At 47.0% G+C, this 288,358-nt stretch overlaps 4 protein-coding genes across 4 annotated transcripts in view; 2 read left to right on the top strand and 2 right to left on the bottom strand.

The window, feature by feature from the left end:
• Positions 1-6,331: 6,331 nt before the first annotated feature.
• On the top strand, positions 6,332-226,953 carry LOC142765532 (uncharacterized). Its single transcript, XM_075866658.1, has 21 exons — positions 6,332-6,487; positions 10,035-10,360; positions 12,589-12,740; positions 15,459-15,629; positions 22,307-22,514; positions 36,109-36,236; positions 174,644-174,907; positions 178,229-178,938; positions 180,456-180,774; positions 181,579-181,778; positions 183,155-183,413; positions 184,447-184,557; positions 186,780-186,965; positions 191,269-191,439; positions 191,906-191,999; positions 209,543-209,751; positions 210,787-210,932; positions 218,634-218,709; positions 220,979-221,034; positions 222,713-222,961; positions 223,360-226,953. The coding sequence occupies exons 3-21, from the start codon at positions 12,612-12,614 to the stop codon at positions 223,385-223,387; spliced, it is 3,714 nt and encodes a 1,237-aa protein (XP_075722773.1). The 5' UTR covers positions 6,332-6,487; positions 10,035-10,360; positions 12,589-12,611; the 3' UTR covers positions 223,388-226,953.
• Positions 226,954-247,913: 20,960 nt separating this feature from the next.
• On the top strand, positions 247,914-262,061 carry LOC142765533 (uncharacterized). The gene is made up of 4 exons (XM_075866659.1): positions 247,914-248,157; positions 253,729-255,930; positions 256,727-257,310; positions 261,572-262,061. The coding sequence occupies exons 1-4, from the start codon at positions 247,999-248,001 to the stop codon at positions 262,032-262,034; spliced, it is 3,408 nt and encodes a 1,135-aa protein (XP_075722774.1). The 5' UTR covers positions 247,914-247,998; the 3' UTR covers positions 262,035-262,061.
• Positions 262,062-266,112: 4,051 nt separating this feature from the next.
• On the bottom strand, positions 266,113-276,867 carry LOC119166922 (DREAM core complex component lin-52). Its single transcript, XM_037418315.2, has 7 exons — positions 276,742-276,867; positions 276,433-276,507; positions 276,311-276,345; positions 274,719-274,785; positions 269,889-269,972; positions 266,721-266,771; positions 266,113-266,639 (listed from the first exon to the last, which is right to left on the bottom strand). Exons 1-7 carry the CDS (start codon positions 276,761-276,763, stop codon positions 266,569-266,571), a joined length of 405 nt encoding a protein of 134 aa, XP_037274212.1. The 5' UTR covers positions 276,764-276,867; the 3' UTR covers positions 266,113-266,568.
• Positions 276,868-285,237: 8,370 nt separating this feature from the next.
• The window catches only part of LOC119166924 (calcineurin like EF-hand protein 1 elm), a 9,370-nt gene continuing 6,249 nt past the window's right edge, over positions 285,238-288,358 (bottom strand). Inside the window, exon 5 of the mRNA XM_037418316.2 lies at positions 285,238-286,056. Within this exon, the coding sequence (XP_037274213.1) occupies positions 285,922-286,056 (135 nt within the window). The 3' untranslated portion in view covers positions 285,238-285,921. The remainder of the gene's footprint in view (positions 286,057-288,358) is intronic.

Genomic DNA, 288,358 nt, shown 5'->3' on the forward strand with positions numbered 1-288,358 from the left:
TCTTTTTCCTGGTACTCTTGGTTGCCGACCTAGCCACACTTGTGTCGTCTCTCTGAAGAAGCTTGTCCTAGGGTGCGCACAGAACTTCTTGCATTTTCAGGACCCTTGAATAGCCGAGACTTCCTTTCCTTGCTTCAAAACACTTGAATTTCTCGACAAATGCGGCTTTAATGGGAATCGATGTACTATTCACAGCAACGTTAGGCGACGTTATTTCCAGTAATGGAGATATAAGACGTGAAGAAATTAATGCCGGAAGGGACTCGAACCTGAGACCTTCGAGTATTGTGTCCGATGCTCTTGTTCGAAGGTTGTATACGTGCCGTCCCTGCCGGTGACAAACTGCCTTTTCGTTTGCTTTGATTTCTTCACATCTTATACCTCAGTTACTGCAAACAACTTCTCCGACACTTTCTTTGGCATGGTTGTCTGTTGGTTGTCATTAAGGTTGTAACCAGCAAACAAAAAACGAGCCCTTAAATTCCACTCATAATTTTCGTTGACATATACGGTGTAATATTGACTATGCGAATGTTCGGCACATAATGGGTTAGAGAATGGAGATTTTTTGTTGTTGTCTATTATTTTTCTTCAATTTTTGATAAAATGAAACTATCTAATGTGCATTGGGACATTTTTATAGCAAAAGAAAACCTTACTTGGTTCGCAGCTCTGCCATTTTTTGACCTTCGATAAACACTGAAAACCCTTAAATCGGTGCTTTCTAAATCCTTCGCGAACTCTGCCCATTTATGTACCGCTCTCGTCCTAGAAATATTTTGAACACGATGTCACCCTTTCACCGACATGACCAGTACCGTTTACTGCGCGTTTGTTAATTGAGGTACCTACAACCAGTTTTAATGTTATCCGTTTTCTTCAGTCCAGCAGAAAGCTTACCAGTGTCCCTAATAATGGAGTGACAACGTGGAAAATGTCAAGCATTTTTTATCAAGATTTTATAATATCTGAGTCGCCTACGATGTACACACGCTGTAGGTATAAGCGCGAAGGTGGTTCGTGTTTCTACGCTGCTTTTCGCTGCACTGTGTGCGCGCCGTGGCTCGACTAGGGTCAGCTTGTTGTCCACGCGAACGCAGCACCGCTACTGAAAGTCAACGCCTTTTACTTTTTTTAATCAGCATAGAATAAAACGGGTATGTTTAAAAATGATACAACAGATCCGAACGACTCTTCACGCAGTGCCGATGCTTATCGCCAGGTGACGTGATGTGCCAGTTATTGATATAGTAACTGTTTCTTTAGGAAACTCAGGTTTTGTTTAAGTCTTTACTCGATAGAAGAAGGACTCACTTAGTGAATACCTTTAGCGCTTTAAACTCCTCGAACTCAGACTCACTTGGACTGAGTCTTGCGAAAAATTTTCTTGACCGGACTCGCTCGAACTCACCCTAGTTACGCCATATCCTTAACACTTAGAAGCTCAAAATTGACAAGGACGGCGCCCTGTGCTCCTTCCTGTCCTCGACGATTTTGCGCGCTTCCAAGCTTTAAGGCCAAACCTCATAAGCGCGAAAATGCACGCGACAGCGACGAGCGACGCAGATCGTCTTCGCGCGATCAGTCGCTAGCGCAGGCAAACCTCATTCACGCGACGGCTTCGGCGAGCGAATTCCACTGTTGCTGGCATGAGGCCGTCTACTCGCACCAAGAAAACCGCGTAGCGAGCGGTATGCAATTAAAAAATAAGATATATTGTTGTGTAATGAAACGGAAAGTGTTTATTATTGCCTTGCAGCACTTTTTTATATGCACATGCGTAATAAACAATGTGTTATTTTTTGTTGCGCATACGTGACTCGGACAGGGTCACGTGCACCTACGTAGTCTTCGTCTTTTCCGGTATTTCGCTATTGGCTGCTTGAGCCCAGCACTTCCGGGCGATGAGCGACGGTTTCCAAATCTGGAGAACCGAGCGATCGCGCGAAAACGAGCACGCGACACGTCGCGCGAACGCCCTGTTTCGTCGCTGTCGCGTGCATTTTCGCGCTTATGAGGTTTGGCCCTTAAGATTCACACAATTCGCGACTTTCAGCTGCGGTGACGCCGCCATACGGCAACCGGCGAAAGCCGTGCTTCGTCGTCGTTCTGCCGCACAACTTCTTGCGAGTGCGGGAACTGAAGTACGGTAGGTTTTGTTGGTGCAAGTTTGTGGAACCTTTCAGCTTCAGTAATGGGCAAGTAGTACAAGAGCAGTCGCGTGTGTAGCGGGCTCAAACCGCACCGTCAAAGGCGTCACAAGCGTGCTTGGTTTTCTTTTCGGCTGGCGACGGAAAAAAGCCATGGGCTATCGAACTGCACATCTTGAAACTTGTCACGACAACAATGTGTTTACCAGCGTGCACTTGAAGTCGGTTGACTTCTGGGTCGCAACGTAATTGCTTATACTTTATTTACAAAAACCACGACATGATGAGTAATCACTCATGAGACGCTGTTGTATTAGTACTTCGGGAATAATTTTGACGACTTGGGGTTCGTCAAAGTGCTCTTAAATTTTAGCACGTGGCTGTTCATGTGCATTTACCCCTGTCGAAATTCCACCGCCGTGGCCGGCAATCGAGCCCGTGCCACCGAACTCGGCAGCACTCCGCTTAGCGTGCTGTGCTAGCACCATTGTGGGTAATCCTGAGACACAACAGACGAGTGCCTTTTTTTATTTTTTGTTGTGGTGGTGGTGGGGTAAAATAACATGCTAAACACAATTGTTCTTTCGCGAGTGAATAACACTTAACAGCTCGCCGCAGTTAGGCAAACGCCGCCGCCGTCCGAGCGTAATCCTGTCTATATCACAACTCAAATGAACATGAAAGAGCGCTGCGGAGTTGCAATGGCGGATTCACGGAGGTCACCGCTTCCGCTAAGACAAATATTGAGCTTTCTGCAGTGTGATTGCAGTTCGCGCTGCTTTGTAGAAGGGGAGTGGCTTGTTGACATGGAGCATCTCATTTTAGTCGGCACCAGTGGTCCCGCAAGCGCGAGCGGCGTTCTTGCAGTGGTCGCGCTGTGTGTGTAATGCACATGGCACACCACATCTTTGCGGAAGTTGTTTTCATACTTCGCGCGCCGCAGCGACATGTAGTCACTAGATACAGTGGCCATTTAATAGGTTCGAGTTGATTGATTTGCGGGGTTTAACGTCCCAAAACCACCATATGATAATGAGAGACGCCGTAGTGGAGGGCTCCGGAAATTTTGACCACCTGGGGTTCTTTAACGTGCACCCAAATCTGAGCACACGGGCCTACGACATTTCCGCCTCCATCGGAAATGCAGCCGCCGCAGCCGGGATTAATAGGTTCGAGTTAACAAGTTAACACTGGTGCTTCACCTGGAAAGAAGAAATCTGATTGGCCGTTCGTTCTTGCTTCACGAGCGGCACCATCCTGCTCCTACCGCATACTACTGGCGCTTGGACTGTTTGGACTTCAGTACGCAGCTTCCCTATATTGCCGCTAGGTGCCGCATGAATTGCTGGAGTCGCGATACTGACGTCACTGCGGCCGCCATTTTGTAGTACGGAATGCACAGCGAAAGGCGCACTTATCTTAATCTGCTTATCTTCAGAACAGCCAGAAGCTGCGAATCGTACATCAAAATGGCCCGTGATGACGTCACATGCGCTCATATTTTAGCAACATAATTGATATTTTTTCCCAGTCTTATGCTTGCGTCGAGATGCGCAAGCAGCTTTCTCGACAACATCGATGTGAAGATCGAAGCAAAGTAAGCCGGTTGGGCGAGATAACCTGCAGTGTCGCATGTTTACCTGCGAGGTGGCACACTGGAGCACCAGTTTACTGGATCAAGCATTATTTTGCGCAATGAAACAATTGTAGCTCATAATTGCTGCCATGAAAGCAGTAAATGAAACGGCATCCTCGGTCAAAATGATCGGAGTGGTAAAGAAACGACCAATAGCACAAGCGGGCCTACGTGGCCTGTCTCCCGTATTGTTTTCGTTGTCGATATACGGCCGCGCGATCGTCGGACCGAGTGTATGACAAAATCTGCCGAGTTTGACGCACGCTGGATGCCCGATCCGGGAACACAGTGCGATGGAACGTCACCGAACCGGCTGCCGCACGAGCGCGTCGGATACGGTGAGATCTCACCATGTGCCCCACACTTTATGCACTCTAACATCAGCCTCCATTTCAACGCCATGGAAAATTATCCTAGCCGAAAGCGGCGGCAGCTATGCAGGGGATCACCGCATCGACAGCCATTTTGGTTTTCTTGTGGTGCCCCCTATAGTCACTGAAAGTTGCGACAAGAGCGGGAATGATAGGCCGTCCCATAGGGTAACCTCAAAGTCGCAGGCGTGCCCCACTGACGGCCGTGAGTCTCTTCGCGCCAACCTCTTCCCTTGCAACCTGGATGTGCTGAAAACACGACGCTGCTACGGGACGAGGTGGTTTCCCCCGTCGCACGATGGCGGGGAAACTCGCTCGGCGCTGTTGCGTCATCGTTTGCGCAACGCCGTCAGCGACGACGCGCAGCGCCTTTGCCATGAGCAGCACGACGTCCCCAAACACGAGCGGGTAATCGAAGCGAGGTTTTGCCGCTTTTTTTTTTTCCATTTAACCGGCGCTCGTTTTCGAGTGTGTCTAATTGTCCAGCGACAGTGCGCCTTTGCGGGATAACTGTGTATATATCGCGGGAAGCCTTTCATAACACAAGATTAGTTCGAACTTGTGCTGTGCATCGGTGTTGTTTATCCACCCTGTGTTGAATTTGCATTGTCTAATATTTAATATCATGAACTTAGTAGCACAAATCATTGCATTAACATTGAGACAACATTACCTTTTGAGGTTTCCTCAGTGTGGCTAGAATCCTTTTTTTTAATGTTTCCTCAACATACATAACTTTAACATTACTGCACCGTTTCTCAAATATTACTTTAACTTTTAACCTATATGAAAGTGACATGTACCGCATATTCTATTATCTTGGGTTATTTACCACGTAAAAATTATTTTGCATGATTTGTCACATTTGTTTTTTACAAGTACCACTTCAGTAGTTTTTACAATGGTACGTAGCAGTCTACTGTGGTACCGAGCTAAATACGTTTTCATAGATGGCTGCCTGATAGCCACCATAAACCTCTCTTAGCTGCGCTAAGCAGGCATGACATCCCAAGGATGCATTGCCGAGGCTTTGACGTCATCTTCTAGACGGGTAGCCCAGCATTGTGGCGCTTTTTAACTCCTGTCAGAATGTTTATATTTAGAGAAATATATAGCCATACATAACCAGCGCTCTTCTGTATAGTCATATAGAACAGCGCTTCGAGATAGGTTATAGTGCACATCGAGTTGTAAAAGATTATGCCCACTTAGGACAGGTAGTGACCGCGGAGCCGAACCATGAGATTGAACTAGCTAGCAGAATAAGAATGGGGTGGAGCACATTTGGCAAGCACTCTCAGATCATGACAGATAGATTGACACTATCCCTCAAGAGCAAGATATATAACAGCTGCACCTTGCCTGTACTTAGCAACGGAGCAGAAGGGTTCAGCTTAAATTGAAGACAACGCAGCGAGCAATGGAAAGGAAAATGGTAGGTGTAACCTTAAGAGACAAGAAGAGAGCAGAGTGGATTATGGAAGAAACGAGGGTTAAGGATACCATAGTTAAAATCAAGAAGAGGAAATGGACATGGGCCGGGCATGTAGCACGTAGACAGGATAAACGCTGGTCATTAAGGGTAAGTAACTGGATTCCCAGAGAAAGCAAGTGGGTTAGGGGGAGACAGAAGGTCAGGTGGGCATATGAGATTAAGAAGTTTGCGGGTATAAATTGGCAGCAGCAAGCGCAGGACCAATTTGACTGGCGGAACATGGGAGAGGCCTTTGTCCTGCAGTGGACGTAGTCAGGCTGATGATGATGATGTTAGCCATACATTAAATAAGAAAAATCTTGCTTTTTAAGAAAGTGTGTTTCTCTAATCACTTCTGGGAACACCACTGCCTACGATGCCTATACCTCTTTGTTTTCATATAAATGATTTCTTTTGATGCATCCTTTGTATTAATCTGTATGGTGATGCAACTGTGTGCATGCACGACTTCAGCTTGGCTTGCCTCCTGTTTACCTGCTGTTGTATTCATAGTGCTCGAAAGCTAACGAGAGGGACAGTGGTGCCACTTGTCATACCGAAATGTGTTAAAATCGTGGAAGTTCTCTGATGTCGATTGTGCTGTTACGGTTGCTGCTTCTCTCTACAATGCTTATACCTTGCTAGTATGTTTCTGGCCTAGGAAAATGACACCAACTATGCTTTGTGTCATTCTGCAGGCACCCCGCGAGCATGGCAGCGTGCCCAGTGTCGGTGTGTGCCGACCAGACTGGAGGGTGCGATGCTTGCGGCCGAATGCTTCCCGCGTTGCACTGACCCGTCCATATGGCCAGCGACTGCTCAGGCTGAACAGAACTGTGTACCTGACCTCATCAGGGTGAGCTTCTCCACAATGTCTTCTATCCAGCCACAACCGGGGCAATCAACAGAAGAACTACTCAAGAATTGATTGATTTATCAGTTGGTTTAAGTACGTGAGTTAAACTAAAATAAAACAGGTTATGTAACTTCACTGTCAATTATAGAAAAGTAACAGGGGGGGTAAACAAACAGTTGCCCTTAATGCACGAATGACACTGCCCTTGTGTGCACACATATCAAGCATACTGAGCTCTGTGTGCTCCATATGCCACTTTTTTGTTATAAACCTATTATTCATAAAATTGAATACTTTGCTAGGGTGTCTATTTGACAGCACTCAGTGACAGTACACAATGGCGACAGTCTGAGCAACCAGCATTCTTTCAGGAAACAGCCAAAGAGAAGAACTCTCTAGAAGGCGCTCGAAACCACAAGCCACTACCCAGTTTCAAGGCTTCGCTACAACTTAAATAAGTCGCAAGACCAAGAGTGAAGGCAGAGAAGTTTGTATCATCCAGCTGCAACCCCATAATGGGATACAAAAGTTCTAAAACATTGCTCGCATATCACTTTATCCCTATAAGATAGCACATTCTGTCAAGGTTGTAGTATATTTGTGCTGACTTGAAGTGCCTAACAAATACGAAGACTCCAATATAATGTGTTTTGTCCTATGATGTCAGTATAATTCCTGTTAAATTACAAAAAAATTATTTTACAAGACACATATTGAGAAGTGATTTCGGTTCTTTTTATCAGGTGCTTCTTACAAACTGGGTACAATTTTCTCATCAAGGCTTACTTCATTGTATGCACACTATGCTGAAAATGAGCATAAAAAAAAAAACATGACCTGGTTTAACAAATTTATTAAGCATGCGTTTTATTTTAATGTTTTATGTTTTCCTTGGCAGATTGTTCTATGAAGAACACAATCCATGTTTTATCCAGCACAACTTTCTCTCATTATTTCGCTGCTCCCTCGCTTTCTTGAACAGTGCCTTGTTTACACCTGCAAGTTCAATCAGAGTCGCTAAAGAAATACATTTTGCACTTGGGACTTGCTCGAACTCAAACTCGCCTGAACTTTTTTCAATCAGACTCACTTGAACTCAGACTCACTGGAAATTTTCTTAACCGGACCCACTCGAATTCACAGAAATATTACTCACCCAAATGAACTCACTCAGATTTCCCATCATGAACAGACTCTCCCCAACCTACAAATTATTGTAAACATCAGAGTCAAACTTGCGGCCGCTCAATCTGAGACCAAATGAGTCGACTCATTTGCTAGTTTGACAACCTATGGCCCCATGCACTCTAACTATACACTTAAGTCTCGATATAACAAACCTCCATATAACAAAATATCACTTATAACAAAGTAAATGAAGAATTCTCTTGCAATAGTTGTAGTGTTAAAGATATACCTTTATAACGAATTTTTGGATATAATGAAGTTATTTTCTTGTAAAATGCAACTTTCTTATAATGCGATTTGAGTGTTGTTCCGGGCTCGCAGACATGACACCAGCAGTGCTTAATTGAGAATTATGTGAGGAGGTGTGGCCACTGCATGTTATCAATATTCTTGGTTCCAAGATGCAAGCACGTGCAGTTTCACTCGTACCTTTGGTGTGCTTAAACTTCTTTTTGGCATTGTATTCATACTGCAGCAGATTCTTGTCATTTTATATCTTACTGACCTACCCTGTTTGCAACTTAGCTCAATGCTTTTAGCACTTTTCCTGAAGTTACTGCAAACAGCTGGCTTATGCATCCGTTGCTTCCTTTTGTTTTTGGATGCATCTGCGGCTAACACTGAGAGGCTCTGCATTTCAAGTTAAAAAGATCTGAAAAAGACAGGCAGATTGGGCGAGTTGGCAGGTTTTCATAATAAATATAAAATAGTGCTTTAGACTCTGTACAAGGCGGGAAGCAGTTATACATTAGCGGCATTTATGTCACTGGTTTTGGGTGACCAACAGACTTGCACGCCAGTCAGCTTCTCTGGTTCTCTTTCTTGCCCCGCCACGGTAGTCTAGTGGCTAAAGTACTCGGCTGCTGATCCGCAGGTCGCAGGATGAAATCCCGGCTGTGGCGGCTGCATTTCCGATTGAGGCGGAAATGTTGTAGGCCCGTGTACTCAGATTTGGGTGCACGTTAAGAACCCCAGGTTGTCGAAATTTCCGGAGCCCTCCACTACGGCGTCTCTCATAATCATATGGTGGTTTTGGGACGTTAAACCCCACAAATCAATCAATCTGGTTCTTCATCTTTCTTCACTTAATCTCTCCATAACAACATTTATCATTAGAATATCTATTAGAAAATATTAATGATTAGAATTTAAGAATAACTTGTCTTTTATTACTGGATGTCTTCTACATCTGGCTTATGTTACACAGCAGCTCCTACTTTTAACAGAGAGGCTGGCAACAATGCCTGAAATGAAACTGAAGTTCCACTGTAACACATCATTACAAATCATTTTTATTATGTGAAGCAAGGGCTTCCTCATCATAGAAACTTTTTAGAGTATTAGTGTGAGAACGAAGTGATCTAATGTTTGAGGCATGATATGCTCTAGTTGATGTAGGGGAAACAGGTATTAAAACAGAGCGATCAGTGATGTAACAAAGGAAGTTTTTATTTGAGTACCAAAGGCTCTGAGATTTTATGTGCATTGTCTTGAAAGAAGCTGCAGGTTCAATACCAAAAGAGCAGCTGTCAGTGATAGGTTTCGGTCAAAGTGACCTACAATGAAACGAATAGCTTTGTGCTAGACTGAGTCAGTATGATTAGTGTTGCACTGCCTATATGGTTAACGAGATAATATTCCGTAAGCGCTTGGCACTAGGACATTCTGAGTGGGATGCAATGCTGCTGCATGGTCCGCAGTGCCCACTTAATGAATTTGAAGGTTAAGATAACTGGTAGTCATTATGTTGTTTGGCAAACAATCTTAAAAAAATGCAATTATGTTTTCTTCTAGTCATGCTAATACAACACAATAATTATTGAGGTTGCACTGCCGAAGCCCTATACGTACTCGTACCGCTCAAATGACTACCCTCGAAGACAACCTCAGAGAAAGTTGTTCTCATGACCAACGCTTCAATGTTGATAATGTTGAAAAGACTTCAATGTTGATATTGTGCTTTGAAAAAAAAAAAACAATAACCCCCACTGCTGTTGGACAATTTTACGATAACATTTGAATGAGCGTGACATTGCTGCCGCCTTTACCATATGCAATTGTATGTCCCGAGAATAATACCTATGTGCCAGTCATATGAGAACAATACATGTTCCTACGCTCAGTGCTTACTGAATACTTCAGGTGTGCAGGCAGTCGAGACAAAGGCCTCCGTGGCTGCTATTTGTCGCAACCTTAAACTGTCATCACTGGTCAGTGCAGAACGTTGCAGCTGTCGCATTCATTCAACAAAGAACATTTAGTACTCGTTTGGTTAAGGTCGAAGTACCGTCACGTGCTTTGCTTTAGTAACATCCGTGCGAGCAACTTTGGTGTCATTGTCTTGGCTTGTCACTTGCAGGCATCGTCCCTTGCAGTCCTCGACACGTTCGAGGAGACACGCTTGCAACGGGAACAGCCACAGCACCGTCTCCTGCAGTTGGCCTTGTCACTGCAGCAGCTTTGACAAGCAGCCAGCATCGCCCTTGGGAAGTACAAGTCTGCAAGGAAGTCATAGCCAAAGCCAATATGGTAGCCATAATAAGGGTCGAAAGAGCCAAGACGGGACTCTTTTGCGTGCTAGTGCCAAAGAACTCTACAAGAAACACCGGGGCATCAAGCTAAAAACAAGACGGAAGGACAGGACAAGGACAGCGCTTACTCAAGACAAGGTTTTGAAATTACATGGTAATTAGACTTTTATTCATCCCAGTTGCATTGTGTGACTATGCTGTAATGTCACTTTAACTCAATTTATGTGGAAAATCAGTGTGATAATTTGTTTTCACTGATTTAAGCAACCACTGTAAGGGGTATTAAAAGAGCGAAATACATTCAGATAGTTTTGTGCGGTGCTTTCATGTAGTTGCTTTTTATAATGTATATCATAAAGAGGTGCTGATACCATTTTTTGGAGGTATTTTTAGACTGCTATACAAATCTCCTGTACACAGAGACTGCTCTGAGCAAGTATAAAGCTCAGCAAATGCTGGTAAGATATTTTAATTTCATTGTAAATTCAGTTTTCCCCTGGCACACCTACTCGCATCCAAACTAGCTTGATGTCAGGCTACAGTATGAATTGTGGTGACGTCAAGCAGCTGTCTGGTCTGTTGAGATGACGTCAGTTACCGAAACTTTCAAAATGGCCACTTGTGCGTCACGATCAGAACCATGGTGTGTAGCGGTCATGGTAACGTCGTGAAACACTGCACGAGCATGTGACAAGAAGCCCACGCTCTGTTGAGACGTCGGGGTTTATTCGGAACACGAGCTATATTTCAAAAACAAACTGTAATCACTTTACTCGGAGTGCACTCTCACTTTAGCCGCACATTTTCTAGGCTCTTGAGTGCTTGGCCGTTCATTTGACCGAAAAAAAAAAATTACTGAAAGTTTTCGTGTGGGTACCTTTTAAAGGGACACTAGAGGCAACTACATATCAAGTCGACGTTAATTGTTCAAAGAACGGTCCAGAAACCTCGTAGTGTTACTTTTGTGCCAAAGAATGGCTTATTTCGAAATAAAATCTTGTTTTAGTGGTCCTCGTTGGGTTAGCTCACTTCAAATTACCTGCTTCTAGAAGTGGACCATCTCATGTCATGGTTGCCATGCACAACGCTTCCCGGCTTTACTGCGTAGCTGCCAATACTAGTAGCAGCAGAACGAAAGTAGCGGGAACCACAGCAGCAACAACGGCCATTGATCAATTTCCTGTCGTTGGCTCCTAGATGGCAGACGTGTTTTGGTTCAACTGGGCCTTGCTAGATGGCACGACCTGTGCAGTTTAACCACGCGAAAGTTGAATTTTCTTGAAGCACTCGTGCGATTCGCCATAGTAACATCCAGCAGTCCTTTTTTCCATGAATCAAACAGAAACTAATAAGCAGCATTTTCTTGATGCATGAAAGGTTCTAGCTAGATTGATTACTAGTGATTAATTGTAGGCAGTTCGTATGACATCATTTGGATTATTTTGAGAAGGTCCTACTGCGGGGCATGTATTTTTGTGCATTTACCTACATTTCTTGGTAAATAGGGCACTGCTGTTGGTAATATTATGGTTTTAGATGTTCTCATACATTGAGCTTTCTCTTTGATGTCAATTGTTTTTTATATCTTTAGTGTCCCTTTAAGGCTTCTTAAGACTTTCTGGCGGGTAGTGTTTGACGGTGTATGCGACGGGATTGTGACATTGTTCATGTCCTGAACAGCGCGTCATATTCGTCAAACCATCTTACCCTCCCATGCTAATTTTGGTTCACGCCAAGGTAAGTAAGTGACCACGAAAGCACCCAAACGTAAGCGGCTAGATAGATAAATATGCTCAATGTCGCCAAGGATCGCCAAGAAATGCTTCGCATTTAAAATATTCTTCAGAGGTACCTCGCGTTCTCGACAAGCTTTGTTCCCAGTTTCCTTTATCTTAGTTGCTTTCTCAAGGATGATTCACTTTTTGCTATTGATTGTATTGCTGGACCATTTTTCTTGCGATTACAGCTTTAAAATGCCACTGTGGAGTTGCATTAACTTTATTACAGCGGCCATTTTCAAAAGTCAGCTGGCACTTGCTCACATTGTGGTGGCCGTGGTTGAGCAGTCTCCCTGTGCTATATGAATCTTGGTGTAGTTTCAGCAAATACCAACGACTTTTCACCTTTTGCAGTGTGCTTGTTTAGAACCTTATCTCTATTCATCATTTCTACTAGACATTCATTTTAGCACAATATATGTGCTTGTCTAGAAACTTTTGGGTGCTAGATAGTATCGTTTTTCATGAAGTAATAAAAAATTTCAAAAGTAGGTACATAATTTAATTGATATATGTAGCAAGGCATGATCATTTTGTACAATCATAGCACGTGGGATAGATTTTTTGTAATTGTGACACGTGTGTCTTTGCTTTTGCAATGCAGTGCAGCCACTGCTGAGTAAAAGAATGGAGAACATTTCACCAAGCAGCTTGTCACAGCGAAATGGACTGGAGTTCCGGAAAGACGATTTCTGGGAGGCCCTCAGCTCCAACTACAACTACCTCATGAATGATGAGCTCATTGCCACATGCAGGGTGAGATACCTTCGTCAGTCACCAAGAAGAGCTTTGGGATTACATAGGGTCTGAGCTGGCTTACACCATAATCCTTAACATCATCCTTATATTATAGGGGTACTGACACAAAATTTCGGGGCTGAGATGGCCTGTGAAATCGATTCTCCTGAATGTGCGCGTATCGTTTGCAAAATATCAACAGTGAATGTAGCTTGAAAATACTATCAATAAAATTTGAAGCTTGTGTGCGGGGTCAAGCATCGATCCCTCAAATGGGACCCATGGGACCCCCCCACCCCCCCTCACTTCACCACTCTGCAGTCAATACAAGTTATGATGACGTCATAGCCGCCATTTTCTTTTTTTGCTGTTTTTACTTCAGCAGACTAGTATTACGCGACTGCCCGCTAGTCCATGGCCGTGGGGCACATGTTTAAAGTTTCGTGCTTGGTGAGGCTGGTGTGTTTTTTTCTATTCAAACGGACTTCTTGATGTGAACTTTACGAGTTATTTTTATGTATGCGCTACAAAAAGTTTGTGTATAACTGCGAGGATGCATTTCTTAGCATATCATCGCTGACAAAGAATATCTCTTTATGTGCACTTCGCACAAAGTAGTACTGGTTCGTTTCATTTTGTCATACTAAGTATGGACAGCAAATGTTACATCATGCATTTGTAGTTATGCTGAACAAACTGATTCTCCAAAACATTCATGTGGAACAGTGCAGCATGAACAATATATAAGAGTGTTTCATCCTATGATGTGAGTGCTTTGTTATTCAAGTGGTGTTAGTGCTTCCATGTATTTTTAAGAAGTCGTTTCCATGAACATGGGCACAGGTATAACGAAATGGTTGACTTAAAATGTAGTGCACAGCCACATCACTATGGGGACGCAGGCTTCCATCCTTGAGCTCTTGGACTGCATTGTAAGCCAAGAGTTGCTATGTGGGCTTGTTGATTCATTTCAAATCCTTTCATGCAGTGCAAAATGAAACACTGACACAAGAAGACATATGGACACCACACAGTGTACATAGGGATGCTGCACAGCACATTGTTAGGTTGGCACTTTCTATTGTATTATAGCGTGCTGTCAACATGGTAGAAAGCGCACGCCATGAACACAAGAGGTCTCCTTGATTCTCCACTAATTTTACTAGAATTGTTCGACAGATGGATTTAAATTTTTGTCCAATAAGAACCCTGGATGCAGAATTATTCACCTCCAAGGTGAGAAGTGCTACACAAACGGTGCGCCGCATCTACAAAATTTAATGGTTAATTGAGTACACTAGACACCTCTAACGACTACGATGCAGGGATGGATGAATTGTAGACCCTAAACTTGTGTGAATAGAGAACTTTAGGTTTGAAGTGAATTTGAAGCCAATAGTGATTTCGGTCAAATAAATTCATATGAAATTCAAATGGTATCTATTGCATAATATACAGAAAAATAGGCATATTTGCATGACCCAACTAACCTGTACAATATTGTGTAAGAATTGAAACAAGGCGTATGCGAATGCCATTCTCTTTTGTTTAAAGGAATTGGGAAGAACCTGGGTAGTAAGGGGATCTGACTTCTTGTATAAATGGTAACCTGTTAAATATGTTACGTTTTGAAATTTACTTCACTTGGAGCATATAAGCCGGTTTAACAAGCTTTAAACTTAAAATAGTGAATCGATGTGAGGGCAATATCTTTTTGTTTAATCATTAAGCGAATTTAGATGTGTGGCTAGTCGGTATGACGTGACGATAGTTATAGCGCGAGGGCAGAACCACATGTCTCTTTGTCATCGTTCTCTTCTCACGCTAAAACTATCGTAACTTTATAACTATCACGCCAATGCATATTTTTTTAATGGGTGTTTTTGCAGTTTAGCACTTCTTTAGTGCAGCTAAACCACCTTTGCAGGGGGACATGCAGGCTAATATGCATTCTATAAATTATTTCACAGCTTAGCACTCCTCCACTGCACTAAAACCACCATTACAGGAAGTTACATGCGGACTATAATACAAACATTTATTTGCTCATTTCAAATACTTCGACATTTTCAGTAATTTAAATTTGAATCGAAGCAAATTCAAATACAGTAATATTCTTAAATATTTGAAGCATTCGAATATTCATACCAGCTTAATCGACGCACAGATAACACTAAACAGCAGAAAGAAGTAGCATCGCGGAGCACAAGCTTTCTAAAAAATTTTACACAAAAGGGAAACTGCTTCTCAATTGGTCTGATTAGCATGATAGGGTCATTGGCAACTAAAATTTTTTCTTGGCCTAGCGGAATGGTCATATAGGCCGGAACAAACATTACGGTACCGCCATTTTGGGAAATATTCAGTTAACTCATTCTCACAAGGAAGGCTGTCACCTGACACACCAACACCTCGTCTGATGAAGTCCATAATGATGTGATCACTCGACTAAAACGAATGTACATCTCAGCTTTGGTAAAAGTAGCTATCGCACTTGTGTGCACCTGAGGAGGGAAACGTGAGGGCGCATCTTCTTTGTATTATCCTGTGCTTTCCTCCGGTTGATTGTTTTTTAGTTCTCATTAACGTTTTATCGCACTTGCGTGTGATTTCCTTTCGTCCTTAGTCCCTTCTATTCCACTGCGTTGGTGCATTTTATTTGATTATAATTTCTCACGCATCATCATCACTTTAACGATTGAGCCGATGACGAGAACCTTTCTGTATTTTTGTCAGGAGGCAAGCGGAGAATTGGACCTGGACGAAGAGGCACGAGTGTCTCCGCCACGTGAGACACTTTCGTTTGCTGAGTTTGTCCGGCAGTTCAACTTGCTGCATGACTGGCTGCACCAGCTGCAGTCTTCATTGCTTGACTCGACCTCTGACCACAGAGCAGAGGTGGCTGAGGTGAGTAGTAGTAGGACTGCTCTACATGCAATCACGCATTGTTAGCAAGCACTAAGATCAGGCTAACTGGAATTTTTTGAAAGTGCAAGTTAAACCACTTCCACGTAAGAAGAACACAGGGCAGGCACCAATTCTCATTTCTTACCTTACCCCATCTAACCCGATGTAATTTTGTGAAACTTGGTTAGTTCGGATGCCCTGCTAGTTCTGCGAAACATGCGCAGAAGCCTGTCACCCAAAACGCTCGTCAATTTGGAAATAACTGGTTGTTTTTTATTAAATTTGGACAGTCCGTAGAGCTCAGATGCATGCGAGTCATAAGATTGACTGGCACTCGAGGTTGTCTGAATCGCAGGGTCACTGACAATGTCTTTCAGTAACAAGTCCAGAGATATCGAATTTCAAGGGGATCATGACAGTGATATCAGTGATAAAAAGAGAAATAAAGTGAGAAAAAAGAAAAGTGATATAAAGAGAAATTTTATATGATGAAAATACAGTGGACTCCCAATAAACAAAACTCGCTTAAGGAAAAATGCCTCATTAATGGAACTAAACGGGCCCATATGGCTGTATTTCTATGTGTTGCACAGTAAAATTCATCGGTTAATCAAAACAGTGCCTATTGGTCGCCTACGGTTCAATGGCACAAACTCTAAACAAAGCATAGACTCGCTCATGCCAAAGGTAGGCTGACAATTATGGCAACATTTTAAGATCGAGACAAGCCAATCCAGTAGCAATTCTCGTTTGTGGCTGTGGAAGCCGAGTCAGCGAGTCAATTGTGCGTTAGGCCTGTTTGTGCGACTAAGTGCGGTGGATCACGGTGTTATTTCTGCCTGATGGAAAGGAAGCGACTGCATCATGGATTCTTGCTTTAAAAAAAAGCTTTGAATTCTTCAGGAGCTCGATCGAAGTGGCCTGCCCAAGACTGAGGTGGTGAAAAAATACATCCCGAAATCGACGTTGTCGCCGATCTGGAAAGACAGAGAAAAGATTGAAGGCACTGTTAAGAATGGGGCCTTTACATCTAAACGAATGCGGATGCGGACGACGCCTTATGGCTCAGCCACTTCAAAAGATGCCTAGTCTTCAAAGCAATCTCAAGTGATTGGTGCAGTCAACAGGGACATTTGCACCAACTGGCAACAGGGGCGGCTTAAGGAAATTTTGATGAGCTTTGAGCCACGAGACATCTTAACCGTCGGCAAGATGGGTCTTTTTCATAAAGCGCTTCCACCCAAGAAAGACTCTCGCCTTCAAAGGCGAAATCTGTAGTAGAGGAAAACGCAGTAAAGATTGCATCACTGTGCTGGTGGGTGCAAACATGGCAAGAGAGGAGAAATTGAAGCTGTAGGTGATAGGACAGTCAAGGCACCCACGTTGCTTGAAAAGTGTTCGAAGTCTTCTTGTTGCGTACCATGCGAATGGAAAAGCGTGGATGACCATGGTCATTTTCGAAAAAAGGCTTCGGGAAGAAGACGCAAGATTTTCGAGGCAAGGCAGGAAGGTTGTCTTCATCGTGGATAATTGCCCAGCCCACGGTCAGGTTCAAGGACTCTAAGCCATCACTCTGAAGTTCTTGCCAACCAATGCAACGGCAGTGATCCAGCCGATAGATCAAGGGGTTATTCAGAACATTAAAGTTCATTCCCACAGGCAATTGCTCCATCAAATGCTGCTTAGAGCAGGCAGCGGGAAATGCCACAGCATAGATTTATTGGCAGCCATCCACATTTGGCTTGTGCCTGGAAGCAAGTGAAGGCTGCAACAATACACTGATTCTTTCACCATGCTGGCTTTCAAGCGCAAGAAAGCAGTACCTGATGAAGAAGGAAGCCGTGCTGATGCTGACATTGAGAGAGTATTCAGTCAGGTCGTGCCCTCTGCCCCATTCACGTTGCAGGACTACGAATCAATTGATGAAAATGTTCACACTTGTCGTGAAGAGACTGCCGAGGAAATGATTGCCGAAGTGCAAGATGAGGATCAACCTTCCAGCGATGATTGTGAAGGCAATACTGTCAGTGCAGTGATGCCACCAGACCGATCAGCTAAAGAGGCTGTTGAACTTTTACAGTGCTATTGTGGGCATGAGGCTTGTCCAGAATTTCTAGCTAGTTTGTTAGGCATGGGTGTGTACCTTGTGAGAAAAGTCAAGCTTGCCAAACAAACCACTTTTCACTACTTTTTTTTCTCCTACTCATCGTCATGAGTAAAGTGAAGTTTGTGCAATTTGAATAAAGGTCTTGGTTCGCTAAATAAGTGTACGTTGCTTAAATGAAACCTCTGATAAATGGAACAGTTTTATGGATCCCCTTTGAGTTTCGTTTAAAGTCGACTGTACAGTTAGCTGCAAGCTGAAAGGACAGGAACACACCAAGGCCGCCATGTTTATTTGGTACTCGCTACACTGACTATGATGATTGGCAACAGGGATTGCGCTTTCTAATTTCGGGATGTTCGCAAACACACATTTTCAGTACTTTGGTTTCAGCCCACTCCAAAAATTGTCCCAGTTAATTGGCTCAATACAAGATATAAATAAACACGAATTTCATTTGATGCCCTAATCTGTGTTATAAGGTTTAATTGGACTGTGTTCACAAGCAAGCTGGCAAAATTTTAGAGCATTTGGTCAAGCGCTTAATTTATAATTGACAATATGTGAGCAGCCGGAAGGTTGGGCAACACCGACAATCTTGCGAGCCGTGATGTAACAAGCTACTGTCTGTGTCAGCGTCTGCATTAAGGCGAACGATTATGTCCGGTGATGAGCTGTACTACCAATCGAGCTGTTGCAGCCTTGTTCAGTTTGGCATTGAAATTGAATAATCTATAGTGGCTGGAACCTTGGTACAAGGTGACAGCTCTCCTCCATGCAGTAGATGACATCACACGCGCCATTGCAATATGGTGGTCACCCAAGTCACCAGGTCTGTAGCTTGTGATTTCTAGGGCTTATTTAAAGTCCATTTTTTCATATACTATGTGCATGCACTATCTACCCTCACCTTATATTTTTCACTGAAAACTGCAAATTGTTAGGGGACCATGCCTTGGCTCTTTTAAACAATTCATGTGCTTTTCGGTACCAGACAACAAGCCCAGACTAACGATAGGAAAGCCCGAATGCCTCGTTCGTGTACCATATATGTGTTACATCACATTGATCGCAGGCCTTAAAGGGTGATGAAATGATCGCCCAACAATTTGTGGTGTTCAGTGAAAAATTGAAGTTGGGGCTCTATTATGTCTTTAGAGATGTGAAAAATGAGATATAAAAGACTGTTTCGGTGCAAAACAAGCCCCAGAATTCACCAGCAACAAACCTCGCCAACCGCCAGCATCAGCCAATTCGCCGTCGCGTGTGTGATGTCGTGTCTTGCATGGAGTGGAGCCAGCATGTTCTGCTAAAGTTTCAGCTGCTTCAAATCATTCCATTTCAGCATCAAGCTGAAGAAAGCTAAAATGTCTTGATTTCAGGTGCAGCTCAACATAGAACAAGATTGTTTGTCCCAATGCAGGCACTCTCACAGCAAATGCTTGTTACATCACAGCTCGCGAGCGTGCCAGTGTTGGCTGATGCTCAGGCCACTCGCGAATAAATAAAATTATTAAACTATAAATCAATAGGCTTGTGCAAAATCAGAACAAATAATGCAGTATTTGAATCAGCTCCGAGTCAAATTAAAGTTAATGAAAATTTTGAATTCGGCACGAACGAATAGATGCATGTCAGTCTGCATATAACATTTTGTAAAGGGGGTTTCACCGCAGTGAAGTGGCACTAAGCCATGAAAACACATATTCAGGGGAAATCACGCTGCCACAAAGCCTTACTTCAAGGTTAAAGGAAGATATTACATGCATACCAATTCATTTTTTCAGTTTACAAGGTCATTATACTGACTTACATGCTCCAAGTATAGCAAGTTTTAAAATGTAAAATATTATAAAATATCTACTGAAAGTGAAATCCTGTTACCATTTAAAGTTGTTTCCACTTCCTTTGAACCAAAAAGAATGGCATTTTCATAGGTCTCTTAAAACGAATCTGCACAACTTTAAAAAAAATGTGCAGATTTGTAAGGTCATGACAGATATGCCTATTTTTCTTTATAATAAGCAATATACTAGTATATACTATTTGAATTCAATTAGAAATCATTTGACCCAAATCATTATTCTCTCCGAATTCACTTCGAGCGTCAAATGAACTATTTGCACAAGTCTATAAGTTAAGTCTTCGACCAAATGTGCTGAAATCTGCCAGCTTATTTGTGTTTGCAGAATAATTAACCTTTATAACATGGATTATAATTGAAAATGGGTGTCGCGGCCTCTTTCAGGAAAGCATGACCACCATCCACTACTGCACCGTTGGCTACCAAGGCTTCAGTGGTTGAGGCAATCTTGTTTTTGTTTTTACTCGGCATACGTAAGCTGTGTGGGAGCTGGTCATGATCGATGTCAGCAGTGACTGCAGTTTCGTCTGCAGCGGTTGTCTTTTCGTCGCATACCTTCAGAAGTGCGACGTCGGTCACCATGCACGAATGTGCGTTGAGAGTGACTCGACAAACTGCAGTTTCTTCTTGACGTGGTGTGTGCAGGCTGTGCACACCTTGAAAACTGTGTGGGCGTTATGATCACGCTTCGATTTCCAGCCGGTGAGGCACTCAATTTCATATTAACCTCGTTTGGCCAGAGAACATTTGGGCTGCGCGAGTGCCTTCAGAACTGCATGGACGCTGCAAAATATCGCAAGAGCAATGGCTGCTGTTTCTTCTAGAACAGGTGCAGCTCGCATTGGCTAAGCTTTGACTTGGTGCAATGTGCATGTAAAAATTTATAAAGCTCGAACATGGTGAAATCTGTTGATAATGACGAGAATTTTAGCCATGGTTCACTTTCTGGCATAAAGCTTGCCTGCCCTGTCATGGTGGATGAATGAGCTGCTGCTGGCCATATTGCTGATGAAAAAATTATCATCTTGCGCACGTAGTGGTAGTGGTACTATAAAATCCCGAGCAAGTGCCCCTGCTCAAACAACTGCCCTCCTTCCTTCTTTTCAATGAAGTATTTCATTAGAAGCATGGTTGTGCATTCTTATTGTTAGCAGCTCTTCAGCCACCACTTTGAATTGTGATTTGTGACTGAGCGAAGGCCCCCCTCCCTTACATATCTTGTCAAATTACTCTTCACCATAGGGTTCTTGCTTGGGATTTTACAGTAGTGCTGACCACAAAGTACTGGGAGGGAGGAGGCTTGCAGAGAACTTTCGGATCAGATGACACACAAGGGTCTCTCACTGCAGTCGAATTGGGAAAGACGTGATGGGATAATGAAAGTTGTGGCTTTACACTGCTCCTATGTAAAATGAGAACAGGATTTTAGCATTTTTGCAGCAAATAAATTTGCATTCATGAAATATACAGTTGTTCATTGTTTTCCTTGTACTCATGATAATTCAGCGCTTGGTTAATTCAAACATTTTTGTCTGGATTCATGAACTCCAAAATAAGGAGGTTGTAATGTAGCTGATACTTGTCCCTGATACACATTCAGACTATTCGACATTTCCTTGGCAACAGTATGCATTCCTCCTTTTCTCATTTTTTATTCTTTATCTCTTCCATCTGTTCCTTTCTTTCAGAGGGCCACGGACATATATTCACTGTTGCCGTGCCTTAAAAGCTTACTTGAAAGTAGCGCTTGCCCTGTGTTCTTTCATAGGGTTGTTCAGCTTGTGCTTTCAGATGCTACGCTCTGTTATATGTTTAATGTCATATATGCGTTCTGCCCACATCCCGTTGAGTGATTACAGCAAGCTTTAGATGGAAGAAAAAAAAAAAAGCCTTAAGAAACGTGGCTCTTTGTGTATCTTTCTTTCATTTGTCCGTCTAAAATTCGCTTTAACGATTCAACATGCAAGTTTACTAAGTCCTGATGCAGTTTGTTTTATATTGTATATATGTCCGTGCTTTTAAAGTGAATGTTCAGGCAATAGAATGGAACTTTTTTGTGTGTGTTTCTCCTTTTCCTAATAGCACAGGAATGGAAATGTAAGTTCGAAGTTTCTCTATTGACCATATAATTCGACATCAATTAATTTTTTTTATAGTAGGTGTTAAAAAATAGTGCAGCAATCACCTGTTGGATGCACCTGGCCTTTAGTGGCTATGCGTATTACATTGTCATAGTGCACTGGTAATCAACCATGCCATGTTGGTCCTACATGCTGCTTTCCACATAACAGCAGAGACTAATTTGAACTTTTTTCACACTCGATAAACGGTTTAGCATGCCAAACTGAACAACTGTGTGGTTCGCCATACTTACAAGTAACTTTTTTTTCACACGCTAGCCAATTCTTTTGTTGTTGCAATTTCAAAGTGACCTCCTTTACGGTGTTAAAAACAGCTTGGAATTCAAGATATTTTGCTCCAGAATAGATATTTTTTTATCATTGAATTCTTTGAAAGGGTTAGTGGAAAATTCATTCTTTGAACATGCTCCAGCATTTCCAAGTTGGCTTGAAGTAAGGGAACAGTAAGTCTTCATCAGAGTAGAATGTTCCTGTCAGTCGAGTGCAATTTATTTAGTTAGTATTGAGTCTTGTTTTTGTAGGAAACTGTTGGGACGTGTAACAGTTGAAGGTGTGCATGTACATGCAGTTTGTTGGTGGTGAGCTGCGTCGTCGGCAGCCGTCGCTGTCGCTCTTCTTGGAGGAAGCCGAGGGTCTGGCGGTGTTGCACCCGACACTCAAAGAGGAAGTGAACCGGCGAGTGAACCTGCTGAGCAACAAGCGTGAGGCAGTCCAGCGAGCCCTGGATCCCGATCGGGCTGCTGCGTTGGCTCCCGCTGTAGGGGAGGCCTTCCAAGGCAAGTGATACTGACAGTGTAGAACGCACACACACACACACTTAGAATAAAAAGCTGAGCACCACTGTTATGGATCGTTATGGATTCGTACAGAGAACTGTGCTTTTTTGTTTGCATTTAGAAATCTGTCTTAGAGTAATTTTTGATGACCAAGTGCTGGAATGCCAAATGTTCTTCATCGAAGTTGGCAGTAGTTTCTAGCAATTAGAAGTCTGTGTCTCAAGTCTGAAACTGCTACATTTTATGAAACACAATGCGCACCCCTACTGCTTTTGAAATTTGTTTATGCACAGCTCCTTTCTTTTGCTATGTCCCTTTCCCTTTGTCTGTGGCAAAGCATCGTGGCAGGCATTCCCGTTTCTCTATGTGCTCAAACAAACTTTGCCACATCTTTTTTAACTTCCTGTTTTTTGACCTGTCTGTGTTCAGATGAAATCTATGCAGGTTGTTGCACATTTGAAAAGTGCGTTCGATTGTTTCTTTCTCTGTTACACTTTCTTTTCACCTATATCACACTCATGCTGGGCTTGGAGAATGGTCATGTCCTCCACCTGTAAAATGACGTTTCACAAAGTGGCCCTGCAATACTTTTCAAACAAGGTCAGTAAATGGGGTCGTTCGGTATTGAAGGCTCCTGTAAACATGTTAGCCAAACATTGTAGTAAAAATAAACAGACTCCCTAGTCTTTGGTGCCTAATTTTAAAAACTAGTTTAATGTTTCAAGACCAGTTCAATCTCTTCTTCAGTGAGTGACTGTAGGGCTGGCTTCAAATTAGCACTTTCTTTAGTGGATGTCTCCCTCGCCACCACCACTTTCACCTTCGTTCTTTTTGATGCATTGTCTTCTCTGTTAGTTCCGGAAACCGTGTACAGTCGATCCCAGATATTTAAAACTCGGATATATCGAATTATTGGCTATATCAAACAGTTGAGAAATCCCCTTGAATTTTTCGTGCAAAAGTATAGGACCGGTGTACTAGTATATCCAGCTCTCATACAGTGAGATATCCACTATATCGAGTGCTGCGCAGGACCGAAGCCCACGAAGTACATTTTTCCTAGCAAATATCGATCGATTTTCAACTGCATTCTGTCAAGTTTCAATCCCTTTTCGCACACAGGTGACGAGAAGGCAGTGTTATTTCATCGCACTGATCTGATTCGTTGTGCAGGGCTTGCAAGTGCACCAGTATATTTGATGCGCGATCTACATGTCTTAAAGGGGCCCTCCAACACTACTGAAGCACCTAACTTTTATTTGTGGTTTGCTTAGATGGATAACCAGAGATAATTTTAGCATAGGTCTAAGTGCCAATATCGAATCATTCAGTATTTTAATCACGCAGTACATTCACTACATCGCTGCTGACCACATTACTACGTAGTGGCGCTCGCTAGAACATAGCGGCGAAAAATGACGACGTAAGGTTGCCTTCATATGATTGGATAAATGTAACGTTAGAAGCGATCGTGGTGTAGGATCAAAACTGAGGTTACTAATTTGTTTTATTTTTATTATCTGTGCTTTTTCATCGAACTTTGAACAAACGCAGCCACAACAAAAAAATATTACTGCGATTACAAAGCACAACAGAGACTCTGGCTGCCATTTCGCCACTGTAGTTTTTGGCTTGCCTGCGGGTCGGATGTCCATGTGAAAGACCGTTCCCTCTTTATTCGCTTTTCTTTCTTTTGGGAGTTTGTGAGCTGCCTCTTTCTGCACGTGCGCTGTTGAAGAGGTGCAGTGCACCATTGTTGTTCATCGGGCGGCTCACAGAACAACGCGCGAAGCGTCAACAATACGTCAGTGTCCTGGTTATTCCACATGTTCCTTTCTCAGAATAAGAGGAGGAACTTACTTCAAATGTTGTAAGAAACAGCAGAAAATACCTCGCTTCGACACAGTAGCTCCCGCTCACGTTCTGGCAAGCCAGTCGTCAGGCATCACATTTGGTACTGTGGCAACAAGGCCTACATTACATTGAAAGAAAAAAGAAAGTAAGCAACAATAAGGTGCGAGCTTCCCCTACATAGGCACTTCCAGCTTATTTTTCAGGGCAGTCCTCCGACGTTAACGGTGAGTAAATTGTGGTCAAGTGGCGCCGCGAAAATCGAGTTGAGGGTCGGCATTTTTTTTTCTTGTATTTTGAATTTTTTAAGTCAAGTATCACTTAAGGCTGCATGCCATTATCACTGCCGCTTTTGCTGATTGGAATGATGGTTAGCTGATCCAAAGTTACATTGTTTAGGGGTTTTTCTGCTGATTACCGTATAGTGCGGAATATAGGTCGAGATTTTTTCCAAAAAATTTCGCTAAAAAGTCACCCCTCGACCTATATACCGGCCCTTGGCATAAACAAAGTGATCGTCTGGCAACAGGGAGTGTCGCATGTTTTTTGGGCATCAGCATCGACATCGCCTCCATGGGCCGACGCCTCTGCCGACGCCATTTTTCTTTTCTTGTTCATTTCGTGTTCGTAGAGAGTGGCGACTTTTACTCTGCGACCAGCTATGAATACCGGGACGCGGCGCCAGTTCACCGCCGCGTTTAAAAGAAAAGTTATAGAATTCGCGGAAGTGAATGGCAACATGGCGGCACAGCGGCAGTTTGGAGTGTCCGAGAAAAGCGTCAGATACTGGCGCAACCAAAAATCCAAACTGTCAGTGTGTAACGCGAGGAAGACGTCGTTTCGCGGTCGCCGAGCTGTGCACCCGGAACTCGAGGACAAAGTGGCGGATTTCGTCCGCGAGTACCGTGCCAAATCCCTTCCCGTGAATGCGGAGCTCATTCGCTCAAAAGCCGTCGAGCTCGCCCGTGAAGCCGGCCTGTCAAAGAAAGACTTCAAGGGATCCATTTATTGGGTCCGTCGCTTTATGCGACGCAAAGGATTTGCGCTTCGACGGCGCACGTCGATATGCCAGAAGCTGCCGGAGATGTACGAGGACAAATTGATAGAGTTTCAACTCTATGTGAACAACCTCCGGCGGCAGCATGGCTACATGCTAGGCCAGATCGGCAACGCCGACGAAACGCCGGTGTGGTTTGACATGCCGTCGTCCACGACTGTTTGTGAACGCGGGGCAAAAGAGGTGAGGCTTTTGTCGACCGGTAGCGAGCATTCGCGCTTCACCGTTATGCTTTGCTGCACGGCCGACGGCAGAAAGTTGCCCCCCTTCATAATCTTCAAGCGGAAGACGATGCCGAAGGAGGCCTTCCCGCGGGATGTCGTCGTCCGCGTCAACGAGAAGGGGTATATGGACGAGGCCCTAATGCGCGAATGGATCCGCACAGTGTGGAACCGGCGGCCCGGAGCCCTCCTGCAGCGCCGGAACATGCTCGTGTTGGATGCATTTCGCGGGCATTTGACAGCATCGGTGAAGGAGAGCCTTCGCGACGGAAGGACGGATCTTGTCGTCATTCCGGGAGGAATGACATCAACACTTCAACCGTTGGACGTCGTCCTCAATAAACCTTTTAAAGACCGTGTGCGTGCGCTGTACACCGAATGGATGGCTGGCGACAACCCGCGGACCCCGACAGGCCGGCTGCGCAGGCCACCTCTCGCGACAGTTTGTGGTTGGGTCTCCGAGGCATGGAGGTCTCTGCCTGAAGAGATGGTGGTGCGCGCATTCAAGAAGTGCTGCATCAGCAACGCTCTCGACGGCACCGAGGACGACATGCTGTGGGAGGCGGCTAGTGACAAGCAGTCGTCGTCGTCGGAGAGCTCCGACAGCTCGGAGGACTGTGAGGACTGACTAAAGTGAAGCAGTGAACGATTCCGCGTTTTTCTTTTTTTTTTTTGCTGGTCAAGGTAAGGGGGTCGACCTATATTCCGCCTCGACCTATATTCCGCATTATACGGTATTCTAAAACTATTCGGTATTTTGAATATTTTTGAATGTCTACTATTTGATTCTGGTACCTAGTTGAATACAATGCCATTTCATTCGTTATTCAAGGTTTACAGATATATACACATTCTTATTGTACAGGTTATCACTTGCATTCTTTTTTTCTTGCTCTTCTCAAAGTTGCTTTCTTTTTAACCACAATAATTTGCTATTCGCACATGACTTGTTTCAATTAAAAAAATATTGTGCAGGTTAGTTGAGTCATGACAAATATCGAAACTTTTTTTTCATAGTATGTGACATATACTAGAGCTTAATCCTTTTATAATGGACACTGATGTAAGAGACAAATGGGTATAAAAAAACCAGTGTGCCTACAAAAGAAGATGTATACGTGGGACCTTGTTTATGAGAGACACCTCATGTAAGGAGAAAGAATTTCTCCTTGGTCAGGGGTGGCAGTGCTGCGCCATTCTGCACCAATCTGACCTGTTGCGCCAGGCTGCGCATAAATGGCAATGTCTGTGATAATTGTCGATTGGAAGTTTAAACCATGAAATCTACTCGAGTATTATCATCGACCGAGCAACACTGAGCATTGGTAACACCAAGGACGTGACGGCATCCATATCAAGTGGGTTTCGATCACATTCTAATTAATTTCATTCGTGGGGCTCTCTTTGCTGTTATTGCCGTAGTTTCCCCACAAAAGTGGTGAAACCAACCTGAGTAGCTGTTAATTATCTAGCAATGCAGTGACACCTTGATGATTTGTACTAGCCAGGAATGTGGCACGATCATGCACGAAATGGCAGTCTGACTTTACAAGTGCAATAGTGCACCTACTGACATGCCCCATCACCACCAATAAACGAATACAGCATCGCAGCAGATGTCACTCGAAGTATCTACCAGAAAGTCTTCTCTTCCTTTATGCCACAGTGCGGAAAAGATCATACGGGGCTGGCACGCTTGCACGATTATTTTATCGTGCGCAGCGGTGATGCCAATTAAAGAGCATTTCAAAGCTATTGCAGTGTCTGGGATACGCAGCGACTGAAATAGTGACAGAACGAACACTATCGATTTTATGCGATATTCATGTGCACTTTTCTACCGCGATATGATACTGAGTGACAACTGAGAGTTTCATTGAAACACGGAGGTTTGCGTGCACTCTGGTCATCTCCTGGTTACTTGCGTGCAGCACGGTGCCTATACACTGCCTATACACCGTCGCTGCCGGGCGGCTCATTGTACTGTGCGCACTGATTCGCTCTGTGAATTGCTGGTCCCCACTTCACTTCAAACTGAGCACAGATCAGCTGAGTAGAGTGTTTAATCAGTGTAGGGATTACAAACTTCTGCCAAGTGTACTGCGATTATTTATACTTGGTTTCACACATCAGGTACAACGCTGCGGAGGCTGTAGCGAGACTCCCTGTCGTAGATACGTTTGTATAAACAACTTAGTTTTGATCACCCAGAATAAATTTCTCTTTTCATTTCAGGCCAAGTATGAAATGAGCATGTTTTGTATCTCTCTTTCTCACGCACACGCACGCACGTGCATGCACAGGTGGCAAGTTGGGTAAGCTTATTAGTACTGAATGTTTAGTGAAAACCATTAGAATTTTTCTTTACTAGTAATAACTTTGATTTACGGTGATGTTTGACCTTAAAAAACTGCTTCAAAACTAACTCGCGTTGCTCCAAAACACACCTTTTAGTGCTCCGAGCCTGCTCCAAAACTCTCTTTTTACTGCGCCAAAGCTTCTCGAAAACAGCATTATTCCTGCTCCCTGAGCTGCTCCAAAACACTGAAGTCCACTTCCACCTCTGCCTGGTGCATGTCTCTTGTGAAGGAATTCAGCTGTATTCGAATTCGATTAGAAGTTAGTCGACCAAATAACTATTTTCTGCGCGCCTAGAATTTGCTAATCCCACAAGCCTGCAATCTTGCGTGTCTTTTGTGCCTGGCTTGTTAAGGTTTCTTTGTGTTTTTAAATAATGGCACAATTTGTGTACATTGTGTTATAAAGTTCACTGTCATTGTCTTTGAATAGGCATCCTCGGCAGTGTTTTGCCACGTGGCCAGAAGTGGCCACACATGTGATATTAATAAATAAAATCCTCTATTTTTGGTTCAAACAGCAGCCAGTCTGTTCATACTTCTTGCCACACAAAATAAGCAGAGAATAAGTCACGACTTCATAATATCTCATAATGGAAGTTAAAAACCAGCTTGCCCAACATATCGAGTCGGGAAACGTAAGAATGGTATTACTATTTAATTTCCCCTTTCCACATTCACCAGAATGCATGCATTATATGCTACATCAACGCTTTTATCACAACACAATAGGCCAAACTCGCTTCAGGGGTGAAGCCAATCAGCAGGGGCAGTTTGGAGCTGTTGTTTATTCTGAACAAGTTAAACCAGGGCACAAAGGTACTCATTCCTTGGTACAACTCTTAAGTTTTCCACAGATTTGCTATTGATATGGGTAACGTGCTGTTCTTTACTCGTTATTGTAACACCAAAGAGGTTCCCTGTAGATCGCAACTTTTTTATAGCTACCTTACAAATTGTTACATTCTACTAGTGATTTACAGTAGCTTTTTTGTTGGTTGTGTGCAACGAAAGAAAATACCGTATAAACCGGACTATAGGTCGTGTGAGAATATAGGTCGACCCCCCAAGTTCAGGTTACCAAAAAAGAAAAAAAAAAAGGAAAACAACCCAAAACTGCTGAACCACATTTATTTGCGAATTGGGCGCACCGCACCCCGATCGTCGGAGCTCCCCTCAACCACCATCGCAACTGCTCCTATTCGTCCAACGAAGCACCACTGTCTTCTGAAAACGAGAGTTTGTCGCTGGCCGCCTCCCACAGTGCGTCGTCTTCAGTGCCATCCAGCGAGTTGCTGATGCAACATTTCTTGAAAGCATTTTCCACCATGAAATCCGGCAAGGAGCGCCAGGCGGAAAGCACCCAGCCACAAACATTCGCAAGCGGAGGCCTCTGTAGGCGGCCCGTCGGTGTCTTGGGGTTGTCGCCGGACATCCACCCTTGGTATTCCAGCCGCACTCGCTCCTGAACGGCTTGTTTAGCACAACGTCGAGCGGCTGGAGGGTGGACGTCATACCACCTGGTATCACGGCGAGGTCCGTTTTCCCGTCGCCGAGTGCGCGTTTCACTGCGTCAATTAAGTGGCCACGAAACGCATCCAACACCAGCATGCTGCGAAGACGCAGCAGTGCACCTGGCCGACGGTTCCACACCACTCGTATCCAATCGAGCATCATGACCTCGTCCATGTATCCCTTTTTGTTGACGCGAACGACAACACCGGGCGGGAACACTTTACTTCCTTCGGCGTTGTCTTGCGGTTGAAAATGACGAAGGGCGGAAGCTTTCTACCATCTGCCGTGCATGCCAGCATGACGGTGAAGCACGAGTGCTCGTTGCCAGTGGACAACAGCTTCACATTCTTCGCGCCGCGCTGCGTGATCATGGTCGACGAAGGCATGTCAAACCACACGGGGGTCCCATCGGCGTTGCCAATCTGCCCCATCATGTAGTCGTTCTGCTCCCGAAGCCGGTTCACGAAGTGCTGAATGTTTATGAGCTTGTCCTCGAACTCCTCCGGCAACTTTTGACAGATGGCTGTGCGCCGCAGGAGAGGAAACTCTTCTCTCGTGAGCCCAGCTTCTCTAGCGAGTTCCACGGCTTTCTTGCGAATGGTATCTACGGTCACTGGCAGCGAGCGCGCACGAACTTCCCGCACAAAGTCCGCTAGCTTATCCTCCAGCTGCCGATGAACGGCAGTTCGTCCATGAAACGACGTTTTTCGAGGATTGCACATCTGCAGCTTCCCTTTCTGTGCCCTCCAATAGCGCACGCTTTTTTCCGATACACCAAAGCGGCGCTGAGCAGCCATATTCCCGGTCGCTTCTGCGAACTTAACAACATCTAGTTTAAACGCAGCTGAGCACTGCCTCGTCGCCCTGCTAGACATATTCAGTGAACGAAAAAAAAAAGGCCACTAAAAATGCAGCGCAATGTCAAGCGGTGCGAAAACTCGGAACAGATCGGACGCAAATCACGAACACAAAGAAAATAGACGGAAAAAAAAAACAGACTGCGATTAGATTTGGATGCGGATATAACCGCGTTCGGGCCTCACAAGTACATGCAAGTCACATGTTGCGAGACAGCGTCGCACTTCCGGCTAGACACCGCTATATAAGACGAGGGGCGACTTTAGCTTATTATTTCATTGAAAATATCTCGACTTATATTCCGGTTTTTACGGTAACCTAAAATAAACTTTTCTGTAGAGGGTGCTTGAATGCTTATTGCCTTAAAGCTTTTGTCATTGACTCCTGGTTACTTGCGTGCAGCACGGTGCCTATACACTGCCTATACACCGTCGCTGCCGGGCAGCTCATTGTACTGTGTGCACTGATTCAACGCCAGTGGCTGCAACGCCAGGGACAACCACAAAATATACCCGTGTATTTTCTAAAAAGAGAAGTTGTAGCTGAATTTCGGCAGTGAAAGCTCATGCACTTACAGCAAAACTGAATATAGTACTAAGGTGAAGGGGATGTCTATACTCAGAAAACCGCCAGCGCAGGTACGTACCACAGAAATCGCACTATCCCCACTATTGATCAATGTTCTACTAAAGCTTAATAAGTTTCTTGGGAGCTAAAACGTACAGTCAAACCTCATAAACTTGAAGGCCTTGAGGCCTAGACACACATATAAATTAAGCAGGATTCCGAGTTTTCAGAAACAACGTGATAGCTAAGAAGTTCGTCAGAAATTGTGATGCAGTGGTAGCACACTTTTATTCATACAGTAAACTCTCACTTGTACGAATGTCAATTTAACAAATATTTCAGAATAACAAACTTTTAGAATATCCCCGGTCATTTTCTTAAGCATTCTATACAAAAATCTTTTAGTTAAATGAATTTCAGTATAGTGAATTTTTCAGTTGAACAAAGATGATCCGCGGACCCAGGCTCATTTTAAAATCAATTCAACGAATTTCTGTGTACTTCAGCACTGGCATAGCCGATGCGAGCCGCCACTGAATCGGCCATCCATCGACGGCGGCGTGACATCACTTGTGCATGCAGCGCCGCCGAGGCGAACCGGCCGTGCAGGTGACGACAATGAGTCACGTGCGCATCAGATTGCCGGTGCCGCCGGCGCCCCTTCTTTTTTTGTCTGTCTCATCGGCATTCGTCGGCACCATCTTCATTTTGGGAAACAACAGCTCGTTTCACGCGTCGTGTGCCCACTTTCGTAATGAGTTTGACAAAACGCAAGCGGTTGACTCTGTCAAGCAAGCTCAAAATTCTTCAGTGTCATGCAAGCGAGCAAAGGCAAGTTGACGTTGCGAAGGAATACGGAATTGCACTGTCGACATCGTCAACAATAGTCCAGCAAAAATCGAAGCTCGGAGGAGAAACTACATTCAATCCTACCAGAAAACTACTCTGCACGGGACATTTCAAGGCAGTGGATGATGCCGTTGGGGTATGGCTCCGCGACCTGCGATCCCAAAACATACCCATGTGCGGCCCGATGATACAGTGCAAATCGAAGGAATTTGCTCTGCTTCTAGACGTTCGTGGCTTCGAAGCGAGCACAGGATGGCTTACCTGATTTCGGGATAGGCATGAGATCGCATGAAAAACGATTTTTGGCAAAAACAAGGATTCCGACCATGAAGCGGCGAGAACCTGGAGGGATGAAAAACTACGGGATATCATTAGTGGATATTCACCCGGTGACATTTACAACGCCAACGAAACTGGTATGTTTTTTGAGGTTTTTCCAAACAAGACAATGGCATTCAAAAATGACAGTTGCAAAGGCGGGAAGCAGCCGAAAGCAAGGATCACAGTGCTGTTGTGCTGCAACGCCAGTGGCAGCCACAAGCTGAAGCCCCTGTGGTAGAAAAATACATGAAACCGTGATGTTCTAAAGGTTTTACTTCACTTTCATGCACGTATAAAAGCAAGCAAAAAGCATGGATGACCAGGAATATCTTCAGTGTGTGGCTGCTGAGCGTCAATGAAGAAATGGGAAAGGCAAAAAGAAAGATTCTTTTGATTGTAGACAATTTCTCCACAGATCTTGTCTATCTCCATTTGAGCAATGTGCGTGTCGAATACCTCCCGCCAAATTGTACTGCCATGCTTCAACCGCTCGACTTGGGCATCATACAGAACTTGAAGGTTGAGTGCCGACGGCGGCTCATGCAGCGGATTTCAGTTAATATGAGAATTGAGAACAATGAGCCTATCAATGTGAGGCAGGAGGCCGAGATGGTGACAGGCCACAGGCTACGATTAGTGTCACAGTGTCGCAGGCTACAATTAGAAACTGCTGGCACAAATCCGGCCTTTCTCCCATGCAGGATGCAAATGAGCAAGAAGAGCACTACGAGGTCAGTGAGCAGGAGGAAGAGAACGGCACAGTCATTGACTCTGGAATGTGGACAGAGGTCTGTCAACAGCTGGGCGTTTACAGTGGTGCTTCATTTGAGGACTATGTGCAGTGTGACAAGGATCTTGTTACTTATGCAGAAGTATCTGATTTGTTTCGAGTGTTTGTGTGGAACCAGAAGAAGAGCGCCACGAGGAAGTCATGACGGCTGAGGTTGGTTCAAATCCTGCAACTTTAGCCGAGGCTGTGGAGTATGTTAATGTTGCAAGACCTCGGGTCTTGGCAACAAGCTGTGCCAGAGGCACGGCACAGAAACCTAGACTCTCTGAAAAGCTTCGTCTATTCTTGTGCTTTAAGAGCCCTAGTGCAAATGAAAACCACAGATTTCAAAATAAATTGCATTTCACACTTCTGACTCTAATGTCTGCTGTGCCGAATGCTGTTCCATATTCTAGTGAGTATTCAGTTTAGCGAACTTTAAGTTAAGTGAACTATTTCCTTGGGTCCCTTGAAGTTCACTTAGTTGAGAGTTTTCTGTATATGTCCACCTACTTGGAAAATAATTTTTCTAAGACGGTGGTTTCAGTACTCTGCTGCACTAAAAGGCACGTATTGAAGCCGATCAACAAGCTTCAGTATCTCAGCCTTGCGCTCATTGTATTTAGCGAAACTGGGCACAACACCAACTACATCAATCACGGCTTGTGATAGCTGTCTTTGATGTTGGGGGCTGAGTCGGTCGTTCTTGCCTTGGTTCTTGCAGTAATCTTGTTATGGAGGTTAATGTAGCTTATTGGAACTGTGCTGTCAATATCCGAGTGATCGGAAAATTCAATTAGATTGCACTCTGAATTCTGCCACTCGGTATATGCAAGTCAAAGGTTATAGCACAGCATGCGGCCCGGAATTTACAATAAGTCCTATGAGTGCATACGTAAATATGCGGAAACCTGCAGCAGCGGCAGGGAGTGGCGAGTGCGGAGCGTGTCGTCTACTAGAAAACCGTTTGCTCGGCTGCCTCAGGATGACAACCAAACGAAACGTATATATGCATACTCATAATGAAATACGAAATAAAAACATTGTACCGCTTCTTTAACACATATGCGAAACACTGTTACTGATCTTTAGACAAAGCAGATGAAAAATTCTTCTGAAAAAGAACGGCAGAGCAGACGTACACTTGTTTTCCCACACCTGGACGTGTTGGCGGCAGTGTTGGCCGGACATTTTCGTTTAAAATGTCTTGAATGTGCTTATGCATGCTCGAAGAGACAAGATGTCTTCGTATTTATGTGTGAAGACTCTGGGTAACCGGACAGAGCGCAATGAAGTGTTTTGTTCCCAGCTGCAAGTCTGGTTATGGCCAAGAGTGGAAGAAGATTCCGCTCTTCGCGGCCCCATGTGATTCGTTGGTAATGCATCAGTGGCATTAAAAAGTACCCGTGAGTATGCGACTCCTGAAATCGAAGGACGAAATATGTGCTCAACACTTTGAGAAGCACCTCATGTTTGATAGGTACTTCAGCGAACACAAAGGAAACATTCTATTAGACGTAGAGAAAGCGTCTCGACTTTGAAAAGAAGCAATTCGTTCCATCTTTGAAGCAAGCGTGGCTAAACTCAATCAAGCTGAATATCGGGAGGAACTAACAGACACCGGGGCTGAAAAGCGAGAGGACATCAATTTGTCTACAACCGCTTGCAGAGTAGGCGCCTTTCTTTGCCCAGGTAATGAAAAATCTCAGCCTTGCCTACGAGAGGACTCCTTTGTTGGCTGCCTGGCAAGGATCTAAGACAACAGCTTGAGTGCGCCTTCCAACGAACAACGTGTCGCAGAAAGTGGTGCAAGCAGCTCTACTACTATAAGCGACAACAGAGACTCTGTGCACAGATCGAAGCTCACTTTTGACAATGTTGCCTCATGTATCAAGTTTATATATATATATATATATATGTTTATGTACGTTGTAGTGGCATTGTATAATTCTGTGCGGTCCACGTTAAAATTCAGGCATTTGGCCTGTTTCGAATAAAAGAAATAAAGCAATACATTTGGGTTATTTCTTCTCATAACATCGATCCGCTAACTACAATGGTCACGCTCGTTACAGGAAAGAATTGGTAGCAGAGGTAATGCATGCGCGGAGCAGACGACAAATTGGATAGGCGAGCAGACCCATGAACCCGGCCAAGCGCGCGTCCGTGCAGTTGGAAACGATGGACAGAGCCCCCGCCCGCGGCTCTGCTCGAGGCATGCTCTCCTCCGCCGCTTTTCTCCATTCGTAGCCCCACCTGGCAGACCAACCTCGAAGCATGAAGCGGCATTGCAAGATGTGTCCCTTCCAGACGAGCGGAGTCGGCGCTCCTCTCTTATCTTACTCCGTGCTACAGACCCAAAAATCACTGTATCGAACGCCTAGCATGAGCAATTCACTGATTTCAGCATGGCTTGCACCATCGTTACTGGAGCCACGGCGTTGAGGCTGTGACTTGTCCACAGGTATTCATGTGATCGCACGAAAATGTTGCGTACTCAAAGAAAAAAAAAAGAAAAGTCTCAAGATCGCAAGGTGCTTGACATATTTCCTTTTTGCATGCCATCCTTCCCTGCTTAGGTTCCAGTGGTTGCGTCGAGACAAGAGAAGAAAAATTGCTTTTGCAGTGTGGTGTGACCAATCTTTGAAACATCACCTGTACTAGATTGTTTCTAAAAATTTTTGCAGTGGTGAATTCGTGAGGCAGTGAGCTCCTCTGGTGAATCCATTCCATGGCTACTTGTGTTAGGGGCCCTTTTAAGGCCTCATATCAAGAAACAAATAACGATGTCTTAAATCAGGCAAGCCTTATAGCATTGACCAACTCACGTGTCACTTCAGTATCTGCTGAGCATTGCACAATTCAAAAATTTGTAATGAAAAATGTGCAGACATGAACAAACAAAGCAGTACAATGTTTTCCAACTGACACGGCCTACACATTGTGTGTATAGATAAAGCGGGGAAGTGAAAAGAGTAGTTAAAGCCTCACACAAATGCACAACGTAGGTCAGAAACACTTTCGTGCAACAGTGTGATAAATCTAGTGATAGATACCGGGTCTGCCCCTTTCGGCCTTGTTAGTCAACCATTTTCACAGGGTCAACCTCCTCCACAGGGTGTAGGGGCAGTGATTTATTTTATTGTTGTGTAGCACATTTTAGATCTCCTATGTGGCAGATTTTTATTGTACTCCCTTGAGGTGTGTTTGCATGGCCTGTGTATTGCAGAGGTGGCTCTAGAGATGCGGCGCTTGAGACGTTGGCTCAAGGAGCTGGAGGCACAACTTCCTAGCCAGATGGCAGTTTCATCGACGTGGACACAGGCCGAAATCCAAGAGAGACTGTGCGCCCAGCAGGTGAGCTTGGAGTTTTCACATTCTCAAACAGTTTTCAGAAACTGTAGGACAAAAGAAACAAGGACAAGCCTACAGTAGGGTCGAACCTTGCAAGTCTCTAGCATTTCCTCCTGAAAGGCCTCCACCAATAGGTGCGTATTCCAGACCGAAGTCGCCAGCAGGGGAGCCGGCGACCAGCGTGCAACCAACCCGCCTTTTGATCACTATGTCAAGTAAACGAGCAGGGCTATTTCTTTAGTCATGGGGGTGATCAGTTGCTGTGCCTCGATCATCTGTGTGGCGTTTCTCCAGACATCTTAAAAGAGTATTGACACGATTTTAAGACATTTGAAATAGGACGCTTTTCATTTCCTTGGTATGCAGTGTTAACTCTCTCCATACATTGCAGTCGGACATTACATATCAAACATTTTACTTTGATTTTGACGTCTTCTTTCCTGAGCATTAGCTAGCCAGCCCCACGTCAGTGAACTACATAAACGTGAAGCAGGAGTCAAAGCTGTTCTTGTTTGGCCTCCCAAAAAATCAGAACGGGCATAAAGAATGCGATCAGAACCTGTCAAAGTGGACAAGCCCCTGGAAGACATCAGTGCAGTGCACAAGCTCCACTTCGAGCTGCTTCGTGTGCTCAGAGGCTATGTGCACATTATCGAAGGAAAAGAAGTGTGGGTATATCTGCGGAAGACACCTTCTCCGCGGCGATGCTATGCCGCGTTTCTTCCCAATCTGCCAGCCTACCTTGGTAAAAAGCGAATGCAAGAGAAGACCAAGAGAGATGCAACAACACGAAAGAGAGATCGGAAAATTCAGACGGACAATCATTTAAGCGTAGTGTTGATACAAAAGGTTCAATCTACACGGCATGAAACCGCGAGGTGGTCGATGTGATGTAAGAAGATATAGTGAATCTGCAGTGAGCTCAAGTGCACCAAAATAAAAAAGAAAGCATTAACTGTGCCCCACTAAAAAAAAAAGAAAGACAGAACGGCATGGGTAGCGTTGGCTGCTATCAGGCTAACTTTCGGCAAATTCTATTGCGAAAGGAAATGGAAAAAATACTAACCGAATGCAACATACTAACCGAGAGTCAGATGGCAGTTAATACAAACAAGAATTATTTTAAATAGCAGAGCATTGTGTGTCACAACTCGCGTGTGGCTAGCAGCGAGCAGCTTCTGCAAGTGAAGCTTCTAATGAAGTTGCCTGTTGCGTCACTTATAACATGCACCGCCAACTGCATCGGAGGAGCAGCAGAGGAAGCCTGCTGCTCTCTTTTAGTACACTGTAACCTGGCCGCGCTTTGCTACCACGCCAGCTGGTATGACTTATTGCCATGCCACAAATGCACTGAAGCAGTAGCAAGGAAAAATCCATCACCAAGCCTAGTTCGGCAACGAACCCACCTCGCCTGATTATCACAACAGCTGATTGGACATTAGGCCAAGCCAAACAGGTGCCAATGTAACGGCTGCGGAAGAGCTGCATTGAAGCTACCAAAATGACTAAGCATAATCATGCCAAGTTTAAATAATTGAGTTGCCTAGCAACCGTTCACCTCATGGAACGCTTCATAAATAGATCTACTGTGCAGGTGCACGTTTTCAGAATTGTTATGAAACCAGCAATGTGTGGTTGTATTGAGGCAGTTTGTATCCGTGGGTAGTCCGAGGGAGAACTGTATTCCTGATGATGATGCTGCCTATCATGAGGGTCGACGTGCTGCAGAGCAAGATTGAGATCAGAGGTGATGATCCGACTCGGCCTGCTCGAAGAGGAAAGCGGCTGACATGAAGAAAAAGAGGCAAGAGCCGCAATATACTTTGCATAATAATTAGTGGGAACCTGAAAGTTATCCTTAACATTAGTCAATGTAGCCTCCTATTTGGTTTGACTGGCTTTACTGTCTCGCTTGACCGAGTGCAAGCTTCTTCATTTCTGTATTTTTTAAATGCATTTTATTCATTTGTTTGTTATACACTGTTCTACGTTTATGTTATAATTTTCTCAATATCATATACCTCTTTAAAATAATTATGGTGTAGTGCAAAAACACACCAACTAGCTCAAGAACAAGTTCTACTGCAGAACAGCTCTTGAAACGTTGACTGATATACAGGAACAGCATCAGTACTCAATTATTTCAAGGACGGAAGAAGGGAAAACAAAGTCTACAAACATTTGTGTGTGCAGTGGGGCCAGCTCTACAGGAGCAGACTACAGCCTTATGAAGGCTTGTAGGGTGAATGTGCACATGCTGCTGCTGGAAATGAGGTGTGCACACCGTTCCACTGCACAACTTGAACAGTGCTGCTTTGTGCCAGTTGTTGTACCATTTCATTCTAGGCATCGGAGGATGTGAATGCATGGTGGTACCTTCAGGAGTCACTGGAATCTGTCCCTCTACTTTCTAACAAAGTTCTGGCTTGGTTTCGATTAAATATTTTCTTTTGCTATTTCTGTATGGTTTCTATATATACACTACAGCTGGTTTTTATAACATAATGTCAGAAATATAGGCAAATTTACGAAAGGGTAAATTTAGCCAGAATTCCAAAATATGTTGATGCACTCTTATGGTAGCGTGACCAAATGCATGTGGGCTGACTACTGCATGGAGGAGGTGCATTGCTTAATGTCTGGCATTAAATGACGGAGTTTTGAAGCGATGAAGCCGTGCGAAAAATGTCAAATGAGAAAGTTGTAGACCTGTTTGTGATAATGTGGATGTCATACTCGTTTCTGAAGCTTGGACAATTTGGCGGCTGAGGCCACTTTTCTTTTTTACGTGATAATTAACAAATATCATGTCATTGCTTTGTGCACTTTCCGTAAAGTTCAATTCAGAAAGGCATCAACATATGAAAGGTGCCCCATTGCTATTGTTGGTTGCATTGTGCAAAAGATGACAAGCTTAAGCTTATGGCAGCACTTTATATTGCCCCATTGCGGTGGTGTAGTGGCTAAGGCACTCGGCTGCTAACCCGCAGGTCGCGGAATTGAGTCCCTGCGGCAGCGACCTCATTTTCGATGAAGGCGAAATTAGGTCCGTGTGCTCACGTTTGGGTGCATGTTGAAGAACCCCAGGGCATCGAAATTTCCGGAGCCTTACAGGCTACAGCGTCTCTCATAATCATGGTGGTTTTGGAATGTTAAACTCCACATATCAATCAATCAGCACTTTATACTATTGCAAATTATACCTATGAAATCGTACATATGTTTATTATTACTTTTAAAGTGCTGACGTCAGAAGTCACCGTTACTCCCATCATCAGGCCAAATGCGATTAAGTTTACACGTTTGGCTCTGACAAAAAAAAAAAGTGTCATTCAGGAACTTTGGGCCTTGAATACTCAATGTGTTTTCTTGTGCCCTTGTAGCATGTGTATAATAATGCATCGAGGCTGTATACAGACAAAGGAAATTGGTGGAGCGTATGTGGTGGCCTGCGCTTAATTTTTTAGTGTGTCTGGGAGCAATGATGCCTCCATGGCAAAGCTACATTTCTGTTTCTGAAGCAAACCGTTGCCGGAAACGGCTTTGGTTGTCTCTGAAGTACGAGGTAATGCGCCATTCCGTGGCAGTTAACGGCGCGAGACTAATATTGTTGAAAGAGTTAACGAGAGAGAGGAGGACAAGTGCAGGTGTGGCGTGCGCGACGGCAGGGTGGGCCGGGCCCTGTCGGTCGTTCAACTCGGTAGCGGCTGCGTTGTTTTCTCCCTCGCGGGGTGACTGACTGGCCCCTGTCCGCCCGCGCAGGCCAGTCCGTCCGTCAACCGGTGCCGCCCCCTGGCGGCTACGACAGCGCCCCCCTCCCCCCTGGCTCTTTTCGTCATCATCGACGGGTCCGAGTTGTGGGCGTGTGCGCGTTCGTGTGTGTAACTTTGCCCGCGGCTATTGATCGAAAGACGGAAGAGCGCGACCTTATCCGTCTTCTGCTATCGGTTGTCAGTTACGAAATAACGCCACATGAATCTGTTTCAAAAAAGAAAGAACGGGGGGGGGGGGGGGGGGACGGTGGTGTGATCGCGCCGTGATGCTTCACCACACGTATACACCAGAGCTCAGACACTCAAAGGAGTCTAACTAGACTTTCGCTAGGCAGCATCGATGAACCACCAGTTGGCTCTTACGCATTAGTGTCTAGTACAGCGTACCAAATGTGTAATATTCATAATAGCATGAAAACACGCCTGGAAATTTATTGCTCCGCACCTTGTATCTTTGGAGTTCAGCCTGTCTTAACGAGCTTGTGAAACATGGCGTTCACAATATTTGACACACGCATTCTTCTAATTCGACTTGGTTCGGACGCGCGTGTGTATCTGTCTTTGGTTGTGATCAATCGTCAGATTTTTAAGGGTCCCTAAACCACCCAGACGCCGAAATGTAGATGTAGCGTTGCAGCTGTGTATGCAGCGACAGGGGCCATGAAACACTTGTTCAAATAACCACGGCATGGATTCACTAAAAGAGCTCATTGCCACATGAATTCAACGTAGCAAAAATTTTAACAGTCCGTCCAGTACAAGCGGAGTTACAAAGCGCTTTTGCCGTCTCTCGTCTCGACGAAAGCGCTGGAAGCTAAGCAGGGGGGTTGGGTGAGGAGGAGGGTGTGACGTGGGCAACGAAAACACGTCACGTGCGCCTCGTGACCTTGAACACTTTCTTCCTTTTTTTTTTCATCGAATACGTGGCTTTGTCTGTGTGATTCCGCGCGCACGCGTTGACAAGTCGCGGCCTCCTACGGTGATCCCTGCAACGATTGAGTGCGTGCCTTATTAAAATCAGCCAATGGCTGATGATGATGGCCTTCTACGAGAGATTTTTGAGTGTCTTGAGTCATTTTTCGAGAGAATAGAAAACAATCTTAGGCTGACTTTGCGAATTCCAGGCCACGTGCTCGCCTTTGTTCGGGAGACTCTACTACAGTAAAAATTGCGTTGGGCATAGTTGGTACATAGCAAAATAAGATAACTTTTTTGGCGCATTCAACTCTACTACCGATCGGCAGCGTGTACCGACCATGCTCAAGAAGTGTTGCAGGGCCCCTTGAATGCTGGTGGAGTTCCACGCCTTTCGTCGTTTTGCTCTTTCATTCGCTAAGCTGCGTACGTCGGCTCGTTTGACCCTTCCTCGGCGTCCGAGGTGGGAACGCAACAAGCGCGTGCATCTGCTTGCAGAAAACAGGCTTTATTTCGCTTAATGACAGCGTCTCTTGTACACAGCGTCAGTTTACGTCATGCAAGCTGTTCTCGACAGAACCACCGTGGACAGAACAAAGACATGAAGGGAAACACGCGAGCGTCCTTGGGTAGTTTAAGGACCTTTTAAACGCGGATCCTTTCTTAGTCGCACGATGGAGCCCTTCGGAGGCGGCGCCGTCCACAACCCCACTGCGCATGCTCGCGTCTTGTGCTAGCCCAGGAAAACACCCGGGCTGTGTTCCAGTTCTTAGACAGCGCGTAGACAGTCTGCGCAGACTGCTTAGAATACCGCACCGAGCCCATGTTGTCCGGGAATTGAAACACGTTTAGGCAGCTTTTACGCGACGATGCGCCACCTCGCGTCGAGAAGAAAAAGCTAAAAGAAAGAAACGTAGCAGTTGTGATTTCCGGCTTATTTCGTGTTGAAATCTAAAACAAATAAACGTCACTCACATTGAGCGTCTGGGAAAGCGTCTGCTTGTGTGCAGACGACCATTCTGGCGAGATTTGATCTATTTGAGCGATTTGCTGAGCTGCCATCTTGTTTAGACAGCAACGTAGCCTGCATCGTATTTGTCTACCATACGGTCTTCTCGGAGCTGTCTACTTTGCCGGCTACGTGAGAATTGGAATGGGACTTAATATGGCCGCCGTCCATATAACTGTCTATTTAGCCGTCTACGGGGAGTGTTGGAACACAGCGCCGCAAAACTGTCGCTCCCGTCTTCCTCTCTCGCCTCGCAAGGCCGACGCAAGCAGCGTCCGCTATCAAAAGCGACTGCGTTCACTGGCCACCTCGATGTGTATGCACTGGATCGCGCGTTCGGAGCTCAATCAAATGCGTGTTTGCTTGGCTTTGAACGCAACGCCTCTCCTTCATTCAATAAGTAAGAATGATAAAGACGAATTAACGATTAAGCATATTCTGAAACCATACCGAATTACGCAACATTCACGTGATGGGTATTTACTCGAGTCACCCCCCTCCCCCCGTGGGAAGATGGGGGTGGCACTTTTTTTTTTTGTTTCTTTCCGCCTGGTCATACAAATGTTACGGCAAGGGGACTTGGCGGGAAGTTCACTGTTAGGGTATTTTAGCTGTGCTAAAGTGCCGCTGTGCTAATTTGCCGTGCGGTGAATACCGAGATAATGTATGGTGGCAGCTTCTCAAGTTGCTTGCGGTAACGTGAGATGTCACTGGTGGGTAGTAGAGTGAGCGCTTGCGCACTATAAAAAAAGAGACTGCGTGCTTACCACGTCATTACGGTATTACCTACCGTACGTATATGCATAGGCGGGCTCAGGTTTCCCCTTCAGAGAGAAGGTTCGTCGCAGTGCCCCATCTCTCCCGATTATCTCAATGCATGGAAGCGATTTAGCGCCCCCCCTCCCGTACGCGCGCCTATGATGATATACTGTAAACAAACAGTGCTGAAACACCCTATTATGTAGCTGCTGGTACGTGTACATCTGTTTGATTAGATGTATAAGAAGGTGTTAACGAAGGTTTTATAAAAAAATGCGACAGATGGGTGATAAACAGCTTTCGTCCTTTGCGTTTGCAACATAATATGTAAGGTTCTTAATTTACGTGAACCCTTAATAAATATTGACGCGCTATCTGGCGGGCCATGAAGCGATGCACACAGAATACATTCACTCTTACATTAAAAAAAAAAAAAACCTACGCAGAAGCGCGCGTGTTTGCGTCATATGATGCCTGCGCGATTGTGTTGCTTGTGCGTTGCTTGTGCGTTGCTCCATCAAGACGTGTACACACCTCCGGCACGCTATAGGTGTGAGGCTTCGGAGGACTGCACAAAGCTGCCGCAGAAACTGTGCCACGCATTGCGCAGCGCTTTTTCCTCTACTTTGTTCCAGTTATCCCGCAAGTGATTGTTCATGCGAGCTTTAGATGGAGAGATCTTTTGATGGACCGCGTCGCCATCAAGTGCACCATCGACTTCAGAGCTGGCCCCCACTGAGCGCCAGACAAAAGGCGTCACCCCTATTTGCATTTGTACTTTTTCCGTGTTCCAGTTTTCACGCGCTAACTCGGAACGCTTGCGTGTTCGATTCGTGGGCCCCTTTTCTCCCGGCGAATTCGCCTCGGCGCGCCACGCGAAACTACGTTTGATGGGTGCCCGTACACCCCACTGAGCGCTTTCACCGGCGTATCCTGGCGTCACTCGGCGTTGAAAACCACACTGGAAGCGTGCGTGCCAGCGAGAGCCGTGCAGTGTGACCTGATGCTGTTGCCGTTTGAAGCTAGCTGCTACGACTTCCTTGCATCCCATTCTCGCAAACTAGTTTTGCGGATGCCCGTGTGGCATGGGTATAACTCTGTGACCAGATGAAACAAATCAGCGCAGGCCTGGAGAAATATTCTCGATTTTTCTTATTTGTTGCTTCGCGGTATGAAAAGTATTCAAGTTATTGGAGAAGAAACACACTGCTGCCAGAAAGGTATAATTACATATCGGAAAGAACCATCGAACTTGCAGTCGGTGGCCTTTGAGATTGCTGTAGCACCTCGTAGAGTGTTGATAGGGACTACAGTGTTGCCACTCTTTGAAGGGGCTAATGCCGCTGCGCCGCCCTATTTTGCGCCACGTCCGGCGATTCTCAACCGCGCTGTCGTAGACGCCGCGAACACAAATATCAAGGCACCCTAGTAGCCAAGCTATCGTAGCTCCGCAGTTTCATCTCATACAAATATGGTGGGAACCTTCATCTTCATGAAAATCGCGTGCCGGGGCGCCTCTGTGCGCTGTTTAGTCCAAGCAATCATCGCAGCGCCTGTGCTGCCTCGTGCGCACCGGTGCGAGGGGGGTGATGTGTGAATCCCGAGGAGGGAGCCCTTACGGTGCCATGCATGTGTCGGCGCTCTCATCGCAGTTGCGTCATGCGCGTGCGATCAGAACGTCTTTATAGCAGCCTGCTCTTTTTTATCGTTTCATTGTTATTTTTGGGCGCCAAGTTGGCGTGTGCCTGCTGGCATTGTCGGCAGCTGCTGCACCGAGCAACCGGCATTTATATGCTTTCATAATACGCTCCAAGAGAAACTGTGCGCTATCGACCATGCATATGTGTGCCTGATTGTGTTGCTGGTCCTGCATACTGCTTGTTAAAAGGTGCGTTTTAAGCTGAGCTGTCAGTCTTCCCGTGCGTGGCCCCCTCGGTGTTATCACGCGTGCTCTCCAGTATGGCGCTCATTTCGACGCTCCTCGACCGCACCCTGTGGAGCCGCGGCGTCTTTGTTGGCGCTTTGGACGCCCTGCGTTGCAGACAATGTAAAGGTCAAAAGGAGGCGCCCACCCAGATTTTCCGGCGCCGTGGGGCGGATACAGGCACATGTGCGCTGTTTCGCACGCAGAAGTCACTGTTCTCTGCCTTGGTCTCGATCTCCTTTTAAATGGGCACATGCGGATGCCACGTCTGCAGCCGCGTGCAGCAAGACTGGAACTTCGTCAGCGTTCATTCTAGTCACAGTGAATGGATTAGCGCTGTCTTCCGTGTAGCTTAAGAAAAATATTTCGAATTGACGCCTGCGTACGCCCGATAAGTGTCGCCCAGGGCGAGGATTGCGCGGTAGTGAACTATATAACATTCAGCAGTGCGAGACCTGTACAAAACGCTAACCAGTGTTCCTATAGATTAGGTTGTATTGTACAGTGAAGGCACAATAGAAGCGTATATAGCCTTCTTTGCTTGCTGGGTTGTTGTACAGGCAGGTCCACTTGTCAAGGGGAGCACAGAGCATGTGCGCATTTCACACTCTTGCAAAACCGTAGTGGCTTTGATTTGCGCAAGTCTGCTGGTGGTTGGCAGTTCTGATTTCGTCTGATAGACTATAGTGTCGTGCAGGAACAGTGTTTTCTTATTCACTTGTGGCCAGTGGGTTAGAATTATGAATTGTGCCCAGACAACTGTTCCTTTCAACACTGAATTGTAGTGTGCATGGTCGCTGCAGCTGTTTTGTTGTGAATTATGAACGCTTCATGCATTGAGGGTACCGGTTCCAGCCTTGCCGTGCAACGAAGACGACTGAACAAATCACTTTGACTATAACACAAGGCGATGAACTGTAAGCATCAGAACCAATATACGAGCTCGGTCGCACTGAGCATGTTATATATGGCGTAACTTCCGGGGTCGTAACCTCGAAAGCGTGACCTCTGCGAAGAGGCGCGCGCACCGCCGACATCGTATCCCGGCCGTTTCGAATTCCCTGTATTTGGCCTCTGAAGAAGCGAGCCGCTGTTGGACCTCCTCTCTAATGCGCTCGCGCGCGTTGCTATGAATCGCCTATCGACGCTCTTGTACGAGATTCCTGGCACGTCAGCCGTTTTGTTTCTCTATGTAATGCTCCCCTTCGCTATGTATTGGCGGTGCCGAACGCGTGCACCCCGTGGAGGCGCGTAATTAAAGCGATTCCGGTAGCTCGGCGAAATAATATTGACAATAATAAAAAGTGCGCTGCTCTTACCGGCTTCCTCGGAAACGATGCTTCACGCGGCCGAGCCCGTCCGTTGCGTCACGCGTGCTCTCCCGGATGCGGCCCGTTTTTCCTTTTTCATTTTTTTCTTTTTCGTATAAGACGCTGAACGTTCCCTGCGCGCAAGGTTTTTTAAAATCTTTCTTTTTCTCTTACACGTATCGTTCGACTCCTCTCCTGTTGTTTCCCCTCCTGCGCTCATCGAGTGCTGCCCCGAGCATCGCGTATACTATACCTGTCAGCGTGTGTAATGCGTGTAAACACTCTCCGAGCGTGCGCGAAGGTCTTCTTGCGCAAACCCGCGCCCCTTTTGAAGACGATAGTCTTTCTTGGGGACCTTCGACGCAAAAGATTCTGGTCGGTGTTCGTTTGTCTGTCCACCCTTAACGATACCGGGTACCTCAAACGGCACCAGCCGATGACAGAGTAAATTCCAGACAATACCCACAAACAAGCCCTCTGCAAGCACGAACGCGCAGATATGGCACATATTCTATGGCAATGTACACAGGTCACAGTAATATACCGAAAGGACAATATAAAACCGGACCTTCTCGAGGAGCGTTGGCTAAGTGCGCTGACTAGCTCAGATCTGCACGACCAACTGTGGGCAATCCAGCGGGCCCGGACAGCGCTGGAAAGGCTACGCCTCACCGCACAAAACGTCGGGGTGGCCTGAGCCCGGGCCGGTAACCCTGCAGGGTTTCCTTTTTTTTTAATAAAGTTTTTTCCGTCCGTCCGTTCGATACCCCAAACATCCGGCCCCATCCGCAGCGCCCACCAATGTTGCTCAAGATTGAGCGTTCATACTTGTGCGATTGCCAATTAAAAAGTAATTATTGCGCATATCTGAGGCACCATAACAACACGTATATATTCTGTATGTGCTTCTTTTACTAGAAAAGGCATGGCTGTTGCGGCTGCATTTCCGCCACAGCCATGTGAGTACACGGGCCTACAACATTTCCGCCTGGACGCGGAAATGTTGTAGGCCCGTGTACTCATATTTGGGTGCACGTGAAAGAACCCCAGGTTGTCGAAATTTCCGGAGCCCTCCACTACGGCGTCTCTTATAATCATATGGTGATTTTGGGACGTTAAACCCCACATATCAGAAAAGGCATACATATGTAATTCTAAGGACCGTAGCGTTCATCACGCTGCGCTGACCATGCAACGCTTGCACGAAAGGGCAAGTGTTTCCGACGCTTTGCTAAGACGGCACGGTAGTGGCACCTACCCGTCGCCTTGCGTTCTACACCTTATCAGCCGCACGCTTCGTTTTCCAAGATAACTGCCAGATAGCGCTCGTCTCACGTGTGACGTGACTTGATGCGCTCGTTCGCCTTCGCTACACGCTCGAGGCACTCTAACGCAGCGCCTCCAGAATACCATTCACCACGGAGGAAATTCCTTCCTCCGTGCCATTCACCGATTTTCTTGCGCAGAACACCAAATAAACGTTTTGCTCACTCTCTCCAGACGCAAGACTATCGTCTTTCGACGACATTTGCAGATTTACATGCAGATACGGGGCATATTTTTTTCCCTCGCCATCTCCGTCGTGTGGGAATACCGGCGTCACAAAATTCCGTGCTTCCACCGGTGTATCAACTGTCCTGTGCGCAGTGCAGTGAAGGACACATGTCGGTCGGGAAGGACGGACTCCCCACGAGTGAAAATTATCATCGCCGATAAATTAGCGGCGTACATGGAGGAGCGAACGCGCCTCGATTTACAGTGTGCGTGGATGGTTTTCAGCAATTTCTAAATAATTATTCGAGCTTGACGGCCTCTAATCACGATATGATTGTGAGGGACGCCGTAGTTGTTGCCTCTGGAAATTAGGACCTTCTAGTGTGTGTGTGTTTTTTTTTTTTAACGTGCAGCTAAGCACTCGGGCCTCAAGCATTTCGCTTCCATCGAGACGCGACTGCCGGCATTCGATCCCGCGACCTCAGAAGTTAAGTACCATAACCACCACCTTGTGTGATTCTTGAAAGAGAGAAAAGATTATAAAAGTGAACCCCTTAGCTGTCAGCATCACAGTGCGACACCTCAACAGTAGCTCACGAGTGATGGGGGGATTAAGATGTATAGAGATAAAGAGCGGGGGAAGGAGAGAGCGTGTTGCAGGGGCAGTGACATCCGGAAGTAAGGAGAAGATAGGAAAGAGGGGCGCGGTCGCAGAAGTCCGAAGACGGGGCACCACTCAGCGAGAGTTCTTGTCGGCTTCGGCAGATGGCCACCGGTCTCTGTATTCTGCAATGAGGAGCGCGTTTCGTCGACACTCGCTCCCTGGATTTCGTGCCGACCGGTTGCTCGCCCGCGATCTCCGACGAGAGCGCAGCCCTCCATGGCCGATTGGCTCGCCCCACGCCACCTCCTGACGCCGACAAGAGCTCTCGCCGAGTGGTGCCCCATCCTCGGACTCCTGCGACCGTGTCCATCTTTCTTATTTTGCTTCCGTATGTGGCTTTCCCTGCCCCTCTCTCTGTCTCTATACCTTTAATTCCTCCCAATCCCTCCTTACCCCCATCCCATGCGCAGGACTATGGAGGGACCCTCCATTGAGAGGGGCAGTAACGTAAATGCGCTTATTACTTCCTTTTCCCCTTTCAAAGTCACTTTGCGGGTTTCGTCGACTCCGCTGCACTGCGCGCACTTGCGAAATGCGTTGGGGAATTTTGAAGAGTGGTGCACTGTTCTCGGTTCGTCGCCTCCGTCTGGGGTTAGCGTAGATCGCGCGCACTCATTGCTGAATGCGACATTGCTGCTGCGATAGTTTCACTGCATCTTCTAGTAATCGTGTCGGTGCCCACGCCAAAGCGCCAAGCAACGTTGAACTTAGGCGTGCGCACGCGGTGCATACAGTCGCGTGCATTGACATAACAGGGGGGGGGGGGGGCGCTGTGACGTTCTTCTGCTCTCCTCTCCCCTGAAAGGAAACTCTGCGCACGCCTATGATGACAATAGGATGAAGTGGTGCCGCTGGCTGCCGCAGTAAGATTTCTTGGAATATGCCAATAGTTATCTCTTACTTCCGTCAGTCCATATTTGTGTGGCGCAAATAGAAAATACACGGAAACCTATTCCATGGACTGCACGTATAAGTCCGGATGTTTTTCAGAAAGTCCGAATCAAGTATTGCGTAAGACGTGTCAATGTTTGTTAAGTAAAGATCGGTGAGGGGAGGAAAAAAAACTGAGGAAAGGTGGTACACTGTTTCATTTTATTCGGTAGGCTTAATTTTTCAATGAAAGCTTACAGAAAAATGAGGCTGTATAGACGTAGTCTGCCAGTATGCAGGGTATCTGAGAAAACACTTTGCTTCATTCTGTAACGTTGCGCATGTCGAACCGGACCATTATACTCGGTGCGGCGGAATGTTTAAGCGCTACAAATCGGGTTTCGCGTCCAACTCGGCGGTTTGCGTGAAGCGGTATAGTTGACCGCTTCCCAGAGCTCGCGGCATGCGTATATCGTTTCGTCTTTTCACCACGTCGCTGTTCGGAGGAGCGTTGCACCGGTTTGTGTGTGTGTCGCGCAGCTGCATGCGTGTGGCCTCGCTCGTCGTCGCGGCTTCCGCTCCAGATTCCGACGATTCGTGCCGGCCTTGTCGCTTTCGCTTTGCTCGCCTCTTCCTCGCATTGTTCCTTCCACCATTTGCGTCGAGGATGATTGGCGACATCAACCTTCCATCACTGTGCTCTGACACAGAAGTAGACGCGCACTGCGCGAGCCAGGATTAAAGGCGATATGATTCCACGCGTTGACCCGTGTTCTTGTAGATGCGTGAATATTTTGTTTAGTATCGCTTTTTTTGTTTTGCCATTCTACGTGAGCGAGCTTTTGTATCATAACATAACGGTCCGATGAGTTTATTTACAAGATGAAAAGATTCGATACGCCTTGTCCCACGCTAAGGAAAGGGTGGTCGGCCCCACAACTGATCGCTCCTCGCACCCTCTTCTTGCTCCCGTCTTCGTGGCTCCAGCGAATTCCTGCCGCGTGACAATATGTCGACTGGTAGTTTCTTCGCAGTTCGAGGGTGACACTCATTGTCCTGTTCGGTAAGGTGGGATACAACTTAAAACTAAATATTGAGACACTTTATAGGCGACATGATTGCTGCAGATGAGGGACTAGGATTTCTTGATTGAGTATCAGCCTTTGTTAATTATCCGCGTGAATACGTTTCTCTATAGGCAAGTTTCACGGCGCGGCATTGGTCACTGTAGAAAATATACTGAAGAACAAAAATGGATATGAGCGCACACGAAATGCATCATGAGTGTGAAGTGGTGCACAGCTCCCCTTGGTAATAAAGACTAAAGAATCAGTAAATTTTTTGCTGTGCTTATAGATAAGGCAGGAACTTCGAAATTGTTAACAAAGTTGCTTGCAAAAAAAAAAGGGAATTTTCAACCAGCGTCTATACGAGACACAATCGGCCTGACCATATCGGAGACCGGGAGACAGCGGTGTAATAGGGAGCAGGGAGACGCAGAATTGTGGGCTGATTCGACGAGGTGGTGGTTCACCTCATTACTAAACAGGGCTACCGACACATGGCGGAAGCGTCGTGTGTGTCCCTCCCTCGTTCTCTTTTAAGTTAATGAGAGTGAGTGAGTATGAACTTTATCGAGGTCCTGAGAAGAAAGAAAGCGATGCCGAAAGCCCTGCCAATCAATACAGCGGCTCCGACCAGGTCGGGACCGGCAGCCAGTCTTTCGGGCCCTCTGCATGGACAGCCTTGAGCTGAGCGATGAGCTCTGTGCCTCGGATGGCGGAGTCCCAGGAGCACTGGTGAGAAAGAAAAGTAGTTTATAATATAGAAATGTCGCAGGGTCTATTATCTAATGCGTTTCGAAGGTTTGAGGAGCACGATCGGGGCCGCAGAAAGGAAAGCGAAATGAATGAGGGAAGCTGAGATGGCGCGAAGCAGAGTTTAGAGAGATTATTTACAGGATGATGATGATAATGGCACGCGTGACGCGACGCTTGATGTGGGTTTGTTTAACGGTCCGCCTTTTTTATGACGCCCCGGCGCACGCCATCTTGCGGTAAAGTTGTCTTTTTCTCTCGGAGGCTCTGCTTCTGGCAATACCGGTTCGCCTGGCCCCTATACCAAGACGGCAGAGGTCACCTAAGGAAAATGGAATAAATGGATTGCAGTAGTTTTGCGCTTCAGAAAGCACTCTTCAATGGGCTTCTTAGTTTTGCGCTTCAGAAAGCACTCTTCAATGGGCTTCTTGGTTTATGTGCAGATGGCTGACACTTCCGTCACTGAAACGGACATGTAGAGGGGGGTGGAGTTTGTCCCCCCCCCCCAAGTTGGATGCTGGTTCTTTTCTTACTCGCGCATATATAGACACGAACAATCCTGTGGTGTTATAATCAAATTGAGGCAGGTTTAATGACCTTGCCTTGAAGTCATCAAAACTGCCATGTTGGAGTACCAGTAGTAGTTGGTCACTGACTCGCGTAGAACTTCTCACGGCTTATGCAACGGATACTCGGGCACATTGCGCCTTGCTTGTGCGGTCTTAACTGCGAAGGCTGTCCGTCGTATCGAAGCTGGCCATTACGCAGCCCCCGCATGCTGTTCGGACAATGAAGGGGTTCTTCTCAGTGGCTGCTTCGCGGTGTGTCGTCGAGGTCGAGCCAGGGCTCGCAATATTATAGGAGTGAAACGCTGAAAGGATGGCGATGGCTAACTATAGGCGCTTACTTTAAATTGCTGCAAAAAACAGCTTTGTCGTTGTTAGTCGTTGCACGTATCGACCTTAGACAAAATCGATGCCATCTGTTAGTCTTAGTGTGCATACCGCCATGTTAGAGGCTCAGTGCGATGCTCGGGTCCGGTGTTCCACCCTCTGGCTACGCTTTTGGTCGCGACTGTTGGCATTATGTATATGTATACCTATACTAGTAGTAAGTAGGTCAAATGCAGAGCTGAAACTATATCTCAAATAAGGCTCTATTGGTACATACATACTCTCAACTGTCCTCAAAGACAGTAAAAATACTTTTTATTATTAATTAGTAACTAATTATTACTGTTTTAGAGGAAAGTTGAGAGTGCGTATCTATTAATAGATCCTTACTTGAGCTAGTCATGGTTCTGGGTTTGGCCCACTTCGAAAAAAAAAAGCTCATCTTATATTGTTGGCGGTGAGCATTCCAAAAAGACTCGGCGTCCAAACACGGAGAGGACAAAGAAGTCACGACACCGCAATGTCGTGCCGTGACCTCTTTCCTTGTTTGCACGCCGTTTCTCTATGGAATGAATACGTTCCTACTATAGCTGAGCTATCTTTTATTCCAATGCCAGTAAAGGTTAGCTGTATGTCCGCGCTGTTGTCTACGTCGTCGTTTGAGCGCTTTGCTAGCCTGTTTAATAAGGCCAACACCAACTATAGCCTGTACTACCACCCTGCGAAACTCGCTGTTTGACTAAAGAAGGTCGAGTTAATGAGACATATGTTCGCTGGCTGGTGCGGAGAATAGAGGCTGCTTCGCGAGTGCCAGAAGCTGGGGCGAGCGACTTGCGGGAGAGCGCTGCGCCTTTGTCATCGCGCTCGTGTTGACTGCTGCTTCTTTCCTGCCTTGTCTAATATATGTCTGTCCGCACCATATACCTATTCAAGTGAAATCGCCGTGAAATGTGGTTGTGTTCTTTCTTCGGGATTTGTGTGTAGGGCGTCTCGGGTTTGCTAACGGCGTCGGAAGGTGGCTTTCGGTTCCTTCAAACGGCGTCTTGGTCGGCGACCTTGGGTCAACCTGCACGCTTCCCCGTATCGAGCGCGGGCGGCGGCGGCCCCTTTTATCCATCCTGATTTACACCTGCCGCACCGCAGCAGACCTTCGCGCTCCTTTATTCTTTTGCTTTTAGGGCCTTCACGGCTTCTGATGTCGACGGCAGTTCCGAGTGTCTGGCTCGCGCATCTTTTAAAGAGACATTGAAGAGGAAGTATATTATTCTGTTTGTAAATCATTCTTTCGCAATACCGAAATCGCCCTTCTTACCTCAAGCAGGCACTTGTAATAAGAGAGAAAACGCAGGAAAAAGAAAATGCGGGTGGCGACGCCACCTTGAAAGTCCCGCACTGATCGCCGTGACGTCATAGACGGCATCTGCTATAGACTACGTAGCTCCTAATTCGTAAAAATGAAGTAAATCGCTCTCTTGGAGGGCCTGAGACTTATACCGAGTTTCAGTGAATTTAGTTCAGTAAAAGTCGCGCCGCTTTATTTTATTCAGGAGGGTGGGATCATTGTTTGCTTCTTGGCTCGGCAGCATCTGCTAACTCTGCACGTGTTCTTTTGTGTCGTGCGAAGTGCCCGAACGATGCATTTCGGTACAGTGTGCAACTGCCTTTTAGTCCGTCGCATCGTATCGCAGCAGCTGGTTGCGGCAGCCTGCGCGCGCGTTGCGAAAGGTTGCGGCGCTCGGCCGGCGCCTATACGCCGACTGAACAGCTGTCTACGGGACGACGCAGTCACGAATGCTTCCTCCTTCGCCGTGTAGCACAGCGCGTCAGCTTGCTTTCACGAGCGCCCACCTGTGGCGCGACAAGCGCCGGCAGCCATTCGCTGTCATTCGCTTCAGTCACCGAGCGCTGTATCAAGTGGCCATGGTTTCCACTGACTTCCAAGTGAAATTCGCCAAACGACGAGCGAAAAGTCGGCAAAATTTGCCTTTTTTTTGTTCCAAGTTTCGCCAAAAAAGCTGCCACTTTACATATGTGTGGCATGCCTAGTAATGAAAATTGTTAATTATGTATAGCCCCGCGAAGTACAGTGCGATCGATAACACATAAATTATATTGACGTTTTTCAACGTCAGTTGCTTCATCATGAGAGCACTGAAAAAGCACGCATTAGAGTAACTGTAAATGGTCCTATATACGGGACCATAGGGACCATATAGAGTAAAGTGCCAACCACTGGCACGCGTTCGCTCGCGTCTACGCGTCAAAAGCGTCAAATGCGCCTCTCGGCGTCGACGTCGGAGGGGCATACGCGAGCAGGCGCGAGGGATCAAGCCGGGCTTGATATTTCGCCTCGCGTACGCTACGTCACCACGCGTACAGCGGCGCCAACCAACCAGAGGCCGCGCGCCAACCAACCAGAGGCCGCGATGACTCCGAATGCTGTGCCTAATGGCCGCCGCTTCGAAGGCACAGCCGAGTGCTGAAAGCAAGCATGAAAACTACTCCTAACGTTCCTGAATGACCGCTTCGTAATCTAGAACGACAACGAAACGACGAACGACTGCGAGTGCTACCAGCGTGACGCGGTTTCGTGCCGAGTTCGAGCGACGCCGACAAATCCAGCGAATGCCGGCCGGCTATGCTAGCGCCGGACCCCTGTGCGATCGTCGGCCGAGCGAAAGGAGCATGTCGGTGTTCTTGTGCTTTCATCTGTGACTTTCTGTGCTAAAAACGAGTGCGAACATACTTCGGAGGTTCGAAGGTTTGAGCGTGAGCCCTCGCCTACCGCGGAGGCAATTCAGATCGGTGTCATCTGCATCCAGCGCAGGCCTCTACCATCTAGTTCGTATGAACCAGCACATGCGAGGCACATCGGCTGAAAAAAACTCTACGGTAGTTTCCGTCGCAACATAGACACCATATACGACGACCGAAATATCGCGTAGGTCATACGGAGGAGTTTTTATCTGCACTGTGTTTGTGTTTGTTTTCAACATCAATATTCATCATCGCTGAAAGCGAACCTCGCACTAGCCAACACATTTCCGTGATGTGAAAACGTACGTACTTATATAAGTGTATTCGCGAATTGTATGACGCGGAAACATTCGTTGGCTTCGGTGCTAATCGTTTTTGTGTGATGCTAATCGTTTTGTGTAATCGTTTTTGCCAAGCTAATCATAAGCGCGCGCTGGTTGGTAGCAGTGAGATGCGACTTCGTGTCGGGTACCAGCGACGCTGACACACTGGGCTGTCAGCGGTCTCATTTCCATTCACGTACAAGACAGAAACTCGAGCGTGCGTCGCTGTGGTGATCGAAAAAGAAAGTTGCATGATTAAGTGCTGCTGGTATTGCCTGCTATTTCACTTCTCGCTTCTTCTGCTTCTGTGCTACGCTCAGTAGCACATACGTTGTTTGGAGGCATTCTAACACACACATTCTTAATTTGTAGTTCATTCTGATACTCATAGCTATAGGCATACAATGGTGCTTCTCCGTCATTTTACAGTTTACTATAACATAGTGCGTGATCTGTTTACAGCTGGACAGATAACTGAAAACCTTGTGAGAAGCACCTGATTTGAAATCAGCTGTTCGATGACACGATTGTGGGAAGAGAAGATCACCACATGTATGCACAGAATGAATGAAGGTACACTAGTATGGTACTGCACTTTGTGTAGAAGAAATGCAAAAAGTACCTCATGTGACTTATGAGTCCTTTCAGAGCTGTGCTTGTATTTATCTGTGCCTCCAGACTGTAATGAGCTCAATATATTCGATGGTTCTGAACATTGAATATTTGTATGTGTTTCCAAGGAGTCCTTCATTTCTGTTCGGTTTTTTAGTATATGCATTAACTTGGATTATATATACGCATTCACTTAAGCATATTCTGTGTAGTTCTGTTGGAAAACTTGCCAAAACTTCTGTACGGTGCTCTGGTGCAATCCTTTGATCAGTATCTGTCCCATCAAAAATTTTTGGCATGCTTTATTGCATTATAGTGTATTTTGACAATTAATGACATGCTAAAGCCACAGTGCTTGGCTGTAATCTCAAAACCAATGTCTGTCTCATCAAGAAGTGTCAGATGCATTTTGTAGATGTTAAAGGATATTTAAACTACCAGCAAAGTGCTGAAGTCTTCAACACAGCACTGATCCGCAATCACCACCCAGCTTAGAAGTCATTTGTAGAGTTCTCTAACACGTTCAAATAAAGTTATCAAACACTGGATTGATCTACTTGGTTTGATTCCTAATCCCAGTGTGTCTGACTTTTTGGAGGCACTTGTATTATAATAATGTCCTATTTCTCTCATTTATTACAGGGGTGCACTCAAGGGTAGTGATATTTGTTTACCTTGGCACACTTAATGTGATATTACTGTTTACATTCTTTCATTTTGTATATATGTATGCCACTTTTGCAGTAGCCTCACAGTGAGCAGCTGTATTTGAAAATAAATAAATATACCATCCGAAAGTGTTCAACGCTGTGCTCGGTTCCAATCTAGTCGCTAATATCTGTTGCATCGTGATGTGTCGGGTATATTTATTGCATTGGAGAACATTTTGGCTGCTTTCCATGCAGGGTTCAGTTCCAGTATTATGACTGATATCTGTGACTTCATGAAGAGTTAGACGCGGTTTGTCGTTTTAGAGAATACTTTAACTACAGACAACATCCAGAAGTCTTTCCTACAAGGTTCAGTTGCAGCCCTATGGCCAATATCTGTCTTATTATGAAAACTTCAAGTACAGTTAGTTGCATTAGAGCATATTTTGACTACAAAAAATGCCCAGAGGCATTCTACGTAGTGCTTGGTTCCATTCTTATGACAGTATCTGTTGTATCATTAAGAGCCAGATGCGGTTTCTTGCATGACAGGATATTTCCAATACGCTTATCATTCAAAGCCCTCTGAACAGGGCACAATTACAGCCTCATGACCTAAATCCGTCACATCATGAAGAGTAGGGTGTGCGTTGTTTCGGCTGCAGACAACGTTCATTTTGGCTGCAGGCCATTTCCGCTGCAGACAACGTTCAAAAGCCTTCCATACAGGGTTCCGTTCCAATATTATGACTGATATCTGTGACTTCATGAACAGTTCGGTGTCGTTTGTCGTTTTAGAGAATACTTTGACTAAAGATAACATTCAGAAGCCTTCCTTACAGGTTTCAGTTCTATAATTATGACCGATATCTGTGACTTCATGAACAATTGGGTGTCGTTTGTCGTTTTAGAGAATACTTTGACTAAAGACAACGTCCAGAAGTCTTGTATTGAGGTTTTAGTTCTAATATTATGACCGATATCTGTCACTTCATGAACAGTTGGGTGTCGTCTGTCGTTCTAGAGAATACTTTGACTAAAGACAACGTTCAGAAGTCTTGTATTGAGGTTTTAGTTCTAATATTATGACCGATATCTGTCACTTCATGAACAGTTGGGTGTCGTCTGTCGTTCTGGAGAATACTTTGACTAAAGACAACGTTCAGAAGTCTTGTATTGAGGTTTCAGTTCTAATATTATGACCGATATCTGTCACTTCATGAACAGTTGGGTGTCGTCTGTCGTTTTAGAGAATACTTTGACTAAAGACAACGTCCAGAAGTCTTGCATTAAGGTTTCAGTTCTAATGTTATGACCGATATTTGTGACTTCATGAACAGTTGATTGTAGTCTTTGGTTCTAGGGAATACTTTGACTAAAGACAATGTCCAGAAGTCTTGTATTGAGGTTTCAGTTATAGTATTATGACCGATATCTGTCACTTCATGAACAGTTGTGTGTCGTCTGTCGTTCAAGAGAATACTTTGACTAAAGACAACGTCCAGAAGTCTTGTATTAAGGTTTCAGTTATAATATTATGACCGATATCTGTCATTTCATGAACAGTTGGGTGTCGTCTGTCGTTCTAGAGAATACTTTGACTAAAGACAACGTCCAGAAGTCTTGTATTGAGGTTTCAGTTCTAATGTTATGACCGATATTTGTGACTTCATGAACAGTTGATTGTCGTCTGTGGTTCTAGGGAATACTTTGACTAAAGACAATGTCCAGAAGTCTTGTATTGAGGTTTCAGTTATAGTATTATGACCGATATCTGTCACTTCATGAACAGTTGTGTGTCGTCTGTCGTTCAAGAGAATACTTTGACTAAAGACAACGTCCAGAAGTCTTGTATTAAGGTTTCAGTTATAATATTATGACCGATATCTGTCATTTCATGAACAGTTGGGTGTCGTCTGTCGTTCTAGAGAATACTTTGACTAAAGACAACGTCCAGAAGTCTTGTATTGAGGTTTCAGTTCTAATGTTATGACCGATATTTGTGACTTCATGAACAGTTGATTGTCGTCTGTGGTTCTAGGGAATACTTTGACTAAAGACAATGTCCAGAAGTCTTGTATTGAGGTTTCAGTTATAGTATTATGACCGATATCTGTCACTTCATGAACAGTTGTGTGTCGTCTGTCGTTCAAGAGAATACTTTGACTAAAGACAACGTCCAGAAGTCTTGTATTAAGGTTTCAGTTATAATATTATGACCGATATCTGTCATTTCATGAACAGTTGGGTGTCGTCTGTCGTTCTAGAGAATACTTTGACTAAAGACAACGTCCAGAAGTCTTGTATTGAGGTTTCAGTTATAATATTATGACCGATATCTGTCACTTCATGAACAGTTGGGTGTCATCTGTCGTTCTAGAGAATACTTTGACTAAAGACAACGTCCAGAAGTCTTGTATTGAGGTTTCAGTTCTAATATTATGACCGATATCTGTCACTTCATGAACAGTTGGGTGTCGTCTGTCGTTTTAGAGAATACTTTGACTAAAGACAACGTCCAGAAGTCTTCCAGTGCAAGGTTCAGTTGAAATATTCTGACCAATATCTGTCACATCATGAAGTGTCAGGCACAGTTAGTTGCATTAGAGCACATTCCAGCTATGGAAAATGCCCGAAGGCATTCTACGCAGTATTTGGTTCCTATCTTATGACCAATATCTCTTGTGTCAATAAGAACCGGGTGTGCTTTGTTGCATTAGAGGATATTTCGAACACACACATCAACCGAAAGCCTGCTACTCTGGCCTCAATTGTAGTCTGATGACTGACTTAAATCTCTCAGATCATGAAGTTGCAGGCGTGATTATTAAGTTGACTGATATAAAATATGTTGTGTAAATATACTGAAGGTACCAGCATATACAAGATATTGTTAGTAACTTTGGTAGTGCAGGTATAGAAACCCGGTGGTTTGTAAACCTGATCAGGAAGGCAGCCACGCCTCATCCACCGCAGAGAGGAGGGGGGGGGGGAGCTCAATGTCAATTCCATATATTAACATAATAGGGAGGGGGTGCTAAGTCAGCCCTGGGGAGGGGCACTGGGACAAACTTTTGCCCCCCCCCCCTTAAGGAGAGCCCTGCACACGCCTATGATAGCCGTACAGTATGCTAGACGCGAATGTTCATTCGCGGGAGCGGCACACGCACCGATGTTGATTTCTGGTGCTACCGCTGTAGTTACTTTGGGCACTGAAATGTCAATTACCTCTAAAATAGTCTAAACTGTGGTGGTTGAAGCACTATCAACTTGTTAACGTGTTCTCATATCCTCTGAAACATACATTCCCGCTCCAGTTGAGAACGTGCCGTTCTGTGCTGAACTTGGACAGTTCCAAGCCAAAAGATCAAGCAACATTGCGCATCGGCCTTGGACGCGTGGGCGTCAACGTGGTCGACGCGTGCCAGTAGTTGCACGCCCTTTTCCTCCACAGGCGCGACTAGACGCTTTTGACGCGTAGGCGCAAGCATACGCGTGCCAGTGGTTGGCACTTTACTCTAGCACGCATGCACCAGCAGCGTCCCTGGATGTTTGCGCCTCACAACGAAAATTTGTGGTGGTTTCTGTTGTAGCCAATACAGGGTGAAGCAGTTGCTACAAGATAAGGAGGGTGGGCGTAGCCCTCCTGCAGATTTGCAGAATTTCATTGTAGTGGAATCATGTGTCCGATAGTCGAATGCCTTAATTTCAAAACTACATGAATAAAGTCGAAAGTATACTGTGCAAACATCGCAATGCTCGCACTGCGCTTTCTGTGTGGTCTCACCTCAGTGCAGTTTCTGAAGGCTGTCCAAAGAAGCTGACTTTTTGGCCGATCCGGAAAGTATGTCAATAACATATTTAAAATCTACATACGAAATTAGGGGGTACTACAGCAGTGAAGAAGTCGACAAGCTATTTTGGAAAGCTGGAGCAGGGATCGGAACATGCGGCCTAACTAACCGTCACTTAGTCGCTTCAGAAGCGAAACTTTCAAGGAGCTTAAAGCTCTTAAGAAACTTAGTATAACATCACCATCTTGCGGCACGCGAAGCAGTCCGCTGACCTAAATTTTGGTTTTAGGTTGCAGGAGGATGCACCAGTCCACCAGCGCATCTAGGTGCATCGAGGACATACACACACAATACAGTATACTGAATAGCGCGGCTATGTCCACATTCTATTGGTGGGTCTAAAACGACGAAAAATTATAAAAAATGACACACCCGTTTCGAAGACACTGAGTGTAGCATGCATAACTGGTTCGTGACCTGAGCAGAAAATCGCCAAAATTTCGCCATGTCGCCATTCATGAATTAAATTTAGGTCGCCACGGGCCTCTCAAATTAGTCAATTTGGTGAAAAGGAGCCATCTGCGTTGGCAACCCTGCCAGTGGCGTACCCAGGGGGTGGCACACCGGGCCCTTGACCCCCTTCCTATCCCCTATTTTTTTTCACCATGGCATACACAGTGAAAAACGACCATTTTGAGGGGGTGCCTCCGCCCGAAATCAGAGCTTATGCCCTTCACCCCCCCCCCCTCGAAAAAAGTTTCTGCCTACGCCTATCATTTTTACCCAATAGTATATATTCGATGCAGTTGCTACGAGCTCGTAACATTTTCTAGTCAGTGGCAAGTAGTTGGAATAACGCGATCTAGAGCTAGTTGGCTGACCATGCCGAGGTTATAATACCAGCGTTCCTTCGTAGGAGTGCTGTCATCTAGGCTCCCCCAGCCGATTTGAAAGCAGCGCGCCCTTGACGAAGGGGAACAGCGGGTGCACCTTATGTGGCCGGGGCTCCCTCTGTCCGTCCTCGTCAAGTGGGCACTTCTTCCGCACCAGTAAGCGACTGCTTGCCGTTGCGTATTCACGCTTCACATTTTTTGTCTTTGTTTTAATTCTCAGATCAGTCATTACGTTATATCTCAATTGAGCTCCACCATAACCATTGTCACCCAAGACCTATTATATTTTATACTATAGTTCTGACATATCCGGCAGGATGGAAATATTGTTGTAATTGTTTTTAACACTGGTCAAAGTTGAATAGAAACTTCATGGTGCTCTTTGGCTTTCTTTTGCTGTTATGTTCCTGCATTCGTACTGATCTTCGTCGTTGCAGTGAAATTAATAAACTGGAAGATTTTGCCCTGGCCTGCTTTTACCCCGGTTCGCTGTTGGCCGCCCAACAAATGACGACATAGATATTGGCAAGACCACCCGGCCTCCCTCGTGAACACGAGCGGGCTCATCTTGATCATTTTACTTTTTGGCCTTCAAACGAATAAAGCTTTTCACCACCAGTGCTGCACGCATCTATTGCGACGTTTTGCTCGGCCGCCGCGGCCGGCTCGCTGCCAATCAGCGTTGCACGCAGGCACACGTCATGCTGCTGCCGGCCGATCCTTGAGACGCAGAAGGGGTCACCGCGGTGCTGCAATCTTCGGCGGGCAGCCGGTTCGCTTCGTCGGCGCGCTGCAGGCTGCCTATAAGCACGCAGGGGGGTATCGCATTCCTGCGTCGTTGCGCATAACGTGGAATCGAATTGAGTGAGTGCCGTATAGCGTTCAAGGATACCTGTATGTATAGGCTCCACATCCGAGACGGTCAAGTGGCCGACAAGTGAAGTGCGAGAACAAGGACAAAAACAATAATCCGGCAACAAAACAAGGGTTGTCTTTCGGCCCTGTTGGTACGACATACTTGAGGTGATTTAGTGCTTATTTTTTTTCGAAATGGTACGAAACTGAGAGGATGCGCACATGCGCTAACTTGATCAACAAAAGGATTTCAACAAACTTGTTTGTAGTTAGCGCCGGTGTGTGTCTTCTTGTCCCGTTGCGACAAAACCTGCGCTAAATCACTTCAAGTATGTCGCATACCATTAAGGCCAAAAGTCAACCACTGCTGCCTGTGACAATCAACGGCGCTTCTCAGCACGTGGATGGAGGTCCTATTCCTTGCATGGAGGTAGGAAACGGTTGAGAAGGAGCATTTCTAAAATACGGGGCGTGCGCACACGGACACGAGAAGGAAGTAAATAAAATGGCTTTTTGAGCGAATTCTAGCTGTTTTTTTTTTCGGTCACATGCTTAGTGATAAGATATTTATTGTTTCTTTCGCAATAAACATTTTCAGTTGAGAGTCAGCCCGGTTTGCTTCTTCTGCTTCGTCCGCCGTCCCCGTGCACTTTACGCGTGAAGTTCATTGAGACACGGCCAGCGTTTGTGCACGTGTACTGACATTCTTCTTGTGTGCGTTTATTTGCAACGCCCTGTTTTTTTCTCTTAGAATTACCAACTAGCTCGGCTGCCTTTTATTCTAATTAAGGAGAGGTCATTCTGCAATGCAAATAAGAGAGAGAGTGTAGACACGGCACAGTAGCCATGGTGCTCGAAGATCGCGGGATCGAATACCTTCCGCGGCAGCCGCTTGGAGGCGAGAACGCTTGAGGCGAAAATGCCAGAACCCCATGAAGGTGATGGTCGAAATTTCTGTAGACCTCCACTGCGGCGTCCCTGGTAATCATATCGCGGTTTTGGGACGTTAAACCCCAGCAATTACGAAAAAGATGATCGAGCAGGTACGCACGTGTCAGGCTTCACGTGCCCCCGTTTTCGTGATTTTTTTTTTTGTTCGTCGTATTCGCTTCTTCCGTCGTATAATTTACGGCACGGATATAGGCCCGTGTCACCGTGTGATATATACTGTAATGTGTACAGGAGTGGTCGGCCGACAGAACAGCGTCTTCTGCGCCAAATGCCGGCCTCGATGGGTGCGTGGCCTGGCACGATTTGCAAATATTGGAAGCCCATCAAACGGAGTAGCGCTACTGACATCCATCCACTCAGGCTCGCTCGCGAAGGGGCCAATTTGGACGTGTGCGCGGGGCATCGTCCGCTGCTGCTGCACGCTTGGATGGCGCGTATAACCAAAAAACCGAAAGAAAACGGGTTCTCACTCTGCGTATATAACGGCTGTCGTGGCACGTTGAAAGGACATCGGGGCCACAGGTTTCTTTTTTCGTGCCGTAACGGTCGGCACCAACTGTGCTGCATTGGCGCCTTTTCTGCGTGTGCGTTGTTCCCGGCTACTGTTTTCCGACTTCTTCAAAATGGCGCCGTGCATGTAATCGGTGCGCACAGTTGGACGGTGTCGCGGTTCGCCGTCCGTGGAACGTGACGCGACCGTTAGTTCCGGCCAACCGACGTACGTAGTCGCGTGCTGCGGTCGCGGGTTCCGCGATTTGGGGTTTCACTTGCGGGATACCCGATGCGATCGTTTGCCTTCGGCGATGGGACGTCGTGACGCCGCCGAGCGCTCGGCGGAATCGAACAATCGTGCTCTCGGTTGAGCGAAATAAATGCCTGTGCGTTTTGTACTAAAAACGCCGAGGGTTGGACATGTCGTTTGGGCACCTGATCGGGTCGATCCCATGCACTGCTCGCCACCGCGGTCAATATACTGTGCATAATGTGAGTGAAATGTTCGTCGTTACTGCCTAAAACATTAGCCTTGGTTTAGCAGCGGTGTCGGAATTTCCGATGAAATGTACCAATGCGCTCAAATTGCTTATCTATAACCACAAACACAAATGTGCATCTATAAGGTAAAGTCGTCTATTTCAAGCACCACTTGTTGAAACGTATCTTAATTGCGTTAGTAGACCACTGACGAGTAAAGCACACCGGTCCATGCTATTCATATTATGAGCGAAAGGGTCGCCGTTACTGCTAAATCATTGCGTTTCGCTTAGCAGTGTCAGAACCCCCGACGAAGTTCACCAAAGCGCTCAAGTTTCTCGTGTAGAGTCGTGCAGCGACGCAAACGTGCATCTCAACGGCGAAGTTATCTCTTAAAGTCCAGCGAAGTTGATTTGGGGCGGGCCTCGGCCTCAGCCTATAGACATCGGCCACGGCTCGGGCGGCTTCCTCGGCTCGCTGGACAGCGCACAGTATGCAGTAAAGAGTAGAAATTTTTGGGAAACACCGACGCACATTGCGTGCCTCGCTCCTCCCCTCCATTGTTTCACGTCGGTCGAGCTGAAACACGCTTCTCAACATGTCGACGCATTTTTTTATATTTTTTTAGGTACTACGTACATGGTTGAAGTATATGTACACCGCTCAACATGCAGTGGTATTTTCTGTCTGTGTGACCACCGAATTAGTTGTTCCAGCAATTGACTTCACGTCCTCGCAAGTGAAGCAGATCTTCTTGAAGCCAGACAAGCACCGCATTTTCCTGTCCTTCGTTTGGTCCGCTGTGCATTTCCACCAGGATGTCTCTACTGATGAAAAGCGCTCGCACATCACCTTGTACGTGTGGTGTGTGCATTGTCCGTTAAAGACGTTCGGGCCTTTCTTTGCCTTACCTTTGGTTTCTCCCATCATTCTCGGTCTGTCGCTCGACCTCACCGAGTGACGGTCCTTCTGTTCCCCTTAGAGTCGGCTGCATAAAAGTGGAAAAAGAAGGAAAAAAAAAGTTCCGGATGACAGACAGCAGGGATCGTCGCACGGCTGTTCCCATTTCATTGAAGTTCCTCCGCCTAGCGGTTGGATTTCACGTAGTCTTCACTCAGTGTTTTCTTTTTTTTCCCCTCTGCCAGCGTTGCCTAATGATGGGGTGTACTGCGTCTTTCTTTCGAAGGCGCGTGTTTGGCCCGCTGTAATGACGCGCGTACTGCTTTTTTTAGCTCCCTCCGTAGTTTCACGTCTCAGTATTTGTCGTCTTCTGTGTATTCACTGAAAATGGCCTAGTACAAACATTATACAGAGCGTCGCTGGAAAAAAGGTGAAGAAAACGGGAGAGAAGTAAAAGAGACACACTGAGCTGCTCGTTCTGCTTGTCCAAAATGTCTACTGTGTCACGTGCCTGTGACAGGAATAGAAGATTGGGACGTTCGCTTGTCGGGTTGGTCAGAATCGGAAATACGCGGCTGGGGTAATAACGTCCGCGAAAGGCTTCTTGTACACTGGACGGTGAAAGCACTGACAGTGCTGACAGTGCACGCTTATAGTGTTTAATGCTTTGTAACTTTATCGTGCTTACCATATATATATACAGCAGGCGTCAAAATTTTTAAGGGATTCGTCATTTCTTTCTAAAGCTGTTTTCACCAGATTGATGTTGGAAAGCAAATGCATTTTCCGGTATACCTTTTTTAGTTCTGCTGACTCGTGTGCCAAAACTAAATGGCATCGCGTTTTGCTTGCTGTATACGTATTTATGTCTGGCGCGAAATTCGGATCGTGAGAAGGAAAACTTACGTAGTCATGATATCATTTTTTTTTTCGAGAATAAAGTGCGATGAATGGGTGAACGACGAAATCAGGAGCTTCCGTGAAGCCTTCCGTTTCAGTCTCGAGAGTTTCCAATCAGTAGTTGGTATGCTTAGTGGCTCACTATCATATGTCTCCACCCTGTCCCCTTTTCACTGTGTGTGTGTGTGTGTGTGTGCGTGTGTGTGTGTGTGTGTGCGTGTGTGTGTGTGTGTGTGTGTGTGTGTGTGTGTGTGTGTTTTACAGCGTGCGCTCTAAGTTTCCCCTGCAAACACTTTCCCCCGCCGTTTTGACACATTACGTACACAATTTCATACTCCAATTTTCTTCCCCGCTACCTGTGTGAACTGGAAATCAAGAAAGAGCGAGATATATCAAGCTTTACGTGAATCAAAGCTGCTGTATCGTAAATTTTTCTTCGTGTGACTTCATTTTGCTGTGTACGTTGCCTATGATCATTTTTGTGAAGGTACTATCACCTTCGACGTGTCGTTTCTTGCGAGTCATTGGAAAATTATACTTTTTTTCTTTGCTAGAAATGGGCATAACCAAAAATTAACTTGCATGACATTTTTCAGCCTTAGATTTCGTTCTATTTATACCCAAACAGAGCATCAACGACTTTAGCGTAAATAAATATTTATTTGCAACTTTAGTAGAGTTATTTATTGTAACGCGCATAAATTAACATGTTGGGCTAATATTTTTTTTTTTGCACTGGACGCCCGAGCGCCTTAAAATAACGTTGTATCGATCTAATTATATTGGCTCTGTTCTTCGTAGGTGGCGTCTGAAAGGGTTAGCCCGAATTAATATCGTTTTCGCCGCTCGTGTTACCGCGAAAGCAATTTGTTGCATTTTCGACCCTCGGTCTTGGTTGGTAGTTCGTGGATCTATATGACGCCTTCAGTTAACCGTTATGCTCCGAACGTAAGCCCCTCGTCGTCTCTCGCTCGCTATTACGACGCTTGCATGAGTTCGATCTGACGACGGCGTGTCTCGTAACGCTTCGCGTACTTGGATCTTCTGCTGGCCCTTCCCGAAATAGGACAGGCCGCATGCGCAGTCCGGTAACGTGGACGTGACGCAACGCAAAACACCCTTGTAGGTGGGCGGCCACGCTCGCCGTACAGCGCGCGAGGGCGTCGCTGAAACGCTATTTGTGGTGTGTACTGCATTTACTCGCGCAAGACCCCAACACCGCGCGAAAAAAAGATACTTGAGGTGTCTTGAGCCAGCGCTTAGCAGAGCGTACGTGCTTTCACGAAATGTGCATTCACTGTCGTCCTCGGTCAACTGCATTCTTTTCAAGCTTTGTGTGCTGGATAAGTTGCCCAGGAGTGTCCCACCGCCGCAAATGTCGCACCCTTGAGCAAGCGACCATGTCGAATCACAAAGGCATCGGATGACATCGCCGCGTATTCACGGTGCCGCGCCACTCCACCGCGCGTTTTTTGTCCTGAGCGCTTTAGGGGGCCGGGCTGTCGTATGCGGTCGTCGTGGCTTGGCGTTACGCTCCATGTGTTGAGCGCCAAAACAAGGAAAAAAGGCTGCATGGCTTGACACCGCTAGTGGGCAGCTTTTTAGCTCATGCGACACACAAGGCTTTGAAAAAGAAGTCCCATCCTGTGTTTATATAGTGTTCTGTAATGTCTGTCGCTGGCGTGACGGTACGTTTGGCAGCGAGCATGTGGGGGCCGACGGGAGTCAGCCTCTGTGAACGAAGGCGTCGAAAGTGTTCGACACTGGACGACCTAATCGGCACGGAATGAGTTGGCGTAAGCTGTGTATTCCGCGCTCCATTCACCACGTCGTCCACGGTCATGTCGAGCAGACATAGGCCGCATTCACGTAAAAACCGCAGTTTACCGATGTACGGAGCAGGGAAAAAAATGGTGCCTGCTTGAAGCGAAGAAATGCGATATGACGGGTACCATTACGACGGGAATCGTATACGAGGTGATTCGATGGCGCGCGCGCGCTTCGTATACTGCCATTGTGGCTCTGTCCACGGGCTGTCCGAAACGTCCGTACCGGGCGCAGCCGAAACGCCGTCGACGACATCATAGCGTTTTTTTCTCTCTCTCTCTCTTTTTTTTTTTTTTTTTTTTGCCGAGACGTCACGAGATATATTCGGGTTAACGGCGTCTGGGCGCTTATGATGGTGCCTGGGCTCGGCCAGTGCGGCGTACGTCGTGCGCTCAACGCGCTTAACCGTGCGACGTTTGGGCCACAAAGGATTCTCGAGGCACGAAAGGCGTGCGTTTTCTTTTGTTCTCGCTGTGGCGTGGCCCGACTCGTCGCGAAAACGTGGTGGCGCCGCCATTGCTTTGTATCGGGACCGCGCAAAAAATATCCAGCTAGTTCCACTTCGCGAACGCCGTCGGAACAGCGAAGCTAATGGCACTTTTTCGTCAGGCTATATTCTGTATTTCTCAGGTGTCCCGCTCGTTGGCGCTTATAGCTTCGACCACTGTTGCACGAACATCGTGGTTAGCTCGGCGACGACGTGCCCGTTCTCGCGTCAACTCGCTGACGCCTGCGTCGGATGGCTAGGAGGACGAGAAACGTCGTCGGCACTCTCTAGTAGACTTTTTCTGAAATAAATGTTTTTTACTACCACCACCGAGAAACGTTCGCCGTTTTGAAAGCGCAAGCTCCCTAACAGCGACACTGATACGCCATTTTGCACTCCACTGCGCCTCGCTGTCACCCCGTCTTGTCGTGTTTCTTGACAGTTCACCCCTCGATATGCTCGCCTCTCGCAGTGCATGCAGGAAACCCTCTCCCTCCTACCGAGACTCACTTTCGCCACGGTACGATGCCATGTGATCGGCGCTACCACAACGCTGGACATGAAAACATGAAAATGAATAGTTTCTGAAAAAAACGGGTGTCAATTAGTTTCGGATGGATATAAAGGGGCAAAAGATGTGTGTAACAGAAACCAGGAACGGAGGACATGCAAATTCAAGAGAACAAAACAAATCGGTGGGCTAGTTGGGGGTGTAGCCAGAAGTATTTTTTTTTTGTTTTTTTTTTTGGGGGTGGGGGGGCATTTTCTTCATGCGAAATAGGGGATGGGTGTATATGACATACTAATTGCGTGCTTGTGCCGAGGAGGTCGCTGTCTTTTTTGTTTTTGCTCTTGGAGGGCCTTGGTGATGATCACTTATCATCACAAAAAAAAAAGCTAGTCCGCTTGGCGTAAAAGCAGGCGAAACCATGTAAAACAATAGCGAAAAAAAAGGTGCGGGGGATATAGCTCAAAGTAGAAAAAAGGGAATAAAAAATAGGAATAAAAATTGAGAAAGCTAGAAATATATAAAGAGAGAAAATGGCAAAAGAAAAGGAAGAACAAGGGGAGAAAAGAAGGAGAAAAGCCGAAAAGAAAGCTCCGCACTTCCTTCAGGCTTGGTACGCAATTATTATTATTTTTTTGTTTCCTGGGTGTTGGATCGCACCCAAGTTAAAATCTACACCGAGCCCATCTGTCGCGTTTTGAGTCATTTCTTGCCTTTGCAAAGTCTCGGGTGTTTCGCGTTCGTCTTGGTATATCGCCGAAGCCCAGTCTATAAGCGGCTTACCATCTCTAATTCACCGAGAACGTTCAGCGCAGTTTTTATGCTCAGCGCTATTCGTGCGAGGGTCAATTGTTCCACGCCAGAACCGCGTCGTGCCGTTCGCGTTCCGTAAGCGGCGAAAGCTCTCCTTCCTCGCTCGAGATGGACACGGTCCACTGCTGGCGCTCTTGCTTTGGTCGCCTCCTAAACGTCTCTCTGGTTTTAGTCATGAGCCAGCGCTTTTGTAGGTCTACCCTGCAATTTACCTGCAGCCCACCCTCGAGAGCAGCGCCGCCTGCATTTTTGTGTAGGCAGTGCTTTCGCTTCCAAGAACTCGTCGGGGTTCCAGCTGCACCGTCGGATTATCTTAACGGTGTCGCCGAGGCCTGTCCGATTCGCCTGCGCCATGCTTCTAATGTGACTCGCCAGGTTTTGCACCCTGCCGTTCGTTTCAGCGGTACACTGACCTCTGAACCACGCCGCTCATTCTTAAAACTGCAGGACAGGTCTGCGTGTTCCTGCCTTTCGTTTAAATGGTGCGGCGACCTCTTAACCACGCCGCTGCATGTTTTTCTTTCTCTGCATGTGGGCACCAAACAACATTTCACCTCTAGGGGCTGACGTGGCGCACAAACACAGTTGATGTACAAACCCAACGGACCTGTGGTTCAAGACATATCACACTTGTGCGGACGACGAGTGGCCTTACTTTAGAATAACATGCGAATTCAACCTGCACGATTGTCAACTAAAGTTCCCAATCGTTAATCCTCCGTAGACGATTATGCGGTTGCGCACATAGCTTTCCTTCGCAATTGCACAACTGCTTCCGAAGAAATCGTGCACAGCAGGGAAAGCGGTCAGTGCAGCGTTTATAGGCGAGTCCTGCAGTTTTGTCGAGAACGTGTAGGACGAGGTTCTCGTTGTTCCTAATAGGATGCTTCGGACGTGCAGCATTCTTGTTCTTCGTGTAAGCCATTGAGTGTGTGGTCCAGTCGTGTGATGTATCGCGTTCCATAAGGCGCATTTGCGCTTTTGTCTCACGCGTGTGTTTTGCGAAGTGGCTAAATGGGACGTAAGCGTGTCACTTTTTTTTGGTCACTCGTCGGTATTGATCGAGTTGCCTCACGCAGCGGCCGCGGAATCGAACCCCCGACCAGTCGGGGTCAGAAGAATGCCTCGGGCACCGTCCACCGCCCCACCATGAATGCGCCCACCGTTGAGAAGTGAAGGGGGGGGGGGGGACCCACTTTTCGCCCACGGCTCGCTTTGTACATGCCACCTTCGGACGGAGCACGAATTTGCATGCCCCGGCGAAGAAGCCTCTCCCGTTCAATCTGCAGCAGCGTGTCCGGGATTGCGCGCGTGACCCCCACTTAGGGGCGCGCATCGAGTTTCGGCGGGGCGTGTTGCCGGCCGTACGTCTTGCTGTCCAGCCGCGATGCATCGCCCCGGTAGCGTTAATTGGAGCGGCGACGATCCCCTATCGTGCACGCTCATTATACGGGGCTGTCGCTGCGCCGTCGGTTACGCGGCGACGCCGAGATCGCCTTCGCGTGGCCGACTGCCCGAGTGATCCACGACGACTTCTCCCTCCTTAATGGAATGACCGGCCCCCGAATTAACCCGGATCGAATCGCCGTCCGGCGTCTTCAGAGGCAGCTCCTCTTTCTATATTCCGTTCCGCACATCGGGTGCAACACTACGGAAGCTATATAGTGAGACTTCTTGCACTATAGATGCGCTTTCAGCATTTGTGTGTATATATATATATATATATATATATATATATATATATATATATATATATATATATATATATATATATATATATATATATATATATATATATATATATAAACTCGCCGCGAGAGTTTGCAAACGTCGGCTGACCGAACAGGAGTCGGCGCGTATGCATTTTAACTTCGCTGTCGAATGCGCGTATGTGCAGTGGCGAGATTTATTGACGAGGCAGCGTCTTCCGTTGCTTCCTTTAGTCCCATAAGCTCGCTTTAGCGTAACGAATCACGCTAAAGCGCTTGTATAAATGCGCGCAGTGTACCAGTATCTAAATACGGCATCCAGTTGTTTCAACGCCCCGACGAGCGCGGCCACGCACGCATGTGCAAACTACTGGGATGAAAGAGCAGGTGCGCTTTTCTAATCGATGAGCAAAATGCTTCCTCCAGCGTGCGCCGCACGCGTTGCATGCATGCGGTGCGTGTTTCGTGCTCTCCGATGGCGTGGTTAAACAAAGGCGGCCAGGTCGAATCATGCGGGAGATCCCTATCGCGCCCCATCAATCCGACAGGCGCACGCCGCAAGGGGCGCTCGTGCCGATGTAGCCGCCATCGTTCGCTGGTAACCTTATATGTATACACTCGCCCTAACGCTATCAACATCTCGCTTCATCGGAATGCGTCCCGCCCCTGTTAACCTTTTCGAGCTGCTCTGAGGCTAAGCACTCGGATCCATGGAGCTAAACATTAAACCATAACGGAATAGGCATGGAGCTATGATGTGTTTTTAGATAGCTCTTAAAGGGACAGATCTTGTATTCTAAACTGGTCTATATCGAACAACGTTTTAATCAGCGAGTGCCAGTTATTGTCTGGCACAAGTCAAGGGTGTTTCGATAAATCATAACGCTGTTGTCCCCTGAAGGGTGTTCAGCGGTGACATGGCTGCTTAAAGGCTATTTGGGGGAAAGAAAATACCCTTACACCTATATTGTTTCAAATTCTGGTTAGGCAAAAGGGTGTTTTGCTTACTTGAAACCGCCTTAAAGAGACACTAAACGAAAGAACTATTTTTTCGTCTAATATATACTGAAGTACAATCTTTACAATCCCGAAAACACCACTCTTACCGCCATACGATGCTTGGTAAGCAAGCAAGCGCGCGAATAGAAAATTCGGGTGGAGACGCCACCTGGAGATTTCCGCCCCAACACCGTGACGTCGTGTAGTTTGACGGCGTTTATTTCCTACGTAGTATCCTAATCGATAGAAATAAAGTACATCGTCATCTGTGCTGGTCATAGACTTAACATACAAAGTTTCAGAAGATTTCATCGTTCCAGTGTGATTATGTCGCGAAAATACGAATAATACATTTCCGAATGTTTGACGTGACGCGCGGATATTTCGGCGCCAAATTTAAAATTGAAACTTGAACCTCTATTTTTCCTGCTAATTAGGAACTTATGATAGTGAACTTCCTTACAATCGAGCCCTCACGGTGCAGTTTTTCTGCATAGACCAAGGCACTGTCCCTTTAATAAAAACGCTGTTCGAGCAGGCGAAGCATCTTCGGCTTTCGATAGCGCCGTCTGCAGGTCGGGTCTGGAGGGGACGCGTTCATATTGCTCCCGATTGTGCTCGAGTGGCCGAGCAGAGTGGTCTGCCCACTGGGGTCATCGGCTAAGCGTGGCACGCCTGCTGCTGCTGCTGCTGGTTCGGGCGTGTCGCCCAAAAAGGGCGCTCGGCTGGCGCGCCGATGGGGTCGGTGACGCCGCGCGCGTGGGATGAGTGAACGCAAGGCTTTGCTCGTTGTTGTTGTTGTTTTTTAACACCGCGATGGGGGCTCCTCGGCCGGTCAAGCGTCCGGAGGCGCGTACATGGCGGCATTCCAACGGTATACGGCGATGGCGAAGCACGGCAGCCCTCGTAGAACGGTTTGTCAGGTGTAAAGCAACTAATTCTCATTTAGCTCACCCTCGGCTGGAGAGGTGAACCGGAAAGCAGCAGTTTTTTTTTTTTCTGGGAGGGGGGTGTTGCTGGTTATGACCGTCTGCGGGAGCCAAACAGTCATGGTCTGGAGCCTCGCGAGATTTCGATGTGTCAAGGGGAAAGACCTGCGACTCGTCTGGTATTGGCTAGTGATATCGCTGAAAGCAGTAAGAATGTCCTTCAGCTGCAGGTACACGGAGGTCTACCCTCGTGTCCCGACTAGTGATTTTAAGCACATGTTCTGGTACTGCCTCTTTTCACAGCATTACACGGACCACGGATTGATGAAGGAAGAATTTCATTTCTCTCTGAAGAGCCACAGCTGGTTCGACAAACTCTGGGCCGCTTAGAAGGTCCGCGATGAGGCTTGGCCTCCCTGTCCCAACGTGGGAGCGGCCCGCGATCTTGCTCCTTTAAAGTAGGGTAAAGATTCCTCTGAACCAGAATAAATGTTACTATCTATTTTTCTTGGGGGGGTATCTATTTAAGTATAAAGCTTCGAACGTGTGTATAACGTTAGAGCAAGTAAGCGTCAACTCAGCGGTGTTTCAGCAGTATAGTCAAGTGAACGGTGCCGAACGAAAATTCTCAGAAAGAAGGGCAAGTGATAACGTCAAGTCGTCGGGTCGCGGTTGAAGGCAGCAGCCGGTGAGTCCAGGATGAAATTGTTTATTTGGCCGAACTTGTGGCCGGTAAGTGGAAAGTCGGATTACAGCAATAGCGGCCAATACACGCTGACACGGTGGCGTACAGGGCGCCGGCCGTCTGATCTGCGGCGAGGGCGTCGGCATTAGTTCATGCGGCAGGGAACATTCGAGCATTACCACTGGTGGCCGCGTTTCTTTGAGAATAAACTCCGCTGTTTGCGTTCGCATGCTCAACAATATCACATGGTCCTGAAATAATCTAGAATGCTCTCGAACTTACTGCCATGGTTCGCTTAAGTAAGCCATGATCAACAAGTGCAAAAGGTCGGCAACGTGAAAGAAAAAAATAAAAGAAAAAATAAAAGAGAGAAAGAAGGAAACGAAGAAAGGGGGATGTTCGTCATTATGACACAGATACGCACTCAACAGCCCAGCTTATAGGAACTGTCATCGAGCGTCATTGAGTTAAGCGTCACGCTTAATGACAGTCGGTTCCAGTACGCTGTACTATATAGGTTGGATGAAATTTCCAAGGAGTGATTTGCTACACGCATCGGTTTTACCACAAACAGTCAGAAGGCTCATTGAATCGAATCAACGACAAGATAAATTGACGTTGAGCTAATTTCGAGGCGAAAATCAGTGGCATATAACTTGCGAAGGGAACGCGGCTAATTTACCACCTATAATCGTTATTCAGACTGTCTCACGGGCAAACTTAGGCGCACTTGTCTGCGCGCCGTGAGTGCCTTCTACAGCGAGTCCCTAGCCGATCACACGATGCCGTGTGTGCAAAGTTAGCGTGAGGCAGCCTGTGTGTGTGTGGCACGCTGAAGGTGCACGAGCCGATGCTGGGCGCTGTCGCCCCGTGTCGAGAGCAGCTGCTGTGGAAGAGGCGTGACCGCGGGCACCTGTGCCGTTCATCCACTGGACTGACTCGGCCGCACGCGATGCACGCTCGCAACACTTGCGCCGCTTCGTCCAAGGATCTCTCTCCTATACGCTCCAGCATTTCGGGTATGCCGCCTCCATTTCTTCCCTTCACTTTCCGAAATGAAATATGGGCTTCGCACAGAGAGCCAGGACCGCAGCTCGTTCGATCGTCGGCAGCTCACCGACACATACACCCTCCTATAGGGATAAGCGCTAAACAAAGCACGTGCGCATTTGTACGCATTCGACGACAAAAGAGGAGAAGCCTAGAAGTCTTCCGACTTTGTCAGTTCGATCGGAACATCGCAAACGCGCAGCAAGAATGGCCGATCAGCACTGCTTCCTTTCTGGGAAACTCGATGCAACTTCTCCTGTTTGTCTGAAGTACTCGCCGACCTGAAGGTCGTGGGTTTGATCCCGGCTGCGGTGGTCGCATTTCGATGGAGGCGATATGGTAGAGGATCGTGTACTGGGTGGTGTATACGTGCACGTTAAATGACACCAGCTTGTGTGTGTGTGTGTGTGTGTGTGTGTGTGTGTGTGTGTGTGTGTGTGTGTGTGTGTGTGTGTGTGTGTGTGTGTGTGTGTTTTACAGTGAAAGCTGTTATGAGATCAACGCGTGGTGCCGTGATTGTCCGTCGGTGTCCGTAACCACTATCGCGAAATAAAGAAAAACCTACTACCAAGGACACAGTGGGGCTAGAGCCCGGGTTCGCAGCGCGCCAGCCCAGTATTCTGCCACTGAGCCCCGCCGGTGCTTGGGACTTGTTCGCAAACTTGCCTTATGCAGGCTTCATGTCGGGAAAGGAATCGCAGTATGACATACCTGTCAACTCTTCCGATTTCCCCGTAAAATATAAGAGTTTCGACCGTGCTAACGATTTTACGAATCTTACCTGAAATTTTACGAACAATATTTTATTTTCGATAAAAAAAATAGTGAAATAGCGCGGCCTCCGCAATTGGCTACGACGCATTGCCGTAGCTAGTCGCGGTGGCCACAGAAACGGCGTTGTGCTAATATTCCGCCACCAGGAAAGAACAATATGTATTGGTGCTTCATCACATACCTGCCAAGTCTGCCGCATTGTCTCGGATTTCGACGGTTTCTTCCGTTTGTACGGTTTCCATAAAAATCTCCCGGTAATCTAAATTTGTGTGCGAGATGTGGCCGCATTGACATAAGTGCAGGTCAGTCCGTTCCAGGCTTTTCGAGAGCCCACCGCATTTTGTTATAAATGAATTTGAGAGGCGTTCATCTAAACGTATACAGTAGAGTTTCAGTGATGCGAAACCGCAGCAGATATGTATTCGTGAAATTGTCTAGCCTAATCCGTGTGTCAATTGGGCCAATAGTACCGAAACCGTCGAACGAAGGTCGATCGAGAGCAGCGTGCTCGAACTTCGAAAGTACGCGTGTGACCAGAGAACGTACTATCTATCTTCTACAGTGCGTGTGGTTGTCGTTGCCACAACTGCTGTGCACGAAACCGCGGTAGTTCGACACGATCGTGTATGGCGACGACGTTACTGACAAAACTCCGAAAGTGTGCGCGGGGCCAACGCTCGACCAGTCAAAGCAACGCTGTTTCCGCAAACTCTGTTAGACAAAACTACGGCAGCTGTGATCATATATAGCATACGACGACTTAGTTTTGAAGGCACGTGGATTGAAAACGAAACTACCGTTTGCCTCAACCGTCGCGGGGATGCGATAGTGGTCTACGAGCTCCGAGGACACGTGGCTGACGCAGCGGTAGATTAAAGGCGGTGAAGACGCAAAAAAGGCTACAAGCGTTTTGGCGTCGTTGTCCTAAGAATCTAGTCGCGAGCAAAGCCAAAGCTTTGACCCACGCTCTCGCAGCAGCCAGCTGCGCCGTCCCGTCCGTTAACGTGTGAAGACGTATGCGAGTTCTTCTGATGGAATTGATTTTTTTGCACGTTGATTCGATGACGCGATGCGAGCATTTGTGCTCCGCACCACTTTGAGACTTTCACCTTAGTGGGAAACTCTACCCTAGTGTGATCGACCACTGCAAGCCATTATGACACCACAACACCGATGTTTGCGTTTGCGTTTGAGACCCCACCCCACCCCTTCATTATTTTTCTCGATGTTTTTTTTTTCTTTTAATGGCAAAAATGGGCGAAAATTAAATGGGGGAAAATCTATAGGCAAATTGATGACACCTACAAAGTGAAAAAAAAAATCCGTGACTCCCTCCCCCCTTCCTTGCCTCCTTTCCCTGCTCGAGGGTTTTACGAATTTCTCTTTTGTCAGGTTGGCAGGTATGAAATGAGTAGTGAATCGTTTTGGAGCAGCAAATTAATAACAAGGCGTCACACAATGCGAATAGCGTAACGAGTATGCTCCAACGCATTACAAAAGCTTGTTCTTGGTCACGTATGCTTTAACTGTGGCACATACCCACTTGAGGCATACTTCCTCATCGTCGTCAGCCACTGCGTGCACAATTGGCACAAAATTCCTTGCAAGTGTTTAGCGGATACAACGCTTCTTAGAATAATGACGAGAAATAGAATAGTGAACGCTGGTCTACTATACCCAGAAATTATTATTATTGATGCCGTAAATGGGCACCCAGCAAAGTCTGCTTGCAGCGGCTACCCAATGAGTGTTTAGAAAAGCCTATGAAAGGCCGCTCTTCTAGCTTTGGCTGTGACTGTGCTGCGCCTTCAGTGCAGTCTTGGCGTTTTCTCAGAATAAAGATTTTCCACACATGAGCTTCGCGCATGCACCTTCGTTCGCATTGCGTTTTCTGGCGACGCAGTTTGGTTACGATGACAACGGGTTTGAAATGAAACGCGGCGTTCATTATCACGCCCTTACCCAATCAGTGGTCGATTGGGAACTGCGCGAGGCGCGCATTCGAGAGGTTGGTTCGTGATTGCAAGCAGAAAAGTGTTTGATCGCGTGATACGGGTAGATATCGATGCTCTTATTGTCCCGGCATCAATGGGGCCGTGAAGATATAAACTTCCCCGACGTACTCGTAGGGATGACATTTAATGTGCTATACCGTCGTTTCGTCACATTTCGCTCAGTCTGGACTTCGGAATGAGGGTATTTTGAAGAAAGGGCGTGGTGATAGCGAAATTCCTGGACCGTTTGCGCCGCATAAGTCTTACTTAGCGACTTTTTTTGCCGTTCTACGCGGAGTACCGCAGGTAAGCACTTGGGACACGTGTGCCGCCCGCTTGACTCGCCGATCGATCTGCGTGTTCTGTCTTAGTGACCTCGATCATGCATGACGTCCTGCAGTGGTTATGTCTGAATAATGATCGTCGTCGCCTTTGCTCCAGGGCGGCGCATAGTTTGCGACTGAAGCTCGTTATGGACGACTTGGGTCGTGAGCGTGCAGGCAATGCTGTGTACAGGCTCGTGTTGTTTGGTTTGTTTGGTTTGTTTGTTTGTTTGTTTGTTTGTTTGTTTGTTTGTTTGTGGTGTTTGAGCTCGACGTTGCCGCACATTTTCATGCCCCTCACTCGACTTTTATTTCTGCTGTACAACAGTTCTATTTGGCATCGCTTGGCATTGCATGATTTAGAAGAGCCACCCCTGTAAAAGTGTGCAGGCCAGAAAGCTCAATACGAGAAACATGGAACGCAGCATGATGTGGCTTGGTTTCGGTAGTGTTGCGATTGAGGTTTGGTTTGTGGCACCGGAGATCCGGGATCAAGATGTCGAGGCAGGAGGAGGTTGAACTTTGTAGAAAGGGTTTATTTACATTATTTACATGGCACGGGCTCTCTGGCCCGAAGCTCTGCATTGAAAAAGGCTGCCTCTTGAACAAGCTCCGTGAACCACTCTAAGCAGCCCGTGAGGGCTGATTAAATAGTCTCATTTCCCCAGATCCCTAGATCGGGGAATAGGTCCATACAGCACTGTCCAATAACATGTCCCGCTGCACACACGAGTGTCATTATGCTGTCGCCGCCCCCAACATACACATAGGCAAATACACAAACACGTGTGTATGGTCTCGGCGATGCTGCCTCCTTTGGCCGAATCTTGCTTGAGCGAAATGAAACGAGTTTGTCATCTTGCCGCTCGGGCCGACCACCCATGCTTTATCGAACGGCAGCGGTGGATCCCACCGCTGGGGCCAGTTGTTGTGGATCCCGGTGCTGAGTAGTATCCCACCGTTGCCACCAGTTGTGGTGGCTCTCGGCGCCGTTCACCAGTTGTCGCTTTGGATCCCAGCGCTGATCACCAGTTGTTGCGGACCGGAGTCTGCCCGGCCTCTTGTGGTAGCGTGGCGTAGCTTCGGGTTGAGGAAACGAGCGCTGACAAAACGGGGATACGAAAAACAAACAGGTTTTGTGGCACTATTTACACTTATTTACAGCATAGAGAGGTTGAGAGCTTCACAAACCACGAGCGTGGTGGTTGAACCGTTACATGGTTCAGAGCGACGTCCCGCACTCTGCGGCGTCATTATAAGTCCTGTCGGGCTCCTCCTTTTTGAGTGGAACACCAATCACACACACACAACAGGCGAGGGGTACGAACATGCATGGCCCACGTGAACATCCAATATTGAGTCGTGATCACGGCACTGCAAGGTGGCGCCAGAGGGGCTCTTCCTCGTCGTGTGTGTGCCCTGGTCGAGGGGTCCCAAGCTCCTGACAGCATAGATCAAACAGTCCGCCGATCTGTCCGCTCACTTAGCAGGGCAATTTGTGGCGGCGGCCGAGGTTTCTTCCAAGGAAGATGCTGTTTTTGTTGTCCGCTCTGGAACAGCTTACGGCGTCGTGGCGACACGACGTCTCATCCGCCGGCTAGCAGGGACAATACCTGGCGGGCATAGGCAGCCGGCCAGTCGGCTACTTGTTTGAGGATTAAAAGAGTGCCGCTCCCCCGTCAGCTCCGGGCGCTGGTATCCGAGAGAACTGGGGTTCCAGGCGTGGGAGCGCTGCCCGGCTACGCTTCTCAGCGACAGCATGGCGCCTACTGACGACGGTCATAACAGCGCCTCCGAGGGGCCATACCTGGACATCTGGTGTTGATTTGAGCGTCGGCGGCTCATAAGTCAGAGACGCACAGCGTGATGGTCCGACGTCCGTAATTGGTGGAAGCTCGGCATTGTGGCTTTTACCGGGGCACGAAGACGCCACGCGTCGCATCTCTGCGTGGACCCGAAGGACAGCGGTGCTCCCTAGAGTGATTTCAGCCACGCAGCGCCCAGCACATGGAAACAGCAGGGCGTCTTGGCGCCGCTCCTTATCTCCACAAAATGAGGCGGCTGCCTTTCTTCCGTTAGGGCGGCCGCAGCAAAAGGGAGGCCCGCCAAACGCAACAGTAGCACAGCATTTTAAAAACGGGTGCATCATTGTAAGCGTTCTCGTACAGGGCGGAGTATGGTAACTTTCGCCAGTCTTGCAGTCTGTTTAGATATTGTTTACCCGAAAATACGGTGATCGGCGGCTGCAGATACACGTCAATGGAACGTGATGTTGCACTACTTGTATAGCTTTCTCCGCACTGCATTCAGTTTCGCTGATTTGTGTTCGTATAAAAGGGGCGTGCATCTACTAAGTGGGTCTACATAGACTATGCAGTGGTTGAAAGGGGACCAGTAACCTGGATATGCGAACCAGAGGCGGGGTGGTCATTTTTTTGTACGCAGCGGCAGTGCACACACGCAATCAGCTCAGGCGTTGCATGTAAGTCGATGGAAGTCCAACCCGACTGCGGCCCTAATTTCTTCTGACTGGCGCGCGCAGCGATTTCTGTGCGGTCGGCCGTGCAAGCCGGTGTTCTTGCTCAATGCGGGTCAGAGGCCGCCGGCCTCTAAAGGAATGCATGACGCAGTATCTTCGCTGTACCGACTTGCGCTTACTTAATGTTTTCTTTCTCTGCAGAGAAAATTTTTCGCTTGCGTATAATGTACACCTTAAGTGCATTGTACTATTTCGAAGCGACAGAATACGCTAAAATCAATAGTACATAGATGTGTGTTGGTCTTACGTGCTCCTGTGTTTCATGTAACGATGTAGCGTACGAGCCCCGGCTCGATTCCGGCAGCTTCTTGTGTAGCATCGATCCACGTCGTTGCGTATTTGTGCTAAGAAAAAAAAAATATTTCGCAGGTAATATATGCATGTTCACGAAAATTGATCCCACAGCCTATCTAGCCGGCGATATTTTGTGTCAGTACCCTTTTAAGCCGTCGTTGTAAGGTTCAGTTGTGTGTATGCTTGTAGCGCCGTCGTTCGATGCGAGAATGCAACAACAGCGGCGATAGACCGCACGAAATTAGAGCGAAGTGCTCGCGCTTGACAACTGCACAGTTTTACGCAGTCTTGTTGGTTGGTTCTGTTATTGGATCTGGTTGGTTCTGTTATTATTATGCTGTGCTGAAAGCGTGGAGAATCATGACTCTTAGTTGATGGTTGCGGCATAGTGGCGAACGTGATGGATGGCCAGTAAATATCGTCGGGCAGTAAAGAAAGCGTGAGATGTAAGCGGCTGCTTCAGTACGATACGTGGATGTCTTATACTCCAAGAGAAAGAAAAACGAAAACGAGTCATTCAGTTCTTCTTTTAGATGCGAAGCAACTTGTGAGCAAACTTGATCCGGTGGCGTCCGGGCTCCACTGCGCGTGCGCGTCCTTTCCCCTCTGCCTCCTCTCCTACGCTCCCCATCTCTCGCCTCGCAACACCGACTCAGGCAGCGTCAGTTGGCGAGTTGTCTTCAGAAACATTTATTGGCGCAGACGTCAATAACAACTCAACAGAACATTTTCTTGTTAAACATACATTAATGATGATGTCAAAACGGACTTCATTTACATGAACATGGATGTGAGATGATGTGGAAAGACTATGTACATTCGATGGTTCACACAAACACAGTTTTACAAAATGTGTCACAAAAAGACAGATACTCGTCTGCATATTGCAAGGTAAACAAGAGGCACAAATAGAACATGAATATGTACATTGCGCGTGTTTACATGTTGGCATGTCATTTCTGTAGATGCATCGATACATGAGCCTAGCAATACCAGGCCGGCTGAAAGACAAGTTTCACTCGTTTGTCACGGGCCGACGCAAAAGGGCAAGACCGAAGGAATTCCTCTTCACCGAGGAAGGAAGGGCTCCGGCGACAAAACAGATAGCAGCTCCGAGAAGAACACCGACATCTCGCGCTGCATGGTGACCCCGCAGATCTCGACCTCCTGCTGGCCTCTGCGTTGTTGAACAAAAAGAACTTTTAGAGTGCGCGTTAACCAAAAGTGTACCGCTGGTCTCTGCGTTCAATCGGAGTCCTCTGTCTCTCATTGCCCGTTTGCAGCAATTGACATGTTTCAGTAGGAAACACTGGTCCACCACTGCGTGCTTTGCACCTCCCCAGGTTTCTCTCCTGCGCAACGCCGCGATGCGTGCCAGCGTTAACGCCATTTCGGGTGAAAACGTTAGAGCACTGCTTCGCATCTACACATGGTCTCCTTTAGCGGTACATCGTGTAATTTTTTAGGGGGGCGAGGGGGGGGGGGGGGGTTGGCTTGCCACAATATATGACTCCCTTTAAAGAGGTGCACCAACTCTCTCTCGCTGCCACTCGACTCTCCGAACAGAGCACAGTGATCGCCGCCGAAGAGAGTTGATGTGACTGTTTCAAGAGAGTCACGTAAGTGGCCAGCCAGAACTCCCAAAAAGAGTCAGATGACTTTTCTTTATTCGAGTGTAGTCTTGCGGGGCGAAGTGTCCAACGGGCAAGAAGACGGCCTGGGGCATCTTTCAGTGACAATAGCCAACGCCCTTGACACCAGACGAATGAGGCCGGAACTTGTCCAGATGACGATTTTTTTTCTGTCGCGGCTTTTACGTAAGCGTGCGACTTGCATAAGCCGCGCCGTAGTCAGGAAACGCTTGTTTGCATTGCGCAAGCACAGCTTCTAGGCCAGCGTTGGCGGATACATTAGCAAACTGCGGAGGTTTGTGAACACGCCTCATCGCACTCTGATGGAGTGAGTGGCGCCCCCTGCATCCAAGCTGCTTTGTCAGGGCTGATCGGGAATGAAGCGAGTGGCTGAATGCGCGCCGCTTTTCTCTTTCATGCCACGAACGCTATCCGAGGCTTTCGCAGAACCGAAGAAGCCATTCGGGCACTTGTTTTTCAGTTAACAAATCGTTAAAATATAAAATACACAAGGTTCTCTTTCTTATTGAGTTAAATAGCTTGGAATAGCAACGGTGGCTGCAGACAACTTGAGTAATGGGGCTGATGTACTTGATTCAAAATAGCAAGTTTGGTGAAAACGAATGCAGTTTTCATCAAGTATTAAAGAAGGTAAATAAATGCTTGTTAGGAAATATAGCGGAAACTCCGTAGGTGATAAAATGTTAAATTTCAAGTGTATGGCTAGTGATGGTTTATGCGACTCGAGGTGGCCGCACGCGATTTCAATAGCAGGCAACGTGACAAGCGTGTAGACTTGAATGCGGTGCGTCGACGTCCTGCACTTTGTGGTCGGTCGCAGGAGGGGATCAGTAAGGAAGGTGCTCGGCTGCCCAAAGGTCGCGGTTTCGATCTCTGCCGCAACGGTCGCATTACGGTGAAGGCAAAATAATAGAGGCCAGTGTACTGTCACGGCTGCTGGATGGAAATGTCCAGTGTTTGTGGTACTGTGCGCGCAATGTCGGTGCACGTTGGGAAGTACTCCGGGTGGTCGAAATTCTGGGAGCCCTCCGCTACAGCGTCCCTCAGAATCATATCGTCGGACGGGTGGACGGAGAATCCTAGCCTAGCTGCCACGTCGTGGGCCTTCTGGACAGGCTTGAGTTGTTGGAAGACCGGGCTCTTGAGCATGGAATGAGTCATTTTGAGAGACGTCTTGATGTTTTCCCTGTAGAAAAAAAAAAAGACCTCCGACTCCTTTCAGGTAGTCCTGACTTTCCATTTCCACGTATATGACTCTTTAATGAGACATGTCGACTCTTTTTGGAGTTTTCATTGTACTCCCGTCTTATAGTCGTGTAACCCTTAAAGAGAGTTAAAGGTCCTTAAAGCTGTGTTCGTATGACGGATGAATTCGCGATTCGACCCGGAGACCGCGTTTCTACGTCATCATACGTCACAGTTGGGATTCTCGAGGAGCAATGCCGATATCGGGCTTGTAGCGTGAATTCTCCCCTGTCGTGAGAATGCTGGTTGCGGATAGATCCGAATCGCGTCACATGTCACGCGACTGATCCGTCTGCTATCACGTCTGTCGTGTGAATACAGCTTAAAAAGCGTCATATACGTGCAAAGTCGGAACTACCCGAAAGGAGTCGAATCATGTTCTTATTCTTCTTCTTTGAATGTTTTAAGCTGCATTTGAATGCTTTTTCGCTTGAGAGGAATTCCGCATCGTAGAATAGCTGTTCTTAGATGAGCCTCGGTGGTCTCAGTGTGCATTTTGCAATGTCTGTGAATCAGCGTAGACACTCCCGCTTATTTTTCAAATGCGCTCAGCTTTTGTTGCAGCAGGTAGCTATCTATCTCTCCATGCATAGAACGTGCGGTGACAGCTTGCGTGCCGCCAGCAGCAGTTCTGGGGAGAGATGCACGAGCGAGAGAAAACTCGGAGAGAAGGCTCTTTCTACGTCACGAAAACGGAAGCGCTCGTGACGTCACGCCGCCGCCTGCAGCGCGGCCCTGCCGGCGCGTCCAAGTTGCCGGCGGCGGCGGCCGCTCGCCCGTCTGGTCTGCGTTGTTTGTGCGTGCGTGCGCTCACTCGACTGGCTCGCCAAGTCCGCTTCTTCACTCGACCGGCGTCGCTTGTGCGGGTAGGAAGGACGTCAAGTCGATTTCGGGTGGCTGGCTTTTCTTCTGCCTCGGCCGGCGTTTTTGCGCTTCGACGCGCCGACGTTCGTCGCAGTCGCGGCTTCACCACGTGATTGAGTTCTTGTGCACCGGCGATCGGCTGCGTGCCGAAAAAGGAACAAAGCACGTGGCCGGCGCCGCCAAGTGATCTGACGTGCGAGCAGCTTCTTTCGGATAAGAGTCTTGGATTGTGCGTAACGCCAGGTGCGGCTCGGCTTCTTTCGAACTCCTTCTCCCGAGCCCACTTCTGTGTAGCAACGACTTCGCACACTTGGAGAGCAGCAAGTTCTCAGCTGTTCCGTGCTTCGAGTGAGCCAGCGGAGATTTGGATGTTCCGTCAACCGCTGGGTGCTTCGCTTGCGTCGCCTTCAAGTGCGCCGGCGCACTTCGTCGCCGAGTGGACGTTTGTCTGAGAGGACGGCTATTTTTTTTTTTTGGTAATAATTGCCTGGACGTTCGCAACCACGTCACGTTGTCCGGGCAACGGCGTCGCCTTCTGGACTCGGCCGTCGTCCGCTAGGTAGGTGCGTCGTCTGCTTTTTTCGCCTCGCCGGGATTACACGTATCTCGTGCTTACTGTTGGTTTTGCTCCTGACAGCGTTCCGCTATTGCTCGGAGTTATCAGCGCCATAGCGTGGATGCTGATAAGGTCAGAGTGGGTATGCGAGATGTTTTCAGCTTAGCCAGAATAAGAACTCTGCTATTACTTTCGAAGGATCAGGTGGAAAGTAGCGAGACTACAGTTCTCATTCGCATCGCCGAGCCAGTTTTGCATTAAGTGCAATGGCCTGTCGTTCGGTCAAGAAAAAAAAAGTGACTACGTACCACGAGCAGTGCTTAACTGAAGTACCGCCATGTGACTGCGAGCCAAGTTTAACCATTGAATGACTGGTTTAGCCACATGGGGTTGTTTAACGTACAACTGTCTGAAGTTCGAGAACGTTCTTGTATTTCCTCGCTTTCACAGTTCGACCGCCGGGAACGTTGTGGTTCGAACCTGCGACTTTGGCACCCTGCTAGAGTTTATCGGATGCTGGGTGCAGCTAAGCTCCTGCTCAAACTCTGTTGCATAGCTAAGGGCTTTTATGAATCATCAAGTTTATTAGAACAGTGCAGGCGTTCCACGGGTTTCTATCAACACCGAAGATGACGATCCCGAACTCCGCATCCTCAAAGTCGCGGAATCGCGCGATAAAATTGTCGTTTCTTTAACGTTTTGCGACTCCCGTTCACCGCTTTCTTGATATTTTTCTTTTTAAATAACAGAAAGGTGAGCATTCGGGCAAGACGTGTGCGTGTCGCTTTGTCTGCCAGTGGTGTTCCCGTTTTGTCGCTCACGCACGCAAATGGCGAGGGTGGATTTACCTCTTCGCCGTGCGCGTTGTTCTTTTGGCTGTGACGTTTGCATTCCACAGACGTGTGTGTTCGAGTACAGCTGTTCAACGAGCAGAGGTACACATTGATCAAAGTAACTTGGCTGAAATAACTGATCATGCTGTATTCACCCGTAACTAAGCCTTCGGAAAAGTAGGACCTTGAAGCACCGAAAGACATTTTTACACTTAAAAGAAATAGCCCGTAATGATTCATTCCGTCCTTTCCATAATCTGTTATTTAATTTCTTGTTGTCATGTTTGGTTGCTAATTTTTGTAAGACGTAGATGTTTCCTTGTGATGGTGTCATATGAGATGCAGTGCTTTACTAGCAACGCCATTCTTTTTTTCTCCTAACCATCATTGTTGTTACTCGCATGTTTCGTACGACCCCGGGTCGAGTATCGTGATTGATGATTGATATGTAGGCTTTGACGTCTCAAAACCACCATATGATTATGAGAGACGCCGTAGTGGAGGGCTCCGGAAATTTCGACCACCTGGGGTTCTTTAACGCGCACCGAAATCTGAGCACACGGGCCTACAACATTTCCGCTTCCATTGAAAGTGAAGCCGCCGCAGCCGGGATTCCGACCTGCGGGTCAGCAGCCGAGTACCTTAGCCACTGGACCACCACGGCGGGGCCGAGTATCGTGATTAAAAATGTGTGTATATACACTGCTTGTTTTCTCGTCTGGTCATATAAGTTGCAACACCCTCTCCGCCATCCCTCTGTAATGCCGATTCAAAGCACTTGGAATAAATAAACGAAAACGATCAGCTCCTCAAGGTTGGCGCAAAGGGCCTGCTATACCTCGTATGTTTTGAGCGATGTTGAAACTGCGCGAGAAAAAGAAGAAAGAAACAACAACACAACACGAGGGCACGAGGAAGCCACGAGCAGGTCGACGCAGACCTTTTAGTGTGCGCTGACGTTTTGTGCTGGGTACAATTGTTGCAGGAAATGCTGGCGTGCGACGTAAGATTTCTGTTCTAAAGCTCGTGCGGAAAGTTGAGCGCTTTTGCAACAATATACTCTATGCTGCGCGTGGAGTGTCGGACTTCTCTTCTTTCAGCAGTGTCGCTGCCGCTTGGCCGTAAGCGTTTAACCGCTTGCGTTAGCTCTGTGTACGCGTGCGTACGCACAGCACTTGCGTACGTATACCCTGTATAGCCACGCGTATCTTAGGCATCTCTGTCGCGTCATCATTCAACGTACGCAAAAAAAAACAATCAAAAGAGTCATTGTCAGATACATCGGCCTGGTTGCTTGTAAGCTACAATCGGTTTGCAGTCCGTTGTGCTCATGCGTTAGTCATTATTATTATTATTATTATTATTATTATTATTATTATTATTAATATTATTAAATAATATCAGCTTCTATGTGAAGTCGTAGGCAGGAGTCTGTTACAGATAAATTTCATAGTACGCTTTCAAATGCAAGAAAGCAACAGAGAAGACTTAAAACAAGAACAGTACGTTGGAGAAAAATGTAGAATGGAAATTTACACCGGCAATGTAAGTTAACGTGACGCTTATTTTTTATTATTATTCGCGGGCGGTGGGGCATTTGTTTTTATTTGATTTCTGTGTCGGGGGTTTGGGTCTGTGTCGTGTGTGTACACTTCTGCGCTTTTCGCAGATTAACCACGTGACTAGGGGGTGGCAGGGACGCGTTAACGGTAGTGTACTGACACTAGTGCCAGGTAGACCACTAACTTGCCCAAGGATTTGCACTCTTAACGGTCATATAGTTACAAAATTAGCGAGATATTTTACTTGGCTCCCTAATTGTGAACTTTAGGCCATATAGTTGATATATTGCAGCGCCACTCTCTATTCGCGATTGGCTTAGCGAATGTAGGGAGGCTGCAGCGCCATTTTCAGTGTTTTAGTTCATGTAGAGCCGGCTAAATTTCCTGTTAAGGTCCAACAGGGATGTTCCGATTGAGGCATTCCACGTATGTGTCGAAACCAGATAGGACTGCCGTTTGTTGAAAGTCATCTAGGGCGATTGCAGAGAAAGAGAAAGAAAGAGCGCGCTCTGAAACGGTGAATTAGTTTATATTTATGAATTGTACTTCGAAGACTGTAACGTCGTTAATATCAATAGAGGAGAAAAATTGAGGTCGAAGTTTTTTTTTTTTTTTTAATGTTCAAGAGCGTCGCGATTGCCGGGCAAGATAGTACATGTACTTGAACTCTGATGAAGCACTAGAACGTCAAGAAAAAGGAAAGGGAAGCTGAGAGGCAGAAACGGAAATGGTGAGCACAAGAGTTCACTGTCCCCGCTTCTTCCGCGATCTTCTTCCTTTTTCGATGTTTTAATCGCTTTCTTCGAGTTTTGTTTTTAAATTTTCGCGCCGAAATTTCGCGGGTGACGTGGCGGATTTCAAAGAGTAATCTACGTATTTTGGCAACATTGGTTCGACCAAGTTTCGTGAAACTTGGGTTCTTAAAGTCTGGTGCCCCGTCAAATGTCATTGCACTTTAAGTGTACCAGGAACTGCGTAGGGCCTAGTAGATTCCGTCACAATATAAGACGTCGCGGCGTTTGGTGCGGGAATCAAAAGGTGGAGTCGCCGCCCGCATTTTCATTGTGCGCCTTCCTTCGCTTACCGGGTGTCATCTCGCGGCAAGCATGGCGGCTTGCTAACTAATATGAGCAAGTTGTTTCTTTCTTTATTGTACCTTTAAGACGCCACCTATGAAGATATCAAATCGATACAGCGGTATCTTGAGGCACTGGATTGCCTATTGCAACGAAAACAAATGTCGCAATATGTTTATGTGGGTGTGTTCTAGTAACTAATCCCAATGAAGTTGTACTTAAGTATTTATTTATCCCAAAATCATTGATGCTTTGTTTTCCCATAAATAGAATGAAATCTCAAGTTGTGAAGAAAGTGCAAATTTATTTTTAGTTACGTCCATTTCGAGAGAAGGAAAAAAAAAATACTTTTCCCGTGGCTCCCATGAAACGGTACCACGTCAAACGACGCGCCGAACGTGGTGCAGTGCCTTCAGAAAAGTGATGGTGTGCAACAGCACTTGCCAAAACGAAGTTCCGCGAAGGCACATTTATCGTGCAGGAGGTTCAGTTCATCCGAAGCTCGTTATGTCCGAAGCTCGTTATGTCTCGCCCTATTAGCCTACAAATTACATAACCAAGGGATGCCCGCAATTGTGTACATAGCTTCTCAAAGGGTTAAGTCCACAGAAGCACTTTTGCACGAGATGTGTCTAAAGCTGGCACCAGCATTGTCTGGGCAAGCCTTTGTTTCATAAAAGGACAGTGATCGGCGGTGGCTGAACGCTTGTGCACGCAACTTCATCATGCCAGTTGTGCGAACTTGTGGCAAAAAGAGGGCATATACTCTGCTGATTGGATGAACTTGACCTTCTCCTAAGTCAATATGTCTTTATTTGATTAACTTCAGTATGCTGTGTATCTGATGACATTGGGCAACGCACTGTGATGTTCGATGGGTCGTTTGACCACAGCGTTCCAGAACTAGCGTCAGAGGTACTATTTTTCTTCTTTCGAAAGGAGTGCAGCCAAAACTCATTGCGCACCCATGTGGATTTCATTTAATTATTTTATGTCAGGATGAAACGTGATTGAGTGCAGAATAATCCTATTACACGCTGGTTACAATTAATGACTGAAACTCACACCCAACAACACATAGGTTTGATTTCTTGCTTGGAATGTCCTTCAATACTTTTGAAAGTCTCTGGTAATATTGAGTGCAACCTTTGAGTTAGGCCTAGCGAAATTGACACATTCGTAGACAGTGTATCACAGTTCGCGCCTGAAGGGGGTATCACTGGAGTTCTCGTTGAGGCCTAACAAAAGAGTGCTGCCGGCGGCGGTGAACGGGATCGTCGCTTGCAACCGGAAGCCGTCGCGGAACCTCGCCTTTCCGACCAGCGCGCATTCCTCTCGCTCGAGGGGCGTCTCTATGGAAACGGACGGTGCAATGGAAGCGTGCAGTTTTTGCGAAAGCCTGCTACGTCGGCATTGTGTTGTTTTCAAAAGTTCACTGGCATCGCGGTGCGACAACACCCGGGCGTGATCGTTCATGTGTCAGGTAATGCAAAGCCTTTAATGGCGTGCCGCCGCTGGTCTGCGAATACGTTAAGAAAGCTAGAAAATCGAACGTTTATAATTGCAGGTAAACGTTCCGAAACCCCACGATGTTATTATGGGAGACGCTGTAGTGGAGGGCATTTGCGTAGCCATGAGGTGGCGCACCGACTCCGTATCCCTTCTCCCTCCCCCCATCTCACCCCATTTTCTTTCGCCATGGCGTACAGAGCAATAAATGACCATATCAAGAAGGTCCCCCCACCCCCTCCCCAAAAAGAAAAAAAAAGAAGAGAAATCTATGCCTACGCCCCTGGTAGGGGGGCTTGGAAATTTCGACCACTTGGACTAGTATGTAACTTGGGCATGGCCTCAGAGATGGTGGGAGCGCGGCGTGTTTTACGGCGTGCGGCCACTGTCTCGGAGGCCTTTGGCGGGCACTTACCCCCGTATTCTAGAACGTCCCTTCACTCAACTCTTCACTTTCACTTGAGAAAGCCGATGGGAGCGCCGTCTCTAGTCACGACAAGTCACTGCACACTCTCAGCGATAATCTGCTGCAATTCTTGTGCAGCGCAGCGTCATTTGAGCCGAGCTGTGGCGCAGTGCTCACATCTGTCATGCGAAGGGTGAAAGTCGAGTCGAGAGCGTTTGTGAATACGGTGGTAAATCTAAGCACATGGGCGTTCAAGATTTTCTCCTCCACCGAAAATTCAGCCGCCGTTAACGCTACTCGATTCCGCGACCTGCGGGTCTGGAGTTGAGCACCATGACTGCTGTAGACCATGCATCCCGGCAAGTGCATGTAGAAAATCAATCGTGCTATGTGCCTTGGGTTGGTTCTTCAGGCCGATGACGAGGTATTCCGTTTGTTTACTTATGTTCGACAAATTCAGGTTTACGTTGAACATGGCAGGTCGAGCCTGGCACTATATGCGAACGAAACGAGAACCCTGTTCGGCAGAGGAATTGGCGGAGTAATGAGGTCTGCCGAATGAATGGCGCACTGCCTTCGTAGGAGGATTCACTGTATGCACAAGTTGGTAGTAATCATGAATGATCTGTCAGAGAAGATGCGCTATAGACGCACCCCTGTTTCAGATGGTGCTTGCCAGTGTGTTAAAACTCGTATTGGCCCTTCCTTTCGTTGTTCGAAGTTTATCGCTCTGTTTTACCTGGGATATAAACCGCGTTGCTTTACTGTCCCCATAACTACAGTTTCGAGGTTAACCTTTTTTTCTGTCTAATTGATCTTTCGGTTCGGAAACATGCATTGGCTGGCATATAGCGCAGCGGCGTAATCCACCGTCCGCCGCTGCGCTGGCCTTACCACCCGGCCCAGCGCTCTGAAGGTGATTGCGCCCGTCTATAGCGAAGGTGTCGGGGTTTCTCGCCAAGATTGCTGATTGCACGAAAATTGCAGCAATTAAGTTGGCCCGTTCGCGGCTGCGCCGAGACTGTGTATATATATACTCGGTTTCAAACACGCCGCCGTCTTCCGCTTATCGAGCGAGCCGTTCGGACGGGCACGCTCTCTCGTTCGCCCTTATACACGCGTCAGTGAACGTACGCACGCATTACTGAAGCTGTAAAACTTTGTAGAGGCGCCTGGCGTCTTCGGAGGTCGTGTTCTATCTCCTATCGCCTTCTTGTCTGGATTCGGGTCACTTTCACAACCTGTGTGTAAAATGATCAGGAACAGAATTATCAGTACCGCTTATAATGAGCGGATTTGTTTTTCTTTTTGTTTGGTTTTGTCCTTTTGCTTAGTCGCTCGTAGAATTTTCCAGTTGGTTGTCGCGTTTGTTTAAGTGCGGGGGTGGAGGAAGCTTCTTGTGCGGTATCTGCTTGTTAGTCGGTATAGCGTTTGGCAATTTAGGTCAGTAATCGTTAAAAGCATGACTTCGTACAATATTTACTAGAAGGGAGTCCGGTGCTGCGATCGTTCAACCACCATGGGCTCGGAATTCGCCTAGCCTTCGTGCTTGCGGCTTCTAACGTTCTTGTGGATGGCTTTGTTTATTGTTGTTTTCGTTTTTTTTTTGCGAATAAAAGAATCGGCAGTTGTGAACTTTGTGAACCGAGTTGAATTAGTGAGCCAATAAGAAGGTCAAGGTTGTGAAGCGTTGACTCCTTTGGCGAACTTCGTCTTGCAGCAAAGCAATGGCGTAGCCAGAGGGTAGCATACCGGGCCTGTGCCCCTCTCTTCCCGATTTTTTTTTTTTGCTACAACAGAGAGCGCTGAAAATATGACCACTTCTTGGGTGTGCTCTTCCCCAAATTAAAATGCTTGTGCCCCCCTCCCCCCCGAAAAAAAAAATGTCTGACTACGCCCCTGAAGCAAAGTGGATTCAGACCACATGGAGCCGAACGGAGCTGAAGGGAAGGATATTAGAGAACTCCCATGCTGACTGTACTTCCCATGCCATCACTCCCATGCCGGCTGAAGCGCCGTGCGTTCCAGCAACCATAAACACTAGCACCATGCAGAGTACCCTCTAGTATAGTTATACAAAACTATTACTGAAAGGGCATACGCATTTAGTATGCATGCATCGTTAATATCACACGTATATATATCATACACACTCATCAGCCTGACTGTGCCGACTTCTCACATGTTTGGCTAATCAAGGCGGTGCTGACACGTTACACGTGCAAACCTCCTAATCTCATCTGGCCACCTAATCAAACGTATACATCTTGACCGTGAGTGACGCTCCTGCGCCGCGCAGCAACGCCACTGGCTGCTTCTCGGGCTGGCGCGCCGCCATCATTGTTCCTTCCCTCATCACGCCGCCTCGGTGACGATCGAGCGTGCCGTGCATACGAAAACGAATGCCGCATCGTCCTTGGCATTGTCGTGCCCCTGGGGCGGTGCCTCTCTGCATGCAGGTTGCGGGTTCGCACTCTTCCGGCTTTCGAAGGCCGCGTCCTGCAGCTTGATTCGCCTTCGGGGCCGATTGTTTTATTCCGAGCGGATGCACGCTGTTGCTTCTGAGAGTGAGGGGGTTTCGTTGTTGTGTTTCGGCAATGTGTAATCACGGCGCGTTCTCAGGGTGGTCGTGGTGGTGGTATATAGAAACATTTGTTGCCACTGTAGAGCGCGGGGGCCGAGCCATTAGAGTTACTGTATATGTTACCAGTAGGTAGCGTGTACAGTGCTCCCGTAGTGAGCACTGTATGTATGCTTCCGCAGTGACTATACCGTATGCATACGTGGCACAAATGTGAGAAGCCACACTCGCAAAGTGAAGGAACACATTTGAGGCGCAGTCTTCTTCATCGCACACGAGATGATCGAAAGTATACAGGAGGGCTGCAACCATGACGATCTTCCGGTAAGACACTGTTACAGCCGATGAGGGGGATCAGTGAAGCTGGGACATGTGAAGAGATTGATGTGTAGGAAATCTCCTGGTTTGCCGCAAAGTTTTCGTGAGGATTGGTGTGGGTATCGGGCGTTTAGTAATAGGAAGTATGGAGCCGTTCAAGTTTGAAGGTGTCACCATTGTGAGGCCTGCGCGATGTTCAGGAATGGGGCTGAGGGGGTGTATGTGACGACGCCTTCCTGGCTAAATCATCATCATCATCATCATCAGCCTGACTACGTCCACTGCAGGACAAAGGCCTCTCCCGTGTTTCGCCAGTTAACCCAATCCTGTGCTTGCTGCTGCCAATTTATACCAGCAAACTTCTTTATTTCATCTGCCCACCTAACCTTTTGTCTCCCCCTATCCCGCTTGCCTTCTCTGGGAATCCAGTTAGTTACCCTTAATGACCAGCCGTTATTCTGTCTACGCGCTACATGCCCGGCCCATGTCAATTTTCTCTTCTTGATTTCAACTATGATATCCTTAACTCCCGTTTGTTCTCTAATTCCACTCTGCTCTCTTCTTGTCTCTTAAGGTTGCGCCTACCATTTTTCTTTCCATTGCTCTCTGCATCGTCCTCAATTTAAGCTGAACCCTCTTTGTAAGTCTCCAGGTTTCTGCTCCGTAGCTAAGTACCGGCAAGATTGCAGCTGTTATATACCTTCCTCTTGGGGGATCATATAGCTAAATCATAGGGAGTATAAAATAAAGTAATAATGGGGAGGTATTCGAGTAGCGTGTAGTAAAGATGCATACTTCGCGGGCAGTGATGCTCAGCTTTCCGTGTTTTTTTTTTTTTAAGAAACTCATATATAACGTCCCTTAACTGAAACGCCACGGAATATTGAGGCTGCGTTAATAGATGGTTTAAGTAACAGGTCCCAAGACGGCTTGCGTATGTAAGCTCTGGCGTTACTTTGTATTCTTTCTGGACGCGGCCAACACCGCCTTTTGTCATTGCGGCTAACAATACAAAGGAGCGCAAGAGCGTGCATGTAAGCAGCTTGGAACGAAAAGGCCGCCAGTCACTTACAGTGGGTGCCTACGGACGCCTACTTGTGAGTAATAGAATTAGCCTTCTTCGAGCAGAAAACTAGGGTAAAACGATCACATTGGTTTTCGTGCCGACCCGAAAAATATAGACAGCCCGCTTCTGTAGACGGACTCCGCTACGACATAAAAAACGCGACTTACAGCCTATAAGTTAACGTTTTATTGCAATTCACCCAGCATCTGATGTCGTGTGCCGTAAAACGTAAATTATAGACCTTGTGCCACAGGGAGTTAGGTCATTGTATCGTGTTTATTTGTTTTTTTTTTTTTGTTCTTTTTAGGTACTATGACGAGTGTGTCATTTTGCTCACAGCCCGTGGGTGTTGTGGCTTTGTGTTGTTGTCAGTGACACTGAGATATATAAGAAAAAAAAGAGGAGTAAATGAGAAGAATAGTTTTTGTTGAGGGAAAGATAAATGATTTAGGTGATCAGATTGCGCCGCCAACTGGTCCAGGAGCGCTAGTTGCACCTCCAGGTCCGAGCTAGCGAGAAGTGCCTCCTCCCATTGCTGGAAACAGTTTTCTATTCCGTACTTAACTATGCTGTAAGCAAATAAGGATGTTTGGCCTCTCCCTGCAACCCCACAAGATGAGGTCGGTGGCGAGGCTCGACGCCACGGACAATCGCTTCGGCACAAAGTTTGGAAACGTTTGTTGAATCGTAATGAGCTTTCTTGTTTTTCGTGGAGCCTATTATTACGACAGGCGATCGCTCATCAGTGGTCAGATCCGTTTCAATTTACCGGAGCTAGTCGATGTATATCAGAAGGCGCCTGTTGGCACTCGCAGCCAGCGCTCGCGTCGACCAGGAACCTGTCCGAAAATTGAGCGGCGGGTCCTACTATACGCCACACGTGACCGAGTTCTCTTCTGACGCGTGGAAAAAAAAAAAAAGAGTATGGCGAAGAAAGGCGGCTCTGCTGCAATTTGTGTTGACGGAAGGAAACTGCCAGCCACGGTCACGCACTCGCCGAGATCGTAACACGAGACGCGTAATTTGGTGTGAAGTGGGCGTGGCCACAGGGAGAGGGGAAAGCGAAGAAGAAAGCGCAGCCTATAAATGGAAATCAGGGCGTCTCGGATGAATGCATTGTGTGGATGCAGCCCGCGGCCGGATTGCTCCGATTTCGTTTGTTTTCGCCGAAGCTGCTCGGGATAGCGCTCTTTTTTTCTCCGCGCGGCCGGGACACGTTTGCTTCACGATGACAGAAAGTTGAGCTGACTGAGACACATCCGAGATCAACGTAGGCGTGCAAACGCTGACGTGAGAGATCGGCACAACTCAGATGCCGACTAGCGAATAAAGAAAGAAAAAAAAAACGGGAAAGGGTGAAGCATGTAGAGGGGGTTGTTCCAGCTCCACTAACTGAAAGCATGGTGCAGGGTGACGGGCACTTGCAGTGTTTCGAGAGAGATTTCTGTGATGAAGCACTAATGAAATAAGAGCAGTACTACTTAGGCTTGCTTCTTGGGTGAACGTGCTTTTAAGCGTACGGGGACGTACATCACAAGCACACCAACAGCTATTTAGTGGTTCACAGGAAAAAAAGGAAAAAGGCGCACTGCGACGTAAAGCAGATGCATCAAACTAATCTGCGCGTGCGCATGTGTGCAGCGCCACCTGCCATTCTGACATACGTGTAGGTGTTTTGCGTTCGTGAGAGATAAGTGCTCGGGCATTCACGCTGTTGTAGCGGAATAGCAGGGAGGCAGACTTTTTCTAGTGAGACGACGACAGAGAAAAAAACACGTCCTTTCAGTTTGAACGCATCACGAAGACTGGTTTATTCGTTCGCTATGTACCGCTGTCGTAGAGAGGGGAAGAAAAAAAGGAAAAGCAAACAGAGAAGCACAAGTATTGTCAAAGAGTTTCCTCCGCACCCCGCACGTGCGACGGTCTTCAAGGACAGATGGACAAAACGCTTTCCGCGTGTTCGAGAAGGGTCATTGTGGCCCTCACCCCCTTTTCCCTTCACGGCTGGGCTTGTAGGTAAAAACAGATGTCAAGGACGCCCTTCGCTCCTTTCGCATTGCCCGTCACGCGAACCACCCGAAAACGAGTCCCTCCGAGTTGCCCCTCCTCCCCCTCTTCGCCGCGGAGTCTTTCAATTAACGCTCCCCCGAAGCGGGGGCTGCTTCCCAGTATGCGACAAATACAACAACCTCCCCCGGATGAGCGAACTCTTGAGCTCATTGTCGGTCGACTTCTAGCGGATAAAGCAGCTGTATTGGTCGTTTCACCACCGTTCCCCCGCTTAGTTTCAAACTGCAGGCCCGCACCCTGCCGTCCCTGCCCTTGAACGTTTCCTTGATTCTGGCGATCTTCCACATGTGTCGTTTGAGATGATCTTCCTTTAAAAGAACTAAATCGTCTATCTTTAGGTCACTCGATGTCGTTGGCCGGGACAGATGCGCCGATCGAAGCTCCAATAAGTACTCTCTCCGCCACCGTCTCCAGAATCCTTCAGCCATGGCAGACCGGTACTTCCAGCGTCGTGAGATATGCGCGTCACCGCCCGGAATTTCGGCTGGCAGGTGGTGTGGAGGAAGGGTTGTCAGCTTTCTTCCGACGAGGAAGTGCGCCGGCGACAGTGGTTCTGGCTCTTGAGCATCATCGTAGGTGAAAGTCAATGGGCGTGAGTTTATTACGGCCTCGACTTCGTACAAGACAGTTGTGAGTTCTTCAAAGCTTAAACTGCTCCGACCTAACACCTTGCGCAACGCTACCTTCACCGATCGCACCAACCGTTCCCAGAATCCGCCCCACCAAGCTGCCCTTTCAACAATAAACTTCCACCTGATCTGGTTTCCGGCGAAGTATGACTGCATTTCCTCTGATTTTAGTAGCGTGAACATTGCATTCAGATCTTTTGCTGCTCTCTTGAAGGTTAGCGCGTTGTCCGAATAAATAGTCGAGCAGATTCCCCTGCGAGCCACGAAGCGCTTGAAAGCCAGGAGAAAGGCTGTAGTCGACATGTCGCTAACGAGCTCAAGATGGACGGCACGTGTCACAGCGCAGGTTAAAATTGCGATGTAACATTTTCGGGCACCGCGCGACTCTTGACAAATCAAAGGTCCTGCGAAATCGATGCCGACAGTGTCGAACGGATTTCCTTCTGTTACTCTGTCAGCTGGAAGTGGTGCCACTGGTTCCGTGGCTTGAGGGCAACTTTGTTTGCGACAGATGAGGCACTGCTTGATAACCTTTTTTACGGCCTGGCGCCCTCGGATGATCCAATACGACTCTCGCAATGACGCCAAGGTGTCGCGCACCCCTGAGTGTAGCATTCTCACGTGCTCTTTCCTTATGAGCAGTAGCGTGAAGGGATGAGTGCTAGGTAGAATGATGGGATGTTTAGTCTCTTCGTGGTTGTCGGTGAATTGCAAGCGTCCACCAACTCGCATGAGACCTTCCCCGTCAAGGTACGGACTGAGTGGCAGAACAGGAGAGCCTTTGTGCAGTGGTCTTTGGGCTTTCAAGTTGGAAATGTCGTCACTGAATGCTTCTCCTTGAGTTGTTGTCAACCAGTACCTCTCAGCATCGATCACCTCTTCAGCTCGTAGCGGACCACCTTTCCTTTCTTTCCCGCGGCGGCAATTGTTGGCAAAGCGGCGGACCCACGCAGTTAAGCGCACGACTCTGCTGCATGAGCTGAACTCCTCTACTTTCAGCACTGCCTCGAACGGCGATGATATTACGGGCATCACCGTCACTTTTCGCTCTTCCAGGTGACATTCTACTGCCCCTGGGCTCTGCTCACCGGTCGTTGGCCAATGCGTCTTATCCTTGTGAAGCCAGTGTGGTCCTCTCCACCACAATTCGCTTTCTAACAAGGCTGATGGGAGGATACCGCGAGTGATTAGGTCAGCGGGGTTGTCTAGTCCTGGGCAGTGCCTCCAATCCTCGGGATCAGTCAGCGCCTGAACCTCTGATACTCGGTTTGCCACGAAGGGCTTCCATCTGGCAGCGTTTCCTTTAATCCAGTGCATAGCCACTGTGGAATCGGTCCAAAGGATGGCAGCAGCATTCTGGAGGTTCAAGGCCTTGGCAACGTAGTGGCACAGTCGAGCACCAATGAGGGCCCCCATCAGCTCTAGTCGGGGTAACGAGAGGCGCTTCAAAGGGGCAACTCTTGATTTGGCCATAATTAGGCTTATATTGATTATTCCTTGAGCAGACTTGCATGCAACGTATCCGACAGCACCGTAGGCCTTTGGGCTGGCATCGCAGAAAATGTGCAACACCTTCTCTGTCTTTTCATCTCGGAAATCCCTTGCGATGATCCTCGGAATGGACACCGCCTTGATGCATTGAAGCTCTTCACACCAGCACCTCCACTCCGCTTGCATCAATTCTGGCAAGGGGTCGTCCCAACCCGCTCCCAACTCCCACAACCTTTGGAACATTGTCTTTACGTACAGTGTTGTAGGAGCGATAAACCCAAAGGGGTCGAAAATTCTGGCTGAGACTTGCAATACGAATCTCTTGCTGTCGGCTCTGGTGGTGAGGAATTCAAGAAGTGAGGTCAGATTGTACTCGAAGTTATCTGTATGAGCATTCCAACCTACTCCCAATACCTTGGTGGCTGCAGGAAGTTCGGCATTTGCATTCCTCTTCGCCACGTTCCCATCCTCTATGAAGTTGACTAAATCGTGGTCGTTAGACATCCACTTGTGGAGCCGCATTCCTGCTTGAGATAATATATCGCTTGATTCCTGGCATAGCACTTTACCCTGTTCGAGGGTGTCGACCCCTGTCACAAGGTCGTCAACATAGAGATGGCTGCGCAGGATGTTCGCAGTCTCAGCATACTGCTCTGGGAGTCCTTCAAGATGGTGTCGTAATGTTGCGGCTAATAGGAATGGGCTGGATGTAACACCGAACGGAACGCGCGTCATCCGGTAGGCCGCCACCGCTGGAAGTTCTTCACCTTTCTTCGGAGTGGCAGCATACCAGAGAAACCGCACAGCGTTCCGGTCACCCTCTGACAGAGATATTTGAAGGAATGCCTTTTCAATATCCGCGACGATGCCGATGTTGTAAGTGCGGAAGTTGATCAACAAATCAATGAGCTCTGGATTAAGTTTTGGACCACTTTCCAAAACATCATTCAGTGAGAGGCGATCTTTGGCACTTGATGATGCGTCGAACACCACCCTCACTTTTGTTGTCAGGCTTTCTTGTCGAACAACTGCTTGATGTGGCATGTAATACACCGGACCTTCCGAAGCGCTGCAATGCTTGTTGGCTGGCTCTGCATAGCCCTTTTCGATGTATTCTCGGATGCAGGCGTCATATTCCACGATCAAGGAATCTCCCTTCAAAAGGCGCGTCGTGTTGGCTCTAAGACGCTTCGCGGCGCACTCGTAGTTGTCGTCGAGCTCATCAACCATAGGCTTCCAGGGGAAAGACACTGTGTACCGCCCATGCTCAAATTTGACGGTTTCTTTGTAGTGCTGTTGGATTGCGTCTTGGTGGCGAGCTGGTTCGTGTTCCTTGATACCAATGTGTTCGAGCTCCCAGAATGACCTCAACTGCGCTGATATTTCCTTGTTAGTTTGTTCGCTCACTGCTACTCGCATTACGCCAGCAACAGAGGGACAGACTCCTGGTGACCTTTTTGCGCCTACCTGGCCCTGGACTGTCCACCCAAATGCAGTTTCTACTGCCATCAGCTTGGAGGTTAGGCGCTTAGTGGATCCCGTGACAATTTCCCAATAATGATCAGCGCCGATCAGAAGATCAATGTTTTCACTTCCGTCACCCTGCGCGACGTCCGCGACTGGCAAGCCAAATTTCGAAAGTTCCAGAAGAACTGACTTTAAAGGCGCAGCCATTATATCTGCGCAGATGCAGGGAACTTCGAGGGCCTCCACTCGCGCCCTTTTCCCGTCGTACTGGCTTTGCAGCCACAGCTCGACCAGACGCGCCTTAGTGCGGGTTATAGCGGACTTGTCGCCGAAGGCATAGATTTTAAGTTCCTCTTCCCCAAGCACGTTCAACTGCAGTCTTTCAGACAACTTGCGATGGATGAACGTCCTTTGACTGCCACCATCTAGGAGAAGCCTGACAAGCGTACTTTTGTGCGGTCCCACTGTCCAAGCTCGTGCTGTTTGCAGAAGAAACTGATGCCCCTCCATGCACATAAATTTCTCCTCTGAGCCTAGAGAAGACTTTAGCACTGTGGCTTGTCCTGTCGCTGGTGGAGAGGATGCATTCTGTTCACCACTGCCACGGTATTCTCTGAAATCAGGATCACACATAGCCGTGAGGTGTTTTCCGCTACAGTTGGCACACCTGAGCCATTTGGCCTTACGGCACTCTCTTGACGTGTGCCCCTTTACTGTGCAGCGGAAACATCTATTCTCACGCTTCAGCATCTCTCTTTTATCAGCTGCCGACATCTCTGCATCGCAGTCACCGCTTTCGTGGCACCCTGACGAACAAAACAGACACCCTTTTCTCTCCTTGGTCATGGTATGCAGTGCAGCGGCTGAAGACATTCTCGCCGCTTTAAAGGTGCTGTTACGGTTTTCGACAGACGATTCTACACACATGCCCCTTGGTGTTTCGGCCCGCTGTATAATCTCCCGTGCCTCTACCTCGACTCTCAAAAAATGCGCAAATGCCTCCAGTTCACTGCCTCCTGTAGTAGCGCCCTTTCGTCGACAGTATTCGAGATGAAGGTCCGCAGGCACCGCCTTCTTTACTACTGTCAGGAGCAGAGCTCCGTACGTGCTGACACCGACGCCAAGAGAAGTGAGGCTCCGTACACCTCTCTCTACTTCGTCAACGAGGCTCCGAAGTTGGCTGAGGTTCCGCGAGTCACGCACTGACTTGATATTGAGCAGTCTGGACATGTGATCCTCGATTATGGCTTCTTTACGACCGAACCTTTCCTTTAACAGCGAGAGAGCAACTTCGTAGTTTCCGTCGGACAAATCAAGACCCGCAACAGCAGCCGCTGCTTTTCCTGTTAAGTAACTGTTCAGGTACTTGAACTTGTCCACGTTTGACAGGTGGTGGTTAGCGTTTATTGTCGTGTCGAACTGACTCCAAAAGCCTTGCCACTGTCGAAGCTCGCCGTTGAACTTTGCTATCTCTAGTTTTGGCAGCTTTACTGTGGGGGTTACTTGCGGGATGTTACGGCTAGATTCTCTTTGATCTGAGGAACTTGAGGTGCGATCTAGCGAAGCGCTCACTGATGCGGCGTTAGTGCAGCTAAGCTCACGTAGCATGAGCTGTACTTTAGTCCTTGCTACGTTGATCTTTTCTTTGTAGTTCTCGGAGCATGCAATTTCCTCTTCTAATGCATCATCTTCTACGCCAATCTCAATTTCCCGATCTAGCTCTTTGAGTGAGTCTTCCTTAAGGGTGAGAAGGTTGATCTTTTCTTCAAGCTCACCGAGTGACGCGTCGTCCTCCATGGTAGCGATGTCATTGAGCAGCTTTGTTGTTGACGTTCGCACCACGGCCCTTTTGCGCTTCATCCTGTCGATGTCCATCTTTGGGTCCCTAATTCCCGGGTTTCGGCACCAAAAAATGTTGTAGCGGAATAGCAGGGAGGCAGACTTTTTCTAGTGAGACGACGACAGAGAAAAAAACACGTCCTTTCAGTTTGAACGCATCACGAAGACTGGTTTATTCGTTCGCTATGTACCGCTGTCGTAGAGAGGGGAAGAAAAAAAGGAAAAGCAAACAGAGAAGCACAAGTATTGTCAAAGAGTTTCCTCCGCACCCCGCACGTGCGACGGTCTTCAAGGACAGATGGACAAAACGCTTTCCGCGTGTTCGAGAAGGGTCATTGTGGCCCTCACCCCCTTTTCCCTTCACGGCTGGGCTTGTAGGTAAAAACAGATGTCAAGGACGCCCTTCGCTCCTTTCGCATTGCCCGTCACGCGAACCACCCGAAAACGAGTCCCTCCGAGTTGCCCCTCCTCCCCCTCTTCGCCGCGGAGTCTTTCAATTAACGCTCCCCCGAAGCGGGGGCTGCTTCCCAGTATGCGACAAATACAACACACGCCTGCAGCAGTTATCTCTCGTATACCCCTCCCGTGGCTCCGTGCCTGCGCGTGCGCAGTTGTTTTTGTGTTTCCACGCGTTCTTTTTTGGGCGACAGCCGACGTGTTCTCTTTGTTCTTTTTTCTTTTTACAAATAAGCTGATAGGGGTGTTATGCGGCCTCACGGATCGGCCAAACGCCACTACTGTGGGCAGAAGGCGCGATTGCCTTAACGATCGCGTGCAAGAGATAGGGGGTGAAGAAAGATATAAAATTCAAGAAAAGAAACAGAAGTGGAAGAGAAAATAGCGAGAAATAAAGGGATTAAATACATAAAAACAAAACAGAGGAAGAAAGCGATTGAAGAAAGGGAAATAAAAGGAATACGGACATATTGAGAGAAACATACGAAGAGAAAGTAAGATATAGAAGGAAAGATACACGAAAAAAGGGGGGGAGGACAGAGCTAAAAGTGGAATTAAAGCAATAGAAGTAAAAGAATGAAACACGAAAAAGAGATAGACAAAAACAGCGAGCAAGACAGACAGAAAAATTAAGAGAAATATAGGTAGATAGATAAAATCTGATAGAGAAAGAGAAAAAAGCAAAATGAAGATAGAAAGAGCGAGAAAGCGCAAAAAGATAGATGGGGAAAGAAAGAACTAAATACAAAGAAAGAGAAGGAAATACAAGAAACAGAGAAAAAGGAATTAAGGAGAAAAAAAAATGGAAGGACAAGAAGGTCTGCCCGGCTTCTATCAGGCTTGGCACCACTGTACTGTGAATCTGCCATAAATGTTTTCTTCTACGAGGTATTCAGTATTGTTTCTTAGCTGGACAGCTGTCACATCCGAAGCCGTTTGTCCTCTCTCGGTGCGGACGTTGTCATGGGTGATTTCAGGGACAGCACTGGAAAGGCGAACATGTTCACGATTACTGATGTGCAAAAAACGATTTGGGGTGACTCGAGTGAACAAAAAGGGTCGCATGAAAACTAAGGTTGCACTACCGTATAACGTAGAAAGTTAGGCTGTAAATTTACGAGTCTTTCTGTAGGAAGTAAAATTAATCCAGATAGACAAGGGCCTAATCGAAAGGACGAAAAAAAGAAAGAGAAAAAAAGAGTTGCTTGGTGGCGCATATGTTACCGCTATGCTCGTAGCATCTGTCCATAGTTCGAGCGTTGTTGTGGCGGAAGGTTGTCAACGTGTGCTGGTTGGTTTTTTTGATAATAGTGATTGATCAGATTCAACGTCCCAAAACCACGATATACTTATGAGGAACGCCGTATTGGAGGGCTCCGGAAATGTCGGCTATCTGGTGTTCTTCAACGTCCGCCCAAATGAATGTTACACGGGCCTCGAGTATTCCGCCTCTGTCGAAATGCGCCGGGATTCGATCCCGTAACCTTCGGGGCCACAGTCGAGCACAGTAACCAGGTGACCTTGGTGCCTTCATTGATCGTCGAGCGAAACAGATCCATTCGAGGGCAATAGACGATAAGATGTGTCGCCAATTGTCTACCGGGCTTCGTTGGTGTTTTTGTTTATTCGCTGTTTACCTGTTAGACGTTATCGGGGAGAACAGCAGCTCGGTGCAGTCTCACTACCGAGTGGCCATAAGACGAACGCCGGTGACTCAGTGGCCACGGGGCTCTGCTGCTGACTCGAAGCTCTCATGGTTGAGGCCCTTGTGCTGTGTGATGTCTGTACACGTTAAAGAAGAGCAGGTAGTCGAAATTTCCGGAGCCCTCGACTACGGCGTTCCTCATAATTATTATGTCGCGGTTTCGGAACCTCGAACCCCAGATATTTTTAATTAAGAGACGAACTCTGCGAGTCCCGCCGATGGCACGAAGGCCTATGTTCGATTCCCAGCGGCGACGGCTGCATTGGGATGTACAAATGCTCTTTTACGTAGTACGTGCGTAGATTTATTCGAGCTGTACGTATTCCTTTATTGGAATGGTTGGTGCATTGTAAAAGACGAATGAAACGGCTTTTAAGGCGTATTCGCGCCGTGTCTGTGTCAATTCGTATCGTCCAGTCTAGAGCGATGCTTCATTCGTCTTCTGTAGATTTATTCGCCCTATGTGTCCTGTCGTAGTGTTGCCCCGCGAAATCTAGCAACGAAAAGGCCAAAATGAAAGTGCGTTTGATGACACGTTCGCATAGTTATTCAAACAGCGCAGAAACAGGACGCTCGGAATAGACCACACAACACTGGCACTGCCTTGGCAACAGATGGGTTGTATTGCGGGAATGCGAAACAAGTTTCTAGTCAGAGAAATGGGCTGGAGAAAAAGGCGTGATACGAATGACAAAAGAGTGAGATGTTAATCTTCCAGATATGTGATTTGTCTGTCCAGTAAATGTACGCACGGTGAGCTCACGATGAAGCATATGGAGTTCTCTATAAATCCACTTGAGGGAACTCTGGCGCTAATGACTATGGGAGCTGCCACGCATGGGGCTTCAGCGAGCATGGGAATGACGGGTATAGTACGTTGATTTGACTAGAATTCGTACTTTCGGCTCCGTCTGGAGCTGCTTTGTCGCGAGTCGGCAATCAGGAAAAGTTAAGTAGTAGTTACGCACACCACATCAGCCTTTCAGGTGCACCAATTGAAATTGGGTCACGAAGTTCAAAACGGTTCATTCTTAGAAACAGAACCAAAAGACTGCTATAAACAAAGCCACAGGTTCGTTCGAAGCCTCCAAACACGAAGACTACCCATCACTCCCATGGTCGCTGAACGATCGCTGATTGATTGATTGATTGATTGATTGATATGTGGGGTTTAACGTCCCAAAACCACTATATGATTATGAGAGACGCCGTAGTGGAGGGCTCCGGAAATTTAGACCACCTGGGGTTCTTTAACGTGCACCCAAATCTGAGCACACGGGCCTACAACATTTCCGCCTCCATCGGAAATGCAGCCGCCGCAGCCGGGATTCGAACCCGCGCCCTGCGGGTCAGCAGCCGAGTACCTTAGCCACTAGACCACCGCGGCGGGGCTCGCTGAACGATCGCAGTGCCAGAGTCTCCTCTAGTTAATTTTAGGAAACTCTATGTCATAAAGGGTCCCTCCCTCTTGGTTATAGTGCGGAGGAGGGTTTGAATGCCGCTCTCTTTCGGGATGGCCCGATTTATTTGGGCGGTAGTGCTCTAGCCTACCATGAACATTATTAACGAGAAAGAGAGCAGCGCATACACTGGGTGCCTCTGCATCTTTCAGAGTTACTCGCACATCGACTTGTGCGGAGAGGTCTTGCATCGCCAGCCGACTTAGGATGAGAAACGAGCTCCTCGCGTGATTAGGCCGGGCCAGTCCGACACGTGGCCGTTTGCCGTCGGCCAAAGTAAATCAGGCATGCACGAGAGGCACGGGACGGCCGCTGTCCTGTTCCTCTCCTCATTGTGATCGTCTAGCATTCTTCTAACGTTCACAGAAACGGCACCATCTCGCGAAACGTAAGGTTTTGTTTTAAGGAGCTTTGTCCTACCATTCCGGACTTGTTTTCGGTCCGAATATTCCCGCTGCTTGCTCGAGCAGCCTTGAATTTAAATTATTGACCCGTTCTTTGCCGAAATCAGACGCAAGCTATGGCACGTTGGTATTCCAGAACCTGTTTTCCTCATTATGAGCTTCTGGGAATTTTCGAGCCTTAGCGCGCTCTATAGTCCGGCCTCCTAAAAATGGGTTGATGTTGTTATTACATGGTTCGTCATGGGCATTAAATATAATGCACTTGCTTTAAATTCGTGCCGTCTAGCAGTCTTCCTCCCGCTGTGTCAGACGGCGCAGGCAGCTCCCCCGCTGCCCGCCTGTCGCTTCGGGTTTTCCTCTCGGACCCCGCGGTGCGATAGAACACCCACGGCGCGCGGCAAGGCTGTGCGATCCGTCTCGTGCAGCGAGGCTTCTTGCTGTAGGTGCGTTCGCGTTAAGAAGTAGTTCGACGAATTTGCCACCGGATTTTTTTTTTTCATTTTTAGGCTGATTAATAAATGAAAATCATTTGTGCCTTGGTAATATAGGAAAACCCCGTTTTATGCACGGTTGTTCATAGGGCGTTTTGAATCGCTCAACTTTTTTTTTTTTTGTATTTGGGCCTCCGCGATCAGTTCCGGCAGTGCGCTGTCGGAATTGATCGCGGGGGCCAAGCACGAGACGCGCGGACTTGCTAATTTTGCTGGCCTAGTTTCCTGCATAGCTTCCACAGCGTTGTACCCGATGTATGGAATGGAGTATATTTAGGATATTGTACATTGCGGTCTTGAGAACAGCAGATGCCGCACAATTGGAAAGTTTTTGGAGTGAACTTCAAAATAGTCGAGAGCATTTGCCCGCTCACCGATGGTGCGAATACAGAAATGGCTGATGAGATGAGACGTTCCGGTGACGTTGCTATAGCAGCGCTGTGCCGGCACAAAATTCAAGAAGCGGAAGTAAGACCGAAAAACGAGCTATTGTTGGGTACAAGAAGCGGAAGTTGGGGGTCCTTCGTAGATCCGGCTAATATCGACCTATTATTGCGCTGCATGAGCGAGACAAAGGAAGTTCTGGAATGACAGCTCGCATGTCGTGTATCTTTTGTTTATTTGCCTTGTGTGCGTTGCTGCAACTTGCATAGTGTGAATCTAGTGGCCTAACAACATGTTTTATTAAGCCGGCTTTTAGGTGATTGATGGTATGTAAGCACAGCGATACACTGGCATGCGTAAACAACTCGATTGACGGGACGAGCCAAGGACACGTTTCTTAGTCACAGCAGTTGGCAACAAGTAATTTATCAATCCTATATAGTGTGTCCCTTCACGGAACACTAAAGCTAAAAATTTATGTTTTCCTCCTCATTAGTCAATTATCCTTACACAATAACAAGAACATCGCTCTTGCCTCGAGGAAAGTGTTGGCGAACGGGAAAATGTACAAAAATAAAATGCAAGTGGCAACGCAGCGTTAAGTTCCCGTACCAGCTCGGTGGGGCGTCACACGTTTTGAAGGCGTCTTTTGTAGTTGTTAATTGATAAACATTGAGTGTGCACTGTTCTCTGAGGCAGTTCAGATTATCAGATCTTCAGGAAATTTTTCTTAAAGTTAGTCACGTCCCGCTGACGTTCATTTGTAGAAATTGCGGAGATAAATTTAAAGAGTAATACTTTTACCTGTAATTTTTTAACCTATATGGTTAATTTTACCACAGTCGACATTTCAAAGAATGATTGATCATTCTAACTTGAATTCTTTGATTCATCGTTTCGCTTTTGCGTCCTCTTAAATCATGCTGTTTTACTGGGCGTCAAAGTTCAATGGGTTTAAGCGTTTCGTTTCGCTCCCCGTATTGTACACCTGCCATGATGGCCTTAGTTTTGGTGCTGGACTGATGTTTCGAAGGTCGCGGGATCGAATGCTTGCCGCGGCGGCACCATTTCGATGGATGCGAAAAGTTATACAGAGAAGCCTTCACGTTCGGGTGCCGGCGCGCACCCGAAGGTTGCTTTACTTGCGCACGTTAAAGCACCCTTTGTGGTCGAAATTTTCGGAGCCTTTCACTGCGGTGTCTCTCGTATCATATCCTGCTTTCAGGGCTTCAAACCACAGCAATTATTGTTGTGCTCCGTTCGTTCACAATGCTAAATGAGACAAGTCAGGCAGTGGCGGAGCCCATCCGTCAATATCGTCATGCTTATACGACGACCGCTTCGCCAGCAGCAGATGTCTCTAAAGTGCATGTGCGGCCTTTCATCCTGCAGTGACAGCTTGTACACATTTGATGCTGCGTTTCCTACAGAACTACAGCCTGGTTCCTGCCGGCAGCTGTTTTTCAAAAACTGTGGTTCGCCGTCCTTTATCCATGACGCAGCGGGGTGCTGTTACTGGGGCGGCCAAGGTTGTGGCTTGGGATCCGATGCTGACGACAGGAAAGGGTTTTTTTCAGTCAATCCGTAGATAGCGCACTTTATGGCTTCCGCGTTGCGTGGAACAGCAAACTCGGTCGCAGTAAAGATATTCCTGCCGCATGCTATTATCACCCTTTTTATTTGCTTCTAGCTGTTAATCGCAGGCCCAATGTCGTTAAATCGCCTTAGTTTTATGGAGGCATTTATAGGCAACGCACCTGGGTTTTTAGGCAGAAAACGAGGAAAGGCTGCAGGCGATGTGGGCGTGTAAGATTGTAAGATTTTGTCCTGGGGGTGTGAACCCGTCTTTTATTGCGACAGTAGGGGGGGGGGGTGCAAGTGCCCCTTTTGCGTTTCCTCGCGGACGCCATGCGCTTGTCAGCTGTTTCTTCCTGTCGAACTAAAGCGCCATGTTCTTTTACCGCTGTATCGGTGCGTGTAATGTGGAATTTTCGTGTGTGGTCATGCATTGCCGATGTTGGCGGGCACTGTGGGAAACAGTCCTTCGTGCGGATGCACCGGTCACACCTACTTCGCGCTCATTTACTACCCGCCATTAGCACCGTTTTGAGAACATTGTCAAGCAATTCAGGAGTGAGTTGTAAAAAGAAGAGGGATGTCTTTTTTTCTTTAGTTCTTCTTAATCGCTAATCATTCCATGACCTGTTAAAAGAGCTGACCCGCAGGTCGCGGGTTCAAATCCCGGCTGCGGCGGCTGCATTTCCGATGGAGGCGGAAATGTCGAGGCCCGTGTGCTCAGATTTGGGTGCACGTTAAAGAACCCCAGGTGGTCAAAAATTTCCGGAGCCCTCCACTACGGCGTCTCTCATAATCATATGGTGGTTTTGGGACGTTAAACCCCACAAATCAATCAACCTGTTAAGGGAAGGATCAGAGACAAACAGTAGCGCACTGTCCTCTCTCTCTTTCTTGTTGTACTCGATCGGATATCGATAGCGATCGAGCGATAATGAAGTGGCGGATCGGTATTCACGGCACTGCGTGGAATCGTAGGGGCCAACTCTGTTTTAGTAAAAGCCACAAATGAAAGTAGCTACTGATGAGGCCCTCCGTGTGTTGGAGATGCCGCGCTACTCGAAGCGGTGTGGGCAAAACTTTTGTTGCTCGTGCAAACGCACATTTTGTGTGCATCTTCTGCCAAGACACGCCGCGTCGCCTCCCAGGTGGGCTATCGCCACTGCACGTACAAATATAGGTAGACGTTGTGACATCGTGCCCTCCTGAATCGAAGGGCGTGTATCGACTGCGGCCGTTGCTAAGGTGATACTCGTGCCGCTGTCTCCGCGTCGCGCACCACTCGCTTTCCTTCATTGTTTATGCGTTTGTCGATGGCTTTGCCGCAGTTGCCCGTTCATCGAAAAGTGGGTGTGCCTGTCTGTATGCAAGGATACTCCATGCAGTGTGGGATCGATGAATGCTTTCGTGACGTGTCAGGGAGTATATAAGGTACCTTTGGGCGCGTGTTCTATAAACACTCACTGTGCAGCGCCTCTTAACTCAAGTGCGCCACCGCCGAGTCCCAAGGGTCCCGCCCAAGCGAGGACTCCGTTGCGAACGAATGTTTGCGCGTGTGCCGGAAATCGTAGCCGGACAGCCCGCTTTCACTCCTTTCGATCTCGGCCCCTCACCCACAACTCGTAGCGACGCTTCGCTGCATGAAGAGCGGGAGGGAAAGAGAGAAAGCTCTCGACAAAATTGGTAGCGCCTCGTGTTTGCGAAGCGTATTGTGCGCGGGCGAGTGTTTGCCTGCTTTCCTAAAGTCGTGCAGTATTGGGCAAATTTTTGGTTGACGCTCTGGACAGAATCTGCCGATTCTTAGCCGACATTAGCAGCTTTGCTTTGTCTCAATAAGGGGACGACAAACGTAGACGTCATGAAAGCAATCGTATCGTCTTTTTTTTTTTTCAATTTCGCGTCATTATCACATCTGCGTAGATATCGGTTTCGGTCAGATACTTTTTCGTAACTATTGCACGCTATTGTGATCCGAGCACGGAGCGCGTCCCGAGTCCGCAAGCGGAAATGGATCTGCGGGGTCTTTACGCACGCAGTCATGCAAGGAGCAGCTGCTGCGATTGCCGTACTCCGATTGGTGCGTTGACCTGTACGGCGCGGATGGGCCCGAATCGAGAAACACGTGTACTCGGGTGCGTTTCGGTGTGTCGAAGCAGCGGGTGCGACATGCGTTTCCTTTGTTTTAGCGTATCTCTTTTCTTTTTCATTTTTAAGTAGTGCTTTCTGGGTGACCATGTACATGCGGTAAATTGGGTGTCGTCAGCATGTTCGGCTGGTGGTAATTTAAATACTCTGACATAATTGGCTTTCGGTGGTGCTTCTCGGCAGTTGTTGCCGCTTTTCCCGCTCCAATTTTTGTGTACATTTCTTTGTCCTTTTGGCTGCAGGGGCAGCTATGGGACGAGTATATAAATGGTTGTCGGCTGAGTTTTTTCATACATCCCAAAGAGCGCAACGGCGGAAATACCGGTCGCCGTTAAAGAAGGGATTGTTACGTCACCGGAGAAGAAACTTCACGCAAGACGTCATACAACCGCCGCGAAAATTAGAATGGAAGACAAACGTTCTATAGGTATCGCCATTCGCTAGTGTCACTCATTGTCCCGCGTCACTGTGTGCGAGTAATACCCCTGTCACACGGACACACACAGTTTAATTCCCTCGTCCTTACGACTAGGGAGATGCACTCTGTGTCACATGGCCACACTCACGCAAACGTAGGTAAACGGAGCATTTCGCAAAGGAAGTTCGGTGATCTCCGTTTGCAGCGGAACGAAGTACTCTCGTCTGTAGTAGTCGGCAGGTCAGAAAAACATTTCGAGCACTATATTGCCGTAGTGAAAATAATAATACATTTTGGCAATCTTGAACGTTCTTTCGTTGCAGTGCTCATTCGTAGCGTGTGTTTCTTCCACATATATATACGCCCGCCAGAGTGCAGCTACTCTCCATACCGATGCCCTCCTCACCGTGCCTCGCTAGTAGGGCTGGGATATTTCGTCCGTGCGTATACAAAGACAAAATGTGCGCTCACGAGGCAAGGAAACACAAAAACTTTCGTACGTGGACTATACAACTATAGTTCTCGAGTACGGCGCAATTGTAAACAAACATAGCGTTAGCCACAAGGTGACCAGTGTCTCTGCCAGCACCACTACATTCTGTGAATGTGTTTTCATTTGAAATAAATTTAATGCTTTGTTCGATTCAGACCTATAGTAAATAGTGTGTTTTTGTGAAACCACATAACGAAGATTCACAAGAAACTAGAGATGAAATTAGGATACTTTTGCGAAAATCTAAGAGCGCCAGCTCATCCCCTCGTGGCAACTATTACAACCTTGTCATTGCACTGCCACAACTCCATCTCCGTCGAAATCACTATAGGGGAGATTTACGTTGACGGAGTTTAACAGAATTTGATGGTGGCCGTGTGACAGGGGTATACAACCTTCGCCGTTGGTTCTCACCATTCGGCGAGCATATCGCTGCTGTTTAAACAGCGACGCGCTACTCTATCAGTTACGTCACCCGTGACGTTTCTCCTAAAGTCACGTGACGCTTCCGCGTGTGACGCTGACCGGAAGTTCAGCTCTCTGGCGGTATATGAAAACGCGCCGATTCGCTATACAGCTTCGCATTGCTGCTGTCTAGTCGGTGAACGGTGTCCTCTCTTCCTTAGTCCTCAGTCGTTTTGAGCTGTTTCGCTTGTGTTCGATAAGAATGCTTTCCAACTTTCCCATTTCTCAATCCTATTCGGTCTTTCGACTCGATGTGATACGGGGCAGAACCTGGCGCGCGCCTGCTTCGTGGATCCACCTTATTTTTGGTCTTTTCTGCGCCGCCGCTGTGCGCCCTCGCATCAAACCAGGCTCCGCGCGTTCTGCTAACGCGTGTGTGGGAGTTCCTGCGGGAAACTCGCGCCGTCTGCCTGGTCGTGCACCTTCCGGTTCGTCCTACGCGCTGGTCAGCGAGAAGAATATCGTGGCACCTCCTTGTTATCGAGAAGCGCGTGGGCTATATGAACAGTGCGGACACTCTTCTTCCGATAGTGCAAACCGGCTGGCTGGTTTATGTAAGCACAGCTGCGGGCGTGTATCGCGGTGAAAAAATGCGCACTCGTTGCGCCGACAGTACAGGGCGCGAGGGCATCGCGGCAAAATTAATACGCGCGCATTCGCCCACGGGCAGTCGCTCCATCCGAGTGGAGTGCGTCGAATGGCTCGTTGGTCAGACGTTTATTTAAGCGCTGAAACAACGCTGGGGCGTCAGAGGAGAGACGAACGCACTCTGGTATCTCGTCCTTTAAGTATACTCTGATCCACCAGGCGTGTCGAAGTGTGCTTCACCGTCATGAACTCCACCTCATTGAACAGTGCAGGCGTTCCGGCTTGTCCTTGTGGAGAACGTCAGGGTAAGTTCGATGTTTTTTGTGCAAAACAACAGAATCGTTTAATTTTGCTGGAATCGCTTAGCGCTGTACATTGAGTGCTTCGTCGATGGCGCAACCGCTCGATCGCTGCGTGATTGCATGTAACACAAAGCAGGGATATTAGTCTTCTTGACTCTACAAGCAGCGTAGAGATTATAACGTTGTCAGTCTCGTCTAACCCGTAACAGTCCGAATGGCTAGCGGACGTAACTGCAACCAAGTCCGCACGTCTTGCTCTAAAGTCAGCTGCTCTAGGAAAGTGACATGTACAGACTCCCAGAAACACGTCCGCCTCAAGAAAACTCGACAGCGTCCGCTGCCGTCAATTTCACGGTTTGTGGATATGCCTGCTCGAATATCCGCAAGTCATTCGTTTGTTTGTTTCTGTGTTTTAAACTTTGTTTATCAACTAAGCGTATTTTTGTGCATTGTTATCTATAGTTTATTTATTTATGCATTTATTTATTTATTCAAAAATAATTTACAGGCCCTTAGAGGTATTGTGTAAGGGGGATAATACAAGAAGCATTTTGAACGCGTATAGCGCACAATATAACCAAAAACATGAAAACAGCGTAAAAAATGTTATTGTAACATTAGTGGAAAGGCATTATATAAATTGATCGCTTTATGTTCCACATACAAAAAAGAGGCAAAAATATACGTATTCAATCATGACAGCTGATTTACACAATAATTACTGAGTGGACGCGACATCAGGTGTAAGGTAAAATTGCACACAAACGACAATAAGGGATCTGAAAAAAACAAGAGTTGAGCTGTGATCGACATGCTGCCCTGATTCGAATTGATCGTTATTTCATCGATACAATTCGTTTGTCGTAGTCACTGATCGATAATTTTCTTTTTTCTGTTGCCTGTTCAGTGATACGTTGTGTGTCAGTGCTGTCAGTCCACAAATGTCTCGTTTCTGCTGCCTGCAGTCCGCTTGAGCTCAAACAATGGCCGACCCTATACCGACGATGACTTTGCGCCACCGACGACCGGCGTCCCGATACTGTATATCCTTTACTTCTCCTGGCTGGTAAAGGTTGCACGCGTGAGCTTCCATTGTCCAACCGCGCGCCGTAACATTTATTTTGCAACATCCGGCAGCCGCTTGCGTTATAGACCGTTTCCGCCCGCTGCTGTTCTAGCTTTTTTGTTTTCTCTCTCTAGGTTTTCTCCTGTTCGCTACCGGTACTGCGGGTCATTAGCTCGCAGGGGCGACTCGTTTTTGACGTTCGTACATGTAACCAATGCCCGCTAAAGTCGTGCGCGCTCAGGCGAGAACCGTTTTCTAAAACGAAGCACATAGTGTACCACGCTTAACATAATTACTTACTAGGCGAGCGGCTTTTAAGTCTCAAACGCCGACTTAGGTACACAGTTGGCATAACACGCACAGGTGCACTGCACGTTACAGTCACGCAACTGACATGAAAAATTTTCAGTTGTCCCTTTTTGTGTGTGTGTGGGGGGGAGGGGGGGGGGGTGGCATCAAACGATCATTACCTCAAGAGCCCAGATAGTGTGTTGCTAAGCGTGAGGGCACCCTAAAGAAGTAATTACAGCGTGTTTTGAAAATCTATGGATAGTTTCGGTTCCTACTGTACCATGATGTGACAACATGGTTTCTTGTCACGTGCTCGCGCAAGGTATAGTGACGTTTCCTCGGACGCCCCGCACCGCGGTTTTGTTAGTGACGCAGCCATTTTGGAAGTTTCTTTTGCCTGACGTCATTGCAACTAGCCAGACTGCTGCGTGAAGTCACCAAAATCAGCCTGACGTCCAGCTTGTGTCGATGTCAGTAGGTCCGCCGTCGAAAAATTTACTTTTAATATCAAAATATCTTGCCATCATTTGTGGAGCGTCACATTATCTCAGAGCCGTTTTTCGTCTACAGGAGATTTGAAAGGCAGGCTAAACACTCCTAAAAAAAAATGGTGTCAGTACTCGTTTTAAGATGGCGCCGATGCGTGCTAACGCGGTTGCGCGTATAGGAGAAACATTTACGAATAAAGCCTAGTACATCCGTCTTTTTTTGTGTGTCGAATTATCGCTATCCAGTATTTAATTCTCGTGAATGATATGTCAATGCCTTGTCACCGGCTGGGGTATAGCTCGAGCAAGGAAAAAAGGGGGGATAGATTCGGGGGGAGGGTGTGAAATTTGGTAGTTTAACAAGCTAAGGCGTTTCATGAGCTGTTAAACTGGAGGACACGACCTCGGCTGTCAGCCACAAGGCCCGCATTTCCATCAGTGCGTAGTTCTAATATTTGCGTGAATGATGTGGACCGAATTTAATCCTGCATTGAAGGCTACTACACGAATCGTACCATAAAGGAGCGATGCCGAAATCCTCACTTGTAGCGCGAATGCTCCTTTGCCGTGTGATTGCTCGCCGCGTGGAGAAGAAACCCGAATAACGTCTCACGTCCCTGGATAGTGTTGCATAGTTTTGACACCCGCGATGTGTCTACGACACCACGCAGTTGACAGGCAAAAACGTACTCGTTTATTCCTCCCACTTGGAAGCGTATGCAAATGAAGGGGGAGATAGCAAAAGGAGGTGCGTGCACCGCCAGTGCGTGCCGAACAGTTCGATTGGGGCTGACGTCACTTTACAATAGCTGGATTCCTCCGCGATCACTTCCGTCGTGTGAATACACCTTTACACTCTTTTTAGACGAATACTTAAAACACCCGGTGGGCTTTGTCTATTGCTTGCGTCGATCGCCGACGGGGCGCTGCCGAGCGCTGTATAGTTTCGCGTAGTGGAAGGAGGCGTGAATCGATCGCACTGTGTGTACGTAATCCATTGCTGTCGAATCCAGAACCATTCGTTCGCTTTCTTCTGGGAAAAGAGGGGGCAGTTTTATGGGCGCCGGATGGCCAGATTATTTTTACTCTCACACCCACGTTTAGAGCAAGCGTGCATAATCTTCACCACTGTTGTGATCTGCATGACGAGGCTGCACTGTGGGGGCTGTGGAATGGTTACGTCGCAGTCGGTGGCTATCGTCTGATAAGAACAGGCTGCATGCTGGCGTAGTCTTCCCTTCCGCTTAATCAGCAGCCCCCCCCCCCCCCCCCAACAGACATGGTGGCGCCCTGCAAGCGATGAAAATTCTCGTCTGTGTGTAGTCGTGAGATTGCGCTCGTCGTGAATCGTTGGTTTTGGTTCCTGCGGTATCGGTTGTGCGTAGTGGCGATGGCAGTGCGCGGTTCGTTCCAACCGGAATCACGCGGCGGCAATTTGGATGAACAAGAGAGTCGTGATGCCGCCTGCTGCGCGCGCTCTCTCTTGACGTGTGCACCGCATTCTCAATTAGTTCCGTGCAGCACGTTCGCGTTAAGGTGTGTGAGCTCAGACTGCGGGCGTTCTGAGTTTCACGAAAGCTTCGCGAAGATGTTTCTAGAACATCGGTTTCGGGCGTCGATTAATCGTGAACTCGGCACTGGTCTTGACTGCATGTGAACTTTTTGGGCCAAATGATAGAACCTTTAGTCCTCGCATTTCTCTCCCATCGAAGCTTCGTGTGCAAGAATCGAACCCACGCTCTCGCGCTTAATTGATTTGTGGGGTTTAACGTCCCAAAACCACCATATGATTACGAGAGACGCCGTAGTGGAGGGCTCCGGAAATTTAGACCACCTGGGGTTCTTTTGCTCTCGCGCTTAGCATCGCGGCGCCTTACCTGCTAAGCCGCCACTGCGGACCGCACACAATATGCATGCAGCATCTGTACATAGCCCGTGCCAAGCTTGACCGAAAAAAACGAGTGCCAACTTTCGACAATATTTCGAACTAAGGAACCGCGTGGCAACACCACACTCGCTCCTTTGTGTCGCACGTGGGAAAACTCATTTATTCGCAGAACCCAGGCCGAACCTGCGCGTGTCAAGGTTCGCCGTCTTGTCTTATCTGCAGGCGATCGTAAGAGCCCCTCTCAGAACGCTGGCGTGCTAAACTTTGATTCCGAAGTAGCGAAGCATATTTCGCCATGGCTGTTTTTCTCGGGTGCCTCGCGTTCGTGCGCCTCGAGGTTGAACGTGGGGCGTGGCTCCGTGTTAGCGCCACCGAAAATGTAGAGCGCGCCCTCTGGCGTACGCGCCGTATCAAAAGGCGCAGCAGAGGAGGCGCCGTGCACGATTCATTACGACACCCAGCCCACTGTGCGCGGCTGGGTCCCATTAGGGGGCGCCGAGCTGATCCGAGAGATGTGCACACACACACACATCGCTGTGTCTTTTTTATTGTTATTATTTTCCGCGTTTCTATGGAAGGCGTGTCCCGGCATCCCTACAGCTCTCTCCAGTCCCGCTACCGTGGTTTCCCGGCGCTCTCTTTTTCGCCCACTTCGGCATCGCTCTCTTCGTGCCACGAGCGCAAACGATCCTCGATGGGCGGTCCACGCAGTGTCCCTTTGTGATGATGACGTTTCCTCTGCGAACGCTGCGCTCGGAGCGGTCGCCTTCTGCAGCCATCGCAGGGAAGGGTTCTCGGTTGATGTTTTCTGTCGGCGTGACGGACGTGAACGCGCGGCCACCGCCGCCGACTCAGCTGGGGCTCTTTTTCGAGAGAGTCGTGTTTCTTTTTCTTTTTTTTTTTCGCGCAACAATGACGCCCCGAAGTAGGCTAACTACGGTGGCGACCCTGTTTCCTTTGCGCTTCCCCCGCTCCTTCCACCTTTTCATGGCTTCTGCCGGTGCACGCGTCAGCCTGCTCCTCCATTACTCTCTCTCTTATATGTATGTTGTTTTCAGCGAGTATTTTTTTAACGATTTTTGCTCCGGCCATTGCCTTTTGGCGTCTTCGTGGCCGCAGCCGCAGTCTCCTGAGGAATGACCCGCCGCGATGATGCAGAAACGGGGAGTGCGTCATTCTCCAGAGAAGAAGAGTCTATTGCTGCGCCCAGCCTGCCTGCTTCCCTATTGCTCGTCCACGCAACGTCGCCTTTCTTTCTTTTTCGCTCGTGCACGCTTCCTATGGACACTCGCGCGGGATCGTTTGGCGGGTCCATTTCTCCGATCATTCCGCGCTACGACGATCGCAGGTCGCGTCTCGGCATGTGTAGTGCGGCTGCCGATGGCACGTTGCTCGCAAATGGCGGGCTACATCGGGCCACGCGAGGAGGCTCTCTATTCGCGCGTGCTTACTGTAGTTCTCGTATGCACTGTAGCGTATGTATGTGTGTGTGTGTATGTATGTATGTATGTATGTATGTATGTATGTATGTATGTGTACACATGTGCGCTGAGCAGGTCGATTGATTGACTCGGCTCCTCACGTGGGCGCCTTATTTTGCCCCGAGACCCGTAACGTTTTTTTTTGTTTGTTTTATGCCTATCTCGTGCGCGTGCGGAGAACGCGAGGCCTTTGTGGTCATCGCTATCGGCACAGTGTCATTTATATCTGCTGGCCAACGTACGGCGGTGCGTATGTGGCCGACACTCAGAAACTAACTATAGGTCAGTCTGCACGAACGGGCTCTGCAACGAGGCTCATCTGTCCGCTCGTTGAACGCTATACAGAGAGTGATCGCGTTGCTGCAGACAACGTACTCTCAGGTTTAACGGGACAATAGATTGATACGATGGATCAACTTGATACGATGATACAATAGATTGATACGATGGACTGATAAATTACTCTTTAGAACCCTGTGCTGTAGTTTGTCGCAGGCTTGTTAATAAGTGCGAAAATGGACGTTCAAATTTAAGTTTAAGTGAGGATAGGGATTTTAGCTTATTATAATTGAGGGTAGCGTAGGCGAAGGACATCATTGAAAAGACCCTTTTGCCACAATAGATAGCGCTAACTTTCAACGACAGTTTTAATATTCGCTTATCCTGCTATCATATGTACTCCCACAACGTCATACGTCACGTGCGCATAGATATCGCAACGATGAAGTGTTACTTACGTGCATACATCACAAACGTGACAACACCGCATCAAGCGCATATTTATTTCAGGGCTTAACCAGAAACAGTTTATCGCGAATTCATGTGATCTAGTTCTTTATTTGACAAGGCCGCGGATAGGCTCACGGATAGGCTCACACAAGCGTCACCAAACGCCGAAATTCTGCTGGCTTCCATTATCAATTGTGCGTCATCTTGCACCTACTTCTGCTCATGATGGCCGTTTCTTTAAATCTGGGCTTGCACGTAAATCTTTGGTAAAATCGCTTTCCCCCTTTTAGTACGAATTTCTCCCTCCGAGACAATGTGGGCCCTCGGATAGTGCGCACGGTCTACGAATAGTAAATTCATACACCCCCGCACCTGCCTACGAGAACCGGGTGCCTGTTTAGACCGGTAGAATAGTGCAGTATATCATGGCGTGTGCCACGAGAGACGCCCGCGTGAAGAGGCGAGATTTCGTTGAAGCGCGGAACTGCAGCCAAAGGGCGCCGAGATTTTCAGGAAGACGCGATGCTCCGTGGCGAGCGCACGCCCACGCCTCGACGGGCGGATTGTTTTAGCGAGACAGCTCGAGAAAAGAAAAGAACCGCTCGGTCCATGACTCACGCGCGTGTACTTTTGTTTCTCCGCAGGAACTTCGTCGGACCCTTCCGCGTGTGTCTTCTGGCTGCGCGCTGCAGCGTACGTTTCTCTCTCTTTGTGTTATTTTGAGTTACGGGCTATACTCTGGCCTAGTGCCGCGTTAAACAGGCCGAGGGGAAGGAAGCCGCTGCACTTCTGTGTCGCATGGTTTCTTCGCAAGTAGGTGAAGTGAATGGCTTTTTTTTTTTTCGTTGTGAAACGCAACGTTAACGAAAACCAACGGATGATCAAGCCAAGGAAGGTGTAGGGGGCGTTATTTCCAGTAACTACTACACAAATGGGAAGTAATTAGCGTGGACTAATAGACAACTTGCTTCTGGCAGGGATCGAATCTACAAATTTCCAACAGTGCGGGTCCGATGTTCTATTGGGCTACGGTAGCGATCGTCCTATAGCGCGTTTGAACGGGGGGGTCACGAATTATGATGCGCTGTCAGGAACGCGTCAAGTTCGCATGGCCTAATTCCAAGACAATCTGTATTGCATTTCAGCTAGGAAAATGTTGCTTTGTTAGGAGTTTCCGTAAATAATGTTAATGAGTGTGTCAGTAATTATCTAATTCCGTCATCAGTCAGTTTCAGCACTTGCATAAAGGCATTCCACTATTAGGCCCTAAATGCATGCGCACCTTGTTATTTTGTTTTATTTGTTTTGAGCGGAGAAAGAAAAATTTTACGTCGGTCTTGGTACGCCAAGCTTACGACCGTTGGACATAGTAGTGTCTCCAGCAAAGTGATCTTCTTCAGCGATACGCTGCACAATGAAATTAAATGACCGCTAACTGTCCACTCGGGAAGCCTGCAGGAATGTACACACTCAGTTTTGGGTCATTTAGAGATACATGCCGCGCATGACACGGCTTCGAAGTTCGCGTACACAATTGAGTACGCCATGACCAAAGGGGACGACAGCGAGTGGGGAGCACTCTTGCTTCTTCGTGTTTGTCTAAGGTGTGCCCGGCTCGAACGCTCACAACTACCTGCGGCGTCTGTGCACTTTTTTCGCCCTCAATTTGGCCAAATTGTACTCTCTGCAATGGTGCATTAACTGTTGCGGAAAGGGACGAAACTACCGGAACTCAGACGCGACCGTGTGACCGGTAGTTCTGTAGAATATTGTGACTGCATGCCTGCGCTGCAGCACGAATCCTCTTCTTGATCTATATGCAGCCCTCGTGGTGACTTGAAAAAGCGAGTATTTGTGTTCGCGCTGTGTATTCTGCGTGAGCGGAGGTGGCCTGGCAAGACGTGGGAGTCGGCGACGATGCGTCACTGTGTGCGTGCGGTGATCCCACGGCGCTTCTGCCGCCTCCGCTGTTTGGTTCCCTGTATACAGGCGTTGCGTCGGGCCTCGCCGTGTAGATTGTTCACCTTTTCTCTTTTTCCTCGCATAAGGTGTATGTTAAGCAGCCCCGCTCGGTCTCCGGAACGTGTATGCCGCTCAGTCGTGTGCCGCGTAAGCAACAGCGTCGCTCGCTTCGTGAAGGCCGTCCGCAGCGGGACACGTCATGCTTACGGGCTCGGTTACTCTGTTATCTTCGGCCGTTTATCTAGCATTTGTTTCGCGCCGTCGTTCAAGTTTCCTCTGTTTTTCTTTATCGTTTTTTGTGTGATTGAACAGTTGTCGGCACCGCTTTGTGTTGGGTCTCTTTCGGTGTCCCGTGCGTTTTGATAACGTACAGCTGCGCCCTTCTGAGGGACATGCAACATTGAATGGCTTTAAGCCGACATTCTTGGAAAGAATTGTCGTTTAGGGAATGGTGGAGAAAAGAAAAACGCGTTTACGGTGAGGGTCGTTCTTTCATTTGGCAATTAGGAACTGCAAGCTACTGTATCTTCGTGGGCTTGTTTAGTTTGTCAGTAATATTATCGGGGCTTAATTCAACGACCCGTAACCACCATATCATTATGAGGGACGCCATATTCCACCTTGTGGCGTTCTTTAACCGCAATGGCATCGCACATTGCACGGGGCTCTAGCGTTTCTTCTCAATTGAAATGCGACCACCGTTGCCGGGATTGAACCCGCGACCTTCGGGTCAGCAGTTGAGCAATATAACCTACACCGCACCGCACGTTTAGTTTGTAAAGTTTTTGGCGGTACACGGGCTGGTCCATCCGTGGTAACTGTTTAGTTTGCGGCCAGTGACGTTCTCAGTCTTGCGTGCAGCACCGTTACGCTGCTGGAGGTGCATTCACTCGCGCCAGACATTTGAGGACGACAACCATTGTTCGAGGGCTCGCTGTTCATGCCTTGTGTAATGCTTGCAGCTCAGTCTCGCAGATAACTCTTTCTCCTTGCCGCACCGTTGTCTGCAACTCCCAGAGCCAGTCTCACCTAAAACAGTTTCGTAAACGCGCGCTTTGCGAAACGACGCGCCATTTGTGTTAGGTGCATGTGCAACGCAAGTCTCTGCATGTCCGACAGACTCGCGTTACTCGCTCGTTTTCTTACTCGTCGTGGGCATTTCGCACTTATTGCGGACTTTAACGTCCCGCAGAGGGCGTTATGACGGTTGACCTTAATCTAAGTACTCGTCGCATTGTGACTCCATTGGAATGCGACCAGATGAGGTTGGAAACTGAACTCGTGGCCAGTGCTCCGTTGGCAGAACGCTATTGTCACCTGACATCTGGGCGGTTGCCGTCACGCCATCGCAGCTCCTGCGAGATGGCCTACGACGTTTGTATAGTTTCGGTTTCGTGGAAAACACAGCTACGATCGTGAGAAGAATTGTAATTTGTAAGTCCCTCCGTCGTCTACTCGTAGTTGGCTCTCGATCATGTGGCAGGCCCGCAAAACGGAAAATTTTGCCCTCCGCTATAGAGACTCGACACTGCGGCAACGTGCTGCGTGGAGTGCTTACAAATACATCACGTACGATGTGACAGTCTTCTCACGTTTCGTAACCTTTGCAGCGCTGCCTATTACTGCCACCAATGGAAGCTCTTATGAATGCAATCTTTAACCAGAGTCGCTCACTGTTTGAGCTGAGCTGTGAGCATGTGACGTGGACACCGAGAGTGGACGCGCCTGCGCCGTGATTTTGGAGGCCGCGCGGGGCGGTACGTATTGCATAAGCGAACGATGCTGCCCGCAGCTCACTACGTCGTTTTCAAAAAGATTCAAGGTCTTGGTGTTTTGCAGCTGTCCACGAGCGTAATAAACCTTTTTGTTGCGAAACCCGTGTCCGGCTCGCTTGAGATTGGGGTGTATACGCCCAGCGCTTTTCGCCCTTCGACCACTTTGGAGCGACCTTGGTGGTGGCACGACAGCGGTCCTTCAAGCTGCTGCCATGCCGACGGATGATCGGTCACGCCAGCCCGAGTCAGCTTTCTTGTTTCTTCCTCCCGTCGAGCGAGTGTACGCAACTGGTTCGGCCTGCTGAACCACCACGTCCTTATTCCGCCGAAATAGTGATTTGGTCATTGAGGTTAAGTTGTTTCTGGGAGCAAATGACTCGGCACAGCTGCACTTCTAATCCTTCTAAGACCAAATGTCGCTCTCTTTAAACACTCTACGTATCCAAACGACAATATTTTGCTACCTTTGAATTGCTCGGATGAAGAGAAGGGAGATCGCTTATCTACTCGGGCTTTGAGGTGCACCACTGCGACCGCCATTGTAAATATATCGTGTAAATAGTCTACAGCTAGACTGCACTCTACCGACTGGTCATTGGGTCGCGTAGCAATATGACGACGAGAGACGCCGTACCTAAAGGCTCCGGACCACCTGTAGTTCTTCTTTAAGATGTACGGGCACCAAGCATTTCTGCCTCCATCAAAAATGCGGCCGCCGATGCCGGGATTTCATTATTCGGGTAACCAGTTTAGTCAACACTGTGCGTGACGGGTCTTTTCTTTTTTTCAGTGAGCTGCTATAATATTGCCATTCAGTGATTTGACTGAAGCAAAGCCTAATCTAAGGACTGACAGAACAACACAATTCGCTGGAAGAATAAAGTGTGTGCAATTTCTCGCACAAGATTAAAAAAGCGTTGTCCGATATGTGTAGCCAACACATTCTACGCAGTGGTTCCAGTTGAGTTGATTGAACTTCCCAATGGTTGTACCCGGGGCTACTGTAACTGCTGCCGTTTTTGCTGTAGCTGCACGGCGGTGCGGAAGTCGAGAAGGTGTCCTCTTCCTCGATGCGCCTAAATATCCGCGTTCCGCCGGCTATGGCGGCGAAAGACGACTGCTACCGCCGCCGCTATAGCAGAACGAGTGAGACGAACTGGAGGCACAAACACCACCCCCGCTAGTCGTTTGACCATGATTTATATCTCGTAAAAAAGTGTTCATTCGGGCAAAGTGTTCATTCGCTCGTAGTGCCGTGATGTGGTAGACACATTTGCCAAGGTCGATTTTATTTTGTTTTGGGACTATACGCCTACCAGGAGGTTAAATTTTCTGTTGGGTGTATTGTAAAGACGCCTCATCAAATGCGAGAAGTGATCGTCGACTCGATCGAGTGATGCAAAAGATCATCGCATGATTATTCGCCCCGTGACGTGAGTTGTCACGTCGCATATCTCCGAAATTTGTCACGGCTTCGCAACGGCACATAACGTGGCGTCACGCGATGACGTTATCACATGACAGTCGTTCTGTCAAAATTGGGCCGATCATGGAGGCGACGTGCAGAAAACTTCCAATTCTTTCGATCGCAGAGGCCGTGCAATACCACGTTGGCAGCGGGAATCTCTCGGGATTAGATCAGTCATAGCCTCCTTTATTAAGGAGGCTATGGATCAGTATAGTCGACTGAAAAGAACGGGGCGGCTTTCGTTTTCTAGTCGTATTAGGGAAGTGCACGAGGTACCGTGTCGTTTTCTGTTTCGTTTTCCTTCGCTGATCCACTTGCAGTCCGCAGAAGTGACTGTCCACATTCTCTCTTGGCGTGCGGGTCACGGGCGTCACCGTTAGAACTGCCCGTGTCACACCGCCGCGTCCAGGACACGAAGGCGCTGGATAATGTGCATGGCTCCGTTCTTTTGTCGCGCACTGCGAGAGCGCGCCGCCAAATGCTCTGGGCTGCGGCTGTGTGTCGGCCGTGGCCTCGTCGCCTGGCGCAACGGCCCTGCATGCGCTGCAGTTGTGGCGGCGGCGCTGAAGCGGCACGGCCGATCTCGCACAATGGGGCGCCTTGGTACGGTGGCCCGAGCTTGTTCGCGACGCCAAGTGCGACCAGGACGGAAGGCTCGACATTGACAGAGCAGCGCCGGTCGAAACACCCCTGTTTATAGATTCACTCCGGCGCTTTTTATACAAGCGATGCCGCGCTTCTTCAGGTGGCCAATGAGGGTGGAATGTAGTACGCCAACTTTCACTCTATCTGTGGACCGTAGCCAGGACTTCCTTTCAGAGCGATAAAAACTATGGCAACCCCCCCCCCCCTCCCGCCCTTTTGTTTGCTCTATCGGCGCACGCACACTCGGGGACAACTTACTGTGGCAATGAAAGGAAAGCCACGGAGCCAAAGTGGGCGTGTGTTGCTGCTGTAGTATATAGTGCCACAAATGCACCTGTGTTTTCCGCGGGAAAATAATGAAAACGAGCATTATTTTTTACTTGATGCTCAATCCGAGGATGCCGCCAGAGTGCAAGGACTCATGGCTTCTACCTAGGGAAGGAGACGATTCTTGCACGTCTTGCTGTTTTTAAAGACGATGGTCTTTCTTGGGGACCTTCGACGCAAAAATTTTGGTCTGTCTGTCTGTCTGTCTGTCTGTCTGTCTGTCTGTCTGTCTGTCTGTCTGTCTGTCTGTACATTTGTCTGTTTGTCCACTCTTAACGGCATAGGGTACTTGAAACGGCCGACCCCATCCGCAGCGCCCACCTATGTTGCTCAAGGTTGAGCGTTCATGCTTGTGATATTGTCAATTAAAAAGCAATTATTGCGCACGTCTGGGGCACCATAACAACTCGTATATATTCTGCATGTGTGCCTCTTACAAGGAAATGCATACATAAGTAATTTTAAGGACCGTATAGCGCTTGTCACGCTGCGCTGACCATGTAACGCTTGCACGGAAAGGCGAGTGTTTCCAACGCTTCGCTAAAACGAAACGGTGGTGGCACCTACCCGTCGCCTTGCGTTCTACACCTTATCACCTCTGAGGCGGGCGCTCACACCGCGCAGCCCGATGTGGGTGACCTGCCTAAAGGGGCCATGACAGGTTCACCTAACAATTTTTGGTTTTCAAGAAACGAAAACTAAAAGTAGAGGGTCTATTAAGCGTATTCATATATGAAAAGTGTGCCTGCCGCAAAAAAAAAAAAATGAATGAATTAGAACCCCTAGAAGTCGCCTGCCGTAAACCCCGCGGCCACGGCCGGCGACCGCCATCTTGCCATGACGCGTGTGACGTCATATGCTGGAAGGAGTGGAGCCGTCGTCTTTACAACAGTTTCAGCTCCTGGAAGTATATAGTTCAATCTGAATAAAGTCGAGGTATCTCGATTTCCCGTGCAACTTACAACGAAACAACAACGCTCGCAGAGATAGCTGTCTGTTACCTCACAGCTCATGAGCGCGCCAGTGTGGTCCGACTCCCATGCTGCCCGTGCGTTTGTGGCAAATATTCAGTTATAAATGAAGTGCAGCTACCAAACGCGCCAAAATTTCGCCAGCTTATTTGTGAACCCACGAGGATTGACCCGCAAGACGAAGATTAAGATCGAAAATTGGGTGTCACGGCCTCCTTAGAATGTACAGGTACTCTTTTCATTCCAAAAGGAGCTTAACCAGGTGCTGAATTCTGGCATACACGTTGGACTGCGCGTACGTGATGCAGCGCGTGTTGGGCCGGAAGACGAAAGTGGCCGATCGATCCGGAGGAAAGGCGGCGGACGTTCACGGTTGGGCGCGTGCAGTCGGCGAGCGTCTTTTCGCTTATCGGATCTCGGGTAGCCTGCGTTTTCTTCGACGCTGGAAAGCCTGGCGGAAAGATGCGCAGGGAAATGCGGCGTCGGATAAGCACTGCTGCGTGCACGTACGCTCTTTCCGAATCGGTGGGCCGCGTGCATCCCCAATTAATAACCAACCTCGTTACCTGAATACCGCGGCTCCCTTAGAGCACCTGCGTAGTACTTTTTATTTTTTCTAAGCCGCTCCCTTTCGCCTCTGTCTATGAGGACGCCTCGTGCAAATTCTAAGGCGCGCCTCGCGTTGGGCTCGGCCGTTTTTTATCGCCTCCCTCTGTTATTACGCGGCTGTTATATACTATATACACACGCCATGGTGGCGGCTCGAACGCTTCTCGAAATTTGCGGCCCCGCGTGCTAACGAGCGCACACTTTTCACGGCTTCGCCACTGTATGCAGATGACGTGTATGCGTCGATCGTTATTATTTTCAAAAAGATGAGTTTGTTAAGCTTCCAAAGTGTATAACCGTGGCGCAATAGCGTGCCCGGCATCTGTTGTCGCAGACCGAGAGGTTGAAGTTGAAGTTTGTCTTTATTTCTTTTGTCAAAAGAGAGGGGACGGGACAACCGTCCCGACTCCTTGGTACATAACAGTGCAGTGAGTATCTATAAATAAGAATGTAATCGAAGGTTTAAAGTACTATATATTATCAGCGTTGACAGCTATACAATAATTAAAATAAGCAGTAGCTACACTTTAGCTAAAAACATACGTGTGTACAAAAAACACATTGCTTAATACATTGTTTAACATAACAGAAACAGATAAAAGTAGGGCGTAATTTCAATCCTGCGGGCTGTGTCATTCTGTGAAGATTTTGCCCATACAGTAACGCCTAATATCTTTATTAGATGTGACAAAAGGATTGAAGTCATCATTGAAGAGTAGATTGAATTGTTTAGGCACTGTGTAATTCGATGACTGCGCACAACAGTGTGCACATAAGGGTGGTTACAGCCCACCGTTCCTTGAATCTGGTATCTTTGATAGACCTATTTTCTTTCAGCTTTGCTAAAATGAGAGTGTAGTTTTCTTTATTTTGCAGAAAACACCAGTACATCAATGTTAACCTGTAATCAAATAAATACTAAGATAAAAAGTTTAATCGTAGAATAAAGGTGAGGTCGTTGGTTCGACTCCTGTCAACGAAACCTTTGAGTGCATTTTCTGACGTCATTCCCGTTATGGAAATACGTCACTGAAGTCATGTGGACCCCGGGTTAAACAATATCGTGTTAAAATAAAGGTGTATTGTCTCGCTTTAGCAGGCCCGCTGCGAGTGAACTTATATGCGTGTTTCTTTTTTTTTTTTTTGGCAATACACATTTCTGATCAAAATCCTATCATAGTAAGAGTCCTGTCGTTTCGCACACCAGCTCTTTGTCGAGGTAGAAATAATTTGCCGACGCTAAAAATACTGATGCGACTAATTAACAAAAACTTGTTAATAACATTCGCAATATTGACTTGAGGGCAATTCGTATTGGAAAGTTGTAGCGTGCCAATTTATGGTGTACCCTTGTTTTGGAAAGCTATAAAACTGCACGTCATTTGGCATATTCGTCAATGATGGCAATATCGATTCGCAACTTTCACAGATGGTGGCGCCGCCATGTGGCAGCCGTCCTAATTGTCATTTGGGGGATTCCCACGCAGCCAGCCTATGTCGGTGTTCAGTCGGCCTCACTTTGGCAGTTCGCTAGTGCTTTATACTTAGTCGCTGGCAATTTTTACTAAGGTTATTCTGAATTCGGTAGTGAACTACGGAAATCGGACAGGTACTGCGAGATGTAGTATCAATTATTTACTCTTTATCGTTTGCCCACTGTGAGCTACAAGAATCGCGAAATGCGTTTAGTGCCGCTGTGCACACGCCGTGCAGTCAAAAGTGAGCTTTCCTGCTTTGCACGGGCGCTAGCCCTGCGAGAGAGGGAGAGACGAAAAAAGTATTTCTACTACCGGCATGACAAGTGTGAGTATGCCTGTACTTCATTCGTTTCATTCTTAGTACTTGCGGCGTGAAGTGAAATGCGAATAGCGGCAAGAATTGGCAATAGTACAGTGTGCGCCGACCAGTCATCATCAAGGGCATGTGCAGTGCCAACCGGTTGGGCTGCATCATGCATGCGCACGCCTCTCAATGAGATCACTGGACCACGGGCACTATATATGTTATTTTTTTCTTCTGATGCATGCTGCTTTTCGCGTTTCACTTGATGCCGACAGTCCGGTTGTCGTTAGGTATTTAGGGGGAGGGAGGGGGGGGGGCATCTTTGCAGGATGAGCAGCCACGTCTGACGTGCTTCAAGATCAGCACGTTCCATGGTGGATGGATTTGAGAATACGCGTATTCCGAGCATTGTACGAACTGCTAAAGGATGTGTGTCGATAGTAACCCGCTCCTAAAATAGCGTGTAGTCGATGGAACGGGCACTTATCTTTCCGTGAGCGAAACAAGCGGTGGAGGTGATTTGTTCTGCCACGAGTTCGAGTTTGCTGAAATCGGCTTGTTTTTGCGCGTCTGTTTCTGCAGTCGACCTCGCCTCGCACTGAGCCCTCGTTCGCGTAAGCGAGGTAGTGAGCCCTGTATATGATAACTGCGCGGTGCGTGCAAAGCGACTCGCGTGTCCAGCCGCGGTTCTTTTCCCAATGGTGTCTCGCGCCCATTCCGCGCCCGACTTTTCTCACTTCCATTGGCGCACTTGTTTGGCGGCGGGGGCCCGCATTGCTCCACGTTTGCTGCACGTGCGCCCCACTTTGTTTTATTATATTCTTCGAAGGCCGTTTGATTTGCACGCGATATTCGTGCACGCTATACGCCGTTCCCTTTAGCAGAGAACGCAATCTCTGCCGCCGCAGTGAATCAGCGCAGCTATGCACCGATTGGCTCGCGCACAGTGGTGAATCCTGTGGCAACATCCTCACCCCCTTCCTTTGTTGCCCGTTGTAAACCTCTATCACCGATTCCGACACATGAGTGGGACAAAATAACACTAAGTTGTGATTGGGTTTTTTAGCACTGACAGTCGGGCGAGTTGGTGTTGTAATGATAGGAACTACCAAAAAAAAATGATCAGGACACTCCATATACCCTCTCCAGTTTTACTTCTATCTACCGCCCCCCACCCCTTCTTAAAATGAGTGGCTGGATCTGCTCCTACTCGTGCAGAAGCCGCCTCACGCCTTGCTACTGCGCTTACTCTGTTGTTCTTTTTTTGTTTTTTTTTTCGTACTATCTCTCTGCATCCCGTTCGCACGCTTTTGCATTTACTCCACTGACCATTTGTCATGACGCGTTCGTGCGTTAATTGCGAAAAAAGTAGTGTAACGAAGTCTTCTTTTCCGCTATTCCCGTGTGGAGCTGCGTTTGCGTATACACTGTTCGTTTTAAGACGTCTTTGTTTGCGCCCCTGATTGCGGCGAACGGCACCGTTGCTGCCTCTGTACACACACATGGAGGAAGCGTTTTGGCGCGGCGCTGCTATTCGCCTCCGGGACACAATTAACAACCGTGAGCGCCTGCGCGGTTAATGCATGATGCTGTATGGGGCCGAAAGGCGAGACTTCACGTGTATTTTTCCGCCTCGCTTTTACGAGCGAACCGTCGTGGCCGGGGAATGGCTTGCGCAACGTCGTTACTCGTTCGAATAGCGCTCATCGGGAATTTTAAATCGAGGTCTCTATTTAAGCGATAACGGCGCTCAATGAGTGCGAACCGGCGGGCGAATAATGGCTTTCTGGTTCGGTGTCTGCCACTTTTGGGTCCCGTGTGCGCTGGTTATTCTGAGTAATGCGCAGCTGCCAAGTTGTGTATACGATTGTTGAAATAAGTGTTTCGGTTCCCAATTGTAGCAATGCAGGGGCCGTGCCTCTAGAAGCAATACTCGTTTACTCGGTGTAGCAACAGACGGGCCTAAAAAGTGTTGTAGAGCTTGGAATAGTTTACGGTCACCATTTTCGCTTCCATCAGCGGGATTTGCTTGAACGACTTCGCATCTGCTCACTTGCATTGTAGAATAGAATGCTTGAGAAACCGCGTGCCGGTACACTTACAGCCTTAAAACAGCCTACAGTGAAAGGAAGGAAAAACATCGGCGTCGCGTGTCTTTTTTTTTTTCCGGCAGCAGTGTATTTTGACGCATATATATTGTTAGCCCTGCTGTTGTTCCATTGGCAAGCTGCGCGTCTTCGTCGTGGTATTTACGTGATACCCTCTGGTTTCCCTCATCGTGTTCAGTGGAAGTTGCCGCACGACCGTGTGCGCGTTTGTGTGTGTGTGTGTGTGTGTGCGTGTGTGTGTTTATTATGCATTATAGTTACGGTAACACGCATTTGAAAATGTGAACGTGCGAGTATGACAGGAACCTTTAGCGCGTCATGGAAAGCATGGGCTCGCCATGCAACCTTCTTTTTGCTTCTCTCGATGAAATTCATGCACTGAGAACGTCTTGCTTCTGTGCGGTAGGCGTCGCTGCGTGCCCGTTTGCGGGCAAAACACGCGTTCAGGGCCGCGCATGCGCGTGTAATAAATAACTCACGCTGACAGGTCAATAAATATGCGATTAATGGCCGTGGCAGTCACGCAACGTAATCGGCAGATCGCGCGCGGCAGGTGCCTGGCAGGCGCGCTCACCTCGAAACTATTGTTCGCTGTATAGATGGCTTGCATTGACGTCGCTGGAACCGCCGTGTTCCTGCGCCGCACGGCACACGTGAAGTTTGGGTCGTCGCGTGTTCGTGTTTTCGTTACACCACTTGCAAGATATTTAGTTATTCACGCACATGGGCCTAGGAAATTCTCGCCGCATCGTTATCGTATGGAAGCAGGTTAAAATTCCATGTGGTTATGCTGCCTTCATAGAATTTCCGATATATACGCTTGATGGAACTCTGGTGCTATATGGTGTCTATGAGAGCTGCAACGCTTTTATATAGTCGGACCTTCGACGTCGTTTTTTAGTGCGATGGGCTATGCCGAAGAATATTTCTTGGTAATGATGGCGACCATGGAACGTTTCTTAGTTATATTCATTCGAGTAACTGCTTGCGTCCCACATTTACCGTGGAAAGCCGGGGACCACTGGCGGTTCTTAACGTGAAACGCGTCACTGCTTCGTTTTCTTTTTGTAACCATTCGTTTGCTAGCGCGCTCGAACTACTGGGAGCGAGAGGAAGGGTTTTTCGGTGAAGCTGTGCTGGCAGTATAGCAAAATGCAAGGCCCCGCCGTGGTGGTCTAATGATTATGGAAAGTTCGCGGGATCTCCTCCTGGCCACTTATTTCTTGAAAGCACGTGTACAATGCAAGCGTTGAGCCTGTCGAGATTTCGCGCTTGCGCACTCGGAAACACAAAAACAAGTGAAATCACAATTGAGCGCTCATGCGAGACATGGAAGAACGGGAGGATGGCAAAGCACTGCAGGAGGCATCTGATATGTGACGTCCATGGACCAACGTTCTGTACAGGCGTCACGGAAATAACTCTTCAGAAAGACGAGAAACGATGGCAGATGCGCTGGTTTTTTTTTTTTTTTTCTCATTTCCAGAAACTGGAGAGGGGCCCCTTATTGCATGCGCAGCCCAGACGAATGCCGCCGTTCCTTTTCGACTTGCGCACCCTGTGGAATCAAAGCGCCCGAAGCCAAGCTATCGCTTCCTCTCATTGCGTCTGCGTATAGCGAGGCGTTGTGGCGGCCTCTCGCTCACGCGATGTCTCTTCCTAGCGCTGGAGTTATTCAAGCGCCGACATCGTTTCGCGTATACACTGGTGGCGCTTTCACTTTGTATACGAGCGTTCTTGTTGCTGTAGCCGCACCCGCTGCGCGTGCTCGCCTGTGGTGATTAATTTACGCCGTTTGTAGCTACGCACACCAGCCAGCGTGTCCATGGAGTGTGGTTGCGTGTGGTATGGACGCCTCCTTTGGCGGGCCATGTTTCCTCCGGTGCATTGTCCCGATGAGCTTGCGCCATTAAAAATCCGACTATAGCAGTACAGATGCCTCGCACACAGTCGTTGGTGCGTGCAATAGGAAGCACACTCATTTCGTTTTGGTACCGCGATTCACCGAGAAGACGGCTGCAAAGCTCCTATATCGCCTCATCTGGTGGGCGTTGTGAGCATAAATTGCGAAGCCCCCACGACCCATTTCGCGGTACCACGCCGGCAGTGCCAGCAACGCCGTCGACACTCACTGTTATAGCCTCGTTAATGCACAGCGCTTGGTTGTTGCACATTGTACTGAATAAGCTATCATTACTGCGTGAGTGATAGCTTTTAATGAGCTTTAAGATCCCGAAGCAGATGTGTGATGAAGCCAACTTTTTGCTTAATAGTATTGTTGTGTGGCAACGCGATCTGCGCATACAATTCCGCGCTGCAGCCTCCACCTCGCCATTATTCAGGTCGGCGTGACGCGGCTACACGCTGCACTGTGTTCCGATAAGCGTCACCGCAGCATCACTCGACGCATATGTCACTGGCAGTGCGTAGAAAACCAGGCTGTCAAGCCCAAAAGAATATTGCTGCGCTTGCTCAAGTGAGCATCATTGTCTGTCAACTGCTTCATTCATAGGCAGCGTTCTAACGCCGAATGATTAAACATTTGTACAGTTTTCATGTTGGGGTTCGTCTTTTCGTCGACACGTTCCGCAGTAGCTTTTAAGGGAGAACCGACACCGTTTCCTGAAGGTTGTGTTTACACTGTCATACAAATATTCTTTATGCAGTGACGACTGTCAGCAAGTTTGAAACCCAACAAACGCTGACAAGATATTTTCTTTTGGTGTTAGTCAATTTTTTCATAGCGCATCTGCCGATGTCGGCGCTAGCTTGACGTCGGAATACACTACTCTTTTTCATTGTCGCATCGCGCAGCAGTATGACTAATGGCGGTGACGTCAGGTACCAAAACACTCAAAATGGCCGCTTGTGCGTCACCGATGGAGCTATATATATTACGGTGCTGAGCGGCCGTGGGGACGTTGCGATATCTTGCGCGAGCACGTCACGAAAAGGTCTTACTGTATTACGCCTGCGGGTACAGCATGGACCGAAACTAGTTTTAACAACTTTGAGTGTTTTGTTTTTTTTTTCTCTTTGCGCGCTGTAACTTAGTGAACCAATACCAACCAGCATAGTTCGCTGCATGCACTCCTAGGTTTTAAAGACATATATGTACTTGTACAGGGTGCGCTCACGCTTTAGTACATTTTCTATAGGCCCTTTATTTGACGCAAAAAAAAAAAAACACTTAAATGATTCGTGTCAGTAACTCTTGACGAGTGACCCGCCATGGTGGTCTAGTGGGGGCGTTCGGCTGCTGACTCGCAGGTCGTGAGATCGAATCCCGGCCCTGGCAGTCGCATTTTGGATGAGGCAAAGATGCTTGGGGCCCGTGTGCGCAGGCGCACGTTAAAGAACCCTCAGGTGGTCAAATATCCGGATCCCCATTCACTACGGCGTCTCTCATATGGTGGTTTCAGGACGTTAAACCCCAACAATTATGTCTTAACCCGTCAAGAGCGTCGATCAGGTGGTCAGTGTGGACTAAATGCCAGGCTGGACTGTACGTACATGGCTGTCCAACACGCGCAGCAGCACATCCGCCTTCGGACGTTCTTGATGCAGCCAAGTGCGCTCACGTTTCGGGCCTGTGGTGGTTGGATCGGTACGTCTGTGCGTTGCGTAATCGCAGCCTGTGTTTCGGTCCGCGTGGCAGCGGTCAAGTGGTCACGCAATCTGATCGGCTCGGCGCATCGTTGGCGCAGCGGGTCACGGTGCGGAGCGTCGATTACGGGCTCGCCCCGCAATAACGGCACACCAGAAGCTTTGTTGCGCGTCAGCGGGAGAGACGGGATCGTTGCTGCGCTTTCTTCATCGTCGTCATAACGGAACGGCAGGCAATTTCACCAGCCTTCTATACCGGTTGTAGTCCCAAAAGATGCCGATGTAAGGACCGCATAAACGTCTCGTTTCTTTTTTCCTCTCTTGAAGCGAGAACGAGGGATGTGCGCCGATTTCTGTTAGTCGCTATATAATGCCATGAACGAACAGAAAATGTAACTCAACTTATCGTTGGGCTAAATTACTTGATTTGGTTCATTGATGCAGTGAATTAATGTAAATGCAACGCTCCGCAGCTCGTCATCATCATCAGCCTGACTACGCCCACTGACCTCTCCCATGTTCCGCAGATCAACCCGGTCTCGGGCTTTCTGCTGCCACGTTAAAAATTTTCTGTATCCCTCTCACGCGCTTGCCTTCTCTTTTAATCCAGTCACTTGACCAGTGGTTATCCTGCCAACGCGCTACGTACCTGGCCCGTGTCAATTTCATCTTGATTTCAACTATGATATCCTTATAGCAAGAGTGTGGCCAAGGCCTGTCTGTACGGTACTTTCGGTTCCGCGGTCTTTTCAGATCCACAGGATCATGCTGCGTGTATTACAAGGTACGGGCACGCGCCGTCTAAAATACACGGTTCACGTTGTCGCGTACCGTACACTCGTTTCGGGCTGTGTGTTTGTTGAGCTGGGCCTTCGCTGGTTAATCCGCGTCGGCCGGAGCGGCCCTCAAGTCCGTTACCGCGTCTGCCGGGGCGAAAGAAACAACGCTCCAGGCTCCGCTGCATACAGCCAGCTTTGGAAACGCGTCCGTCGGGGCAAAAAAAAAAAAAAAAAAAAACACCCACTGCGGACGGTTTCGGAACCTGCGAGCGTCGCCGGGATGCCTTCCTCCTCGAGCGAATTGACTTCCAACTCGCTGGGCCAGAGAGCCCAGGGGATCGCGATGCCATTAAGTGGCTCGTTATAATCGCTTCGCAGACCCGTGAATCCAGGTGTACGTATAAGCTGTGTGATAGCCGGCTTCGTCTTTTTTCTTAGCTCTGACCTTAAATCGCATTGGCCGTCAGCGCCCTTCGACCCACTTGCGTTCGATGAGGTCTGCCTGCCGCGTTTCTGTGAGGTCGGTTCGAGGTTCCCGATCGATCGAAGCGTCGTCGTAGGCCCGTTTAGTGTCTCTCTGCGTGGCCGTATACCTGTCTGCGCTAGTTTTGAGTGGTGCCCGATTACGTATCTGTGCGAGATGTATATCGCGTCTGTGTCTTCGTGTGCCTCGATACACACCCGTGACGTTAGACTGTTGACCCAATGGTCGCGGGATCGAATCCCAACCGCGTTCGAACGATGGTTTAATGCGAGCACACTCGTGCACGTTTAAAAACGTGTCTAAGAAAATTGCTGAGTCCCTGACAGCGCGCCTCATAATCGCATAGGTGTCTTGGCACGAACGGTGAAAATGTTCGGATTCTTGCTGCAAATAAAAAACCCACTCGTGTCGAGAAACCTAAAACGAGTGTGTTGGTGCTCCTGAATGTTCTACTTTAAAAAAAGAAAAAAAAAAGCTTTCAGTTATGATGTCTATGGGGTGGTTTCTCATGACGTGTCGTAGCAGTGTGACGTCGTAGCAGTGGCCCGCAATTAAAGCCCCGGGTGGCGCCGCGCACCCGGGGGTCGACTCACGCGTGCCTGCTCCTTCTTCGCTGCAAGTATGCGGAGCGTGTTCCCTATACGGCAGCGACTATCTCGGTCGCTCATCTCTTCGAGCTTTTCATTCTTTCTTTTCCTTCCTTCCTTTTCTCTGCGCCGGCTGGCTGTCGAGATTATCAATAACCTCGAGGCGCTGCTGTGCGCGGAACGAAGAAGTGCGCCGACAAGACGAGGGGCAGACGCTGCTGCCTCCTTCGCTTTTCTTTGTTATACGCTCATGTTATTGTTATCAATAGTTATCATTGTCCCCGAGTTATCATTGTCCCGTGACCACAAGTGTTGAGTGTCGATTCGAGGTATTACTGTATTAGATGCCACCGAAAACGTGCACTGTTTTATCTCTATTTTTCGTTACGTCGACTGCTTCTGTTCTTCCCGTGTGGAGGCGTTTTCTTTTTCGTTATTTTTTGCTGTTCCTTTTATTATTCCTTGTTCTTCTACCCCATTCCATGCATCCATCATGAGTGGTATGGCGGCTGCTCCTTTAACATACTCAATCATGTCTGCCCAATAGTGTTATTTTGTTTACCGAATGAAATCCATTACAGCTAATCGTCTGTCCCCATTTCAACCACCCCGCACCGGCGAGTTGGTACCATTTTGTGTACATATAAGTGTACAAAGTGGTTCTAAGAGAGAGGGGAAGAGAAAAGTGAGCCGAACCCCTTATGCTAAAGCTTGCTTGTATCTCTCAATTTCTAAATGGAGTCGCTTGCTGGATTCCGTGCCGACCGGTTGTGCGCCCGCGCGCTTGCGATCTCCGGCGTCACCGTAGCTCTGGCCGACTGGGCTCGCCCTACGTCACCTCCTGCCGCCGACGACCTTCGACGACAGTGTAGCTCTGACCGACTGGACTTGCTCTACGCCATCTACCGACGCCGACAAGAGCTCTCGCAAGTGTGCCCCGTCCTCGGACTCCAGTGACCGTGCTTCCATCTTTCCTGTCTCTCCTATCCCCTCAGTTAGTTGTTGCTTCTTCTTCCTCTTTTCTACACCTTTACTCCTACCCTTTTTATCCCTCCTCACCCCCATCCCTTGTGAGCTACTGTGGCGGTGCCGCTCACTGAAGCAGACAAGAACGGGGCTCACTTTTCTCTTCCTTTCTCTCTCTTAAGAATCACTCACACAATTTCTAAATGTTCCACTCGGTGTTTAGGAGCGTCTTATTTAATTTTTTGGGGTGCCACGTGTTGTTCATTCAACCGTCGCGACAGCTCAGTGCTCGTCTGACGAACCGAAAGCCGCAGCTCTACCCGCGACGTTAATTACTGAAGGTCCACGTATACTTCACGATGCCACTGCTCGTTAGAAGGAAAACGCCTGGTGGTCAAAAATTACCGAGAGCCCTGCACTGTGGGGTGACTGTAGGTTGCGTTGGGATGTGAATTCCCATAGAGCCATCAAACATGATGTTCTTTCGTCGTTCTTTCGATATGCTGACGCATTTCACTTTGGCCTCGAAGCCAAGTCGTCCGCTTACATCCGTACGTCGACAAACTCACTCGTGAGTCGTCTCACTTAAACTAAGATAGAGCCGTGAGTCCGAGCGATTCAGCTTGCAAATAATAACAATGTGAGGTCATTTTAATATTAGTAATGTTAGTCCAAAGGGGGAGGGGGTGTTTTTTGTGAGGGGAGATTATATTGCAAAGTGACCCAATGGTTTCGTCTTTATCGCAATTAAAACTTGTTCAGGCCCAAAACATTTCGAATCATCTTTGTCTCGTTTAACCGCGTCCTCGACTTGTGTTGTGCTTTAGGTGCTAAAATACATGTCTTACTCCCCCCCCCCCCCCCCCCCCTCGCGCACCACTTGAGCCCATGCTTATGTAAGTGCGCGTATGTCTACAAGTGTGGGCCAATGGGCAGCCAGCTACGTTCACTACGCACAGTTATGCAGTGACGCAAGAGACGGTGTCTTAACGACCTCATTTCAGCTATAGATCATCACGTGCCTCCGTTGGCGCGCCTTCTTGGTCCAATTGTATAGGATATATGCTGCAATGATAGAGCGGCTCATCCCAGAAACGTGTGGTGGCGTGGTTTGCATGCCGGTGGTTTTCGCGTCTTGATGATCTGCCGAGCTGGCACCTCTATTGCTGACACACACACACACGCTGGCGTAAATCACGGCAGGAAATTCAGGGGGGTAGGGGGGGGGGGGGGCTTCTGGCTCGTTTTGTGTTCATGATGGGGGACACCCATTGCACGTGCCCCCCCCTTGAAACTTGTATATCATGCATCTAAAGTGCTTCGCAGTTATGCTTTGCGCGTTTATGTTTTATGCTTGTTTATTTCCTACTGTGTACCTGTGTTCGATACCCCTCAGCTGAGTGAGACTATACTGAAATCGCAACTGCTGTTCGACAGGTTCCAGTGTGAGAACTGTTGTGACCGGCGCCAGAGCGGAAGGGGGAGCGGCGCTCCTTTAATCTTCAAACAAGTAACCGAACGACCGGCTGCCTACTGTTAGGACCGGCGCCAGGTCTGACAATGGATCGGCGTTCCTTTTGATGTCCCTTTTAGTCGCCAAACGGGTTGGCGGCCTGTGTCCGCCATGTATTGTTCCCCCCCTGGCCGGAGGGTGCGGCGTCTTGCCGCCACGACACCGTGAGCAGTTCGGGAGACCACACGTGCCGCTTCTTCTTTGGAAGATGACGGCGGCGGCGGCGGCCGGAAATCGTCCCGCTAATTGAACGAGTCGTTCGGCGACCATTTGAAGCTTGTTTACGGCGGCCCTTTCGATGGATGCGGTCATCAACTTCAGACCCCTCGCCCAGCGACACCCCTTGACGAGGAGGAGCCACGTTCGTGCCACATGGCCGTGCAGTGACCACGCTTCAATTTTGAACGTTCACGTGGACCGTGCGTGCTCGTCACCCTCGCGGGTAATGTGTGATCCGTGGTTGGACGGTGCCCTCTGTACGCGGTCCCCGATCTAGGGATCTGGGGAGGACAGACCCTTTATAATGAGCCCCCGCGGCTCATTCGTGTGTGCTTTTTTTTTCGAGAGCAGAACCGAGCAGAACCATGTAGAACCAAGCACCATGTAGCGCTATGTTAGGAGACATGTAGAGGCCTGCCACGTTTGAGAGCTCACCGTGTAGGGAGTTCGCAATGTACATATTGTAAATAAACCCTCTTCAAGTCTCTCTTCCTCCTGCCTCGACAACTTCATCCCGGACCTCCGGTGTCTGGAAACCCCGGTCGCAACAACTGGTTGGCAGCGGTGGGATACGAGTCTGCGACGGAGAGCGACATGTACCGGAGGCCAGCCGAAAGCCCTGGAACTCGGCGGGATCGAAGCAGCGTACCACCACCGCACGTAATGGGGTGAGTGCCTGGCTTTGTGCTTGAGATATATCGAGTCTTTTGGCCTAAATTCGTTAAAAGATAGATATAACCAACAACTGCCTGGCCACTGTGGTTGTTATCTCAGCACAAGGCAGCACTGGATGATTATCTGAGCAAGTACGCTAAAGCAGGAAAGCTTAGATGATTCAATAGGAACAAGGGGTAATGTTTCAAAATTTCTAAGGGTACGTTGCGGGTTAAATTTTAGGATGTTGTAAAAAGCAGGAGTGAAAAATTAACAAGAAAAAGTAGAGAGGGATGTTGGCCACGTAGTGCTACTTGGGTGCTTAAGCTTGTGGTCTCCGCTGTGAGATTTGCCAGGCTTCAATTTCTCTAGACCCAGAATTGAGGCGCTGGTGGGTTTGTGTTTTGTCACAGCTGAGCCAAAGCAAAGTAGTCGCCATGGATCTTACGAGATTGACGAGAGAGAACCTGCTGAACCTGTGTTGGGATCTGGAGCTAGATTTTAATGATGATATGCCTGCTTCTAAACTCCGCGAAGTGATTCTCGAAAGCAATAGTGACAATGAGGAAATCGAGCACTTCGGGAATATGTACTTATTGGACCAGGAGGAGGAAGTACAAAGGGCGCAAAGAAAGGAAAGATGGCGCCAGGAGGAATTGGAAGCTGAGCGCAGGCATGAAGAACATATAAAAAGGATGCAGGAATTAGATGAAGAGATAGAAAGGCTTAATTGTGAATTGGTGGCATTGCAGCAGAGTGGTCAATCCATAGATGTAGCGCACGAACGGTGCGATGTAGCGGCGGTGCCGTTTAAGACCGAAGCGAAGGCTACAGGTCAGACATCTGTAGATGAAGTGCACGAACGGTGCGACGTAGCGGCGGTGCCGATTAAGGCCGAAGAGAGGGCTACAGGTCAGAAATTTGCAGATGTACCGCACGAACGGTGCGTTTCAGCAGCGGTGCCGTTTAGGGCCGAAGAGAGTGCTGCGGGTCTGATATCTGTAGATATAGCGGCGGTGCCGTTTGAGGCCAAAGAGAAGGCTAGTGCCTGTAAGGGAATGGAACAGGTTTTAACCCATTCTGAGGGAAAAGAGCTCGCGGTCACAGCAGGGTGTGAGGGTTCCGTGGTGGGGGAAACGAAGTTAAGATTAACAGAGTGTTCCATCGAACCTTGCAGCCCTGTAGACCATGTTGATGAGCGTCAGAGGCGGACGAAAGGCTCCAGGTTTGGCACCAAGGAATGTGCCAAACGGAGAAAGCGTCCGAAAAACAGAAGCGCGGCAAGGCTCGCGATCAGCGCGGCGCGTTTGACGAGGACCTTCAAACGGCGTGGCGGATTTGCGAGAAAAGGCCCGTTGTCTTCTCTGACTGGCTTAAAACGCAGGCGTCTGAGCGGCCGGAGAGTAAGGAACAGAAGTGCGCAATCTACGCGGCCGCGGTCTTACGATGAACTGATAGGCAATCATCAGGACTGGGCGCGCGAGATGGCGGAGGAGCATATCGGTGATGAAGAACGTCAGAGTAGGACGAAAGGCTCCCAGGTCCGCACAAAGAAGCGTGCACAGGGGAGAAAGCGTCCGAAGGGCAACAATAAGGCAAAGCTCGAGATGAGCACAACGCGTTTGAGTAAGGGTTTCAAACGGCGTGGTAAAATCGCGAGAAAAGTGCCGTTGTCATCTCTGACGGGTCTGTATCGTGTGCGTCCGAACCGCCGGAAAAGAAAAGCGCATCGTACGCGGCAGTGTTTGAAGGAGAGATTGCTAGGCAATTATCCAGACAGTCCGCGCGAAAAATCAGATGAGCATGTGGGTGCTGGTGAGCATCAGAGATGGGCGAAAGGCTCCGTAGACGGCACCAAGAGACGTGCAAAACGGAGAAAGCGCCGTAAAAACAGGCAGGCAGAAATCGCGACGCGTTTGAGGAATGTATTCAAATGGCGGAGCGAAATTTCAAGAAAGTTGCCGTATCGCAAGCGTCCAAGCGGCCAGAGAACAAAGAAAAGAGAAGCGCATGGTGTGCGTAAGTGGTCGAAGGGCAAGAGACCCTTCCGTTGTTCTCGCGGTGCATTGGACGGGGTGCGGGGCAAAAGAGTCGGTGGTTTTCGAGGGGCAGGAAGCGACAGCAAGTCGGCTTCGAGGAACGTCGCGGGGTTCGGTAGCAGGGCGATTGACGCGTGTTGTAGACCCCGTTTCTCGAGAAAATCGTTCCGGGCGCGACCACCGCGAGTTCGACTCAGAGTTGTTGCGAACAGCTGTTAGCCTCTCGGAAAACGTCGACTCGGGACTGTTGAAAGGAACATTTTGTTTGTTTTTGTGATTTTGTAAATAACTCGTTTGTACCTTGTTTTCGTTAGCGCTCTATCATTTTGGTAGCCTATATACGTTGTATAGATCTATTGGAAGGATAGTGACACGCATTAGAGCGTACAGAATTAGGCGTTTGTCATCGGCACCGGAGTTGGTTTGTATGCGTCCGAGCCGCCGGACAAAACGAAAAAAAAAAAAAGCACGTTGGGTAGAAAGGCAGACCCTTTCGTCGCTCTATCGACGGCATGTTTGATGGACTGCGGGAGTGCGAGGTACTCAGCGAGAGTAAGAACGCAGGTTGTCAGCGCAGAGCTTTGCGGGGGTCGGAGGCGAAGCGAATGGGTTTTGCCATTGTTCCATTTCCCGTTCGCCTAGAAAGACCCACAGGACGCGACACCGCGCGTTAGTCCCAAAAAGGAGTAGACATCCGTGAGCTTTTGACGATGGTCATTAGTGGATTTATTTTGTTTTGAAATTTGCTTTTGACTGTTTAAGTTGTTTTGGATTTTAATGTGTTTTTTAAGAATCTCGTCTACCAAATAGTGTTTAGGTAACACAATTTTGGTTTTGTTCATTTCTTGGGCGTTGTACGTTTAGCTAAGGTAAGCGTTGTGCGATTGCATAAACGACACGCATAGGAGCCTGCGTCATGGTAGATACGTGTAAATGAGCAGGAGCAACGTTATGAACTAATTATGACTGAGCGTAGAGACGCAAAGTTATTGCTTGCGAGATTTTTCAGGATTCATGCGAAACTTTTTTTGTTGTTCATTTAATGTTTTGTTCGCATGTGTCCGGTGTGTAAGAAAAGCTAGCTCGTGAGTTTATATGTATGCTTTGTGAAAGTGGCAACAGCAAGGGAACGGTTAGGTGGTATCTCATCCAGGCAGGAGCACTGTGATGTGCGTTTGCGGATATATAATAAAGATGTTCCTAATGCAGGTGCAGCACGGCAGTTATGCTTTCGTCTTCTCAAAAGGAATTGACGACTGGCTTTGGCGGCACTAAATTTCGGGAACTAAAAGATAGCGTGAAGTAAAATGCTTTATTTTATGAGTATGATACCTGGTGGGTTACGGCGGATTGCTCACGCAAGCACTCGGGTATGCCACGGTGAGCGCATCACTTGACAGTTAGTTTTCTTGAAAGCAGTTTGATGGGAAGATTATTATCGGATCGGGATTAGGAGTTTTGGTGAAACCTCAGAGAAACGTCCCGATTGCTGCTTTGTGTTTGGTAATACCGCTTAAGTAAGGTTGCTTTTGGATAATTTGTCGGACTCGACGTGTCTCAGTGCGGGCAGGGTGCTCTCCCGTGCCTGTGGTGGTGTGTATGAATGCTTTTCCCAGAGGGGAGCCACAAGGAGCGAGAGGGAAAGAGTCCTTGGCTGAGCGTCATCAGCAGTGGCCTGGAAGACAGCACTACACAGCGACACTTCGGGCAACCTGTGCAGCTGGTCACCCTCAGGTCGCTTCTCCCGCCGGCGGACGAGCTGTTGTGACCGGCGCCAGAGCGGAAGGGGGAGCGGCGCTCCTTTAATCTTCAAACAAGTAACCGAACGACCGGCTGCCTACTGTTAGGACCGGCGCCAGGTCTGACAATGGATCGGCGTTCCTTTTGATGTCCCTTTTAGTCGCCAAACGGGTTGGCGGCCTGTGTCCGCCATGTATTGTTCCCCCCCTGGCCGGAGGGTGCGGCGTCTTGCCGCCACGACACCGTGAGCAGTTCGGGAGACCACACGTGCCGCTTCTTCTTTGGAAGATGACGGCGGCGGCGGCGGCCGGAAATCGTCCCGCTAATTGAACGAGTCGTTCGGCGACCATTTGAAGCTTGTTTACGGCGGCCCTTTCGATGGATGCGGTCATCAACTTCAGACCCCTCGCCCAGCGACACCCCTTGACGAGGAGGAGCCACGTTCGTGCCACATGGCCGTGCAGTGACCACGCTTCAATTTTGAACGTTCACGTGGACCGTGCGTGCTCGTCACCCTCGCGGGTAATGTGTGATCCGTGGTTGGACGGTGCCCTCTGTACGCGGTCCCCGATCTAGGGATCTGGGGAGGACAGACCCTTTATAATGAGCCCCCGCGGCTCATTCGTGTGTGCTTTTTTTTTCGAGAGCAGAACCGAGCAGAACCATGTAGAACCAAGCACCATGTAGCGCTATGTTAGGAGACATGTAGAGGCCTGCCACGTTTGAGAGCTCACCGTGTAGGGAGTTCGCAATGTACATATTGTAAATAAACCCTCTTCAAGTCTCTCTTCCTCCTGCCTCGACAACTTCATCCCGGACCTCCGGTGTCTGGAAACCCCGGTCGCAACAGAACTCAGTGGAATAGGACAATGCAGCCAACTTGAAACCCATTTCCGTTTTTTTTATTTGACTTCAAAACATTGTCTTAATTTTACATAAGTGAAATGAAGACTATATTTCCAAAAACAAACTGACTGCCATGGCAAGACATGTATCTCCCCTTGTGATTTTTCGGGATTTGCGCCACAGGGCAGATGCAACCTCGTCTTCACAATTTTCGCCAAATACCGGGCACATCAACTGGTGCGAACGCGCAGAGTACGAAAACGTGTTTAGAGTAGTCTGGAATGCAGCTGTACCCGCTATATTTCGCGTGTGCGGCGGTAACTTGGATAGGCGTCCATACTTGCTTGTCGTCGTTTTTGTCAAGTCTTTTCGGACGATTAAATCAGTTCGCCGTACGAATGTTGGCTGAACCGCAAGTCATTGCCAGCAGTTCGCGCCATGTGCTGATATCGGCGTCGTTTATTCTATTCCCTTGTCTTGCGGCCGCACTTACGTTGGTCGGTCAAACGGGCAGATGCCATTATAGTGCGAGTGTCTGGGGATCCACTGCCGAGTTTGTGAATGCTCGCCTCAATTCAACAGCACGAGTCTAATACGCGGGTCTTTTAGGGGGAAAATGGGTCGAAAAAAGTTGTAGAGGCCCAAAATATTGCGAACATATATAAAAGACAGCTATGTCTGTACGCCATGCACTGTCGTTTTAAATAAAGAGTTAGCTTCTTCATCGGGGACTATATATCATTGTTTATTATTGTTAAACTGATTAACTTGACTATTGGTCAGGCTTTGCGCCTTTCGCTGTGCCTTTTTTTTTATGGTTGATATACGTGCTCCTAACTTATTATGGCGTATGAGGTATAGAAACTACAGTTGTTAGTCAGCGTTATTTCTCTGTGTTCTCCGTCCTCGTCAAGTGCACGCCGTTTTTGTCTCGGTTCGTTCTTCGTTTGTCCCAACGTGGTGTACGCGTGTAACGTCGATGGAGAGCGTCCGTGGACGTCATCCAGATTGCGCGGCGACCGTCGCCGTCGGCTGTGGCTCGCTGCATGCAAAGGTGTCGACCGTGTATCCAGCATGGCCACGCGATGCTCGTCCCGCGGCGTTTATTTGCGCGCCGATGCACGTCGGGGTAAATTGGCGCGCCGTATCGTTTGTGCGCACGGCCAAATGTGAGCGGGGCGTCACGTGCCCGATTGCGACGACCGTGCGCTCCGGTTTCTCTGACCCACTCTCGGCGAGGCTCGGAAGGAAGGAAAAGAAGCGGCCGTAAAGCTGCTTCTGCGTCCGTCCAAGTGGATCGAACCAGGAGAAGCTCGTCCGATGAGATTAGTGATTGGGGCGACGCGATTTCGAGCTATGCTCGTGGAAGAATGATCTGTCTTTTGGAGTACGGCGCAGAGGAATGCGTGTTTACGTCGTCGACTGCGGGTTCTCTTTAAATAATAGGGAGGTTTACAATAGCGCACCGCGAGTCCTTGCGGTGCGGGCGCTGCCACTGCGCATGCGTCATAACGCGAGCCACCCTTCGAGTTCGCGGCCTGCCCGCAGAAAATCCGAAATGGCGTTCGACGATCGCGGCCCGCGAAGTGCTGTGTATAGCTTCCGTGCATTTGGGTTTGCGGTAGGGGCGAAATTCTCTAGACTTTTCGCTAGGGAGAGCAAACGCTATTCTTTAGAGTTCATATGACGCCCGCAACTAAAGCAACGTCCGCAACACCTGCGAACGTTATTCTAAAACTCCCTAATGTTTCTTTCACCTCACGGGGGGTGAAGCGGCCACATTAAAGGAGACACAGAAGCGTGCAAGTTTGGCGCAAGTTCGAAGCAGCCGCGTTGGAACATCAACATGACGCGACGCTAACTTTTTGATGTCGCGTTGGCGTTATCACATCGATATGTGGGGTTTAACGTCCCAAAAGGCGTTATCACATCGCATGCTGATATATGTTAATACGCTTTTATTTGAAGTGTGCTTGCCTTTATAGAAGATGCTTCTATTGGCGTTCGACAAGTGAGCCCCCCGGGGAGCGAGTTGAAAACTCGTCCATGTTTTGCTGTCCTCGATTACAACCTCGACTCCCACCGCATTGCGCGACTTTAATGAGGCCGAGCATACAGAACTCGTGCATTGAGCTGTTTATCGCCAAACAGTACACGTGTGTAGCTTCGCACCTCGATTAAGTAATTGCCCGTTGCCTCTTGATTAATGCTTTTTTTTTCTTCTACGGGAGAGGCAGCCGGTGGTGCTACAGCGATTGCGCGCACGTAGCCCCCTGCGAAGCTGTATTTTATTGGCATTGCGTGAATGGATGTGCGGGTTTTAGCGTTATCTGCCGCCGGGCTTTCCTATTGCACCGAGGAGATTGAGCGGGATATCTCCCATTGTCCCATCGAACCAAGTTAATGTGCGCGCCACTGCTCGTGCTCTTTGAAGGGGGTTATCTGTAATCATGATTGCACGCGATGATCTCGATGCCCGCCGACTAAAATGTTGCGACATCGTAGACGAATTTGTGGATTAATTTCGGGGCCCCAAGCACATTGGGCTGCTAACCGCGTCGTTTTGTATGTTTAAGAACTAAAGCCGGGGTGCTGAGGGAGACGCGTACGCATGATTACAGTTGGGTTTTCTCGTTCGACGTTTCGTGACCTGTTCTTTTAATTTCGCGTCACGACGTGCAAAAATAGGATAAAAAGCATTCTCTTAACATGCAAATGGGGCTACGCCTATGAGTCTGAACACGACATGCGCAGCTGTAAAAAAAATGGCTTCCATACAAATCAAAGGACTTAGTGGAATTTTTGCAATGGAATGGATCGGTTCCTGTACGGATCATCCGAGCCATGTATGGATCGATATGAATCCATATATGTACGACTGATGCCATATATGGCCCTGTCTGCATACATGTATGGTCAACGGTGGCCATACATATGCACCATAATGATACCAACAGACGTTGAGGCTGAGGTACAGGGTTGATTGTCAGTAGTCTCTTTTGTGTAGTGTTAGTATAAACAGGATAAGTAGAAAGGAGGCTAATTGGGTCTGAAGACAACTTGCCGCTGAACGAATGTAAGACATTCGGATAACGCATTTGATGGCATACAGTCATGGCCGTGCCATCGGGGGTGGGAGCGGCGCTGGCGAACACTTCCATGTAAGTTTACATGCGCAGAAATATCCGGTAAAATGTACGAGAAGACGACCGCCGCTGTGGACGTGTAATCTGGGTGCTAATATGATAGTGGCACGTGGTATTCAACGTCCGAAAACCACGATGTGGTTGAGGGACGTCGTAGTGGAGGGCTCCGCAAATTTCGACCATCCGGTGCTGTTTAACCTGCACACGGTGTTGTTTAACGCGCACATGGGCCTCTGGCATTTGGCCTCCATCAAAATGCGCCCGCAGCAGCCGGAATCGAACCCCCGACCTTCGATTCAGTAATGTAATGCGGGGTCTGTATAGGTTCGTTTTCTTATCATCCGCTTCAATGTTTAACATTTATCATAATTATTACACTGCAGTTAAAAGACTAACCACCTTCGTTAGATTCATTCTGTATTGGTTGAATTATGTTAGCGGGATCTTTGTCATTCAGAGCTTGAGAACTCGCACCTTGAGGGTTTCGTATCACTCTATGGATGTATCGTTTCGTATCGTTGCTTTGGTGGCCCGCAAAAATATTGGACTGATAATTATTTTTACAAGGTAACTGTTACTTCAACGAAAGAGGTATGTCATAAAGATAAGGAAATGAAAAAGTAAGTTCCATTCTGTGTATCCGAATCGCACCGAGACCGTCAGTGTGAAGTTAAGGATTTCAAAGGTCTTCTTTCTTTTTCTCGTTTTGGCCAAGTCTACGCATGGTGAATGTACGTACCTGAATCTGGTGGTTAATTGATTTTCTCGAATACGGTGCGGTCAGTTTTCACCGACAAAGAAATTTATGCGGGCCAATCAGACAACGCCAAAGTATATGCGAGCAGAAACTTTAAGGTGGCGTCGCCACCCCTTTTTCTCTCTTTTCTTGCCAATCCTGCTCTGGAGTGCTGTTAGTAGTGCTGAGAAACAACTAACGCAGATGAGAACATTTTTATGCGATTGATGGACGCAAGTCGCGTAACGTAGACGGCTGCGGTCCATGCTGCTTGCCCGAATTCGCGCAGATGCCCCGGCAGTTTGAGTGGGCCGCGCATGATAGCTCGGTGAGCATCGCGGTATACACACACGCCCTCGGAAGCTCCATCCGTGAGACCACCATCATCCGTCTCGGCCTGACCGCACTCCTCGGTGGGAGGCGCAACAGAATGCAAAGGAGACGCGTCCTCATCAAAGCTGCGTGTTTCCGGTCGGCCTTTGCAAGGTCGTCCGGGCGGCTCTGGGCCACGGGGCGTGCCCGCTCGCTGGCCGCAACCACCACTCGTGCTGTTCGTGCGTGCACGTTGATGAGAAGGCGATCGAGGAGCCGGTACCGCAACTGACCCCCGCAACACTCCGCTCGTCACCGTGACCCCTTCTTCATCATCGCGCTGTTACATGCCCGTGGGCCTTCGCCTCTCGCCACGGTTGACACAGCCTTCCGCGTCACGGGAGTCCATCACGGCGAGGTGTGCAGCCGTTGTCTATCATCCTCTCTTGCCTGCCGCGCGACCTGTAGCACGCGAGGAAGGTACGCCGAGAGGTGTCCGTTATAAGAATCCCGCGCTGCAGTGCTGCGTACGAGCGGCACGGCACGCATCCGCGACCGTGCGGCGCACCTCGGAGAAGAACGGCCGTCTTATTACATGCCGCGCCCATCTGTTGTTAACGTCGGGTCAAAAACCTCGCTGAAGCAACGGGGCCAGCAGTCGTAATTTCTTGCTTGTTTTGTTGTTGCGTCACATTGCGAACACGTTTCTTTCGTTGCGTCCAATTTTCTTGTGTATTTTATGGTATGGGGTTCGATGGCTATTTTGGGGTTATAGTTTTCTGTGCTGCCATCTTCTGCCAGTGAGTCGCCATTTCGCCTGTCGTTCACACGGATGTGCAGGCAATCCAATGCTGGCACGCGCTCAACCAGGCTGACCGCTCTGTTGCCTTCTATATGCGGCATTTTACGCCGCCGCGTTTTACCGCTCTTCGGCGAGGCCTCGCCGACACCTGGCTCGTGAATGCGTGTCGGATTCTTCTTATGGGCACTCCTGCATTGTCGTGATTATGAAACGGGCGATGCTTGGCTTCGCACACGCATTAAGCAATTGCCGACAAGCTTGAAGGCCGCGATGATCTCGTTCGAACCTGGGCCCCAAATCGCGCCTCCGTCCCCGAGAGTGTGCTGAGCCTCTCCCTTATTAGATGCAGTGTGCTTTAAGTGCTGCAATGACGTGTATATATATATATATATATATATATATATATATATATATATATATATATATATATATATATATTATATATATATATATATATATATATATATATATATATATATATATATATATATACGCATCTGTATGTGCGAATGGTGAAGAAGCAAACGCAAATGCTGCCCGCCTTTGCACTTCCTTTGTTCGCTCGCTGGACAAAACGGCGTGTACTTCTAGGCAGACACGCTCTCGAAGAAAGCGCTGCGGGACGCTCTTTTCTGCGTGCGGCGCATCAACCTTTGTTGCGGTCCCGTATGGCATTCAAACACGAGCTCGACGCCACTGGGTCGCCTTTGATAACACCGCGACCAGCAGTCGACGGTTGCTCGCGCTTCAGGTGTGAAACACTGCATGCGCGCTGAAGCGAAGTAGGAACATGCAGAATTATAAGGCGCGCTGGAAATTACACGTGGTCTGTGAAGCGATGTGCAGGTACGGAGCCAACGGGAGTGTCGCTGGATCCTTTGGTTTGCCATGCGGGCGTGCGTATATGCATAAATGCTGGCGGTGATGTGGAACGCGAGTGAGTTAAGTGAACTTCAGCGCAGACATTTATGGATACGCTTATTGCGTGGCTGCAGACGACCCATTGTCAGAGCGGCTGCGGAGCACTTGCTTGCAGCGCGAACTCGGCACAAAGATGCGAAGAAAACACACGCAGTGATACTCAGGCGCGTAGCCAGTTTTTTTTTTTTTTGGGGGGGGGGGGGGTTCTTAATTTTATGGAGTACACGCCCTTGAAATGTTAATTCTTGCTCTCTATGCAATGGAAAGAAAACTTGGGGGAGGGGGGGGCGCCGGGTTTGCTGCGCCTCTATAGCAACTACAATGTTGATTTTTGCATATTATGTATACTCCATATACACCGCTTTGCGCAGCAGTGGATAAGGACCACGGGGTACTAACATTAAACAAGCAGGCGCGAAGGGTCACCTAAAAAAGAACAGCATCATATAACAAATGATAACTGCACAGAAACGGATAACCGTTGAGTAATGGTGTCGTTAAGAAAGAATATTAACAAGAAAATCGAATTAGACTACTGCACCTGGCTTAGTCGAATTTCGCGCCGACATTTAGCGAAAATGGCAACTGCGTCCGTGAACATGACCGCCGTACGCTCCAATTTTCTCTGTTATTCTAAGCGGTCGTGGAGGTTGTTCCAATCATGAGTGTTATATACAAGAAGGAAGAAGTGTATGCCTTCGCGACTATCAAAGAGAACGGCCGTTATTCCGTGTAACCTGTTTGCACAGTTGTGGGGACTTCGCTTGTGTGTTCTCAGGATCCGGCGGCCACATGTTGCCGATCGGGAAACTGCTTTTGTGGCCGAACGGTGCGTGACTGGTGTGTCATGCTGCTCCCTCCGACGTGACCGAGCCGTTTGCTCGGCTGGCGTCAATGTGTGTACTTTGGCCTCGCAAGGTCTGCTGCGAGAATTCTCGGAGGAAAACATCGTACCCGGGCACCCGGTTATCCGCAGCCGCGTTTAGACGGAACCGGTGGTTCTCTGTTTTTCATCGACTCATGACGTTCTTCTTGTGTGCAAACATCCATTGCCACCTATATGAAAAGTCGTCGTGCTCTGGATGTTCGGAACATATATCGCGCAGAATGCAACTGACGTGGCTGTAAAGCGGTGGCGTCTTAAAGGGCCCGTGACACCCCTTCGTTTTCGATCATAATTTGAGTTATGTGCGTTAATTCTTTTGTATGCACAAATAAGCTGGTGAAATATTAGCGTATGTAGTGGAGTATAGTTCATGTATAATTGATTTTTTTATATAGACACGTGAGGGCTCTGAGAGTCGGGCAACACTGGTGACCTCGTGAGTCGTGACGTAACAATCTGCTGGTTATGCGAGCGTCTGCAAACGATGTTGCTCGGTGGTGAACTGCGTGTCAAATTGAGATAACTTAGCTTTCTTCAGCGTGGTACTGCAGTTGAACGAGTTGCATCTTTTCAACATGATAGCGCTCAAGATGGCAGTCGCCGACGGTGGGCGGCGCTTATGGCGGGTGACTTTTGTTTTGCACTTAAATATTCTTTTACGGTCCCCTGGCATGATAGACCGTCTACTTCGCTGAAAACCACAGATTGTTGGGTGACCGTGTCGTGGCCGAGATTTGCGTTGAGGGAGTGGAATTTGCTTTCACCTCTCGCACTTAGAACCGCACACGAGGAAAGTCGGATCGTATTACCGTACCTCTTGCACTTTAAAGCGCGGGAATTCAGGTCTTTTGTCTGTACTCGCGGAAACGTACAGAGTCGCTGTCCGCGACTTGCGCAGAACAGTAAGGAAGTCTGTCTCGTGGCGCAGCTCGCGGTATTCGCGTCTGCGCAGGTCGTGGCAGAGGACGTCGAGGAAGCTGCGTGCGACGCTATCCTTGCGCAGCAGCAGAGCGCCTCCTTTTATATGCCTCCTGCGGCGTTACACGTTGTCCGCGTGTACACGCCCCTCATTCGTATGCGGTCGGTCGCGTTCGGCCTTTGACCTGACGCAAGGGTCAGTCGGCTTTCGCGGCCTGTCACAGCTGGTGTATCTTTTTTTTTTGTTCCCCCCTCTCTGCATTACACGCGCGAGTTCACTTCCTCGAACTGCTTACCTTCTTTATTGCGGCGCTCGATCGCCTCGAAATGTAAGGTGCTCCAAAAAGAGGCCCGTTTTCGTTTCGGCCGGAGGGCCGTTTACAACCTTTGATGACGACGAAATGAGTGTGTGTACCGCTCCTCTGCTTACAGTCGGCCCTCGCTTGGCCCCTTCCGCACTTTCGTGTTTATAGCACGTCTTCGCGGCGTCAGTGCTCTCTGTGGTCGTTTCGGTATACTTGTCAATGCGTGTGTCTGAACTGTTATAGAGATAGAGAAACGGAAAAGAAAGGTTTGCCATGTTTGTGGTGCTTCAAATGGAAGGTAAAAGCACGCGCTATATAGAACGGCTTAGTCGAACTCATGAGAATCTCCACGACTTCTCTTGGCCTCGACAGGTTAAGCTGGCGTGGTTATTGTTGCTGCATGGCTTGAAACAGTGTCCTGCTGCCCGCCTAGCGTGAGGTTTCTCGGCCTAGCTAACGCGTCCTTGTCGTGTTCACGCAACGTATATGTTTTTTTTTTCAAGTAATCGCTCGCGTTAGCGTGAGCCCAGGCACTGCAGACAACGACGAAATACCGGGCGTTCACGCCGTCGTTTTCACGACCTGGAAGGTGAACGCGTTCATTTTCAGGACACGCCCTTTCTGTTCCTCTCGCCCGAGTCGCACTGCTTGTCCATGGACTCCTCGGCCGCTTCTTCTTGGTCACGTGTGCTACGAACGTTTCGTTGTTCCGCACGAGCGTTTCTTTCGGGGGCGGTGCGTTTATGGGTTCCTTGAACTGTTGTCTTTTTTGCCATGCACCATTACGCGGCTCTGCGGACTCACCCCTGACTGTTCTGCCTAACCTCGAGTCGTTTTCGCGCGTCGTTGCTCGAGCAGCCCAGGTGCCGTCCGAGTCCATACTCGTTGCACCGTTAGACCGCATCCGCCGTTTACGTGTTGTATGCGGTTTATGATATCTGCGTTTTACGTCTCAAAACCACGAGTTGATTATGGAAGACGCCATAGTGTCAGTCATCAGGTGGGCGGCGCTGCGACTTCGGGGGAAGATTGTGGGTGGGGAGTCCGCTTCATGCATCGACGCAATAGGCACACGCATACGGTGAGCAAGGAAAGAAGTGGTACACACAACGACGCGATGTTCTTGTGTCGTGACGGCTACTGACGCTGTCAAGCTTTCCGAATCAGTAATTATGATACGGAAGGGTGCGACAAGCGGGATAATCGCCGCCGTCTGACCATACCGCCATCGGGCACACGACGAGTTCACTTGTCTTGTCGCTGTGTCACTGTTTTCGTGTCGCGCCGTCACATTGTTACGCTCTTTCGCCGCGCAGAATATGAAAACACGCAAAACAGAAAAGGTGCAGAACAAAGAAAAAAAACTGAAAAAATGTGCAAAGACTGATCCGGAGCCACCCTCAGTGTGGACCTGTGGACTTTTCGGCCTGTTAAGATTGCGCGTGACACGGTGGTGCTGATACTAATATCTGCCCCAGTTGGTGGGGTCTCGTTTGTTTGTTTGTTTTTTCCTCGTCGTGGTGTGACCTGCTAAAGTGCGAGTTGTAATCGCCTGTAAACGGTAATTAGCTTATCGTTGAGACGCCGAGGCGTTGAGTTCCCCTCGGGACCAGCGTCTTGTAAGACGTCGCTGCCGCGTAGTTACGTATCATTTGGCTATGTCCTAGAGTACTCCCGTGTACGATGTAAATTAGTCCGTGCGCAGTGCCTTCGGCGTGATGCGGTAATTGCGTTCGGACCACCTCGCTCGGAATGTTCAGTTGGAGGCGGCTACTCTGGAAGTCGTCATGCAGACACTGCGGAATCAGGGCGTCGATGAAGCATATATAAACATCCTGGATGATATCTACAGGGGATCAACTGCAACCACAGTACTTCATAAAGAAAGCAACAGAATACCAATCAAGAAGGGTGGAAGGCAGGGGGACACAATCTCCCCAATGCTATTTACCGCGTGCTTACAGGAGGTTTTCAGAAGCCTAGAATGGGAACAGTTAAGGATAAGAGTCAATGGAGAATACCTTAGTAACCTGCGCTTCGCCGATGACATTGCATTGCTGAGTAACTCGGGGGACGAATTGCAACTCATGATTACGGAGTTGGACAAGGAGAGCAGAAAGGTGGGTCTTAAGGGGAGACGCGGGTCGAAAAGTCGCGTTTTTTTTCCAAATTTCACCTTTTCTGTTTTTTGTTGCTTTATCATCTTTATACATTATATTTTGACATCTGAAAATATCACAGCGAAATAAGCATCAGAAGTCAGTGAAAAACGCGTCTGAGTGAGCGGCAGTGACGCGCGGCATCACGAAATTTACACAAAACGGGCTGCTGTTCGCGTGCTCGCGGGGCCGCGAAGAGAGCTGTCCGCCATATTGCGGCCGCTGGCTCGTGTAGAGTTGTCCTTACTCTCCACGATCCCGGTTCTTGAAGTCTCGTACGTTCACGAAAAATCTAAAAAAAAAGCAACAAAAACAGTCTTTTCCCGCCGTTTCAAACCGCGCGCCACTAACGCAGGGCCGCCATTGGCTGACAGCACCCGTGTTTTCTTGCCGTAGTTCGCTTCACTGTTTTCCGGAGTTATTTTTCGCTGTTTTCGTGCGATGGCAAGCCCGAAAAAGGCCGTTGCCGACCATCGGAAATACAGAAGTAAGAACAAGTTCAGAGGGAAGCGGCGGAGGACGTACAAGAAAGCCACCGCCAACGAAAATGTCCGCGACGGGCCAGCGGCCGGTAGGCCTAACATCGACCACGGCAACGTCGACCATGGCAACTGCGACGACGAGATCAACGCTGCAGTGAATTTTGTGAGTGCATCGCAGAAAAAGATCGCGTTATTCGAAAACGACGTCAGGCCGAATGCCGATCGTGCCGAAAGCGTAGTGCTGTGCGAGTTGGGTGCATTGACGGCCGTCGTCGCAGGCGCGGCATGCCCCGTTTGTCACGAGAGTAAACTCGCAGTTCGGGCACCGAATAAAAAGCGGAAAGGCCTTTCGGCGTTTCTGGAGCTACACTGCGAGAATGCGGAGTGCTCGGAGAGCATCCTTTCGTCCGCGTACTCGTCGAAGCGGGTCGCGTCAGATGGCGGCCGCGGTGCAAGCAGAAGCTACGACAGCGGGAGTTCGCGTGACGCCTTTGCCGTGAACCTGAAAGTGGTGCTTGCAGCGCGTGCCGTCGGTATCGGGCATGAGCAACTTTCACGATTTTGTGCAGTAGTTGGATTGCCAAACCCTATGCACCATAAGACCTTCCATGCTATCGGCAAAAAGATTCACAGTGCGGCAGTGAAGGCTGTCTGTGAAAACATGCAAAGGGCACGCAGCGTCACCAAAGAGGTGGCTGGTAACAGTGACGTGCCAGTCATGTTTGACGGCACATGGCAAAAAAAGAGGCCACAAAAGCCACAATGGTGTGGGAACTGTAGTGTCCTTGGACACTGGTTTGTGCCTGGACTATGAAGTGCTTTCCAACTTCTGCCTGGCGTGCAGTTTGCATAACGACATGGGAGGCGATGAAGAAACATGGCAGGCGTTTCATCATCCCGTTTGTGAGAAGAATTGCGACTGTTCTTCGCATGCCATGGAGGCCGAAGCTGCAGTGCGCATTTGGCAGAGGACTGTGGACTATGAGACACCCCTGCGGTTCACCATCTTCCTAAGCGATGGAGACAGCAAGGCCTACAACGGGGTCTGTGATGCCAACGTGTACCCTGACACTCCAATTGAAAAAGAGGAGTGCACCAACCACGTGGCGAAACGTCTGGGCACCGGCCTGCGGAAGCTGCCAACGCCACTTCCACGAGGGGAGAAGCTGAAGGAGACCACCATCCAGAAGCTTCAAACTTACTTTCAGGTGGCCATTGTGAACAATCGGGGAAATGTCCACAAGATGTACACTGCCATATGGGCCTCATGTTTGCACTCGTGCTCAACAGACGGTGCTGGAAGTCACAAGTTCTGTCCTGCAGGCCCAGACTCGTGGTGCAAGCACCGACGTGCTGAGGCGCAGGGCCAGCCTGCACCGTGCCACACCCCCCTCCTGACCAAGGCCCAGGGTTTGGCAGTCCTCCCAATCTACAAGCGTCTCACAGATGCGAAGCTGCTTGCCCGGTGCCTCCACGGCAAGACACAGAACGCGGCCGAGTCCCTGAACAGCAAAATATGGCTGCTGTGTCCAAAGACCCGGTTTGCTTCCCGGACTGCTGTGGAAACAGCCACAGCCATTGCAGTCCTGTGGTTCAACCGGGGCCACGCGAGCTTTGAAAAGGTGCTGGAAGAGCTTGGGGTGCTTCCTTCGGAGGCCCTGGTTACCCTCAGCGACCGCCGAGACAGCATGCGCATGCACAAGATGAATGTGCGTCAGACCGCTGAGGCGAGGGCACACCGTCGCAGTGCAGCCAAGAGGGCCCGGGTGGAAGAGTCCTGCCGCACCAGCCGGGAAGGGAAAACCTACGGTGCTGGAGAGTTTTAGACAACTGATATTCCCTCTGGACATGTGTGTATGTGTTCAGCACAAGTTTCGTGCTACTGCGTTTTTCATTTTTGTAAATACAGACTTTCAAACTTTCAAACGCGTTTTTCTCATTTCGCAATTTTGGCCAATTTGCATTTTTTGCGGGAAGTGTTTCGGGCACTTAGAATGGTCATACGACGACGAAATTTGGCACACACATTGAGGAGAGTGCGTAGGGTGTCGATATCTACTTGAATCAGCACAACCTATCAGCTGTAAATATCTATTAATAAATTTAATGGTGGTCGAGTGGGAAAAAAAGGGTAGTTTGCTACACAGATGTTTTTTTCATAGTTTCAAAGTTGGAGCACAATTTCTAGCTAGATATCGGCACTCTATGGCTAATAGGGAGCAAAAGGAGCCATTGAACAACTCTCTGCATGAACATTTAGTATGCGCGAAAGTTCCCGGAAAACTTATCAAGTTTCACCATTACTTGAAACACAACTCCCAAACTATTGCACTTATGTAAAAACTGATTACAGATTTGGAATCAGGAGGAAAAACTGCATCAGTGGTCCAATTTCTGAAGCTCTAAGTTGAATAACAAAAAAAAGTGCTTTCGAGGAGCGTCTCCCCTTAAAATTAATCTGCAGAAAACGAAAGTAATGTACAACAACCTCGGAAAAGAGCAGCGCTTCGAGATAGGTCATTGTGCACTTCAATTTGTAAAATACTATGTCTACTTAGGGCAGGTAATAACCGCGGAGCCGAACCACGAGATTGAAGTAACTAGAAGAATAAGAATGGGGTGGAGCACGTTTGGCAAGCACTCTCAAATTATGACAGGTAGATTGCCACTATCCCTCAAGAGGAAGGTATATAACAGCTGTTTCTTGCCGGTACTTAGCTACGGAGCAGAAACCTGGAGATTTACAAAGAGGGTTCAGGTTAAATTGAGGACGACGCAGCGAGCAATGGAAAGAAAAATGGTAGGTGTAACCTTAAGAGACAAGAAGAGAGCAGAGTGTATTAGGGAACAAACGGGGGTTAAGGATAGCATAGCTGAAATCAAGAAGAAGAAATGAACATGGGCTGGACATGTAGCGCGTATATAGGCAGAATAACCGCTGGTCATTAAGGGTAACTAACTGGATTCCCAGAGAAGGCAAGCGGGTTAGGGGGAGACAGAAGGTTAGGTGGGCAGATGAGATTAAGATGTTTACGGGTATAAATTGGCAGCAGCAAGCACAGGACCGGGTTCTGGCGGAACATGGGAGAGGCGGAACATGGCGGAACATGGGAGAGGGCTTTGTCCTGCAGTGGACGTAGTCAGGCTGATGATGATGATGATGATTCTGGAAGTTCGCTCTATACTTCAGGAATTACGTTAAGCGAGGTGTACAAGACGTATGGTCGCGAGAGGAGCGACATAAATCCACTGTGGACATTGCCAATAAGAGTATCATTTCGGTGGTTTAGGCTATATCGAGTCATGGTATGCACGGTTGTTTGTGCTATCGCCGTGTTGTGCTGGTGCACGACTGCTAACATTTAAGGACGCGGGATCGTATCCCGGCGACAGCATCTCGATGGCAGCGGAATGCTGGACTTAAAAAGTGCACATTGAAGAACTCCAGATGGCAAAAGTTTCCGTTGGCCTCCGCTGAGGCGTCCCTCATAATCATGTCGTGGTTCTGGGACATGACCTCCGGCAATTGTTATTACGGGTATTTGCCCGCTGTAGATGAATTCTTTCTCTCTGTGTTTTGTCTATGTTCAAAGTCATCCCCTCACGTTGATTCCGATTCACCGTGCCCCGTTTTGTAGAAACTCAACAGAGACACCGAGAATGGCTCGCTTTTGGTTCTGCATGTCCCGATTGGCGCTCTCTTCGTTATCTCGCGCAGCTGCCTTCCGCATCCTTTAGTTGTTTCACAGCCTGTGCGTTTGTGCACTTTGCTGTACACTCGAGTTCAAACGTTCAGGCAGCGTCGCGTTCGCTGCAGAAGGACGCATTCGCAGCCCCGGCGCGAACAAGATCGAGCATTGTCTGCGCTTCCGGTTTTTGAGGAGCGCTGCTGCGTACGCCCGGCGGCACATAACTTTTATAGACGGATTGACTGTCTAGGAGAACACCTTTGTGTACATGCTGTGTTTGCGTGCCACGTCATGTGACCGCCATTATGATGCATCCATTCTTTTCGTTTCCTCCCTTGACGTCCGCCAGTGGCCACTTCCGCTCTTCACGTGCGGCCACCACTTCCGGGTTCACCACCAGTGCTGCTGCAGTGCTCGTTGTTGTTGCCGCTCAAAGACAAAGGGAGCTGTCTAGAAGTGCCCGTAACTTTTGCGATTAAAGTCGCCGAGCAGAGACAAATGCTGCCCCCCCCCTTCTCTCTTTTGTTGCTGTCTCTAGATCGGTGCAGCTTTGCGGAGGCCACAGAGCTGAACTGTAGGCAGTCGACCCACACACACTCGAATAAGGCGCTTTCCGGAGGAACTGTGCAAGTACCCCGAAAAGGGCTCTTTGCTCCTCCAAAAGGACGGAATGTCACGCAAAAGATTGCACACGGCACGGCCAGGAGGGGCACTTTTCTCCTTGTGGAGTAAAGCGCCCGTTTTTTTTTTTTTTTTTTTGAATAACTGCAAGAATGCTCGCGCTATGTGCAATCGACCCATCGGTGCCTACACAAGTCTGTTTCCTGTCAGACGGTGCCGAAGCGTGGTATGGTGTAGTGGTTAGTGTACGCGCATGCTGACTGGGTGGTCGTGAGTTCGAATCCCGTGTGCCTGCTGCAACTTTTCCGAAATTTATTTCTGATTGTGTTGCTTGCACATCGATTGTACATCAAATCAAGTGACTGCACGCACTTTGAAAGGCTGGTCAAATCAGCCGAAACCTGGTTTTTCTCTTACTAACCGTTGCTCCTTTGAGGAGTAACCGCGAGAGCGTGGTTACTCTTTCACAGTTACTCCCAAGATGGTGCAGTGGGTGGGGCAGGTTAGTTACTCCTCTAAAGGAGCAACCTCGATATCCCTTTTTCTCCTTTACTTTTTAGAGTGCAGTGTGTTCGTCGCGAGGAGCGCGTAATTTGAAAAGTTTCGTGTACTCTTGCTTACTGAAGAGCAACAATGCCAAGGAAACTATAGGGAAGTTATTAGACCGAATTGCAATGTGAAGAAAGAAAAGTGGGTGAAAAGATAACTTGCCGTGGGCATGAACCGAACCTGTGAACTTTTAATAACGCGTGCGATGCTGTACCACCGACGTACCACGGCGGCTATCGCCCCAGCCACTTTATTGGGTATATATGTGAATTTAAACGTGGAAACGTCAGTCAGCGCCACCAGTAGCCATGGCGGTGAGTGTGTAACACTCTTTATGAGCCCTTTTGGCGTCACGTAGCACGTGAACTTGTTCCAAGCTGGCAGCTGACCAATAGTCCCTCGCAAAAGGCGGACTATTGGTCATACAAAAGTGCACCAGATCTAGACGTCGCTCTTCATGTCGTCTAGTAGCCAGACGCATGCTATACCACAGCCCCGCCTGTGCGTAGAGAGGACACCATGAAATTCCAACTTCGCGCACCGCTGAGAAGCTCTCCTTGCCTCTACACGACTGTAGGATTTCGACCGGATGTGTCAAGCCCGACCAGGGGAGGATTCAACCACTCATTTCGGAGGAGGAGGGTGGTCGCTCGAGGTGAATACCGGGGGAGGGGGATCTTGACTTTTAGGCTTAGTCGTGTCTAGCTATCATCACAATTACCCCATCATAGCAGAAATACTGGAAATTGTGCTCATAGTGGTCCCACTCATGTTTCCCATCGGTGATAAAGGTGGATGACAGGCAGTGAAGGGAGGGGGGGGGGGGTTACACAGTCTTCAGAGAGAGGGGGATCTCCTCCCACAAACACAGACATGCGCTCTCTGGATTCGTCACTGAACCCGACCCCCTTAATGCTCTGCAGCCTGTCACGTGACGCAGCGTCGCATTGCGCACAACTTTCGTGCTTCCGCGATGATGGCGCATCGAAGTGGCGGATTCCTTCCGAGGAATGCGCTCAAAGCGCTGCGCTGCCAGTCGCTCCGGGCAGCGCTGCCCCCGAGCGGAGGAGCAACGCCCGTCGTTGTTTCGCGGGAAACTGTAGCCAAGCGCCGGTCCTGCGCGCGCGGCTTCTGCAGCCGTGTCGACACGTTCGCAACTGGATCATTCCAGTTGCGAAAAAAATGTTATCGCACAGATTAGGCTTTTGCGGCATAAATAAAAGTAGCCGGGGATTGGTGGGGGGTTGACTATTCTGAATGTTTTCATTTTTGCTTGTCTATATATATACACTCACATGCAAATGCCCCCAAGAGCATGGTTGACCCCCCCCCCCCCCCCCCCACCCCGAAATCAATATCTGCCCATGCTCCTGGTTTGCGATAGCCTGTGTTCGTGAGGCAGTTTCTCACACTGGTTTTAAAACGCAGGTTTTATCTACTACAGATACAAACGTTGTGGCGTCTTTGTAGGCCAGAGCTTCGTTGAAAATCGTGTGCTTGTGTAGCAGTAATCGTTTAATATCTGCTTCGCCTACGGGCTTACTCAACCTTAACGGCCACGCCCTATAAGAAAGGCGAACGCAGTTACATCGCAGGATGTTCTTCGATGGCAGACTTCGATTGCAGGTGATCAGTGGTAATGAGGTTTGGTCAAGGAAAAAGAGAACGCCGTTAACGGGTGAATAACGGAATGTAAGAGACCGCTCAACGAAGGCTAACCATCAAATCTATCTTGACAGTGTCGAAATTATTCACGCTGAAATTCGATATATGTTTTGTACAGGCGCATGAATAAAATAAACGCGCGTCCGATGGTTGGGGCCTGGCATATCGATAGCGGATGAGTGTTCCACTCGTCGATCAACTTCGATAAAGAAGACAGCAGATGCATGAACAGTTCTCTCTCGCGTAGACCTCCACGCGTGCCGGATTGACAGGTGTCGCTTCTTGCCAGGGCATGCGTCTTGCGTGGCTGTACCTTCTTTCCCGCCGCTCTGCGTATTTACAGTTAGTCGGCTTTCGCGGTATCTCGAATTCGCTCTTCTGTCCGTGTCTGCACCCGCAGTGTTAACCTGGATGAGCACCACCTGAGCCCTCTGTTGTTCTGAGCGGACGTGAAAGTTGTTCCACTCATGTGTGATATACAAGATGAAATATTAATGAGAACTAATGGAAATGTTATTGTAACGTGAAAAAAAAAATAAAAGTGGAACGAAAAGATATCTTGTCGCTGCCAGGTACCGAACCTGCAACCTTCGATAACGCGTCTGATGTGAACATGAGCTACTGCGGCGTTCATTCCACCGTCCACACTGCTGGGTATATGTGTCCTTTTAAACGTAGTAGTGTTAGTGCCGCCAGTAGCTACGGTGAGTGTAGAACACCTTTTATTGTCTGTCTGTTGGTGTCACGTAGCACGTGATCTTTAACTCGTGCTGGCAGCTGACGAATAATCCGTTGCATATTCCTTGAAGTCCTCAAGTCTGCCAAAACGAGACCCTTGTTGTGAATCGAGGAAAAAATCGGAAATTTCTGGGCTGACAAAAAGTGAACCCCTAAATTTCGCTTAGCAGTGATTTTGTCTGAGCGAATTGATGCGACATTTGCAAAAACAACAAAAAAAAAACAGCACGAAAAACTGGGCTTTTGACACAGTACAACAGGAGCTTCATTTGAGGCCAGTGCCTTTTTTTTTTTTTTTTTAGCTAGAGCCGGATGCGTGCACTAACGTGTTAAAGTGCGACATGTGTGTGTGTGTGTGTTTTTTTTTAGGTTGATCGACAATTGCCATGTACGTCGGTATGATGCGTCGGTCTGGTTCTGTCAAGAGACAGCATTCATGGTTGTCATTGTAACGGTTACTGTTTTTTTTTTTTTTTTGCGTGCGGCCTGTATATAGGAGGTGGTGACGTGTGACACTATCGAATAAAGCATTGTTGCAAGTTCAGCATTGATGTGGTGGGTCTATCGTCCTTAAAATATTCACTTCTTTTCTTCATACTAGAGGAAAGAAGGTTTTGTGGAGCACCGACGACATGGTATGCGACGCGCAAGCAGTGTTTGTTCAGCGGCGCTGGTTTCGGCGAGCGTCGCCCACTAGAGCGTGGCGGTGAAGTCAGCCGCGCCGTCATCAGCGTCCTTCTTTCGCGCTCCGTTTGACTGTCCTCCTCGAGGTATTCCAGGGGGACACGCGTCGATGCCTTCGGCTGCATTGTGCTGTCGCTGCGAGGTGTCGCTGAACTCCGTGCGCCGTGGCGTGCCTTTTCTCTTTCCGAAACGGCCAGCTCGTCCGACTCGATCGGTGCCGTCTGCTACGAGAATTCGCTCACACGTGTCACAAGGCGGGTCCCTCAAGAATTTTAGGGGCGAAGCTCCTTAAGGCGTGGGCTGTGCGTCTCCTGTATGTAGCCACCTCTCGTTTAGTTCTTGCAGTGTTCACTAGACGGCGGTACTTGTAGCTGACGATAAAAGATGCGAGATGTTATAAAATAGGAATGATGTCACATATGGCGCGTGTCATTGGTGGAAGGCAATCGTTTCATTTAGTGCGGCGATGTACGCTAGGGGGAGCGTTGTAATAAAATCGAGTGGGCAAAATGTCCGGAGGATTCATGGTTTACCAGGTTTACCTCCGGAGCTTCGCCCACTCATCATCATTCACTTCGTGAATATGGCGCAACTTTTTTTGAGAATAGAAAGAACGAGCGCGTTCAAAGGTGAAAGCCTCAGATGACTCGTCAAACGGTAAATTTTACCGTCGGCGGTCACTGTCCCGGGGCGTCGGGGGCGAGTAATGAAAAAAAATATTCATCACGTGATTACGTCACAAATTCTGATGTGACGTCATGTGGCGCAACACCACGTGATGCCGTACGGTGCCGTTGTAGCGCCTCCCATCAGGTGCATAGCCAACAAAACCGGAGAGCGCGCGACCTCGGGAGACGAAAATGAAGACGGCAGTGGCATGGCTCGCCTTCCCTGCTCCTTTATCGACTGGTAAGAAGAGCGGCCTTGTTTAAAAAGCGAAACAATAGAACATCATTTTTCGTCGTGTCGCCTGTACAAATTACCAAGAAAAGGGCTTCTTGTTATCTCTAAGCTGGGACCGAACTTGATACTTACACCTTCGGTGCTTCGTCTATGGGCTTCACCCGCTTTTGATGTCGTTTGCGCTTGCCTTCACGAAAAGACACGAATGAGATTTTAACGGGCTATCTTTCTTAATTGTTGCAGTAATAGTTTAACGTAACAAAGTATCAATTTTATCATTAATTTTATTCACGTTCATTTGCAGTCAAAATATCAACTATACTGTTTGATTTTAACGGAAGAAAAACAATTATTGCATTATTTTCGCTTTACGCATGTTATTATTGTCATAAATATTCAATACTGACTATGTCTCACTCATATAATCAATTTTAGTCCGATACCCCTGAGTGGGTATGAGCCATATTAGAGGCATCATCATCATCGTCGTCGTCTTAGACGCGTCTAAGGTGAGTGCACAAAGGTGCCTGTGAGTTTTTTCTCTTCTCTCTGGGCGTTTCTCGTCTTGTCGGCACAATGCGGGGCGCAATAGTCTCTACACGTGACGTCACGAGCAAAGAAACTCTCGATTGGTTCATGTGCGAGGGATATCGGTTGTGATTTTGCTACGGTGTTCTGCCTAACAGTGGCAGGCAGGCTTGTGCTGTCTTGTTTCACATGACTAAGTTCACTTCGTTTTGTGGGTCGTTTTCGGCTGCGGAAGCGCAACGTGTAGTCTAAATACGTGAGAAAATCGTTTTTTTTTTTTCCCTCGAGTTTACAATAGGGGCCTAAATACCGCCCACCCCGGTGCGTGTGCTTGCGGGATTTCGGTGTCTCCCCAGAACGTATGCACGCTGCTCCTGGCTTGAAGCCTCCGTAGTTGCTCGGGGCTGCGGCGCTTCTGGCGTGCGGAGCGACACAGAAAGGTTTCTGGGCCAGCTGACGGAAGCGCGCGCCTTGAAGAAAATTGCGGCGCGTCTCGGAAGACAGCCAGAGATTTCTTCCTGTTTCTCCGAAGACGCGCGTAGCCTCATTTCTGCGCATTTCTATGCATTCTGACTCGCCATTTATTGCGCGCGATGTGCCTGCCCGCGAGTAGTTGTGTGCAGCCCCGTGGTCTAAGTTTGCGTACACCCTTACAAAAAAGACAGTCTATAGACTGCTTTAAACGCATTTTGGACACTCTATATATAGACTCCAAACCGTATTTTTGTTGGGGAACCGTACTGCCCGGAAGCTTCTTGCCAACAGTGGCATTAACCATGAGTGGGTCGAGGGGGGTCCGACCCCCGTTGCGCTCTGACGGGACGACACCCCTTCCTAGTGTCCGCCCTCAAACTTTATTTCCTTCAGACATCTTATTGCCACGGGTATACTATAGAAATGTATCCCTGGCACGGGCTCTGGAATGACACCGCATGGATGAAGACGACGAGGTTGTTGTTGTTGGGTGGTTTACCCGACACTGTTTACCCGACCGGCGTTAACGTAATAAATACTTCTCGTAACGTACTTTTCGTGGAGGTGCTGGGTAAACACTGCACAATATATATGAATGGCTGGACAGCTAGGTATAACGCTTTCAATTTTTTATTGCCTGATTTAAGAAGCGTGTACCGGCGTTTTAAGCGTGCAAACATTTGCATGTGTGAGACTGTTGAAATCGTAACTGCCGCTCGATAGGTTTTAGAAAATACTCAATAGAATACGCTAGCTCGGAACCCCTATTCGTTTTTTCAATTTGATTTCGAGGTAATATATTAATTTTAAGCGATTAAAAATGAACTTATGAAAACCAAATGGCGGCCATGTCAAGATTTCGGCCCAACTTGTAAATTTTTCGTATTTACGCCACCGCTTGACGCAAGGACATGGTGTAAGATGCAAACACTTTAGGTGGGGACACTTCTCGGCTTTCTTTTAGGACGCAATCGACCAGATAAAGTAACAGAGACGCGCGTCCGTCGGACCGCTGCCGGCAGCGCACCTATCGGCAAGCCAGCGCAACTTGAAATAGAAAAACAAAAATTCACGCACCGTTGTTATAGCAACCGGTGAGGCTGGTAGCAGCGCCTGCGTTTCGAAAGCGTTGCGTTTTTTTCACTGGCAAAAAAAAAAGAGTTATTCAGCCATTCAGCCGCTGTTGCTTAATAAAGACAGACGTATGGTTCCGGCAGATTGCGTCGGCGAACAGAGCGACGCGTATATTATTCGGTGCCCCGCTAATTTTTCGTGAGTTTCCAGATGTTCCTGCCGTGGCACTTCCAACCAATGGCTGTGCCCCTTTTTTGCTCTGGGCGTATTCTAGTGCTGTGATTAGCAGTCGCCCTTTGGACTTGCTATGGAAGGGGACATGTGTTCGCTCGGAGCAAGACCGCACAGAAACGACGAGATTACGTGAAGCCGCTGCCAAAAGACGTGCAGTGTAGTAGCTGCTGGCTTGCACCTCCACAATATATATATGATTGGTTGGCTATAAATTCCTAAATACCTAAAAGAAAATTACTTAAGCTACATATTACAAAAAACGCGAAAAACCTGGGACAACCTGCTTGACCAGTAAGTAGCATTCTTTGTCTCGTAGGAAGCTTTTCCGCGCCTTTTTTTTTTTTTTTTGATTCCCAACTTTCCAAACAGTCTTAATTTCTTTTACATGCTGTTTTGCGCTCCTTGACGTTCATCAATCATGACTGTCAATTTGGGTGCGCTATACTTTTCTGTCGTGGATGTCACGTGCATCTCGTGGCACGTGAGCCGCACGTCCATAGAAAGACGGATTGTGAAATAATGTCGAAACCCGGAAAGGGCGCAAGATGGTAATTACCGTTTCGCTCGCGCGTACGCACACGTAGCCGACTGCAGGCGGCGCAGTAAAACGCTTGTTCGCAGCGATGTAGGACAGCGTGTGATTCCTCTTCGAAGCACGCGCCTTTTCTGCTTGTATAGCGCTGCCCCGCTTGTAAAAGCGCTCGACTGGTCGGCCCTTGAACTGTTGTACACCCCGTAATCCCGCTTCGTGCACGGGGCTGTCGAATGGAGTAGCGTTGACCCACTAAGAAAACAGGGGTGGACTGTACCGACGCACTTGAACACCGCTGTTTGCGCTTCGCTTAAGCCTAATTCGTTCTTGGCTTTTAAAAACACGCTGATTCGACGCTCTTCCCGTGTAACTTGAAACGCTGCTTATGCAACAGGTTACTAAACTCGATGCACTTTCTTTTTTTATCGTAACGGGCACTTTGCCGATATTTGTCTGACTGGACTGGGTGAACCCCATTGTGTCAATGGGGATGGGGTGCCCCCCTTGCAATTGCTCCCACCCACCCCAATCCCCTAACGCACAATATAGGAGGGAGATGAAGCAGCAAGAAACATCGTCCGTATTGTCAGCTTGCGTCATGACCTGAACACTTTGTTTGAACGCATAGTCTACTTCCCTTGTCATCTTGAGCACCCTGCTGTAATTATATATATATATATATATATATATATATATATATATATGTGTGTGTGTGTGTGTGTGTGTGTGTGTGTGTGTGTGTGTGTGTGTGTGTGTGACGCTATGATGTATTGGCGACGTGGCCTGGCTCATACGCCATGTTTTTTCTAATCTCTGACTTCTTCCTTCTCTGCCTCTACAACTAACTCCTAACCATCGCTACCTTCTTACGTTACAGGATTCCCCCTCCCCCGAAAAAAGTCGCGTCAGACGAACATAAATGAAAACAAAACATGGACGGCTTAGAACTGAACACTGTCAAAAAGAGAAGATCATTACAAGTCCGAGGAAGTTTCCGTTAACACACTATAGCTTCACAGGAGAGGAGAGCAATCCGGGGTATCAAGTACAGCTCTGGAGGGCGAGGCTGGCTGTTGCGCTCTGGACAAGATAAGCATGCTTTGAGCGTGAAATCAGATGGAAACACAGCCGGTATTCTTGCGATGAATGCACGAAGTGTGATGGCCTTGAAGCATTGGCTGGATGATTTGCGCAGGTGTCGTGCTATTTGTCTTGATTGGAACCCGTGCGTCGCCACCCGTTTACGTGCTTGTTGACCGAGGCTGGTGCGGTGATTTCTGCGTCCTTGCGGAATACAGAGTATGGTTTGGCGCCTTTCTCGACGTTGTATGTCATATTGTCTGAGTCTTGATCTCGACTGGAGAAAGCTTACTCGACGTCCCTTAGAAAAATATCCTGGATTCGATGCTTTCTTTGTTTCGAGCGAGAAATCTTGAATATGTCGTTGGTTTGGTTGACACGTTTGTAAACGGCTTTCCATAAACCACGTGTGTTCTTCCGAAGATGATTCCATTCGTCGTCGTCCTTGTTCGTATAGCCCTTGGAATCTCTGTTGTTCTTGGACTTGCTGGCATTGATGATGTTGCTGCGAAAAGACCTGAGGTGGCAGCCCTTTTTCACCATGACACTGACTTTCTGGGCAATTGAATGTGGTGTCGAGTGGGCAGGTAGTAGTCTCTAGGCTGTTGTGCTGCATTTCGGGTAATGAAAGTAATGCTTCAGAGTTGATAGATACATCATCAGGGGCTTCTTCTACGCCGTTCACTACGAGGGGCTCTTGAGCCTGGCAGCGTGCGACATTCCATGCGTCTGAGCCTTCTGTTTTGCTTCGACTGTCGAGTGTGTATGCACCGGACGGTGATGCATGAGCCCGTGCGGAAGGAGCTTGGCTTGACAGGGTATGTTCATGAAGCGTCAGGTCGTCTACTGTGATCGCCGCATCCTTATGATCCGAATGGTGAGCGATAAGAGCGCTTGAAGAGCCGCGTGATAGAAAACCGCGTGGTGGACCGCGTATGCGAGAAGACGAATTAAGAGCATCAGGTCGGTGAGCAACGCCTCGCGTCATATACTGAAGCGATGACTTCGGAAATGCTGACTTTCGCGCAGAAGGGAGGCGCGCTTGACGGTTAGGTTTTTCCCAATATGCGCATGGCCTTCTGTTAGTAAACTCATGTGCCACTTCGTCTTGAGGCAGTTGTCGATTCGCGCTGGGCTTTCGAATGGTTGAGGACTGCTTAAGGAATCGACGATAGTGTGCGGTTGTCTCTAGATGGTTGGCATTGAGCAGGTCTTGGTCATAGTTGTTAAAACGGGTAATACTCTCTTCTTTGATTTTTTGCCCTGATTCGTCATTTTCAAAGATGTGGATGAGGTAAAACTTGAATGCCTCACCGGAGATGTAGTCAGTAAAGTTGATGATCATCTCCCGTTTTGACCAGGATGCAGCGGCGGCGAGGACCTCGAATAGGTTGAACCAGTCCTGTACGGGTCCGTCGTCCGCTGATCCGGTGTACTTGGAGATGTCGAGGTCAGCCGATGGTTCTGTCATGGTGCTGGTCGTTGTCCTTCTAGGCGATGATTCGGTAGTCAATGTATGGTCATGGTGTCTTCTGGGGAACTGCGTCGATGATGAGTGACTGATGAAGGGGCAGGCAGGTCTCCATCCTGTCGACTCGTGTGATGCTATGATGTATTGGCGACGTGGCCTGGCTCATACGCCATGTTTTTTCTAATCTCTGACTTGTTCCTTCTCTGCCTCTACTACTAACTCCTAGCCATCGCTACCTTCTTACGTTATATATATATATATATATATATATATATATATATATATATATATATATATATATATATATATATATATATATATATATATAGCATACGTGGGAACGTCGTGGCGAAAACATGTGCGCGATACAACGCGCCAGCGCGCACCGACGCGCTGCAACGCGTATGGGTGGTTAGGACTTGACTGGGCAGCTCAGGGCGTTCAAATCAATCAGTGGTCATGTCCACGTGCTTATGAAATTGTAAAAATTGAGCGCATGGCATCATTTGTCGAGAAAAGAGCGAGACATTTCTGACTCTGAATTCAGTAATTCAGTTATAAGTTCCAGGCCGTGTTCTGCACTGTTTATTAATGTTCGACTCGCAAGTTCGCAGGAGCTTCGACTATACCGATCGGCAGCATTTTCTGAGCATGTTCGAAGGTGTTGCAGGACCTCTCATAAATTTGACTAACAAAGCAGGACGTGACATTCTTCCTACGTCCCAAAATATATTCTCGTGGTATGTCTCGTCCTCCGTAACTATAGAGCATTTTCCATGACATGGGATGATAGTCACACTGAAGTTTCCACAAGTTTGTGAGGTTTCGCGTAATCGCCTGCTTTTAAGAGGATTTTTATCTTACAAGGGGCCACAGCGCGAGCTCATTTGGATTTTTTTTTTCGTTGGTTAATGTTTTGTCGCATGAAGCTGCGCAGTTCCAACGTCTGCCTAGTGTCCGTGCCCTTGCATATCTCAGTTGCCTTCGCTGTGGACGAGAGTTATAAATGTCCCTCACTTTTGCTGTTTTCCTTCGCGCTTCGACCCCGTGCACGTCTTTCTGCGCAAGGTATGACCCCCTCAAGGAAAGCTGTTCGCTAAAGGCCCCGTAGCAGGCTTGTTTTTGGGACCTCTGGGGCGAACTCGCGGTCCCGTTATCACTCTTTAAATGGCTCCGTTCCTGGACGCATGCACATGTGTGGTGGTATCTTGAGCGGGCGCCGAAATACGACAGGAGGGCGCGCATGCAGTGACGCTGGCCTTCAAAAAAGAGCGGCGTGTTTCTGCATGTCCACCAACACAACCACGCGCGCGTGACTACAAGATTTTCGACGGTAAAATGGCCTGCAACTGATCGGTGGTCGATGTAGCGAGCGAGTTTAATGCCAGACTGCGAACGGTGACTAATAGGTTTTTATTCTGTCCTACGTTTTCCTGCATGTGAGTTTGTACCATTTCGCGCGCATTGCATCAATGAATCTGGCTGTCGATATGAATCATGGATGACGACTACGCAGTTCTGGTGGCACGCAGTCGCTACAGATGATATCGCAGTTCTTATCGACACCATCGCAGAGCGCCTGCGCAGTTTACGTGCGCAAAAACGAAACAAGTTTGGTTCAGCCACTCACGCTTTGGTCACCAGCGGTGTGATTGTGAGAAACGTCTACACTTTCTTGCAGGCGCGCGCGCGGCCAACGCGGTGGTAAACGCCAACAGATAATTGTCACCGTAGCGACCGTGGTTCAGCATTCTTATCATTCGTCATGCCTGTCGTTACCGCCCGGTTCGTAATGTGGCCGTTGCGTACTGCGCCGCCTCGTTTCGGAACGTCGTTTTCTCCGTTTTGCGTCGCACATTTGCAGCGCACCACCTCCCGAATCATCGGATATTTCAATCAAACGAGTGCCAAATTATCGACCTGTTATTGTACATCCCGCTTCCTGTGGCTCATCGTGCCGCCTCGGGTAGTGTCCGCCGCATTCGTTTTGGAACATCCAGCCAGCAAGGCTGTGATTCTTGCAGCGTCCTGAGCGAATTGACAGGAGTCGACAATTTCCAGACCGGATGCTATTTCGGATGAGCCGTTTACTTACTCAACGTGGTGCTCACTCCTTAACGAATTTAATTCTTGTTGGTGTTCTTTCTCTAGTTTGGCCTCTAGTGCGTCCACAATTGGCTCCCAACACGACGTGAGGCCACTCCGCACGGGAATTGGGGCGTCTGGAGTAATCACGCCGGTCAAATATTTGTTTGCCGTAGCATCCAAGCTGTACGAACTGATCGCAATTTTTTTCGTTGCATCTGACGTCGTGTGCGCACACTTTGGGCAATCGTTGACTACAAGTGATACGGTGATGGGAAGCGCGCTTGACTACGCTCGTTCACGCCAGCGTTCGAAGACTGCTGCTTTTGACGGCTTTTGTTCGAAGCGTTTATGAAACATTTGCTGACGGAGTGAGGCTGGGTGGACCTGTCCAGGCATGTAACTTTGGGTCGTTGTTTGGAGGGATGCGCCTGTTGCACACCTATTACCAGGTTTACTTTATTTTCTTCTTTCATGAGAGATGCCTAGAGAGCCGGGCGCGTGCTCCCAACCGGGCTGCAGAAATTAGGCACCACCAACAAAATGCTTGTTCTCCTCGTTGTTTTCTTCTCTTGTTTGTCTGTTCGTCTCTCGTGTTGTGTGCGTGTGTTCACGACTATTATCGTGAGGGATCAATATTTTTTTCTCTCTTTGCAAACTCCTCATTTGTGAGCGACCTTTCTCAAGGTCATCCCGCGTTTTCTTTTGCCCCGACTGTTACGTTGTTCCGCGAAAGCTGTCTTCGGGTCGGTCCGCTTTCTTCCAAGGCTGTGCGCAATCGTCTGGCGTTTCAAAAGGGTCGCAACCGGTTCCCCTCCTCTGAGTCATTCCTCCGCCTTTCTCTCTTTTTCTTGCCCAGAGCATGCCGGCACCTGGTCATATATGTGCAGTGCGTCGAGCCATTTGGTTAGGAACGATTATCATGTCGGTCGCCGTGCACTTACGTGTAGGAACACTTGAAACTTCGACCGCAGGTGGTGGAAATGAATCCGGAGTACCCTAATTGAACCGTGCCTCGTTGTTTCCGCACCTACAACTACATCATTATCATCATCATTTCTTTATTGAAATCGGGTAGCAATTGGGAAATTAAACATCCCTGGCATTTCAGAAAGAAGGGAACTAGACGAAATGCCTCTGTAGTCGCTAATAAGACATCGCGCGCGTCCCGCACTTAATTGTCGACCACCTCATTCACTGCACGTTTCTACTCCACGACACCGCGTCTTCCAGTCTCTATAACGTCTTTTTTATCTCGTTCAGCACTCAATCGTCGCCCAGTCCTCAGTCGATACTAGAACCAATTTGTTCGCGAGTCCAAACACCAAGTTGACGCGTCGGTGTGTGTGTGTGTGGGGGGGGGGGGGGGGGTGCTACGTTCAAACTTCGTTCCCACTAATGGGGAAACCTGCACATGCCATGAAAGTTTCTTGCAGTCACCGATACGACCAGTAGGTTTTGTCCACGACCTCCTCTATAAAAGTTTAAAGAGGAGGTTGTAGTTTCGTCGCGCTGCACGCATTTAGTGCAGGTCGTTCTCACTTCTTTTTTCTTTTTTTTTTCCCCGCGCCGCCGGACCCGCATTTGACGAAGAACGGTAACCTGGGTATGGGTGATGATGGGTAGATTAGTTACGTGAGACTCTGAGACAAAGTGCCTCCGGGCGCCGCGACTCCTTCTTATCTGACAACGGCAACCTGGGACGCTCGTCCGTCCGGGCGTGCCTGCTGCCGGACCAAGGACGATGGTGCGTTCAATGGCCCTTCGAGCGGTTTGCATGCGGCCGCCACTGGCCTTCTCTTACGATACGCAGCCTCGCCAAATTTTCCCTTTTGTCACGAATGCAGCTTGACGTAACGGGGTCACTTGTCTTCAGCCAGTTTCCAATGCGCTTACTTTTCTTTTGGCTCGTAAAATAGCCGCCTGCATGTGTCGTGGTGTATACTGTGGCGTTCTTCAGTGCCTAAAGGCTGTGCTGCTTTCGAGATTGTACAGCGGATCCAGTTACTCACTTCATAAAGGGGTAACGTGTAAAATCTGAGGGAGGGGGGGTCCTGACTTTTGGTTTAGAAGTTACTATAATGACCAGAACCCCATCACAGAATAAATACTGTTAATTTGTGCTCACTTGGGTCCCACTTATTTGTTTAATCATTTTCTCATCATAATACGATGAACGATTAAAACAAATTACGGGCTACCACACTTCAAATATAGGTACAGCTTTTGTTAGGAATGACGTTAACTCTTTCATTTACCACGCCTACTGAAATCGATCATCGGTGATCGACGTTTTTTATTGTTGATTTTGGCATGTTGAGTGAGCTTCTCGTGCACCTACCACTTTCTGGTAGTTAGTCCAGCCACTCAACTTTCAGAATCAATTTTAATTAGCTCGTTTTGGCAACATAGTGATTTTTGACAGATTTTTGCGTGAACCAATGTACGTGTGTTGGGAAACTGCAGTAGGCTGGCGAACTTTACAGAACTGCGTGCCCCTCGTGGTTATGCTACTGTACCATCAAAGTTATGTAATCAAAAGAACCTTTGAACAATAAATATCAAATGAATGTGTCAGGTTCGCAATCTGACAACAGTAATAATTGCCATAAATTTAGGCCAGGTATTCAATAGAGAGCTGCTGCTAGGGTCAGGGAAAATCTGTTCCACAAAAAATATTTCCAAAGGTCCGCCGCATGTATCGAGGTGGCCTTCTCAGTCAGATTCGAGCAGCTTTTGTTTCACTTGTATGGTTATATCAGACATGGGGCCACATCTAGTGTCTCTAGTATCTCATATATGCCGTCGTCGTCACGCGTGCATGCGCGCGCACTTACGCCGCAAAAAAACAAAAACAAAAAAACGCGGTGCTGTAAACTGTTGCAGCTGCATCTAAATAGAGTGAAAACGAGCATTAGGGCCAAGGATATATATATATGACAGCCCTTTAGCTTCAAGATTTATGGCGACAAGGTTTTTTGCGTCAACCTGAGACATCCGCAGCCGACCATAGGTTTGTTTTGTTTACGGCCTCAAGCTGCCTCCCCCGCCGCAAATGCGTAGCTGCTGACCTTTGTGCGCAATCTTATAGTTACTCTAGTTACCTGCAAGGTCCACACGTCTTTCGGGTGCGGGTGCCGGCGGCAGAGCTTCACCTCACGACAAGGAGGCCGACGGAGCACATCTTGGCCCGGGCTACGGAGCAGAGCGAAACGTTTTAGAGCTGTGAACGATATCGTTCTTTTTTTTTAATAAGGTGCGCGAAAATGCAAATAAATATGCTTGCATGCATATACTCAAACGCCTGCCTATGGCGGCTCACGGAAAGAAGTGATGGCCAGACGAAATAGCTATAAGTTCATCCGACATCACGGGGATCCATCTATATTGGAACACTTGCTGGCTCTAATCGCTAAAAAACAAAAGTTTACTGAGAAAAGTGCATGAGTTCACTTGTGTCTAGCAAAAATCAAAGTAATGCTTCACCTGGCATGGCAGGAGCAATAAAGCAGCACCTCGGTTCTGATTTTCTTTGTCAATGTGAATATAAATATTTTGTACAACATGTACTACTTTTAATACTGTATTTTCAATACTCTAATACCGTATACTGTATTTAATAATACATTTTAATCTTCAAATTGTATATTCTTAATTTACTTTGTTTTTCAATATTTTTGCATATATAGTGTTTTATATTGCATTTTTTACCAGCTGGCAATAAAAAATTACACAGTCGTCATATTTCTATTCATTTCAAAATACTTTTCTTGTGATTAAACTTGTATCTTTTGGAAAGAGCATTTAATCGGGCAAATTTGCTATGCTGCAATGCGTGCTGGAGTACTTTTCAAACTGGCAAAAACTATTTGCCCGAGACATATAAAAAAATAATCATTGTTTGCGGTACTGAAAGAGTTCAGTGGCCATTGCAAACGCGTGTTGGAGGCAGTGAAGGGAGGAAGGGGAGCTGACATACATTTAAAAAGGCCGATTGCCGCCCCCCCCCCTATCTATATCTGGTGTAGCTGTGGTTGTCATTATCAACTTGTGTTAATATAATTATTCTAAAGTATATACCATGGTGAATGCTCTGTGCATTGCATATTATGAAAAAAAAATTATTAGCATTGTGCATTTTGTATCCTACATTTGCAGGGAATGGCTTTTGTACACTGTTAACTATTCAAGTGCCTCAATATGTGTGTTTAGGTATATATTTGCACCGAATTGTGCATGAAAAGTGCACCAGGAGTATACGTTGGTGTCATATTTAATTGGGACCGTATGTATTACATGCTCAAATATGGTGCAGCTTCGTTACATTGCTGAATGAGTGTTTGTGTTTGAAATGCATGTGTTGGCTTCTTTGTGCAGGTTTTGCAGCAGCAGATTGAGTCTCGCAGCGTCTTGGTCAAGTCCCTTTTGAGGCAGTGTGAGGCGCTGTGTGCAGCCGGTGCTCCACCATCCCATGCAGCAGGAAACCAGGGAGAGAGCGCCACCTCGCTCCAGCCGCTGTTCGCCAACGATGCCCAGCGGATCCGACGCGTTGCCGCGAACCTCGAGAAGCGTTGGCATGCCCTGTGGCTCCATTCTCTAGAGTGGCAGTGCCTGCTCGAGCAGCTCTTGCAGGGTTCACGGGTGAGCCTAAGTGAATTTTCGTTCATCGTGAAACTAACGTGTGCCCGCTCACAGAAAAAGAAAACCATTTGCAAAATCTTTCGTCGCCACTGTGCGGGGATGTCACCCAGGGCCAGATTTGTTCACTCATTGTGTAAATGAAAAAGGAGGGTTTTAAAATAGTAAAAAAAACTCTAAAAATATATTTTTGGAAACCACAGTATCGGTTATTTACAATACAAATTATATTCTGGAAAAGTATTATGTTGTGGCAGAATAGCCTTTATTTTTTTTTACAGGCTCAATAGCTTAATTGTTTTGAAACCTAACACAGTTTTCTTGGCTTTATTATTATTGTGATGGGAATCTGCCTTACAGAAGCTCTGAGGAAGTTTTTGTGAACATTTTTAAACAAAGTTGGTATCATTTCTTTTCTGCAGTGCTTGAACTAGAGGCTAAAGCTTTTTCTTTTTTTTTTCTCAGCCTTGGTGGAATTTTAGTTAGTTGATAAATACGACTTAATTACTGGAAGCTTTTTTTATCGACAAAATTAAAAAAAAATAATTTCTGATAAAAAATAGCTTCTTTACATCTAGTTTGCAAGTGGACCCTTTAGAAGAACCAAATAGTTTTGAAAATTACCTTTTTGTATTGCAGGTTACCGTAACAACCTGTAACAAATTACAAAATTACAATGTGTAAATTTGCTATTTCTGACATTTTAAATCACATATTTGAAATCTCTTTGCACATATGAAATATCTGCTCAGTTGTAAACGTACATGGAAATTTTCATTAAGATAGGGTAAATGAAAAACTTTTTCTCAAGACTTTCATGTGTGTACAAGTGACAGCATAATATGTACTTAGGTGTGTCCAGGCTCATACATGTGTGCTAGTAATGCGTAAACAATGTAATGCTAGCCCGACACTTTTAAAAACTCTTATTAAGGTATAGACAGCGAATTCGCAATAGCAGGCAAAGAATTCACATGCACTCATCTGATAGGCATAAGCCTCAAGAATGCTTAGTGTTTCCTGCACCAGACACTGGCAGCACATCAGCAACTATGTGCCAAATGGAACGCTGTTGTATTAAAACTACACAATCCGGTATCAGCTGAGCTCTTACATTTTACAGCTTGCTAAAATGACTGAATCATTTTACCGTTCTTGCTGTTTCATATCTGGCATATCTACTATTATAGAATCCTAACTTCTGGGATGTTACAATTTATAATGTGATGTCGGCAGTACGGCAGCAACAACTTTAATAATGCTCTCCGTAACAGTATTAAAAGTAAAGTCTGGAATCGGAGAGAAGTATGCAGTCATACTGTGGTCTTGTCATGCAATCATGATAGCTTATGGTGGTGTGCATCAAAAACAAGCCATCCTATATCACACCTCGAAATATGGGATACTATTTCGTGCTGTCCTTCCTGATTGTTTGATTCTGTCTGCCATTCAACTAAGCTAGTGCCTCCCGGCACTACATGGACTATTCATAAGCGATTTCATAATATATCAAGGCATCCAGTGTGATGTGACAAAGCAAAGGTTCTATTATAGTATTCTGTCGTGTGGTCTATGCCCCTAGGGGCAGTCTCAGAAACATAAGAATAGTAAGAAAAACTCACAGCTTTGCCGCAAAGACAAAGCAATGAACGTGATAGCAACAAACTGGTGTTTGAAAAGCGCGCCCTTTTCGCGAACAGAGGCTGTGCAACGATTGCAGTGACCTTTGTGCGCCCGGTAACTACAACAGAATCATTCCGGTGAAACCGCGAGTCTAGCCAAGACTTACGATTCTCCCCACTGCAAGGGCGCGCGATAGAGCGTACACCCGCTTGTTCTTTACGAAGGCCAAAGTACGCGTGAGAGATGAGAGCCAGAGCCGCCGCGCGCTCACTGCGCCATCTTGCTGATAATCCTGAAAACACGATAGTTCCACCCTGAGATGCCTGCCAACAGCGGTAAGTGGTAGATATAAATAGCTTGCCGTTTAAATGCCCAAGGAGGCCCACAGTGGCTCAATGGTTAACGCTTCGCCTTCAAGACATGGATGTCCCTCCTTCAATTCCGCGCCCAGGAGTTTTTTTTTTTCTGTCTTTTTTTCTGTTTTTTTTCTTTCTTGCTTTTTCATATATATATATATATATATATATATATATATATATATATATATATATATATATATATATATATATATATATATATACATATATATATATACACACACACACACACACACACACACACACACACACACGTATACATATATGGTGCATGACCATGACATCAATGCCGGCCGTGAAATCCAGCCTAGAGTGTCCATATATTTGCTATTGCAATAAACTATCAGTACTTATGTTTTTGTCTTTTTTATGTATCTTTGTCATGCTTGTTATTAATGCACACTGCCATAACCTATGGGTTACAATGTACAGTAGAAGTTCCAATGTACAATGCACTACTTTAGATACCAACCTTGTTAATTGGTTTTCCTTTCAGTTGATAGCTGTGCCGTGATGGTCTAGTGGCCGAGATACTCGGCTGCTGACCGGCAGATTGCGGGATCGAATCCTAGTGGCGGCGGCTGCATTTTCGATGAAGACAATAATGCCGTAGGCTTGTGTGCTCAGATTCGGGTGCACGTTGAAGAACTTCAGGCGGTCAAAATTTCCGGAGCCCTCCACTACGGCATCTCTCATAATGTGTGGTGGTTTTGAAATGTTAAACCCTACATATCAATCAATGTACAGTTTTCTTTTCTCTGGTGTTTCTGTTTTTCTTTCTCTCTCTTTCATTTTGCTTCCATGAGCCATTGAGGAGTAGTGCTTAACTCTTGGCTGACAGGGTGAGCTGAAATGTTATATCTTTAACTCTTTCCCTCCCATTGCCAAGCATAGTAGTCACAAGATTTTGTACCAAAATGACTGATGACGACTATACTTCCCAACAAAAATTGGTCGCAGACAGAAACGGTAACTACATTTGTCATAGTTTCTTGACGCTAGATGCCACACTTGTCCATGTCGGGTAATTTGTGTCTTGACTTTCATTTTATTGCTATCTATAACTGTATCACAATTTGTTGAAACTATCTTGGAGCTATCTTGTTTACTCAGTGAAATAATGAAACTCTATTGGCTTGAAATAATAATGCCATATTAATAAAAAAGAAGTCTCTGTAAGTGGAGTAAACAATATTTCTTGTAAATTTTGTACAAGTATCTTAATTTTTTACGGTAACAAAAGGTTTAAATAACATCTCGGCAGTTTTCGTGCATTCTCTTGAACATCAAGTCGTGACAGAAACTGTGCCTCATTGAATTCCAGAGTCTGTGGGAGACAGGTAGTGACTGTTGGTTTGGTGATGAGCCCAAGACCAAGCAGCCACGTTTGAGCTGTGAATGGGACGGCGGCAGCAGCACGGCGAGTGACAGAACCATGGAGATTGGCAACAGCAGTAACAGCGACGCCAAGGAGCCCCGCAGCAAAGAGAATCAGTCGAGCTCTGTCGTGGTGCCTGCGACTGCTGCATCTCTGCCACCCACTAGACTCGAGAAGGGCGTCATGGTCGGCCAGACTGGCATCGCAGACCTTAAGTTGGCCTGCAAAGGGGGCCGGCGCTTCGAGGTGCTACACGACGTCGGGTATTCGAGCGAGAGCTCGACGCAGCTATCCAGCGAGGACTGCATCCGCATATACAGCTACAGCCCGGAGCTGGCAGAATCAATTTTCCACGAGTATCGGGATGGCTTGGCGAGGAACTGTGTTGACGAAGGTGGCACCGGTGACAGCCCTGCTCTGTATAAGGCAGCTAACGAGGAGGAGTACGAGGAAGGGGAGTACGAGGCATCACCGCTGATCCAGTCGAATGCCTCGAACGTCGACTTCTACAAGATGACACTTCTCGAAGATGCACCATCCTCGGACCACAACAATGACGATGTCGCCGCAGGCACTTTGGGGCAGCTGGATGACGAGCTGATGGATTTTGCTGAGCTGGAACAGCTTGGTGGCGACACAAAGGCCTGTGCAGCAAGGTATGTAATGCTTACTAAAATTTCCACGGGCTCACTGGGATTAGAAATATTATAAGCTAAGTATTTTTCAATTTTGAAAGCATTTGCCTAAGAACTTTTGACTGGGTGCTTAGTGACAAGAAGTGAATTTGGAGGGGTATTGATAAGACTTTACACATTTGGCACTGCCCAATTAGTCATCACAAGGGCGAGCTTCGAAAATTCACATAGTGATCACTCTTTCCCAACAACCTCTGTGAAAGAATCGCTTAAACAGGGGAGAAAGTGGCATCTTAACGAATGCAATAGCTGTATTCCCTTATACACAGAATAAAACAAAGAAATGCATGAGGATCAGTTGACGAACGTCTGAGTTACAGAGTTCAAAGGGTTTCAGCAGCAACAAATGACCTAGTCAAAATATTGCACAATGTATACAAGTTGTGGTGAAATGCCTAATTGATTATACCATCCAAGTAATGGTAACCAAACGCCGGTAAGCAACATGTGCTAAACACATATGCTGTTTTACTTGCGTTTAGTGATTACCGACGAGTGATTCGCTGTTGGGCTAGAACTTCTCTCACAAATGTTGCACATACCATAACATTTGTTAAAATGGGCGTAGAACACCCACTTTTAACACAATAGCGTTATAGAGCTCGTTTCACAGAAATTTTTGCGTCAGTGTCGTGTGGGCATTGTTAGTTGTAAGCAAAAAATTATCTAATTGAGGAAGATGCAAATAAAGTAAATAATAATAATTTCTTGGCCCAAGTGAAGATATAACTCTGACCGTCTGCTTGGCAAGCAGGTGTTCTACTGCAGAGCCACAACATTTGTCTAAATTGCGTTGGAAGAAAAAAAAAAAACTTATATGAATGTCGTGTAGTGGAAGAAGTCTGCTTAGAGCATGTTAATTTGCTTGGCAGGAGCGTAGAAGTGTGCCAAGCACCAAAGAATGTGAATAGATCAATGAAGGGGCTTTTTAAAGCCATACTCACCTGCGATGAGAGTATGTAGGATTCGAGGGTACAAAAACAACCGAAATGGCGTCATCGATAGGGACTTCGTGTCTGCGCTTAGCGGCAAAAATTTCGGAAAATGGGATGGCGAAAGATATAAACGTCTGGAATTTCTTACTTTTTAATACATTCACTTTATGGAGAACTTGACGGTGCCACAAATAGGTCCGGAAAATTGGGCATGTCCGGAATTTCGGCCGTCCGAGAAACTGGACGTCGACTGTATAGAGTTCTCATTCCAAATTTGGATATACCAATCTACTTAAAAGCTCTTGAAATTAAGGGAAAAATCTTGCTTCCAGAGAGGTGCATGTTATGTTTTATTTATCGAAAGCTACATATTGTAATTAAAGAATTCCATATTTTAAATCTGCACACAAAAATGCATAAACTTGGCTAGTGTTACCAAATCGATCCGTAATTCAAAAAATTTTGAAGAGCAGTGTCTCCCTGCTGTGCTATTTCCTCATAGACAAAGTGTTCCTTAGCTGACTGCTTGCTACTTTACCCCAGTGTCTGCAATGTCGACGGCAAGTCTGATCGTGTCAGGCGTTGGCTTCAGAACTGCGAGTCGGCACCTCTGACTTCTGCCGAGGAAGAAGAAGAGGAGCCAGCGGTGGCAGGAGTCAATGAGCGTCACGTAGACAGTTCGTGTGATGCCAGTGGCGAGTACACAACCAACGACGAATCGGAAGAACCCGGCGATGAGTCTGATGGAGCAGCTTCATCTCGCCGTTCTTCTCGTGGCAGCAGCAGTCAGGGCCTGGACACATCACAGAGCATGTCACTTCTCAGCAAATCCGGCACTGGCTCTGTGGAGACCGTTGTTCAGGTGTGTGCATGAGCTCGTGAATCAGCCTTACCAAGGGACCATAATTTTCTGCAACTTAAAACTGAATCTCTCACAGTAGGTAGTGATTGCAAGTGTGCTTAATGTAATGGAAGTGAACTGCAAAAGTTAGGCATGTGAGAACACGTGAACATAGGGTTAACTGCACGACAACGGTTTGTTTTATGCCATTTTCACGCAGTTCATTATAAGGTAAGATAACACAAATGCTGCAAATGAAGGAAAGAAGTGTGAACTTAAGGGCTCACTTTTTTTTGCTAGACATAATATTAATGAGAACTAGCACACAATGATGCCAAGAAAAATATAGGGGATGTTATTAGAAGTAATTAGTAGTCTAAATGTGAAGAAAGAAAAGTGGACAACAAAATAAGTTGCCACCGGGAGGGGCTGAACCTACGATCTTCGAATTTGAAGGTCGCAGGTTTGCATGTGTGCATGCGTGTGTGTGGTGTTAATTTTTGGTGAGTGTGGTTGTGTCATAAGCATTGAACATTTACTGAAAATCACTATAACCTCGTGCATCCCTGAGATGAAAAGAATTGAATTAACAATGATGCCTGAGCCCGGAAATCTGCTCCAAAACTAACTTAAATATCTCCGAAACACACCCTTTAATGCTTCAAAAGTGCTCCAAAGCTGCTCCAAAACAACATTATTCCTGCTCCCTGAGCTGCTCCAAAAGACTCAAGCCTGCTTCCACCTTTGGACTTGTAATTTCGTAACACAGCACCTGTATTTAATAGCATTCCTGGTTAACTTCTATCTACTGGCTCTTGCCGACAGGTTGGCTCAGCCCTCTCCGAAGGTGACGCAGCCACACCGAGGGTTGTCTTGCGCCAGGGCCTGCGTAAGAAACGCTCACGTGAACGTCCCTGGAGTGTGATCGAGCTGGGTCCATCTGGAGCTCTGCAGCTGTGCCCACACTCGACGTCCGAGACTGCTCTCAACTTGCTCTCTTCCTCATCTACCGTGAAGGCACAGAGGTAAACTTGTTTTTTGTTTGTATTTTGTCAAAAACACAATATATTTTATAGTAACTGTATGGACACTCGAACTGTATTTCTTCTGATGCGGTAAGACTAAATTGATTATGTCGGCCTGTGTGTCGTAAGTTCTACGCGTGAGTCAAAGTGTGCAAAAGAAGCTGACAATTGTGGCTCAAAAAAAAAAAGGGGGGGGGGAAATGTGCCAGTGATTTTTCGTTACACAAAGCCCACAGGGTAGTCCCAGAGTTGGGGCTGCGCCACTCGAACAGAAACTGCATGCTTTGATTGACTGGTTGATACCTTATCACTTTCGGTGTAGTTTGCTTTGAAGTGATAGACAGTACTACAGTCAGCAGATGGCTTATACCTTTTGTCTCGCTGTGCAGTTTGCATTGAGGTGATAGATGGCACTACAGTTGCTTTCCTTGCTGCAGTGGCCACATTTTTCTTAGAGTGACATTTAATTGAGTTACCACAGATCGGTTCAATTAGCTGCTAGCCTTACTTCATATGACATTCTCACTTATTGCTATGGCATTCTTATTTTGACCCTTTCAGCAATACCGTGTTGTTTTTCTGTTTGTGTTGTGGTGCTGCAGTGAATAGGGCTACAATAAGATACAGAGCTAGAAGTGGCAGCCATACATGCTCCTGAAAATGACTACACTGTGCTCTGCTCTTAATGCCTCTCTTGCAAGTACATGAGGTTTGCATGATGAAATGAAGTGCAATAAATAATACAATAAAAGGAAAGAAACGCAAGACAAAGCGCTTCGTCCTGTACATCTTTCCTTTGGTGTCTTCCTGTTTATTGTGCTTTATTTCATCAAGTGTGCATCACCAACTGGTCCAAATCGGCGCTCTTTTGAAGAACGTACGAGGTCTTTTCCGTTCGTGAATATGATAATGAGGGTTTCGCAATGTTAACTTTATCACTTTCTTACTTCTAGCAGATGCAAATGTAGGAGCAAAGAGAAAGGGTGCCATACTAGTATTACAGCATTATTGAGATCGGCACATGAGGCAAGCTTCTATTGTAGTGTGCCACTCCTGGACGAACAAAGATTACCAAACTGCTTCACATGTGTGACAGCTTAGGGGCCTCTCCTATGTCTGGAAAATCGTTTTCATTGTTTAGTTGTCACATTCCACTTAGTGCTCATCGACGGTTGTTCTTATTGCCACTCAGCATGTGCAACATTTAGAGACAGTTTGCAGATAATGTCATTGTTTTGAGAGTCGGGAGAGTTTTTGTTTGTGTTGATACAGTAAAATAAATTTCTCTGACTCAGCAAAAATTCACACCTATGCTTTACTGTTCAGGCCTCACTTTAAATCATACCTGTTCCCTTCTGTGTTTCTCTTATGCATAGCCGGCCACGTACAAGCTCGGTGGGCGTTCAGAAAGACCCTTCATCACCTGAACGCCGACTGCAAAGGTCCCGTGGCCTGCGGGGATTGCGCTCTGGTTCGAGCTCCGAGGCCCTGTCGGGCTCTTCGTCGGTTCACAAGCGGCAGAAAAGTGGTGACGATGGTGAACGCCGCCCGAGACGCGCATCCACCCTTTCTTCAACGGGCACCAGCGGCTCTCTGCAGAACGCATCTTCCTCTTCTGGGACAGAGAATTACCAGGTGAGCAACTTATATAGTATTCATAAATGCAGCCTCTGTTGAAGCTCTCCAGTTTAGATCCCTCACTCCTTTTGCATTGGACAAATAGTGCGCTCGTAACAGGACAAGTGTGTAAGACCTGATACATTTGGCATGGCCCATGCTACACACGGGACATATTTTTTTGGTTTGTGTGTGGCCAGTTTATGTGATAAAGAAATTGAGCAATTAGCATGCCAGAATGTGCTGCAAAGTACTAATTGCAAGTAGCTAACTGAAATCTTAACGAAAGACAGCAAGGGCACTCTGTGGCTCAATAACTGAATGAAAATTAAACAGGCAGAATGCTATAGCTTGAAATTTATTTTTCAGACCTCATGACAAGGCATGCCCCTATATTTTAAATGAGCCTCCTCTTGAAGTTTGTCCTTTGCTTGACCAAGTTGAGGTCCACACCAGTGCTCAATCGGGAATAACATTACACTTCTCTATAACTGCCGCAGTTTGTGGCTGATATTCAGAGATACGTTCTTTGAGAGACGGTGCTCCTGTTGACTTCCTTGTGTCAGGTGAAGAGATTCAAGGGCAGAGAGTATGGGGGGTAGAGGAATTCTGGCCCCCTCCAGGCTGCTTCATAGGGGGTAGAGCCCCTATTATTTAGGGCTATCCACCACAACGAACTGTTGGTCATCATGTCTTGCAGCTATTTCACAGGGGACTGTCGTTTCTTTTCCTTTCATGCTTTTAAAATTCGGATCATGGGGCAATGACAAGTAGGAAGTTTGGCGCCATGGTCGCTTGAGAACGAAGTCGTAAGATGAGGGAAATTGCAGCATTTGCCAGACTCTTGCGCAAAATAAGTACAAGATGTGCATTTATGCATCAAGAATATTAAAGCTTTTTTATGTTATAGATAATTGTTAATAATCTTCCTAATATTTTCGATAGGCCTTTTTCTGTTTTTATAAATGACGTTCAGTTGGTGGATTCATCGCTTATAATTTTCATGCACCCTTGACACTCTGGTGAAGCGTTTGTGTGCCACTGTGTGCAGGACTGCCTTCCATACAGCAGCTCCAAGAGCCACCTGTTTTCGCGAGCGCCCACCCTGGCCCATGTAGAGGAGCAGAGCTCAGTCTCAGACCAAGTGTGGGACGATTACCAGGTGAGTCGCTTTTGCAGTATGGGATAGTGCTCCAAGACGGTCACTATCGGCGACAATGAAGCCTCGCACGAAACACTTAGCTTATAAAAGTTGGTAATTTAATTTCGCTTGAAATCCAACATGCTGGCAGGCATACTGTCCTTGTATGCATGATATTCGAGTTCTTGTTCATTCAAGGTCTCATTTCCTGATACAGTTTAAACAGTGTCGCTAAGTTCACATGACCTTTAGGTTGAGAGCAGGCCACACTGTATGTGTGCTAGCTGTGTAGCTTTGATAAGCCACCAGTTTAACTGTTGGTGTCATCCATTGGCAGATTCAGAGCACTTCCGGTAATGCTTTCCTCTGCACCATGCAGAGCAAGTCTATTCTATAGGCAGATTGAGAGTGCTCCCTCTATGTTCCATTGCCAGATTTGAAGCAGCTTCGTTGAGAGATCCACTCCCTGGAGCAACTTTTTCTACTCCGCGAAAATTGGCAGATTCGACCAGGAGTCGCAAGCGCCCGGTGCCTTAAAATGGTGTCAACCTTGGGCACGCCAACAGACGCCGGTTGCGTCAGTTGCGCCTCACATCGGCGCTCTCATTTTGCTAGTGTAGCGTCGCTGTGCTCAGTGTCCCCACTCATGCAAGAAGAGAGACGCGTGCATCCCGTTCCGTTCTTATGCTGCCATTTCCTCCAGAGGGAGCGCGCGTGTTACATTCGTAGCTTCCCATCTGTTGCCCTCCACCAGAGTGGAGTGCTCTGGCACAAAGTTCGTCGACCACTCCAAATCTGCCAAAAGATGACACCATGTATCTGGAAAAAAAATTGCTGTGGAATGATCTCCTTGCGATGATAAATTGTCATAAGCAGGCACTGTCACGTGTTCTTTAGGTGATGCGTAAGCATAGTTTTATTGTTTTGTCTTTCCCTGGAATGTTGTTTTGGGGAAGTACCGTTATGTCTTCTTCTCGCAAGTGCTCGTTAGCATCTCAAAACAGCCCCATGGCTGTTCCCAGCTAGTGTCACTCTTTCACATTTGTTTTGTAGCATGGGTACAATGCATGTTTTGTAGCATGGGTACAATGCATTCATATGGTTCAGATATTATAGCTCTACTCAGGTACAATACCAGGAAATGCCCGATTCCACTGATCTGGCCTTTAAGCTCAGCCAAGGCCGTGAAAGCCTAAGCGAGTTGCATTAATGCTGTAGAAATATGTTCACTAGTTGCCTGCCAGATGGTGCAATGTTCACGGCGCTCAATTTAGACCAATGTTTCATCAGTGTATCGGCACGTTAAACACTCGCTTCAGTAGGTTTGCGCTGCCGTCGCAACACTGGCCAATGTGCTTCAGCAAAATGCTAGTGCAGTACATTTATGAAAATTAACAGTGACTCAAGCTCGGTTTCTTGTGCCACTACTGCGTCGATGGCGCCAAGCAGCATCGATGCTGAGCGAGAAACTCTACAAATATGGTTTAATCGTGTTCAATCTCCGCAATATCGTTCACATTTTTGCAAGCTTGGGCGGATAGTGCAATGGTTTCAAAACACACCTCCAGACGATCGTGTTTGGTTGGAACCCACCTCCACCTATATAATAAATTTTGTTTAATAAATTTATTGTTTTATGACTATGATCATGTTGTGACATTGCAACAGACCATCAGATTTCTCAATGAGTTAAGTTGGCATACAAACACTTACCAACCAAAAAAAAAAGCAATAGTACATCAATAGAATAGTACTGTCACGTGCGCAGTCATTTTTTCCAAAAACTTCAGCCGATTGGAATACTATACCATCGTCTTTAGTGAACATATGTTGTTCAATTCTTTCAAACATTCTCTTGTGAACATGATGTAGAATTGTGAAATTCTGCCATCTTTTTCTCTTTTTCTTTTCTTTCTTTTGTTTCTCTCCTTGTTTGGTGTTCTGAGCTTGGGCCCTTGTACTTTTTTTATTATTAGATTCATACTTGAATTTCGATCGAGTGGTACGTTTTGTATAACCAGTGTTTAAATCAGTGTTATCCTATACTTTTTGTCTTTACTGTGCCCATTGATTTTCATGTATGCTCTTTTTTCCATCTCTCTTTGTATTTGTTCCGTGTGTCATATAATCATGTACTTGCCCCTCCCGTTCATAATGTATTGTGTGTACGTTGAAAGTATTTCAAATAAATGAATAAACAGAGTGTAGATACAAAAAATTTTGCCTCCTCATGTGCAATGCAGGACCCACCCTACTTCAGCGAGCCCTACTCTGAGCAGACTGCCGACGAGGACCAGATGAAGAAGCTGCTGGACTTTGGAGACGACTACTGGGCCTTCATTGGGAGCCCATCGGACACTTCCTCCCTCAGTGGACAGCCTAGAGAGCTGCCTAAACGATCCCCTCACAAGGGCCGCCCGGCCACTAAGGTACTTTTCCAGTGTCCTCAAACGTCAGCCCACAATTACCGTATTTACACGATTGTATGACGACCCTTTTTTTCAAATTTGACAATCCAATGTTGGGGGGTCGTCTTAGAATCGAAATCGAACCATGTATTGTCATCTCGAATAGTTTCCCGCTCAACCCAAAGCGCATAGTTTTCCGCGTGCTTATACAAAAGCTTTTCTTTTTTTAGCATCTACTGCGCGCATTACGAGTGCCTTTATGACGAGCGCACGGCTCTTGAGGGAGCACCGGTAATCGATGGAAGAGCCGTCGTAGGGGGGTATTGGTAGTTGACGGAAGAGCTCCTCTTTGTGATACAATTTTCTAAGCGGGCGCGTCGCCGCGTGCTCCTGTCGCTTGTGTCCACGACCGACTCTCTCGAGTCACTTCTGTCTGACATGAGTGCCGTAGGCTCGAAGAACACTCTGCGCTCGTTCACGGCAGCGTTTAAGCGGGCTGCTATTCTTCATGCGGAGGAAACCAATAACTGTGCAGCAGGACGGAAGTTCGGAATCGGTGAATGTGTGGTGCGGAAGTGGTGGCTTCAACGCGAGGACGACGACGTGCTGTGGGACTGCAGCAGCAATGACGGCAGCAGCACCAGCGAGGACGACTCCAGCGACGATGAATAATCCTCCGCAACCACGTGAATAAATTTCCCTTGTGTAAAATGCGCGCGTTCTTCTTTTCTTTTCTTTTGTTTTTTTTTTTTTTTTTTTTTTTTTTTTTTTTTTTTTTTTTTTTTTTTTTTTTGAGATGCGATTTTGGGGGGGTCGTCTTACATTCGAGTCGTCTTACAATCGTGTAAATACGGTAGGCATTCTCAAGCAGTTAAACCTCGGTGTAACAAAAGTGTGTTTGTTGCCTCTTTTACCTAGGCTTGTGTGAATATTGAAGCACTTTGAATGTTCAAACAAATATCATAGTATTTCAAGTTCGCTTCAATCTGAATTTAAATTATTGAAAATTTCGATGTATTCGAAATTAATGAATAAGTGTGAAGTCCACATGTAACACTCCTGTGAAGGTGGTTTCATTGCAGTGGATGAGTGCTATACCATGAATGCATCTGACTCTGGGAAGTTTGTGCTGTCATAAAGCTCCACATCAAAGTTAAATTGACTTATTACCCTCACATCAGTTCACTGCGTGAATAGTGAACTTTTGATGCAAACCAAATTCAGAAAACTGTGCCCACACATACCGGGCACATTTTACCAAATTCAGAGCAAACAGTGATTTGATTCGTATAGTGTCAAATTAAATTTATATCGCGTCTGATAAAAAAAAAAAGTGAGCATATTTGTCATGGCCCAACCGAACTGCTCAGTATTTTTTTTTATTTAAACAAAGCATGTGCAAATGTCATTCTTTTGCTCCAAAGAAAAGTGGAAGCAAATTTTAAATATTGCAGTAGAACGCTAGTGAAAGCATATAAAATGCATTAAGTTTTAAAATTTACTGTACTTGGAACATATAAGCCATTAAAATGAGCCTTTAAACTTAAAAATGCTGAATCGATGTGAGAATATTATGTAGACTCACGTAAAAAATGAATTTTAGGTTCGAAATGAATTCGATAAGAATACCAGTATTGGTCGAATAATTTCGAATCGAATTCGAATAGTATGTATATCGCATATTATAAAGAAAGTGGGTGTATCTGTCATGACCGACGAAATGTTTAAAAAAAAATTCGGACAAGGCTTGTGCAAATGCCATTTTATTACTCCAAGGAAGCGCGATTTTAGTTTTGATAGAATTCAAGTGGTAATTCGTAAAATATTTAACTTTTAAAGTTTGCTGTAATTTGAGCATATAATTTGGTAAACAAGCTTTTAAAATTGAAAAATGAGTTGATGTGAGGGTAATATTTCCATTTAAGCTTGAAGTGCGAATTTCACAGCAGTGTGTTTTTTTTTTCTGAAAAAGTGTTTTTACAGTTTAGCACTAATTCACTGCAGTGAAACCACCTCTACAAGGGATTTTATATCAATTAATAGGCATTTAATAAGGTGTTTTCACGGCTTAGCACCTCTGATGTAGGAAAACCACATTTACTGGGGTATACATGTGAATTAATATATTTCTGTTCATTCATTTCAAAATTTTAAATAATTTAAGTTTGATTAGAAGTGTATTCAAATACTGTATTATTCATTTGAATATTCGTACAAGCCTAGTAGTATGCTCATTTAAGTTTGAAATAAGGCTTTTCAGCAGTCGAATTTACCGGCGAGAGGTGTATTCACAGTATACATTTCTTCACTGCAGTAAAACCACATATACAGGGGGGTTACATGTAGACTAAATGTATTCGTTCATTTTAAGTACTTTGAAATTTCTAATATTCAAAGTGCTGAAGTATTTGCACGAACCTGGTATTACACTTTCTTTGTACTTTGTGTAGAAGGTCAAATTTCAGGATAGCATTCAGTCCACTAATAAAGTGAATTCTTTATGTTACAAACTCTATGTTTGTGGAGTTCTAAGTCTACGTTGGTGCACGGAAAAGACTGTGCATGCATCGTGCCGCTGCAAATGATGCCAGCTTTTGCACTCTTTTCTGATCTTGCAAAACCTTTTCAACAGATCATCTTTATTGTTCCACCAACCGCCTTATGCACTTTCACTGTTGTTAAATACCGAGGGTCAGACAACGTAGCAACCTGGGCACTGGGAAGTATCGGCAATACATATTTATTTTCTTCACGAAACAAAACACAGACTTGACTCAACTGGCAAAAAATAGTGTATATGTACACTGTTAAAGGGAACAGCTGCATACTAATCACGTTTATATTTTGTCACTTACAAAAAGCATAGCAGCTTACATTTGCATAACACTGCTGGTAATGTACAGTTCTAACTCCTCTTGACAGACTGGGGCAGTGCTTGAAGATGGTTTTTGTATCCACTTGATGTTAAAGGGCCAGCAATATGAATAGTGTTCATTCCACTGCTCCCTTTAACAGTGGACCGTACTGTACTGTAACATATTTACTCGAAAAGAGGCCGGGCACCAATATAGTTTGGCCCCTACCTATAGTTCATAGTGAATTGTATGGGGCAGCTAGCCAAGAAGTCCACCTTTCCGTTATCCTTCCTAGAGTGTTCTACGGGGAAAAAAAAAATATTCGAACATAGGTCGGCCTATGTTTTTGTTTTGTTTTTTTAATTTAGAAACAGAAAAACTGAAACATAGTACATCTTTATTTACATATCTTAGCGCCCTAATGACTGCTGGGGCTGTCATCTTCTCAGATGTGCAAAATGTTCTTGGCACCAGATTCTTCGCAAGCATCCGCGGCTTCCCAAGCGACGTCCTTGCTGCCGATTGCTGGGCTGCAAAGAGCACGGCGCCATCTCTTGCACGCAAACAGACAGTCCTGCTGCTTTCGCCAACCACTAATCAACTTCTCATTTATACAAAACTCGTTCTGCGTGGCACGATTGCTCGATTCCTCGGCAAATAGTATCACTTGGCACTTGAAACCACCTGTGTAGCTCTGCCGACCTGACATTGTTGCAACCACGCACAAGCAAATAGTGGTGGGGGTTAGAAAAAGGCGCCTAATTTCTGCAGCTGTGTAGGGAGCACGGCGCAGCGCCTAAAGCAAATGAGAACCGTCAGCCCGTCAAGCCAATCGTACAACGAACAAACCACGAAGTGGCAAGGCCTCAGGGCAGTGCCAGTGCGACGGCACGCTGGAAGGCAGTATCGGAAGCACGGCTAGCAGGCTAGGGACTTCACTGCCTATGCCTAGGGAAATCATGGTTTTCATCGCAAACATGGCGGAGCGGCTGCAATGCGCGGGGGTTTTGAAAAGGCAGTACGTGGCTATTGCATCAATAACTTTTTTCTCAATTACTTAGGTAGTTGGAATGAGGGGGGGGGGGAGTCTTTATTTTAGGTTTTGTGGTATATAGTGTGCGTATGCAGCAGGAACCACTTGATTAACAGTGGGCGCGGCAGTTGAACGCCATAAGCTCGGTGCTCTTGGTTGGTTTGATTGTGAATATAAGTCAAAATTCTTTGGTCACGGATATAGGTCAATAGCTGATTACGAACAACATTTTCAGGAAAAAAAAGGGCTTGATTCAATTAAATACGGTATATACCGACATCAGTAGCCAGCATCAGTACACAAACATTTTATTCGAATTATTGCTTATCGAAGTTCTCTATACAGCTAACTGGTAGTGTGCACAGTGTTCATATGATAACTTTATTTTTGGGCGAAGTATTACTGATTTCATGGTCGTTTTTCATTTTCTCTTCAGCCTGGAGGCACTACAGAGTTTGACTCGGACTCGGACATAGAAGACCTGCACCACCTGTTGGGCCAGAGCACTCGCGCCTACACCTTCATTCGCAGTAGCCTGCAGAAGATTGCTGCCTGCAGCAAGGAGTCTCCGCGGGTGCCTGGGGAGAAAATGTCACCACCCAAGTTTGTGAGTGCTCGTACCCCTCTTGGGCGGGTTATCATGTTTTTTTTTTTCGTAAGAAAGAAGGCGCCACTTTCTCTCCTTTTGTAAATAAGTACTGAAACTAAACGAAGCTTCAAAGAGTGCAGGGTTGTTATTATGCCCAGGCTATGATCCCATTATAGCAAGCTCAGTGAACACCGTCACTGCACTTCTGGTTTGTCTCATACAATAGTTCTTTTTTACTCTGACGAAATTTGTGTCAGTGCAAATGTAATTACGAGGTACTGCTATGGGAGAAAACACATGGACAGGATAAACAGGATAAGGACGAGCATTCGTCTCTATAGTTCCTGTTCCGCACATGTGTTTTTTTTTGCACAGCAGTATGTTCAGCTTGGCGCTTTAATGATGCATGTAAACATCCTTGCTTGAAAGGGTGATGTACCATGTGTGCAGCTAAGCAGTGCCATGTTGACCGTGCATTCCGCAGGCGGAGCTGGTGGCCACCTGCCAGACCAACTTGCACTGGTTGAGGATGATCCGCATCCACCTCCACAATGGAGAGGACTCGCCTCAACTGCAAAGTGAGTGCAGTGCATTGCTGGTTTGCTTGCATGCTGTTCTTTATGTAGCGTTGCACAGGAAGGTGCTGTTCTTTATGTTGCGTTGCACAGGAAGGAACCAATAAAAAACGCGCGTGGTCCCTTATTCATTCACTAAGACACCACAAAGGCAAGAGCCATCTGGTGTGGCTATTTTACCTATTTCGCGTAACGAAAGTTCACTGCATTTTATATCACATGAACTCTCACTTACTTTTACAGTGGCTAGAATAGGAAAGTGTGATGAACACGCCGGCTAGCACGTAACGCCTCACGCACAAATGACGCATGAAAACAATACACACAGGATGAGAGCGAACTAGCAACATTTACCGCTTGACACCTAACGCGCTGTTTGAACAAAAACTAGACACATAAAATAATCACATGTACAGATATGAGTGCGAACCAACAATGTGGCCCGGTTGTTACTTGTTTGAAAAGCGCACTCTATTCTCAAATGGCGCCTGTCCTGCGAGCGAAGTGATCTTTGTGCGCCAGGCAACTAAACACAATCGTTCCGGTCAAAGTGGAAAGCGCGCGATTCTCTTCACTGAAGGATAAGCGCGTGCGCTTAAGCATCTACCGCCCCCTCCCTCCATTCGCGGGGCGAAGTACCCGTAGAAGATAATGCGCGTCGGGGCATCGTGACAAACTGGGCGCCATGCGCGGGCGGCTTTTTTTTTTTTTTTTTTTTTCTTGACTTTTTATATGTGTGAATGGCGGCGGCTACGGCTAAAAACCAGCCGAGACTGTCGGTATAATTGCTATCGCAATAATAAAAAAAAAGCAAAGCTGAACGTCGTCGGGGGGGCTGCACAGTGCGCACGCAGTGAAACTGCACGCGCGCACGGCGTCGAAAACGAAGAGCAAATGCGCGTGGCCCTGCCAATGCGCAAAAGTAGTTTTGTTTTTTATTTTGGTTTGGACGGGGGCGCACACCCGTGCACGCCGGCTCGTGGGGTGCAGGCCCGCCTTGCGCTCACCCACCCGCGCCCAATAACGAGCGATCGCTCTCGCCTTATGCGCCATGCACGCCGCTACGCGCTTCGTCGGCGGCGGGGAAGTCGCAGGACATACATGCTCGTACCAAAATGCGGAGTAAAATCCCAAGATTGTTCGTGGGGAAAATTCGTTATATCAAGGTTGTCTCCCACTGTTACTTTGTGTTACGTTTGGCCCGGCGATTCGTCTTGGCAGACGCCATTGTGCGTAAGCCGGTCTACTGGGGAGGCTCTCAGCTCCATCGGCACCCTGTCTGCCAGATGCTGTCAAAGATTTCGGCAATTACCCAGACAATGTGGCAAGCAAAGACAAGTTCCTGACTTTCAAATGCGAACCCTTTCGTCGTCCCTTCAAGCAGCAACGGTGCCTGCTGACCTCGGCGATTCATCTGGCGACGGGGAAGCTGTTGTGACCGGCGCCAGAGCTGACGGGGGAGCGGCGCTCTTTTAATCCTCAATCAAGTAGCCGACCGGCCGGCTGTCTATGCTTGTCAGGCATTGTCTGTGCTAGCTGGAGGATGAGACGTCGTGTCGCCACAACGCCGTAAACCGTTTGAGAGAGAACAACAAATGCAGCATCTTCCTTGGAAGAGACCGTGGCGGCCGCCACAAATCACCCTGCTAATTGAGCGAACCGATTGGCGGACCCTTTGATGTACGCTGTCAGGATCTTGGGACCTCTCGACTAGCGGCACACACACGACGAGGAAGAGCCCTGCTGGCACCACCTTGCAGTGCAGTGATCACGACTCAATATTGGACGTTCACGTTTGTCGTGCATGCTCGTCCCCCTCACCTGTTGTGTGTGTGTGTGATTGGTGCTCCACTCGGAAAGGAGGAGCCCGACAGGGCTTAAAACGACACCACAGAGTGCTGGACGTCGCCCTGAACCATGTAACGGTTCAACCACCAGGCTTGTGGTTTGGGAAACCACTAACCTTTCTTTGCTGTAAATATGTGTAAATAGTGGCATAAACCTGTTTGTTTTCGTATCCTCTTCTTGTCAGCGTTCAGTTCCTCCACCCGGTTACACCACGCTACCACAGGAGACTGGGTAGACCCTCATTCGCAACAACTAGTGGCAGTGGTGGGATGCCATTAGCAACTTCCTCCTTCCGACCCATAACAACTGGTTGGCAGCGGTGGGATGGACTTCGCGACATGGTGCTGTGCTGTGGTGAGTGCTTGGTCTTTGCTATAACTTTCCATGCTTCATTTCTTGAGTGTGAGTTGATTAGAAGCTAGATTGTGTGTGAGTCAAGGAGATCACCTATTTGTGTGAGATGCAGGACCAAAGTACAACGGCAATCATGGAGGTGAAGACACTGCTAAAAGAGGTTGTTTTGTACATTTGTGAAGACCTTGGTATTAAGATTATGGAAGGAATGGGCAGGTCAGAAATTTTAGAGCTAATTTTGGAAAGCGCCAGTGAGGTGGATATTGGATACGCGTTAAAAGCATTGGCAGAACAAAAACAGAAAATGGAGGAGTGAGGGAGAGAATGAGAAAGAGAAGAAAAGCAAAGAAGAAATAGAAAAGAAAAGGAAAGAAGGGATAGAAAAGAGGGTGATCAAGCATGCGACTTGAAGATTAAACTTCTGAAACGTAAAATTGTAGCAATGCGGCAGAAGTTTCAGCCATCCGTAAGTGTAGCCCACACAAAGCGCGAGAAAAACATAAGTGAGGTGCAGTTGATAGCCGTAGATAAGGCTAGCACGTTTGAAGAGCGCAGCAGGTTCAAAGACGAACCAAATGTGAGAGCTGCGAAAGGTGCTGCTCTGAGTAGAAAGGCCGACAAAGGCCAGAGCGTGTGCGACGAGGTGCTGCGGCAGTTAGATGCTAGCGAAACAGCTAGGATATCTGTAGACAGGCTGGTACAGGCCTCAACTGAGGTTGTCACGATGGTGGAACTTGCAAACAATGTGGTAGTAGGCAAGGAAACCGGAGAAAGCTCCGGAGCAGCAGCCAAAGCAGAGGGTGAGAATAACAGTACAGTTGCCGACAGCTCCCACCCATTCGAGGTAGATTGTGTGAAGGAAAACTGCGGCACTGTTCTTGAGTGTGTTGAGCTTTCCACCAGTCTAGAGTGCGAAAGAGATGAGTTTTTAGAAAATCATTTAGACTGCGTGGATTCGACAGCTGACGCAAGGTGTGCGAGGGTTGACGAGCTGGAGTTGCGATCAGGAAACTCGGAAAAGAGTCGCAAGAAGCGGCGCAGACGCAAGAGACATCGGAAAGCCGCGCGAGAGAAAAAAGGTACTACGCGAGAAAAAGGCACAAATTCTTTTAGCGTAGCAAGTAGGACCAGCAGTTCTGCATCGGCGTCAAAGCCGGTTTGCATGCGTGCGAGGAGCCGGACCAAAAGTAGAAAGAACGCCGGTTCGCAAATAAAATCACCTGCAAAGTGCCAGTCTTCCCGTTCTATTAACATCATGGTTAATGGTGCGCCCTTGAGCTGTAAAACTACCGATGACGCAACCCAAGGCCAATTTCCTAACGGAGCAGGAAAAGTCGGTCGCAGACGTCGTCAAACAGGAGTGAAGGGTACGCACGTGACAAAGCGAAGGCAAGAAGGAGGAAGCAAGCATGGGGAAGAACGAAAAGAGGGTAGCTCATCGGTCAGTTCAGCGAAGAGGCCTTTGTGGCGGGAAGTAAGGCGCCAGCGGCGAAAGGGTAGGCCACAGCACGCATCCTCGCACGGAATGTACACAGCGGATTTAAAGCTTTGTGGGGACAGGATTGTCGAAGGGGTCCTAGAAGAAAGGCCACAATAGCTAAACACCACACGGGGGCTAGCCCAAAGAAAGCATGGCCACTCTGTCCCACGCATCCATCGCTCGGGTCCCCTCCGCCAGATTGACAGAAGTCGCCAGAAATCGTGAATGATGCGTGACTGTGCCATTCAACTGGTAGCACATACGCTTCGTTGCCTCGGGCGTTCTGAAAATCCGCCAGGACCGCGACCGCCGCGTGTGCGATTGAAGTGAGGGACAGCTGTAGTAAGGTGGATAGTTGGACACAAGAATTTTCTTGAAAGCATGTTTGCTCAATTTTGGTTTTGAAGTGGCATTCCTGTGTCAGCTCCCCGGATAGTTTGTTTAGTTACAGTTTCTTCCTTCTTGATATTGTTTGTGTGCAAGCTTTGCGAGAGCTTTGAGTTTAGTTGTTGAGCGTTATGCGGAAGCAGTGGCTTGCATCAGTCTGCCGACTGCGTGAAATCAGTTTTCTTAGAGGTAAAAGCATGTAGGTCAGGAATGAAGATTTGGTACGCCCGCTAAATTTGAAAGAGTGGTTGCTATAGGTTATAGTGATATGACCTATGATTAGGTGTGTGTTGGTATGCTAGCACTCTTTGGATGATAGTATGATGTCCTGCTAGGGCGCACAGCAAAGTCATGTGCGTTCTTTAAAAACATGGGCTGACGTGAAGCTACATTCAATAAATGAGCGTGTAGTATGAAAGGTTTATTCTCTTCATTTCGTTGTTTTAGTGATTGCTTATAAGGAAGATATGATCACTTCAGCTGAGAGCATGGCGTTCACCAAATTTTGAGGCTAGAGATACATTTCTCTGGTGTATAAAAACGCAGTTTGATCTGATGTGAAAAAGTTTTGTTAGCATCAGGGTGTCATAAAAGTAGGTACTCTCGACTACGCCTTGTAAGTATGTAATTAGAGAATGAAGAATGCGCACAATTACCTTTTGTAGGTTCAGGCTGCATTTGTGTGGAATTTAGGTAGTTGTATTTCATTAAGTTAGTCATGAAATTAGCAGAGTACGTTACAACATAGTGCGGATGGTAGGAAGCTAGTTTCGAAAGAGTGTAATCATGGTTATATGGGGCCAAACTGTATTTGCCTTTGTGTGCTTTTCTCACACTGCAATTTGTTTCATCTTTGGTAAGCATCTCCACATCCATGATTGTTGTAACTTTGGCAGCACCAAATTATCTCAAAATTTTAGCGTACAGGTTTTCCTTTTTGTGTTGAGAAGCCTGGAGGGTTTTAAGCGGGTCCAATGGGCTTGACTTCAGCGTGGTATTGTGTTGTGCGGTTCGCCTTGCTGTTGTCGATCATTGTGAGCTGGTTTGGGAGTTGGTTTTGAGTTCGCAGCTGGAGGGAGAAAGCCAGGCCATCGTCCTCGTCACCAGCCATTCTCTTCGTGCCCATTCTCTTCGTGCCCAGCCGAGATTTTCCGGGCGGCGGAGGAGCTGTTACGTTTGGCCCAGCGATTCGTCTTGGCAGACGCCATTGTGCGTAAGCCGGTCTACTGGGGAGGCTCTCAGCTCCATCGGGGCCCAGTCTGCCAGACGCTGTCGAAGATTTCGGCAATTACCCAGACAATGTGGCAAGCAAAGACGAGTTCCTGACTTTCAAATGCTGACCCTTTCGTCGTCCCTTCAAGCAGCAGCGGTGCCTGATGACCTCAGCGATTCATCTGGGGACGGGGAAGCTGTTGTGACCGGTGCCAGAGCTGACGGGGGAGCGGCGCTCTTTTAATCCTCAATCAAGTAGTCGACCGGCCGGCTGCCTATGCTCGTCAGGCATTGTCCGTGATAGCCGGAGGATGAGATGTCGTGTCGCCCCGACGCCATAAACCGTTCGAGAGACAACAACAAAGACACCATCTTCCTTGGAAGAGACCGTGGCGGCCGCCGCAAATCACCCCGCTAATTGAGCGAACCGATTGGCGGACCCTTTGATGTACGCTGTCAGGATCTTGGGACCTCTAGACTAGCAGCACACACACGACGAGGAAGAGCCCTGCTGGCGCCACCTTGTAGTGCAGTGATCACGACTCAATATTGGACGTTCACGTGGGCCGTGCATGCTCGTCCCCCTCACTTGTTGCGTGTGTGTGATTGGTGTTCCACTCGGAGAGGAGGAGCCCGACAGGGCTTAAAACGACGCCGCAGAGTGCTGGGCGTCGCTCTGAACCATGTAACGGTTCAACGACCAGGCTCGTGGTTTGGGAAACCCCTAACCTTTCTTTGCTGTAAATATGTGTAAATAGTGGCATAAACCTGTTTGTTTTCGTATCCTCTTCTTGTCAGCGTTCAGTTCCTCCACCCGGTTACACCACGCTACCACAGGAGACTGGGTAGACCCCCATTCGCAACAACTGGTGGCAGCGGTGGGATGCCATCAGCAACTTCCTTTTTCCGACCCATAACATTTGTTACATAGATGTTGAAAAATACATGTGCTTCTATGAAGCAACGACGGGGAATATATATGGAGGTTCATTATAAGCAGGTGTAGCTGTAGTGGTTACGGACGCCTGCAACCCTTGTTGTGATCTCATGACAGCTTTTGCTGTAAAAATAAGAGAGGCATCATGGACGTCGGCAGGGGGGTGCAAAAGGGGCACTTAACTCCCTCGAGCCACAACGACCACTTGACCTTACCCTAGCTCCACCTGTGATCTCCCCCTATGCCAGTACGATGCGAGACTGGCTTGTACCCCCAAGAGAAAAATCCTACTGATGACTATGACAGACATCAGTGCTGCAAAAAGTTGCATGTCGTGTTCCAAAAAAAAGTGGCCGCACATGCCAAGCAAGAAAAATGATAGAAAAAGGTGCGAGCTATAACCATACAAGCAATGACATGCATGTACATCTTTGAACCTCAAAGGGCTAAGGTAGGCTCATCACCATCGAAGTATGAGCTAGGTGGTCTTGCATAACATGTGAAACTACACTGCTTTGTAGATTGAGGGTAAACCAAAAAAATCACAGATGACGATGAAACAGTGCATCAGTGTAGACTCTTTCTGTGATCATCTCTTGTTAAAAAAGACTGGCCGAAGGTGTGATTAGACCCTGGTGGAAATAGAGAGACCGTCAATTGCAGTGGCTAATTCATATGTCCTTTTTGCTATCTGAAAATGATTTGTATCTTTAAATTGTGCATAAGAAATCTTTCTATTGCTGTCTTACTATCCTTTTCTCCTCCTCTATATTTTTATGTCTCGGTACTCATCCTGTTGTCTATCAGCGTTGTAGCATCCCATGCTGAACAAATCAGCACCCGTTTTCAAGGTGCGAAGCAGAAGATGAAAGTCGAGTTATTGAGTCCAGGATGATAGCTTTTGTTCATGCCTAACAAAGTTTCTCAGATCATAAAAAGTTCTGCAATTAAAATAACACTTTTATGTTAATTGAGGTAAGCTCACATGCAACACAGACTACTTCTGTAGGTTGAAATACAGCCAGGACTGCTACGCGACTTTATATAACATTTAATGAACCAACATCATTACTAGTCTGTTATCGTGATTGAAGATCGATGACTATTTCACTACGGTGACTTAGTGGTGTTTTACGCAAACCATGCCCTAATCTGGAGATCAACATAGCATCGATATATGTAGTCCTCAGAAGCTTGAGCTGCATGCATCTTGGTAAATAAATTATTAAGACAAAAAGATTGCCCCCCCTTTTCCGTTTGCTACTTAGTTTGTTTGTTTCTCTGTGTTCTTTTTTTAATTGGTGCTGATGATATAAAAAAATTCAACTTTATTTTCGTTAATTTATGTCATAATTTTTATAGTACTGTTGCAAACTTGAACGTCCTGTATGTCAGGCACCTTGGTTTCATGTTCTAACAAAGAAGCAAGCCCTACATCGATTTCCTTTCTGTTCCTGGACAGCCTTATTAACTTGTAATAATAAAATACACCATAATGAGTATGATACTTATACCCCTCTGCCCACGACAGAACATATGTTGAGGGTATCCGAAAATTAGGATACCTGTATCTTTGATACCGTCCAGCCCTGAGATCTGTCACCTTCTTGGAATCGCATCGATTCGATCAAGAGCACTACAATAGTCGATGAACAATAATTAGAACTAACAGGCAAGAAGGCCTAGAAAAGGATGGGGATGTTGTCTGCAGTAACAAGTGTGACATAAGTGTGGAGAAAGTAAAGTGGGCAAAAAGATAAATTGCCACTGGCAGGGTCGCAGGTTCGTTCCCTCCAAAGTTATCTTTTCATTCACTATACTTTCTTCACATTTACATCATACTAGTTACCACAAACGACATCCCCTATACTTTCCTAGACCTTCCCTTCTGCTTGTACTCGGGTTAACCCTGTGTTTAACAAAGAAAAACAAGCTCTTCGAAGTTTTTCTTCTTTCGTTCAGTACTCGACGAAGCTACTTAGCATCATTAAAGTGCGGAAATTTTAAAAGCCCGGACTGTCGTATGCCAGAGTCACTAACGTTTGTAGATAAAAGTATCTGTAAACGTTGGATCGTCACATGGTGTAAAGCAGGCGAAATGCGTGTAAAATTTTTTTAATAAAGAGAAAAGAAGCAAAAAATAAAGATCGAGAGAGAGAGAAAGAAAAAACTTGCAATCTTCCACTGAAGTGAAACCATGTGTAGATGCAAAGCAGTGGGTGCTAACGCCTGCACTAGAGAGAGGGGGGGAAGCGAACGTAGGAGAGGGCGAGGAGACGCGCATGGGCAGTAAGGTTGGTCACGCCGCACACCGGATTGAGCTCGATCGTAAGAAGCTTCGCGTTTAAAAGAAGAAAACAAAAATATCAAATAAAGATATTGATACAAAAAACTGGAATATACAAAAAGAAAGAGAGAAGGAAAGAGAAAACCGAAGAGAAACCAAGAGGGCCGCCCAGCTCCGTATTTCCTTCAGACACCTAAAAGCACGTGGACTTCAGTGTCCTCCGTGGCGTAAAAAAGAACTACCTGCAAAAAGCTGTCTGACACGTGACCTCTGCTACCGCAGTTGACACTTCATTATCTCGAGGAAGGAGGTTTGCGCTGTGGCCGACCGTTGTGCCTTCCTTGGTCTATTCCTTCGCCCTCTCCAGCTGAGATCGCTGGGCCACGGTGATCGGGTGTTTGCGAAGCGGCGACGCGTGGTCACGCGTGGTCGGCCGACCGCAGCGACGCCAGTGTCTGAACCCTTTCTTTTCCGCCAGCCCAACACGTTGTTTGGTGTGGCAGTACTCGTGAGAGCAGATGTTATCGCGGCGTCTTCGTAAAACGCCAGTCTTGCGTTCGGCGGGACCCGCAAACTCCCGAGACGTGGCGACAACAATCGCTCGCCTGCCAGGTCCCCGATCGTGTAGCTTGTTTGCCCAATCGCACCTGTAACAGAAAGGAGGACTGAATGCAAGTCGTTATGCATTTACACTAATAATACTGCGATAGCGCTGTAGTTGCAGTCAGGCGTGATACCGGTGTTGTTGTGGGAATCATCTACAGCGATCGCGTCACCGAGCGGCGTTTACTATATTAGCGCCGATTTTTTTTTTTTAGCAAAGTTTCTCTTTCGTTCTCCTGTACTTCTTGCGCTTTCAAAAAGCAAGGTATGGACCATAGGGCTTCCTACAATATTTCCTCGAGTGAACCCAAGTGCCGCGTCGTTCAGCTATCGTGAGACTGAACGACAGGTAGCTGATTGATTTGCCTAGCTTAACTGTTTCGGGCTTCTAACGCACTAGTGGCCTTGTTTATTGTTCTGTTTTGAATGCAAGGCATTTTTTGGGGTACGGCTAGGACTCTTGGCGTCTTATCTGTCTGTCTGTCCGTCCGTCCGTCCGTCCGTCTGTCTCTCTGTCTTGGCATAGCTTAGCTAGCCGCTTGCGTCTGGGTTCTCTCGTGCTCACCCCCTTCACTTGGCGTGAACCAAAATTAGTATGGGTGGGTAAGATGGTTTGGCGAATATGACGCGCTGGTCAACATATGAATAATGTCGCAATCCCGTCGTGTACGTTATGAAACACTTTCCGCCAGACAGTGGCTTATACTTGTGGGCGGGTACGTGCCTGTGGTATGTTGGAATGTGCCACAGGTGATTGAGACATACTAGAGAATTTTAGTACTGCGGAATGGTGCTACGTACGCATCACGCAAGCGCCTTGCGTTACGTGGCGTCGTTTGCCACTAATCGGCTTTTAGTACGCCATACTACCCGCGTATGTAACGAGCGTGAAGCGTGTTGCGTCATATTAGAAGAACGTGTTGTTGACAGCCAATGTGAGCCAATCCAAGTGTTATAGCCAGATTATGGCCATATTTTAAGCCACAGAGCCGGTCGGTGCTTGCCTTCGATGCCGCCATTTTGCAAAACGAAGTCTCGCGCTGTCGCGAACTTGTTCGAGAGCGGCGCGATCAGCTCATACGTACGCACGCACGCATCTCATGCGTGCGTACGTAGCGGCTGCGTACGTAACGCGATACGTGCGCGTTGCGGTCTGCGCATGTGCAATACGCAGAACGTGGCGTCCTTACGTACACAATGCCGCCACGTACGCAGCACTAAAGCTCTCTACTGTCTACCTAGGAACGGCGACAACACGCATGACTAATTTTAACGCGAGAGTGTTAAGAAAAAAATTTAGGGGACCCTAAAGTTCCGCCTTTTAGGAGTTTGAACGCGATATTCTGTTCCTTACTTATAAAACACTTAGTTCATGGAACCTTTCCGCCAGTAGCGTGTGCGTCTTTTGTAGTGGGTTGCCGGCTTTAAACCACGAAGTCAATATGATAATCACAGATGTGCTGACGCTTGATGCCAATGGGCGCTTGTACCGTGCATCATTACTGCAGTATTTCACGTTGTGAAGCATGTATATAGGGCGCCTGTGTTTGTACATCATGTGTTAATTTCACTGCATTTCCAAGCCGATGAATTTATTTTCAGTATATTCGCAAGCAGACGCGTGGCCGTGGGGTAGGACATCCGCTTGCCACGCAAACGACCTGGGTTCATCCCCCGAGATATTGTATTGCGATAGCAATTATATGTACAGTCTCAGCTGTTTTTTGCCGCCGCCGTCATCAAGCAAATCATCATTCCTGGACGTCGTTGCTTTCGTCAATCTCACCAAAATCAGCCACGTGCACACACGGCCACCCATCAGCATTCATTTTTTCTGCATACTGCCAGAGTGAGTGCCCTCCCTTCACGTATCGCCCTCATCACTGACATTGCTCAATTCAAGGCTGTCGTCTATAACTTGACCCGCCAGTTTTTTTTTTTTTTTCTGTTCGTTCACCTCTCATGTAATGTCGGAACTTTGAGGTATTATGAATAAATAAATAAATATGGATACGTATCTGTTTATATGGAAACTCAAAAAAGAAAAAAAAAACTGCGGCGCTCGGCACCCAGCTCGTGGCGATGGTGGTGGTGGTTACAGGAAAGAAGAGACGCCTAATTTCTGCAGCCCTGAAGATAGCACGACCCAGCGTCTCGTAGGGGGATGGGGGAATAAAAGGTAGGAAAGTAGAAGATAGGGACAGGAGCAGTCAGCAGGTCGAAGGGGCAGCTGCCGTAACAGCAACCAGCGAGAGTCCACGGAGCGTCTCGGTGGTTGGGGGGGGAGACGTCTGCAGCAAGACGTTTAGTTGAGCTAGGCGGTTCCGGGCTGCCCGTGGAGCGCTGTGAGGCACACGGCGCGCAACGGGTGTTCCAACGCGCGCTTATCCTTCGATGCCTTGGCCTTTCACTGGAAAGATCGCGTTTAGTGGCCGGGCTCACAAAAATCGCTCACTGGGTTTGCCAAAAGAGCGTGCTTTTCAAACACAGCGAAGTGAGAACTGGGACACTCGTTAGTTCGCACTCATATATCTGTACCTGTGATTACGTTTCGTGTGTCATTTTTGTTTAAACAGCGCGTTAGGCGTCGAGCTTGTGGGGGAACCCCCGATAAGCATCACGTCACCACTCTCGCCCGTTTTCGCACAAGCGGTGATAACACGCAGCAGCGAGAATGCGGACATGCTTCATAACCGGGCACAGTGAGCGGCCAGGGGAGAGTTGCCGGTGAACTGCCGTGCAGTGTGTGTATACGTGTGCGTAGTGTAGTCCGCAGGGGCCAGGGTTAAGGGCACCGGCGAGGAACTGTTTGAAGAAGTTTGCGTTTATGTGTTTACATTTGTTCTAATGGGTTTTAAAGCTTCGGTGATAAATCGTTTTTTTAGTTGCCCCGAAGTCGACGAGGGGCCTGTTTCATTGGAGTGGACGACGAATCCCACAAGCTGTAAACGTTGTTAGTTCTCGTCCCGTGTGTGTTGCTTTTTTTTGTGTGTTGTTTGTGTGCGAGCAGCGCACTGTACCTTTCGATCTGCTAGCCATATTCTGCGTTAACATTCCAAGCTGTTGCTATCGCATTCATCGCTTCGCCCTCGCTGCTAAACTGACTTTTTTATTGTTTTATTTTTCGGTAATAACGCCGTCGACACTGGAGTTTCTGCGAAATGAGTTTTTTTAACGCTGTCGCGTTAAAATTAACATCCGCATCCTTTACCCGACGAATGGAAAGAACAAATGGCGGGGTCCCAGCAGGAATAGAACGCCGACTTTCTGCGTGGCAATCAAGTATTCTAACACAGAGCCACGCCAGGTCTCGGAACCACTTTTCAAACAGACCCTAATGTTTGTGAAACGTCAATTGCGGTTGCAGGGTTGGCTATCCAATTTTATTACCATTACGTATACTCCTACGATACAGCCGTCACGTCGGGTCAACATGAATTGCAATTAGGTGTCGTGGGCTGAAGTTGATTTATGCAGCTGTGTCCAGGACTGCAGTCCTCGCGAGCACCAGCGCTTCGTATAAGCTTATCGCTTCTGGTGTTGCGATATGTTCTGTGATGTTCTGTGCAGGGAATTTTCTCTTTTTCGGGGAATTTACGCGCCTGTCATTTTGAGCCAAAGGGAATCTTCGTGATGTTGCAGGGAATTTCAGGAATGGTTAAATTCTCCTCTGACGATTGATAATTAGCGGTCACACTGCAGTGTGCCTTCATCTGCTATGATCGGTTCTGGCGCATGCACCACGCAAGCATAGCTTTTGAGATTTATTTCTGATATTTACGCGGAGCGATTTCTAGTTCGCTATTAGCGTTAGACTTGAAGCCCATAATCTACAGTGTGCTGACAGTATATGAATTAGTAAAGTGATGCTTTTGTTGTGCGGCAGTGGAGGGGCTAGTCATGATTTCAAAAGCCGCCAGTACGTGAGACACGTGTAATTATAGCGTGGATGGGGGCAGAAATTAGTGCTGTTCTGCAGGGAATTTTGGCGGGAATTTTGTCAACGGTTGCGGGGAATAATCTCCGAAATAAGGAATTTTCGTGTTTCTAATTGGGTACTCTTCGGCGTAATACGGAACATCACTGCTCATGTTCCTGTTTGCATCGTTTCACAAGTGCAAACATCTGTGACTGTTCAATATATGTATGTGCCTGCTACATTTGTGCTTGTATTTAGCGTATTTTCATAACATGTCATTTAATATAAAAAATACAACATAGTCGTCTTCCATCCGAATGTTTCGCATAACATTGATTCTCAAGGTACGCTGGATCTGCCGAATTTGTTTACTTTTGTAACAGAGGGTAAAGAAAACTGCTCTTTGTGAACTTCGTGAGCCGATTGGAAATCGTTTGCCTGGGGTCAAGGTGGTGTAGTGGAACTGCTCAACTTCCGGCGAACCAAGAACGAAGATTAGACAGATCACTGTGTGTCATTTGCATGCTGGCTGAAGCGCCATGCGTTATGCTAACTAAATGTCGTATTAATCAAAACTAACAGACAATGGTGTCATGAAAAGTATACGTTCACGTTGAAATTACTTCTAATAACATCCCGTATACTTTCCTTTGCCATTTTCATTAATATTGTGTTTGACACACAAAACGTCGTCAAAGCGAGCACTTGAATTTAGACGCCGGACTCCGGTGGTATTTATATTTTCCCATCTTGATGAAACTTTGAGCACATGTTCTCTTTGGCGTCCTGATAATATTTGCCTAAGTGTACAACTGTATATTGAAATCGGTAGAATCTTGTTTGCAAACTCGGCCCACCATTATGCGACGTACGTGGGTGGTCTTTTCCACCCCACTTCGTCCAGCAGACGGCGCACGCTTTCATCTACGAGGCGACGATGACGACGCGAGAACAGTTTGGTTTCGTCAAGTGCATAGCTTGTTAGTCGTCCTTGACATCGGCTCTTTCATAATATTGAGCAATGGGAAGATCGATGTGAAGCTGCTTCATGCGCCGGTGGGTCGAAATTGAAAGGCAATGCTTCCGCGTTCAAATAGTGGCAAAACCCCAAGCTCCTATAGCCACTTGATCCAGATTTCCCTCTAAAGTATAATTATGAAACTCTAAATAGTAGCAACCGTAAAGGATACAAAAAACACCGGGGGTAGGCTGATTCCGGCTACCAATATTTTTGAAATTTGAAGATAAAACTTCCACTCGTATCGTCTCGAAAATAACTTGTGTTGAAAAAAAAAAAGAAAAGAAACAGCAAAAAGTCGCCGGAGTTGAATGAACCGCAGCTTCTCAATATTAGTTCTGGCATCGTACCTTTTGTTTGTTAAACGAGTCTTGTTTTTATTTCGTGTGTACCCTGCGTGTGCGAATAAAGGAAATCGCGAAATAGCTCCATCAGTGGCGTGCCAGCCCGCTTCGCCTTTTCAGTTGTATTCTCGGAGTCGAAGGCCGTGGTGGCCGGACCCGAAAATAGTCGTTCGCGAAGCTTGGCATGCAGCGCGCTTTTGCGACGTCGAAGGGGAAAGAAAGCTGTCGTGTGGCGAATCCAACGTGAGCCAGCCTTACTCTTTCCGGCCACTGGATAGCAATTCCGTGGCGGGCATCAATTTCCGATTTTCTGTGAGCGCGCGAATATCTTGAAATTTCAAACGACTAATTTGAGCGTGCTGCATTAGTTTTTGTTGCCTGATTGAATATACAATGTTTGTAATTTCGAATATTTTTCGGTTACTGTTATAACTCGATATAACGAAGCACAGTTTTGCTCAGTTCCCGATTTAACGAAGAAATTCCACTTCCCCGGCAGCTGCCTATAATGATCAATGCCGTCAGACCGATCTAGCAAAAGTTTTCCTTAAGTGAGCAAAATGTGTGGCGATTTCTTTTCCGTTTGTTTCTTCGAGCGTTTGCGTTAACTCTGTTCCGAAGGAGACTCCCGCCCGTGCAGTTTATTTCGACGAGGCTGCACGCTGCACCTGGCACGAAACACGGACTAGGTGGTACACGCTGCCACAAGAACCGGTTGCTTTAGTTATTTTTTAACGATTTACGCAATAGGCGGTGCTGATCGCAACTTCCTTACTGGTACGTACGGCAGATTGGAGCATTGCAATGTCGTTTCGCTATAGGCTTCCAAAGCAGCGATGAAGAATTGTGGCGCTTTGCAGTGAGTGGGAACTCTTTACGCATTTTGTGATGCCTGGGTGTTATTTTATACTCTTCTGCCACGCTAAATTACTTTGGTATGACGCCTATATATGTGGTCCTTTTGCAAACTCAAGCGCCAGCGCATCTCTGTGATAGAATGAGGCTTTACACCTCATTCGATCCTGGTGATATTTTCTCATTTCGTTTCATGTTTCTCGGTTGCGCCGAGACGGGCGCCTAAAAGAGTTTCGCCCTAAAAGTCCGCGCATTTCGCGGTGTGCCTGCGTGAAACGACATGCATAGTGTGAGGCGCTGTGAAGGGCTGCTACTCAATATAAAACGGAGGCGAATTTGTTTAAAACACTGTTGTGGCAGTTCATGACAATAGTTTGGTGGGCTCGTTTGTATTGCACCTGTAGATACAGTGCAGCTCTCGCATCCCCCTTGTGTATGCGCTTTTCGAAGCAGCAACAGCCTTACGATTACAGTCTGCTCCTCTTGAAAGTATATGCAAGCTCAACATTTTTATAAAAAAAATAGGCAGCTTTTAAAGAATTTCGGAGCTGGGTATAGGCTTCCTTGTTTCTCATGTCTATTTCTGTTGTTCTGTCTTCTTTTTTTTTTGTTTACATCTTCCTATTTTCGTTTTCGTGGCTTTTTTTTTCCTCTCTTTCTCACTGTTTCTCGCTTGCTTCCTCTCTCTATATACATATTCTTTTTCTATTTTCATACGTGGTTTTGCCTGCGTTACGCCAAGCGACAGCACACGACAGCTCGGAGGGCTCCGCGCTTAAAAGCATATCAAGTCATGATTACTGAAAACGCGCATCTATTTCCTGCAGTTTAACGCACCCAGACCTCCTCCTCCTGCTGCTTCGCGTGCAACACGAAGTGACCTTGTTTTGTTTCGCGAGCAGCAGCTGCTAGCAAAGCGTTCTTTTTTGTACGCCTGTGCTTTCGCGTGCCACGTACACATAACGATCTTTTTTTTTTTTTTGGCCGCGATTGCAAACGAATGAATGCTGTCAGTACGGGCACTGGTATGTAATATTTGGCGTGGTAGACAAGAAATACGAGCGCTGTGGGATCTACACCTAACCACCATTATCTATTGTGGGCAATGTGCGAGAAAACGCTTCAGAAAAGCTCAGAAAGGTGTTATAGTTTTGTGCGACATATTACTTGTCTTACTTTCAGGGGCTTATACAGAAATTTTTCGGGGGTTGGTGGTCACTTTTCTTTAATTTCAAGTTGGGGGGGGGGGGGGGCGAAAAGGGAAATTTGGTGGAGTGTCATTTTTTATTCTCTATGCCATGGCAAGAAAAAAAAATGTTTTGGGCCGGGGCCCGGTGTGCTACGCCACTGCGTACTCTACATCTCTAGGTTTTTCTTATTCACGACATTTAGCTCCGAAAATTATTTGAGGCTGACCGAACAGTGTAGGTTTGAGGCAAAAGTGTGGGCCAGAAAAGCTGCGCCGTCTTTGGCTCTCGCTTTTGTGCTGGTCGGCCGTTTCGCAACCTCTCAAGACCATCCATTGCCTCCGAGATAGCGCGCCAATCTTGGATATGGTAATCTCGGAGGCAGCGGATCTGCCGTAGCGCGGCACCTTTCTGAAGCTAGATGGCGCCGTGTGTCCGAAAACGAAAGCGCTCCCGATGGCCGAGCGGAACCGTCGCGAAAACTGTTGCGGAAAAAGGGAGTATGCCAAGCCTTATGCGAAATGCGATGCCTGCCGTTTACGTTTGCATTCGCACGACCAACGGACGCGTGGTGCCCGCTGTGCCTTCGACGGGAACATTTTCCGAGAGGAGTGCGCGACAGGCCGAGAGGGCAGCAACTGCCGCGTCGCAACCTTTCCGGGCCGAGAGCAATGCACTGGCTTCTAAGGCAACGTGCGACGCTCACGTCGTGCGCGCAGTAAAAACAAGGAAGAGCACGAACTCCTCAGGTGCATGACGCGACGCCCCCTCTCCTTCCTGGTGGTCGCGTTGTGACGCGCGCGTCTTGCAGCGCCGCGGTCGGCCTACATTTTCCGCCGACGTCTGTTGGCCGACTGGCTGACGCCGCCGCGTCAAAACGTGGCCGTTTGGTTTCAGCGTCGACCGACGAGGCCGTAGCCGACAAGCACCAGCGTTCTATAGTGGTCAGTGGCACCTAGGTTTCTCGATGATAGATGCGCGCGATGAAATACGTAGCTGCGATCGATAACCAGCAGAGGAGCACGTGGCCGTTCGCTCGCGCCTTAACACCCCTCGCACTTGGCTCCGTGCGAGCCAGTGACGTGAGGAAAAAACGCTTTCGTGATTTGTTTCAGAGCTCATCAGCCAGTGGGAGGCCCTGGTGAGGGAACTGCAGGAAAGCGGCCGCGATGAGAGGGACGCCGCGCCGAGCCAGGCCGACGTGCTTCACAGCATTGACGCTCTTCGCGAGGAGTTGAGTCACGTGACTGCGCTCGTCAGCCGCCCTCACCCAATGGCTGCCGAGGGATTCCAGGCTGTGGAACGGAGGGCGCAGGAGCTCAAGGTAGGCGCTTGTGGCATTCGTAACTCGAATATATTCACCACCGACTTACGTGTGAAGGGAAACGGGGGAAGCGGATAGATTAGTTGGAACGTAATTCGCAATAGTGACAAAGGTCTGTGACAATTCAAAAGAATAGAAAGCATTGTACGCTGCAACAAGACATATTGTTGTGGCGTGCATAAAAAATATTTTGAGAAAATGAGAATGCACATGCAGGTCTCTTTCGAAGTCACCTTTTTTGGACACTGTGTGATGTGCCATCCCATTTTATGATCAGATGTCAATAAGCAATAATTGAGACAAATATTTACGAATGGAATAAATTCAGAATGTAACTCTGGCATTGATTCACATTTGCCTTTAAGAAGTGCTTTGTTGAAGTTGCACAGAAAACACTAGACTTGGATATATTTTCTTAAAGTTGTGTACTTGCATAATAATTGAATGACATCATGAGATTCACGACTTCAAAAGAGCAATAATTGTTCTCATCGTTTGATTTTGCCATATTTTTTGTTCATGCGGAAGTCAAATAACAAAAATCTTTAAGCTCTTCTGCTTGCTTTATTCTTCTTGCTGTAGGCTTATGATAATCAGTAAAGGCTTGAGAATTGGTCAGGCACTTAGAGCTGATTGGCTTTTAACAGTAGTAAATGCCCACTGTACACATTTCAAGAAATGGCGATTCAGATTCTGCAAGATTCGTCGTTTCATCATTGGTGCACATCTCATGAGATTATGTACATAATTTCTACAGAGAAGGCCATTATAAAAATTGCATATTAGTATGCAGCAAAAGTTCAATTACTGTTATTCTCTGTGTCGCCTTGCACCCTCCTCGAACATCCAGTACAATGTTTGTGACAAACATCTGAACCTCACGTTACTTCTTTTGTGCAAGCCAACTGAAATTTGTGCACATTTGATGTAACTTTGTAAGACAAACGTCTGTTGATTGGTCACACAACACTACACACAAGAGCAGGTTCTGCTTCCGGGCTTGGCTGTTGCATAGATACATCTTTTTCTGTGCAGGTGGCACTGGCTTCGCTGCATGACATCCGCGATTCCCTGCTGGATGTGAAGGTCAAAGCGCACCGGCTTGGCGCCAACAGAGAAGAGCTGGCCATCGGGAAACACATCCAGGCTCTCTACCGCCAGTGGGATGACGCCTACGAACAGTTGAGTGTGGCAGCATTTTTTATAACCCCTTCAGGTGCAAATTATGATCCACTGTCAATAAATGTATCAAATTCGCATGCCATAATTCCAAGGTACTGAGTACCGCATGACAAGAAAGAAAATGAATGAGTAAGCTGTTTTTGGTGATTTTTAGTAATTACTGTTTATTAGCATGCAATTAAATATCTAATTATTCTGCAGTGAGCTTCAATCCTTGCATAAAATGAATCAAATATCAGACCCAAAATGCACGCATTGATTTCTTTTTGGCTGTATTCATTTTGAGCAAAGAAAAAAAATACCCTTGACGTTGGTTCCAGAATGCAGCACGTCAGACGATAGTCAAACATGGTAGTGTCTGCAGCATTACACAGCAAAATAAGGTCAAATGACTACTACTTGTAGATTTGATAAGCTTGTAGAAATGTGCACACCAAGATTCAAGCCATTCAAAGGAACACATGGTGTGTGACATGCCTCCGTAGATGATGGGTACAATTGTACACACCACCACTGTAGGTGATAATGGTTATGCTCTAGGTGCATGCAAATAACTAATCGAATAGCATTCTGTTCATTTTTGTCACATGTACTATTTGGAGAACCAATGGACATTGGTTCCCCAAAACGATAGTTAACAAGGTGCTTTAGTGTTCCTCTTTTGCGTGGCCGGTTGACCAGTTTTCTACATTCACCTTCTGACCTATTGGCTGTATTACTTACCATGACAAGTTCCTTCGCTAAGCTTTAGCTGGTCTATATGCTTTTACATACATATGCCTCAGCTTTACATATTTAGTTTTATTCATGAAGCGTCATTCTTTCTGTACAACAATAACTAGTTCCAATATTGATGAGGACAAATGGGCAATGATGCCAAAGACAGTATGGAGATGTTATAAATAGTAGTGATTGTTATGGAAATGTCAAGGAAGGAAAGGAAGAAAAAGATCACTTGTTGTTGGCAGGGACCAAATCTGTGACCTTCAAATAACGCGTCCGATTCTCTTCCACCTCGGCTACTGCAGTGGTCATCCCCCGTGTATTTCATGGGGATACATGTGTGCATTTGTGTCATGGATACCAGTGGCCCTGACTGACACACCCGCGTTTAAATGCACTTGTATACGACATAAAGGGGAGGAGGCACAAGTTATCTTTTGGCCCACTTTTTTTTCTTGACATTTATATAACAGTTACTGTTAACAACATCCCCTGTACTTTCCTTGGCATTGTTGTCTGTTGGGTCTCATTAATATTGTGTCTAACAAAAAAAATGATCCCTTAAGTTTCCACTTCTTTTCTTCATTCATAACTAGTTCCAGCATTTACTTGTGTGCAGAACCGTAACTAGAGGGGGGTCGTGGTGGTTCTGGCACCCACCAAAACATTTTAATGCTTTAACTTTTCGGGTGGTACTAAAATATCTACTCGCCTTGAAATCGACCAGCCGTGGACAAACTTAGCTGTTCGTCACAAAATTACACCCCGAGAAATATTCCTGGGCATGGTCTTGCCTGTGTGCCCTTGATATGAGAATTTTCGGTAAAGCCAACTGAAAGTGTCAAGGGGAGGGGGGCGAGGGTTCGCTTCACTCCGCTGGAACCGAGTACATTGAGCGGTCTACCGTGCCTTGTATTGACAGGGGTTCGCAGACGTCCTGTATGCCTTGCGTGCGTGCAGTAACATCGCAGCAACTCCTTTCGCCAGCGTTTTGTTGAGTTGCGCGAGGTCGGACGCCATAGAGTCAGCCGCGGCAAGCGTTCCTTCCTGTAGCATTCCCGTATGTTGCAAGGACCTGCTTTAATCTGAGGACCTGGCATTGCAGCTTGCTGCGGTGACTCGAGCGGCCGATATCATAGTGGCGAGAGGCATGGCCGGGTAGACGTGGTGTGGGACCACGCGTTGGCCCAAAGACCCCCCCCCCCACACACACACACACACACACACACCATCCCGGGGGGGGGGGGGGGGGGGGGTCGAACACTCTTGCTAACTAAGTTTTTGTAGCGTTTGCTACACTGGCCTCGCTGAGCCAATTTCGCGTGGCACTAGTCTGCGCATGCCCAATGATACTCTGCCGCCGGTGTGCGCGCAATTCGATGCGCTGCGCAGACGATCAGTGGTGTCACGCACCGGAGCCGGCACCTCCCTCGCCCTCGGCCGTGCGCCGCAGGTGCGCGCTTTCCAGAGGAGTGCCGTCATAGCCGTGGTAGACATATGGACGCCGACGCGCGCGCCTTCCCTGTGCAGTCGCCATTTGACACTGCGCTGGAGCCGCTTGATAGCGCCTCTGACTGGCGTTTGCCACTGTGGTATAGCCAAGGAGAAGGAGAGTGCAAATGCTGCTCAACGGTGCAGTAGAGCGGGGAAGCTTAACTCATCGGATCCCGAAGTAGTTACCCAGCAAATTAAATATACATGTGCCACATAATACGTATGCCGTGTGTGTGTCATTGGAACAGCTGTAAGCATGATATCTGGAAAGCTAAGAATAATCAGCTGAACCTTTGCTAACGCTACGTATATCCTGGCATAGCTGAGCTAAGCCACTGCCTTTTTTTTCTGTCTTTCTGTCGCCCTTGCCGTTTGTAATTAAGTTGCGTTTGTTTACCGCCCCTTTTAGTGCCCTCAAAACTCTGGGGTATTCCCGAAATTCTGTGTCAAGAAAGCCCTAATTTCTCGGCGTTGCATTGCGTTGAGGAAAGTGGCTGCAGCGTACGGAACGGGTTAATTGGGTTAGTGCCCCACTGGGTGCATGCCTTGCTGTAGCTTTAGGCTAAGGGCTTGGCTGCGCTGCGGGCGCAACACGGTGTGCCTGTAATTTGTGGTCCCGGGCGCCGTGTTCTTCCTCGACCGTGCAGTGATTTGAGTCGAGCAGGAAAAGTCAACTGCTGTGTTATTCTTTTCGGCTCGAAACAGAGGTTCCCCTGTTTTGTTTCGTTTCGTATGTTGCACCATTTGCCGTTGTATAACGGCTATTTTTAGCGCTATAAAAAGCAGTGCCGAAAGGAGTGGTAGCTTATACCTTCAAAATGGGCATGGGTGCATCACGTCACGTGAAGGACAGATAGATGGTCACTTAGATTGACGGGGTGGATACGAAGATATTGCCGCGAAAGGTTGTTTGTCGGCGGTTATTTCGGTGGCTCGTACCTCGGTTATTTGTTATTTGTCGAATAATAATAATAGTAATCGCGTGTTTACAAGCCGGACACAATGCTAGCGCTGTTGCGCACGCATGTTATACACAAAGCAAACTAATTTAGACATTTTAACTCCGAAGTGCGTTGCACTTCGAAAACGTGCTTGAAGATAACAAGAATGAACAAGCGCTAGGTGCTCTGAAAACGTTTCTGTCGGTAACTTTTCTCGTCAACGAGCCGCATCAAATAAAGATCTGATGCAAACTTTAAAAATACTCCATATCCGACGGCGCCGTAGGCGCGGAAGAGATGGAAGAGAGGCCATATCTTAAGATCGTGCGCTAGTCGACGTATATGTCTTCTAATTTATAAATGCGATGGGGGCCCGGCGTGATCGAGCGAGTCCGTGACTTACCGCGCTGGAGGCACTTCACCTCTGCTGCAGTGCTCGTGCATACAATCTTCGGCAGATGGCAAGCAGAAGGTTGGAATATCTGGGGCCTTGGAAAACACATTGAACGCAAATATTTTAGAGTATAACCGCGAACATCTCGAGGACGTCAGAATTCACTTCTCGTTGCGTGGTACAAACTACGGAGCTCGGATATGAACGGCACCAGCCGTCATCCCGATTCAAAGGAGATGCTCCCATAACATCCATCCATCCTTAGATCCGTTCAAGGGGGTCCTTGAAAAAAAAATGCGTCGTTTCCTCATCGGGAAAACTGGGGCAGGCGAAGCTTCGCACGTGTGTATCTCACATGTAGTAGTAGTGTAAAAACTTTGTTGTACTAGAGGGAATTAGGGTGAAGGTGTGTGGGTCCTCTAGTACAGGGCCCCACTGGCATTTGCGGCTCGCTGGGCCTCATCGAGCAGAGCAACTTGCCTCTCTCGATCCTTGCTCGCAAGCCAGACCTCCCTCTGCCTCTCAAATTGGTTTCTCCATAAACTGATAATTCATTTATTTTTCTTCCTTTCTTTCGCGCTATGCTCCTTTTTAACATCCTCTATGCTCCCCAAAAGTTACTACATGCCGTTTATTCTTTCTTCTTTTTTTGGAGGGGAGGGGGGTGGGGGTGTTCGGGATACCTTGCACTCTTGGCCTAGAGGGCGAAAGGCGAAGTAAGCTACTGAGCGGTGATAACTTCGCTCCACTATGCGCAGAACAAGCACCCTCTGGACCAGCTAAGGGCCTCTATGTATCCTCCTCCTCGCGCCTACGTCACAACATTACGATGGAGTTGCCCTGCTGGTGCGTTCGGGAGACGGGAGAATTGATTCGCAACGCGCATTCAGTGCACTAACGAGCGCGCAGCATTAATCGTTTCGGAGAACGCGTCCTCCGCTCCCGTCGTATTGTGATGACGTCACCGAGAAGGGGAGAGGCCGCAACTAGTGTAGAGTAAAAGCCCTTTAGTCTAGAGGGTGTTGGACGAACTCGGTCTTGAAGGGCACGTAATCATGCAGGTGACTAGAGCCTCGTCGAGCGCAAGGGCAGAAGCACGAAGCATGCAGATTTACAGCTCCTCGTTCAATGCCTTGAGCAGTTTGCTTTTCTCGCACCGAATGTGAGCGTGTAGTATAGCACTGTTCCTCCTTCCGCCGTGGCAGAAAGCGAGCTTTTCCTTGGAATTCTCTTCCCGTTATTACGAAAGCTGCCCTGTGCGCTAGCTATTTCAGTGACTCGTATCTTCCGCATTCCGCTTCAATCTAACCTCTGCTTTTTTCGATTTCTTTCCCGGACGAGGAATTGGTTATATACTACTGTTCATGCATATGAGTATTGATAACGTGAGCTCTAATAAAATTTGCCATGACTCTGAGCCTTTTAAAAAAATATATATCAGGACGAAGCACACAGTTTGTGTGGCGAAGAATTGCCCGTAACATTCTCGTTGGGCGTGTGACTAGAACGCTGCTTTTTCTACGTTGCACGCTAACGTTAAATTGTACCTAGAGTAAGATAGCGGAGGTGGGGCTCACTTCCGGAACACAATTTTGACTTTTTTTTCTGTTTAACCTCTTTAGTTCGGTCTCTTTCACTCCGCCGATTCAGCGGCCGCCCTTGGCCTGCATCTCTTGCGCCTGGTCGGCTCGCTCCGGCCGCGGATTAATTGTGTAGCCTCCAAGACCGTCGTCGCTCTTCTAGGGTGCTGCGAGTATCGCCGTAGCCTCGCCTCCTATTCCCTGCATATTGGCCACTATACCTGGGGGCGTTGTGTTGGTGGGCCACTGAGCACGCGAACCGTTCTTCTCGGATGCCTCTAGTTGCAAGTTTACTATATTTCTTTCTAATATAGTAAGAGAAGGAAGAGCTGAAGGCCATATTGCTTGACAGGGTCGTTTACTAACTACTATGCGCATTCGGCATGCATATGTGCAGCCGCGACCACGTCTGTGCGAGCGGCCGGCCTTGCTCAGCGGCCGTTGCTGGTTGTGACGTCGCGTGCCTGTACGGGAGCATGCGCGGCCTTACAGTCATTGCAGGCATGCTCTGCACGGGTGACAACGGTGGTTTCGTGCTGTTAAAACCTCAAGTAAGCTAAACTAACTATAACTAGCCCAGTCAGCCACTTTGTTCAGGGGTCACACGCTAAGCAAATACTTCGCGAAAACAATCATTTTACGCAAACGCTTCGTGAAACAAACAGGAACTAGCGCTGCTGTCTCTTCTTGAGCGCTAATGCCAGTGTGGTCCATTTGTCATTTGGGCGTTTTTAATCTGCTCCGTTTCTGTGTGAATGCCTTCCTTGGTCATCTTAGTTCTCCCTCGAAAAGGACTGCGAACATGGACTGATCTGGGAGGGGAGGTGGGTAGAGGGGTCCTGTGTATATGGTAGTTACTATCATCACAAGCATCCCATCACAGCATAAATAGTCTCGATTTGTCCTCATCAGTAATAGAGGGAAGAGGGGGCGTCCCCCTCTGGTTCTGCCACTGCACGCGGGGACTGTCGCCGAGTGGGCCGACGAGCGGTGGAGCGAATCCTCGTTTCTCCTCCTCCCATCTGGGTCGCGCACTCGCTCGCGGCGGAGTCGGCGGTGCGCATTCTTTCCGCGATGTTTCGCCGCTGTCGCCGTCCTGCCTTGCTCCACGGCGGCCGTCGGTCGCTTGGTTTCTTGCTTGACTTCGCTTCGCGTAGGTGAGTGCGTACCGACCACATCTGCGTTTGTTTTGGTTGCCTCCGGGAGCTGTCTCTTGTACCACCTGTGGTGCCGCTCTGCGATAGCAGTCGCGCAGTTTTGAAATGCTGCATTGTTTGTGTTCACGGATGGATTTCCACCCGACCTTTTCTTCTGGCATGTATTTATTGTGCAGTGTTTCTCGGGGGCTTCCTCAACCACCGCTGGGCTCGGTGAAAAGGCATATATGCCACGTAAAGCGAACACTCCCGTGAACGGCTCGGCCCGATTGTGTTGTCTTGCGGGGTACTTTACCAGGCGCCGGCCCGTACTCAGCCGCTTCGTCGCTGCCGGAATTCTTCGTTTAGCTGATCGTCGCAGTTGGCCGATGGCTGATAAATTGTGAGCGTCGTTTCGAATCGTATGTTTTTTTTTTTTTCGCGGTGTATGTTAGTTAAGTAAAGGGGCAGAAACAAAAAAAAAACTTTTTATTCGGGTTTCGGTGTGAATGACGCACTTCCGGGAAAGGACAATTGTCATCTGCTCAGTAGACGCACCAAACTAGGCGCGCACTGAGTTTAGGAAAGTGCACCTACCAATTGTGCTTTCGACTGGTGGGCTAACCGTCGTCGGTATGAACCTGGACACCAGCCGAGATGCCAATGAGCCACAATTCGTACGGTTATCTATCCTGCCGCACGCATCGATTTTCCGGCTGTGTGTATGCGTGCAAGGGCTCGTTCTCCCGTGTTTTGACACAATATTAATGAAATCTAACAGACAATAATGCCAAGTAAAGTATAGGGGAGGTTATTGTACCAAATTGTAAGGTAAATGTGAAGAAAGAAAAGCGGGTGAAAAAATAACTTGCCGTGGGCAGGAACTGTGGGCAGGAACAGTGGGCAGGTTTCTGCCCACGGCAAGTTATCTTTTCACCCACTTTTCTTTCTTCACATTTACCTTACAATTCGGTCTGATAACATCCCCTATACTTTACTTGGCATTACCGTCTGTTAGATTTCATATATATATATATATATATATATATATATATATATATATATATATATATATATATATATATATATATATATATTGTCCGCCGCATACAAAAAAATATTGCTTACTTTGGTAATCCAGGGTGGGTTGATTTGTTTTAAATGTATTGCTGCGATTGTGTAATGAATGTACAAGAGACGGTTTACTGCAGTGGCATAACGAACCCTGAGTGAAAGAAAGCTCTGATGGCAGACAACTACAAATAGACTGTAGCATTGTTGTTTCTTTTAATTTGCTTGCTTAGAGTGTTTTAGGCCGACCATAGGACAGAGGTAACTATAAGTGTCTGTGGGGTTACAGCAATGCATGCTTCATGAATATGCGTTAGACGAGGTGCCAATTTTTCTCAAGCTTGGGAACAACTTTTTTCAGGAGTGGCACCAAGCTGACTGAACTGCAAAAGATGAAGAGTGAGGAGATGTCACCACAGTGTCCTCTTGCTGCAAAGGTGAGAATTTTCTTTTGAATTCACACATACTCAGACTGTTTTAAAGATTAACATCTTGGGTCAATGTTGAAGTTTAATCGTTTTTACAAAAATATTCGGGTTGCATAATACGTAGAGAATCAGGAGTTCGAAAAGTGAGAACTGTCAGGGGGACCTGTTATCATTAGTTGGGTACATGGAAGTAAGTAGCAGCAGCAGCAAAGCTAATAGTGCAAAGAAATAAAAAATGCAGTTAATACAGAACAACGTGTACTGAAAAGGAAAAAATGATATATTTACTATAACAGTATTGTACAAGACCAAAAATGTACATAAGTAGGAATACAAACGAATAAAGTGACGATGAAAATACATTTATTACAGGTGCATAGAGGGCTCGTTTAACAGCATGTTTTTCATGTTGTGTTTAAAAGACATATTGATTCCAAAGATTAACACTGTAGAAGCAAGCTGTAGATCTGCCATAGTTTGATTTGATTTTAGGTAAAAGCAGGTTATTATGCTCGGAAAACCTGGTATACTTAGCAGGTGGTATCTGCCTCATATAGGAGTTCCAACACAAAACTTTTACATCTCATCTTTCGTGTTGCAATAAGTAGTTAAGCATTCGGGAAATCCTCTGCTGATCTGAAACAGAGAACCCAGTTTCAGATTTAGTTTCAGAGAGCACCAAGGGAGGCAGTTTGTAAACACTTCTGCACACGTGAGCACACTAAATAATGACACACTCGCCGTAAACATGGCATAGCGTGCATGTGACAGACCGGGGAAAGAGCATGTTCAAGGAGGGAGGCAGATAACATGAACATGTGGCGTAGGTTGTTTGTTCGTTGGTTACATGCTGAGTTATTCAGTCATGCCAGTTGCAAAACTGCATCCCAAAGTCCGGACACACAATCGGCCAATTTCGCGGGAATCGGCAGACTGTTGTGCCATGTGGGAGCGGCAACGATAAACACAAAATAATGCGCCTAATAGTTAGTGTGCTGATTAACAAGTGGCGCGACAATCTGCACACTCACGACATCTGGGCTAATGGTGTGTCTGGGTTTTAATTCATGGAGCCTACGGGGAGTTTTGCAACTATTATGATTGAATAACTCTGCTTACATCCAAATCAAAATGTTTTTTTAGCAAGATGTTTTGTTTTGCTTGCATTTGCACCCCACGTACCTTTAGCTTGATTTCGTTCTGGGTGAATTAGTCGTTGATATTCTGCAGATGATGTTTGTCTGTCCACACAAATCTATCTTCAAGTTATTTCACCCTCAAAATTTTGTGTCGGTACCCCCCTAAGCAGATTACTAGGCTTTGTAATTTTACTGTAGTACATTATCAGGTTAGTCAATGTCGACCTTTCAGTAGCACCAGCAGTTAGTTCTTGCATGAGGCCTTGATAGACGTTTGCATGAGACCTTGATAGTTTAATTCTATCTGACGGTATTTAGCTTCAGCTCAGTTTCTGTACAGGCTCATTGTTAATCGACATTAACTTGCTTAACCCATTGGTTTCCACAGCCGGTGTTCTGCCGGGCCTGACGGGGAGGACAAAAGCACTTTGACCGGCGAATTGCTGGCCATTTAGAAAATAATTGTTTTTGACAATGTTTCATAGATGGTAGCACATTATTTAATATTTTCTGGATGTGTTGTCTGCTAGATGGACATGGTTGTTCGTTGTTGGAGTTGTTGTGTGTGTAGTGAAGGATGCTCATTCCGGGCTTTCTCCAGCTGTGACGTTGTGTAAAAACCCGTCCACCGTGATCTTACCATTGTGCCTACAAGCCATGGAGTGGGGTCATTATTCTCTTCAGATACTGCCAGCAAAAATTTTAAAATGATCCCTCATAGTTGTGCTTAGTTTGTTTGAAAGGCACTTGGCAAAAAGTGCGAGAGTGGATTGGGAGTGCTAAAATGCCCCTGTGCTTCAAAGTTTCTTGTGCACAAAAGTTCTATTTGAACAGTGATGCAGTGAAGCATTGCCAACATTATGAAGCAAGATTTATTATTGTATGACATTTTTTGCGGATTTTAATTTGATTCATCTGCACCGACCCATGCTGCCAGTGGGCTCAAAATTTTTCACGAGATACTAAGCGGAAGCCAAGGGGTCGTTAATTTGATCTCTTAAGCAGAAATGCTCAGTTGTCTGTGGATGTGGAGGTTTTTATTCTGGCTGATTATGACATAATAAACAGTACAGACACTAGTATTTTAGCATAGTCTATTTGTTCTCACTTATGGCATTTACCTTTTTTTTATTTGGCAGACATTGTTGGAGAGCAAAGCAGGAGATCTGGGTTCATTGCAGAAGCCCTCAACAAGGTGAGAGCTCGCTGTGTGAATGAAGTGCTGCGTTGCATTGGAGTCCTAAGATGGCATACGGTATTCAACAATTTTTTTTTTTTTTAAACAAACTAGTATTGAGGACTGAGCTTGCGTGTTCTGTTACAAATGGCTGCAATGGGGCAATCATGGGTGTCTGATGATGTCTGAACCCTGGTGAGGTTAGAAGTGTGGGATCACGCAACACTTAGGAAAGTGCTTTATTCAAACAAAAAAATATTGAGAGCTTACAACTCATGACAGTGTTTGCGAGAAGCACTTTTCAGAGAGTGACATAGACAACTGGCAGTATTACGGCGAGCAGCAAAGGAGCTGTCTAGGCTTAGCCAGAGAAGAGAAAAAAAGTTTGATGAATCGACAATAATTGTGCTCAAAAATGCAATGCCGGTCGCAAAGTTGCAATTTGTTAACATTGGTTACAAGAAGAACAAAGAAACTCTTTCAATGCAACTTTCGGTGCTCAATATTCTTTGTCAACTTGCAAATATCTACGTGAAGGTAGCTCACCAACAGATGCAAATTATTGTAGGGCTGTTCACCAGTCGAGGGGGGCATGGTCTGACATTGTGCATAATGCTGCTTGCGGACCTGACATATAGAATAAGGTCCATCATTTCTGACACCTGACTTATAAGGCCCATCATTGGTTAGAACAAATGATACCTAGCCTATCGAGCTCGTGCCAGCTTCATTTAAAAGGTGCCACGAGTGTTTTTTTTTCTCTCTTTCTCTCTTGTCCATTACGCGACTCGAATGATAGGGGGAACCTGTGTCATGCTGGACTTTTTCACTAGATTAGGACATGCGAGGGAGTATCATTGTGCCTCAATTCTTATTTTTGTGGTTCAGCTTAAAGGGACAACAAAGTCAACTATTAAGTCGTCGTTGATTGTTGAAATTGCAGCCCAGAAACCTTGTGGTGTTACTTTTGGGCTAAGGAAGTTCTTATTTCGAAATAAAATCACTTTTTAGTTGTCTTCATCGGGTTAGCGCACTTCAAGTTACCCACCCAAACGAAATGTCTCACATCACTATTGCTGTGCACAATGTTGCCCAGCTTTACTGCACAGCTGCCAACACTAGTAGCAGCAGAATGAAAGCAGGGGGAGCCACAGCAGCAACAACAGCAATTCAACTATTTCCTGCCATTCGCTCAGAGATGGCAGTCGTTATTGGTTCAACTGGGCCCCGGTAGATGGCACGACCTGTCGATGCAAAAATTGAATTTTTTAACCACTCGCATCATTCCCCATAGTAACGTCTGGCAATTCTTTTTCTTGCTAATCAAATGGAAACGAACAAGCGGTGTTTTGTTACGTCTCTTGATGCACAAAAGGTTTTTTATTTAGTGCAGCTAGTTCGATTACTAGGGATTAATTTTCTGCGGTTCTTCTGACGTCATCAGGATCATTTTGAAAATGTCCTACTGCCACGCATGTGTTCTTGTGCATTCACCTTAATTTCCCAGGAGGTGGGGCTCCTGCTGGTGATAATAGTATCATTTTAGATGTTCTCATACAATGAGCTTTCACTCTGATGTGAATTGTAGTTTGACTTCAGTGTCCCTTTAAGAGTAAACAACCATGTACATGTAATTTGTAAGATGGCGTTCTGTTGTTTATTTGCTGCTGTTGTCGATGTACCACTCTGTCTTCAGCGGGAAAGTTGGCAGAGTGATGGAGCAGCCCCGCAGTACGGCGGCGACAAACGGCACATTGGCATCGCGGGCTGAGTCGGGAGACTCCACGGGGGCTGGCAGCCGACGAAGGCGTCTCTGGCGGGTGCTCAAAGCTGCACTGCCCGTCCAGGTGGCATTGGTGCTGCTCTACTGCGTTGCCTGTCTCCTGGAACCGCACTGCTGTGACCTGCTCAACAACTTTCACTCACCGTTTGGACCGCAGCTCAGGTACACATTGTGTACTATGTACCTTTGATCAGCTGTCACTTCAGGCTGCAATTGACTCTAGTGTACACATGAAAAAAAAAAAAGCACGATTGCTTAGTAAACATTTCCCATTGAGTAGCATTAAGACATAGCTTAAGCTCAGCTCACAGCCACCTCTAATTTACCCTCTGAGGTACAGATATGCATGCATGTAACAAGCCTGTAACAGACGAAATACCGCCAACAATATGTATGCTAGAAAAATTTGGCAATAAGCAACGTGCTTGGAAGGCTTTCCACCGGCAGCAGAGGTAGAACTTCAGAGGCATGTTCACAGACAATTAAAGTTGTACGGTAAAATAGTGTCTTTCACACTGGCTAGTATATTTTTTCTGACAGCTTTGTCCACTTGTTTGCAGATATACACACGGGCCGCCACCTATTTAAATGTCCGTGGCGCAGCTCACAACTTGACACATCTGTGTGCTTTGAATCAGCTCCATGGTGCGATGAGGCCCAAGGCTGCAAGCCTCTTTCTTGACTGGCCGAAGTGATCTATGATTGCACGCCCCTCCAGTTAGGCAGAACATCCCTCTCAGCACATTGCATTGAATGCTCAAGGAGAGGAGGAGTCCACAAAAGGAAAAAAAGAAAGAAAGAACACTGCCACAAACCTCTAAAATCAACGAGCTGCATCATCTCACTCGGGGCATCACTTTTGACTCATTGCGCTCTCATTTCGATGTGTGTGTAGGTTTTCTGTGCGACACCTCCTTGTTTGTTGTGTGTGGCTGCCATGCTTCTTCTTTATTAATGCATAGCGGAATGGCACACCAACATTTCTTGCGCGAATTTTCTTAGGGTTATCGCAACATGCATTGTTATTGTGCTGTGTGCGTAAATGATGTGCCAGTGTAAAAGACGTCATTGTAAGAAAAATTCGTAGAAACTGTAGGACTATTGATAATAAGTGCCTTGCACCTACTCTATAAAAGGAAGAAAGCTTTGATTGTAAGGCAGGCAGTTAAAAATCATTTGCTTTGGTTTCATCATTATTTATTATTTCAGGTTTCGGTCACATGTTGCTGTTGCAAGATGAAAACATTGGCATGTCGATAGCTGCTGAAATAGATGTTTCGTGCTTCTTGTAGTGGCAAGTTACTGTTGCCTGTATAAGCAAAAATGAAGCACTCAATTTTCATAAGCAGATATTTTCGAAGTTCACAGCGACAAGACCACGACATTGTTCATGTGCTTTGCACATTAATCATGTTTCATCAGTAGGAAAGCACAATGACAATGCATGACTACATTATCCATATACAGGCGACCAGGAAGCACTTGCATGTTTTTACTTTCGTGAATATGTTGTCTTAGCTCTTACATTTTGGGGTTTTGTTCAGTGTGTTTATTATGGTTATTGATGTCAAGTGTTTGTGTATTGTTTCCTGCTGCTACTCTGTAATGCGGCAGTCTCCCATTGTCAAAAAGAAAAGATTACTACAACCATGAAAGGCGTTTGCAACTACACCAAATGTGGTCACCGACCTCAAGACCAGTTGCAGTTTAAATGTATCACAAGTTGAAGAGGGATTCAGCTTCCTTTATAATAATGTCACAAGGCTAAAGATGCTACATTGGCTAATTTATTGCACCTTTAGTTTTTACTATCCTTCCTGATGGAATTCGTCTGAGAGGCCTTCATTCATTTAAGCAACACATTAAAGTTGACTATTTCCATTTACAAAAATATTGACTGTGCGAGTCACATGTTGGAAAAGTGCAGCTATAAGTGCAATGCTTGCTTGAAAGCAGTATCATTAATGAGAGAAAAAAAAGGAGCTCTTAAAGTTGGTCATGGTATTGAAAATTCGTGAAACGTATGTATGACTTAAAACACAACTTGCAAGGCTTCTTTGATACATATTTTCACCTCATGGTATCAATTGTGCATGATACGAAATGCCTAGCTCATCGAGAGAAGAAGAATGTTGTAACTTCGCTTTTTCGGATGCACTTGTTATGTCAGTGACTTACATTTTTTGTAGGCAACTTTTCTTTCTCTCTCTTTTTGACTTTACAGATTATATATGTATGTGCACACCTTTATTTCCATGAGACAGGGGCCAAATCAAGTTTTGAACATATATTGCATGCAGGTTTTTCATGTTGGTGAATATGTTGAGTGCTTAGTTTGTCGTCCTTGTCTTGTTCTGCAGCATTAAGTATGAAGTGTTCTGTACGTTAGCTTGGCGTTGAAGAGAAAGCTTACATGGCATGCGTTTTTCTTTACTTCTGCATTGCGTTGTGTTTTCTATGCATGTTATTGTTTAGCCATTACTGTTTTTGTAGATTTTTCATTATTCTCTGGACTCTCAATCAGAGCATCTTGCGAGAAATCATATCAATGTCTGAAACACTAATTCTCACTCTTTTTTTTTTCTGGCATTGTAGCTTCATCGTTTGCAATTTGAGACAGTTTGCTCAAAGATAAATCACACTGGAAACTGAAAACATGGAAAGTGAGGTTTGGTTTTTGCATAATACCTGCAATCAGCCGATTTCCTGTTTTATCACTTTAGAACATTGTATCCGTAAAGTTCATGAGCATCATTTCTCCGCAGGTGATATTAATTATGCGTCATTCTAGGCTCTTTGCTAGTTCAAGTTCGAAATCCTGTTGTTACAAGTCAGGCATGTGAAAGCGAGGTTCAGTTTTGTAGAATTTAACATAGTTTCCTAGCATAATCGTATGTATCATCGAGCTGGTAATTTTTTATGTGTGTGAGAGCCATTTTTATGAAGCCCGCGTGTTATATCCTGCATGAAAAAAAAATTATGAAAAATCTTTTTCAAGTACAATTTAAATGAATAGGCTTATTTTAGAAGTCGCAAAAAAAAATGCTGTGTTGAGCCATTCAAGGATCGATTGGCATCAGGTAGCTCGTAACCATCGTGGAAAAAAAAAAGTTTAGCTCAAGTTCTTTCTTTTTTTTACACATATACTTAAGTACGTTGAAAAGTGTATTGTGCCTTATTCCCATCACACGAAGCATGAAAAAGATTACACTGTTGCCATCTCTTGCAGTTATCGTAAGGTTTGCCAGAAGGAGAGCATTGCATCTCAGTGCATTGAAATTGTGTTGCTAAACTTGTTTCTTTATTTTTGGCAATGGATTTGCTGGAGGAAGTTGCTTAGAAATATAGGCAGGCCACGATTGTCTTGATGCTGTGATTCCAGTAGCTTACCTGTAGAGGAAATATTTTTCTACTAAATAGTACACGCAATGCCTGTGCTCACTATATTGATGATGTGTTGCAGTCTCCGCAAATGGACTACATGTTTACCTCTTCTGATCCCGTTAACTTTGAGACTCCTGGAGAGTGAAAAAAAAAAAGGAACATTTTATGGATACTATTTCTTATAGAGCTTGTTAGTATTTTTTTAAGTCGTGCAAACGGCCACATCTTTGTTGTTTTGTTGCAATCTACAGCCCACCCCTTCACTGGGAATAATTTCTTTTTTTAGATGTTTCTGTTAGAGTGTTAATTATTTCTCTCTATTTGATGATGTGGTCAAGCACCCTTTTTTGTTGAAGATTATCAGTTTTAAGTCAAAACAACCCGTGGTGACACAATAATTTTTTTTATTACTGTACTATTTATTATAAAGCACAACTTCTTGCTGCCTATAATCATGATTTCGGTTAAGTGCAAAACGTTGATGCAAGATAATTGCAAAGGCAGAAATGCGTTCGCACTATCTAGTCAGAGCAAGAAAAATTATTCCCATTTGTTTCGTTGTTTTTTTTTTTTCTCAATGAAACAGGCCTATTTACAACCACCAAGATAGAAGATAGATACGACGCCTTTGTGGAGCAAGAACTCGCATTGCTTCCAGTGTTTGTGAAGTAGTTTGCAAAGACCAAGTAGTTTTGTATGCATGTGCTACGCTGTGTATGACTTCACTAGTGGCCTTTTTAGATGTGTGGAATAAAGTGAAGATTATTGTCCTTGTCTGCCTCGCCTGCGTTTTATAATGTTTGTGTGCTAGGTCACTGGCCTATGAATCCAACACTTAACAGTGCATTTTATAAAACTAGCTTATAATTTAGCAAGCCTGTATTACGATTATAAATTTGTTGACTTACTGAGCTGGGTCTATGCAAAATTTGTGAACATGTGTTGCCTTAGCCGGCATTTCAACAACTAGATTTGTCTTCCTCAAGGTTGCACATTCACTTTGCATCCTTGAAGACGGGTTCACTTGTCGAAAGTCAGCTCCAACAACTGCATGTTCACGAATTTCTCATCTTTTTCAAGCTTAGGTCTTCCTTTGAACTTCAAGCTTCAATGTCGGATGTCTGATCGGAAGACAGTGAAAACCTTGGGCCAACCAAATGCCTCCCTCTGAAAAGTACCAGTGGTTCCGGTTATATTGTATAACAACTGTTGTGTCTTCCAGGTTGAAACTCTCAAGAGGCAGTTCTGCTGAGACCCAGCCACTTTTTGATGCCAACTTGTTAGTGTTGTTGAACCCTCTATGCTTTCATTAGAAACAGCTGAAATGTAATAAAAACATTTTGGTTTACAGGAGGAAAGAAGAGGGCTGTATTCCACAAATTACTTCAGCTTAATCTTGAAATTCCCATGTCTTAAATGTAGAATACTAAGTGTATTGTAATGCCAGATTTGCCAGATGCTATGCGGTTAACAAGGGAATAATAAAACAGGCCCCCAAAAAATATGCATGCATCTACACGGAGTGAATCATCGTATCAATAAATAACCTTAACCGTGTGTTGCCCCATATAATGTAAATTGGGTGACAAAGTGTATGTGAAATGTAAATTGATTTTCTGTCTAGGCTGCTTAGTAAATTCAGGGAGTATCTAGAAAATTGCTGGAGTAGAGGACATGCCTGAAAGGGAATCTGCCCATCTTATCGCCAGTAAGATGCCATTTTAATTTGGGTAATTTATTGAGACATATGGTGCTCAACATGTGCCTTGGTGTTACAGGTTACTTTGAAAAGCCTCGACATGTGGGCACATTTCAATTAGTGATCAATTTGTAAATAGAAAGATAAGAAGCCCAAAAAAAGTCGAAATTTGATTTATTTTCTAAAACGGGGAACATTCGAAATGTGGAATATTCTTCGAATACTTCCATTTGATTCAATTCGCGCTGGTATTATACTATTGGAATTTCCCGAAGACAAATACAGCCAACGTCCAATTGGCAGTGACCCTTTCAAATTTTCGATATACTTCGCCTGATCACACTCGTATTTCGGCAAAACTGTCTCTCCGGTTCTGCAACGGTTGCAAATTTGAGATGCAAAGCAGCTCTTTTGACTAGCTTGTGTAACGTTGTTCGTCCGTGTCTCCGTGTCAAAGCGCCGCACCGCGCCCCCCCTCGCCGCAGATGTTGGGGTAGTGCCAGTAGGTCATGCCTTCTCTCTCAGTGCGTGGTGACATCACTCTCTCCCTCGCCTGCCGCGCGCTCGCTGCCTGTCAGCTCTTTCTCGCTTCACTTTCTTCACCGCTCGCAAAGTTCGAGCGAACATTGAGTGAACACTCTTTTGGCTCGTCCTTTTGCGATGGAGGATGCCGAAAAGCGAAGCGACTTGGCTTTAGCCGCCGACGCCGCCGTTGTGAGGGTTAGCAGAGCAGATCGCGTTCGCCAATGGCGACTTCGTGCCTAAATTACCGACGAGACGCGAGCCAGGAAAGTCGAACGCAAACGTTGGCAGCGGAAGACCAACGCACCGACGAGGCGCGAGTCAAAAACGCCAATAGCGTCCGTGCGCAATGCTGCTGCTTCGGCATGTCTCCTAGGCTTACAGAGGAACGGCGAACAACACAGTCGGGGAAACAAGGGTGACCTACATGGTGGGGCCCTTCCCGCGTAACGTACATCCACAGCACAACGAGGGTAGGCGCCAAGCCCGTGCACGAGTCATCCTGAAGAGAGTTAGGGATGATATTGACTCCGCCGTATTTGTCGACTTGTCGACGTAGCACAGTAGGTAACAGTGGAAACTGGAGGGGGGTGCTTCGCTCCTCCGCCTCGGTAGAGGCGGCCACCACGGGTATAGCAGAGCAAATCGCTGTTGCGGTGGCCTTGTACGGCCCAGAGCGTTCCTACATTTACACCGACTCAAGAGACATAAAACTAGAGCTAACGAAACGGGCAACCTCGCTCTAGAGGCGGTCTCCATTCTAGAAAAGAGGGCTTGTCGAGGTTATCATATTATGACTTGGTATCCCGCACACATGACGAAGAACGTTTTCGAAGACTTCCCAAAACCTCAACGAGCTGGCCCATGATCGTGCGCGAGAACGTACGCGCCGCGACGGTCTGGAGGTTACGGAGGAGCAGGAAGGAACTCAGCAGAACGATGCACTACTCACATAACCACGCATTACCAACTTCGCAGAAGAATCTATCCTCTTCCTCACGCGAAGCTTAGCAGAGCACCTTGAGAATGTCGCAGACGGGGTCTTTCCCGTCGCGGGGATTCCTAAATAAAATGTACGCGGACGTTGGCCATAACTGCCCTGACTGCAATGAAACCGTCTGCTCTATGGCTCACATGCTTTGGCGATGTCTCGCGCTGTCTAACAACCTTCTCTCAAGCGAAGTCGAATGGGAGGAGGCCATAAGAAGTACGAAACTCGGCAGGCAAATCTAGGCAGTCCACAGGGCTCGGGAACGGACGGAGCGTCACGGCGTTCTGACCTCTACGTGGGCGCGGCCAGTAGTTACAACGGCCCCTCAATAGAAGGTCCTGCAGTAACTCCCCCGGTTCTATTAAAGTTTGCTGTCTGTCTGTCTGTTTGCCTTCCATGAATCAAGTGTTCTCGGTAGCACTTTGGTTGCACTGTCATGTACATCAATACAATTCGACCTCTGCAGAACCCTGTAGACCCTTTGCAAAAACGACGGCAGCACTGGGCGGCGGCGTCCATGGTAAAGGAACAAACGACCACAGAAAGAGTGTGTCCGCTTGGCTTCGTTATGGCAGTGGCGTACCACGCGATTGTTTTCCCTACACACTGGTGGGTGTCACAAACGAGCGCTCCGAAAAAGCGCCCGCCGTCGAATTCTAAATTCTAGCGACAGTAACGATACCAAGTGCAGAGAGGCGCCTCAAGGTCAACGATAAAGAAAACAAACATCCAAAGGCTTCCCGGGTGGTGGTGGTTGTAAGGAAGAAGAAAAAGGCACCTAATTTTTGTCTGCCTCAGGGGCGACGCGGCGCAGTGCCTTATAGGGATGGGGGTAAGGAGGGATAAAAATAATAGAAGGAAATAGATGAAGAAATAGAGAGGCAAGCGACGGAAAATAAAAGGAGATAAGAAAGTTGGTAACCGGTCGAAGCAGTTCAAGGGTGGGGCACCACAATGCGAGAGCTGCACGGCGTCAGGAGACCGCGGAGGGTGAACCAGTCGGCGGGAGCTACGCTGGCGTCGGAGATCGCGAGGGCACGTCCGTCCAGCTTGAAATCCTCCGAGCGAATCCTAAAGCTCCCCGGGCGCGCCGTCTCTGCCCCCTCGGAAGCGTAGTTCGCCGACTAACCTCCTCAACATCGGCGGCTGAGCATGCCCTGGAAGGTTCTCGAGGGAAAGGGGCGTGGTGATGCAGAGTTGCGTCACGTGTCGCGGACGGCCCTCGAAACGTCTCGCGCTTTCCCCAGCCTTCGCTGCGCATCGCGCCGACGGAAACGATGAGAATTTTCTGGAATCTAGCGGTGGTGGTAGTAGTGGTTAGAAGATGAGAAAAGGCACCTAATTTCTGCAAACCGGTCGGCAGCACGGCGCAGTGCCTAAAGGAATCTAGCGCGAAGCGTATTTAAGCGAGCAGCGGAAATGGGAGATCAGGAGAAGAAGGAATTTCACGCCAGTAAAATTCCTTCTTTTTATCGAATTCATTTCATCATTTTGACGGTCCATCAAATTTTGCTCTTATAGATCGACCACACGTTCGAAAGCGCACATTCCTTGGCTTTTTCGTGGAATAAATGGCTAAGGACGGACGGAAGCACGGACGGACGGACGCTTCGCCCCACTCATCATCATCCATCCCGTGGATATGCTGTTGTGGCTGCCTGCGTGGAGGGAGCCTATAATCGATTCTGTAGGCATTTTCAATAAAGTTTAACTATCTCTCTCTCTCTCTGCTCGTAGCCACGGTACTGAAGTTGTGTGAGGCGTCTTTCGTGCAAATACTGATGCTGTTATTGCATCGTAATCGAGGTGTCCCTCGCACGGTGCTCCGTTACGAAGTGTGAATAATCCAAGAATAGGGGTCGATTTACGTCTCGCAGCTTTCCCACACCAACGATTAAAGTACCACGTACGTGTACATGGATTGGATGGACCTACATGGATTGGAATGGAACACCTTATTTCAAAGAAATTCTTCCGGCGAAGGTGGAGTGGTTCTAAGAGAGGAAGGAAGATAAATGTGAGCCCCGTAACTGTCTGCATCACGGTGCGACACCTCAACAGTAGCTCACAAGGGATGGGAGTAAGGAGGGAATAAAAGAGTAGAATTAAAGGTATATATAGAGAGAAAGATGCGCTAAACCAGCGAGCGAGGGCATATCGAGAGGATAGGAGAGATAGGAAAGATGGAAACACGGTCACAGGAGTCCGAGGACGGGGCACCACTTGCCAGAGCTCTTGTCGGCGTCAGGCAAGTCCGGTAGGTCAGAGCTACGCTGTCGTCGAAGGTCGGCGTCAGGAGATGACGTAGGGCCAGCCCAGTCGGCCAGAGCTACGCTGACGTCAGAGATCGCGAGGGCACAACCGGTCGGCACGGAATCCAGCGAACGAGTGTCGGCGAAGGTGGAGCCCAACGCCATGTGCTCTTTGCCCTCCGTTTATAAGCTTGAGCTGTTCTTCAGTCTTCGAACAGGACAGCACAGCCTCCCACTGGTCTGGTGTTGGTGTGCATTTTCTTGGTACTAGTGAGATTTAATGTGATTCTAACAGTTATCGCGCCAGTGGTAATAGCATTTACGTAACAGAAGATGCCCTGGCGTACTGCTTCTTTGTTCTTCCCGCTAAATTATTTTCAGCATTGGACGCGTTATTCGAATGTTCGGTCTCTGCCGGCGGCAGGTTATCTTTGTTCATTTTCTTTTTTCACATTAACATTACAATTAATACTAGCAACGCAACACGGCCTATACAACAGCGTAGATGTCAATGGCTGCCTGTCGTAATCAGCGAGCAGAAAAATACCGTCATCACGGACGCGTGCGCGCTCTCTTAATTGGTCCTTTTCTGCTTCGCTCCCCGAACACGTGCTCCTATATATTTGTTCAGCATGGCAGAGTAACACGGATGTGTGAGAGCAAGTAAAGAGAGAGCTGCTGGCGAATGAATCATTTTTGACGATGAAGCAATAGAATTTGCATACAACCTGCGCTCCGCAAGCGAGCGTCATTCGGTTATCCAGGTGTGATAGCAGAGCATAATGTAGCCTTGCAGGCTGTGTGAGAAAGAGAAGCGTAACTATTCGTCGTGCCTGTATCGTTCTTTTACACCTGTTCACTGCGAGTGTTCGACACAGAACCATTCTACTATTTTTCAACTGCATGTAGTTTTCCTTTTGCTCTCTTGGTAATTGAAATGATAAGAGGAAGCAGTATTAACGTGACGATGACCGCTGCGCTTTGTGCACCTCTACAGTAAATGTGAGACATTTTTGGACTGCATAAGTTATTAAGTAGAAGAAATGGGTTGTACGCTAGTGAATATCGATGGCGCAAGATAATGTTGTACGCCAGAAAATAAATGCAATATCAAGTCATGACAGCTTTAGTGCTCTATGAGTGCGCGATGGGTCACAAAAAGGGGAAAAAAAAAGGTCGTTTAGTGGTCTTGCTAATTTAAAGCGTAATATATTTGCAGCCGAGGTAAAAATCCACATCGGTATTAGAGACAACGTGCAAAGGCTTCCTTTAATTGCAAGCCGCTATAGCTGGTCGGGCAACGGAGTGGTGGCTTCCATCAATCGCATAAGTCACAAAAATCGCTGACAGAGCACCGTATATAAACTGTGATGTTAAGTAGCCAAACAGCCTAAATATATTCGATTTTTCAAATATGAACAGACATTTCGTTCAAATTATGTTGGTCGCTGTTAAGAAATTCGCTAAAGCGAAAATTCTCCTCGTCCGAGTATCTTAGATGTGTTTGTTAGTTTTCATTTATATGCTGTTTAACAAAGAAAACGAGCTCTTAAATTTACATTTCCTCCCTTGAATGTGCAGTGTGTTTCCTGGGTAGGATTATACACTCGCAGCGACCATAAGCAAAGTGAGCCCCGACCAATGGTAGCATTCGTCTATTGCGTGATCAAGGCAGAGAACACCGCCTACTTGTCCCTCAATTCTTGAGGGCGAGTATTCAAGGTCAAGATGGTCCCATGACGCTCGCTCCTAATCTTTTGTCAGAAATTTTGCCGGTAACTTGTGACGAGGCAGAGCGGCGTACAGTACATTATTAAAGACGACACAAAAATGGCGAGAAACAATCGCATTTTTTTATTTACTATCACAAAGGCAATGAGATCGGAGCGGCTAATACATATTATGACAGCCACCCATAAAATTGTCAAAAATACATATTCAGTCAATATAGATACAGGGGTGTGCAAACAGTGGAGCGTGGATGACGTTCTTGAACCTCCATGACACAACTTCCGTGAGAACACAAATAACAGTGTTCGTAAGAACAGTTACAACGAGCGAATCTCTCCGCTGCAGGTGCTCCACTTGCGCACGGCAGAAAAGCCAGCATATACGAGATCAAATTTCCAAATCAGTAATCATGCACTTCTTCATATACTAATATCATTAAAAGCAAGCTGAGCGAGCTGCCGTACACAGTAGAAGTGATCACAACATTTTTGAGAATGGAATAACGAACGCGACGAACGAAATCCAGCACCCACACATTCGGCGTGCTTAGATATAAAACACGCGCAAAAAGAAGAAAAAAAATACTTTGCACATCCCCTGATATATAAGAATACATAAGCTTAAAAATACCTTTCAAAACATTTTCGCAACGTACACGTTGCCGGCACGGAGTAAGGCACCGAAACATGTAAATAGAAGGCTTCGGAAACAACGTCGCTGCGTTTGGGGACGAAGGCCTCAAGACGCGCCCTCATGCGCTGGCTGAAGGTCTTGGATCGTTCCCGCTTCCGCGGAGTCAAAGGGCAACACAGCCGCGGCGGAGTCGATTCAAGGCCAGCATGCGTGCGGCCTAACTGGCACTCGCCCAATCGCTTCGAAGCTCGGAGGACACACTCGTTTGCTTACGCTGCCGAAAGAGGTCGCCGCGAGAATTATTGTAAAGGCTTCTTGCGCAATCTTGACGAGGACGAGACACACCCACGGTCGGCGCAAAGGAGCGCGTTCTTGACCACGAAGCAGGAACACGAAATAGTTAGAAATAGGTCCACAGCCCCACGACGTTTAAAGAAGGCACACAAGAAGGCCTGTAGTTGGTTGGGTCCTAGCGGGATGGCTGAACCCATGGACAGAACCTTGCCACTACGGGACATGGCCCATGAATCATGCGGCAGCAGTAGTTGTGAGCATCGTCGGCGTCTTCGTGTCCCATCTAGGCACTCGAGTGGATGATGGGCATGTTACAAGCCGTACAGAAAACACTTGGCACGAAAGGGTTGTAAAGAACACACGTTATGTGGTACCGAAGAAATGAAAACGGACGCACGCGCCCCTTTGTTGACATGTGATGACATCAGAAACCACATGCTTTCAAGCAAGCGCGTAAACAGTGGCGGTGTGCGCCAACAACGCTTATCCGCAATGATAAATCAGAGCGCGTGACCGAAAAACCTCGTCTTGTGGTTCGCGCACATGATTGCAGAGCTGTACAGTCACTGTGAACAAAGGTACAGCAACGATGGTATGAAACGCTGCTATCTCGCACCCGTGGAGACAAGTCTGAACACGTTCTCGAAGGCACTTGGATGCATCCAACACAGCACGGCTAGTCGAAGCGGAAGAACGAGAGAGGAAAAGACCGCCTCCGGCCATTGGGAGGCCTCCGGCGCGCAAAGTCATCAGCGATGCGTCGCAGCTGCACTCCGGCCATAACCGAGGGATAGCTGGGTACCCGCTGTTGCTCCTCGATTCTGGGCACCAGGTCGGGCGGTAGCGTGGTCCCCACGAGGTTCACCAGGGTGGCGGAGAACAGGGGAGGAGGCAAGAAGAGCAGGTCAGGGGTCGGCCGGGGGGGATTGCCGCCGGGGTGAGCGGCCTCGCTGGTCGGCCACTCACCGAGCGACGACGTCTGCGTCGCAACGTCCACCGTGTCGCTGGGCCACAGCGGCTGCGGCAGATGCTGCCTTCGCCCCGGAATCGGAATGGCGGCCGAACGCATCTCGCTGTGTTCCACGGCAGCGTCGAATTCGCTAGCGGGTGGCCACTCAAACGTCGCTCGGGCCGAGCTGAATGCGGGCGACGGTTCATAGCCAGAGTCCGCGTCCGATGGAAGCGACTCACTGTGAAGAAGTGGCCATGATGACGAACAGTTTAACTCTTCCGCCGTTTCGTCCCCCATGACGCTACTATACTGTGCGCCTGCAATGTTGATGAAGGGGGGGGGGGGGGGGGCACGCCGCGGGTGCCCCTTTGCAACTTCCTTGTAGCACCCAGCAGCGTTCTGTTGGCTCTCGGAGACGGGCGCAGCGAGCGGGCGTTCCCCCACGCGGACAACACGTGACGCAAACATCACGTGACCTGTCTGAGTCTGCGCAGCGCTAACGCTGCGTGGTCACATGACGTCTCTCTCTCTTATTACTCTCTCTGTGCTGCCGCTTTCTGCTCCTTCTCTCTCAGCTGGAGACCCGTCGCGCGCTTTTTCTTGTCTTTCACTCCTCCCCTACAACCTTCCGGTAACTGGTTTTCGGCGCGGGGCCACGGGGCATCGAATCTGTACTCCAAAGGGGCGATCCTCCTACCAGCGGGGCCAGGTGCAAGCCCCCGCGGTCATCTTGTCGTCGTCGACTTGAGTTTGTGTGCGTCGAGAAGGGGGAGACGCCTTTTTCTTCCGCAGCGCCCCCTCGGACTGGAGAACTGTCGCTCCCAGACCGCGGGTCGAGGGCGTCGTTTCCCCGTCCATCCGTGAGGAGGAAAAGCATACAAACGCAGAAAGCGTTCTCCCCTGCTGTTTTTTTTTTTTTTTTTCCGATACGCGCTGTCCTTGGGCTACCACCAACACACGTGCACGCTTCTGTTGCCGATAGCTGGTCGCTGTGGGGTGGTAAAGAACCATACCGCGTCGAGTTGTCGAACGCTCGGCAGCTAGTAAAACGAACGTGGAGCACTGCTATCTCAGCAACAGGCGGCTACGACGCACTGCTGCTACCAATCTGACAACGGCACCAACACTGTGGATACGGGAAGTGAAACCTGTTACAACGAGCATACTGGACTGCTAATCCTTCCGGCAAATGTGTTGGGCACAGTAAGACAGAAAACAAAAAGAAATCGCGCAGGTGGATCACTTGTACGCGCTGGCCCCGCGCGTTCGACGGATTAGAAAGGATTGAAGTCACGCTAACAGAACGGGAGGCAATTCAAGCCGTCGCATTGATCTGCTAATAATAACCAGCTGAAATGCTCCGAAAGCTTGTCTAGCTCGCATCGCTGGGCAAAAGGAAGTCTTTGCAGTGTAATGAAAATACAAGCACTTGGTCAGGTGTATTCATGAACGTTGATTAAAGCACTTCGCATTTCAAGGCATTCCGTAAAGTGTGTCAAAAAGACCAATATTCAGGTAAACGGCATTCTCAGGTTATCAAGTGTACACCTGCACTTTTGCAAATTCTCTCAAGCAAGGCTCCACTGGTGATGCAAAACTATCAGTAAATTGAGTATATATAGCTTCGATAGTTCCTCGAAACTATTGGTAGTGCAAAGAAACTGTTGCCAGTAGTACAATCGATAAACTATCGGTAGCATTATTCATATATAGTGCAATTGGAAGTACCGTCAGCTAATACTATGCTACCACTGTGAATAATTAGGCTGTCCTTGGCCAACAACATCGCAAAAACATTTGCGATAGCCTACTATCAACAGCACTCAGTGAAATTAAATTTATGAGCAAAATTTTGGCGAAAGAAATAAATCATTCACGGAGTGAAAATGTCGGAATATGGGCATCAATTTATCCATAATCAAAGGTTACCAGTTACACGTCAAAATTAACCTAATGAGTCCTTTATATCGCTCCAGGGAGTTCATTCTATTTTGAAATGACAAAATGCAACATAAACTTGTAGACAGTTCCACGACACGTGCCAGCTTCCTTCCTTTTCAAACGAATAGTTCAGCTTGATTATGATGCGTGAGCCAACTGCACTGGTGAAAGACAAGCATGTGAACTTTCTTGTCACTCAACCACCTCAGCATGCTCGGGGAACTAAGTTTATCCGGCAGTGAGTTCGTGCGATTGTTTTTGTACGATCTATCATAGCATCGAATTCGCTCCATTGAGCACCTATGAAACCCACTTTTCTTTCTTCACATTTACTGTGCAATTCGGTCTAATAACTTCCCCTATACTTTCCCTGGCATGTTAGATCTCATAATTATTGTGTCAAAACACGAAAAAAACGAGCCCTTAGGTATACACTTCTTTCCCTTATTTACTGACTATATGGTCTCGCACCGGCAGACTTGGTGCATTTATGTTGTATACGAGGGACTATTGATCAGCTGCCAGTTCGTAATAAGTACACGTGCTACGTGACGCCAAACAGGCTTATAAAGAGTGTGCCACACTCGCCGCCATGGCTACATCCTGAGCTGTCATAATAACAGATTCTCTATCTCTCTGTTCGGTACTTTCTGTTGGTGCTGATAATCAAGTAACAAAGGCGTTCCGTGCACTATTGCCTGCGCATTTAAGAAAAGTCCGATTAGTTTGGGTGCCTGGACATAAAGGCTTATTTCTAAATGAAATAGCCGATTCCTTAGCTAAGTCATCAATTAGCGGGCCGATTCTACTGCACGGCCCATCATCCGCTTATGTGACTGCTGCTCGATTCCGCAGACGTACGCTTATGGAAGTCTTTGTAGGTGCAGCACTAGCAAACTCTACCGAATATCGCCATTTATTACATCCCTGGCGAAGAGACTTTTGCCGAAGTCGTAAACAAGAAGTATATAGCAATCACAAGGCTACGTTTCCGGGCACCAAATCTAAATGTCTATAAACACAGGTCTGCTCAGGCACCTTCACCACTGTGCGCGTTCTGTGATGAACTTGAAACAATTGATCATTTCTTTTTGACCTGCAGGCGGTTTAACACATTACGAAAAACCCTTTTACAAATACCTTTACGCGGTATTGGTATGTATTTATCTGTGCCTGTCATTTTGTCTTTTGGAGCTTCCATTTCTGGGTTCTCTAATGCGACAGTATGCGCGGCCGCCCGGGACTATATTGATGAAACTAGTAGGTTGATTAATTAATATGTTTCATTATCCTAACGTGTCTACAAAATTATATACGTATAAAAATCAGATTATTGCTTTATTCTAAGAATAAATTTGTGTCTTTATTTAAATATTTATATGCATTAGATCAAGCACCACAATTTCCTAGGTCATCGGTAATCTTTCTATTAAACTGTTACGACGGGGCATGTTTATTGAAGAACGAATGGCGAAGGGTAGCCGCGCCGACAACGAACTGCTTCCAAACGTACCACTTCGTTCTCGATAGTTACAGCGCGAAAATAACTAGCCCGAGCTGCCACACTTCAATCTCCTCTTTCTCTCTTCACACGTTGCCGCTTCAGCGTAAGACTCCCCAGAGCATGATAAAGGAACACCGAGCGGAGCTCTAGCTGGTATGTATTAATGTTAAAAGACTACGCACACAAACACTGACGTCAAAGGAGTCGGGACACCAATGCCGATTGCAATACTGCCCAACGAAAAACTTTCTACATCCCTGTCTTTACGTATTCCTTATTTGCTGCGTAAGACTGAAGCCAACCACGCCAGTAAAGGCGCGGCTTTATTCGATGGCTCCACAATCGAGCCACATTCTAACTGCAATGGCAAAAGGTGATGACGACAGACTGCCCAGTGTTTAAGTAATTACTTATTAGGATTAATTACTATAACTCGATAACAAGGCTAATGTCTTTCCTGGAATATAATATCGAATGCATTGGAAACTGTTAGTCAATTTTGCCATTTCCAGGCAGTTGGTCACATTTCATGCGGGAATAGTGTTGAATAAAAACTCGTTGAAAATAAAAATGAAGGGAACCTTAAAGGCTCCTTCTTGTTAGTCACAACATTAGAACTAACTTGCAAGATACATGGAAAGCATAAGGGGATGTTATTTATATTAACTATGATGTAAATATGAAAAAAGAATGGTCGAAAAAAACTCGCAGCTGGCAGGGATCGAACCGGCGGCCTTCAGATAATGCGTCCGATGTTCTACCAAATGCGATACAGTGGAAAGAATCCTATCGTCCACTTTGCGGAGTAGATATATGCATAAAAACCTTGGAGCGTAAGTTAGCGCCGCTGACAGCTATACGACGCAGGTGCGGAAAACTTGCTGGCACCACGAAGCACGCGTGATGTTTACGAACTGGCAGCTGACCAATAATGCCTCGTACACTAGCATAAGACATCCTGTCTACTAAAACGAGACTCTTGCTATGAACGAAAGTAGAAATTTATGGGTTCGTTTTCCTATGTTAAGCACAGCATGAATCAGAATAAATTAATTAGACTCGCACTAACAGCGACACGTAATTAAGAGCCGTAAATTTAGAGGAAGAGACATTGCAGACCCGGGTTACGAGATTGCTGTTAGCGTATGTGCACAACACTGTAGAAAATCTGATTCAAACATAAGAAAAATCCGTTGAATGTAGACATTGCATGAATATACCTTTCACAGCGTAATCGACTACGGCCACCAGTATGTGCAGCCGAGTACCTTAGACCACTGCGGCGGGGCGTTCTGTTAAGACTGCGCGTGAGACGCGAACAACCGAGATTATTCCAGTGCTGTCGCGACGACCAGTGATAGCGCTAGAATATTCGACGGCACATGTATAAATGCCGACGCGCGTCACCGCTTGTAGTTGATCGACGACCGACGTTCTGTTCGCCGCTATCAGTGCCAGTGTCTTGCTGTAATCTAACCTTCCTTCTACGTGACCACAAGTTTGGCCTTAACCTGAACACCCAGTCTGCTCCCTTTGTCCACGTCACGACCCCGTGACAATACATGGCACACGTTAATTTTTATTCGAAAAATATATTTTTTTTCTTTCGCATGATCACTCCAATGTTGAAAAGTACTTGCGCATCGATTCCGGCTTTACAGTGAGATAATCAACCTAAGCTGTGGCATTTGATTTCTAAAAGCACTATAGAGTGTGGCGAAAAAGACTGACCTAATTTAGGGCTTGAGAATTAGTGAGAACTAATCGATTGCTCTCCAAGGCTTGTTGGTTTTGTGTGACTGTTAAATTTCGCTAAAATTACCAGTACACACTCGTAAGGAGGACGCACATAACAAAAACACAAAAAGCGTGAGAATCACCTGGATTTGTTGAAGAGGCATCAAGTTATACGGACGCGAGGAAAAAATACGTGTGAAAAAAATGTGTAAACAAAGGCTTAGCGAAGTTTATATTTATCGATTCCTACTACGAAACATATATCCTATAGCCATTGCACCAGAGCAGCTATCGAGCGAGCAGTATTACGCGTAATACGCAGTCTCTGCGCCACGTCCTATCACGACGAAACGAACTCTCACTCCGTCGCACATGTAACAGTAAATGCGGAAAATTTTCACGAAAAGAAACGATGAAGCCAAAAATAACAAAAAGAAAGCATTTAAAAAAAGGCATCTTCGCCCTTGTGAGCAAGACTGAAGTTTTTTGTGTGTTTTTTCTATGTATCTCTTTATTTTTATTTTCTCTCATTCTATCGCTGGCTTCCTCTTTCAATTTTTAATAGGTGGTTTGTGTTGTAGATCTTAAACCGTAGTAGTAATGTCTGCCCTTAATGTCATCATCAACGCACTCGAAGAACTCCAGGGAAAAAAAAAGTCAGCGTTTTGCCTGCGTTACCCCAAGCGACGACGACAGCATACGGTTTCACCGTATGACAGCACGCCCCCTAAAGTGCTCCGCACTTGAAGAAACAGAAATGACATTTTCGTTCCTGATACTGGGTAGTCACGTTTTCCGAACGAGATGGAATGTCCAATGGGTCACGTGACGGGCGACACTGAATCTTCAATGAGCCTGAGTGTCCAACCAAGACTGAATGCCTAACGAGCCTGAAAGTCCAGTGAGCCTGAATGTCGAATGAGCCTGAATGTCCAACCGAGACGGAATGTCCATCGAGACAGAATGTCCAACCGAGACGGAATGTCCATCGAGACAGAATGTCCAACCGAGATGGAACGTCCATCGAGACAAAATGTCCAATGAGCCTGAGTGTCCAACCGAGATGAAATGTCCACCATTGGGCATTCCGTCTCGATGGACATTCCGTCTCGTTGCACATTCAGGCTCTGAATCGTCTCGACGGTGCGGTGATCTTCTAAACTACAGTTAACTGTATTCTGAACAGAAAGAAACCTTCGCCGGCAGCTCCCCTTTGAATCCTGACATACTCAGCAGACAGTGGGAGAATGGAACCGCACCACGGGGACACTGCCCTTCCTTTACTTCAAGAGCTTGCGACGAGTTGGCGAAGTCGCGGCAAACATCTCGGGCCTTCTCACCCCCGAAGGAAAATGCCGATCAGGCTTCAAAGCATCGGGTTTCTTAATATAAATATTGGCTGGAGTTTTCGGTTTTTTCTATTCTATTATCCCAACCAAGCAGACTTCTACCTAATGTTAACCTTTGAAAGAATACAGATATCTGTGTTACATGCCTTAAACCCGGAGCGTAAAGTTCGTTGCTGTGTTTTGTAGCCTGCCTACATTCCTTGGAGCGTACAAAAAGCGCGAACGCTTAGGTATGAGTAACTTGAGCCTGGGAAATGCCCATGTCGTCAAGCTTTTCGCAGAGTGGACTGGGCCAACACAATGACGGATGAGGGACCGCCGAAAGTGCTTTCGCGTGTCAAACCTGACTATGAATGGAAAGGAGTTTGAACAAGAAAAAAACAAAGAAAAATACGAAAAAAACAGGCCCTACTGTGTTGTGTCGGTACGGAGCCCTGAACTGCAGACGTACTGGCAAAATGTTTAGAAGCTTTTTATACCCGTGCCACACGGGCATAGAAAATGACATTCGGTGGCGAAGGCCTTCAGTTCCCGAATGACATTCGTTTCGCCGGCGCTTCTACACGTCCAGCGAATGACATTTGACTTGATGATGTCGATCACAGCACCTTCCAAGTGAGCATTGAGTGAATAGCAATAAAAAAATTAAGAGGCATTTACAAGCTTCATACACATCAGATAATCATCAAATGTAGAAATAAGCGTATTACGCTGTCCTAAGTTTTAATTTCTTGCTTTGTTTTACAACGTTGCAACCGACCGTAGCAACCTAAGCCAACACTAGTCAGATCCACAGCGTAAATAGACACTAAAATTGACAAGCGTTTCATTGTCAATACTTTATTTTCTTCGTATAACGTTCAAAACATCTTTTTAAGACTTTAGTGCAAATAAAAGACGGGAAATTTTATTTTTAGCTCAATATGATCTGTTTTATATACTTTCAGGTAAATCGCACTTCGCGAGCTGTGTCGTCGAGAGTAGGCATTTCTCAGTCAACTGAGTTCTGGCGAAGGCAGTTGGTGGCGAATGGCATTCGAATGGCATTCGGACGAATGCCATTTTGTTCGCCCGTGTGGCACCGCGCGGCTGGCAATAAATCTGAAGGCATTCGGGGGTAAATGCCATTTTTTCTGCCCGTGTGGCACGGGTATTACATTCTCAGGGGGTAACGATAATCTTTTACAGCATTGCCAATTGAAGGAGTTTGTTTTGAAGGAATGGTGAGAGCGGTGTGTTCCTGCCCCCTTCCTCCTTGAAATCCACTCGGAAAGCTTTCAACGTATCACATGGCAAGAAATGATATTATAAATGCTGATCGCATGTGTTGTCACAGAAATGCTATGGGAAACTTTTTTTTAGAGCAAAACAATGCACCGAAAGGGCATTCACAATTCACAAGCGCCTCTCCCTCTTTCTTGCTCTTGTGAATAATTTTTTTTCGCGCTCTGAAATTTCCCAATCGCCGCATTCATTCATGCAAAAACGGAAACGGCATCAGAGGACTAGCAGTTCAATATTCGATGCTCGCGAATCATGCTACTCTGTCGCCTTGGAAGCCGCATGATTTATGAAGGTAGAATACACTGCTCATTCTCTGTTGATTTGGTACATAACTGCAGATCAAACTCTATGTGAATCACGATGCAGCGAATAAAATTTCCTGGAGTTGTACATGCGCCAGAACATGCTGTACAATCCAGTTCTATGCACTCTTAAAACCATTTTCATTTATTTCGAACAGCTGTGAATTCGACAAGAGACACAATAATAGAGTTACAAATAATTATTTAGTTTTTCCTCTCGTTAGTATCACAATCCAATATGCGTTCTTCTCTCCTCTGGGAAAAGATCATGCGAGTTTTGTAGGATGTATGAGCATAAATTGCTCATTCTACTTCGACATAGTCTGCGAACGGTATACTTTATAAACCCATTACCTATTGGCACTAAAGTTGAAGTCAGTGCGATGCATAAAATCACTATTACATCACCAAATATTACATGTTTTTTAGGAGAAACTCCTTACTTCTAGTTGGAAATGCTTACCTTAAATTGTGAAATCACGCCGCCGCGAAGGACATTAGCTCCGTGACCGAATACACTGCAAACAATTTTACAAATAGCTGTGCACGTTGCACGTAGGCAGTATACATTAGCGTCTTAGTCATGTTAGCATTTCAATGTTGATATCTCGTCTCAGTGGTGCGTTTTATGGCGCCATTTCATTCAGCGTCTTTAAGGTAAGGTTATCATTTTTATTCAAAGCAATGAGCTAGTGGTTTTTATCAAGGACCTTCACCGGAATGAGTTCCAAGGGTGTGGGGAATTAGACAGATTTATAATTTGGAAAATAAATTCTGTGGCTTTACAAGCCAGCACATAAATGATTATAAAGCCTGCCATAAAACGAGACTATAAATGTCTGTAACCATAGGTCAGCAAAATAAAAAGACTCCCTCATTAAATAGGATTTTTTTTTTGCATAGGACTCACTAGGACCCAGACTAACCAAAATGTTGCTGCAGCGAACTCACTTAAACTCAGACTTACCGTGGTAAAACACAGCCGGGCTCACTTGGATTGAGACTAACGTAAGTACAACTCAGCCGTACTCACTCACACTCTGACTCACGCCTCAATCTGAGTCTTTCGATTCCTTTGATCAACTCATCAGTGGGTTTGCCGACCTATAATCGGAACACACCTCTCGTTCACGTCACGCGTTGATGAAGATCTTGTGTGGGTGTTCACGATGGTAAAATATGGAAAAATGAGAAGCGGTGGTTGCTATGCCTACATGACAATAATAGGGATGATCTTTACCGATCTACGTAAGAAGGAACCAACAAAAAACATGAATGCAGCGTAGGAACTAGGACAAGTTCTGGACTTACTACTTAATGTTTAATAAATAAAGCCCCCTACATAACCAGAAGCACTTGCTTAAAAAGGCTATTTAAGCCTCAGTTGCACAATTAACCATACATTTTTTTTTTCAACAAATATTTCAAGGCGGTATAAGCAGCTGAATTCCACGGAACACCAAAATATCAACGCCAAGTGCACCCGCTATCTATACCACGAGATCTTTATCCGTGAGGAAAGCTGGGGGATCACTATCACTAAAGCATGACACTTCGTTCTGTTTTTATTTCGAAGGCTTCACGAGTTTCGCGTTCAATATTATGTTTTTTTCCTTTGCCAATGACATTCAGTGACTTGAAAGAAATTCCTTTGTCATGCGGCCGTGTCTATAAAGATTAGACGGGTCGAGGCCTAGTGACACCTATAGGCAGTGTGAACATACTTCAGGCACAAAACTGACCTCTTCGATAATCTCTGCATCCTCGATATATCAGTGTCATTGGCAAAGGAATAGATTGAACGTGAAGATTTTGGACCTCAGGGCCAGTAAACAGTCTTGAGGTCCAATTTTTTTTAAAGCGTTACATGTGCAGTTTTGCTTTGCGAACATGCTGTCGCAAGAATTTTGCGAATACGTGCTGTATTAAGGAAGTTACAGGAGTTAGAACATCGGTCTAAGCTGGTTTTAAATTTTCGTGCGGCCTCGCTTTCCATGAACGGGAAGGCGTAGCCCATGCATCGTCGTGACTCCGCCCACTTCAGCAACGTGACACCACGTCAGCGATTGACGTCATCAACGAACTCGATCAGTCACAACGCACTTCTGCTTGCTGCGAAGTGTGGTTATTTGTTTACCTAGAAGTGTGGCAGCTCGAGCTAGTTGGTATGACATGACGATAGTTATAGCGCGGAAACAGAACGACGACACAGAGACAAGAAGCACACGTGCTCGTGCCCTTCTTGTCTCTGTGTTCGAAGAATCGGTGACCTCCTCTCCATTGAGGGACCTGTGAGCAACTCGTTCAGTATATTTTTCTGAACATTGTAGACTCCGAACCAACAGCAGGAGAGAGAGAGGAGACAGAAAGGAACATCAATAGGGTTCCATGTTTTTGTAGTTTCTTTTTCTTGAAATTTGGAGGGTGTATTTCGGAGTTTATTTCATGGGAAAAACTCGGCGTTTCTCGGAGTTTATTTCTGGTAAACCTCCAAGACTGCGAAACGCGGCATTTTATTTCGTATTATGAGGTGTTGCATTATGGTCTTATTATTAACCATTTCTAATAAAATTGCTTTTTATTGTTGCTGATAATCCTGCTTCTCCATTATTACTCTTTCTCACTCGTTTTTTTTTTTTTTACCTTGTAATAAAGCTGTTCATGTGTACTGCTGTATAATCATCAAGGTCAAATTTCTAGGAACAGGAGCTTGTCAAGCTGCTGCAAAAATTTTTCACCCATCCTCTCTCATCTTCTTTGTTAAAAATAAAGGGCCCATTATTCTTATTCTCAATCACTCTGAAATTTCAGATGCTGTTATTTCTGACCTTGAAAATATACAAACTATAGTCGGTGTACATTGGATGTCTGGGAGGTCTGACCGCAAGGGCATGTACACACATAAGCACAAACACTTAAGTGCATAACACCAACGTTTATTCGTATTACAATTTTAAAGACTGTTGTAATGGTAGCACGCGTGTTTTGCGAAGTTACCACGTTGCTGATCGATGTGCTCACTCTCCTTTCGATTGATGAATCTCAGCTTTACAAATACCCAAACGTTTGAAAATTTTCAGCTTAAAAGCAGAGTTAACTGTACAAATCCGAATTGCCAAAAAATTTACCGGCGGGTGTTTATCAAGTTTTTTTTTCTTCAAATTAATACGTAAACATGGAGCTCTATAGTTATACACCATGTTTCACAGCAATGGTGTTGCTAAAAGTTGCTGTTGAGCAGGATCCAAACGCGGTGAGGAGGAATGGAAGTGTAGTATCATACGGCGGACGCGCCGCACGGAGGACAAGGCGCTGAAGCGCCGGCTGACACGAGGTACACGGCAGCCAAGAAGGAACTCTTTTATCTACAATGCCACGCATATATATATAGTTACTGTATATGCTACCCTCAGCTACCTAAAGGTAGCATATAAAGTAATTCTACATGGATGGATGGATGGATGGATGGATGGATGGATGGATGGATGGATGGATGGATGGATGGATGGATGGATGGATGGATGGATGGATGGATGGATGGATGGATGGATGGATGGATGGATGGATGGATGGATGGATGGATGGATGGATGGATGGATGGATATGGCTGTACTCTTTAGATCGGGCGGTGGCTAGCGCCACCAAGCCGTAATACTTAATGAACCAAAAACTAGATTCATTTTTTCCCTAAGTAGTGAGGTTGAGGATTCGTACTTTGCAATGAAGGGTTTATTTTTCACTCGTGCCTTGACTTTAGACACCAATCAGATAACCTCCTTCTAGTTAAGTCTACCCGTTTAATGACTATTTTGCCCTCCCTATCACTAAACCCCAGTGCTTTGAAAAACTCTGCGCCATCATCCTGAACTATAGGGTGAAGCCCTTTACAGAACATTATCAAGTGTTCGGCAGTTTTCTCTTCCTCTCCACACGCACAGCATAGCGTGTCTACCCCTTCATATTTGGCCCGATATGTCTTGGTTCGCAATACTCCAGTCCTGGCCTCAAACAGTAGAGAACTACCCCGAGTATTATCTTAGATCCTTTCCTTGGTAATTCCCTGCTTAAAAGTTCGATAGATCTCTAGTGCGGGCTTCTTAATAATGCCAATTCTCGACATATCGGTCTCAGCTTCCTTCACCTTCTTCTTAACCGATAATTCTTTTTTGGTTCGGCCCCCTGCTGTTTTTATATTATATACACACACAGGGTAGCGCCCCTTGAGGACAAAAACGCTTTGCGAAACCTAATTTGGCAACCATGAAAACAAAACCGAAACACTACAGGAAAAATGTTGTTGGGGGTATGGTGCACCCTTCTTTGTTGAACAGGCATTGGAAAGAACGGGATGCATATTCCTGCTCTTTGAACTGTACTTGCTAGCATACCTTTGTAAAACGGGGGTGTAATCCTTCAGGACCTTAATAAAGTTTTCATACATCCATCCATTTCGTCCAACAACACGATTCCTTGCTCTATTCCATGCACGTGCCATATGTGTTCAACGATCATCATCGCTTTGATGAGCATGCTCGGGGACGAAGAGGATCTGCGCGGCTGGCAGCCCAGCGGCTGGTACGAACCGTTGCATTGCTGCACTCGATGGTTCCTGCCGAAAGGCTGGATGCTCCGTTTGGCGGCTTCTCCGTGCCCCCTGCAGCGGGCGTCGCTGGTCAGCTTGCACGATGGCGCAGGCCGACTGGTGGACGTGCGCAGAGTAGCGGCCGACGGCACCTTTCGTTTCCGAGGAATTCGCTACTACTGGGATGGCGTCACCTACCACGTGAGTCTAACTACTGGTCTCCCGGAAGGAAAATAATGAAAAGATGGGCTGGTTCATATGCGCGCTGGAAGAGACAACAGACGAACGGCGTATTGTGTGATTCTTCCTTCGTTCCTTGTCTGTTGATCCCACTCTCCCAGTTCGCTGAACAAAAATTATGACATTACAAGCCATTTCTTCTCGACACGCTGCTCCCTTGTAGAAGGTCACGAGGGACTTTTTTAAGCGGCTAACGTAGCACGAGCAATCTCGCGGAGCGAAATGCCAACATAGGTTGAGAATTGTAAAAAAGAAAAAAAATTTATATTACAGTATTGCTAGGACGAAAGTTCTAGCAGCGATGCATTAACAAACGCCAGGCTTGCGCGGAAAGCACAGCACAGTCACAGCGAAAGCTAGAAGAGCGACCTTTCAGAGCCTTTTCAAAACACTCATTGGAGTACTACTGCAGGCACATTTGCTTGATACCCCCTAGGACATTAATAATAAACTTTTGGGTAGTACACAGGCATTCGTTGCGCTATTTTTCGCCATTCTTTTGAGAAGCGTGGTATCCGCTAAGAACTTGCAAGGAATTTCGTGCCAATTGGTCATGCAGTGGCTGACGACGATGAGGAATTATGGCTGAAGTGGGTATACGCCACAGTAAATAGGGGAACAAGAACAAGCTTTTGCAATGGGTTGAAGCATTCGCCGGCCCACTCGTTACGCTATTCGCATTGTGCGACGAGTGGTTGTTCTTTCGCCGTTTTGAAACGCTTTATAAGTCGTATTAACGCGATTGCTTTCGACACATCAAGCCTGTCTAAGGAACGTTTACCAACTAATCACAAGCACCGGTGTAGCTCAGTGTTTCCTTAAAAAGAAAAAAAAAAACAGTGTAGCTTAGTGGTAGCCCTATCGGGAAAAAACGAATGGTGGGCATGGTGCAAACCACCACCCACCATTATAGTGGATTAATGTAGTGGGTGAATGGTGGGAAACGCCCACCATGGCGCATGGTGGGTATGGTGGGTGCTGCAGTGCCGGCAACACTTGCGCGCGAAATGACGTCAGAATCACCGTGACGAGCTGCCACAAAAAATAAAAAAGAATTCTATAAAAACGGTATAAAAAACACCCGTCCCGTAAAAAAAAAAAAAAAAACAAGGCGCCACAAAGGATTGAACGTGCAACCTGCGGATTCCCATTCGAAGACACTAACCACTGCGCCACACCAACATGACGGTGGTTGCGTGTTAAATACTTAGTTGGCGTACAAACTTAAGGTTCAACTTAAGTTATGTTTGTCGTGTACACAACATAGACAAGATCTACACCTGCTACTAAAAATTGCACATTTATTAAACACAAGCAACTGCGCCCTGTAACGATTGCCACTATGTTATTGGCACTAGTGCTATTTTTTTTTTACAATTCACAACTTCAAGAAAAAAAAACCAAGTGGACTGGGGAGCAGCAACAGTTTACCGGCGGGGTCTGCCAAGTTTAATATCCGTTTCGCGCTCATTCCAAAGGGCGACATCAGCTCACGCTTTATGACGCTTCTAGGCTCATTCCATAGATACGCCCGCCTAATTTATTTGATTGAGTATTGGGATGCTTTTCGCGCAATGTAGAGGGCGGTCGTGCCAGCGCAATGCTGTAGCTCTTTCGCTAAAGCAACAACTACATAACGGCTTGGCCAAAACGAATGCAGTGTGCCGGAAACATTACGCTATCATATTGGTCCACCAAGCACACAAATTGCCACGTCTGAGTTCTCGTACAAGAGCTAGAGAAGTGCCGGCGAGTGCGACCGGCGGCTGTCGGTGAGAAGACATTTAATTACGTTCTCCGGGAGTGCTTTAATCGCGTCGCATTGATGTTTGTTGCTTCTTGAGCGGACACCATACACAATGAAAAATGCTTCATTTAGGTTAATTGATGCCATATGGCTGCGCTGTATTGTCATACTTAATCGTCGTAATCGTGTATTCTGAAACCCAGAAGCACGGATAACACAATTGTGCGGGCTCGGTCAGTAGGCCTAACCTTTGGTGGAAATCATGGTGGTAGAACATGTAGTGTACAGATCCCAGCTTGGTACACTATATAAATTGCCCACCATTATAAGCCCACCCATCATCTGCTTACTGCTTCCCAACATTATCGCGATGGTGGGCAGAGCTTCTCAGCTTGGTACACCATGTGGCCCACCATGACAAGCAGCACCCATCATCTGCTTAGTGCTTCCCAGCATTATCGCAATGGTGGGAAGAGTTTCTCAGCTTGGTACACCATGTAGCCCACCATAATAAGCACCACCCACCATATGCTTAGGGCTTCCCAGCATTATCGCAATGGTGGGCAGAGTGTCCCATTATTACCCACTATCTAGCCTCTGCTTTCCACCATCAATTCCACTTTACCCATCATCTGTACACCATACCACCCAGTATGTCCCGGCATAACCACCATATTTCCCACTACGTCCCACCATAGCCATCATAATTTCCACCATGCCCACTATTATTTCCACTACGCCCACCATGTTTTCCAGTATCCACCATGGCAATTTTTCCGATAGGGAGAATACTGGGCTGGCACCCAGTGCACCCGGGTTACAGCCCCAACGTCTCTTTGGTGCTAGGTTTTTTTTTTTTCTAATTTCGCGCGATGTGGTTACGGACACTGGCGGTAGCAGACAACTGCGCGTGACCCGAGATGTGATGTCGTAACAGCTTTCGCTGCAAAAATGAAAGGTCACGTCGGAATTCAGCCAGCTGTTTGGACCGTTGCTAGCCAAACGGATGATCGATTCGGACGTGACGTTACTTACATTTTAAGGCGAAAAATTTAGCGCGAACTAATACACACCACAAATAATAAGAGAGACGAGAAAAGCGCCAGTGCTCCTCTTTTCTTTATGGTCTGTCTTTATGGCCTATGCGTACTTTTGTTGAAGTTGCATACACCTTCGGCCAACCGCACACCCACCGGGTCCTGGCTCGGCGTCTTGCATCCCTCTCCATATAGTGCACAGAAAAGGGAAAAAAAAAACAATTTTGGAGAAACTCCTGCATCGTCCGAGTCACGTGAACGTTTGCTATATATGGCATTCGCGGCAGCAGGCACTCCTCGAGCCATACTTGAGAGGTCACGTCATATCCTCCATAAGTACCGATCGAGATACAGTTTGTTTCTCTTTCAAGCATATTCGGTAAAGCGCTAATCAAATTTTCCGAACACTCAAACTGTCTCCCTGAATATAGATATCGATGGCAATTGTTATAGTTAAGTAATATTGGAAACTTATTGCATCATATGAGAGCATGACTTGATTTAATTAAGGGCAAAATGACTATAGAATATCGAGTACTAAAAAATGTGTTCAGTTTATTGAAAGATAGTGAGCAGCTGGGATCTTCGCGGTACCTGGCAGAGCGCATCTCAATTACGCGCTTCTTTTTACGTGGCAACGGAGATTTATGTCAGCGCACTGGTACAAGACCGATGGTTTTGGTTCAATTTACAATTTATGTTAAAGGGGCACCGACACGAAATTCCGCGGGTGAGATTGCATATGGGATCGATTCCCGTGAACTTGCGTGTATCATCTGCAAAATATCAACAACGGATATGAACGGTATTTTATACGAATTAGTGGACGGTATACTATACGAATATTATATATATATATGGACGGTATGTTATACGAATAAGTGGCCCCCCCTACTTACCCGACATCATGCTGCAGCCAGTGAAACGAGTAATTGTGATGACGCCATAGCCTCTCAGTTGCTGCGCTTGCACGACCAACACCTCTCAGCGGCTGCTCATGAGTCCCGTGGCCGCGGCGCAAGCGTCGAGTTGTTTGGCGACACTGCTTTACTTCGAAATAACTTCTTGATGCGGACTGATTTGATTGATTGATATGTGGGGTTTAACGTCCCAAAACCACCATTTGATTACGAGAGACACCGTAGTGGAGGGCTCCGGAAATTTCGACCACCTGGGGTTCTTTAACGTGCACCCAAATCTGAGCACACGGGCCTACATTTCCACCTCTATTTGATGCGGACTGTGCGGAAGTGCGTCACAGTTCTGTGTACATACATAGACTGAAAAGAAGTTTACCGTCAGCTCGAGTGCCACTCTAAGAAAAAGGGTCGCTTTGATGCGCCGCGATGGATCAGTGGCTCCAGCTGCTAATCCAAAGGGCGCGATCCCGCCCACGGCGGTCACATTTCGATGGATATATAGTTGAGGCCCGTGTACAGTGCGATTACAACAGATGGTCGAAATTTCAGGAGCCAGTGTCTCTCATAATCTTATTGCTGTTTTGGAACATAGCAAATAATCACTTTACTCTTTCGTTTCGTCACCGAGTTCAAAGCCACGTTGGCAGTAGCAGGAGACGTACGAGGTGTAATCAAGATATATAGGTTAACAAGGCTGAGCGGTTTAAGCCAGCTGAAACACTGAGTCAGTTCAGAACAAGATAGGCTTTGCCTTATCAAGCTTGTCGCGTTAACAGGCATCGGTATTGATGGGAGGGTAAATTTGTGGCATCTTCGGCTACGGTGCACTGGAAGCGTGACAGTGGAAAGGAAGTCACGTCAAACACCGTTTAACGCCCCGCTACGAGCCAGGCGAACGTGTGAGCCACAAGACTCGAATCGACGACAGCGCCACCGTCTGCGAGAGGCGCCATTCAGCAGACGACAATTTCTAGCGTTCTGTTTGTACAGGGAATAAATTAGAAAACGACGGAAAACCATGCGTTGAGAGACACTTGCGAGACACTATGCGTGTCAAGTGGGTGTGCGTCTGTTCTTCACGTGGTTGTGCTGCATCAGTTTAGTACTAACTTGATGAGGGTTACGATAATTTTCGCATCGCCTTCGGCGTCCAGTGAAATCCTCGCAGTAAAGTAGCCTTCTGCGAGCACGGTTGGACGATGTAAGCTCGCGCAAGTTTTTTTCGTCCCGTCCGGCCGTGTTCTGCGGCAGTACCAGCTGTAAATTGCGCCTGAAGTTGTGTAACGTCACCGCGTCGTCTGCCAGCGCGCGCGGGCTGATAAGGTTGCACCACGCTCCACCGTCGTGCACTAGTGCCGTGGCCGGCCCAGACGAACAAGCGGCACCACATGCGTGGTGCACGAACGTACGGCACCGCACGAGCGCACAGAAAACGCCACCGGTGCCGCCAGCCGAAGATGCCATTAGCACAGCTAAAGACAAAGATTTCGATTGTGCCATGCATGGTGCCGTACCTGTTCTGGAAATTTTCAACCCTCAGAACGTGGCTTGATACAAGACCCGTCTTGTTATCGAATATCGAACACCACTGATGACAGTGCGGGTTTTAAATGTTTTTTGTGGAAACAAACTAGACGACGCATTCTCACGACGAGTGTGGCCAACTAGTGTCGTGTCACGTCACACATTATTGGCGCAACCAACAAAAGACGAGGCGCGAAAGAAAGCAACTTATGTGACAGGGAAATGAAGCTATATAGATATACAGTTGACGCGACACATGACGTCTGTGATACTTGGGTGACTGTATCCATTCTTCGTCTGGCAGGAGGAGCGGGGTTTGGACGGTGGCAAGCTGACTTGTGGTCAACTGCTTGCCAGCACTGGGGTGCGCTCGGACAGGAGGCCAGCTCTACTGCTGCGATACGGCCTCAACAAGTACCCTTCCACAGCACCACGCCCTCAAATCCCAGGAACTCGATGGCTGGCGATAGGGGCGTTCCTATGGCTACTGCGAAGCCATTACCTAACAGCTAGCGTAGCAGCATTTGTAGTCATAGTGCTGTGGTTCTCAAGAATATGTGAATGCTTAATGATCAAGTCACGCTGCGTCATCCAGCCTCGTACGACCCTAGCTCTTCCAGCTGCCACGGAAATTGAGTCCCGTCTGCTGGTTCCCGGCGACGTCATCACCCTGAATCAGGGAGACAGGGCGCCCTGCGACCTGGTTTTGCTGTCTGGCGACTGCGTAGTAGACCAAGGTGACGTGGCATTGCCTCGCATGGCCGCCAGGTGGCGTTTGGAAGCTCCAGAGTGCGAACTCTTCAGTGTACATAAGCACCGAACAAGTGTCATCCTGCGCCCTTCCAGAATTGTGTGCTCGCGGGGACAACTTCGCGCTGTCGTTCTGAGGACGGGAACTTCCACGGAAAGCGCCGCGTTGTTCTCACGTCCGGGATGTATGCACGTCAAAGAAGGGCTCGGACCTGCTCAGTGGGCAGTCGCGGCCGTCGCATTCCTTCTCTCGCTCCTGCTTTGGCTCGGCCGAGACCGATTCACGTGGGACGAAGTCCTCCTCCGTGCACTGAGCCTTCACCTGCTGTTGTTCCCTCCTCGTGCTCTTCTCGCCAACCTACTTCTGGAAAAGGTCGCAGCATCGGCTCTGGCGTCGGCTGGAGCCACGAGCTCACGAGGCGCCCTGTTGTCGGTTGCATGCTGGGGACGAACCAATTCTGTTGCCGTTGACTGTGCAGGATGCCAGGTGGACGAGAAGTTGACCGGAATACTTTCATCGGGATGCCACGGGTTTGCCCCAATCGTCGCACGAGGGCTGGCTCAGCTGCCTCAAGGACATCCGCTCCGATGGGCAGCCGCTGCCGTGGGGTCTGCACTTTGGATGAACGGAAGTGACGCCATGGGACATCCGTACGAAATAGCAACGTTCACGGCAGCAGGCTCCGGGCTGAAAGCCGACGGCTACGGCTTGGACACGCCCCCAGAACCAGAAGGGCCACCGTTGAGGCTAAGCACATTTGTGAACCCGTTTTGGAGCACCCAACGCCTCGACGAAGACCTGAGGCAAACTAGGGACCCACCGGACCTGGTGTCGTGCTGTATCATAAGGGTCAGCCGAAGCTGCGAACCACCTTGGACTACGGACGAAACTGGAAAGTACATCAGCACCGCCAGTGACGCATCTGGAGAGTATATAAGAACAGCCATAAGCGAGTGCTGCGTGACGAAGCGATCACCTTTACCCGAAGAAATTCCTCAAGTAGTGGTGCACGCCAGCCATTTTTCTCCGTGCCCAGCCTTGTCAGCTTGTGGGCGAGCTATACAGCGCCTCTCGAGTCAACTGGTAAGTAGCTGCCCGATGTGTCCCAAGATACAGCAACCAACACCTTCTGTGACTCCACAGTTGCCAGAGCTGCGCTACAATGACATGGAACACGTCATCGAAGAAATCAAGCCAGAGGAATTGCTTCGTGAAAGAATTGAATGTCGCAGACTACGTGCGCTAGAATGCGAGCCCCGTCGCGCCGGCAGGGATTGTACCACGGTTCTGTATGAGACGAGAAAACACAAAGAGTTTGTTTGCATCGGTCGACCAGCTAACGTATTCCCGTTGTGCCGAGGCAGTCATCCAGCACCATGTAATGCTGAAGCCGTGTCAGCATCGTTTCACGAACGCGGTTTAGGCATGGTCGCCGTAGCTGGTGGCAGCTATCTCGACCTCGCCAACAGATCAAGGGATGCCTTGAATTTCCAAGGCCTGTTGCTATTTGAACCCGTGATGAACCCGCAGGCTGCTCCAGCTATTGAAGAACTTCGGCGCATCGATGTGCGCCCTGTGGTCGTGGACGAGGCCAATGTATACCGCTGTATCGCCGTGGCCCGCTTGACAGGCATCGTGCTGCCCGATGAGCCACTCTTGCTTGTCTGCACCCGCAATACTGTGTTCGGGGGACCCGCCGTCGACATTCGCATCCTGGAGACTCCCTCGCTGTTCGAGATGCTGGCACCAAAAAGAGTAATTCATCTGTAATTAAACTTGTCTTATACAGAGTGTTGAAACTCAACTTGGTTTTCTTAAAATTTAGCACTAGGCAGAATGTGAAAACAGCCTTTGCAGATAAATTATGCATACAGGGGGACGCAAAGTGTAACAATAGTTACCGCTGTCAGCTGCCCAGTTAACCAAGATCGATTGATGAACTCTTTAGCCACTGCAGCAAGCGGGCATGATTGCATTGAAAAGTCGCAATTTTACTCAGATCCACTAAAAAGATATGAAGCGAAGTACCTCTTTCCGTGGAAGCGCTCTTTTCTATCATTGTTCTTGTCGCTTTTGTAGTTACGCTCTTACTACTTCTAGGTTGCGCTGTTCATACATTCACTTAGAAGAGCTCACCATGCAGCATTTCTGCTCCAAGATATACTGCTGCAAAATTTAAATACGGTTTGTATGGTTTATACATGCAGACAGTGAGTAAAAACAATATAAAGAGACAAACAACTGAAGACAACGGGCTGTGAATATAATGCCCCTTTTCTTAAGCAAATTAGGCTGGTTTGTATAGCCTTCATAGCAATACAATGCAATGGTATGACTGAATTTGAAAAAATATCTCCATTGAAACAAAAAGTGCTTTGATTAAACTTTCTCTGGACACAGCTATAACTCTCACTCGTATGCGCTTTCCTGCTCGTTTCTTTTGTCACATCAGAGTGCTACAGACGTTCAATTGTTTTCTCTTCAACATAATAAGCAAAATTAGTCACGTCAGTTGCTGTCAAGGCTCAACATTGTTGACCCTCCGATCCAGGAGGTCCGGCGCGCAGAAAGGCTGCACTACGCCCTGAGCTATCGCACATACCTCGTGCTACGCAAGCACTTCCCGGAACTGCTGGCTTCGGTGCAAAACACCGTGTCCGTGGTGGGAGGCCTGCCCGCAAGTGACGCCGCGGCCACGATACGACAGCTGGGAATCCAGACCGTGTGTGCCGCAGGCAGCTTAGGCCTAGCGGCGAGGCACCAAGGCGCCATTGTAGTAGGGCGCGCCGCATGGCCTGCCCTGGCCTGCGATTCCGTGGCCGACGTTCCCTGCATGGCGCTGGCCGCTCGCTGTGTCCTGGGATCTCGGAACGTGACGCTCGACTACGTCGCGCTCAGCGTGTGCCTGCAGGCTTGCGCCTTGCTCGTGCTGTACGCGCAGCGAGCCACCTTCACGGATCGCATGCACGTCTACCTGGAACTCGTGGCATGCGGAGGACCCACCGTAGCTCTCGCCATCTCACGTCGGTCCGAAGAGCAGCGACCTCATCCTCGCCAAGACGCGGCGGCGTTCGTGCTGCACGCTCTGTGCTGGCTCGCCGCTCAAGTCGCCCTTCTCGGCCAACTTCACTGCAGGTGCGTGTCGTAGCTAAGCGGTTCAGGCTTAAAAAGACATAGACGACATGAAGTCGGCATAGACCTCAGAAATACTATCTTTCTCGCAGTGCTTTGCGCGAAGGAAGTATTTAGTTCGAAATAAAATCAGTCTTTAGTGGTCCGCATACTGTTGGCATAACTCAAGCCCCCCGATAGTTGGCGGGCCAGTTGGTATACATACTGAGCGTGAAGCAGCGCACCTAGATAGGAAAGCGCTGTGTGCTTCTTGTAGCCCTCTGCCTGTCTAGGTGTGCTGCATCACGCTCAGTGATTCAAACCTACGAAGGACTCTATGGTTCTCCAAAGCCGCTTTCAACGGGAGCTAAGCCAGCGCTTTCATCCTCTTGTATATAGGTTTGCCCCCTGCATCTACAACGCACGCTATATTTTCCGGCGGTGACCACTGATGCTTTCTTATGCGATGTTTTCCGCAGATATAATTCCAACGAAGCACTTGATACTAGGGCATTGGTTGTGCAGTTTTAGGAAGCTGCATGTGATGCGCTCACTACAGTGCCAAAGTATGGCCGCCTTATGCGTATGCGCATGTGCTGGTACCGTTTGGCAAGCGTCTGTTTACGCCACTCTAACGCCAAAATACCGTGGCGTGAACTCTGTGTGTGCAGCCTAGCCTTCGCTCTTGCGAGCCATGTTAACCAACTTTAATCAGTAGAGAAGAAAACTGAACTGTGTTGTGAAATAGCTAACATATATAAATAAATGAATGAAAAGGCCGCAGGGACACAGGCTATAGAGATAATACAGGTAAATTCAACATCTGTATTGTCTGTCAAACTAGGCATGCTGACCAAATTATTACCCACAGAACAGGCTTGGCAGTAAAGAAACTGCAGTCACTAAATTGCTTTACTGTAATTAGCATTCAGTTACTTTTGTGGGCTGGTAATTGAATAATGAATTACTTATTACATTACCAATTCATCATCATCATCAGCCTGACTGCGTCTACTGCAGGAAAAAGGCCTCTCCCATGTTCCGCCAGTTAACCCGGTCCTGTGCTTGTTGCTGCCAATTTATACCCGCAAACTTCTTAATCTCCTCTGCCCACCTAACCTACTGTCTCCCCCTAACCCGCTTGCCTTCTCTGGGAATGCAGTTAGTTACCCTTAACGACCAGCGGTTATCCTGTCTATGCGCTACATGCCCGGCCCATGTCCATTTCTTCTTCTTGATTTCAGCTATGATATCCTTAACCCCCGTTTGTTCCCTAATCCACTCCTTAAGGTTACACCTACCATTTTTCTTTCCATTGCTCGCTGCGTCGTCCTCAATTTAAGCTGAACCCTCTTTGTAAGTCTCCAGGTTTCTGCTCCGTAGCTAAGTACTGGCAAGATACAGCTGTTATATACCTTCCTCTTGGGGGATAGTGGCAATCTACCTGTCATAATTTGAGAGTGCTTGCCAAATGTGCTCCACCCCATTCTTATTCTTCTAGTTACTTCAATCTCGTGGTTCGTCTCCGCGGTTATTATCTGCCCTAAGTAGACATAGTCTTTTACAACTTGAAGTGCACTATTACCTATCTCGAAGCGCTGCTCTTTTCCGAGGTGGTTGTACATTACTTTCGTTTTCTGCAGATTAATTTTAAGACCCACCTGCCTGCTCTCCTTGTCTAACTCCGTAATCATGAGTTTCAATTCGTCCCCTGAGTTACTCAGCAATGCAATATCATCGGTGAAGCGCAGGTTACTAAGGTACTCTCCATTAACTCTTATCACTAACTGTTCCCATTCTAGGTTTCTGAAAACCTCCTGTAAGCACGCGGTAAATAGCATTGGGGAGATTGTGTTCCTTTGCCTTACACCCTTCTTGATTGGTAATCTGTTGCTGTCTTTATGAAGCACTGTGGTAGCAGTTGATCCCCTGTAGGTTTCTTCCAGAATGTTTATATATACTTCATCTACGCCCTGATTCCGCAGTGTCTGCATGACGGCTGATATTTCTACTGAATCAAACGCCTTCTCGTAATCTATGAAGGCTATGTATAGTGGTTGGTTATATTCTGAGCATTTCTCTATTACCTGATTGATAGTATGAATGTGGTCGATTGTTGAGTAGCCTGTTCGAAATCCTGCTTGTTCCTTTGGTTGATTGAATTATAATGTTTTCTTTACTCTGTTAGCAATTACCTTTGTAAATAGCTTGTATACTACAGAGAGCAAGCTAATCAGCCTGTAATTCTTCAAGTCCTTGTTATCTCCTTTCTTATGTATTAAGATGATGTTAGCGTTCTTCCAAGACTCTGGTACTCTTCCCGTCAGGAGACACCTCGTAAACAGGGTGGCTAGTTTTTCTAACACAATCTCTCCTCCATCTTTCAGCAGATCTGATGTTACCTGATCCTCACCAGCAGCTTTGCCTCTTTGCATGCTCTCAAAAGCTTTTCTGACTTCTATCATTACTGGTGGGGTGTCATCTGGGTTACTGCTAGTTCTTATAGTATTAAAGTCGTGGTTGTCCCGGCTACTGTACAGATCTCTGTTAAACTCCTCCGCTATTTAACTATCCATATTGGTAGTTATTTTGCCTTCTTTGCCCCTTAGTGCATACATCCGATTTTTGCCTATCCCAAGTTTCCTCTTCACTGCTTTGACGCTTCCTCCGTTTTTCAGAGCGTGTTCAATTCTCTCCATGTTATACCTTCTTATATCGGATACCTTACGCCTATTAATCAACTTCGAAAGCTCTGCCAGTTCTATTTTGTCTGTTGTACTTAAGACTTTCATAAATTGACGCTTCTTAATGAGATTCTTCGTTTCCTGGGTAAGCTTGCCAGAGTTCTGTCTAACTACCCTGTCTCCAACTTCCACTGCACACTCCGTAATGATACTCGTCAGATTATCATTCATTGTATCTATGCTAAGGTTGGTTTCCTCACTAAGAGCCGAGTACCTGTTCTGAAGCGAGACTCTGAATTCCTGTGCTTTCCCTCTCAGTGCTAGCTCATTGATTGGCTTCTTGCGTATCAGTTTCTGTCGTTCCTTTCTCAAGTCTAGGCGAATTCGAGACGGTACCATTCTATGATCACTGCATCGTACCTTGCCAACCACTTCCACATCCTGCACGATGCCTGGGTGTGCACTCATTATAAAGTCTATTTCGTTCTTATATTCACCATTAGGGCTCCTCCATGTCCACTTGCAGTTTCCTCGTTTTCGGTAGAAGGTATTCAAAATCCGTAAATTATTGCGTTCTGCGAATTCTACTAGTAGCTCTCCTCTGGCGTTTCTAGTACCGTTGCCATAATCTCCTACTGCCTGGTCTCCAGCCTGCTTCTTCCCTACCTTTGCATTAAAGTCTCCCATCAGTATTGTATACTGATTTTTTACCTTACTCATTGCCGATTCCACGTCCTCATAGAAGATTTCAACTGAAGCGTCATCATGGCTGGATGTAGGCGCGTAAGCCTGTACCACCTTCATCTTGTATCTCTTATTCAGTTTAATTACGATACCTACCACCCTTTCATTAATGCTATAGTATTCCTCTATGTTGCCAGCTATGTTTCTGTGAATTAGGAACCCCACTCCCAGTTCTCTTCCGTCAGCCAAGCCCCGATAGCAAAAGACGTGCCCATTCTGTAGCACCGTATAGGTCTCATCTGTCCTCCTAACCTTACTGAGCTCTATTATATCCTATTTAACAGCCTCTAGCTCTTCGAATAGTACAGCTAGACTTCCCTCACTAGATAATGTTCTAGCGTTAAACGTTGGCAAGTTCAGGTTCCAATGGCGGCCTGTCCGAATCCAGAGATTCTTAGCACCCTCTGCTGCGTTGCAGATCTGTCCGCCGCCGTGTTCAGTTGCTTCGCAGCTGCTGGGGACTTAGGGCCGTGAGTTATTTGACGTATGCATGTGGGAGTTAGTGGCCACATACTGCACCAGGGTGGCCAATCCTTCTCTGGTGAGGGAGTGCGTTCCCGGCGGTGGTTACCAATTACTCATGACTAAAGTATATTTCGTCCGCTTCTTTTATGGCACAAAAAGTTGACCAGAAAGGAAAGAAAAAGTTAAACCAGGACAGCTTTCTGGTGCTCTATGGAGCAGCAGCTGCTTCGTCAATGCAACTACGATTTCAGATTGAAATACGCATGTGCTGTAGGTAAAACGTGCATGAAAGCTGAACTTGCAAAAGTAATTTCATTACTTTCGGCCAGCTGTAATTTGGAACGAAACATTTACATTATGTTTGAGAAAGTCGCCACCCCTGCCGCATACAGAGAGTGGTACGAGCGCCTCTCCGAACGGCTGCAGCGGCGACTGGACGCCAGCGTGCTCTGCCTCCTGTCGTCGTACCAGCTGCCCCTGCTGGCTCTACAGCTGGCCACCTTCCATGGCGCAAGGCCCGTGGTGGTCGCCTGCGTGCTGCTGCCTATGGCCCTGACCACAGCGCTCATGTTCCCATGGGCAACGTCCATCTCCCTGGCCTTGGGCCTTCCTCGGTGGCCCAAGGACAGGGACACTGCATTGCTCAGGATAGCCATTGTCCTGGCCGCGCTCTTCAACCTGCTGGTCGACTGCCTAGCACAGCTCTTCGTGGCTCCCAAGTTTCGAAGCGAGCAGCTGCAAGACGACACGACCCGTGTTCCCGTGGCCTCGACTCATATTGGTCAAATGCCTCCGCGGATAAGCATGGCGAAGCAAAATGAACCATGCCGACTAAATTTAGATACCTTGGTTTAATATTAAAAAAACTAAAAGCGCTCAACACTATCTGTTGTCGCGATGACGTCACACTCGATTCACGTTACTGTACTGGCGGAGCCTCCATGTACTGGAAATGCCCGACTGACGTAGTATGAGGAATCGGCGTTCTTCTGAAAAGCTTGAACGCCTTGCGAATTTTAATTTATGAAACTGAAGTTCACATTTGCAAGCCAATTATTTGCGGTATGAGTCAGACCACCTCGCCTATTCTGCCCAGATTTGAGATTCTGGGTAGAAGCCACTTTTGGAAAGCTTTCAAACAAACAAAAAAAGGCATGCATTAGCAATAAGTGTCACTAGAACAAAAAGCGGTTTTGAAAGCGCCACACACCAGGTTTGACAATTTTGAGCTGACAAGCGCAATGCATACATGGGGCGTTCACGATCGTGTCTAGCAAAGTTTGCAATGCTACGCACCGCGGAAATGGGTCCAATTTCAAGATGAATGCTTCTCCCCCTTCCTTTCGCAGGTGCGCACCCTAAAAACGAGGGCATGACGTGCACGTATGAATGGCGCTATGTACACGGCAGAGCAGTGACGTTGGTCCTTTACGTAGACAACTGTTCTGAGACATTGCCAACAGTAACACGTGACATGACGAAAATTAATTACCATGACATGCATAGTTTACATAATTTGTTGCTTGAAGAAATTAATAAAACTTCAGATAAATACTGAGCTGTAATAAAATGTGCACGTCTTTTTTTTTTTTTTTTTCACTGTTTCACGTGAATTGCAACGAGATGCGGGGCTAATGTGCTGGCGTTTCGAATGTGTTCGTGTCCCCGCGGTCAGTGCATCGAGCAGACGACAGCCGTGGAAGCGAAAGTAACGCTCCTACGGGTTCACGCACTCATTACACACTTTTAATTGGGCGTACGAAGTTGTGTACACTGTGAAAATTACATTGCGTACGGTGCAAGCAAAGTGTGCGACAACACTTTTAGTTTAACGTACATTGATGCGTTTCACTTTATTAGATAAATCGAATGCGAGATGCATGGGTTTAGAATGCTTATCGGTGCCACCGACGTTAGAAGTATGCCAAGTCCCAGTACCATGGTTCCAGTAATAACGTGGCCTCTGTGATCTGCATGAAAAACATCCCGACTTCGAGGGTAAGGGCCACCAGCGTACACGTCTGGCCGTGGCATTCGCTGTGTAGATTCTTAGCATCGTTCTTGAGTGCACTGAATGCGCATGTTCAGCGTTGCCGTATGGAACTTGGGTGCGCAATGTAAGAACAGCGTCTGATCAGGCATGGCTGCACTGGATCGACCCCCGCGTTCTATCCAGCGCTGCTGCGGATGGGGCTTAGCGTACCACACAGGAAGTGATGGCATTCCAGGTATTTATGACCTTACGATGTCTTACCGGCACATGGAAAGAGTGAAAGCACGCAAAACGTCCAACACGTGTTATGTTGCACCATGAATAAAAGTATGTACCAAGGTATTTACGGGTTCATTCGCCAAAAGCCTAGCAGAAAGAGACGCGTTCCCGCACACAATCTATCGAAGACAATTCTTGAGGACTTCCATCAATTCACGAGGAATTTTTTCTGAATCATCAGGATGCCGGAACCCGCCGCTTGAATTTACCTTGTCTGGCATGAAGACATCGTCTTTCATTGTGAAATACACATGCCTTGCATCAGGTCCGCTGTTGCTGTCTGCGTCGAACGCCACTGCTGCCCCCATATACTCGCGTTCTGGTTTTTTCAAGGTCTCGCAAGAACATAACATAGCAAGCGTTGCGTTACGTACGCAGCGTCTTGTCTCGGGCGTACGCACGCATCTCTTACTGCACATACGCAGTTCTCTCTCATGGCAGTGCTGCGTATGCGGGATCATTAGATACGCCCAACTAAAAGTGTCTATTGTGCAATGGTACTTGCCGTCTGTTTCGCGTTACATTCATTTCCACAATGCGTGGGATCTGCCAATTTTTTTTTCATTTTTCACGTAGAAACCATTCAAAAAAATTGCTTTCAAACATTTAGTTACACAGCATTGATATTCCAGAAAACAATTTTAGTATAGTTGTTTTGATAGCATTCACTAGGTGGCAGCACACACATATTCGAAATGAACCGTTACGCTTGCATGCACTGTATTCTTTCTTTCATCAATTTTTGGAGCCCTCTCTACCAGATTCAGCCTAACAGACAGGCTCCAAAAGTATCTCATTTTTGCAGTTCTTATGTGTGCTATTATAGCGCTTTTCTTTGCACCTATCCATAGTTTTTTAAAAATTTGTGCAATACAAAATTGACAACCATTCAATGAGCATAGCCAGTCTAACACTGTGTACAGCTGACTGCAAAATTAAATTTTCATTGCACTTCATGCCTTGCCTTGAAAGAAGCAGTTGAGCTTCCTCCACGGATTACTGTTGCAGGCATGGCCAGGGGCCACATTTCCTGCTCAAGTGTTGTTTATAGTGACTGGATGTACAATGGAGATTCAACTGTTTTGTGATGAGAAGGTGGTGTTTGGAGGCTCTGCCTTTTGTTGATTGCAAGGCAGTAGCAAGTTTACATGAAAAAATGAAATAATTTTTTCTGAAATGACCTTTTCAGCAAGCAGTGGGATACATGCGCCACTGTTTTCTTGAAAACCTTTTACAAAGAGCTTAAATTTTGTACACATTATAAGCTGATACAAATGCCAATGCCGCCCTCAACAGTTGGCATGCGTAGTTGACAAGATTAGGCCTCATAAAAGGTCAACTGCACTAGTAAACACAGACAAAAGACTAGGAAAGACAGGCACCCGGAGTTGATAGGCCTTCGCATAGAGTTTCTTATAAATGCACTATAGGGAACTACGACACTAGCATGGATAGACAGCTTTGTCTAAACTGTGTTCTTTCGGCTGAGTTTCACTCCACCTAGCGTGCATCCACTTTGCCGCAAGAGAAAGTTCAGCAAACGTGCAGCCGTTCCTCACTAATTCAAATCTGGTCACAAAGTTCCCCACTATCCAATCTTGTATCCGAAACAAATGACAATACACCACAATAAGCAAAGCCACAAGCACTAAGATTAGGCATATGACCCATCCTTACGATGGTGGTTGAACGATTGCAGCACTTTTGAAATCATTACTCATGCCACTAAGAAAGTTGGCTACAAGGCAGTTATTTGCAGCACATATTCACATTAGATAGCAACAAAAATCTCTAATGAGGCAAGTCCAAATAGAAATGAACTTGAATGCTGCGTAGAAAAAAAAAGCTAAATACAGCGCTTTATCGTTGTGTGACATAGTATACACCATCTATACTAAATAGGGAATCACACATACAGATGCATTACTCACCAACAAAATATTGCACACTGCACTCACGGAATGCATGTGAAAATATGAAGACCACATTCAATATTTTTTTAGAAGGCTGTGAATGGTAGACCATTAAAAAGCCATCACTGGGGTGTTTCCTGCAGCAGCATTGCGAGAGTTTGAAATAAATAGAAATATTAAGGCAAAAAAGTTAAGCATTTTTTTTGTTGGCTCTTTTGTAATCAAGTGAGTTGTGCTAGTTTGCTGCCCCCCATCCCTGCTACCTTTGTATGCTTAATCTTACACACACTTAATATTGCAGACCAAACATTCACTAACTCGAGAAACGACTACGTTTAAAACGGCAATGACTGATCAATTCACCTATGCAGACAAATATATGGTTTAGCATACTTTGTAGTAGGGCAATGATATTTTTTAACAATACTTAGTGTTGTCCTCTTCATGCTCTTACTATAGCCTCAAATGCGACACTGTGTTTAGTTTAACTGAAGCAGCCAATATCTAAAAAACAAGAAAAAATTTGTAAGCCAGATCAAGACTTCCTTAAGATGCCACCACTTCAAAAGTGTCTTGGTATTCACAAATTTTACAGATTGCGAACTTTAGCTATGCACAGTGATTGATGCTGCAAGCAGTGAATGTTGCACATGGCATTCTGTTTGAAACTTCCACTGCTTTCAGGGCATTCAGCCATTCAGTACATTGCAGGCATGATTCCTGCTGAATGACATATGGTAACCAACACTGAACATAAGAGACGTTTTAATGCACACCGAAATCTACATATGTAATTCTTTGAGCATTTAACTTTTCAAAAAGTGGCCAGGTTCAGTGAAGCCAGGATCGAATAAAGACCATAACCACCAGGCAGCTGTGCCGAGTCACAATTGAGTACAACGAAACATGTGTGCACATGTCACATTATTTGCTTTGCTGAACAATGAAAACACAGCACATGTATCACTTGATATGAAATGGCGATAAGTTACATTTAAAGATAAACTTTATAGGGCTACAGTCAAATTTAGCAACTTGTCAACTTAATACACAATTAGTATCGACGCGTGGTGTGTAAAGTTAACCTCATTGATGGATGTTAATGGCTAGATGAACCATTTGTACAGGCAAAAGGCACTACGCCTAATGGTGTCCTCTGGTTGCACTGCTCCAGATCCCGACAGTGTCTTGCAACAGGGCACTCTTATGCAATGCACAACCGCCATTCCAAACACTTGTCGTCCTCGTTGCACACCAGCGTCTCTTGTTCCTCTTCTGAAAGGCAATCCATCCAGCTGTCCATCTCACACACTCAGTGTCCATGCATAAAGGAAATCTCTTTTCACTTTCGCACACCTTTATCCTTGCGAAGAATGTCTAGGAAGCGGCCTCTTGTCATTTCACGAGCTGAAAAGAGAACAAGAGTACCTGCACGTAACAGAAAACGACAAGCTCAAATACATGTCGTTTGACAGGTGCACTGACCACTGGGAGCGGAACAGAACCAACGTGCTCTGCCCTGGAACACAAGAGGGAGCTGATCGAGCATAATCTGATGATCAAGACAGAACGAGCAGAAAGGCTGTTCTGTGGATAGAATAAATACAAAACGACCTCCAGACGACTTGGACAGGATCGAAATTTAAGTGCTTGGGTCCAGAGAATCTGTTCTGGCCTCGCTCACTCATGACGACAGTTTGAGAAAATCACCATTGAATAACTCATAGAATCGCAACACCACCTAGCATCCACTCAAGACATTAGCAACACAAAAAAAATTGTTGAAATCATCATGCTCTTAAATCTCAAGCTTTGAAAAACAATATCTGCCAATATTGATGTTCAGCTATAATAATTCTGTATTTCTTGATGTGTTGAAAGCATTTCTGAATTCCTTCAGCTACATTATTGGCTGTTTGCTCCCTCTTGTTCTCGTATACCGTTCCTCCTCTATTCTGTAGCAGAAAATTTACAAAAAACCTTCCCTGGACCCAGTCACTAGTGTGAGCACCCTACCCACCACACCTTAGACCCCCTACACTAGTTTCCAAAGAAAAAAAAAACTTTAGCTTTTTTTTTTCAGATCCCACATACTTTGCTGGTGATATTTAATCACCTGATGAGCGTAAGGTTGCCCGTAGAATTGTTGGAGATTCATAGCATCCAAAGCAATATCACATCCTAAACCCCCAAAAAGTGATGCACACAAACATTAGCACTGTGTATTTGTAATTTTCTTTGTTCATCTTGTGTGCACTATATCTTTGGATACCTGTATTCAAGCTACTGGCATTTTTATGTGATGTGTGCACAGATCATGCAAAAAAAAAAAAAAAAGGCCTACCTACATTCCCTAAGGCCTTACATAGGTTTCAACGAATGGGGACAGGAATGCGAAACCCACGTTGGCCTGTTTGGAGGCTGAATTGTGTAACTAATTTTGGCCTTACTTAAAGTCACTGACTGTGACAGATAGCCCACTCATACAAAGCAAGTGCATTAATTGATAAGTGCAATGCTGTCAATACAATGGATGATGGCAGCACCTTTGAAGGTGCAAACAAAGTGATCAACAGCTCCAAAATTAAATGTATGAAAGTGTATTCATGAAAGATTCTACTGAAACATTTCAACAGTCAGTACAAGTGCATGCAATGCCATTAGACTGAAAGGTGAGATTCCAATGCGCAAGGCAAGTAATGCAGCTGCCTTTCATTAACATGCATTTGTGTTGGATGTTATGTGAACCCTCAAACCTAATGGATTTTCTCACCTACAGCTTCTTTTATCAGTACTTGTTCAGCCTGGACGAAAATGCTTTTGTGGCAAATTCCATTGCTAATAACAATTTTACCAATGCACACCTTGGATTAGAAGAGGATTGTAGTCTGTCCAGAATATACCATACTTACTCGCATAATTTGCGCACCTTCTTTTGCAATACGGGTCCCCGAGAAGGGGTGCGCAAATTACGCGGGGATTTCGCGAGCGCATACAAAATATTGTGTCACAGTCCTAACACGCACAGTATATACATAAAAAATTAATCAATTGGAGCACTAATGAAGTGTACTTGTTAGTTATGAAAAAATTGGCGCGTACTTAACCAGTCAGACCCGGTCACGTGTCATCTAGCAGGAACCACTGATCGCGAAGTCTGATCGGGAATTCTCGCGGCTGCTGCCACCGCCCTCCCGAAGCACTAAGGCAGTGCGATAGTGTGAACATTCGCTTGCTATTCATTTTCAAGCAAACATTTCTGACAGACCTATGAAGCTGGTGCTGTTGCAAAAAGCCTGCCGACAATTAAAAAAGGCATGACATGCTTTCCCAGAGAGCTTCCTCACACAGGTGGTGTGCACTAAAGAAGTAATACCCAACTAAAACAAACTAATTTTTTGCACAGAAGGCGCAACATCGCTCATGCACATTTTGTCTGAAGAAATAAAGATCTGGTACTTCATCACAGATTCTGGCCAACACTGGATTACCCTACAGCAACATTCAGTAACTTTTATTTAGGAGCACCCTAGAACAGCTATATGGTTTTGTGGTGTTTGCAGAGCTGTATTACATAAGCGGAAGCACAAGAAGCCTCTAGCAGGAACTGAGACACCTCTGGGTAGAAAGCAAAACACTCACAAAAACATTCTGCAAAACCAGTCGCCATCAGCCTGACTACTCTATGTTCTATCTATCAACCGGTCCTGTGCTTGCTGCCGCCACGTTGTACCCGCACCTAACTTCCCGTCTCCTCCTCATGTGTTCACCTACCCTTGGAATCTAGTAGTTGCCTTTAATAACCAGCAGTTATTCTGCCTACGCACTACGTGCCCAGCCCATGTCTATTTCTTGTTTTCAGCTATGATGTCCTACCCCCCATTGGTTCCCATATCCACTCTGCTCTTCTCCTATCTCTTAGGGCCGTTCCATGCGCTTCCCGCACAGCCGCAGCACATTCGCCCGGACCTCTGCCGCACGCAAGCGGGGGTCAAATAAGTCAATTGGTGACTCTCTTTCACCCTCTGCTTGGGTGCGACAGGTGTGCCGGCACGTGCGTTGCAGCTGTGCGGGAAGCGGGTGGAACAGCCCTTAAGGTTATGCCTATCATTTTCCTTTCCACTGCTCTCTGCGTTGTCCTAAATTTAAGTTGAACCTTCTTTTTATGTAAGTACCGGTAAGATGCAGCTGTTGTATAGTGGTAAACTACCACTCAAGAACTAGTAATGCTTGCGGAATGTGCTACACCGCATCCTTATTCTTCTAACTAATTCCTCTAACGGTCAGGCTCCACAAACAAAACTCAATGAGGCAAAATATTTGTGTTGGCATTTCCAAAGGCTCATTTCCAGGCAAAAACAAACCTACTGCACTTGGCTCAGAAAGCAAAATTATTACAATGTATTCTCTCCAACACAACTAGTTTTCAGTCGCATGCACATCTGCCAAACAGCAGGGCTAGGCGTGGCGGATTCTGAACATAGCACTACTATAGTCACTAAAAAAAAGGGAGGCATTACTTACATTCCTCAATGCCCAGCTTGTATGCAAGGTTTTGCAGGTCTTTCACTTTTTCAAGCAGTGCTGCGGCAGTCAAGCTGCCAAGCTCTGCAAGCGAGCAGACAGCAATGGCAAATATAAACTTCAAAGTAATTAAATGTGACAGCCTTGACTTATTGGATGTGTTTGAACTAAGGATTAGAGCAATAATGTTTTCCTGGTAATATTGCTCAGTCAGCAGAAGCAAATGGATAAACTATACACAACAACAACTTATCTTGGCAGTGGAGCGATGGCTCCAGAGGCGGGGTTTCCACACACTCGTATTGCTCTGCAAATAGTATGGCAGCTTGCGGCTAATTTCAGTTTTGCTCGCTCGCATTGTTAATGCATATAGAAAAATATATACAATAATACCTCATTAACTCGAACTCGCATATCTCGAAAAATTGGCTAAGTTGACATTTTCCGCAGCACCAACATTTTCCTATACATCCCATGAATATTTTCCCGTTACCTCTAAGTATTTTTGGGTTAGATTGCAGATAACTTGAAATCTTGACTGGGAGTGGAACGAAAATTCCACTGCCAGACCATTCCACAAGACTCGTGCGATGCTACCGCGCCTGAAGTCCATTGATTTTTTTTCTTAGTTAGCCGCACCTGCCACTACATCGATGCTTTCTGCGAACACGAAGTGCGCAAAGTTTCAACCCAGCGACATATCAACTTTGTCAAGCAACCCTGAGGCACGTCATGTGACACATGCGCTGAGCAATGAGGTCCTTTGCTCACACTTGGCGTAGTTTGTCTTCTTCGCTTTGTGCGGTGCGCATGATTTTCCCTGAGGTGTGATTTCCGTTCATCTGCGCAAACTGAGCGGTACAATTTTTTCGCTGACTGTAAGGAGCGGGTTTTCTACTGGTGCGGGCCGCGGGAGCAGCTGTCGAAGATGACACACACCGACTGACAGAGAAATATGCCACGTGGATAGTGGCGATTGGTTTGGTGCCCTGGTAGGGCGGAGTCGGGTCCTACAAAAAGGGACTAGGAGACGATTCAAAGGGGGTCAGAGAGATACAATACGATGAGCTCGAGATGGTAGAGAGACGTAATGGAAAAGGAAGATAATGGTGCGAAGAGATAGCGATGAGGGGCGATGAGATGATGACTGGGGCAAGGACGGTACGATGTACGTTAGAAGCTCTGCAGCCAGCGCCAGCACACTGCCCTCCAGTGAAGTGTGGAACACACACGTAACCAGAGTAGCTGTGAAATTGTGCACAAGGGGCAAAAGCTATACGCAGTTGCCATGGAGGAGACAACTTGGGGACGTAAACAAAAGAAACCAATGAACGGCTGCGGATGTCTCAGGCTAATGCAAAACATCGTCACCATAAAATTTGAAGCTGAGGTGCTGTTATCCTCGAACTCTAAGCTCATCCTCACTCAATTTAGGTGGGGTCGCCGGACAGTTTCGAAAAGGACCTGTGCTTTGCAGCGCTGGTGAGCACCCATGCGCGTGGAATGACGACGTCATATGAGTGACTAGTGACACTAGATGCAACCCCGAGTCTGATATAACGATGCAAGCAAAACCAAAGCTTCTGGAAAGTGTCAGAGAAGGCCACCTGAACCCTTCAAACATGCGGCGGACCTTCGCAAATATTTTTTGTAGAACAAATTTTCTCCGACTCCCTAGAACAGCTCTCTATTGAATATCTGGCATAAATTTCTGACAATTATTACTGCTTAACGAATTGCAAAGCTGACATTTAATTCAATATTTGGCTTGCAAATGTTCTTCTCATTACAGAACTGATGTTACTATAGCATAATCACGAGGTGCCCGCACTTCCATCAAGTTCTTCAGCCTAGTGCACTTTTCAAACAATACACGCGCATTGGTTCGCGCAAAGGTCTGTAAAAAATTACTACGTTGCCAAAACGGGCAAATTATTGATTCTGAAAGTTGTGTGGCTGGACTAACTACTAAAAAGTGCTGGGTGCATGAGAAACAAATTTCGCATGCTAAAATTGATGATCCAAAAGTGTCGATCACCGGTGATCGATTTCAATAGGCGTGGTAACGAAAGAGTTACGATTTTTCCACCCTTTGGTCAGAGCAAAGACTGGTCAGTTAGTGATAACTATTTCTACGCGGTCGCCGCGGTGCCTCAACGAATAAGCATAAAAAAAGCAATAGCGAGGTGGCCGGTGATGAACATGCCATTTTGACTCACTGTCGGCGAGCTTATCGCAGTTATCTGCAGACAACGGCTCGGCGGAGTTACAAGCGCGTCATGGTGCCGTTCGCAATTTCGCCGCTGCAGCATCGTGCGAGCCCACTTGCGCACATTGCTCACAAAAAAGGAGCAGGCTACTGGCCGTACCCTAACAGGCTCTCGAGTTAATCATGCGCGAAGAATGCACAAACACGCGCATACAATGGACTGCAAGCAAACTGCCATCCATATGGCGAGAGTAGCTAGGGTAAGCGACATACTGCATGCAACTAGCCAAGGATGACTGGTTCGACATGGTAGTACCGCAATTCAGTGGAACGGCATAGTTCACTGCGAAACATTGTCGTTTAAAGGGCCAGTAAACAACCATGAGGTCCAAATATTTTTAAAAAGAGATATATGTGCAGTTTTTCTTTGCGAACATGCTGCCGTGAGAATTTTTCGAATACGTGCTATATTAAGGAAGTTACAGGGGTTAGAACATCGGTTTAAGCTGGTTCCAAATTTTCGCGCGGCCTCACCCCCCTTCTCGTTTTCATAAAGGGGAAGGCGAAACACATCGTCGCGACTCCGCCCACTTTGGCAAAGTGACAACACGTCAGCGATTGGCGTCATCGGCGAACTCGATCAGTCGCAACGCACTTCCGCTTGCTGCAAAGCGTGGTTGTTTGTTTACCGTTCGCCGCCCCAGCCGTTGGTCAACCGGGTAAGCGCCAGGTGCAAAGTGTCGACCACAAACAGCACGGCGAGCTTGTTCGCGTGAGAAAAATGCCGCATACGCTTCCAGCTTTAGTTCTCAAGCCATAGCCGCGTTTTCAGACTAGGAAATTTACATTTTTCGCTAAGCATTGGCTACAGCCATGTATTTTTGTCTTGAAGTTCTGTCGTTGCAACGATAGGTACCCGCTGTGGTCAGGGAACCGATGGGCGAGCAGCTTTGTTAATTTATCTGGTCAATCGCGTCTTGCGATTGTAGGGCGGGCGCCTAGAATATTAGTATATTCTAGGCACTACAGTTCAGGCCTGCGTGCTTTCTTTGATGACGCAAGCTGCAGGTGGCCGACGTGGCCTGCATTTTTTGCTGAAATTAGCACACCTGAAAAAAATTTGACGCTGGCTGGCTAATTTGGCACAGTGTAGCAATTTCAGCAAATGTGATGGTTTTGGGGCAGCTTGGCGCAATAATTGGGAATTGTATCAAATTCGCACAGCTGTTGCACCTCTGCAGTCATTTTTCCCAGTGATTAGCGTGCTTATTTCGAAAATCTGTTTATCTCAAAATTTCCGCTGGCTTGTACGACTTCGAGTTAATGAGGTATTACTGTACACAAAAAATATGAATAGGAGAAACAGATTGTTTAATTTAGAGTAACATTTTAAGGATATATTTCTAGGGAGAACTAAACGGCGTGTTTGTGGCTGTGCAATGTCCCACTATGCCAGGGACACCACGTTTACTTTGGAAAACGGGTATGCTGAAAAGGCAGTGCTGTCAAATATAAAGAAAAGGAGGGCAATCTTGCAAAGCGCAAGATAACTGTATTGTACCAATGACTTCCCACAACCATGGGAGTCTTGTAACAAACAAAAACAGCATTCATTGCAGCAAGGAAAATGAGGAAATTATCAGTAAACTGAAGTAGTAATTTTGGCATGGTAGCAGGCATGTGTTTTGGCTATCTCGACTCCACAGTGCCTTTAAGAAAAGTTAGCATTATAGAAGAGCATAGCATCAGCGCTTGTCTCACTGCACACCAAAGGTGGTAATTTATCAGCAGTGTAGTGCCACTTCATAGAATCTCAAATTACAGAAATACAAGATGTGTCCCTGTGTGTGGTGAATTTCACCACGAGAAGTATATTTGAGTGGAATTAGTAATACTGCTCCATGCTTGCGTCGTGCCACGAACTCTCCTACAAAAAGAATAATAATTTCAGAAACTGCACCTGCATCTAAAGAAAATGAAACTGAAGCACCATTACAGACAGCTCTAATATGTACTACTAATTTAGGAGTAGGACTCTTGTAAAATCCTTGTATACATTTCAATAATTCCATATAAGCTATAAATTAACACACTTTCTTGCATATAATCCACACCCTTAACTTCAACTATACGAAAAAAAAAAGAGGATACATGGACATAACATCTGCTCATACCCCCCCCCCCCCCCCCCCCGTGTGGATTATGAGCGAGAAAATGAGATATATAATACATTTGTTTGTCCACTTCGACTGACCCCAACAAACGAAACTTACAGAACCAAAATAACTAATTAGATAAAATACACAGTTCTTGTTATAAAAGTGACTAGCTAACATTCAGTAGCATTAGCGAATGTCATGCGAGTAAAAATGATATATCTAGGTTATAGGTTTTTAGACATTGGGCAGCTTGTTTTTTTTTATGAAACGATTTTTGGCTATTTGTGCAAATAATTGATGGTCCTTAATCAAGAATTTCCTTCACAGAACTGCCAGAATAAACAAAACGTTCAATTCATTCCATTAAGAATATTAGAGTTTCTTTACAAGTGAAGCCTCTGTTTACGCAATACAGCTAAGGTTGGGTGAAAGACCCAACCTCGCCAGTTGGAAACAGCTCACCTTGTAGCATGACCATACCGTCTTCATCCAGAGCCCACTTTGGTTTGGTGCTCCTTGTATATGCAGGCTAATTTTTAAACAAGGAACATTCAATTACAACACAAATCAACAAGCCAATACAACACAAATAAATGTATCAAGAAAGTCACACATGATGACGCCATATCTAGTGTTGCTGCTGTTATGATGAGTGTCAAGATTTCTTGACTTTATGCTGGTAGAACCACTTGAAAGTCAATTGCAATGCTTATTTAAAGCCGCGACATCTACTTCACAACTATTTCCAGCATTACAAAGAGCAGAGCAAATGGTAAGTAATGCACACAATTGCAAGGTCATATAAATCTCAAAATACAAGATCTACCCTCAATACAAATTTTCGCAGAACTAGATCCCTCATTTCACCTTCAGATGACACTGTAGGCTAACAGTAATGCCAGCAAGGCATCATTGGAAGTTGGCCTACCATGGTTGTGAAGCCTGCATTCACATGGCCATGATCTGATGGGCCAAAGTCACTTCTGTGGTTGTTGCCGTGGTTTGAACTTCTCAGCCATGACGTGTGATAATTGATATGGTAATCAAATGTAACAGCCATACTTCTTACTTGCAATATTGTGCAAATGTAACAATCCTTTTCAAAAACATCGCAAAGCAGTCCCTTCAGACAAGTGAATCGTTCGCTGGTCAAGATTGGCACACACGGCACAGAATACAACCAAGCCCTATACATAGCCTTCATACATTACGAGAAGGCATTTGACTCAGTCGAGAAATCAGCAGTAATGCAGGCATTTCAGAATCAGAGCAACGACGAAACCTACATAAACATACTGAAAAGTCTACAGTGGCTCCACAGGCACCATAGTTCTCCATAAAGAAGGCTACAAAATCCCAATAAACAAGGGTGTAAGGCAGGGAGACCCGATCTCTTCCATGCCATTCATCATCATTATCAGCAGCAGCCTGACTACGCCCACTGCAGGGCAAAGGTCTCTCCCATGATCCACCCATAAACACGGTCTTGCGGGCTTTCCATTGCCACGTTCTGCCTGCGAACTTTTTAATCCCATCGGCCTACCTAAATTTCGGTCTGCCCTTCATGCATTTGCCTTCTCTGGTAATCCAGTCAGAAACCTTTATTGACGCGGTTATCCTGCCTACGTGCTATGTGCGCGGTCCATGCCCATTTATTTTCGATTTCAACTATGATATGACTGATATCCTTAACCCTGGTTTGTTCCCTGACCCACTCTGCTCCCTTCTTGTCTCTTAAGATTACACCTATCATTTTCATTTCCATTGTTCACTGTGTCGTCCTCAATTTAAGCTGAACCCTGTTTCTAAGCCTCCAGGTTCACTCAGCGAATTTTTCATCCCTCGAAATGCAGCTACCTAGCAACTCCCTTCCATAGCTGTCGTCCGTATGAAATGGGACTACTACGCGTCCACATGTGTCCACACGTGTGATTAACCCATACGTCGCCACTACGCCGTCAAAACGCAATCCCAGTGCTGGCATGCCGTGCGCAAGACTTTGTTCAATAAGCGCCGTAAGAATCGACGCAACACTGAAGTGAGCACAAACTCACCGAAAGGAGCGCAGCAAATTCCATTACTCCAGGCACTGCGAGGAACATGCATACGGATTATTGCTCGTACGTTTCAATTCGCGGAAATATGGCTACATGACGAAAACAGGCGGACAGCTTACTCGGTTCGGGCCATAGATCCGGCGACAGCCTCCCATCCAGCTGTTCTTCGCTAAGAAGGGCCATTTCGGAGTCAACTGAGGGGAAATGAAAGTGTCAGAGTACGCAAGGCTGTCAGCCTTGGCGGAATCCGCAGCAGTCACTCGACCCGTTACTGCGTACCGTATCATAGACTACTCTTAAGAAACCTGCCACGACCCTGAAGAACATAATACTTGTAATGAAGGAAATAACGATGCAGAGAACGTTAAACAGCATGCAGAATGCAAAGCCAGCACTGCAGCGGGAGAAGAACTGTAGTACAAATTTACCTCCATTTTTGCGGGACGCCATCTTCGACTGCGGCGGCAGCAACGGCGGAGCAGGCAGAGGCGGATGCGGCAGATTCCTCCCAGGGGCCGCCACGATAAATAGATGGATGGATGTGGCTGTCTCCTTTAGATCGGGCGGCGGATAACGTCACCTAGCCGTAATACTTAGTGAACTAACCGTTAGATTTATCTTCTTTTTTTCCTTTAGATAGAGAGGTTGAGGATTCGTACCTTGCAGTGAAGGGTTTTTATTTTCACTCGTGCCTTGACTTTAGCCACCAATCAGATAACCTCCTTCCAGTTAAGTCTACCCTTTTAATGTCTATCTTGCCCTCCCTGTCCCTAAACCCCAGTGCTTTGAAAAACTCAGCGCCATCATCCTGAACTGTAGAATGAAGCCCTTTACAGAACATTATCAAGTGTTCGGCAGTTTCTTCTTCCTCTCCACACGCACTGCATACTGTGTCTACCGATTCGTATTTGGCCCGATATGTCTTGGTTCGCAATACTCCCGTTCTGGCCTCAAACAGTAGAGAACTACCCCGAGTATTATCATAGACTGTTTCCTTGGCGATTTCCTGCTTAAAATCTCGATAGATCTCCAGTGCGGACTTCTTAATCATGCCAATTCTCCACATGTCAGTCTTCGACGTTTCCTTCTCTTTCTTCTTAACCGATAGTTCTTTTTGGTTTGGCCACCTGCTGTTTTCTAGGTATTTACCAGTCAATTTCCTGGTTCACTTCCTCCATTTTGTATCGACATTCTTCATGTACAAGTAGCTGAAAACCTTCCTAGCCCACCGCTCCTCTCCCATTTCTCTCAATCGCTTCTCGAATTTTATCGTGCTGCTAGCTTCCGTGCCCTCAAATAATGTCCATCCCATATCACCTTGTACTCCCTGATTTGGTCTATTCACACGAGATCCTAAAGCAAGCCTACCTATTCCACGTTGCTTAATTTCTAATCTTGCTTGAACTTCTGATCTCATGCACAAGACCGGATTGCCGAACGTCAGCCCAGGAACCATGACCCCTTTCCATATTCCTCTCACAACATCATACCTATTGTAATTCCACAGTGCCCTATTTTTCATCACTGCTGCATTCCTGTTACATTTAGTCGTCACGCATATTTCGTGTTCCCTTAGGCACTCGGTCACATTGCTTATCCATACGCCCAGATATTTGTATTTATCTGTTATCTCTAGCGTGACTTCCTGTATTCTCAGCTCACTGCCTTCGTTATCATTAAAAATCATGACCGCTGATTTTTCCTTACTGAACCTAAATTTTAACTTATCTCCCTCACTACCGCAGATGTCCATCAATCTCTGCAAAGCTTCCTTGTTGTCGGCCAATAGCACTATATAATCTGCGTACATTAATGCTGGTAGTGCCTGATCAATAAGCTTTCCTTGTTTGACTAAAGAGAGGTTGAAACCAAGTCCACTTCCCTCTAATTTGGCGTCTAATCCTTGTAGGTACATCATGAATAACAAGGGTGACAGTGGACACCCCTGCCTAAGTCCCCGTTTCACCTCTGTGGGCTAAGATACCTGTTTTTCCCACTTTATAACTACCTTGTTACTTTTATAGATTTCCTTTAAAAGATTAGTGACTCCATCTTCCACAGCCAGTGTCTAGTATTCCCCACAAGTCCTCTTGGACCACTCTATCGTACGCTCCCTTGATATCCAAAAATGCTAGCCACAGAGGCCTGAGATCCTTTTCTGCTATTTCGATGCACTGCGTCAGTGAGAACAGACTGTCTTCCAAGCTCCTGTGTTTCTGAAACCCATTCTGCAGTTCCCCCAGCACCCCCTTATCCTCTATCGATGCCTGCAGTCTTTCCTTTATAATCTGCATCGCCAGCCTGTAGACCACTGATGTCACTGTTATAGGCCGGTAGTTGTTTATGTCATCTTTGTCCCCCTTTCCTTTATAGATCATGCTCATCCTGCTAAGTTTCCATCCATCAGGGGCTTCACCATCGATTATTGTTCTGCTCACTGCCTCTCTCAAAGTCTGTTTAGACTCCGGACCCAATGTCTTTATCAGCATAATTGGAATACCATCTGGGCCTGTTGATGTACTACTTGGAACCCTCTTCTCAGCCCTTTACCACTCTCGTTGTGAAAATGGAGCCATTGTGCCACTTGATCCATCCCTGTCTATTGTGGTGCATAAGGCACTTCTGTGTTGAAATTTTTCTGTCCCCCTTGTTCTTATATATTCGATAGCTTCGTTCCCTTCTATCCTAGCACCTTGAGCTGTAGTATATAAACCTCTGCTCTAGGTTTGTTCCAATTCTTAGGGAGTTTAGATGGTTCCAAAATTTCGCAGCTGCCTTTCTGTCCTTTTTGTATACTTCTGCCAGCCACTGAGCACCCTTTCTTCTAATCTTTTCATTCATCAGGAGGGTTTTTCCTTCTAGAGCTTAGAAAGATTTCCCATTTTTTTTCAACATCATCTGTCGGTTCACCCCGCTGGTTAGCATGTCTGTGTTCCCTGGAGGCTTCCCGAAGTTTTGCTATGGCTCTGTTAACTTTCTCATCCCACCAACTCTTGGGCTTGTGTCTTCTTTTCCGGGGTGACTTGTCACGTGCCTTAGCAAGCTCTAGCCCGAACAGTCTAATTAGATTTGTGTATGTCCACACTGTTTTATTATCCTCAGTGATTACTTTCTCAATTTGTTTAGTAGCAATGTCTATCTGACTTTCCGAATGAAAATTTTCCTGTAGTTGCTTATCTTGTCTCCTTCCCACTTTCGCTGCTCTTCTAAAACTTAGCTTGATACGTTTGTGATCACTACCCAGACTTCTGGAGCCACCTTCATCTATGTGCATTCCCCTGAGCTTATCGTACATCCTATGTGACATCAGGGTGTAATCTATCGTCGACTGCAGCCTTCCTACCTCCCATGTTATTTGCCCTTCACACTTCCCGGTACTGTTGCAAATGATCAAATCATGCCTTTCACACATATCCATGATCATTTTGCCTGTTAAGTCAGTATACCCATCTATATCTTTTATGTGCGCATTCATATCTCCTAGTATAATTATCCCACACTCTCCTCCTAGTTCCTCAATATCCTTTAATATACCACCATTGCCTGGTTTTCCTGTCTGGCCTTTGCTCCCGTTTACAAGTACACCAAACCAAGGAGTGTCATCTGCCCAGCTACTTTCCCTCTTAACCATAAATGTTCCATGCATCCCTGCTTGACTCTTTGCCAACCCATGCTCTTATGTATAAATGCACCAATTCCACCCCCCTTTTTTGCTGCCTTCTGTTCTATTGCAATATTCCCATACGTAGTCCGGATTTCCACCATAAGTAGCAGCAACGCCTCCTAGATTTTTTGTGCCTGCCGGATTGTCCGTGGTCACTTGGAAAGCGGCGGTCGTCGGAACTATGGTGGTGGCGCCACTCAAGTAGGGGTATCTTCAAATAGGTTTTTACGTTTTTGGAACTTATATGCAACAAAAATAACGTAAGAAAGTTTTAAAAATGCGTAAACGTATTTTTAATTAACCCTACGTAAGTGTCGCTGTCATTTAACAAGCAACTTTTTTAATACAAGGCATCCTCTGCAAACGTCAAAATTGCAGATCTCGAAGGCCAAGTACACAGACCCTTATTCCTACGTAGGCAGCGCCGCCATAGATGACCGGCATTTCGCGCTCATCCGGCAGGCACAGGAAATCTAGGAGGCGTTGGTAGCAGAAACCACATGGAGGAAGTGAAAGCAGCAGAAACGAGAAGACCACAAACATAACCACAAACCTAATCATCAGGCTAATCATTGTGACGCTTCACACCGCAGAAATTATGGCCTGTCTATCTGACGATTTAGCCAACTGGCCAAAGTTTAAGTACTTGCTGAACGCTCAGTCATGTTCTACTGGTGCCTGAGTTCATACTTGAACATCAAAAAACAAAAAAAAAAAAAACAAATATTACGCATATCTGAGACGCAACATCAATACGCAAGTATTAAGTGATGTGGTTCTTTACTAGAAAATACAGATACGTAATTCTAAAGACCGTACTGTTTTTTACGCTGCGCTGAAAATGCGACGCTATGCACGAAAAAGCCCTTTGCCGACGGTGACTACTGCCGACTAGAGTGACCTCTAAAGGCTGCGTCAGTGATCTGGTACTGCCAAATGGTAGTATGTGTTCTGTGGTAGTATATGTACTGGCACCTGGCACTGGCCATAAGTTCTGCACAGAATGCACAGAACCATGCCGCACGCCCGCAATCATGGAGGTCATGGTTCATGTTATATACTACGCAGCGTAATTCCACCTTGGTTTTATCAATGTCAGCCAGGTGCGGCCGATTCAACATAGAAGAGGCAGTGTCGAGGCAAGGCTAAACGCTGCTTGGCTGGCAGATTATCATCTATTCATCTTTCGTTCACATTTTTAGAGCAGCCTATGGCCGAGTGACCACTGCATGCGCAACAGCTGGTCCAAGCACTGCCAGAACTCGTTCACGCCTGCGTTCAGAACGCGTTCGGACCTGTGGCCTTTGCCCCTAAAAGTCCCAGCAATCACGTAGGGGAACGAGATTCTGCAGACACGCGATGAACCAACGCGTTGTGTTCTAATTGGAACGCGCTAGCACGTTCGGCCCTGCGTAAGTGGCTGTGTAAGAGGCTGTGGGTGGGCCTGTGTGCGTGACACAATGGAGAACATTACGAGCACGGTTCGATGTAAAATAAAACAGGCGTGCCGAATCCGCCGCCTCATAACGATCCACTCGGGACAAACTGCATCACGGGCGTCTAGTAAGTCTAGTTCATTTCTATGCTTTCTCCTTCCATTGCTCTAGCTGAGGATGATGTGATGTGTTCTCTTTATAACGGCTTGCCGGGGTGAGTGATTTCAAAGAAAGAAGAGAGAAGTGTGCCCCTTAATTGTCTCTCAGGGGGAGAACACCTCAACAGTATCTCATGAGAGGTGGGGGTAAGGAGGAATTAAAAAGATAGAATTAAGAAGTATGGAGATGGAGAGAGGGGGAAAGAAAGAGCGTGGCGCAGGGGCAGCGACATCCGGAAGTAAGGAGAAGATAGGAGAGATGGACACGGTCGCAGGAGTTCCGGGGACGGGGCACTACGTAGTGCCTCGTCCTCGGGACTCCTGCGACAAGAGCTCTCGCCGAGTACTCGGCGAGAGCTCTTGTCTACCTCAGGAGATGGCGTAGGGCTAGCCCAGTCGGCCAGAGCTACGCTGTCGTCGGAGATCGCGGGGGCACAACCGGTCGGCACGAAATCCAGAAAGCGAGTCCTAACGGGTTGCCGCGTGCATAGCGGCTATCGGCACCCGACAGTGAACCAGATGGCGCAAAAAAGCTCTTTGGGCCGTCTCAGCATTGTAGGTACCGACAGCCAGGGATACTAAGAAAATGGAACGCTCGCTGAACACAGTGACACGCCGAAGTGTCAGTGCCCTTTTTGGCACATTTGCAAAGAACGCTTCCTGGGTGCTTACATATTCAGCCTTGACCGCTTGCTCGCAACTAAAAAAGAAAATTATATGCACGTGCAAGTTCGGTTTTGCTGCGTCTACTCTCAAGGCTACGCATTGGAGAAGCTGTTTTGCTGCGCCTACCCGCTAGGCTGTGTGTTCTGGCGCTACCATCAGATCTCGTAAACTGCATTGCTGGGTGCCTATAGCTGCTCAGAGTATTACTGTCTTTAATGTAGCATATACAGTAAGTAGCAGTTCACAACATGTAATGCTATCCCTCGAGGTGCATAAAATCATTCGACAATCTCCTCTCATGAGCACACGCGGCGACTAGAGAAGCCAACAGCTAGGACAGGACGGGTAGGCAAACGGATAACATGGAGTAGAGCGACCATGTGAGAACCACCATTCGCGGCTCTTCTCAAGGACCTCATCTATCCTAGTTCCCTAGCTTTTCTCCATTCCTAGAGCCATGTCACCAGCACGATGTGAAGCAGAAACTGGCATTAAAGAATGTGTCCCTTCTAGATGAGCAAAGTCTGCATTCCTAACCTATCTTACTTTATGTGACTGATTATGTGTTATGCTGGCAGCGTAAGCAAGTGAAATTCTTGAAGTAGTAGTATCGGCTCAACAACTTTGAGATGCAATGCGGCAGCATACACTGTAGAACTGTAGCTTTGCCTGCATAGAATGCAATCTTCAACAAGGACATTTGAGAACTTCTTGATTTTAGCTCTAAAATAGGCAAACACATCAGAGATGAGCAATATTTAAAAAAAATTGACAACGCCAATTTTCCATTCTACTAGAGAAAATGCATGAGTGAGCCGATATTTCGAAGCCAAAGTACTGTAGAAGCATGTAGGAACTAAAGAGTTCGTGTACTCAGGGAGGCTTCTCACATAAGGAAAAGAACTCTAGAGCTCTTGCCCCATCGAGAAAATTGGGATGCAAAGCGAAGTCCTAATTTCAGAAAGAAAAGCTTGGAGTCTCAGAATGCAGATATCGAAGCTTTGCGTCTGTGTGCTTGACGTATTATCTCGCTTCCCATCCCATCGCACAATGGTCCCTCCAAACTGTTTTATTATCGGTACTGGACATTTTTCGACGTGTTTAGTAGTATAACACTTCATTTGTTACAGGCAACAAGTCATGCCTTCACATCGAGGCAAGAATGAAATACAGCAACGAGAAAGTGTCACCTTCATGAAAGATTTCACTGCCGTATCTGAAACAGCTTATCGCCAACATTCGCTGAGGCGCGTGCAGGGCCGCCTCCTCATCTTCCCTTTTTCCACCTCTTACTCTTCTCCTTCCGACAAAATGCTTTACCCCAGCACTGTTCACTATGGTGCTGTTCATAGCGGTTCTGAAAAACAGTAGGAGAAGCTGAGCAGGTCAAGAGACACAGGGAACTGCTGGCGTTGTTGGCATGCCCATTTCCTGAGTATGTAGCAAAACACCACCTCTAGTTCACTGCACAGCTGCTTGACGTGGCGATTTGAGAAAAACGTACACATTTACTCTAGTGTATGCCAGAAATAAAGTTTGTGTTTATTGATCAGTCACCAAATCTTCCAATTTGGCTGAAAATTGTGGCAACAAAAATTTTATTTAGTAGCCCTTTAGAAGCTAAAGAATCTACCTTTTCCACAAAGTTAGCTATGTTTAACACAGCTGAACGTGGAGAAAGGGAGTTTGGCATTGCCGTTGCGTACAGCATCCAAAGAAGTGTGCCGAGTGCAACACTGAAGAGCCAGGAGGCAAGGACGAAGTCTCTGATCTACTAAAGCAGATCATGGGATTCAAATGCCCAAAGGTTTTGTACGGCTGCTTATAATGACAAGTTGTTTACATGTATGCCCTATTTCATTGCATGTAGCCTGCCCCTGCAAACAAAAAAAAACTTCCCTGTATAGCCGTGAAGCCGCCTTTTTTGAATTAGCGTTACTTTTTTAAGCAGTGTCGTGAAACCAACTTTCAACGCACCGAAATTTGCTTTGAAAATACGGTAACCTTTTCATAAGGTTTGCATTGAATTACACAATATATAAAACTACTTCCATATTTTTTTGCCAGTTCAATGAATGCAGGTGCATGCTCTTAAAAGCTATATTCGCTTTGTAGTGCACCTTAACGATACGATATGGCACGAGCTGCTTGTCACACACTTGCACAAGATATCGTCACGTTCCCATGGCCGCTTTGCTAAGCAACTTTGTTGGTGATGATGCACTAGTGGCCATTTTGTATGTTTGGTATCTGATGTAACTATGACTGGAGCATTAAGTCGCTAAAACTGCTACCATAGCCTACTGCCATGCTGGGGTGTGAGTAGGTGAGCTGTATGAAAACTGACTAATGTAAAATAACATATTTTATAAGCATTTCCCGAGCTACACACTTGTTTACAGCAGTCTCTGTATACAGGAGATTTGTACGATGAATTCATGTGAGTTTCAAAAATTGATTTAAGTTAAGAGCACTGATACCCTGCACTTTTTTTTGTTGCAATAGGTAGCTTATGACCCCCTTATCATGGCTGGCAACTTCGTTTGTGTGAGCACGACAGCTATTTATTTAGAGACACATTTAGAGCGGCCAGTCGGAGCTCTTCGAAACCTTTTGGTTTCAAAAACCACTGAGCTCAGCGGAAGCAGTTCCGGTGGCTAGGTAAACACAACTGCCCACAGGACCCACAAAGCTGTAGCGTGGGCACCGCGCACGATAGTGTGTGCCACACTGACCAGGCAACACAAACTCCTGATGCATGTTTATATACTGATGCCGTGTTCATGGCATCGCGATGTGCTCGCATGCAGCTCAGTCGCGCGGCATGCACTTGTTATGTGACAGTGTGCCTTTAATAACCCTGATTGACTTGGCCATCCGGAGCAGTGGCGTACAGTGCCCTGGAATGAGAGCTCCACACAACAGGACTTGAAAAGCAATAGCACAAACAAAAGCTTTCTTCTGCTATGCTTGATAACCCAAGCTCAACTGCCAAGACAATGAAATGTGAACATTTATTTTCATAGTACTTTTTCTCCTTTTGCAGTCAAGGAGACCACACACAGCTTGTGCATGTGTGAAGCCTCCTGCAGCACCTGACAACATGAAGTGCAACAGAAACAGGCATGAGATAATGCCAAACAACAGCCACATAAGCTTTACTACAGGTGATGCCACTCCTACGGTCCAGCAAGCTGAATCGCTGCTTTGTGGTAAAGCACGGTTGGGTGCAACATTGCACGACTAAGATTTCCATCCACAGCCTATTTGTCTCAAGTTCCTTACAATGACATTCTGGGAACAGAGAACGTAATGATTACATATCAATACAATTCCTCTCTGCATCAGCAGTTTATACTTCATCTAAATTAAAATATACTGAGTGTCTGTGGTTGGTGGGTAACAGCAAAGAAAATTGAGAAAAGGAAACCCTAATGCCGAATAGGTCCTTTTCTACTAGTTAAGGAGAACAGGCAGAAATACAGACACACGCGAGATGTTTGGTGTACATAAAAAACGTATTTGATCTCTTAGCAGTACATGTAAAAGCAATACTGGAATGATTGCCAGCACATAGAAGCCTCTGTAAAAGTTTTGACGACAATGAAATAACAGTAACAAGGAACAACAAGTCTATGTGTAGACAGCTATAACTTAAATGGCGAAGGTGGTTGCAAGACAAGTCTAGTTGAGGAACCGGATGCTCATCTTCTCTTCCACGTCAGTCTTGTCCAGTGTTGCGCAAAACTCCTCAAATGAGATCATGTTGTCACCATCCTTGTCGGCTTCCATTATGGTCCTGTCTGCAATGCTTGCCAGCTAAAAGACGAAAACACCTCATTCATAAACATGATGCAGATCAAATACAGTAAAACCTCATTCATTTGAACTCGGTTATTTCGAAGTGCCGCTTAATTCAAAGGATTTCCATGGTCTTCTATTTTGCAACGTAAGTTTGAGTGATTTGAAGCAACGGCCGGCACTAGTCCGGTTAATTCAAAAACTTTGTATGCCATGTGCCAGTTCGATCCCGATTTCTCCGCGAATCCGCGGAACGACGGCTAATAATAGCCACAAGGCAATGCAACGTATCAATACTAACGAGTGGCAGCTGAAGCACCTCAGCCTCGCTACTTCCAGGGCAAAAAAAGAAAAAAAAAAGAAAAAACTGTTTCATGGTCAACCGAAACGTGTACCTGCGGAAAACGAGTTGTGCTTCACTTCAACACAGTGGCGACATGCGGGCAGCTTATTGCATGTTTCTCGCAACGTCAGTGGTTCATTATTTACCCATTATCACTGGGATTGTGAAGAAATTAATAAAGGACAGTTTAGCAGAAATCGTGATGTATGCGAACCTCCGATTGCTCCAGCAATTCCCGTCGTTGCACTGCTGGCGGAGTTCTCGGCAGCAACACCTACTTCGAAAACTAAGTTCGAATGTTTCAAATATCATTTTTTCCAGCCAAAACACATCGTGAGCTTCGTCATACTAGCCATTATTAAAATCCTAATTATAATAGAAAGAATGTGCAAATCGTCGCATCATGACGTGCTGTCGAAGCAAGGTGCAGGCGAGCAAATGACGAGCACTGATTACTTTGAATAGTGTCAAGTTCTTTGCATCCCACTTCTTATATGTTCTGTTAATTCGAAAACCCACTTAATTCGAGGCTTTCTCGCGGCCCCAGTGACTTTGAATTAATGAAGTTTTATTGTAGATCTATTCCTTGCACTCGGATGTATTTCACCAGGAAGCACAAACTTAAAAGAAAAATAACCAAACATCTACTCTTTAAAAGGTGCACTTAGTGCACCTTTGAATTTTTGCGTGTATAGTTTTTTATTGCACTGTTTACCAGCTGGCTACTAAAACTAACACACTTTTCACATTTTTGTTCATTTTAAAATACTTTTGTTGCTTAACAACATATATTTCTTGGAAACAACATTTCATTGTGCAAAATTCGGTATGCTGCAATGCGTGCTGGAGTACTTTTCAAACTGGAAAAAATTATATTTCCAAGACACAAGAAATAGCCATTTTCGTGCGGTAATGATGGAGTTAAAATGGAACTGTTGCTTAAACGGAACAACTACCATCAGCACGATTGGTTTCATACTTCTCACCCTTGTTAATCTCTCAGTAAACTCCAGTTAAATGGAACACATTTTCCTGGTCCCTTCAGGTTCCATTCATAGAGTCTACTGTACATTAATTAAATAAAAGTCACAAGCAAAAACCATGGTACTTTCGAGCGTAACTATGACAAGCTCCGAACGAAAAAAAAAAAAAAAGAAAGAAAAAAGTTGAAGGGATACTAAAGATAAAAACGATTTTTTGCATATCAGTCAAGTACAATTTCACAATCTTGAAAATGCCCCTTTCACTGTGATGCAACACTTACTAAATGAGAAACGTGGAAAAAAAAAAAATGTGGGTGGGTACGCCCCCTTGAGATAACTTCACCAAACACAGTGATGCAAGAAGTTTTAAGGCATTTACTGGGTCCTACGTAGCTTTCAATCAATAAAAATGAAGTACATAATCTGTGGGTGCCATTGGCTGAGCATATGAAATTTGAGAAAATTTAATCGAGCCAATGCCATGAAAATACATTTTGGAATTTCCTACGTCACATGTGGAGATTTGGGCGTGATATTTAAAAATAAAGCTTCAGCCTTGCTTTTGTCCACTAGTAATAAACTTATGCTAGTGAAACAAATGGCATTAGAGCTCTCAGCATGAATGTCCCTCTTTAGTGTCCCTTCAATGGTAGTGCATGCTTAGTCACACTTGAGGAACCCTGTTTACATGCATGGCCCAACTCTCATAGCCTCATACTCTGTTTTGCGACTTTTAATGGTACTGTATGTGCACAATGTAGCATTACATAATTATGTAGGTGCCGTTCACATCTGCTGCAGTGGTCTAGGGCTTATGGCACCCCATTGCTGACGAGAAGGACGTGGGATTGAATCAAAGCCACATCTGGAGGGAGGCAGAATGCTGCAACCCTGTGTATTCAGATTTAGGTGCACATCAGAGAACACCAGACAGTCAAACTTTCCAGAACCCACCACTATAGCATCCCGTGCAATCATATAGTGGTGTCGGGAT

The sequence above is a fragment of the Rhipicephalus microplus genome, chromosome 6 (assembly GCF_043290135.1).
Source record: "Rhipicephalus microplus isolate Deutch F79 chromosome 6, USDA_Rmic, whole genome shotgun sequence".
Classification (NCBI taxonomy): Eukaryota; Metazoa; Arthropoda; class Arachnida; order Ixodida; family Ixodidae; genus Rhipicephalus; species Rhipicephalus microplus.

Bases quoted from the DNA above. Each gene is read 5' to 3' on its own strand.
- LOC142765532 (XM_075866658.1), top strand. From the start codon at position 12,612: ATGGAGAACATTTCACCAAGCAGCTTGTCACAGCGAAATGGACTGGAG. The intron at 12,741-15,458 runs GTGAGATACCTT...TATTTTTGTCAG, and splicing joins AGCTCATTGCCACATGCAGG to GAGGCAAGCGGAGAATTGGA. The intron at 36,237-174,643 runs GTGAGCTTGGAG...TTCTTTGTGCAG, and splicing joins AGAGACTGTGCGCCCAGCAG to GTTTTGCAGCAGCAGATTGA.
- LOC142765533 (XM_075866659.1), top strand. From the start codon at position 247,999: ATGCTCCGTTTGGCGGCTTCTCCGTGCCCCCTGCAGCGGGCGTCGCTG. The intron at 248,158-253,728 runs GTGAGTCTAACT...TTCGTCTGGCAG, and splicing joins GGGATGGCGTCACCTACCAC to GAGGAGCGGGGTTTGGACGG. The intron at 257,311-261,571 runs GTGCGTGTCGTA...TGCCGCATACAG, and splicing joins CTCGGCCAACTTCACTGCAG to AGAGTGGTACGAGCGCCTCT.
- LOC119166922 (XM_037418315.2), bottom strand. From the start codon at position 276,763: ATGGCGTCCCGCAAAAATGGAG. The intron at 274,786-276,310 runs GTGAGTTTGTGC...TTTAAAAATTAG, and splicing joins AATTTGCTGCGCTCCTTTCG to CCTGCATATACAAGGAGCAC. The intron at 266,772-269,888 runs GTAAGTAATGCC...TTCTCTTTTCAG, and splicing joins CAAGCTGGGCATTGAGGAAT to CTCGTGAAATGACAAGAGGC.